General features: G+C 41.3%; 3 protein-coding genes across 6 annotated transcripts; 1 reads left to right on the top strand and 2 right to left on the bottom strand.

The window, feature by feature from the left end:
• Positions 1 to 26,684: 26,684 nt before the first annotated feature.
• On the bottom strand, positions 26,685 to 35,282 carry LOC148031768 (methylsterol monooxygenase 2-2-like). Its single transcript, XM_087685425.1, has 7 exons — positions 34,918 to 35,282; positions 34,303 to 34,437; positions 32,611 to 32,756; positions 32,366 to 32,488; positions 32,043 to 32,255; positions 27,356 to 27,436; positions 26,685 to 27,217 (listed from the first exon to the last, which is right to left on the bottom strand). Exons 1-7 carry the CDS (start codon positions 34,945 to 34,947, stop codon positions 27,052 to 27,054), a joined length of 894 nt encoding a protein of 297 aa, XP_087541551.1. The 5' UTR covers positions 34,948 to 35,282; the 3' UTR covers positions 26,685 to 27,051.
• A 15,742-nt stretch (positions 35,283 to 51,024) lies between these two features.
• LOC148031767 (DEA(D/H)-box RNA helicase family protein) lies at positions 51,025 to 79,152 on the bottom strand. Its single transcript, XM_087685424.1, has 8 exons — positions 78,626 to 79,152; positions 63,712 to 63,987; positions 63,291 to 63,614; positions 53,661 to 53,852; positions 53,392 to 53,547; positions 52,803 to 53,317; positions 52,472 to 52,620; positions 51,025 to 52,235 (listed from the first exon to the last, which is right to left on the bottom strand). The coding sequence occupies exons 1-8, from the start codon at positions 79,082 to 79,084 to the stop codon at positions 51,838 to 51,840; spliced, it is 2,469 nt and encodes an 822-aa protein (XP_087541550.1). The 5' UTR covers positions 79,085 to 79,152; the 3' UTR covers positions 51,025 to 51,837.
• Positions 79,153 to 113,285: 34,133 nt separating this feature from the next.
• On the top strand, positions 113,286 to 250,461 carry LOC148031766 (symplekin). Of its 4 annotated transcripts, none has more exons than XM_087685420.1 (27): positions 113,286 to 113,754; positions 142,020 to 142,179; positions 142,273 to 142,365; positions 142,470 to 142,581; positions 142,670 to 142,832; positions 142,917 to 143,091; positions 175,119 to 175,253; positions 175,375 to 175,896; positions 176,014 to 176,703; positions 176,784 to 176,852; positions 177,037 to 177,156; positions 177,254 to 177,493; positions 177,688 to 177,735; positions 177,906 to 178,052; positions 191,920 to 192,075; positions 192,178 to 192,240; positions 192,445 to 192,555; positions 192,663 to 192,746; positions 192,822 to 192,917; positions 193,028 to 193,102; positions 193,196 to 193,291; positions 208,747 to 208,827; positions 209,111 to 209,182; positions 209,266 to 209,310; positions 248,687 to 248,770; positions 248,860 to 248,963; positions 249,115 to 250,461. In XM_087685420.1, the coding sequence occupies exons 1-27, from the start codon at positions 113,534 to 113,536 to the stop codon at positions 249,254 to 249,256; spliced, it is 4,104 nt and encodes a 1,367-aa protein (XP_087541546.1). In that variant the 5' UTR covers positions 113,286 to 113,533; the 3' UTR covers positions 249,257 to 250,461. The 4 variants fall into 4 exon arrangements, 3 of the variants coding, with proteins under 3 accessions (XP_087541546.1, XP_087541547.1, XP_087541548.1); XM_087685421.1 differs by having other exon boundaries at positions 191,923 to 192,075; positions 249,115 to 250,460; XM_087685422.1 differs by having other exon boundaries at positions 192,870 to 192,917; positions 249,115 to 250,460.
• Positions 250,462 to 288,358: the final 37,897 nt, after the last annotated feature.

Raw genomic sequence — 288,358 nt, 5'->3', positions numbered from 1 at the left:
TGGGCCAATCTAGCCAACAAGGGCAAAAAGGCCAACTACAAAAACACATACGTGTTGCATTCGGACTGCATCTAGTCAAAGCGAAAAGCAACAACATCAAGCTACAACAGTGAGAATGACTAGATATGAGAGTCCTGACGATAGATGCTCCTTGAATAGCACTACACTGACGATCCAAGACACCAGTGGAGAATCCACATCTGGTCATGCAATTGGGGACTCAAGGGCATTTGTCAGAAGGCTTAAATTTACAAGCCAAGACCCAGAAGACGAAGACATAGTACCACCTGCTTATCTTAGGGTCAAACTCACCGCGAAAAGAGAGCATACCTTTGATGCTCTGATTGATAAAGGAGCAGATTTCAATATCTTGACCTATGAAGCATGGACCCTACTAGGCCAACCAGAGCTCACACTGACCAATGCAACTCTTAGCCCTTATGAGGGACACCCACAAGCACTCATAGGGAAGTGCAAAATCCTTGCGACAATTGAAACTGAAAACTTGCCTATCCTATTTCACGTTCCTCCAAATAGTGCTAATTACGGGAAGGAAACCCTCCTAGGAAGACCCTTCAAAAGGGCGACCAAGTGTGAGGCCGATTATGTAGCACAGAGGATACACCTGACACTACCAGGTGTGAGGATAGTCACAACCTTTAGCAAGGGTGACCTCATCGAACCTCGAGGAAAAGGCAAGGAAGGTGCTGACATAACAGCCAAGCTTGCTGACAAGAGCAAGGACTTGTTGGAAGAGTTGATACAAGCAGAGGTCAAACAACGAGAACTAGTGAGTGAGCCATGCCTAAAACAAGAAGGTCAAGAGACAATGCCAAGGACGGGCTTTGGACATACAATTATCGTAGAAGACCCCAAAAGAAGCCCAAGCCTTATAGATGAAGGCATCGGTGGAGAGTCAGCACAACACCACGATGGATATCCAAAGCGTTGCTACGTGCTCAGGGGTATTACGCAGGTAACCGATGGATTTGGGTGCCAAAACCCCCTGCTAAACCTCCTCTGTCGATTGAAGGCCACATCGTATCAAGAGCAAAGAAGCGTAGGAGGAGATCTAAACGAAAACCCAAGTCTTGAGTCAAAAACAATGGAGTGACCGAGCCCCTCACAATCGAAATCAAGAAACCAAACGGGACCACTCAAAGGGTAGATCCTCAGCCTAGCGTGCTTGACAAGCAGATATCATATGTAATCCTTGAGGATATACAAAAGCCATCAGTGCCTAAAAAGCCTTTGATTTCCCAAGACGATAACAAGCATCATAGACACAACATTTCTCATGGTAAGGTTAAATGCTCAACAAAGCAAATAGCAAAATCATCTAATAGCCACAAGCAAATCGCCAAGCCAGTGTCAAAGCCACTTAGGGGTCTCAAGTCTCCTACACCCTCTTCCCCTAAACGGACACAGGAAGCACAACAGTTGTCAAGTGCGACTACTCAATCCAAATCTCTACCTACATCTAAGCTTCCAAATATCCAAGAGGCAGGACATGACACCACCCTTAGCTCTCGACCTAAGGATATGCCTGTGCAATCCACCGTGGCTAGCTCAACTGATGCTCGATCCACACAAGTGAATGCTCTAAGGGGAAAAAAGACATGACCACTTCCAATCGACCTAGGAACTTGACACTGCAATCTACTAACAGTAGCCACTCCACTGAAATAGCTGCTACTACTTCCAATCAGGGATCACAGCAGTCACAACCCCTGGTCATGAGAATGCCCCTTGCGGAATGTGTCCTTAGCAATTCACCTATGGAGGAGGTTCCGCAACCAACATCCTTGATAACTTCAGCACTTCCAAAGTGCTTAAAGCCTAGGCTAGAGGAGTTAAGCAGAAGGGAATTGGCTGAAGAGCTAGACTCTCCAAAAAGGGAGGTAGTTGTACCCTCACAACCTAGCGAGGCTATTCAGTAGGCCACGGCTATGTCCCATGAGGACACACTAGAGAAAGAGAATGTTGAGGCCCAACCAAGCATATCAACGGTTGACCTAGTCCAGGGTCTTGAGTCATTGAGAGATGCACCTTCGCTGACCAAGAAAAAGAGGAGAAAACAACGAAAAAAACAGCAGTTACAGGTGGTTGTGGACCCCAAGAACATTGAGACCAAGAGCGCTGAAGAGCTGAGGAATAAAGCATCAAGACCATCCACCAATGAACCCATTGATGTCTCTCCTAATAGCAATGCAACCTCAGACACATCCGTGTGCTCTGAAAAATCAAAGCAGCCTTTACCATCAATGGATGCTTTCAACACTCAATCCACCGACAATAGAACTCGCATTGACCAATCAAGCGTGGATACAACGCTGTCACGACAGGGTGACAAATTCATACCAGTCACATCTAAGGAGAACCATGACACAATAACAAAGCATCAGAAGAAACATGGAAACCCCGAGAGCATAAGAAATCCTAGCGTTGACCATCTTGCTCATTTAGGCCTGAGCCCCCAGCTATGCTAAAGCCTAGGCAAACTCCTAGAACCTTGCATGAGATAGCAACCGGGCAAGCCCTCGTTGAACATAGAAGTGTCGCAAAATGCTTAACTGAGTTGGATGCTAAGCTCAAGGTGTTCGCACGTGTCTACGTCCTTATTACGGACATGGGCACATTCCCTAAGGAGCATCGTGGAGAATACTTGTCATTTTCCCTACCCTGGGAAGAGCAAGAACATCTTAACGAGCACTATAACAAGCTCCTGCATGAACGCATGTGACTCATCTCTGACGAGGAAGCCGACGAACTACGCTTAACTGTAACATTCAATGATGTGCTCTACCAACCAAATCTCTTAGACATAGAGCAACTAAAGCGACAATCGGAGGATCAAAGTCAATTTGAGAAATGTTGGTTTGAAAACTATGTTGCAATGGCCGAACTAGGAGCCCAAATCATGACAGTATTAGAAGAGTGATTGGCCAAATGGCGGTCTCAAAGAGACCCAACCTATGTGGCACCGACTTCCTTTCGAGTGCTAACTGCCATTCGGGGTATAGACTTAGCTGGAACTAGCCAAGAGAACTCTTTGGCTGATAAGGTTCTCACTGAGGAGGAGCTACATGTTGCAAGTAGACTCGGACAAGGTACCATGATACTTGATGTTGCAAAATACCTGATGTTATTAAGAAGGCTGCCACGACTACTGGATGCGTGTGCCACACTCCAGTACAATCCCGAGTTCTACAATTGGTTTTTATCCTCATGAAGTAACATGGATTCATAAATATGTGTATAAATAAACAATGACTTTTGTGACCTTATATAGATAAGATCAACACACACAAGCAATGATAGTCAAGTGCAGGGAGAAGAGTTGGGTTTAATAGGCTGAGCTCCTCAAGTCCTCCTCTCACCACACATTGAGAAGTCATGTGACCATTTTCGCCTCCAAGAGGAGGGCATGCAATCCTCATCATCGCCATACGAAGCTCTAACCAACATCTCTGATGGTGTAGATGGGGCACCATCCCTTTCTATACACCTTTTCCTTTTTTCCAGTCTATCCTTCCAGGGATGAGCCCTGCTCCACTCCATGACAACCAGTCCACACAATTTAGCATAAGCCAAGATCTGCTAATGGCTTGAGGCAAAACAAACATCATCATGGGGGCCATCCCTCTACAACAAAGATTGCATGCCTCACCTCTCCCCTCCTCATCATATGCACTTGATAACCCACTGTATAATCCCTTCTATGCGAATAGTTTTATCCAACCTCAAGGCCTAATCCTTGGTTCGCATTTTGTAGGTCCCCCTACGATAGCTGACATGGAGCACCCAGTGCAGCTAGCTTGCAAGGATGCTATCTGCCGTCGAAGGGAGTGTGCAGCACAAGCTTCTCTGCCAAGACGCTACGTACCTACCCTTAAAAGGTATGCAAAGAAACGAGGCCCTAAATGACACCGCCCCCAGGACGTAGGCCGACAATCCCCCAAGCCAAGAGGACAAGAGCTCAAGGGAGCACATAGGGTGTGGCAACAACGATCATGTGGGCCCCCAACATACACTCGGGCACCATGTGCTCGAAAGAGGAGAGGGCAGCTCGGGACAAGCAGGAATTTGACGCATTGTTTAAAAGCATTTTGGAAATAGTTGTGGCCAGGGACTACACCGTCCAGGTCCCAGCTGACATCTTCCCTGCCCAACCTCATAGGAGCCCCGCACCAGCAGAACCTCAGTCTCCCAACCACCCGGATTCGCCCCGCCTCGTACAAATAGAGTAGCCCCATGTTGTATAAAAGTCTTATCAAATGCTACCTGGCCATGACTTTTTTTCTTTAAAGGGTTGAGTGCTGACATGTTTCCCAATTGTACAAACTTTTCATATTTGTGTTTAATATATTTCACGTCTTTAGCAAAAGAAAAAGCTAATCAAGCACTAGTGATAATAAGTCAACACCATGGAATTCAGACAAGCGATGTCTCCTGGCATTGCACTAGTTTATTATAGTTGTGGCATATCCCGTGCATGTACTCTCATGAAGTGATAAGTGGATGGACGATGATACAGGTCTTTGTGCGAAAGTGTTCAATGCCCAAGTCACCGCAAGACCACCGATCCCACAAAGAGCCGCGACAAAGCCACGCTGCCGAAAGCGAAAATCACCCTTGTCGACTGCCCACATCGCATGGCCCAAAGCATAGTCATGGGCTATGCTCTCTTTCTGGGTCAAGCTCTACAGTTGGCTCACAGTAGTTGTTACCTCAATTGTACCGACATCGCATGTCACAAAGAGGTTTGCAATATCTCAAGTGTATCTCCCCATCTCAACAACTCCTTCTCTAGCAACGAGGCTAGGGCACAATCATCACTGTAATATCCATTTCCTGAGCCTTCGAAGCTTGACATTTTCCTACCCATTGAAAGGCTGATAGCCTCAATATATTGCAATGGTTGTACTCAGGCAAGTCCAAAAAAAAAAAAATCACAAGAAAAAGAAATAAAAAAAGAAAATAGAAAATGAAAAAATAAAAGAAAAGAACGAAAAGATAAGAAGCACCCACAATCACAGCACAGCACCTAGGGGTCCTCAAATTAGATACGTCCAGTGACCTTGGTCGACTGGCTCCGTCCTAGTCCCCTAGCCCTTTAACATCACCCACAATTGTTCAAGGCACATCAAGGGCAGGACATACCTAGGGAGCTTGTCTTGCCTATGGTTAGACCTATCACCCTAACCCATTCGCACGATTCCCTCTTGCACTCTGCCTTAATACCATTGCAATCAATTGTGGTAAGCACTGCATGAATGGCCATGAAAAGTACACCGTCCTCATCAAGCAAGTCCACTAGCTCCCAGCTACCGAAAGTGCGGATACACGAGCACTCATATAATATCTGCACCAAAATATATACATAGTTTGGGTCCTCAAGTGCAGGACAATACTCTCAGCTTGCTTAGAGTTCGACCTGTCTCCCAAACTAATTGAACTATATCTTGTGCACCATAGAGAAGATTAACACTACCCCTAGGGAGAGACCACTTATGAGAGGTTTTCAAATTGCAGGTATTAAAGAATCCAACAAAAGTGTCATTCGCTCTTTCTCGACACCCAACTCTGAATACCTATCCTTTATCATCCTGCAAGCCTGCAAAGAATCATCATGTGCAGAATCCCCAACAAACCAACACGTGCTGGCCATCAGTGCAATCCCCAATAAAGAACAGCCCTACCACCAACTCCAACAACCCTTCCACCAGCCACCTAGGCCACCAATGTGCCCCCAAGGGCCTTCCTCCACACCACCACCAACACTCTTCCACAGCAACCACAAGCGTCCTTGCCACCCATGTCTTCGGTGCATGCTAAAGCCTGCTACCTACGACGGTGAGTGCCACGGGACTGGCACTCGTCTAGGCGAGGGTAATGTTAACTGTCAGAAAAATAAGCTAGAAAATCTGGAAAAGCTAAAGCAGAAAACAAAGACCAAGGCAAAGTGAAACGAAAGACGAAGGCGCGCCAAGAAAAAACTAGAAATAGGATAAGCGCAAAAAAGTCCTAAATAAGGGAAAAGGCGCACAAGGAAAAGCACAAGTCAATACTTTTGTAAAAGAGCGCAAGCGCATCGTGATTTAATTTAAGGAGCGTCGGTCGGGCTCTCACCTGTGCAATTTGTAAATGTAGACGGGCGGTGGAAAGGAAGCTAGGAAGATAGAAGGACAATGGGAAAAAGGGCCTAGGCCACGGCCGGCCATGTAAAAAAGGGGATAACGGGATGACCACCCAAAAGGGATTTAGGGTTTTGTATATAAAGTTGAAAAGTGAATGAGAAGCTCATTCTTGTGTGTGGCCAAAAGTGGGTCTCTTCTTCTTCTTCTTCTTCTTCTTCTTCTTCTTCTTCTTCTTCTTGCTTGCTTAAGCTTGTGCTTGAGAGAGGGATTGTGAGAGTGTGAGGGAGTGAGTGTGAGGGAGTGAGTGTGAGAGTGTGAGAGTGTGAGAGTGTGAGGGAGTGAGAGAGTGAGGGAGTGTGTGTGTGAGGGTGAGGGACCGAGGAGGAGAAGCTCTCCATCTTCTCCTCTCTTCTTCTCTTCCCTTCTCTTGTCTTGTCTTGCTCACGGCGATGGAGCTTGGAGCATGGAGCTTGAGGATGGAGCTTGCTTGAAGCTTGCACTTGGATCATGAAGCTATCGGAGTGCGCGCGAGAGGAGGTAACTCGATCAGTATGGAGGTAAGCTCACTACAGCCGTAGATATGGATGGCACATCGGCTATGTGAGAGGTAGCCATTAGTGCTTGGCTTGGAATGCTTAAAACAATAAGCGGTCCATGGGTCTTGGCGGTTGAGCGAAAGCTCCCACACAAGATAGCCAACATCTCTTGGTCATAGACATTCATAGCCATTCCCTTATCTATAAGCTTGTGACTTTCAAAGGAAATAACTCCATGCTCATATAACAAAATAGCCCCTCTGGCTTGGCCACTCGCATCACACTTTGTATGGTAAACTCCTTCGAAAAATTCCAGGCATACTAGAATAGGAGCACAAGTAAGGAGTTCCTTTAACTGATTGAAGCTATAATCTACAAGTGCATCCCAAAAGAAAGCTTTCTTCTTTAACCCAACAGTCAAAGGAGCTCCAATAGCCACATAATGCTTGATACACTGGTGATAAAATGAAGATAGACTAAGAAACCCTCTAAGCAAAGTAGTGGTAGTAGTAGGTGTTGGCCAATCTTTAACACATTGCATCTTCTTGGGGTAAGCTTGGATTCCTTTTTCACTAACAATATGTCCCAAGTACTCCACTTCAATCTACATGAAAGAGCATTTCTTCTCCTTTACAAAGAGTCTGTGATGCCTCAATACATCAAAAATTTTTCTCATGTGTGATAAATGGTACTAAGGGGTCTTACTATAAATCAAAATGACATCAAAGAAGACCAAGACAAACTGAAAGAGGAAAGGCTGCAAAATCTTGTTCATCAGAATCTGGAAGGTAGCTGGAGCATTAGTAAGCCCAAATGGCATCACCAGAAAATGGTAGATCCCTCGATCAATCCTAAAGGTGGTCTTGATTTCATCACCGTCTCATATACGGATCTTATGATACCCTAACCTCAAGTCAATCTTCATAAAGAATCTAGCCCCCTTGAGTTCATCAAGCAAATCATTAATTCTGGGTATTTGATATATGTTCTTCACTATGATCTTGTTAAGATCCTTGATCAATATACATCCTAAAAGATTCATTTTTCTTTTTAACTAACAAGACCAGAGATGCATAAGGCAAAGAACTGGGTTCAATGAATCCCATTTCAAGAAGCTCCTTGAGTTGCTTGGCTATTTCATGCGCACACTTGGACAATCTATAAGGTGACTTATTAATTGGCTTTAAGTTAGGATCCAAATCAATTGGGTGATCTACTACTCTCTTGGGAGGCATTAGGCATTTAACCTCCAAAATAAGATGGTACTCTCCCAATAGGTGGCTAAGAACCAATATGAAACCTTCCCATTGGTAGAGGACCTCTAGGAAGTTGGGATCTTCAATCAGCCCAAAAGCTTGGGAATTAGTACCATTCAAACTGCCCAAATAGTCATCATGTCTTTGTAAAGTATCACCTACTTCATATTGACTATTGGAATACCCCTTCTTCCAATGATACCATGACCTTGACCATTTTGGTTAGGTGGCTAAAGTGGGACTAAAGGTTCACTATTTGAATGAGCTTTCTCCTTAGCTTCCTTGGTTCCCATTTACATTTACATCCATTAGAGGAATTGAACCATTATTTGAGCATTAAATTCTACTAATTTGTCAATTGGATAGTGGAATCCACCAACTTCTCATTGAAAGACTTCGTTTGATTAGTAGACAATACCATCTGCTCCACTCTAGATAACAGCTCCATATGTCTTTGAGCATGTCTATTCTCATGTTCACACATGGTATTGTTGAGTACACTAATTTCACCTTGCATTTGAGGCTCTTTTAGGGCCCTCTTGAGGTGTATTATTAAATATGGAATCTCTGATTTGTTGTGCATACTCATCTTGGGCCTTACTCTTTCCTTTATGACATGCCATAGTAGTGCAGTCCTACAGTACCGCTTATCAGAAAATTGGCTATAACTTGAGCTAGGAAACTCCAATTCCCAAAATTTTTAATTCAAACTGAAGCCAACAATGTTCTCTTCAAGATGAGCTATAGCACATCACAACAAGTTCAAGACCCCAAAAAAAAATTGTAATTTAATTTATGAGGCTGAACTGTCGAGGGTTGCACCTTGTTTTAACTTGTAAGCACCATGTTTCCACCTGTAAGAGCAAAATGTTAATATCTAATGGCTACCAAACCTTATAGAAAGATGAATAGGACGAGTGGGCACATTTTAGTACTTGCATCTATACTTCAGAGTAATGAAGATGATACTTGTAATGACCTATATATACCTTGTAGGGTCCTGTAAATCCCCTATTTTACCTTGTTTTGCTCTTGAAGATACTTGAGTATTTGAAAGTGCTTCAATATTCAATTATCCACTCGTTGTACCTATGTGAGGGATAAAACAACAGGATAGGCTCTTTACACAAGCTCTGAATCACCGGGAGGTGGGCAAAGTTCCCCCGAGGGTTCGGTTGGTTGCACCCCTTTAGGATCTTTAATAGTGAGGGAGGGTCAACTCTCTTTTGTCTCACTATCTCCCTCCGCATCCACCTTTTTCTTCAGTGGGAATATCAACATGGTAGTGGCATATTACTCTAATCAATCAGTATGATATGCATTATTGAAATTTTTATTTCAACTCTTTTCATCAAGTGCAAGAGAATTGAAATTTGACAAAATGGATAGGAAGATGGTCTTACCAAGCAGTGACTCACTACTGACTTACCCTTTTACAATGGGATTATGATATATTTTCCATGAAATCATCAGAAAATCAATGATTAGATAAGCAATCTTATCAATCAATGGAGCTTCTAATTCACTGATTATATCCAATATGCATCAAGTAAACATTGCATTATATGAATCGGTTGACTTAAGCAATGATTAGCTAAGATTTGATGAAAATTATACAATTTTTTAATCTCTTAATAAATTGGATAAAGCCTAGCAATTGGATGAATGAGAGAGATTAAGAATTGAAGAGGAATACCTTTTATATGTTTGATGAAGGCTTGATTGATCCCCAAATGCTTAATGAAGCCTTCAAATGCCCAATGTTGCTGAAATAATCTTCAATCCTTGTGTATTTAATGCTTGGAAGTAATCTTGAAGCTTCAAATGCTTAATATTGAAGCATTAAATCCATTTTCCCCAGATTTTGACTCCATAGAAGCTATTGAGCTTCAATCCTTGGCTATTCGTGCTCAATCCTTGCAATTTATTCAAGAATCCTTACTGAAATGAATCCACCAATTGAAATGATGAAGAATCTTCAAGAAATTGAAGAGAAACGAAAGCTTGAGCTGAAGCTTTCATGGATGTCCATGGACTCCAATTACGAGTTTCTTTCTCCTACTTGGTAATGAGTCCCTCTAATAGATTCTAATGAATTAGCCCTAGTTAAGCCACTACTTTATTGGAGGGTTTTCAGGAAAGCTTGAGGATGAAGAATGGAGTGTAATCTTGATGAGATTACTGAAGGATTTCACTTGTCCATGACCAAAAGCACCAAGATCTGAAGACTGAGCAAGAAGAGTAGAAAATCAACCCGAAAAATGTGTCACATTTTTTGGGGCTATCCTATGCACCACGATGAAGCTTGGTTGGAGTTGATGGATAATGAACATGAAGATCTTGAAGTGAGGAAGCTTGGTCTAGTGTTACTTTGTCAAGAAGGGCAAGGGTTTGAGAGACAGAAGAAGATCTTGGTTACAAACTCCCTGAAACTTGCACGAAGCTTCAAGAAAGGGGAAAGAGAACCCTCTCTTTGAAAACTACACAATTTGTTTCCCTTTTAAGCCGGCCCGTATAGCTCCCATTTGACCATGTTACCTTCAAAATTGCATAACCTCTCAAAATACTTACTTATGTCTTCAACTATAATTTTCTCATCCCATAACATCTTAAGCTCATTAATGCAATAGACTAAGATAAACATTCATATTCTTGACTAATAACGTCTAGGTATAAGTAAGCTAAGGATCATGTGTCCTTTCTTAGTAGAAATCCATGGTGAAATCTTGTAGTTGACAAAGACTATTGGCCATAAACTATAAGAGATCAAGCACAATCCAAATGGATTCACGGCATACATAGCAAGATCAAATAGAAGATTTCTTGCCTCTCATACAAAGTCTAAAAACTTTGAATCAATATGACACCATACATGTGAATCTACTAGTATACATCATCGAATACCATCTATGGATCTATTTTGCACATGCCATGTTATCAAGTCTGCCATGCTTAATGTCCAAAACATGTGATGAACACAAAGTATGAGCGAAAAATGTTTGAGAACCTTTTGAGAGACCATTTGACCTTGCAAGGGTCTTGTCAATACCTATCTATACCATACTTTGGAAATGTAGCTATTGACTTATATTCTCCTCAAAAGAGTGCACAATCATTGACTCGAGTATGGATGCTACTATAATCTATGCCTAGTTTTTGCAAGACTTACCTTGCATCATTACAAGACTCTGGCATCGTGTATCTGGATGGTAATATATGGCACTTCAATGTACTCTCTCTCTCTCTCTCTCTCTCTCTCTCTCTCTCTCTCAATCTTGAAACAATCCAAGGTAAAAATGTTATACACTATTTCGATGTTTTTTTCCACGCTAAGACATAGAATAGCGACAGTGAAAATGAACATATTTGGATTGCTATCATCCCAATCCCTTGTAGTGTACAATGATTTTATAATGATTCCATTCATACATATGTGCTTTTGTGTATCTCACATATTAAATGGACAATGATATAATGTCTCTAAGGAAGTCAAAAGTCTACCCACAAGATCAAATAGTATGATAATAATTAAATTTATAAGTATTAAAAGAAAATTACTAACGAACATGCGATACACAAACTAAAAAGAGATGTTAAATATCTACAAAGTCAGCCTCGGGATGCAATAGTACATTATCTTAATTGTAGCAACCCAAATTGATCCATATGGATTTGTTGGCATGTCTCTACATCTTTCTAAATAGAGACATCTTCTCATATATACTTCTTGCCCTTCTTCTACTTTCTCTTATAAGTTATTGTAGGCTAACCTTGGGGAGGAATTCTTCACTCTTTCCTTCTCTTTTTTTCCTTAACCTATTGCTTTACCAAGAATCCCTTATTGGGAAGGATTGATTTCATCTTACTTCAAGTCACCTATTTATAAGAAAAAATCATTTCCTTAAGGTTTATAAATCCCATTTGCATAACCATAATTGTATCTGTAAGAAACCTTGACTTTTGATTTTGTGATGTATACGAAATAATCCCTATAATTTGCATGGAGTACAAAACAAAGGTAACTCATGACCTCTCTCCAAGACATATCCTCCATATGCACCCATATTGTGTACTTCATAATATGTTCTACTTTTGTAAGTTGTTATGGCAATGCGAAAGAGCTATCCCAATCCCCAAAACAACCTTTTAGACAACATCTATCTCCCCCACTCTCCATATGTCTATACATAGTTGAATTTCAATATCACACTACTTATCTCACAGGATTGTTGTGTGGATGGGGATGACTAAAATGATAAAATAGGAGAGGGAGATACTAGAATGGATAGCATAAATGTGAACAATGCACTACACCACACAAAGCAACCGTAAATGTGCTCTATACAGTTGTGTTCATATACATGTATACAAAATGTTTATTAGCACATTAATAGTCACATAACAATTTGACATGAATCTAGATACAAGTTTACACATATATGTAGCCATCAATATATGCATGGTCAAATATTGATTGACATGAGTCTCACCTTGTGAAACTACCTACTTGAATTTCAATATCACACTATAAGGAAATGGAAGCATAGCGACGACCATTTTTGACATGATTAGGCGATATCACCCAAATCTGCGCTATTAGTGTCTCCATTTGTGTCAATTTTGCATCGTTATTTGCATCTCTATTAGTATCGTTATATATTTTCTTAGTACACTATCACTATTGGAATCGCTATGAGAGTCACTATTAGCAGCATTTTATATAGTGAGGCAAATGGAGACACTAATAGTGACAAAAATAGCAACTCTAATAGTCATGCTAATAGTAGCGATAATGTACTAAAAAGAAGCACCAAAACTCGATCGCAGTATTTTACAAGCTTATAACAAGCGAGAGTGAGAAAGAAAAGGAGAGAGGGAGAGAGCTCAAACCAAGGAGAGAGAGAGAGAGAGAGAGAGAGAGAGAGAGAGAGAGAGAGAGAGAGAGAGAGAGAGAGAGAGAGAGAGAGAGAGAGAGAGAGAGAGAGAGAGAGAGGTTGTCACCACTACTACCATCCGTGAAGAGGGACAATATAGGTGCAAAGGAGGAGGAAAATTGTGAAGAAGAAGAAAAAAGAGACAACTGTAAAGGGATTCTTCTTCAAGTTTTGAGGTAACTGCATTGTCTCTTCTCTCTTTGTTTTTTCATTTTCTTTGCTTCTCTCTTTCTTTTTTTTTATGGAGAGATATAGAAAGAGAGAGAGAGAGAGAGAGAGAAAGATACACTCTCACACACATATAGAGGGGGAGGGACAAAGGGGGAGAGAGAGAGAGAGAGGGGGGGTGGGGAGAGGGAGAGAGAGAGAGGGGGGGAGACAAATAGAGGGAGGAAAAAAGAGAGAAAATAGAGAGAGAGAGAGAGAGAGGGGGGGGGAGGGGGGAGCGGTGGGAGATCAATAGAGATAGATAAAGAGGGAGGGAGGAAGGGAGGGAGAAGGAGAGATAGAAATGAAAAGGAGAGAAAAAAAAGAGAGAAAGGCAGAGATAAAAATATATAGAGGGGGAGAGAGAGAAGTAAAGAAAATAGAGAGAAATGAAAAAAAGAGAAGAGGGAGGAAGAAATTGTCACTAAAATGATTGCTTATTCTCTATTTAATTATTTTATGTCAATAAATTAATGACTCGCTTTTCTTTAAGTGTTGATGATGATCTAGCACGGCCACCATGAGACCATTTAGAGACCAGTATTCCTAGTGCATCACTTAATGGGGTGATCAGAGCACTGTGACGGGGATATCTGGTATAGGCAGTACAAGTTATGAAGGGAAAAAGAAGTGTCTGCCAAGTGTAACAGTGTACACAAGAACCAAGGAGTTACACATAAATGAAGATGGATTAAGTTCGAAGAAGAGGAAGTACATTAGCATTGTGTATATGTATTTGTGTGTGCATCATCCGAGGATGCCTGGGAACGTTTACTTGTGTGTAATGAGCATTGCATTCATTTGGTGTCATCCTCTCCCTTACAAGTCTGGAAGTGAGGACAGAAGTGATTTTCTCTTTCTAAGGTCTAAAATGACACAAGCTTTTGTGTGGAAGTCAATCTTAAGGTTAAGGCCCAAGGCAATTTAATGAGCTCTCCTTAAGGTGGTTGCATGGACCACAAGTTAAGAGTACAGTTTAAGAAGCTTTTTTTGTTTTAAAGATGGTGAATCCATTTTTAAAATATCTCATGATAGAAAGATGATCTCTAAAAACGGCTCATGAGGCTTATTGAAAATAACGAGATCTACAACTTTTGTGTTGGACGTTTTTTCATTCGAGCAACACACAAAGAGATATCTTGAAATTGGTGTTGCAGAGTAGGTCCTAGAACAGCCACGTCTTGCATGAAGATCAACTCAAGTCTCTCTCCAAGAAGAGAAGCTCTTGAAAGCCTATAAAAGAAAAGGCTCTCCTTGGGTGTGAGAGAGGTGAAGGAAGCATCACGTTGCGTGCATCCAAGAGGAGAAGAGAATGTGCAAGTGCTACAGAAGCTCTGATGAAATCAAGTTCCGTTAGGAGAAGAGAAGGTGCAAGTGCCGCGGAAGCTCTGCTTAAATCAAGTTCCAAGAGCAAAAGAGAAGGTGCAAGTGCTGCGGAATCTCTGTTGAAATCAAGTGCTAAGAGAAGAGCCCTACACATATTGTGTAGGAGAGTAGGAGACTCAAGAAGGATTCAAAGGTGCCAACTTCCAGGTTTTGCAAGTGTTAGCCAGTTGTATGCTGTGCCAGGAACCGTGATCTTGTTTCCAAGATCTACAAGTAAGAACTAGTTTATCTGTAATGGAGGAGCTTGCTCCTTGTCAATAATATAACTGCACAAGGGGGGGGACTGGCCCATCTTCCAATCCCTAGTGTGTTGTCAAATTCTCTATCTCTCTCTCTCTACATCTTTCTTTTCTCTCATATGTTCTCTCTCTGCGCCAATATAATATTCACTATATATATACATACATATATATATATATAGTAAATAAAAAAAGTTGAGTGTGTATCTCAGATATTATAACAGAAATACAAGAAAATGAGAGAAATAAAGAGAGGGATGAATAGAAAAATATAGAAAGAAATAGAAAGAGGGAGAGAGAAAAATAAAGAAAAGATGGAAAAATAGAGAGAGAGAGAGAGAGAGAGAGAGTGTGTGTGTGTGTGTGTAGAGAGAGAGGGGAGGAGGGAAGGAGAGAGAAATAGAGGGAGAAAAAATAAAGAAAAGGAGGAAAAGAGAGAGAGAGAGAGAGAGAGAGAGAGAGAGAGAGAGAAGTAAAGGAAATAGAGAGAGGAAATAACAAAAGAGAAAGAAAGAAAGGGAGAGAAAGAAGTAAAGAAAATAGATAGACGAAGTGAGAGAAATAGAGAGATGCTAGGGAAGGAGAGATATAAATAAATGGAGAGAGAAAGACATAAATAGAGAGAAATAAAGAGAGATCAGGGAAGAGAGAAATAAAGAAAATAGATAGAGAGAAGGAAAAAAGAGAAAGAGAGAGGAAGGGAGAGGGAAAAATAGAGGGAGGGAGAGATAAAAGAACAGGATGGACAATAGAGAGTGAAAGAGAAAAATCGAGAGAGACGGGCAGGGAGGGGGAGAGAGAAATGAAGAGAGGGAGGGAAAGATCAAAAAAGAAGGGGAAATAGAAAGAGTGAGATAGGAAAAGAGAGAGGGGGAGGGAGAGAGAGTGAAAAAAAATAGAGAGAAGTTAGGGAGGGAGATAAGAATTGGGGGGGCGGGGGTTGCTTTGATACATAACCCTAATTTAATCTTTTGATTTACTTGTACCCAAGAATAAATTGTAAAGGTTAAGTATTTCTCACATTGAGTCACTGCTTTGCAATAATAAGACCCTCAACCAATCTTTATTTTTCAATTTTCTTTTGATCAATCGATCCATATATATCATTACATGTTGAAATATTTATTTTAGTAATGCATTTCATCCATGTTTTAATAGAGTAGAATGCTCTTGCCATTTATATATCAACTAAGGAAAAATGTGGTTACCGGGGGAAGATAGTGGGATAAAACAAAGATGACCCTCCCTCACTATTAATATCTCGAAGGGGTGTAATCAACCGACCCAGGGAAACCTTTACCCTCCTCCTGATGATTCACAACGCATGTAGGGAGCCCATCCCATCAGCCTATCCCTCACACAAGTACAATGAGTAGAAATTTTGACTTGAAGATTTTAGGAGAAGAGCATTCAAACAGGGCTAAACAAATTATAGGGATTACATGTTGTTTCTAAGTTCTTTTGACCTTTATTAACAAGATACACATACTTCCAAGAGTGACAGGGCACTTGAACATTTATTGGGATAGATTTTCAGCCATTTACAAGTGCTACATGCTATTTCAAGCCATTGATAGGTTGGTTACAAGTTATTATAGAGAAACATGGTACTAGGGGTCATTTTTGTGGCATTATTCAATTTTAATTACAAATATTGTAGGGTACGTCAGTGTTTATATATGGGTTATACATGTGATTGCATATGGTACTTAGTGCCTACAAGCCATATCTAGGTTGCTATAGAATTTAGAGACCTCATTTTGGATCCGCGTGTACTAGTTGAGAGGAAAATATAGTGAATTTATTCTATATTGCAAAGAAAGAATATTCCCAAAATATTTTGATTCAATTCTAAAAGTAAAGTGTCATAACTCATCTCAAAGAGCTAGTTGTTAGCTTATAGCTATTTTTGTGATCAGTGGTATACTTTGTTGACAGTGAATAGAAATAGATGAAAATAAGGGAATGAACTAAGCCAATGAGAAAATATCCATCAACAAATCAAAGAGAAATGTGAAGCTATACCTGAGCAACATCAGGATAAAGAGAAATCACATGAATATCTTGCATATATAGAAATAGATGAAAATAAGGGAATGAACTAATCCAATAAGGATATCCATTAACAAATCAAAGAGAAATGTGAACATATACCTGAGCATCATCAGGATAAAGAGAAATCACCTAAATATCTTGCATATAGTATGCGAAATGCCACACTTTGTTAACATAAGACTAGGCATTCCATCAGACATAATAATCTTGTTGGCAAAGTTAGATCAAGTGGTTGAGCAAATGATTTAGTCAAATGCCCAAATCAAGGAAGTCATAGAGCATATGGTTATGATTGTGGTAGCATAAATGCCTAACCAAATTAGGTGAAGTCTCTCATTGGCCACATTCATAATGTGCACGCCATCACCCCAAAAAGCACACCAACTAGGCCTTGAGATGACTTGTCACTCCATTACAAAAACTACAACAATCATTCTAGGCCTCACAACATGACCAACAACCCATATATATAGCCTGGCTAACTACAAAAGATAACCCTCCTAATCTCCATAGACACACGGAATGCAAAGCTTATCTCTCTCATGATGACGAAGGTCTCCCACAAGGTCACATGGTTCTACAACAACATAGCTCTAGCTCTTTAAGCACGTCGATTGTTAATGTCCTAGTCTCACCAAAATATCTACCAATATGTAGGTTACAATGCAATCCTCATGAAAAAATGCCTCCAAACACACAATCAGCCTTGACACAAATAGCATCTCCTAGAAATCACCCCAATTCCTTCTCTTAATTCATGCAAGTTGAACAAGGCTTACGGTATATCCAAGTCAATGCCACCCTACTCTTCCTTGATTCTCAAGCTGAGGTTGATGACAATATTTCACTTCACACTAATTTCAAGATCGTTCATTAGCACTTAAAACCTCGTAGTGAAATCTCATAATGAAAATTTTAATGTCACTTATCATACAACACATTGATGATGTAGTATGCTAACCTTGTATATGATGTTTTTGATGTATTCCTATATTTAGTCCCTTCCACACCTGTATTTGCCATCTTTACCCTACCTAAGGGGAGTTTTTTTTCCCCTTATTTAGTTTAGATAGAGTTTGCAAGACAATGTTTGATATATGTATCCCTTCTCAAAGGTTTTTCATGAGTGGTGTGCAACATCACGACACAGGGAAGCCCAAGTCCTTCGTAAATACATTCAAGAGTATATATATCAAATGTTTCTTCAACTTGCAAGTGAATTATCACCAAAGTAAATTTCCAAAGCCCAAATACATCCAATAGAGCTCAAATGTGAAGCTCAAAGTGCATCGTAAGCATATCCAGACACATAGATTAATGTCAAGTATTCATATGTGTATGTGGAGTACCTAAAGCTTCAATATAGGCATGTAGAGGACCTGAAGCATTGTCAAAGCAAGTCAAGAGCTAGAGATGATTGTTGGAAGCTAAATGGGAGTAGTCATGATAGCCAAGTCATCTAGCACAAATCACAATGGTTGTCTTGGGTTTCTACTCATATTGCTAATGGAATGAGGAGCAGTGGGACTCTTACAAATGCCCAAACACTCCCCCAAAAAAGCTTGGACAAGCTTGGAACAAGTTGGAGTAAGCAAAAGATCAATGGGACTGATGCATACCTCATGGTGTGATTATCATGAAAGCTTGAAGTGAAGCTCTTATCCTCGAACTTAAACAAGTAATGTGAAGCTCCTTGAGTAATACTTTTCGATATTGATTGTATCTAGCTTTTGCAATCGATAGATTCCTTATTTTTTGTGAATCATGATGTTGAATTTTTGGACATTAGTTGTATGTTACATTGGTAAATGAATTACACGAGAATATTGAGTATATCTTGCTAAAAGGATGGCAAGTTTGCATTCCCTCCCACCTAATTTTTTTCCCTTTGTAACCTTCACTATTTGCATTTGAATTTACTCTATAACCATTGCTATTTGCATCGCTATTTCTGTCCCTATATGCATCTCTATTAGCGTCACTAATACTAACAGCAATGCATGTAGTGACGGAAATAGCAACACATATAGAGATACAAATGGCGATGAATCTATTGCATCACTATTAGCGACGCAAATAGCGATGATGGGGATAATTTCTTTCGTGAATAATTTCATTGCTTTAAACGCTGGTATTGGGTCTATATGTTGTAGTGCCAATGTTTAAACCTACACATAGATTGATATACATTGTAACTATGCACATTATCAATGCATATATTTATTAAGTGGTTTGGTACAAAGAAAGTGAGATGTATAATAGTTAAATCTCGATTGAGATCAACCCTTGCTTGCCAAACTATCTACTCTAATTTCAATATCTATATTCAAACTCACAAATAGATACACATTGTGTATGAATATTATATATGTGTGTATGTACATATTAAGGCTTGTTTCTACCACATCCCCAAGTTTGATATCTAAAACATATACAAGGAAACTTTCAAAGTTAATTTTAATGATAGCTTGGGTTATGGCACAGTAATCATATATGTCTCCAATGATCCTCTCAAATCTAGTAATAACACCATAATCCTATATATACTTCTTTTCACCAATCTTTTAACTTTGAAAATGATTTCCCTCACACCTAATGAATTTCTTTTGGACCAAATTTCACAAATTTAGCTATAAAAAGGGTCCAAATTGCAAAAAATTGACTATAATTCATAGAAAAAATCACTATCATGAAATATGGCTATAACTAATTTTTCAAAGGTATTTTATCGCCAAAAGTCACCTACATTACAATGTAAAGAGGGATAGTAAATCAGAAACTTCTTGATTCTATATACATTTTTCTCATAAACCAGGCATTTCATGTGTTATTTAACATTGATAAGCAAGTGACTATGTGAATGTGTATATGATATGCCTTGCATACACATATGTATATCTTACTTAATATAGTAAGTTTAGATAATAAATGAGCTTTGATTGCTAAATCTTTGAGCATATTTTTTTTAGTAGAGACTACATAAAAAGTACATTGCTCACACCATACAACATTAATGGACATTGTGCACTTTACCAGGATAAAACTAATTGGCTAAGAACTCTAAAATATTCCAAACAATCAAGATAATCAAAACATTGTATGTACTTATCTTCGACAAGCATCCTTGAGTGCACTTTCATATTTCCATTGGGATATGCATCTCATCCCCCCCTCCCCCTTGCTTCTTCTTTTCCTAGTCTCTCCATTTTCTCATATAGCCAATCTACATCACCAACATTCTTTGCATCCTCGCATGTTGTCATCCATATTCTTATCACATCATATTTAGCACAAATTATTATTCTCTTTTTCCATTACTTTCCTCCACCCCTTCCCAGGCTTGAGACACAAGGCATCACATAGTTCGAATCTCATGATCTAGTTTTGCTAGACCTAACTTATCCACTAAGAGTATTATTAGAAGATTCTTAAGTTATTCAAGTCTAGTAAAGCCTTCCATCATGCTAGTGGCAAATTCCCAATTTATCATCCATTCATAGGTGTAAGTCCACAATACTTATTTTAAAATTAAGATTCTATAACCTAAAAAGGGTCTCCAATATCCAAAGCTCTTGCCCTCATAGAGCATGCTTGTCACAAATTTCTTACTCCTACCTAATGGATCAATAGATCATCACCAGACTTTAAGTCGCCAAAACTTAGTCATCAATATTATCATTATTTTACTAGAAGCATGATACAACAAAAAACTACTATATCCACAATCTTTAACCAAGAACAATCATATTATTAACCTGCAACTATTAGTAGCATAGTTATCTTCCAAGCAGCCCAATTCAAAAATATAGTTATATTTTAAATGTCAAATCAAGGTCTAATGTATTCAATGGATTCATTGTGTGTAATGTATCAAACTTTGATATTTGGTGCATTAAATTATTTTCATTAGCCCTAAATTTAATCAAATATACGCAATATTCTAATGAAGCTCTAATTTCTCTAGTATCTAAAGTTTCAATTGGGATGCCATATTTTATTACAAAGGAGCAAGGCATGTTGTGACTCTTGAAATTTAAGAAGAAAGAAAATCACAATGTTGCTTAAATGATGTGTAGTGCCACTTAAGTGATGGAAATTTTATCCTAAATAGTTTTTTCGTTAAAGTGATGCAAGCTAGTGTTGCTACTTCTATCACTTAAAACAGACATAGTAACCATTGCATAAATGATAAAGTTAGCAATGCTTCTGAACTACATGTCATTGCTTAGAAAACATCCACACTGACTACATTGCTCAAGGGATACTAAGGATTTTGTCTATGTATTTGGGGGTTTTGGCGGGCGGGGGGGGGGGGGGGGGGGGTTAGGTACTACAAGAAAAGGGGGTTATTAATTATGGTAAATTTGTTGCTTAAGCACCATAAAAAACATCGCTATGGTCATTGATGATGCCACGTCTATATCGATGGCATCACATATTCCATGATAGACGTCGCATAAAGGATGGAATGCAAAAGCATCACCTAGGCAATGGTAGAGTTTTTTTCTTTTGTCCCTCTCTTCTATGCATAATGAATTTTTTGAATAAATGTTTTTCTATCCCTCTCTTCCCTCCCCCTTCTTTTGCTGCGAAATTCTCTTCAATGCATAGCATGCCTACCCTCAAACTCTCTGTCCCTCCTTTCATCTGCACACACACACACACACACACACTCTCTCTCTCTCTCTCTCTCTCTCTCTCTCTCTCTCTCTCTCTCTCTCTCTCTCTCTCTCTCTCTCTCTCTCTCTCTCTCTCTCTCTCTCTCTCTCTCTCTCTCTCTCTCTCTCTCTCTCTCTACATACATATATAAGTGAATTTTCTAAGTAAAATACCGTGTAAGCTTACAATCTTTGTTTTTCATGATGGATACACACATTCATATTTCTCCTTTGGCATAAACCCTTGCAACACCCCCATCTCCATCCCATATAGGAACTTCTATTATACAACATGGAGAAACATCATCCTTGATGCCAACCCCTTCCACTATGCATGATTGGATATGAGGAGTGCATGCCATGCTAGTATAATAGTTGTCAAGGAGTACATCGATGGGCCATGAGTGATATGTCATACACAAGGAGTCAGTCAGTTTATATCATCTTGCACCTCCACCACACTAGCAAGATCAACCCATGGTAAGGTTTCATGTCTTAGATTTTGTTGTATTTGATAATTTTACTATTATATTTCAGAGACTTCACCATACAAGGTAATGTAGGTGTTCCACATGGAGGATGATGACACATACACGACATGGTCAAGCGCTTTTTTATTTATGGTGTGAGATTTGTTAATATCATTTGCATGCAAGTCTTGCTTATGAGACATCGAGAGATTGTCTTTTGCCTCCTCATTTATGATCTTTAATGCAAACTTATGATTGTAGACTATATAGAGGGTGGGAGGGATCTCTTCTTAGAGATGGGGAGTTTTTAAGCTTTTGGGATGCTCTATATTTGATTAGTCCTTCCATCATACCAACAAATGGTGTGCATTGCCTATTTGTTGCACAATATCTATATGTCCCACATAATTCAAATGTCATAGTAATGCCTTGTTGTGGTCATATATATTGATGGGTTCCATGGCAGCAGCTTGCTACATACATTTAGAGCATGAATACCTATGGTCTTTGTGCTAATGCAACCTCTCTCTCTCTAAATGATGTCTTAGGCATCATGAGGAAAAAGGTTTGTATATTGATTGGCACACCTTCTTCCCAAGGGAACACAGCAAACTGAATTAACAATAGTTCACAAAGAAGTGCAAGAATGAATTGTACTCTCATTGACTGTGCGAATGGTCATGAGTCTAGGTACATGTCTAGATATGTCCCTATCTATATAGTAGTTGCATGTTTCTCTTGTGCTTATTAGCATGTTATTCATGGAGTTAGAAGAGTATGCTAGAAGACTACATGATTAAACAATCTCTATGCAAAGAAAATGTGGTTTACTCATATCTTGTATCTCACTATAAGCTTGTACAATATACACAATAGAATGCAACATGAAAATTATGGTTTAATGTTTGCCTTAAAAATTTGTTATGTCATGTTATAAGCCATGCATCTATACTATAGTGGTACAATATATGCACTGTAATTAATAAGTTTGTAAACTTGAAGCTACCATGCATTTTCAATGGGCTCACGATAAAATTTATGTGTACCTAAGTCATGCAATCTATCACTTGGAAATCCATACTTAGATATTGTTCTAGGATGCATTTGAAACTGCGACTTGAAGAATAATAATCATTTTCTCAAAGATAGTGAAAGAGAGAGAGATAGGGGAGACAAGGAGAGAGGGAGGGAGGGAGGGAAGGTTCGCCTTATGGTCTTTTAATAGGACTCTTGTTTTGCTAATGTAACTACCATGAGTTTTGACTCAAAGAAAAGTTATAAATGTATACTAATAAACCATGTAATTGATAGATGTATTACATGTAAATCAATTTAAGACTAACAATCCAATGATTATTGGCACATGTTCCAAATTACGATATGGAAAACAATGTGTACTTGCCAACACAAGGTATTTCTCTCCTCTCATTAGAGTGTATGAGGATTCTACAAAAGAATGAACCAAGCACATACAAAAATCTCAAAAACAAATAGGCACATTCATTTGATGAAGATGTCAATGATAAGGACATTGACAATGGTATGAACAAGTTACTTAACGATTGGTTTGTAAATGGTGAAGATTGCTACGAAGGTTATGAGGCTTACCTTTGAAATGAAGCCATCCAACCTCTCTATGCTAAGTAAAATTTGATGTGAGGATGTGCAAGTCTATTGATCTTTAATCTCCAAAACCGATATACTTGGAGCAGTGCATCTATAATGGCATTACTAAGGTAAGTCTCTTGCTTTTAATGTGGCCAATTGTCATATTTAAGATGATTGATGTGTAATTTGTATGCTCTCTCCTTTGTAGGTGTCTGCCAACTAAGTTTCTCCCCACGAACAATCTCCTCCCGAACTCCAAAGGCGAGATCAAAAAGATGATGGCATAGCTTAGTCTACACTACAACATGATTCATTTATGTATCCACGATTACATCTTGTTTTGTGGTGAATACGAGCATTTGACCACTTGTTCAAAGTGCTCTACTCCTCAATATGGAGATGTTGCAAAAAGTACTACATTATTCGCTCCACATATAAAGCATATTTTCCAAAGCCCTGAAATATCAAAACTTATGGATTGGGGTGGTGTTCGAAAATGCAAGCAAAGACGAGATCATGTCGATCTTGGCTGATTGTCCAATCTTCAAGCATGTTGATGCCACATGGCCAAAGTTTGGAACATAGCCATGCAACATCAAGATGGGTGTAGCATTAGACCCCTTTTCTATGCATTCAAAAAAATGGTCAACATGGCCACTTATGGTGATAAACTATAACTTGATTTGTTTCATTTGCATTAAAAAAGAGCACTTGATGTTGTCTTTGCTAATCCCGCGTAAACGCCAATGTATGCACGATGTTCATTCAGTTTGTCTGGACTTCAAGTTTGTATTTGACCTTGTAGGTATGCAAGAAGTGGACTGAAGATCCACTCATTGATTCATTATTGGAGGTCAAGAGCAACAACATGAACCAAGAATGTTTACAAGCCATAGGGAAGTGATCAATGGCTCCCTCATTGTCCATATGATATTCTTTGGAGTATTGGAAAGATCTAAGGATCACACATCTTCTTGATCCAATGCATATTTTCAAGAATATTGGACACTCCCTATGGAAACATCTTGTTGGCTCAAAGGATACTAAGGCATCTATAAAGGATTTGAGGTTGAGAAACTCTAGATTAGCATTGTGGGCAAGTGTTCCAAAGGGGGAAATAACATTGAGTATGCTTTATCTCTATGGGTTCTCATCGGGTAGGAAATCTTGAAGATAAGATGTATATAGGAGAATCAACAATTTGATGACATTGTGAAAAGAAGTGATGGTCCTTATACCCATGAACTATAAGCACTAGTGAGGCAATGGACAAAATACAACAATGTAATGTATCCTGTTCTATCAACTGAGCCTCACACTCACTTGATTGCCTACATTTCTCAATGTGTTCATACGATTCATGTACTATAGTAAATGTATTGAATTCAAGGTGTGAAGGATAAGTGTTGTTGCACACAATGAGTGGACATGAAGCATTTCAATGTGATTACACATTTTGATATTAAGAATAGATATTAAGAGAAAGAAGGAATAGAATACGCATGTCATATGATGAGAAGGTTGATGAAATACAACACATAAGAACAAATAAAAGCATGAAAGATAGGCATTTAAATTAAATTTTCAAGCCCACCTTTCATCCTCTTACCATGAACGATATGTGAATACATAATACAACAATCCAACTTAGTGGGACCGTGGGTATGATGAAGGGATAACTTAATATATTGAGACTCAACCATTATTTGCAATAGTAACATATAGGCACTTTCAACTAGACAGTCAAAAATTCAAATAATGGAGCCTTTATCCATGGATATTTTGAGTGTGTTAACTCAAGAGTCGTAAAATTTTAATATTAAAGAGATTGTAAGAATGTAAAGTTAGAGAATGTTGGCTCAAGATCGTTAAGAGGATAGTTTGAAGATGTTCACTACACAACCAAAATTTGCAAATTTTGCCACCTTGAAGCATGGACCTCATAAAGTCGTTAACTTCAAATAGTTATAATGATGCGCTATGAAACCATGTATAGATGCATTCAAGTATACACTCAAAAACTACAACCATTGGAGCCTTTGGACACTATGAATGTGTTAGCTTTAGATAGTCGAAAAAATTAATATACTAATTCTAGTCAAAACAAACAAAATGTTAATAGATTGTAGGCTTAAGATAGCCACAAAATAGTTTCAAGGTCTTAACCGCACAATAAAGAGTTCAAAAAATTGAAGCCTTCAAGCATGGATGCTATGAAGGTAGTGATTAAGATAGTCACAATTATATGTTTTAAAAGCATCCAACTAGGGATATATAGGCACATCCACATAGACATTCAAAATCTTCATTGATTGCAGCATATGGTTACTAAACTTTTGCTAGCTATAGATAGTCAAAAGAATGAATGTATTGACTTCAAATAGTGAAAACAATGAAAGTCTACTAGCTTAAGGTAGGCAAAATATGGTTTCTTGACTTAAAAATTTTGGAGCCTTCAAGCATCAATGTTATCAAACTATTAGACAAGATATTCACAACTTTGTGATTTTGAAAGCAACCAACTAGTGATATACATGCACATTCAAGTAGAAACTCAAAATCTTCAAGTCTTGGAGCCTATAGATACTATGAATATGTTGGCTTTAGATAGTCACAAGAGTAATAATGTAAATACAATGCTCACTTAACATAGTTAGAAGACACTTTGAAGGTGTTAAGTGCACATGAAGATTACACCAAGTGTTTTGACCATTGAGTTGCAAGCAAAAGAGCAAGACACCTCCTGACACAAAGCTTGCATAGATGTCTTGTTATAGCATCTTGATACCATCAAGATTTCTAAAACGGAAACAATTCCTTGTGCAAAACAGTAAAGCACAATATATTTAACCATATTACACTACCTTGAAGAGAAAAGAGCAAGTTACCTACAAAATTATGCACTATACATATCGGAATCTTGGGTCATGGGAATTATACACTACACATGGCGGAATCTCAGGTCACCCATGACCAAAGAACGTATCACCAACCGTTCTTCCTCCGTTACTGACAAAACTTGAAAGGGACCACTGGCATCAAAATCCTCCACTAGTGCAGTTCAAGCACCATGCCAATACAGTAGCCTAACTCTGAATGGATCAAATTTACCTCCAGACACGAACAGAAAATGAACCGGTGCGCTTCTAAATGAGAAGATTCATTATGAGATGATGCATTAGAAATGGAAAGATATATCAGCAACCCCAGAACTGTTACTAAATAAAAACGTTCCCTTTTGGGTAAAGCACCACAATCGTACATGAAAGTGACGTTGCACTCGCATCAAGCCTATTAATTGTCCCCTGTTTGACAACAACATTGTCAAATCCAACACTTCTGTAGGGATAGGATACGGAAGTAGAATAAAATTTATACTCTAAAACAATGTTTCCAACATAGAAATCAAAGTCTCAAATTCATGAACATGGAAATATGCGAACCCATGACTTGTATACAACAAATCCTATTCTGTACGTGAGAATATAACCCGCTGCCTGTTTTAAGAATTACGTTGTCGGGACCAAAAAAGCTGGAGATCGAAGTGGGTAATCATGTTCATTCAGCTGCTTCCGTCTGGTAGATGTCCCATAGCACTGTTGGTATCTTCTTTGAGATCATATTCCTCTGGCCTTTCTAGCAAATTCTTCACTAGGAATTCTTCTGAAACTTCTGTACCCTGCTTTAAAGACTTGAGTTTACGATAGCCTTTATCGGTCCCAAAAATCCTGCATTTAAAAACCTTCCATTAATCTCAACATACACTTCTTGATGCACAATGAAAACACCTTTAGCCAGGCAGTCATTCTCTCAAGGTGCCTGCACAAATGGCATCAGATATTATTAGTTGAGTAGTATATGATTACCAGTCCATGTAGGTGAATGTAGAGGAATAATTTCCAGACTTGGTATACAGAAGTCGGTGGTGATAATCATGGAAATCAGCTCTGAAACAAGTGCATGAATTTGAAATGAGAGAATCAAATAGCAATTCAATTTAAAAATAGTACTGAAGCACAACAAAATGACCATATAGGTTCAGCAAGAATTAAGCAGTAAAGAACTACATCTGCTGTGCTAGCACATGTACCCAACAAGCATGTGAAGAAGTTGCATGCCCTTGCCAAAACCAGGACATATTTCAAGACTTTGTAATTGACCTGTCACAGATACATTTGTAGGAGTCTAGCATGTTTTCTCATACCCTCAATAAAACCCCCAGAACAAATGTGTTTAGCATTCAAGCATTCAACAAATTAACAAGCTAAAAGTTCACACACAAAAATTACATAAACTAGATTCAAGAGCCCACAACAGCAAACGCATGGTCCACACCTGCTTTGGAGTCTTGTGTCCTCCCCTCCTCAGATTCAATAACAGACTATCTTTTGGGAAACAAAAGACCACACTGAGGCTGAGGCTATACTGGCACCATTTGGCACAAAAACAAAATCATAAATTGTAAGCTCCATTTATGAAAAGATTGTGTGGAGTCTTGGTCATGAAGTTGTGACAATTACAAAGTTGATTTGAGGTGGATTTAGAAGCATGCTCAATTCACATATTTCCTAGCATCACCTGGTCCTTATTTCTTTCTTTTCTTTTTCAGTTCTCCAAACGAAATCCTTGTGGAGATACGCTAGGGTTTCCAAAACAATACGCAGAGTGTAGAACGAGTGAAACACAGCAAAACACAAGAAAGAAGATAACTGAATGAATGAAAATTAACAAATAATTAATGAAAGTGTATGGAATGTTCAATGGTAGAGCTATCCAACAGCCAATGGCTCTCGTGGGAGCAGGCTGAGGGATGAGGAAGAGTGTGTCGTCCACCAAACACGGATCTGAAGTGCTGTAACCAGCAGTCAGAGCTGAGACAAGGCTGTAGATAACAGGGCAAGTAGTTGGAAACCAAAACATAGCAGTCTTTGAGGCTAGAAGTGGAAAATGCAGCAGTCTTAGAGCTGGGTGACAGCTGAAAGATGAGGATTTGGTGCAGGGTTGCCTGATCGGCTGTGAAACACAAGGCACGTTAGCAATCTAGGCAGCAAATGCAGACTGTAAGCACTTCCAAGAAGCCAGTGACAGCTGGCAACTGACCTCAGCAGCTGGCTGGATGAAGACAATCAATCAACTTTGGCAAAACGTAGGCTGTGGGGACCTCCAGAGTGTAGACGACACTTGAAAACGACCACTCCAAGAGCAAGAGATCAAGGCGGCAGCAAATTAGGATGAAACACAAGCTGCATAAATCATCATGCTGATGGGTGCCAGCTGAGGATCACCACACAGCAGCTAGAGAAGGCACCTGATGGATGGAGGGCACCAACTGATGGAAGATTTGGGGTAATCTACAAAACAAGGGATACAAGTGACCTAGCACACTCTATGTACAGATGAGGAACTAACCAACAAAATATGGGAGTTTGCTTATGGGACAGTCAAAACACACTAAGTGCATTTGAATTTTGAGGCTGTTTAATGAGCTAATGAAGGCACATTTAACATTAGCTTAACACATCCTCTCAAGCACAAAACTGGAACCAGAAGGAATTGCAAGTATAGCTCACCACATGTGTACTCCAGGATGTCTCGCCAAAAGTAGCCAGGACATCAGTCTCACTAGGTGCATGTCAACTATCCAAGAACCTACCAAGACTACAAAGACAATTGTTATGTTTGTTAGAGATTTGTTCATCTCCAAGATAGACAATCAAGACAAAGCAGTTTAGGGAAGTTGTCATGCAGTTCGGAGCAAGGTTGAACAGTATTTTGCAGTCGCCAGCATGTTTTGGTGAATTTCAGGCAGGTTGGGCAGGCCAGACAGGTTAACACATTGCTGCAGCAATTTCGCAGCCTGTTCATTATTTTATTATGTATTGTTTGCAGTCAGCCAGTCAATTGTGCAGTCGGCCAGTTTTCAGCTGGCCAACCTGGCATCATTTTGTCATTTCATTCAAGTTATTTATTCAGCCTGACCAATGGTCACAATCAGTCAAACTTCATGTGCACATTGAGAGTGCTCCAGCTGAACATACTCTCACAGCCCTTTGTATCTATCTCTCTTCATTATTCAACATTTGTTTTCTCCAATCTTCAGCTTTCTTCTATCTCTTTCTCTCTCTTTCTTCTCTCTGTGTTCATATCTTTCTTTCAGTTTAGTCATACGCTTCTACATTTACTGCAAACACTCCTACCTGGGGAGTATAGTATAGGTGAGTTTCAGAAACAGGGGAAACGGAAACGGGAAAAACCGGAGTTTCAGAGTTTTGTCCAAATTTTGGAAACAGGGAAACGACATTTCGGATTGCACACTAAAATAAATACAGTATTATGTGGTTATGTAAATATATCAATGCCTACAACAACATGTACCCGAATTTTATACAAAACTTTGAGTCTTCATGTTATATGATTGAAATCATGATTCATTACGCATGCCATGACTCATGAGTGAAGATTGAAGAGCCAAGACTCAATGGTTGAAACTTAAGACATCTTAACACAATTAAGACTCAATTTTCAAAACTTAAGGCAACAAAATGAATTATAATTTATGACTCATGAATCATCTATGATCTAAAGAGCAATGAAGACTGACATCAAAAACAGTGGAGACTGACATCAAAAACAATGAAATAAAAATCAAGATACATAATATGTGAAATCAAGATACAATGATACATGTAACTATGTCATGTGAATAATATATCAAAACTCCAAAGTCTGGTGAGCACTCAACACTGTGTACTAGTCTCTAGACTCTAGTAACTACTAAGTATCAACATCAATGAACAATTGGCAACTATACTTTGGACGCATGCCAAGTGGTCTTTCACGCGCGTTACGCTTCCTGATTTCTCCAATCCACAATAGTTGCACCGGCACTTCTTTGATCCGCCAGAGCCCTCATATCCCTTGATTGGAGTGATGAAGGATTCTCATCAGCTGCCCAACAACCCACTAGGACCTGCAAAGGCAATGCTTTAACCACTTTGAACCTTTTTTTTGAAATGTGACAATCTATGTAACCTCCTCAATGGCCCACCAAAACCTACAAAAGGTTGTTTGGCTCACAAATCACAAAACCCAAAACATGGACAAAGTCACCAACAAGGGTGTTGATGCATAGACAAACAAGGAATATTATTTACCAAAAGTGTCCGGTAAAATGCAAAATTTGCCCTGAAGAGGGTTCAGCGTATTCCAAATACAAGTAGGTGGACATGCAAGGAGAATTGCTCAATATGCATTAGCTATTGAACGAGGAGCCTGTGACTAACCTATTCCACAGCTGGCTACAGCCTTTTTCTCACCTCTATTTTTTCTTACAATAAGAATGTCATAAGTAAACAGACTTAGACTCATAGCACATCATGTCCATGTTCATCCAAGCACTTGTAGAATGATTGACTCAACAGGGCTGGCTGCACAAATGCTTAACCAAACCAAAAAGATAAGCTGGACAACTCATGTACCATAGTTGCATTCGTACTACGTATGGACTAGTTCATTCTGCACAATATCTTTTAACTCCTAAGCCTTATGTTTATTATCAGAGTTTCAAGTCTCTCACTCTCTCTCTCCCCCGACTTCCAAGATGAGTGTGTAATTCCAAGAGCATCCCTTCCCCCCCCCCTTCTCTCTCTCTCTCTCTCTCTCTCTCTCTCTCTCTCTCTCTCTCACACAAAAGAATAAAGAGCCTCTTTATCCATCCACCCTACACTTTGCTTTGTTGTATGATGTATTACATATACACTCCGAATTGTCTTCTAGTAGCATGTTGTGCATGAAGTTTTACCTTGTTACCCTCGTGTATTCATCCTATTAACTCAAGTGGCATAGCTATTTTAGCTCTAAACATGTGTTCTATTATCTATAGACCAAAATAACTAACTTTTGGTTTTTTTGTTTTCTTTCGTACTAATATCGTACCGTACCTTATAAAATCATAAGGTACCAATTAGTACCATATTTTATCGTACCGTACCTTTCGTACATGACAACCTTGAGGACATATATACCATGCAGTAGCCTCCAAGTGATGGAAAGCACATTTACATGCCTTCCATACGCTGGGAATTCATGGGTACAAGCCTTGAGTCATAGAAAGCACATGTACATGCTTGCTCATCTACATGGACATTTGAGCAACAGAAGGCAGGGACCTGGCAACCCTGCATGTATGTTTCGTTGCAAATTCATTGCTGTGGGTGACCAGCCTGTATAGACTTTTCATGAAGGGTAAAAAGAGGGCCAGAGCCAAAACAACAAACACATCACTGAAGCTATGAGCCTGAGCATGCTCACCTTGTAAAATTGGTGAGAAAATGCAGTACAAGGAAACAGTATACCATGAGAACAGTCTGTCATAAACACACACTATAATCCAAAAGGAAAAGCTAATTGAATTAAGAACTACTCATGCCTCTATTGTTACAGAACACTAATATACGAGACAGTAATGTACCAAAAGCTAACAACCAATAAAGAATGGAAGAATAAAAACAAGCCTATCCAGCTTCAATCTAGTACAGTAAGCATTCAACATACCCTCCATAGAATGGAATCACCTTCGAGAGACTCCAAGGGAAATCATAGCCACAATGAGCTTCAACCGTCTCCAATACCCTCAATATCATCCAAAGCCATAATGTAAACAAATGAGGGCCTGTTATTCCAGGACCAAAGAAGGTTGCAAATCCAAGGAAAAGAATTTCTGCTGGATGAGCATATTCTGAAGTGAGGCCAAAAGGAGTTGCATACCTGCATACAGCTTAAGAAATTGTTACAATGAAAGCTGGTGGTGGCTCACACTGGAAAAATCATCCTAGCCTTCCAAAGAAAATGACTCTGCCATCTGTAAAACCACTTACTCGTGGTGGACACTATGCACATGCTTGTAAAGCCACTTTGAGTGATGCAATACTCTGTGACCCCAATAAAATATGAAATCCTCCAAAATAAAATACGATATGATCTGGAAAGTCACCACCTTCCTGTCCAAAAATAAACCACCTGTCCTGATGATCTGATATGTAAATGCTTCTTAATTTTCTTGACAATACAATATCGATTGAAGGAAACCATATTTATATCATAGCACACTCGTACAACTCACCAGGATGGTAGGGGCAACTTGCTTGTCATACCCATCCACTTGAATATCGGATAAGAAAGCATCATCAAAGGCAGATTCACAAAGGTATGGTACAGCAGCAAACGAGTGATACATTTCTCCTGTGCTGCAGGTGTGTTCATTTTGCCCTACATAAAATGACCTAGAAGAGGTAAGTGAAGAAAAGCTATACTTTAGCAAAAACTCACTCTTCCAAAAAAAAAAAAAAAAAATCTTGCTGAATTTATGTCAAGTGAGAAAGACTCTACTGTACCACCCTCCCAAGCAACATCTCAATTCTTTACCAATCTCAATTCTTTACTGAATGGTCAGAGCCTTCTGCCTCAAACCTTCCTCACTCATGGCAGTCAACCCAAGTGCCAAATTGCACTAGATAAAAGGGCTAGAAAAATGCTATTTAACATTCCCGGAAAATACACTTGTGCACCTTCCATAAATGACAATAAATTTCAATGGCTTGTTCCTTATTTTCTAAGCCTGCTAATTTCAGCTGAGACTGTGCAGTTTTGTATTCAAAAACTCAGGGTTACATCATCTAATGCTGTATGTGCACTAAATGAATCCAATTTAGTTAGCTAAGCCCTGAATCCTGGGGACCTTCATCTAGTTAAATTAATCATTCATCCAACAAAGGTGCGGATTGTGTTACTTGAAGGATTAGAATAACCACATAGAGTAAATAGAACAAATGACTCTGGCATCTTCAGACTAACATTCCAAGCAAAGTGCACAAAGTTGAATGATGACATTCCTTAAACTGTGCATGGAAAGGAGCTCAAAGTCTTGCATTTCAAGCTTATATCTTAGTGGTATTCAGGCTTCTCTATATTTCTTAACGACAAACATTACAGACTCAATTCCTCTCAAACACCTAGTAACACAGCCAATCACTACTGTTAAACACAGATGGCATATGTGAGAAAAGACAGCACATAGTGAACGGGGCATAAGAGCCCGCTGTTTGAAATCAAGCAGACCAACAGAAGCACAGCCAGAATGCAACTAAGCCCACAAGGCAGCTTGCTTTGAGCAGTCACATGGCTCGCACTCAGTCTGCATCCATGTACAATGTCCAGAACCATACATAAGCAATGATGTATTCACCAAATGTGTGGGATACAAAACTGGCAGATTAATTGCCCCTTCTAGGCCTTGAAAACCAGTTGGCTGCCTACTACTTATTATGTATTCACCAAATGTGCGGGATACAAAACTGGCAGATTAATTGCCCCTTCTAGGCCTCGAAAACCAGTAGGCTGCCTCCTACTTATGCCACAACATGCAATATGATATGCATGATAAAGATCCTGAAAAGGAGGGGAACCCAACTCAACCAAGCATACTAAACTGAATAAACAAGTGCACGAGAAGGATGTAAGACTTTAACTGCACATGAAATGCTATCAAATGCAGCATCCATACCTTACTTGAGCATCCTGTTAATTTTTTTTCAGGAGATTGAATCTACATTCCTAGTGTATCACTGAGAAACTTATGATAACAACCTCAGTATCATCAAAAATGAATCTCTTTGCAGACTTTAAAAACAGGGTATCAATTGGAATAAAGGGCCTTACAAAATCCCATGCGTGGCACAAATTTACAGAGACCAACAAACATAACCCTGACCAAACAGAGCTTATTAACCTGTTCCACAAGTATTATTCAATCTACCTGAATCTTATACTTCTTGCATCCGCACATTTCCAAGACCAGGAAAGGTAGGCCGGATAGAAAGAAAATCCCTTCGTGTATAATGAAGCTCCCTATGGATGCCAGTTGAAATTCTGTGAAGTTGTTCACCAGATACTGCACATGACAAGTATTTTGCATTATTGTGGTGGAACAGCAAACAACAGAAGTTATAATCCTCCAACCATGTAAAACATTCTAACTCAATGGCGATACAGCCACTGGTACATCCCTGGGGACTCCCACCTCCACAACACTTGAATTGGGAAAGCATAAGCCTGTTCATTGCACAGTAAATCATGTCCCAAATTCTGAGAGTAATAGCACACAATCTCATTCTGAGTTGAAGGCCATCTCATCGTGCATGTAATTGATGCTGCATTTGTCTCTCTGCAGTCGACATCTCCAGGACGGCTGTGAATATGAATAAAGCCTTATCCACTGGATGGGACAAGCGCTAATTTCCAGTGAATGTAACACAGATCGACACGAGAAACCTTACATATCGGGACACCAAACGAATGGATCCATTGCTTCATGATCCAAGAAAGAAATCAAAGGACAGGGCACGACATGGAAGGCGAGAAGGATGCTTACCTCCCATCCTTTTTCCACCACGTTCGCCATGGCGCTGATGGAGATGTGGTACAAGCGTCAGCGGCCTCTCTCTCTCTCTCTCTCTCTCTCTCTCTCTCTCTCTCTCTCACAAGGGGAAGTGCACGGAGCAGTCGACCACCGGACAAGGGATCATGAGCCGGGGAAGAGACCAAGAAGAGGAAGAAGAAGAAGAAGGAACAACCATGTGAGATGTGAGCCCGAGGGGCGCGCAGGCAGGCCAGCCCTCGGACAACAAGCCTCTGTTTCTGACGTGAAGGAGACAAACAATTCACAGGCACAGGTGGGAATCAGGACACGCACAAGGAGAGAGAAGGACAAGGAGAAAGGAGAGATAAATATGGAATGCTAAACTGGTTACCAAAAGATGCACACATAAATCTCCAAATTAATTAATATATCAAAAATAGGAATGAATTCATCCGATGACTCTCTAGATGAAGTTAGTGTGCTTGGTTGGATTACTCATCAACTCAAATTTTAGAAGCTGTTTTATCCCGCTTAAAGTGATCAAAATTTGTCCTTTCTCGTTATTTTCTGGTCTTTAGATATACACCTCTATCCACATTTTTGTAATTTTTTTCTTTGCAAAGGTCCAATTTTTCCTGCCATTCAGCGAACACTGATCTGAAAATTTGTAGTTAAGAATGACTAGCCTACCTAGCTTGCCCAGCGAGGCCCACTAACCCTTGTGGCAAAACATCATGTGAATGACGTCCAGACATCTAAGATCCATAAGGCATACATCCAGAAGCATAAAACCCAATATGCATTCTTCAAGCTCATAACTGTATAGCCCACTGAAGTAACCAAGGCATGCAACCACAATCAAGATGAATGTTGCGCAACTCAAAATCAAACCTCAAGAGCATCAAAGAGCATATTTGAGTGCATAGACCAATGCTAAGTATTGATACATTTGTATGAAGCACCTAAATGACATCTAACAGTAATAGGCATTTAGTGTTCCCTGAGAAAAGTCCTCGCACCTCGCTCTCTTCGTGTTTTTGTGAGCAAAAGGGCTTTGCTTACAAGTGATAGCACGGTAACACACTTTGCATGTGACAAACAATGTGTTATGCACATAATTTTGTGTAAAACCCCACCAATCTCAAGAGGCAATTAGTACACTTTTACAATGGTCGAGTGATTTTTTTAATTTTATTTTGATATTAAAAGAACTTGCATTCCAAAGGATTCACAATATATCTCAATGAAAAAGTGTGCATTAGGCGACACAATCAAATTGAAATCATTCAAAGCAAAATGTCAAAGCTAAAACACTACAATGGAGAAGTAGGCCTAGTTTTTGAAACCAGTACTAATGTCGGATGATAAGTGTACCTAAATGCAAGAAAACAAGGTAGAGATTTTGGGTAGGCCTAGATATGAACGTTGGAGAAGAAGGTATGGTTCTTCCACAGATATCTACAAATAGCATTGAAGCAATATCCTATTGTAAGTGTTCTCAAGTGCGTGTTGCTCAAAGTGTAGCTTGTTAAACTAATCATGGAACTTGTAGTTGATGCTATAGGAAGCCATGTTTGATGTGTTAACTAGATGCATGCTACACATCTAGCTAATGGAACTCTAGGGGCGAATTTAGGTAGTGCTTGAGCTTTAGATTTCCAAACAAAGAAGGAGAAGTTTCTTAATCTATAAAAGGAATATGCAAGAAGTAACTCTTACACTTCCTTGTACAAGTCTAATGTACCTCTTCCATTCTCCATGCATTATGTTGTCAAATTGCACATTTCTTAATTAGCATGTTTAATTGGCAAGTACCCTAGTCCCCCACCTATTCAAGTTTAGGATATTAGCTTTGTGTGTGTGTGTGTGTGTGTAGAGGATTCATTGTTCGGCCAGCATACATGGACATCCACCTCTCCCATGTGATACATAGTGCTATTGGATAGATATGGACATCATCACGCCAGCTCTAGATTGAGACAAGATGGTATACACACATGTCTAAGGATGCATGCATGTACTAGTTATGCCACCAAGAGATGGAGTTTGAGGAGCACTTTATTTGCAAATGCACTGTATATCATGAGAACATAGGGAGATTTTTTTGCCTTTTTCAAGAGGGGTTTGGGGCTCTCCATAAGGTGATGGAGTACGAGGACTAAAGATGCCTAGGACTATTCTTATTGGAGATCTAGGCATATAGAGAGAAGCTTCTAAGGAGCAAGGTAAAAACAAAGGCAAATTCAGTGAGCTAGCAAGTTCCTACATAATATTTATGTACTAGCTCTAGAGCCTACTCACTACATTATGATATTACTAATGCTACCACTACAACAACAACACTGCACTATCCACAAGTCAGAGGGGTCATAACAGCAGACCAAACAGACATACTCAGTAGAGCATTGCACCCACCATCCCATCATTGTATTGACATCCTTACCTCCACCAAATTCGAACCATCATCACTTGCCATTAGAGACAGAGTACCTTCCCTTAGTGCACTCAATGTACATGTTAGCTAACGGATCATTGAAAGATCATTTTGTACATGATAGTAGCCTATACTTAAAGTAGTCATAGTTAGTCATTTTCAATTTTATTGTTGTTCTCTAATCAAGATGACAATGTCAAATATACTCTTTTCTTTATCTCTTAGGTTGTTTTGGCTTTTTGGGGACCTAAATACTTCTTTTTTATTTATGTTTTCTCTCTCCCCTCCCTCCCTCCCCAATGCATTGTCAACTTTACTTGCACATATTGCCCTTCTCGCCAAGTTTGTCAACTGTGCCACTTGGCATTCATGCACCCAACTATCCTACTAGTTACGCAAGCAAGTATCCTCATCACCGTCCGTCCCTTCTAGCCTAGTGCTTGCCCTTGGTTGCTTTGTTCGACATCGTAGCCACTTGGCCTACCTGATTCATATTGCCACTTTCCGTACATTATTACATTGTTTGTTGGCACAAAGAGAGAGAGAGAGAGAGAGAGAGAGAGAGCTTCGTAGAGGCAACCTCCATCTCTACCCTTGCCACCATGCGTCCTCTTTGCATGATGCTTGCATTTACCATTGGCACAAAGAGAGAGAGAGAGAGAGAGAGAGAGAGAGAGAGAGAGCTATTTGAGTGATGAAAAAGGCAAAGAAAGTTGTGCATAGTGGAGAGAAGAGAAATAGACTTATCAAATATAGAAGAGAGAGAGAGAGAGAGAGAGAGAGAGTCCCTTTTTACTTAGTTTGAATGTGACTAGGTTTGGGGAATGTTGTAGGCTTGGGAGGCTTCATGGAGGTTCGGAGACTTCAAAAGCAACAACTAAAACAATACAGTATAAGAGATGGGTATTAGCCCATTTAGTGCACGTAGGTTTGTTAATACAAAGTCTTTGGATGGGTTGAAGCTATTACTTGAGGATATGGATGTGACATTAAGCCAATTGCACTTTTGAGGCTAGTTGTGAAGTATGCCCATGCACTCCTATTGAGTTGTCACCATTATGTACTATGCAAGTTCATCTTGAAGCCTTGGAAATGGAACCCATTTGGCATAATTATTGGCTACAATTGGCTTAAGACTATTGGAAAGTTTATAATGGAGTTGAACTAAATGCAAATGAAATTTGTTTGGGGTGGCAAAAGTAACATTGCAAGATGTAGACCAAAAACAAGTGAAAGTAATCTTTAAGAAGAAGTTAAAAAAGGAGATCAATGCCAAGTCTTGTTTATTCACCCTTCTTTCTTCAAAAGAGGATGAAGACCAATCCGGACCCACTTCAAAGAGGAAGAATTCAAAATTGTACAAGCTATTAGAGAAATACTAAGGCATATTTCAGCACCATCTTCTTTCCCACCTAAGAGAGAGATAGATCATACTATTGACTTGGCACCAAGTTAATTCAACCATTCTAATCACTGTTTTCCTCCCCAATGTTACTTGTTAAGAAGGAAGATGGAACATTTTGCATGTGTATTGATTATAGGGAATTAAACAAGTCCACCATCAAGAGTAGATACCCCTTCCTCGTATCAAGGCTAAAGTCAAGGATGAAAGGGTTTTTACCATGATAGATCTTTGATTGGGATATCATCAAGTCCCAATGAAAAAGGGTGATGAATACAAAATAGCATTTCGGACTGAAAAAGGGCTAGATCATTTCTTGGTAATGCCATTCAACCTTTGAAATGCACCCACCACTTTTCAAGCACTTATGAATAAGATTTTGTAGCCCTTCTTTTTCAAAATAGTCATTGCTTTCTTTGACGATATTCTCATATATAACAAGTACAAACATGAGCATTTAAGACATGTATAAGAGATACTTGACACATTGAGAAGGCACAAGTTCTTTGCAAAGGAGTCAAAGTGTTCTTTTATGGAGAATGAAGTGGAATTCTTGGGTCGCATAGTCGGAGAGAATGGGATTAAAGTGAACCAAAAGAAAGTGCAATGTCTCAAAGATTGAACTATCCCTACTAATTCTACATCTTTGAGAGGATATCTTGGATTTACATCTTTCTATTAGAGGTTAAAATAAAATGAAGCTTTTTTTGGGACTCTATAGAGGACAAAATTTTCAATAAGTTTAAGTTAGTCTTAATTTCAACACCCATCTTGGTATGTCAAGATTTCTCTAAGAAATTCACTATATGTGCAGATGCATATAGGGGTTGTTTTACACCAAGATCATGGAGTCATTGCTACAATGGTAGAAAACTTGATAGCAAGGAGCGCTAACTTCATATGTATGAGCAAGAGATACTCACACTTCTACATGCTATCAAAAAGTGGCATCATTACGTATATGACAATCATTTTAAGGTTAAAAGTGATCATGATCTGTGCTAAAATATTTCCTCTCCAAAGCAAATATAGTGGTTATTGATACATGATTTTGAAATTTCATACATGGCACGAAAAGATAACATTGTAGTGGATACTTTGTCAAGAATGTGGGCATCTTCATTCTTTCAATCTCTACCCTATATAAAGATTGGATTTATGACATACAAGAGAAGTATTTGCTCGATGAGCAAGCAACCACTCTAATGAAAGAATTTCAGCAAGGAAGAGGAGAAGAGTATCTCAATTTTAGCACAATGGACTTCTATGGTATAAAGGATGGGTTTATTTGACTCCCCAAATATCATTCTATGTATCATATTTTGCAAAAAAAGCATTCCTCACCGTTGATGGGACATCATGGATTGTTTTGGACATTTAACGATATCCATAAGATTTTTTATTCAAAGGTCATTTGACCGTAGTTAAAGAATAAGTCATGTAATATTTTACTACATCAATTTCACACTTCTACCAGTGGTTTGCTTTAGCCATTACCCATCTCTCAAGAAAAGTGGACTAACATAAGCATGGATTTTGTCATGGGATTGCCTACCACAACGCATGGTGGAATAGCATTTATGTAGTTGTGGACTAGTTAACTAAATTAGCCCTTTTCATCCAACTTTCTGCAAAACAAGTTGCTGATCAATTTATGCAGGGTGTCTTCAAGCTCCATGGGATGCAATTGAGGATTATTTTTTATTATGATACCAAGTTCACAGGGAACCTTTGTTTGACATCATTCCCTTCTATGAGGACACACTTGACTCCTAGTATGGCCTATCACTCCCCAAATGGATAAGCAAACAAAGTGCATCAATAAGTAGTTAGAAGTTTACCTTCGACACTTTTGTCATGATAGTCAAGCCTCATGGGACCAATGGCTACATCTAGCTTTTTTTTTTTGCAACACCACTCATCATATGAGCATAGCCATGTCACTATTTGAAGCGCTTTATGGTCAAAGTCCAAATACCCTCTGCCCTTTTCCATGAAGATGTGAATCCACAAGCCAAAGCTAAACTTGAGAAGATAGAAGCATTGATGAGTCAATATAAGGAAAACATTTGAAAAGCACAAGATGTCATGAAGACTTATGTGGATGAGAGGATGAGACATTTAGAGTTTGAAGAAGGTAATTGGGTCTTTCTCATGGTGCCTAATCTAGATATGCTTTTTTGAAAGGAGACCATAACAAGTTGGCTCATAAGTTCTATGGGCCCTATCAAATCCTCAAGTGAGTTTGTGAGCTTGCTTACAAACTCAAGTTACCTTCTTCAACATCCATCTATGATATCTTCCATCCTTTCAATTAAAGAAGTATGTGGGTCTAACCGTTCAAGTTTTAGAGGAGTTTCTCCCAATGGATAAAGACAGACGCATTATATACGAACCCAAGAAGGTCATTCGAAAGAGAAAAAAGTTTTGAGGAACCAATTGGTGTTGGAATATCTTGTAAAATGGTGAGATCTATCTACAAAAAAGTCTATTGGAAGCTATCATCATATCTTGATTGTTTTCATTGGCTTTTATAAAAGGAAGTTTGAATTCCTAAACAATCCAACTTGCTATATAAAAATTCTATCTCCTAAAATAAGTTATCATAACTTGATCAAAATGTAACTTTTATTGCTGAAAGAGCTACTATATAGTGTCCTTTTCTAAATGACTTTTCATTTGCTAAAATCAACCAACGTTATCCAAACTCATGGCACTTTTCCTTCTAACAATCTTGTTTGGACAATTACAACAGTCTACCAACATTCACTCAATTGTACTTGATTGACTCAAGGGGATCTTCTTCAATATATGGACTTCATTTGAATGTGGATCTACATCCTCCAAAGCTTTCTTTTTACATTCACAATTGGTTACAAAGGATTTTAAACTTCACTTGGTTTTGGCCTTGGTTGCACAACTAGATCTTGTGGACTTGTACCAAATGAATGTTAAGACAACTTTTCTACATATGCGGACCTACATGAGGACATCCTTATACAATATCCAAAGGGATTTGTGGAAAAGGGCAGGGAAAACCTAATGTGCAAGTTAAGGAAGAGCCTCTATGGACTTAAGCAAGCTCCTAGGGAATAGTATCATAAGTTTGATGCTTTCATGCATTCACAGTCCTATACCCACAATGCTATGGATCTATGTCTTCACATGAAGAAGGCCCCTGATGGTAGCCTTATTATTTTAGTACCATATGTTGATGATATGTTGATTGTTGCTGGGAGTGCTCATGACGAGCTAGATACCTTGAAGAATCAGCTTAAGAGGAGCTTTGAGATGAAGTACATGGGGTATGGTTCTCACATACTCGGTATATGCATAACACGCAACTACTCTTAGGGACTCCTCTACTTCTCCTTCTCATAGAAGAAGTACATTCAAAATGTACTTGAGCAATGTCATACGCAAGGTGGTAAGCCCATTAACACCCCTTTACCTTCCCATGTGATGGTCAATTAGGAAGATTGTCCCTAGTGAGATGATGACAGAGCCAAGATGGCCAAGATTCCATATCCATCCACAAGGGGCAACTTAATGTATGCCATGATAGCCACTAGACCTGACATAGCATTTGCAGTGCGAGTTGTGGCTTATTACATAGCAATACCTAGAAGGTCCCATTGAACATCGTAAAGGGTATCATGAGATACCTTAAGGGCATTGTAGACTTATGTCTCTGCTATGGCAGCCATGATACTAGAGTCGTGGACTACACTAACTTAGATTATGCAAGACATGTAGATAGTAGGAAGTCAACATTTGGTTACGTCTTCACCTTTGCTAGAGGTGTTCTTTCTTGGATGTCTAAGAGGCAAAAAAGCACCACTTTGTCTACTACCAAGGCTAAGTATATTGTAATCATTGAGCCTTACCAAGGAGGCCCTATGGTTAGGCTATCTAGTTGCAAACCTTGATGTGACTCTAACTCTACATTCGGGCTCTATGAGTGCCATCTACTTGGCATGTAATATAATCTTTCATGCGAAGACCAAGCACATTGAGGTCCATTATAACCTCATCAGAGAAGTGATTGAGGACAAGCGGATAGAGCTTATCAAGATCTCTACAAATGAGAAGCATGTTGATATGTTTACTAGAAGTCTCCCAATGGAATGTTATACCTTCCTTAGGAAAATGATAGGCGTAGATAAGATGATACCTTTCCTCATCCAGTTGTATTCATATGTACATTTTGTATTTACCTCTCCTCACTCTAAGCGCATTCACCTTCAAGTTGCCTAGCCATCTACATTTACCTTGCACTTGATGCTTGCATGCCTATACACTGCAAGTGGAGGCCAATGATCACTATCATCTTTATTCTTTATTCTTTACTATGCAATAATAAAGGGAAGGCAAGTCACACATTATGACTATTGGAGTTCCATAGACTAGTCTTGCTTTCCTGAGTCCAACATCCATAGCCATTGCTCTCTTGCTTTTGCTTGTGCGTCTCTCTCATTCTCACTCCTACTCACCCTTTCAAGGGGTACTAGTCAAAGGACACACACCTATAGCTAGCCCATTGTATGATAATTGATCCTTGCCAATTCCTTCCTTTTTGTAGCTGTCAAAGGGCCACTCTACCCATATGCTTACCTATTGCATCCTTCCTCCTTTCTTTCTTTCTTTCTTTTTTTCTCCCTCTCACACAAGCTTGGCAACTGCGGCATGTAGTTCCTTCATACAAAGAATGGAAAATAACACATAGTTACCACTAGAATGAGCCTCTAATTTATTACCCAGTATCAACCACAATAACATCATGTGCACATGTAGTAACTCCATCCTCCATTGAAGATTGGTTCTCTCCCACCATAAGGAAAAATGTGTTTGAAGTAGAACAATAGCCATATTTTCATTAACAATATCATCAATAAGAAACTACTAAAATGAGACTTTCAACTACCAATCTCAGCATACTCAACCATTTGTGTGCATTGCAAGGGACTACTATACCATATATAACATCTTACCAATTATAGCACCTCTTTTGAATCCTAAATACATATATTCAACAAAATGATACCCTTTTTAACATCTCTTGCAATTCCCATTTCAAAATATCTCTTTAGAGAGCTCCATGGCTTCCATAAGCCTACACACAATAGACAAATTTTGACATCATTTGACATACATTATCTAACGGCATGGAGTTGCTCACAACTATCAACAAAGGAAATCTTTTAAGGATTTGAACGATGTAAGCCATGGGTATCGATTCCACCCATATGCCTATGATGAGAGACATGGTTTATGTAACCACGGTATGAAAATGGGCATAACTCAAGTTATACATTTTGTATTAGGAGAATTTATAACTAGTTTTGGGCCTATGCAATCAAATCCTCTATCAATATGCTTAAGTGATACCAACTTTACTCAAAACTTGAGCTAGAGATCTACGATCGGAGAGATCTATAGTTGGGATTGAAAGTAAGGACAAGTATTTCAAGTATATGCACTAAAATCCTTGCTTACTACCAAAGTTAGGCAAAAGCCTTAATAGAAGCAAATCCATATTGAAGATTTTAAAAAGGCATGAGCATGTCGATGTGATTGGCTCAAATACAGAATATTGTTGGTATCTCTACTATAGCATTGATAACCAATTTAATGTAAATACATCAATAACTAATTTACTTATTTGTCACCTTCTAGCTCAAAGTTTTATCTTCACTCTTTGACCTATTTTGCACACATAGACATAGTGATGGGGCAATTTGAAGATTGTATGATGCAATAGATTCTCAATCAACAAAGCTACCTTTATGCCAAGCTTCAAACTCTTTTGTAGTCTATTGTGCTTTATTAAATCTCATCATCTGCCAACAAGCCAATGATATATACCTTAGCATGTATCTTTTTGCCCTTTTCAATTACTCCTACGCTTCTATAAGTTGTTAAAATTTTTGTAAAATGTGATCCTATCTAGGAAGACACCCTCATCTTACCCCAGTTCAAAGTAGCTTTGAACTTTGTTATACAACGCTTGCCCAGCATATCAACAATTAGTGCATTCCAAGCAACTATATCTGATGAAGTCCATCAAACGCTTCTCATCACACTTGGCATATAAATCAAATGCAACCTTTTGGGGAGCAAGTGACTCACCATATCATAAGGCAACAGGTTTCTACATCATTTTGTTTCTCTAAACGCAACATTTTGTGTGTAGGTGATAGTCATTCTCCCCCAAGTGGGGGACTGTCTACATCAAATCCTTCGTGATCTTGTAGCTCCTTTCCATTGTTTGAGGGATTGTCTAGTCTAGAGTATAGAGGTATAGCATTGGCAGCATGTGAGCACACATGGTTGAGACTACTTCTATGTGATATGGGGATTGAGGTATAGCATTGGCAGCATGTGAGCAACCATGTGCGCAGACATGGTTGAGACTACTTCTATGTGATATGGGGATTGAGATAGATGGTGGAGTTACCATGCATTGTGATGATAACATCAGTAGCATCATGCTTCCAAAGAACTTAGACTATCATGCAAGTACAAAGCATATTGAAGTGCACTATCATTTCATCAAAGAGAAAGTCATATGCATACTAGTGCAAATGCGTACAATAAATATCGATGTGTCCTTCATGAGTATGCATAGTTGCAATTCGTATTGGAAAACTTGTGATAGTAAACAAATGTAGAAACTTCACCAAAAAAAAAATCCACATTTGCAATAGCACACACACACAACTAACTATATGGCAGCCATCTTATTCCCTTACGTAGTCCCTTTTTATGGACTACAACACAAATGATCTACTGACATTCACAATGCAGAGATCTTGAAGTTGTGAAACATTGTAGATTTGGTAGGCATGCTTAAATCTTTCATTTGCAATACACAACATATACTAATTGGCTAATTGCATTATGTGTGTTGGGCACTTAGTGCTTGCTTTTGTTACTTCATATGGTGCAAATAGTTGGCTTTTGCTCCATTACACTCTCCAAACCACTATGTCTCATCCAAGAAGGTTTTGCCTTTCCAAAGTGGGAGAACATAAGCATACAAATCTTATTTGGCACGTTTGTATACGTTTTTCTATCTTTGGTTGTTCTAATGGTGGATAGTAATGCTTCTATCGACCTATAGGGGTTGTACCAATTCTAAGGGAGTGTGTGATAAAGAGGCTTTAGTTGTTATATTCTCATAGCACATTTTTGTAGTTGGCCCCATATCTTTATTGCTTACAATATTTATCAAGCTCATGGTACGGACCTTTGGGATTTAAGCCCTCTATAATCCCAATTATTTAAACTTCAAGCAAAGGAGCGATGTGGCCTACCATATGCCCTTATCTTATATTATGAATGGGGGTTGAGCTTTCCACACTTCTAATTCTTGAGAATGATTATCCTTATGAAAACGAGGCACTCAAAAAACCTTTGTTTGAAGGACGTGTCCAAAGAGTTGCATGTGCAACATCTTGAATGGAATGCATCTTAATCCTTACTAGTGCTCCATTTGCCTTTCTAAATCTATACAAGTGCATGCAACTACATCTGTTTTGGTTTCTTTCTTGAGTGGCAATACTCTCTCTACATTTGTAAAATGTTGCATAAGAGCTCATAAAAGAAACTATGTTCTTGATAAAGGACGCATTGAAAAAGGAACATGTGCAAGGGCTTAACATAAAGTTATGTTTGATCTTTCAAATGCTAAAATCACATTTTCACATCAAGATGATTACATGCAATTAGATTTTCTTTGGTTTCTTTTATGGGTGGCAAGGCTATAGCTGCATTTGTTACATGTTGCATAAGAGCTAATAGACAGAATTGTGAAGTGGTTGGATTAATCCAAGTAACAAAATTGTCAAGTGGTTGGATTAACCCAACAAAAAGATTGTGCTTCCCTCATGATCTTGTGTATATTGTCCAACTATTTGCATGCATCGATAGTGTTTGACAAACTTTTTGTTCAAGATAGAATCTCCAGTAAAGGCTTTGATCCATGAGTATGCCTAGCATGGCTTTGGTGACGAAGCTTTGAATTATTTGGAATCAATGCAAGATGAGGGCTTTTGCCCCAACCAACTATCTTTTTAATCATTCTAATCTTTTGTAGTAGCATAGGGGATATCAAGGGCGATGAAGAGGTGTGCAAGATGGGGCTATTGGAAAATTATGGAAATAGTGCATTTAGAATGGGACTTTCTTCTTGTACCCATGTGCACAAAGGCATCCTCGAATCCATTCAAATATGTGCCATTAAAACTCAAGAGAGAGGAAGAGAAGCTCATCTACAAAGGTCTAAGAGGTGTGCAAGCTACAAGGCTATCCCATTTCTAGGTTGCTATAAGAGCCCATTGTGCATGCATTATCATCCATGTTGCACTCTCTAAGCTATGTGTCTTATATAATAAGAGGTGGTCAAGGTAGCTATTGTACATCGAGATGTGTTCTCGACTAATAACAAGGATACGAAGTTGAGGGAAATCCCTATTTTTATTGGAGACACCTCCTAAATGAGGGAAATTGTAGATGTTAAGAATCATCATCAAGCATTATCTTCCAAATTCATGAGAAATTACTGAAGATCTATCTTTGAAGGACTTTTTATTAAAGTTTCATGAGAAACAGGTTACAATGGTTTTGTTTTGCCAAGTTTCTCTTCTTGCATTTAAAAAAAAACCAACTTAACCAAAGCATTCAAATCGCCTCATCATCAAACAAGGAGTAGATGCAAAAGTCTAATAAAAAGCAAGAAAACCATTGAGAATTGTTTGCACAACTAAATTGTCTAGTAAAATCACATCTACAACAATCAACAACCATTCCTTTACATCTTTACCCTTTGTCAAAAAATCGTCAATGGACTCACTTTCATCCATATGTTCACTTCTAATTGCTTACATAGGTAACCAACATGAGCCTCACTTCTTGGATACAAATGTGCAAGAGTCTCCCAAGCATCCTTACTATCTTACATAAGCAAATATGGGGGATCATGGTCTATTTAACAAACAATGAAAACAAAGCATGAGCCTAAGCATCTTTGCCATCCCAACAAATCTACTCAAGAGTAGGTGGTGGTGCTCTAGCAACGAATTAGAACTAGCACCATCCTCAACAACAGATGTTTATGTTGCTTTTGCAGCACTTGATAGCTTCTAAAACACCACTAGGATGTCTTTCAATTCCATGTAAAATGTTCCAAAGCCACTTTGTAGCTAATATATGACACATTATATAAGCCCATAGCGAATAGTTGGTTCCATCCAACTTGTCATCAATAGCCAGCATACGAAATACATGATTGTTGTTAGCCATGGATATTAATTGAACTTGATGCAAAAGTTGCATGTATAAAGGAAAATATGAACAAACCCAACTTGTGCTATGTAGCACACTACAAATTAGACTTTAAGGGTTCATATCTCTACATAATTGATTGATGTCAAAAATTATGTACAAAAACATGAAGTAGCCTATCTCATACTAGCAATAGTGCAAAGACAAGTTAAAATGAACTTGAATAAAAATTATGAGAGTCCTTATGTACCGACCCATAGTATCTATCGACTTGTGAACGCTCGTCAAATCTCTTCCCAAGCTAAGGAAATCAAGCGAAGGGTATTCATGACTCTATCAAGAGGTCAAAGCCCACTTTGATACCAATTGTTGGATGAATGCAAGTACATAGCTTGGAGAAGGTGAAACTCGAGAGAGCATAACTCAAAGTGTATTGAGAGGTATCAAACAAGAATATTTGCAAGACCTAATGATCCCAAGTGTGTTCACACGCATCACTACCAAAATATGGCAACATTTGGTCTTCTTGGGAAGTAATGTCCTGACAACAACACTGGGAAGCACTAAGGATGAAGAGAAGAAAGGCATGCAAGTTAATTATCATAAAAGAAGACATGCAACATTTAAAGATAGTACACTTGACATGTTTGAAGCACCAAAATTCATGCATGCGTCTTCAAGGATAGGCTTAGTAATAAGTTGGCTTTTCATTCTATGACCCCTACATAATCATTAAGAGAATTGGTGATGATGCTTTCTAGCATGAGTTATATATCAATAGGAGCAATATTCCTATATTTTCTAACTAAAACATCATAATGTTTTAAGTGGTTAAGAAAATATATTCCATTAATGAGGATTGATTGATCATCCAAGAGTACTTAGGCATCCTAGTGTTAAAATAATTTATTGAGCAAAATATTTGTTAAGTGAGAAATCATCATGGCAACCAACTTCATGTATAAATATTAGTAGTACTATGATCACACTTTACGACTAGCTTCATTAAATTTTTGCAATGATGCTTTTTTACATTATTTTATCCATAGCCTAGACAAGATTAGATATCATTGCTATCCTCCCAAAAGTTATCCATAATTTAACTGTGGCACACACTTTTTTGGCAATAGAAGGGTCCAATTCATTATGCACTAATAAACAATCTACATCAAGATGCTTAGTATATGATTACAATTTTCCTATTATGACATGTTAGTCTCTTGCCATCAATCTTGCCAATTTTGTGTGTGTGTGTGTCCAACCTCTCTTCTTTTCTTCTTCTGTTATATTCATTTTCTTGCTTTCTTCTTCTTGACCTCCTACACCCTCTCTCCTTCTTTACCTCTTTTCTTTACCCACTTCTTCTTCTTCTATCTTCTTTATCTTTCTTTTTCTTTTTCTTCTTCTTCTTTTGACCCCTCCTTAGGTTTCTAATTGGGGTACTACCAACACTCCCCCAAATGAGTGCCCTTCTCACGATGTGGACACTTGGGCTTTTTCTTAGTATCCTTCATATCCTCTTTCTTATCATCCGAAGATATAGGTAGGTGTTGAAAGACTATAATATTTATAACAATTTTCTCCTAACTCTTGAGTGGAAGTATGATGGGCAATGAAGGTGAACTAGTGGTTTTCATATGCTATTGTATAAAGCAAGAGTGACATGTTCATTCCAAAAGCAATGTTCATTGCTTCACAAACCCCTATCACCTAAATGGCACTTTTGACATCAATATATCACCCTTATCACCTAAGTGGCACTTTTAGTATCAATATTTTTTGGCTAGCTTTTGAAGATTTTTTAGTTAGTTAACATTTTGTGCTTGAAGCAACATGGGATATAAAAGTATTATATAATGCCTCAAAATATATATACTCCACTAGTTTTTAATGACATCATGTTTTCTTCGCTCTCCTTCTCTCCAAGACACCTCAATGACTACCTTCTATCTTTCAAGCAAGGTAGTATGAAGCATTTTCATTCATACTATCGATTCTTCAAAAGAAGGAAATTTAGCAATACCAAGTGCAATGGTAAAGTATACGACCAAGCACAAGTGCCATTTGTGTGTGAGATCTAGATTGAGCCGTACATGATGAGAATTCTTAAAGGAATGGGCACTCCATGATGGGTCTAGAGATTGAGGTATAAACCCCAACATTGAAAGATGAAGTAAAAATGGATGTATTCAATGATATAATAATTATAAGGGTGATGATCATGATGCTTGGATGCAAGTCTCTCTTATCTCATATCCAAATCTTACGCTTGCAAACCAAACTTGTGTCACTGATATCATAAATCAAGTCGCTCTCATCTAATATCCAAATCTTATGCTTGCACACCAACTTGTGTCACTGATATCATAAATCAAACTACCTTCACTACTGAAGGTGTATCAATGGTGTATCCTTCACATTGACTATGATAGGGATGATATTGAGGTCATTGCAATATTGGACGATGTTGACAATGAGACAATATAGTAGCAACACCTCCAAACATGTTATCTAAATAAGGCACCTAATTGCACACTTGTGGCAAAAAGGAGCCATAATTATAGTTGGACCTCAACTCAATGGTGATAAATTTGATGAAAACTTGTCATTAATAGCATGTAGTTGGACTTCCAATGGGGCTAGGTGGAGTTGTACCCCTTCCCCTCATGCTGCTCCTCCAATGCCTAGATGCCCGCAAGCTCATGACGGTTTCTTCACACCCATCCTACCAAAGTAACTCCACCTAGCCCCATAGGTAAGTATGGATCATTGCAGCTTTGAATTGGTACTGTCAAAATGGAACCAATTTGATAGTTTCTTCTTGAAGAACAAAACAATGATGCTATAACAAAAGGAATGCACAAGAGATGAGCTTAACTCATGTTGAGACGACCATCTTGATTTTCACCAAGAATAAGCTGTAGTTCATAAATCTATGCCCGACATATTAAAATAAGTTTGTCCATACCTAACAAAGTATGCAAATTCACCAACTTTGAACTGGTACACTGTCAAAATGGAACCAATTTGATAGTTTCTTCTTGAAGAAGAAAACACTCATGCTATAACAAAAGGAATGCACAAGAGATGAGCTTAACTCATCTTGAGACGACCATCTTGATTTTCACCAAGAATAAGATGTAGTTCGTAAATCTATGCCCGACATGATTCTTTAGGCTCTACCCTGGGTTTTTAAGCCAGTGTATTCAAGCCTCATACATGTGTACATACATGCGTCTTTTCTTGGAAGAGGCATTACAAGAGCAGTCTTATATATGAAAATTTCATAGATTCTCCTCTCTCAAAATCCATCAGGTCCAAACTAAGTTCTTAAAAATCTTAGCTTACTGTACTGTTTTATCCATGGGTTGCCTCCATGCAACCATGGGACAAAAGTTTGAAAGGCTGGACTATCAACCACAAATTTGATGGAGGTTGGAACCTCTCAAGTTGAGTCCATGGCCATGATACCAAAAGTGGTAATCAGATGCCTACTACCAGAGCGTACGTAGATGCATGCATGTAGATATGTTCAACAGACATGCACAAGGGGCATTCCTGTCCCATTCTGCTTTTCAGTAGGAGTAATTTCCCTTCCATGGGTTGACTGTTACGTTGTAATGTTGCAGTGAGGAGTACATAGTCAGCAGTGATCATACATTGCATACAATTTCACATAATGCAAGTAACTGTTAACCAGAGAAGTAATGCCATAAGTTCATTTTCTTGGTACGTTAGCCAGAAAGTTCACCCAAAACTTCATGCTTGTTAGTCCCCAGCTAGGCTCAATTACATCAGCTATCAGTTTAACTTAGCCCTTGGCCTTCAACATGTTGAGAGCTATCGATTCTTGCTCGGACAATGGGAGGTTAGCTAATTCATGAAAAGCCCTGCTCTCTCTTGGATCAGATCTCTGCCTGCCAGTAGCAGCTGCGTCCCCCCAGTCCTCTGAACCTTCAGACTCATCGGAGCTGCCACTGCTGAAGTATCTTTTTCTGCTACTTTGGGATTTTTCATTGTCATCCAAGCTTCCAAGCACCACATGCTGTGCATGCCCATCTGTTTGTGCTGCTTTATTTTTCTGTTTATTCCTTTTCTCCCGAACTCTTTGCTTCTCATGCAGTTTATCCTGCTTATCTCTTTGTCGCATCTCATCCTTGAGTTTCCTGTAACGCTCTTTAGCCACATCCTCAAGTGTATTGTGTGCATCTGAAGCAAATGTAGGTGTAGGAGAAACATTAGAGCTGACGTTCACACTTCCAATTGGCACTTGAATCTCTCTATTTCTAACACATGATAATTAATAGAAAGAACATATACATTAAGAATATCCCTAATCTAATGACTAGTAGATGTGCACATAAGATTTGGCATCACGAAAAGGTGTTGACAAGTATAGAGCACTCCCTGGCACATGGTCAGAGAACAAGATAGCAGCCACTTACAGGTTGTATCATCTCCATCTTGGCCTTCACTTGCAAATGCTGCTAACGGTGGTACAGCATTACCTTCCTCATCAAAGACAAACCTTTTACCTGCTGGTCGGTTTGGATTGATCTTCAGTTTCTTTTTTTTGTTCACCCTTGTGCCAAGACTACACAGACATATGTGAAAGAATTAATTCCAGATACACATGTAACTTGATACCCATGACATTGCAAATTAGCAAAGCTTTCAAATCTAATGAGATCCCACAATCCCACTAGTAAACAGCAAAGATCATGGACTTCCAACATTCTCAGATTTTGAGGGGCATGCACATTTAAGAAGTCTGACCTGATATTGTGTGTGATTGCAGGATTGTCCTGCTCAGACTTTTGAATCTTCTTTGTCAAGAATCCACCTCCAGTTGATCCAGTAAGACCCTGTGAAATAAGGGTTCTTTCTACTTGATTATTTCCCACTGATTGTTCATCTGCAGAAAGGAATAACTTGTCATCTTCATCCATCAGGGGGAGTTCTCTCCTTTTTTCAAGCCCCTGATTTGGCAGTTCCTCTAAGTTGCTTCTCTCAGCAGTTATTGTTGATTTCCCAGCTGCATCATCTTTGTCAGCTGCCCTTTTTGAGCCCTTGTTCAAAAAGCGGATGCGAGGTGTGGTGGGTAAACCCAATGAAACAGCATACTCTTCCAAGGGTAATTTCATAACATCAAAAATCTCTTTATCAGCACGAACATGGATTGACCTTAAATATGTGATGAATGCCCGTTGTGCCATGTACTTCAAGTCAGGGTCTTTAGATAAAACCCCTGCCAATGCACCTGAGACACGTTGAATTTTGCTTTCATTGGCCTGCAGCACTGATTGATGTCAAACATAACAGTCATCGCCTTAAAAATCCTGAAAACTAGACTTTCCTCAAATACCTTTATAACTTTGATGGGAACCTTAGCAGCTTTTAACTCTGCAATCATTTTAATCTCAGATGGACAAATGAAAAATACTGAGCGACCGCCCGATTTGTAACGTGCAGTCCGTCCAACCCTGTGTATGTATGATGGTACATCCTCAGGACAATCCATCTGCAGCAAAGTATCAAAAAGAGAAGCCTTTCATCAAACTGGAAAACCTTGAACCAAATGAATCTTTTTTGTAACTAGTTAACAATAAATACTCATACAAACAGACCTGCTACCTGAACCACCCAGTCAACTGCTGGAAAATCTAGGCCTCTTGCTGCAACATCAGTAGCAAAGAGGACGGAATGTTTTTCTTCACAAAACTTGAAAAAAACCAGCATCCGCTGGGTCTGCTTCATACGACCATGCAGACATCTGAGTGGAACACCTGGACGCAACTTCTTGAAACTCTCATGTACAAACTTCACCTGGAAACAATAGGTGCATATTGGCATCTGTTGATACTCATGCGCCTCACAACGACCTTATTCATGAACATTTGATGAAACAATCAACAGTTTTGAGAACTTAATTGAGATGAAGCAATTGAGGGTTAGGGAAAATAGCTATAAGAGTCAATAAGACCTACATAAACATTTGATGAAGCAATCAACAGTTTTGAGAACTTATATACTAACACTTGAGATGAAGCAATTGAGAGTCAGAGAAAATAGCGAGTAAACATACACTTAATAGACATTTCCGGCCTTCATAATATATTGGCCATAGCAACGAGTTACAAGAAAAATAACAGAAAAATAGGATTTGTAAAGGAAACTGATTCAGATACTTGTCCATGTCTGGGTTGCATATACCATCAATTTTGATTTCACCATGAAATGATTAAATACATCAGTAAGTCTGGAATAGAGTGATCTTCACCCTCTCTTTGTGTAATCTCAGTGGCAGAAAATGTGAAAAGAAGTTATGACCTTGGAACATTTAGAACTCATAATCAGCTGAAACCAGCCTTCCTTCTCGGAGAGGGTGGTAATACCTAATTAAGCACTTAATCTTGGACGATAGATACCCTGTTGGCCCCAAAACTGGTGTCCTTTGTGGTATTACTCTAACTTTTAATTGCTAATACATTGAGAACAAGCTGAAATTCCACAATCTTCTTGGCTGATCCAAAAGCCCCTCGCTGTACAAGAAATCAAGAAGAAATTTGGGTCAATTACCCCTTGATTTTCACCCAAGACTTGCATTAATGGAACCCCAACTGGCCAAATGTTGCCCCAAATCACAATGGATGAGCTGGCATTTGAAATCCTAGACAATTCCTTGAATTTCAGGTGCTGATTTCATGTTAGCTAGTATAATTTGTCACAGCTTTTGCCTTTGACACCCATTGCATCTTGGAGGTCCTTTACCTGTTACCATGAAATAACTACCGTGTGCAACACGTGCTTAACAACCTTGCACATCGGATTATTAAGTTAACCAAATGTTGCTAGCAAGATTAAAGCATCTCAAAAATTTCACATCCCCTTGCAGTTCATTGAACACAATGTCCAAGTGTTTTCTATGCTCTACCTCATTCTTTGAGTAGACAATCATATCAACAAAGAAAGTGCCCACAAATCCTCCATATGGTTTGAAGATGTGATTCATCATCCGATTAAAAGTGGTAGGAGCATTCGTAAGTCCAAAAGGCATGACAAGAAACTCATAAAATCCAAAAGGTGTCCTAAAAGCTATCATAGGCACATCCTCTGGTCTAAAGCTTAGCTGATGATATCTACTTTTTAAATCTATACGGCTAAAAATGGCTGCCCCCTGCACTCTATCCATAACATCATCGATCCAAGGGATCAAAAACCGATTCTTTATCGTGATTTTATTCAAAGCATGGTAGTCAATGCAATACGTCATGAACCATCCTTTTTCTATACCACAAGCATTGAAGAACTTAATGCAAAAAAACTAGAAGTAATTTTTGAGTAATGATTCACCATGCCACTGTACATTGTAAGACCATATGTCACAAAAGGCAATGGTAACAAACGGCCAATCAGTTTCCTTTGTTGAGCTAAATATGCACTCGCTTTACTTAAACAGCCCCAAAACTTGCTTAATTAATGAAGAAACCTTATTTATTTAAAAGAAACGTGATCCTGGAGAGTTTCTATGTCCCATAAGCACAAACCCACTTGGGAGGGCCCAAACTTACTATAAATACGTATGCTGCCCTCCATTCAGCCCTCAATCTCGTTTTTGCACATTTCAAGTGTTTCAACTTGCTGCCCACACCCTGTTCACGGAGAACATCTCATCCGAAGCTATTTATTGTTGTCTACATCAATTGGATCCTGATTTCCATTCCTCTTCACGCAGTTTAGAGTTGATCCCAATCAGGCAACTACTAGTCCTGCATAGACCTGTTGTCGAATTGCCTGCCACATCATCTGCAGCCTGCTTTTAGCAGTTTTCTCTCTCCTCCAGCTATCGCCCAACTTCTGTAGGCTATCGCTAGGTTGTCTAGCCTGCATTTGACAGTTTTCTCTCTCCTGTAGACCGTCCCGCCTACGTTTTTAGTCTTTCTCTCTCCTTTAAGTTGTCTTGCCTGCGTTTTTAGTCTTCCTCTCTCTTCACTGCCATCTACATCAGATCCAACTTCTCACTGCTGCGTTTGCTGGTGTTCGACATCCAAAGGCTACCTTGCTGCGATTCGGGATCCGTTCAGAGTATGACACACTCTCCAGCTCATTACCCCTACCTTGATCCTTGAGATACAGGAGTTCGAGGTTCAGTATTCATTCACAGTGTATTTGCTACATGAGCATTGTATATTCAGCAGTTATATCACTTCAGTTATTTTCCGTGTTCGTTGTCTCTAAGTTACCCTAACCCTAATTGTGTTCTTTTATCAATGTGCTTTGTTCTACGATTGTTATTTGTGCTTCTATGTCACAGTATTTCTTTACATGGTATCAAAGCTTCGTACTCTTTGAGAAACCTAGGCCTTTGATCTGAAAGCTCTCCGCCACAAGAAGCAAGAACAATAGTAGGTTCAAATGACTTCGAACACATCAACACCAATTCAGTCTCCAAAACAACCTATGCCGAGAACCAAGCGAGAGTGAACAGAATAGCTTGCTCCACAAAATTCCAACATGGTGGAAGACACTTCTGACAACACGGAAGAAAAGCTATACAAGCTTTCCACTGAAGAATATCATGTAATCATGGACTTTAGACGAAAAAAGATTGAGGAGCTCGATCGAAGGATTATCCTTCAGGAGAAGCTACTCAATGAAGCTATGTATGAATTTCTCTCTTCAAAGGTTGCGCGTAAATCTGATGATCTTGCAGGACCATCAAGACCTCCCTCAGAGATGGGCTCCCCTGTTAGAGAAAGAGATCCGGAGTATGCTCTATTCTTTCATCCTCTTCCATCCACTCCGGTTCAAGATACTGTAGATTCCATTCTTTCATCCTCTTCCGTCTACTCGCTTCAAGTTACTGTAGATTGGTCTTTTGTTTCTTCGTCTTTTACCTCTTCTGCTTTGCAATATACTGGTAGAAATCATGAGGAAGATAGAGTACGATCCGTTGACTACAGAAAAAGTTCTCTTCATGATCAATTCTTGTATGTTAACACATGTCATGGGGATTATAAGAAAAAGCCAAGTATCTCTTCTTCTATCCTTCCTTCTTTTCAGGTTGCTTCTCAAAATCAGAATGAATTTGGTGTTCCTATTTCTACATTGCATGGTGCATCATCATCATCATCATCATTTCATTTTCAATCATTAAATGGTAAAAATAAACAAAATGCATATGCACTTTTCACACCACAAATTCAAAACCCACCCATTCCACCACATTCTTCCGCTACTTCTTCACTTCTTTTTACACCATTTACATTCCCCTATCAAACACCTCATGTTGTACATCACACCGCACCAAGGGGTTACGAAAACATAGGCACCACTTTTAGGATCTCATCCTTTGATTAGTCGGGCAGTGTTTCACCTACTTCTCCCACACTTTCGAGATCATTGCAGCTTGGGTATCCCCCTTAGTCTTGCCCGAGTGTGGATCAATTGATACCACAGCTTGCCTCTATAGCATTACCTAGTGGACTTCTTGGTCATTCTCTTGTGCCCTAGCCAAGCTTTGGACAAGGCTTTCGTGACCAAGTGCCTCCACCTCCATCGACATCTTATGAAAATATTAATGTTTCAGTGCCTCTGCATCAATCGACACTCATTAAACACTCCCAACCCTATTTCTGCCTACCCACCTTTTCCCCCTCACTCTTCCTATCAGACACACCCACCACCACCACCATACCCTCCACCTCCAACTTATCCCACTTTTCTGACACCTCAGGGTTCCAGCTCATCTTCTGCCAAGCATACTTTCAATAATAAAACTCATTTTCAACCGGTCAAAATTTACCACTTCTTACGGAATTCTCCAGTACAAGGACTCCTAAGTCTCTGACGATCAAGTCACATTGTTTCTGAACAAACTTCCCAAGAAATACTTCAATTTTGAGAAGGTATAGTTTCGAAGCCTACAATGCCTACTTTCTATAAATTTGAGTGTCAATTGTTGTGTTACCCGCGATTATTCGATCAATTTCATATGAACTCTTCCTCAAAGGGGGCTCTTATTACTCATTCTCAGAAGGGGCAACAAGGGAAGGGCAGACAAAATCAAACCTCCACTCAAAATCAAAAACAAAATCAATCCAAGGAATCACAAGAAAACTCCAAATCATAACTCAGACAAGGGTGGCAAAATATACCTAAAAAGAATAGGTATTATCAACATTGTCAAAAGACTGGTCATTTTGACAACGAGTATCAATCAAAGGCCAAAGGTACAACACCCAAATCTATATCTCAGACCCCCGCCCCTCAGTCGAGCAACCCCTAGCAAGGGAGGCAGGGTGATGGCAAGGGGCAGTTTAAAGGTCTGACTCATACTGCCACCGCTAAGCCATCTCAATCGACAACATTTTCAACTCCAGAGGGCTTGTTTAACTGGTCTCCAAAGGCCCACATCATCTCCATAGAGACATCAGATACGAGTCTCGTTCACATCTGTGAGTTGTCTCCTGACGAAATTACCACAGAGACCCATTCGTCACAGCCGAGCACTTCAGCTCCTGTTTGGATTGCGGACAGTGGAATTACACATCATATATCTCCTATAGAGGACATTTTCCATAACCGAGCCCCTGCAGCCGAGTGGGTCCATGTAGGAAACAACTCCTTGGTCAAGATTCAGGCTCAAGGTAGCGTTAGTTTTGCCACTGACAAGGGTCCAGATCTAGCTTCGTTGGACAGTGTATACCATGTTCCCAAGCTTGGGGTGAACTTGTTATCTATTTAGCAGCTTTGCCAATTGGGGTGAGCAATTTTCTTTACAGCGACCACAATCAAGATCCTTGACTCTCAGACTGGTTTAGTGATTGCTCGCGGTGAGACACAGCCTAATGGCCTTTACCCATGACTCATTTTTTGACCGAGCCGACAGCCGAGGACTCTATGGTCCACAGTTTCCAAGCATTAGCCACATCTCAGGAGCCTACAAGCAATGAGCATCTTTGGCACTTTCGCTTAGGACATATTAATTATGACTCTCTTTATAAGTTATCGCGCCGTCAGCTGGTTAAGGACATTCCATGCCTAAAACTCGCTCGAGATGTCTGTAAAGCTTGTTAGCTCGAAAAGCAGCACCGTACCCCATTCCCTCAGCAATCCACACATCATGCTGAGGAGCCTCTTAGATTGATTCATATTGATCTTTATGGACCGACATCCACTGCCGCCTTGAATGGCACGTTGTACTTCTTTTTTATAGTGGATGATCATTCTAGATACATGTGGGTGTACTCCTCAAGCATAAGTCCGATGCTTTCACATATTTTTCCGTTTGGGTGCTGCTGGTTCATAACCACACTCGACGTCATGTTGGTTGTATGAGTGATAGCGGTGGTAAGTTTATCTCCCACGAGTTTTCCAAGTTTCTACTGAAGCATGGGATCTCTCACCAACTCACCTCTACTAACTCCCCCTCTTAGAATGAAGTTGTAGAGCGTAGGAACTGAACAATCATGGAAATGGCACGCTCTATGTTATTCGCAACAAAGCTTCCTGAACGCCTTCGGGTCGAGGCTGTTAACACTTTGATGTACATCCTCAACTAATTGTGGCTCTTCTTCAAAAGACCCCGTATGAGGCATTTTTTGGCTCCCGCCTTGTCTTTTTCCACTTTAGAGTCTTCAAGTATCGTGCCTATATACACACGTCTCTTGATCCTACTGTCCACTTGTCAAAGGATATTCTAGGACAGCCCTTCAATGCACATACCTATCGCTCTGTTGTAGAAAAACTTCTTTGGTTAATTCACACTAGGCCAGATTTAGCTTACTCAATTAGCATACTCAGTCAGTATTTCACACCACCTAGGATCTGACATTGAAGTGCATGTCTTCATGTGTTGCATTATTCATGGTATACTTATTCTTATGGCCTGACATATGATTTTGATTTATGTTTGCAGGGATACATTGATTCTAATTAGGCAGGAGATCCCAACACCCAACGTTCTCATGGCGGCTACCTCTTTACCTTGGGCACGGCTCCCATTTCTTGGTCAAGCCATAAGTATGAGACAGTGGCGGCTTCCACGACCAAGGCTAAGTACCGGGCTCTCTTCGATGGCACCACCGAGGCCATCTACCTGAGGAGTTTACTGGCGACACTTCATTTCCCATGCGACTCTCCCACCGTTATCTACTACGACAACCAGGGTGCCATTGACCTTGTGGGCAATCCGATCATTACACCACGGACGCGGCATGGGGAGTCCACTTTCATTTTTCCAGAGAGCAAGTTGAGCTAGGCATCATCCGCCTAGACTTTGTGCCTACATCCGACAATTTTGCACATATTTTGACCAAACCGATTCTTCAATACCTGTTACCTAAGATCGGTTTGGATACACCCTCCCCTACTTCAGCTTGACGGAAAGAGGGTGCTTCCCTTTTGCTTTCCCTTCCAGTTTGAGAGGGGACGGCTACTTCTCTTGATAGTGATAGTAATGTTACTTACAATTTTTTTAAAATCCATTCATTTGTTTTTCTGTATTGTATTATGGACATTTATAACTTCATCCGCACTATCAAAATGACAAAATTGTAAAAGGGTGCTTAGACAAGTGAACAATTCCCTTGCGAGGACACTATCCAAGTGGCACCGTTGCATTGTATCTTGCGTGAGCATGACATCTTGCATTACCCCGTGCATTGGCATTCTGTTCATATGAACATGTATCTATACGCATTTATCCCTTTTCGGTCTTTTGGAGTGGTCGACTCTAGATCCACCATATTTGTGGCATTTCCCGTAGCATTCTTAAAGGCAATTTTTTCTTTGCTTGGTTTCTTGCTTTCCTTGTCTTGCTTGCTTCACATATTTGCTATACCCACAGTCATTTTTCTCCTTCACCGACACCCAGTAATGATAGGGATAGTATGCTTGTTTTGTAAAGGTCTTAAGTTTGACCATCCTTATTATTCTCCCATTTGGGGCACAGATACTTAATAGGACGAAAACTGATCTGAACCCCACACTTAATGCCAAATTAATCCACAAAAAAAAACAAGCAAACAAACACAAAAGAAAAATTCCATCATGATTCCATCCGCCTTTGTAAGGAGCTAAGGTGCACCCTTTATCTGATGCCCTGTCCTCTCTAGGGTGATCACTTGGGCTCCCTTGGTAAGATGGCCATCGCATCTGTAGTCTTAGTAGGCCACTAGGCAGCTGGGCCTAAGAGGGGATATTGAGCTAAAAAAGCATTAGTCTTACTTAAACAATCCATAAACTTGCTTAATTAATGAAGAAAGAAACGCGATTCTAGAGAGTTTCTGTGTCCCATAAGCACAGACCCACTTGGGAGGGCCCAAACTTTCTATAAATACGTATGTTGCACTCCATTCAGCCCCCAATCTCGTTTTTGCAGATTTCACGTATTTTTACTTGCGGGCACACCTCGTTCACTGAGGGCAACTCATCCGAAGCTGTCCATTGCTATCTACATCAGTTGGCACCTGATTTCCAGTCCTCTTCACACAATTTGGAGCTGATCCCAGCTAGGCAACTGCTGTTCCTGCATAGATCTATTGCCACACTGCCTGCCACATCATCTGCGGCCTGCATTTGGCAGTTTTCTCTCTCCTCCAACTACCGCCCAGCTTCTACAAGCCCTTGCCAAGCTACTTAGCCTACGTTTGACAATTTTCTCTCTCCTAGAGGATGTCTTGCTTGCGTTTTTAGTCTTTCTCTCACTTGTAGCCTGTGTTTTTAGTCTTTCTCTCTCCTCACTACCGTCTGCATCAAATCCAACTTGTCACTGTTGCGTTTGCTGGTGTTCGACATCTGAAGGCCACCTTGCTACGATTCGGGATCCATTCAGAGTATGACTCTCTCTCCAACTCATTACCCCTATCCTAATCCTTGAAATACAGGAGTTCGAGGTTCAGTATACATAGTGTGTTTGCTCCATGAGCATTGTATATTCAGAAGTCATATCACTTTAGTTATTTTCTGTGTTCATTGTCTCTGAGTTATCTTGACCCGAACTGTGTTCTTTTATCAATTTGTGCTTTGTCGTACAATTGTTATTTGTGCTTCTGTGTCAGATTATTTCTTTATATCCTTCACATACAATTCATGTCTTAAATTCATGAGACATCTGTGAGGTGAACATGCTCAACCTATGATATCATCTACAAGAGAGTATCACCCAAACATGAAACCATTAACTTTTCTTAGTGTGGGAAAAGTAACCTATTTTCTCTCTATTTTCCTATCATTCATGGTTGACTCATGCAATCAATTCACCATGCCCTTTCATGATCTTTTCTGTAGCAATTAAGGAAGAACTTGGCAACCCTCAAAAGTCTTGATTCCTCCACACATATATCATGTATCATATTTGTTGTCCTCTTGCTTCCCTTTTCCCATCCCATACAAACTCCCTTGCTTGTATTCTCTAAGAAAAACCAATTGTGAATTGCATTCTTAACTACTCTCATGTTTTTTATTCATTTCCAATAATCATTTGCCAAGGAAAACAACATTTTTATAATCCCCAATTACAATTTGCATTCGTATCAATTGATTTTTTTCAGTCTCACCTTGTTTTTCCCTCCAAAATAAACATTCTTCTATCAGCTTAAAGACCGAAAGGGCTGCAATGACACCCATGAAAGTGCAAAATGATCAGAAACCATCCTTGTTTGTTTAGCACCTTCAGGCACTTTAATCATTTGTTTTCCTGTTTTTTGTTTGCAGCACTGCATGCTACTGTCATCTCATATGGTTCACTTTAGCCTCATATGACATTGCATCTTATGGGCTGCCTCCTATCTACCACATCTGATAACTTGTGTTCTCATAAGTTGAACTGTCCTTTGCCAAATGTTACTCCTCTGAATGTGCCATCTTTACAAACTATATTAGGCCAAAGCAATAGTGATGAATAGATATTGCCTACAGAGCTGTCACATTTTCACATTAATGTAATCTAGCACTTTGGTCAACAAGGATGGGAGAGAAAATCCACTGAAGAGATCTTGCCCTTCATGCTACATCATATCAATCCAACTTCACCTTCAAAAAGTTCAGAGAGGTAAGATGTAGGAATACTGCATCTTATTGTGCCAGTATTGTTCTAAAACAGAGGCCATCAACAAAGTGTAGTTAGATGAAAAATAAATTCAAACGAAAAATCCTGACCGCACTTTTCTGATACATAATTTAGGGCTCACAAGCATAGGTGAAAAAGGCCTTAGAACAACTGCCATTTTTCAAAAACACAAAAACCCAACAAAAGCTTACCTGCTTGCAGCTTGAAAGAAAAATAAGCGTTTTCGAGCGAAGATGTGTTTTAATAAAGCTCCACAGCATGTCAATCTTTTCATCAAGAGGAACGACCATAGCTGTTTGCTGCAGCCGAGCAGGAGTTGCCACAGTAGACTCTGCATGTACTGCCAGGTATTCAGGATCTTTTAAGCTTAGCCTTGCAAGATCCTGAACAGATCGAGTCTGAGTAGCAGAAAACAACAATGTCTGTCTCTGTTTTGGTAGTTGCGCAACAATTGCATTCAATGTGTTTGCAAAACCCATATCTAAGATTCGATCTGCCTCATCAAGGACCAGGATCTGCACAGGTATTCCCTCTTGATTATTATATTGACTGCATTGACTCATCAATGTACTTGAAGTGTCTTAAGGAATACAAGCAAACAAAAAGACCTACTTGAAGTTGGGTACAATCAAAATTTGGAGTCTCATCCATGTGTTGCAGGAGCCGGCCTGGTGTACACACCAAAACATTAAGCCTGTTGACACGTTCTTTTTCTGCAGAAACATCTTTGCGTCCCCCTATGAGCAACCCACCACTAATGCTATGGTGTTTTCCAACTTTACGCAACTCCTCAAATATTTGCACAGCAAGTTCCCTTGTAGGGGAAATTATAATAGCTCCAACACCATCCATGCTGCCCCAACGCAGCCGGAATAGCTTTTCCACAACCTGCATAAGCAAATCCCTCACTTGGTTAAATGAAAGAGCACAACAAGTTAAATGCGTAGAACACCTCAAGTACTAGTAGGTATTGCCTCAATCAATCAGCACTTCTTACCCATCTGCTTAGAATACAGACTCCTCATGCTACATCTTTCAGAATCAACTACTTGAAAAACACCAAGTCAAATACTTCTTCTTAGTCTACAACATTTTTAGTCCATACCAAAAAGCACTACCTAGACTGAAAGTTTGTCAACTGTGTGGTGAAATTTGCATGCTAATGATGAATGCCATGGGGTCACACTGTGAGAATCAAACGTGAACACGGAGAGGAGACAAAGAACGCAAGAGAGAGAAGGAACAATGTAACTGCAATGGCTGAAGGTACAAGGCTGCAACGGTCAGCCCCAACATGCAGCTCTACACCTCGATGTGGATGCCAAATGGTAGCAAGGAGATTGCCTCGACTAAAAGTTTGTCAACTGTGTAGTGAAACTTGCATGCTAATGATGAATGCCACTGTAAGAGTGTGCAACGGAAAGAGGAACGTGAACACAAAGAGGAAGAGACAAAGAGAACGAAAAAGAGAGAAGGAACAATGTGACTGCAATGGCTGAAGGTACAAGGCTGCAACGGTCAGCTCCAACACGCACCTCTACACCTCAGTGTGGATGCCAAAGATCGTGTAGGATCAATGATGGATAATGAAAGTGGGAGGGCAAGCTGCCTATATATAGGCAAAAAAGGAGGCAAAATTGGTCAAAACCCTAAAAAATGGCCAAATTGCACACAAAGAAATACACTAATGTGCCCTCCATCTAAAGTGCCTAAAACACATAAAACAACAAACAAATACAATGTTAGAGCTCCTAATGTCCTCATCTAACTCAAACTAAGGCTCACAAGCAAGAGATGACCACACAACACACGACTACTAACACCCCCTCTCAGATCTTGGATATGGCGGAAGGCCAAAGGAGAGGTGCATCCGAGGGTGGCAAGAAGAGAGCCAATGCTGACATAGTCTATCAATGAAGAAAGCCAACCAAGGAGCAAGATCCCCTCTCCATAGAAAAATCCCATCGAACGAAAGGCCACCAAAGGGTAAAGGAAACTAAAAGGCCTCGAACACATCACTCTAGAAAACTCCAATCAAGGATGAGTAAGCTAAGTCTCTAACCCAACTATGAGACAACAGAGAGAAACTATTGAAGGCGCCATAAGCTACATAGAAACAACAAGTACCAAGGACCAAGCGGCACGGAAGGGTGGCTCAATAACAAAGAAATGAGGTCACCGCATGAAGGAAAGGCCAAAAGTAGGCTGGAAACCCTGAAGCAACTCCTCACGATCCTGGGAAGTCCCCCTCTGAAACACAAAGGGCCAAGAAATCCACAACCACATCACCAATATTGTAACCCTTTGAAAGAAAGGGGAGATACAAGGAAACCACCATAGAAGATGGTGGGGGATGGGATGGAACCTTTCGGATAAATGGTGCACAATCAAAAACCCGTGCAACTATAGAAATCTGTCTCGGAGAGCCATGCACAATGGAAGGGGAATGGAGCATACATAGCCGCCTCTAGCCAACTTGTCACAAATGTGACTCCTATAGTAGAATCATCAACAAAGATAGCCGGCTCAATGAACACAACATGGGTCCCAAGTCTAGAAAATCCAAAGACTGAGAGGAGAGGAAAGCCCATGTCAATAACATGGAGGGCCTCAAAAATGGAGATCAATGGACGCTCAAACAATAGAGGCAAGGCACCAACACCATTAAAAGGCACCAAAGAGATATCACTAGCAGTGACAATACTATCTAATGGATAGAGATCCTACAACAAACAACCTCGGGAAGTCATAGGACTCGAAGTACCACGGCTGATGAGCCAAGGCTACTCAAGAAACAAGATAGTCGAAGAAGTCTCCTTCTCCTAATAAATGTGAAGAAACACGATCTTGGTAGCAATAATAAGTGATGAAGTTAAAAAAGACAGGTTCCGTGGTAGATCCACCCTTCGCACCCAGACGAAGGTGAGGATATATCCGCTAGCACGTCTCCTTGAGGTGCGAGGTCTTCCCACAATGAGGACACGTGGGATATCCTCTACACTTCCCCACAAAATCTGTATTAGAGTTGAAAGATAACTCCAACTTCTTCCTCTCCCCTCGGCGTGTCTTGTACCTATAGATAAAGCCGTACAAGCATGGCCATGTGCAAGGGCTCCACAAGAATCTAGCTCATTGTGACACGCATCCTGCTCAAGAACCAATGGAACTAGCTCCTCCCAAGTGAGAATCTCCTGACTACGAAAAGTAAGAAGACTAGTATAGAACACATCATATGTCCATGATAGAAGATGTGAGAGAAGTGTCACAGCTAGGTCCACCAAAGAAATGTCCACACCAAGGAATAAAGGCTCATCTCAAATCTCCTCCATCCTGTGGATTTGATCCCTCATCATAGGAAAATCTACAACAGAAAGTTGTTATAGCTTCAACTCAAGAGATCGAAGATGCCCAAATGTCCGGATCCGGAAGAGGTATGCCAATCTCCTCCAAATCTTTGCAACGGTGCGGGTATATCTAACATGCACAAGCACAAAATCTATACAACCCAAAAGAATAAAAGAGCAAGCTTTGGCATTCAATCGATTCCATAAAGCTGTCAAATCCAGAGTCACACTATCATGAGGATCCACAAAAAGTCTACATATAGGTACAGAAACAAAATCCCAAGGTCACAATCATCAAGGAGACACTCCATGTGACACAACCATAGAAGATAGTTCATCCCATCCAACTTATTGAATGTGGAGAGAGAGGGTAGAACTGGCACTTGCTCAAAAGATGCCATCAATGTGAATCGGGAACTAGAAACCGTAAAGAATATAACGGGAACACGTGATAGGATGAAGGTTAGTCTGAATGATCTCGAACCACATGATCCCCCATAGCATACACATCGGCCATATTTGTCCTTCAAGAAATACCTACAAGAAAACAAAGAAAATGCTGCAATTGGGATGTCCACCTGTACAGGATCCATCAGTGGGCTGATCAGAAAACAACTGATAGACAGCAAGCAAGACAAGGAGCGGAGTATCCGTGGTGAAAGTGAACTTCATGGCAAGAAGGTAGACTATCCTACAAACGCAAGTGTCTACAGAACTGCTGAACACAACCAAAAATGGGCTCAAATTTGACACGCTTGCCTGGTACACAGAAAGAAACCTGACTTGAGTTGTGATACAATGGGCGATTCAATGTGATAACTAATACGATGGGGCAGAGATGAATACAAGCTCAGTTACATTCGAGACAGAGGCAGGAGATGCAATTCTCCTCCCAACCTTGCCTAGATAGTTGCTGGCAACTCCCATCATGATCCAATTGCCAGCCGTCAACTCTTGGTGAGTCCTACTATTCTTGGACTCTCTTTCATTCTAGGCTCCCCTAAACCCCGTTCAAGTGCCCAAGTCCCCCGGACAGTCGTCCCTCGCGTCTATTTCCCGTAATTTACCTTGATAATGTAACATTTCCTTCCCCTTAAGAATCGGTTTCGTCCTCGAAAACAATACTTGGAAGGTCTAACTGTAAATTGGGAAACCTTTTCCTTAAGGTACTTACTCACTCCCATGTTGAGCTTTCTTCTGAACAATCTTTCCATTTGACCAAACATTCTTGATAAATAGTATTCCTTGTTCGTCTGTTGCGAACATTTAATATTCTTTCTGGTTCATGTGGATTAGATCATCTAATAGCTCCTCAATGTTATCATTTAAGATTAGATTATCCAAATAACCCAGCTTCTTCCTTAGCTTACTTACATGAAAAACTGGATGTATTTTACTACCAGCAAGTAGTTGGAGCTTGTAAGCCTGTTTTCCCACCTTTTTAAGTATTGTGAAAGGGCCACAATACCTGGGTGAAAGCTTTGGACATTGTTCCGTTTTCACGGTTTTAGTTTGTTCAGGCACTTTAAGATAGACCAATTCTCCTTCTTCAAAGGAGATATCTCTTCGATGAGGATCTGCATAAGCTCTAGCTCGATTTTAAGCTTTCTTAATATTTTCTTGAGCAAATTTTAACATACTATTCATATCCTCCAAAAAATCCTTGGCTACCTGAATCTTTTCATTATGCAGTCCTACTGCATGAGGAGCTCTAGGCTGAAACCCATACATTAACATAAATGGACTATATCCAGTGGAAGAGTGCTTGGCACTATTATATGCAAACTCTGCTATCGGTAGATACTCTTCCCAATTAGTTTGCCTTTTACTTACATATGCCCTGCGCATATCTTCAAGGATTTGGTTAACCCTTTCAGTTTGCCCATCAGTTTGCAGGTGGTCCGCCGTACTCATGCTAAGTTCAGTATCCACCTTCCTAAATACCGCACGCCAAAATTGACTATCAAATTTTCTATCCCGATCAGAAACTATATTTGCCGAAAGGCCATACAATCGGTATATGTTCTCTACGAACAATCTAGCCAATTCTGGTATTTTAACATCCGTTGAAGTTGAAATAAACCTAGCCATTTTGATTAACCTATCCACAATCACCCACACAGAGTCGTGTCCCCCTCTGTGTTCTGGGTAATGCAACAATAAAATCCATGGAGATACTCTCCCATTTTCCCGAAGGAATCTCTAACGGATGGAGAAGTCCTCCCATTTTTAATCTTTCAACTTTAGTAACTTGGCATTTATTACATTTGACCACATAGTCAAGGACGTCCTTATTCATTCCAGGCCAATAGAACTGCCTTTTAATAAGACTATAAGTCTTATTAACTCCTGGATGTCCAGCGCTAGGGGTATCATGACACTCAAAGAGTATCTGGCGCCTTATTTCTTTATCTTTCGGGACACATACCCTACCCTTGTAGAGTAAGTAACCATTATTAATGGTAAAATTCTTCCACTTGAATCCGGTTTGAGCAACCCCTGATGCTCCATTTTCTTGTTAAACATCCTCAGATATTCCTTCCTCAGTGGAGGCCCTTCCATTTGGATCCCCATTTTTTATTACTTCCCATATGTTGGAATATACCGGATCAACCTGGCATTTCTCTTTTAAGGATTCAAGCAAATCGGAAGTGAACTGAGTAAAACTCAATTCATGAATGATGGGCATTCTGCTGAGTGCATCAACCACTATATTATACTTTTCTTTTCTATTCCTTATCTCATAGTCGAACTCTTGGAGGAGTTTGGCCCATCTAGCTTTACGCCCTTGTAGATCCCGTTGGTCATTAAGCCACTTAATGCTTTCATGATCCGACAAGATCAAAAGTTTGGCACCGTACAGATAGTGCCTCCATTTCTTCATCACATGTACTATTGCATACAGCCCTCTCTCATAAACAAAATAATTCTGTTTTGCACGGTCTAATTTCTTGCTTTCAAAAGCAACTGATCGACCTTCTTGTAATAAGACCGCGCCTATCGCCTTATCATTGGCATTGGCTTCAACCACAAATGGTTTATTGGGATCCACAATTAATAGTACTGGAGCTGTAGCAATAGCTACCTTAAGTTTTTGAAAACTTTCATTTTGGTCTGTTCCCCAATTAAAGCTCTTCCCTTTCCCTTTAAGTTGGTCTATCATTGAAACAGCTATTTTGGCATAATCTTGAATGAATCTACGATAAAATCCACATAAACCTAGGAAGATCTGCAGCTCTTCCAGGTTACTTGGAGATGGCCATTCAATAATTGCTCTTACTTTTCTGGATCCATTTTGATTCCCTCTTTCGAGATAATATGCCCCAAATATTTGACCTCTTATGCGAAGAATTCACATTTAGTTTTCTTCGCATAAAGGGAATGTGTTCTTAACAGTTGGAATACCAATTGTAACTGTTCCAAATGTTATTCTCTTGATTTACTAAAGATCAAGATATCATCCAAGAAGACTACTACAAAATGTCCTAGATAGGGCCGTAACACACTATTCATCAGCTTCATAAAGGTAGTCGGTGCATTAGTGAGGCCAAAAGGCATCACCAAAAAATCATAATGCTCGTATCTAGTACGAAATGTTGTCTTAGGAACATATTGTGCCTTAATTCTTACTTGGTGATAGCCTAATCTAAAATCTATCTTTGTGAAGAATTTTACCCCTTGTAATTGATCAAAAAGATCTTCCATTCTGGGCATAGGAAATTTATTCTTCACCGTTATCTTATTAAGTGTTCTATAATCAACGCAAAGTCGCATAGAACCATCTTTTTTCTTTACCAATAAAATTGGCGAAGCCCAAGGTAAATTACTGGGTTGTATAAACCCTTTATCAAGGTAATCCTTAATTTGTCTTTCGACTTCTTGGTGCTGTGTTTCACTTAACTTGTAAGGTGGTTTAGAAATAGGGTGTGTATCCTTATTTGTGTCAATTGGGTGATTTATATCACCCCTATCTGGTGGAAGGCCACTTGGTAAATCAAAAGGAAACACATCTTTAAATTCATCTAACAAACCACTTAATTCATTATTTACATTCAACTCACAAACATAAGAAAATTGTTGCTTTATATTACAGAAAACAAAAGTGTTTTGTACAGGAAAAGACCATAACATATATACCTCACAAGCTTCCTTCTTTATCAGCTTCTGAACCTCAGTGGAACACAACAAAGGATTATCAGATCCTTCATGTTCACCTTGAATCACAAAAGTCTTACCATCCCTTTCAAATTCTAGTATATTATGATGATAACTACGTTTTAAGGATGGTTCCAATCCCCATAGCCACTCCCTCCCTAAAGCAATATCAGCTCTTTCCATATTCATAATTTGGAAATCAAGTTTATCTTTATATCCTTGGATCTCAATTTCCAAATTGGATACCATTGTATCCCATATTTTATTATCTTGACCTTGCATCATATAAACAACATATTGATGCCCACTCTTGTGTTGGGAAAGTTTCAATTTTTTGACAAGTACATAATTTATGAAATTGTGGGTAGCAGAGTCATCTATCATGACTCTAACCCTCTTTCCAGCTATCAATCCATGCACTCTAACTAAATCATGTGGCCCAAAGGTAGGTTGCCACTTAGAAGTTGACATACAACACCTGTGTTGTACATCCTTGTGCAAAACCTCTAAAGATTTATACTTTTCATGCCCCTTTAATTCTAGAGTCTACACTACATGGATTTGTTTTTCTTTTCCCTTGCCCTTGTCCTTATCATTTCCTTTATCTTCCCCCTTTTTCCTTTGAGGGCAATTCTAGGCAGCATGGTTAGGGGATAGGCAATTGAAACACAGCTTTTCTTTTTTGGCCTTATCAAAGTCATCTGGACTTAACTTTGGCCTTACATATTGTTTCTTTTCAAAAGGTTGTTTCTTGCCCTTAAAAAATGGCATTTTCCTTTTAAATTTGCCTACAAATTTTGAGGTTTCCGATTCCTTGGTCTTCGGCTCCGTATTAGTGAGACTAGTGAGTGTACCTAGACGCGTACTATCTTCATTGATTAATGCAAATTTAATTGCCTCTTCAAGAGTCTTAAGTGAACTCCTTTTTACTTCCTTTTTACAGGTCTTATCTAGTCCCCTAATGAATCCTCTCGTCTTTTGAAACTCATCTATTCCTTTCAATTTGAGGATTATCTCACGATATTCCTCCAAATATGTCAGCAGGGGTCTTCCCTTTTGTCTGACATAATCCCAATCTTCCCAATTTCTTTCCATTTCATTTTCAGGAAGGAATTCTTTCAAAAAGACCGATTCCAATTGAGCCCAAGTTTCAGGTATTTTATTTGCCTTCTTTAAAGTTCACCACCATTTATATGCCTTTGGCCCCAAAGTTAAACTGGCCTCCAGCGCTTGGAGATGTGGTGGAGTATTTTTAAGTTTGTGCAAATCTTCCCATTTTTGGAGAAAATTAAAGATAGTGTCTTTATTTTTATCTTTTTCCTCCCTGTGAAACTGAGGGGGTTTCATATCTTTTAAAATTGGATTATCTCTCAACTTGTGGTGGGGTTCCTTAGGATCTCGCATAGTCACATCCAAATCTTTCGATGAAGATGGGATATCCGAGGTTTCTATCTTATTTTTATCCCTTTCTAGTAATAAAGTTAATTGAGATTTTATTTCGGTGAGTGTTTGAGTTAAAAATTCCATTTGAAACCCCTGTGCCTGCACACGAGCAGTTAGATCATCAAATTGTTCTCGTGTGGCAAAAAATTCTTCCCATTGTTCTTCTTGTATCTCCGTTTCATGGGAATCTACCATAGGGTGGTCCCCAGAACTAGAACCCTCAGTTACTCCCTCTTTCCCTTTCTCTTCCATTGATACACTGAAATTGGAAAGCAAATATAAGAAATTTGCGTGCAAAGTAAAGTACTTCCCTGGTTATAGTGACAAGGCAACTGTTGCTGGCTTTTAATAATAACCCTAAAGAGTGAGGGATAATTTGTATTTCCCAAACTGAGCCGATCACGCTGGAAATGAAGCTTATTGGCAGAAACACCTAGTAAGGAGGGGACTAAATACACCCCTTCCTAATGGTCACGTGAACCATCTATACGCCTTCCCTGAATTCGTTCTCTACCAAACTGTACTTGTCACACGACTATTCTGCAGTCGTTAGACAATAACCTGCAGCCGGAGCTGGTCACAGAGGCGCTAGGCGATATAGTGCTGTTTTTTATTTGTTGCATCTCACGAAGTCAATCGTGTCCAGAATACAAGCGTAAAGCGTGTGGGGCACCGTCTTCACGCTGGATGATGGGTGACGTGTCGGGTAACGACTTCACGCCAGATTCTGTATGACGTGTCGTGTGGGTGCCGGAAAAAAAGCTTCACGAGAAAACAAACGGAAGCGGGACCCAACGGCTCTGAAGGAGAACCCGACGGCTCTGAAGGAAGGAGGACCCGACGCCTGCTCTCATACCACTGTGATACGATGGGCGATTCAGTGTGAGAACTGATACGATGGGGCAGAGATGAATACAAGCTCAGTTAGATTCGAGATAAAGGCACGAGATGCGTTTCTCCTCCCAACCTTGCCTAGATAGTTGCTAGCAACTCCCATCGTGATCCAATTGCCAGCCATCAACTCTTGGTGAGTCCTACTATTCTTGGACTCTCTTTCATTCTAGGCTCCCCTAAACCCCGTTCGGGTGCCCAAGTCCCCCGGACGGTCATCCCTCGCGCCTGTTTCCCGTAATTTACCTTAATAATGTAACATGAGTCAAAGTGCGGGTCTTGACTAGGGAGCCCTACTCCAAAACGCAGATGGGAAGAGAACAATATAAACACCAATGGTCAGCTATGCAATCGCCTAGGCCACCAAGAGTGCCTAGTAATAATTGCAGCAAAAAAATGAGTCTGTCTGAATGTCCAACGTGTTGAGGTGTCCATCAAGCAGGAGAACAAGACCCTAGGACTGAAACCGCAGAATCTGGCTGCCTGTAAACAGGCTGCCTAGGCTGCTGTAACGCCGTCCAGGTCAAGGGAAGACTGCAAGCTGTCAAATGCACTATGATGCCTGAAAACAGGCCGCCCAAGCTGCTGGAATGCCACTCAAGACAATGGGAGAAGCGCAGCTGTAAAACGAAGGAGTTGACAGTGTCTGTCCACTTAAAAATGAGCCATCTGCACCTGGAAATGGCCACTTGCACCTTTTGGAGCTGCCGCCTACTTGAAAGGAGTGTTGAACTACTAAAGGACCACCTGCAAAACGCAAATCTGCAAACTAGAGAATAAACGGCCTAGCAAGATATGAGGCAAAATGCAAATGTGCTGCCCCCAAAACTAGAGATGAAGATGACTGGAACCGCGAACAGAGTGCTGCTCTTCAACATCTCCGACTCCCATGCGTGGCTCTGATCCCATGTGACAGTCCGCAACGAAGAGGAAAGTGAACACAAAGAGAGAGAGAGAGAGAGAGAGAGAGAGAGAGAGGAGACAAAGAGAATAAAAGAGAGAGAAGAAACAATGTGACCGCAACGGTTGAAGGTACAAGACTGCAACAATCATCCCCAACACACAACTATACGCAAAAATGTGGACACCACATAGTAGCAAGGGGATGAGAGAATGAGGAGGGCTAGCTAATCACGAAGGATCAATGATGGACAACGAAAGTAGGAGGATAGGTTGCCTAAAGTGGTAAAACCCTAAATACGATCAAACTTTAAAAAATAGCCAAAGTGCACAAAAAGAAATGCACTAATGTGCCCTCCATCCAAAGTGTCTAAAACACATAGAATGACAAACAAATACAATGTTAGAGCTCCTAATGCCCTCATCTAGCTCAAATTGAGGCTCATAAGCAAGAGATGACCACACAACACACACATGATTGCTAACACACATAGCTTCGAACAACATAATAGACAAGCTAGAATAAACACATCCAAGAACCATTAAGTGCATCATTTTCCTCTTTTAGATAAGATATTGTGTTCAGCACAACTAGTTAACCTTCTCTCACTTTTAGTACCAAGGTTTGCAATTGGCGAGAAGACATGAAACTTGGCAGCTTTATTGCCATCTTAACCTCTCCTAATAGAAATGGAGGAAGGCGCAATAGTCTCCATCACTAGTTTGAACCAAGAAAGCAAGGTTGAACCAAGAGAGAACATGGAGTCATGGGAGCACTAAGGATCCAAGACTCCAGCTCAATCAAAAGAGGTAGATCCCCACTTTTTTTTTTTTGCAAGTAAAATGTGGCTCATTATATTACTCAAACGGCTGATTACAATGGAATGCTCATGCTCAACCGACTAGCTAGAGCTTATGCAAATCACAAATACATCATGTATACAAGCCTCTCAAGGTAGTCTAGGGGAGATGGGGGCAAGAAGCCATGGAGGGGGGGTGTAACGCCATCTGGGGCTACCTGCCTACATCATGAAGAACAAGTCCTGGCTGCCCCAGGTGCTCAGAAAGTGAAAACAGAGCTCCTGACGAGCTCGAGACTTGCCCTACACCTGGTCCCACCGACCGTGGAGGGAGTGGATGATGGAAGTCCAAAGCTCTGCCAAAGTCGCCTGTATTGAAAGGCACTCCCCGCCAAAAACCTCCTGACAGTGTGCCTTCCAAATGTGCGATCCCCACAATCTTAGCTTGTAACTAAAATACAAACCTACGATGCAAGTACTAGAGAGATACCAAAAATGCAATGAAATGTATTAGTGCTTTAAAGTAAGAATACATCAAATCAAGACACTTCTTGGTAAGCCAAACAATGTACACAACTTCTGCAATGAGTTAAGAGCAAACAAGTGCATTTTGAGGCAAGACAACAGCACACGAAGCAAGAGATGTCACTAGGACAACAAGGTCGCATAGGTAGCACATTAGGTTGATAAGGTGATAGAGCAATCTACGGACTCATGTTGACAATTGCGCCCCCCCCTTTCCCTTTTGTAATATCTCTCGCCATTACACATGACATAACACAAGCCATACAAACATAAAGAGGGATGGCAGACTAGTCAAACAACCCCTCAAGTGTAGTAAAGGTTTGATTAAGGAAGTGGGTCTAGCGACCATACAACCCCACATGTTGCTAGTAAAGGTTAAGCACCTTGCAAACGTGGTGGAAATGTTGTAGGCACCTGAATATGAAACAGTCTCAACTGTAAAGGAGGGGCAACATTGCCCTCCCCTATTGCGCTTGAGGTCCTAGGTAGAGCAAAGGGTTTAGATTTGGCCAGCTACCATTGGCCTTTGAATAGCATTCCTAATCAAACTAACCAATATTTTTGGCAAATGCTAGCAATACCAATTTTCTTGCGGATATTTTGCCAACCTACCAACTTTAATCCTAGGGAGGAGATACTTCACTCCTCACAACCCCAAAAATGCTTGATTAACAAAAAAACCCTAGAATAGATCGCAATTCGAGAGAGTTTAAAACAGGGAGAGGTTCGAGGTCCCAAAATTTTCTATAAATAGGTAGGGCAAGCGGGCTAGTAGAGTGTCACCATAATATACCCATGTCAGTAAATCTATTAGGTAAGCCATCTATCTTTTGGACGCATCAAGCACCATCAAAAAGTCATCGATTGGCTGAGAAATTTCTTTAAGCTCGATTTGTGGCTTGTGAAGAAGAAATCCTTTGTTAAAAATCTTCGTGACAATGAGTGGCGAGAAGGAGGACAAAACAAAGTCAAGCCACAACCAATCAAAAGATTTGCTTTTGAATTTCCAATGAATCGTATTTCTCATGTAGTGGAAGAAAGTGATACTGTATTGGGGGTTAGCTTGTAACGCTGCAAGGGACCGTCACGGTCCCGTCACTCCATCAAATCCCTTATCCTAGGCTACCCTCCATTCAGCCCAATCTCGTTTTTGCAAGTTTCAACTACCCAAACTTTGCTACCCACACCCCGTTCATAGAGGATATCTCAGCCGAAGCTTCCCCACACTTTCTTCAACCATTTGATGCCTATTTCCAGACCCTACCTCATAGCTTGTGCCGCTTCATGCCGTTTACTGTTGCGTTCTACTGCAGTGTTTTACAACAACATTTTACTGCTCCGCTTGTCACATATCCAACATCTACTGCTACATTTGCTACTACTGCTACCAAACATCTTCAAAGACTCCTTGCTGCAATTTAGGATCCATTAGAAATACGACACACTCTCCAACTCATTACCTCGACCTCGGTCCTCAAGACATGAGAGTTTGAGGTATAGTTTTCATTCCCTACACAATTTGTTTGCTGCATGAGCATCGTATTATATTTATTCTTTCATACTTTTATTTGTGTTTTTGCTTTAGGGTATTTCTTCACACTGTATCAAAGCAAGGTTCTCTTTGACAACACCTAGGTCTTTAATCTAAAAGCCCTTCATAAGAAGCAAGAACAACAAGAGAGCAAAGATGACTTCAAACACATCTTCACCACATCATAATCATACTCCCATGCCTAGCACATCGAGACACAAGATAGAGTGGACCTCACAACTTGCTCCTCTAAGTTCCGGCATGGTCAATGAGTCTTCAGACTACCATAGAGTCCATAGACCATATGAGATCTCGTGAGCCAAATACGATCTCATCCTCAAGTATCAAGCTCAACAACAAATTGAAGGTAATTTTGAGTTTTTCCCTTTAGATTCGGTTCACCCCCTTTTGTTTACCCTTCCTTTTGGAGGGGAGTCACATGGGGGAGTGGAGGTGGGGCTAACGAGACTAGTGACTATCATCAATTCACCTCCTTTTGGAAGGGAGGCACATGGGGATGCTTGGAGGGAAGCTAGCAAGACTAATGACTATCATCAATTCATCCCCTTTCATTCTCCTTTCCTTTTGAAGGGGCATCACATGGGGGAGTGGGGATCATTGCATGAGCAATCTTTCTTAGTGGTAGATCACAATTTAAGTATTGATGATTGAGCTCTAAATCAACACATTTCATGCTTACATGTGTGCCTCCTCTTTCTTTCTCTATCTCTCAATGCCTTAAAGATGAACAAAATCTCTCTCTCTCTCTCTCTCTCTCTCTCTCTCTCTCTCTCTCTCTCTCTCTCTCTCTCTCTCTCTCTCTCATCATGTAAGGCTGATTCCAAGCAAATCGTGTCTAGCTCAACTTACTCCAGTAAAATGAAAATGAATCCCAACATGCTTTGTCTTCTAAGTGATGATTGGGTTGCTACTAAGTGCAAGGGCACTTTGGCTATCACAATAGGTAAGTGCCAAGATCTCTTTGTATACTAACAAAATAAGCCATGACCATTTACATTCAACAAGTTTTCTCATCTTTTGATTACCACTAAGTATGGTAGAGTTGAGAGGGTTGTCAATCAAACACAAAGACCTAGAGAGGAGAAAACCTGTAGACTACACTCTGCCAAAAGTTTAAGGTGAAGAAGTATTGCATCTACACCCATCTACTATGGGATCTACTAGAGTTGTTGACCTTGATCTTCAAGGCTAAGACATCACAATAGGCAATTGTCGACATCTCTCAATAAACTAACAAAATGTGCCATGAGAATTCACATTCGACAAATTTTCTTCTCTTTTGATGACTATTAAGTATGGTAGAGTTGAGAGGGTTGTCAATCAAAGAGTGCTCGTACAAAGACCTAGAGGGGAGAAAACTTGTAGATTGCACTTTCCCAAAAGATTAAGGTGAAGAAGTATTGCGTCTACACCCATCTAATATGAGATCTACTAGAGTTGTTAACCTCAATATTCAATGCCAAACCATAGTCAAGGTATCAAACCAACATTTAAAAAGACTTACCAAAATCCTACGAAGTCTAGAGGATTGAAGCCATCCTCAAACAAATACTTGAGTCTACTTCACACTCTTTAACACATCAAATATAATGCAAATTTTATCCCAACACTTCTCGGCTAAATGCGTAGGATAAGTGGTTTTCTATCCATTGGCAAGGACTCAAAGTTAAAACCTATCTTTGAAAAGTGTGAAGTTGGATGGACTCAACCCTTGGACTATTTTTGCTTCAGTAAACGTTTTGAAAAAAGGACCTGTTTCACGCCATCTACATCAAACACCCAGGTACAGTTTGGAATGCTTTGTGAAACAAGTCCCTTACGTTTGGTCTGATCAGCTCCCCCCCCCCCCTCTCTCTCTCTCTCTCTCTCTCTCTCTCTCTCTCTCTCTCTCTCTCAGAAACACAAGTACGGCATACCGGTATTAAGAAAGCAAGGGTTTTTCCAGAGCCAGTTTTGGCAGCGCCTAGGATATCTCTCCCGCAAAGAGCGTGGGGAAGAGCTGCTCGTTGGATTTCAGTCATGTGTGTGAACTTGACATCCGCCAGGCCACGCTTGGATCTGTCGGAGATAGGCAGTTGCTCAAATAACGTGGCGCCAACGTATGGGGCAAGCTCTGCGCCTTGCTCGTGTTGCTGTTGCTGTTGCTGTCCCTGCTGTTGATGCTTATGAGGAGGAGGAGAGATGGAGGACGCGAGAGGGTTGGAACCTCGGGTCGGCGCTCCTGCGTCTATACGAGCCTCCAGAGCCGCAATCTCCTCCTCCTCCGCCAGCCTACTGGCCTTCCTCCGAGGAAACGGTCTCTTATTTTGCTGCTTCTGCTGCGATCGTTCTCCCTCATCCCTCTTCAACTTCTTCAAAGGAGGCTTCCTCGCCATTGTTTCGCTGCGGCTGCTGTGCTGGTGTTCGAGACCGCTTTTCAAACAGAGTGGACACAACGTAGTACCTGACCTGACTTTATAATGCGCGGTAGAATATAAATTACCAGAAAGAGTGTGTAAATACAGCAACAGGTTTAAGGACAAACCTGAAGTTTCTTTACAAAGACCTTGTAAATCCCCCGGACCTTTTCAACTTTCCCAAGCACCTGCCACCGATATCAGCATGGTTTTCAAGGAGGAGTCCCCAAATAGCCCACTTTTCATACCTCTGGAGTTGTTGAGATTGGCCTCCTTTAGCCCTTGTCTTAAGCTTGCACCAAACTGGCTTTTCTTGGGACTATCCCAAAAAAGATGCTTCATTATTTCTTCGTGGTTCTTGTACCACATACACCATCGAGGCACCTTCACTAACTTGGAAAGCCTGGCTCTAACCAACAACTAATCAGTTGTTAGTCACCAAAGTAGAGTACTCACCTTATTGGAGTTAGTAGCCTTTTATACCTTGCTAACTCTTTTCCTCCAAGTCAACACATTTGTGATTGGAAACTACTTTCTTCCATTCAACTCATGTCTTCATGAGTGCTCTGGAATGGTAACTGGTCTCACCTGACTTTTGATATAGTAGGTTTGTTGCCATTAAAATTTTTGGGATTCAATATTATAAGACAAGTGAAACCTTTGTTTACCAAAGTGGCATGGTTTGCCATTTTCGGTTTTTTTAAGATTGATTTTTGGTTTTTCCATTAGTAAGATAGTGGTAATCTATGTTTGTAATTTCTTTGTGGGGATATTTTTCTATGTGATAATTTATATGAGGGAGAATGTAAACAAGTGATCAGTCAAGAAACAAAATGTGGCTCTTGCTATGATTCATTGTGAAGGTATGTTTGTCCATATGTGGCCTATTATAGATCAATATGTGGTTGTGGGTTTTATTATAAGTTGTGATCCTCGATATTATATAGACATCGTTTCTAGTTTTTCCTACAAGTTTGAGATTACATAATCACTTTGGTTGGCATAGCTAGAGGTTCATAAACACAGATTATGTCATTGTACATATTTTAATTTTTGGCTGTAGGACCATCAGGGATACTTTTTTCCATCTTTGTCCTTCATCCAAGAATTTTGTGATATTTTTGCCTGAACCTATGATGAGCTGAGGGGTATTTCTTCTAGTCTGGTTGTGCATACTATTCCCTCAAAGGAGGGTAGCCATTCTGTTCAACAAAAAGTGAGATGTATGCCTTTTGAGCTAAGGGATAGACTATTTGAGGAGCTACAAAAATTGCATAAGGCTAGCCTACTATCAGCAAAAAGAAAAATAGTCAAATCCGACTTTGCATAGATTTTAGGAAACTTAATAAACAGGCAATCAAATATTACTATTTGCTGCCATTTATTCATTAGATTCTAGATTAGTTAGCAGTCGGGTAGGGATATCTATTCGTTTATGGATTGATTTGCCCTCTTCCTTGTATATATGCTTATTCACTTTCAAGGCATACTTAGTATCGTAAATCTTCTCTATTGATACTTATCAATGTACTTTTGAGTTGTGCTCTCTCAAGCTTCTTCTTCTTCAAACTGTGTCCTTACTTTCGAATTAAGATGAGATTTTATGGGTGTCAACAAGTTGACTAATATTGTGGGAAGGGCCATAAGGGCTCAATATTCTCAAAAATTTTGTTTGGATTTTTTTCGGCCTCCCTTTGCACAACTCTAGTATTGTGTATGCTCTTTCATCTTATTGTGCAAAATTCTCAACATGAGTCGATTCTACAAAGTAAGAGCCTATAGTCTCCTTTATACTGTGCTACATTACATAGGTTGGTTTTATGCATATTTTCCTTTGTATAGACAACTTTTGCATCAAGTACAATTAATGGTTCTAGCTTAAAACAATAATGCATTCTGTATGTTGGTTGTGAGGACCTGTTGGTGGATGGAGCCAATTATCTATTATGGGCGTATATGATGCATCATGTATTGGTTGCAAAGGGGCTTTGGAATATTGCGCGTGGACTTAAGAGACATATCGGTAGTGTTTCAAAAGCTGGAAGTGCAGTAGTAGCAATCGAAACAAGTGTTGTTGAGGATGCTGCAAGTTACAATTTTGCTCTAGTTAATGTTAGAGTACCACCACCAACTACTCCTAAGCAGATTTATTGCGATGGAGAGATGCAGAGGCTCGTGCTTTGATTACAATATCTGTTAAATGTACCATGATCCCACATATTTGCTCATATACGACAACTAAGGATGCTTGGGATACTCTTGCATGTTTGTATTAAGAAAGAAATGGGGCTACTTGCTTACCTATGTAAACTATTAGAGAGTGAACATATTGATGAAAGTGACTCCATGGATAGTTTTTTCATCAAGATCAAAGATTATTAGGAGTAGTTAATTGCTACATATAGGATTCTGCTAAATAGTCCACTTGTGCAAACTATTTGCAATGGTCTTCCTAATTCTTATAGGAGTTTTGTATTGCTCTTTGTTTGATTATGAAAGGCAATCCGAATGCTTTCATGAGTGGGCTTCTATTTTGTTGCAAAAGAACAATCTAGGCAAAACAGGTCCATTATGTGTTTGCAAACCAAACTTTTGTGGTTCGTTGGAAAGGTAAAGGAAAAGCTTTCTTTTTTGTTAGTAAGCATAGATCTATAAATGCTGCTCAAAAAAAGAAGCTTGACAAGGATAATAATAAAAAATAGAGTTAGATTGTTTGCAAGTATTATAGGGAAAAAATTCATGTCATTAAGGACTGGTCCTAAATTGGTTATGAAAGAGGCTAGTATGGGTTATGCAAATATCTATCCTTCTAAGTCAAAATCCACAAATATCATGTATGATACAAAATGGGCATTCGGTGTGCAACATAGTTATGACCCTTATTTACACAATTCATGCATGCATGTTGTGGATTCAAGTATATGGTACTTTGACAATGGTTCCATGAACCATACTACTTCTCTACACAGTTTGTTCACTTCTCTCAAGCATGTCCCTAAAGGTAGTACTATGGTATGTGTCAATACTCCTCTTATCTTGCCAAGAGAGTAAGAAAATTGTGATGAATTGTAGTATTGTCATATCTATGGATGCTTTGTATATGCCATAGGCTAAAATGAATTTGTACACTTTGCTATACATGAGTGCTAGCTCTTATTCAATGTACCACTCTTGAGGGGTATTTGTTACCATCTTTCAGTATTGATTTGTGTTCACTACAATCAGGATTATCAATGCTCTTTTCTCCTTTTCAGGAGGTTTTTTCCCTTTGTTAGTATATATGTGCATATCCACTTTCAGGGCATACTTAGTCATGTAAATCTTCTCTATTCATAGTTCTCCACACACTTTGAGACACACTTTGAGTTGTGCTCTCTTAAGCTGCTTCTCTCCAAGCTATGTACTTGTTGTCCTACAACCGTAAATCCAATCACATGTTAGCAAGTCTTATGATCATTGCTTATTAGTTATATAGATGGTTATTGGCTCTAATAACAACCTATATTTTACATTTTCAACAAATCACTAAGCATGCATAATATATGTGTATGTAAGGGTTAATAAGTGTTCGTGGGGGGGGAGAGAGAGAGAGAGAGAGAGAGAGAGAGAGAGAGAGAGAGTATAGTTGTTACGTCCAAACTCGCAAATTATAATCATAATAGACAAATGAAGCTACACCTCATTCCTTTCTCTTTTTGTTACTTTTTGATAGTTTGGGAACACTCTACACCATGTAAGTTAAATATTCAAGTTTGGTAGATTCAGGAATGTGTTTGTGTATTATTGGGTGCCACTCTTTCATGTGTAAAGATTCCCATTTATTTCAATCGAATTGATGCAATACCACAAATAAATATTGGAAATCACATCAAAACATCACCAAAAGAGCATCTCTGCTTTGAATTGAATCAAATTATGGAATCTTAAACTTCGGTTTATTTGTCTTCATTCACAATGTGAGGATGAAAAAAAACCATAGTATGTGGAGGCGACCAACAAAGTTACAATGTTTTAGAGAACCTTTTCTTTCAAATAAACACCATAGTATGAAAGCCAACCAAAAAAAATTGTTAGATAAATCTTTTATTCCTTAATTACTTAGAGAACTATGGCAAGAGAGATAAGGGCTATTCACACCAAGCTAGAAGATCTTATAAAGGATAATTTTTTTAGGAACAATGGTGCTCCTAATGTAGCAACAATTTGAGAGAGGAGAAGCTCACATACTAAGCTAGACATCCAACAAACGGTTTCATGCAATGATACAAGCTACTTTAGCAACTATAATATACTGATCTCAAATATGCATGAATGTGTGTGTGTGCGCGCGCGCGTGCACATGTGCACCGCATATGCATGTGTGTGTTTGTGCACGTGTGTGGGATCATAACAACTTCCTACATATGGACAAGTCTCTCTTACTATGATATGGCTGCGTTTGCATACATACATGTCATGATGGAAGTGACAATGGAAAGGGGAATGGCCCATGTGACTCTCAACGAGAAGGAGTGAATCAACGATTCTCAGTGACTTAAACACCTACAAATCATCAAGGTAAACCCTTAAAATTTTTGATAGATTGTGGAGGCACTCATTCTTTTATTTCTCTAAAATGTGCAAATCAGTTAGGAGTAATGATTGCATCCACATCCAAGCTTTTAATGGAGCGAACTACTAAATGGGAAAGAAAATATGTCCTCACAAAAGACTAGGAATGTGGAATTTGATCTAGATAATGAGCTCACTAGTGCAAGATTCCATATCATGAACTTGGGTGCCTATGACTGCCTATTAGGTATGGACCGGTTAATCACAATGATGCCCACATCCATTGCAAAATAGGATAAGTCTCATTCTAAAACTTGAAAGGAAGTCAAGTGACTACACAAGGTGAAGCTTGTAAATAAAAATTTCAATTAGCTAAAGCTTCACATATCACACAAGGTTTAAGGAAAGGATTGTCAACCTATCTTATTAAGCTCAACAAAATTGATCACTCAAGACAAAGAATTAGAAGAAGCACCCCCTTGGATGAAGGAGTTCATAGACATCTTCCTTGCAAAACTAATCGAGCTTCCTCCTAAGCAAGAAGTTGAGCACAAGATTAAGTTTGCGCCAACAGTGGATCGAGTGGCAAGAAGACCTTATTCATGTCAATCACTCAAGCTACTGCTTTCAACTCTTACCTTGACGAGTTTGTTCTTTTATATTTAACAATATCCTAACCTACAAGAGTAAGTGCCCATTCTTTAAGAAGCAGATAGAGTACCTTGGATTCACAATATACAAGAAGGGAATTGTAGCTGATCTGGACAAGGTCAAAGATTTGCAAAAATGGCCACCCCCAAAATTGGTTAAGGAGGTGTGAAGCTTTCTAGGATTGATCAAATGGTAGTAAGTCTTTATGCCTTGATCACCACATCGTTTACCAACTTTTTCAAGAAACAAACTTACATTCTGTGCACCCCAATTGAGTCATCCAATTTTGAGGAACTCGAGCAAAGTTTAGTAATAGCTCCCATCCTAAAGCTTCCTAGCTTGAACCAAGAATTCGAGGATATGGTAGATACAAGCTCTCTTATACTTGGCTATGTACTCATGTGAGAGGGTCATCGATTGACCTACTTCTCAAGGGAGCTAAAAACACTTCAAATAAATTGTGCTACATATGATTTAGAGATATCAATTGTGATTCGTGCTCCCATGTTATGGGGAAAGTACTTGCTTGGAAAGAACTTTACTCTAGTCATTGATCATAAGAGTCTCAAATGGACCTTTATCCAAGTACATCTAAATATGAGACAACAAAGGTGGATCCAAGTCTTATAACAATAGTAGATTTCTGCTAGGCAAAATGATGTGCATGCTCTAAGCCACAAGGTGGTCCTCATTGCTCTCATCTTGGAGGAACCTTTAAGAGTTAAATCAATAGCTATTATAGTATCAATCCCAAGTAACCCTATCATCGAAATGACAAAGGAAGAAGCAACAAAGGACCCAAAATACAAATAGTAGAGATGTTCAATTTAAGGAGCAAGATCCTAAGTTATGATTTAAATACTTTTGGAAGCCGATGACTCCCCATTCCTAAGGCACCTTGGTTATGCCAACTCACTCAACACAATTAGAAAGAGCTACCATTGGGAGAAGCCAAGAGGTGATGCATTTAAGTACACACTGAATCCCTAAGCTTCCAAAGGGTAAAGGCAGACCATGTCAAGATATCGAGCAAGCCGCAACCACTTGATATCCCTAAAGTGAAGTGGCAATTCATTAGTATGGATTTTGTGGTAGGATTTCTGTCGGTCCAAGAAGGATACAACACTAATATGGTAATTGTGGACATGCTCACCAAGGTTTCTCAAATTCTTCATGACATTGCAAGATTGTTTGTTAATGAAATCTTTAGACTCCATGGTTTTCCAAAAAGATTTCTTAGTGATCAAGATTCTTTGTTCACTTCTCAACTTAGGAAGAGCTTACTTCAAGCCATTGGAACATAACTCTACCTTAGTATAGCTTACCACTCACAAACTGATGGTTAGACAAGGGGGTCATACCAAAGGCATATTGTTGTAGAGAACCCAAGTAGTGAATGCAGCATCTACCCTCAGTAGAGTTTTGCCTACAATGCTTCTTACCATTAAAGCATCAAGATGACCTCTTTCTAGTCTTTTCTAAGTGTAAGATGGTCCTACTCAACTTAACTTCTTCAATTCAACCCAAAACATGAAAGCCTCAAAGAAGATGTTAGAAGAAATGATAAGTAGGTTAAAGAAATAAGACATGATATTCAAGTAGCTAAGGACTACCAAGTGGGCTATGCCAATCTTGGAAGACAAGATCGGATCTTCGAGGAAGGAGACATGGTGTTTCTCCATGTCCACCAAAGAAATGTTTGCTATCATTGGGTAACTTTAAGGAGCTGATCCCAATATATTCTAGACCTTACAAAATCATCAAGTGCCTAGGAACTAATGTATATAAGTTGCAACTTATTGAACACCTAAAAATCCACAATATATTCCAGGTTAGCTTGTTAAAAGCCTATGTACCCAACCTAGACATATTCCTAATGAGCAACAAGTTATAATGCTAAGCCAAGGAGTCCTTGAGCTTCAATCTAAATGGGTAATTATGTAAAAGGAGGATCGTTAGAAGTAGAACTCTTAGAGAATACGTATTTTAAATGAAAGACTATCCCAAAGACGAAGCCACTTAGATTGATGAAGAAACATAATGTAAATGACACCCCTAGTTTTTCTCAAGACGAGGGTATCTGAATTCCTCTAAGAAGGGGGAGACGATGTAATGTCTAGAAAATAAGAAATTGAAATCTTTTTTTTTTCATAATCATAAACACAACATTCTTTAATTGTACGCACATACTCTCTCTCTCTCTCGTCTCCCCTAACACAAAACCATGAAAGAGCGGGTTTTGTGGGAGCTTAGCATGAAGCATTAAAACATTGATTACAACATTTTTTTAAAGTGTTTCTTTTTCCTCCTTGTTATAATAGAGTTTAGGTGAGCCATTGTTTTTTAGAATCGAGACCATGATTGAATGCAAAGAAAGCTATCACAACTATTGTTGAGAGATCTAGACCACTTTATCACCTTGCCATTATCCATAGATCACAATGAAAGGAGTAGCAAACTAGACCGTTATGCAAACTATAGAGGAGAGAAGACAATCATGATCAAACCCATTATCGTTATCATTAGGAGAAGAGGGAGAGTCTTGGCTCAGTCAATTTGAGAAAGAGGGAGGGATTACTTCAAATGAGAGGGAGAAAAGAGAATGTTAATTATGATGGGAAAAGCTTAGGAATCATAACCTGAGTAAACCTATATAATAACCTCTAAACAAAGCATTGAGGATTGATCCCTTATTCGAATTACAAACTAAATAAAGAGAGAGAGAGAGAGAGAGAGAGAGAGAGAGAGAGAGAGAGAGAGAGAGAGAGAGAGAGAGAGAGAGAGAGAGAGAGAGAGAGAGAGAGAGAGAGAGAGAGAGAGAGAGAGAGAGAGAGAGAGAGAGAGAGGAGGGAGGGAGAGGGAAGATAGGTAGAGAGAAGTATGGAGAAGAGTTAAAGAGAGGAAATCAAAGACATTGTGATAGTCCAAATTTTTGAAGACTACATCAAGGCCATTACTTCCTCATCTCCAATACCCTCAGAAATGTATCATCTCTCTATCCCCCATCACACTCTATTACCCTATTGATTTCAAGTCCTACTAAATCCCAAACCCTCACCCTATGGTCAAAGATTCAAAGGGTTTCCCACAAGAAGAGTTAGAATAGGAACTTCTAAGAAAAGTCATTATCTTGGAGCATCATCCTAGATCTTGACTTACTTTTAGGGGATCAAAGTGAGACCTTGCCCATAGGTAAAGGTCTTGACATGTCTAGCTCCTCGTTTCTCACACTCCTGAACCAAAGTGCGAGATGGGTCTATTTCTATTTAGATTGCCTCAAATAAGCAACTACCTACAAATGATGCTAGAAATTTTCCTACAATACCTTAAAGTTAATTGGACCCCTTTTGCTAGTTGATTATTGTGGGAATGAGGTGGAACTTCCCTTGCGAGGTAGACTAAAGTGATCCTAGGCCATGAAGTTTAAATATTATGTAGTAGTTCCTAATGGAGTTACCTAGGTATATCCCTTGATGGACTATCTAGGATTCATGATAGATAGGCACATCATGAAAAGAAAATAATGTTCGGTTGCCCAAGGACATTAGAGCTAAGTGGCAACATTGACAATTTTAATTGTGGATGTCTAAACTTAAATAGGATTCCAACACTTTTTTCAAAAGGTTAGAGGCCACCCTAAAAGTAGGTTCCTTATTAGCAAGTCTAACCATTGTAGCAATAACTTCATTGATCTTAGTACAAGCAATCTCAAAAAGATCAATCCTTATTTTGCATCATCTAGCAAACAAAACACCTTACTAAGTAGCCAAATTATTATTACCCCCATCACCCTTGCTATATCACAAACCTTATTTGATTCATGATTCATGTTATTCCTATCTCCAATAACAGATTATTCCATGCAATATACTGATGTAATTCAACAAGCTTTCATAATACTATCTTTAGGTCCATAACACATGAAAATGTTTCTGTTCTCCCTTTTACAAAAAAGAAACTGCCTGAAGTTATTGAATACCTCTTTTGTAGGTAGCTTCTTAGTCACCATCACACATGAAAATGTCTCTATTCTCCCTTTTACATAAAAGAAAATGGTGACACCTCCTTGAACTTACTCAACTGCTCTTCTGTAGGCAACTTCTTAGTCACCTCTTGCTCAAGAAGAACATTGAAGTTAAAAGAAGGAGTAGTGCTCCAAGCCTCTTTTAGCCTTGCTTTTTAGATTCTAAGGGTCCCTTTGGGCTTTAAAAATCTCAATTTTCTTTCTCTATCACAAGCACTCTCTATTAGGTCTCCAAAATCCTTCCTCACATTCAGAGAGAAAATGTGCTTACCCTTCACATTTTCTCATTTCTTCAAGAAGGCTCCATTGCTAATTATGCTACAAATGGGCCATCTAGCTTTGGCCAAGCTGATCATCCTTTGTAGCAGAAAGCCTCCTTGTGTCGGCCACATTTATTGAATAACCAAATAGGCCATCTCCTTAAACCTATTAGAAATGTTACCCCAAAATTCAAGTCAACACTACACAACTTTCTTACAAAGTGAGAGCAAGAGTCTAGATTCACTACATGAAGGGATAAAACCATCAACAAAGGCAACATTGTGGCATCAGATAACCTATAGAAGAAACCATCACCTTCTCCCCTTCATTACTTAATGATTTGTACTTAGAGAGGACAATGTTGGGGTAAAGGCCAATGTGAAAAAGGTTGAAAAAGCACGACTTGTACTAGTACCATGAAAAAATAAGGGTTATTTATGGTACCCACCATAAAACTATTTGTCTACTTTGCTCTCACTCTCACTCCCACACACATACACACACTCTCTTGGTCTCACACACACACACACACACTCTCTCTCTCTCTCTCTCTCTCTCTCTCTCTCTCTCTCTCTCTCTCTCTCTCTAATGCTCTCTAATGCATGCAGTGCCTTTTTAGCATATTTGATTAAAGTAGCTCAAATGTGAGCATTGAACTTCAGACCTCCCAGAATGCACACACCTACCCCAACCATCTGAGCTACCCCTCTTTGATTGTGTGTATGTGTGCGCACACGCACATTGACTTTGCATCCCACCATTTCTTCCTCCCAACTAGTCTCAATGTTGCATTCTCAAAGTAATAATGGTTGGATTGAAGGCATTTCAAATAGTTTTTTGATTGCTCGATAGGAGATTCAGGCCATATATTTGATGTATGTAAGCATAGGGGCTACTTAAGCATAGGGGAAGCTCGCTATTCCAGAAGCAAGGCGTTAGCTTAAGTAGAAAAGCGAGGGGTCTACTTACTATTTTAAAGCAAGGGTCTGTTTTTATCTATTAACAAATGAAGGATAAATATATAATTAATGCTTTACTAAGATAGTGATGTCTTTGGACTTTATTACTCATTGAAATACTCCACGGGGCTACTTTTGATAAAAAGAACCTATTGTGATACATTTTCAAAGGCTGAGTTGTTCACACCATCTTCCTCATGTTTCTTATCTTCTAAGAGCTACAATTTCTTTTTTTTTTCGAAAAACCCTCGTTATTAACCTTTGGATCAATGCACATTATGGGAGATTTTGACCCGAGTTTTGGCCTTCAAGTTTTAAAGAGAGAAAGCCTCTCAACCAATAGGGGGAGAGCTACCATTACAATAAAATTAGGATTTTTTAATTTTGAAATTTTTAATCTCATATTTCAAATTATTTGAAATAAAAAAATTGTAGCTATCTTTGGAGCACAAATTCATGGATGCACTAAATAGAAGAGGTATTGGTACAATTAAAGACACTAGATGGAGACATTTCTTGTCAATCCCACATAACCTTCTAGTCTCCTAGTCATTTTCTTTAGATTTTTGAATAATATACCCAAATATTTTCACATCCTTGGCATCATTTGTCTTCTATTAGAGAAATCACAATATACAACAATTAACAATCTTGGATCTTGATAACAATAGGTGTATTCCTATTGCCATCTCTATTGATTCTTAAGTTATGTTCTAGACAAAGAAGAGGAGAAGACATGGAAACATCTTCTTCAACTTCATCTTCTATTGATATGCCATGTCATAGACCAAACTGCAAGTTAGTTGAAACATATCAATAGGCTTGAAACTGAGTTATATGTTTTAGAAAGTTGTCAAAGTTTGTCTATGTTTGCAGATATATCTCCATCAAACCTCAAAGATTTGCAACTAATCAAAATGATAGGTGGAATCTTTGATGTATTTCAAAATTATAGTAGAATTCTTATGGACATCAATATGGTTGTTTATAGCTTGTGAAAGAAACCTTTTGGTTTTGGTTTTCATTTGAAACTAGCAACTCCTCACTCCATGTCTAGATGCTTGACTAGCTAATCTACAAAGACTTAGGAGTCAAGTCCTTATTTGATCTACGCAAGTGAGACAATTTCAAAATTTCCAATGTTGCTTCAGACTCTTCCTCTGAAGAAAGGATTGACTCAAATCGAAGTGCATCCTTGCATATCATAGTTAAAGTCTCTATTGTAGTCCTATATATCCTTGACATTTGAATCCACAAGCAAATACTTATCCTTGTTGTTATCGTGTTTTCGATTGTGGTTCCGCAGCACAAAGGAGCGAAAAATGGAAAGAAGAGAAAATAGCAAAAAGGCGCAGGATGAAAACAGAAAAAGGCGCCTTGACCAGCAACCAATCCCTAAAAAATTCAAATGATCGGACACGACCCGCACGAAGCTTCGGTGTCGGGCCAAGGCAACGAAAGAGGAAAAGGCACACCATTAAAATGTGGAAGCACCCTTGAATCTGTGTAAAAGAGTGCCAGGCTCGCTCCTGTGCAAAGTGTAGGCATTAGTTGGGAATAGGATAAATTAGAATGGTGGGAAATGGGAAAAAGGGCCTAGGCTACGGCCGGCCATGTAAAAGAGGAATGACCGCCCAAAAAGGATTTAGGGCTTTGTATATAAAGTTGAAAAAAGAGAATGAGAGGCTCATTCTTTGGTGTGTGGCAAAAAGAGTCTTCTTCTTCCTCTCTTCTTCTCTCCTCCTTGCTTGTGTGTGCTCTTGAGAGAGGGAGTGTGAGAGTGTGAGGGAGTGAGTGTGTGTGAGAGTGAGGGATCAAGAGGGTGAAGCTCTTCACCATCTCCTCTCCTCTTCTTCTCTTCTCTTCTCTCTTTTTCTCTTGCGCGCGCGGCTATGGAGGATGGAGCTTGGAGATGGAGGAGGCTTGAGGATGCTTGAGCTAGCATCAAGAGTTGTGGAGCTACCGAAGTGCAAGAGAGAGGAGGGTACTCGATCGGGCATCAAGATAAACTCACAACACTCGTAGGATCGACGACGCATCGGCTAGGTGAGAGATAGCCATTAGAGCTCACTTGGAACGCTTGAAACGATAAGCGGTCCGTGGGTCTTGGCGGTTGAGCGAGAGCTCCCACATTTTGGTTCCGTTGGTGGCGACATATTCTATTTTTTGCCTTTTTAGTTCAAGCGCTGGCTCCAGTTCAGCCATGGCTGTCCTTTTGGCTCCTGAAGCTGGGGTGGCCACGGCTGAACTGGAGCCAGGGCCTGAACTAAAAAGGCAAAAAATAGAATATGTCACCACCACTATAACCATGCCCCACCCCCCACCTCCCGCAGGCCAATACAATGAGTATGTTAAGGAACTGCTCTCGCAGTTGCAAAGGGCCAGGGAAGAAAGGAAGATAGCCGTGGAGGAGCTGGCAGCGGAACGAGAATCACAAGCCGCCCTCCAGCTGGAGAGAACGAAGCAGATAACAGAATATCAAAGGAAAATCGCTGTGCTCAGGGAGGAAGCCAGCACTAAGGAGGCGGAAGAATTAAAAGCCCTGAAGGAACACGACGCTGCCTGGGAGGGAAGGAGAAAAATCTGGATGAAGCGTCTCAACAGGGAGAGGGAAACGAATGCCCACCTTCGGCGCAAAAATGATCAGTTATCTAGAGTCAACATGGAAGCGCAAAGCCATCTTGACAAGATCAGACAGGAGGCTGCAGAGCTGGACTAGTTAAGGGCAGAACATGTGCGAAGGATCCAGGTGAAGCTGGACCAGCTCAATGCGCAGATTGCAGATGAAGGCCAGGAGGAGAGCTTGGAAGATATGGAAAGAAGGGCAAAAGAATGGGCCGATCACAATAAGCAGAGAGTGCGGGACTTAGCATGCCGGCTAGCCAAGGCCGAAGGAGACAAGGTGCTGGCCGAGAATCAGGTAGAGGCGGCCCCACTCTCCATGATAGCCCAGCAGCACACCTTTCTTAATATGCTGCTCCACTCCACCAGACTGGAAGGAGATGAAGCCAATGATCAGCTGCAAAGGAAACTAACCATTGCACACAGAGCTCTCACAGCAGGCCTGCACGTGCCGTTGCAACTAGGAGGCCCGCCGCAGAGGCTAGAGGAGCAGAGAAGATATCTTGCACAGGTAGGCCTAACGGCACAGGAAATAGATAACCTCGGTTTCACAGAGGCAAAAGCACAAGAAGACGAGCAAGCAGAAGGGGGTGAACCGGAGTACGATCTGGGACCTCAGGAGGAGGAATACCTTCCCCCACCCCTCAGCCACAACAAGCGGAAGTGCAGCCCCCTGATACATCTGCCGAGAGAAGAGCGGCCCAAACCAACCGCAGGAAAGAGATGGTGGAGAAGGCAAGAAGAAAGCTGAATACCAGACCTGTTCCAAGACAGCCTGCCCCTCTCCTACCGCGCACCCAAGATCCCCCTACTGAGTTCCGTGCGAATTGATTATCTGGGAATAGCAGGAGTATAACCGCGACCCCTTCGACTTGCGCTTTGAGTTCCCCACTACCTTGAATAGGGTGTTGCACATTCAACTGGTAGAGGACGTCATGGCTATGGGGGCAAGGCTCAAAGCCAAGTGGTTAGCGGAGCATGAGGCTCACCCAACTGCTTGGGGAGCCGAGGACCGCGAATTTTGGCAAGATAAAGTCCTCCAGGTGCCTAGATCAGTGGAAGGCTATGATTGCCAACCCACCTGGAGGAGACGCATTTTTGACGTCAACCTGGACGCGTGGATGGCATTTTGCAATACCCTCCCTTCGGAGAGAAACAACCCTACTTTTATGCCGTATCCTCGAAGGGTAGGGGTAGACTTCAATCCGTCCATCCACGGCAGGTTCGATTTCCCCATTATCTATAATACCAATAGCACCTCCCATAGGGACGCCCATCACCACTTGTAATTATCTTAGGCTAATTAGGATCCTAGTCCACCAAGAGCCCGCACCCTAAGAACGCCACCTCCCACCCCTCTATTTTGACCCCAACGCCATAGATAGCAACACCATGACTTTCCTCATGATGCGTGCTTCTCTTTTGCCATCTTTCTGTATTGCACTACTCGAAGACATGAATGATAGCAAATTCACCCGGTGCAACCACCCCTTCCTTTCTACCACCACCCTCAAAACTCGCCTCCACATCAAAAGCTACTTGTTGAGTCAAAAATTCCTTAACAAGGCCCCCCGCCCTCCGCCAACCCCTACCCACCATTCAGATGACGAGGAGTAAACTCCTATCATGCCCTTGTACCGCTTGCCTCCATGTATATGCCTCCTCATGCTATTATATATTTTTAAAAAGAAAAAGAAAGAAAGAAAGAAAAGAAAGAAAGAAAGAAAGAAAAAGAAGAAGAAAGAAAGACGCACCACAATCACCGCACCTAGGATCCTCCCTAGCCCCCCCCCCACTTCACACTTGGGGCACATCAAGGGCAGGACGTCCAGGCCTCTCACCCTAAGACTTGCACTGCACCGCCAACAAAGCCTGAATTGGGTCCTCAAGTGTGGGACGTTACCAAGGGCTTACCCAAGGTCAAACCCATCTCCCAGTTCCACTACCACACACACCACGCACTACACAGCAAGACAGACACACCCCTTAGGGAGTGCACAACTTTTCTTGCAGGTTATGTTCGCACTTCAAGACATGGCTACCCCGCAGAGGAGGATCGCCCATGGCTTCCCTTAATGATCAACACTTCTTTTCTTGTACTGGCCTCTGGCCCCCTGCCTGCTGATGGCCACCCTGAGTGAATCAAGTCAAGGTAGAGCTGCCATTGGCATACATCTTGGAACCTCACCGCCCAATGATCCATGCCCAACGCCCCAAGATCTACGGATCGCTTATTGATTCCACCAGCATGAAGACCTTCAACTCAGAACGGAAGACCTTCAAATCAAAGACAAGGATCTTCAATCGAAGCCATGGGTTTTCAACCCAAACAGTGTTCGAGGGGTTTCTCCAGAATAAATCCCCGCAATACCACCATCCTAAGGGACTACTTATTACTTCAAGCGTTTCTCATACTCAAAAGATGACCAGTTACATAACCAGCGCCATAACCATGTGACAGACGCCGAGTATCTCCGTCGAGCCTAAAGCACGCCGGGATCTCTCCTGGTCATCATCCCTAACCACCCACCTACCTGTTCCGCCTAACAGTTGACCTAACTTGCCACTATATCCCTCCGCAGTGCCATGGGACTGGCACTTGGCTAGGAAGGGGTAATGTTATCGTGTTTTCGATTGTGGTTCCGCAGCACAAAGGAGTGAAAAATGGAAAGAAGAGAAAATAGCAAAAAGGCGCAGGATGAAAACAGAAAAGGCACCTTGACCGGCAACCAATCCCTGAAAAATTCAAATGATCGGACACGACCCACAAGAAGCTTCGGTGTTGGGCCAAGGCAACGAAAGAGGAAAAGGCGCACCATTAAAATGCGGAAGCACCCTCGAATCTGTGTAAAAGAGTGCCAGGCTCGCTCCTGTGCAAAGTATAGGCATTAGTTGGGAATAGGATAAATTAGAATGGTGGGAAATGGGAAAAAGGGCCTAGGCTACGGCCGGCCATGTAAAAGAGGAATGACTGCCCAAAAAGGATTTAGGGCTTTGTATATAAAGTTGAAAAAAAAGAATGAGAGGCTCATTCTTTGGTGTGTGGCAAAAAGAGTCTTATTCTTCCTCTCTTCTTCTCTCCTCCTTGCTTGTGTGTGCTCTTGAGAGAGGGAGTGTGAGGGAGTGAGTGTGTGTGAGAGTGAGGGATCAAGAGGGTGAAGCTCTTCACCATCTCCTCTCCTCTTCTTCTCTTCTCTTCTCTCTTTTTCTCTTGCGCGCGCGGCTATGGAGGATGGAGCTTGGAGATGGAGGAGGCTTGAGGATGCTTGAGCTAGCATCAAGAGTCGTAGAGCTACCGGAGTGCAAGAGAGAGGAGGGTACTCGATCGGGCATCAAGGTAAACTCACAATACTCGTAGGATCGATGGCGCGTCGGCTAGGTGAGAGATAGCCATTAGAGCTTGCTTGGAACGCTTGAAACGATAAGCGGTCCGTGGGTCTTGGTAGTTGAGCGAGAGCTCCCACACTTGTATTTCTAGAATTATAAAGTTAGAATTTGTTTCAAGCTTAAGTGCAATAATGGCTAGGTTTCTAGCCCTCTCTAATGTTAAAATGGGCTTAGATAATAGTCAGGAGAACATACTACCTTTTGACAATAGGGAAGATGGATAACAAAGCTATAGAAACTTCACTATCATCCTCCTTAACCTCATCTTGCTCATCAATTGAACATAGCTCCATGTTCTCTTTTCTCAAAGATTGAACATTCAATTGACCACTTTTCTCTCTCTCATTGGTCACATCTACTAGCTAAGAGACCTCTTGCATCCCATCTATCTTCTTCACTTCAATAGGCTATTTTATATATTCTAGGACTTGGACATGCTCTTTCCCTTTATCCCTTAGCAATACATGCAAAGATCAAATAAATCTGTCAAAGTACTCCACAACATATCACTTCTAATTGTGTGCAGGGCACTATAAATTTTCCCTCTTAATGTCCTCAGTAACCCTCAACATTGTTCTATTGGACCTTTTTCTTGGGGGCTTTTGAAGAAAGATATCATTCATATGAACATACCGAAGGCCCTCAATATGAACCTCTCCAGTAGATATTCGCTCCACAAAAGAGGCAATATGGAGAACACCTAGGATACTTGTAGTAATAGATGCTCTTGTCCCACTTGAGAATGGAAATCTAAAAGTATGTCATTATTAGGAGTGTCTTCACTCCTCCTAGGCTCTTATGGAGGAGTGTTAGGAGGGCTTCACTACTCGCAAGCTCTTGTGGAGGAGCATTAGGAGTGCCTTTACTCCCCATAAGATCTTTTGTCTCCTCTAAGGAATGTACCTCAGTGCCATCCATCTATAAACACATAATTATATAAGAAACTCCAATCGGCATTAGGCAAGTGCACCCACACAATGCTAGGAAGGGGCGAGGAGAAATCGCATTACAAGAGAGGAGGGCCCAAAATCTTGAGATCCCCCCCTTGCATTGAGCGGATCCCCACAAGGTGACTTGCACAATGCGAGGGTGGAGGGAGCTCCAAATTTTCGAAGGGCACTCCCACACATTTGTAGATTTGGGATTAGTACAATGAGAATCCATGAAAAAAATGGCTTAGGATGAGGATTGCATTTTAGGAGAGAACAAGGACCTTCAATTGCAAGAGTGAGATAGATAATCATGCACACAAGCCAAGGGAGAGAGAGATAGAGACAAAGACAGAGAGAGAAGAAAGAATACACAAAGAGAGAGAAAGAGAGGGAGGGAGAGAGAGAGAGAGAGAGATCAAAAAATTGGGAAGCGGATCTATTGTTGGCTCATGCCTTTATAGCCTCAAGTATTCTACACGTGGCAGGCATAGATGTGTGTATATAAATAAATATATTCACATGTTGCATGCCTATTAGACTCCATAGCCTTCTCATCCTGGATATTATTGGTGCTTCTTCACATGAGTCATTCCCACCACGAGGCCCCCAACAATGCACTAACATCCATACGAGCTCAAAGAGCACCCTCTCCTCACATTACACTAGTCCAAGCTTTGCACAATGTGAGGAGGCCTTTTGACATTTAAAATCTCTCCCTATCGCATTGTTTAGGTCCAAGTACACCCCCCAGAACCCACACAACCTAAGGTGGGAATCTCAAAATCTCTATGCCCCTTCTTCATGTTGTGCAAATCCCCCCTAGGGGATATCTACACAATGCAAAGGCAAGGGGATCTGAAATCTGGTTGACCCACCCTCACATTTTTTAGGTTCGAGAGGGGGTACCCGCACAATGCGAGCACAAGGGGATTCAAAATCTTAATGACTCCCCTCACATTGTTTGTGTTCCCACTAAGAAGAAGGTGGGCAGGGGAGGGGGGATCTCAAATCTCGATGACCCCCCCCCCCCCCCCCCCCCCCCCCCCACGTTGTTTAGTCCCCCACTTGTAGGGAGGGGGGTACACACACAATGCAAAAGGGCACTTTGAGATTTTGCCTCCTCCTCCCCCACCCCCACCCCTTTTTATGTTGTGGGGGTTCAACCTCTTTCATCAAATTTCTAGTTTTTCACCTTTTCCACCATTTGGGATTCTAATTTTATCTTTGTACTTTTTCATAGAGATGGTTAGGACAAAGTAAACCGTGAGACTAGTGTCATTGAGATATTGTCACATTGTATGGTAGGGATTGGCCTCTGAGTAGAGGGTCTAGTAGGGATCCAATTCTAGGAAGAGCATGCCTACATTACAGGCCAAATCTTGACATAAGTAATACAAGCAACATAGCTCCATTCTCAAGGAGTTAAAGAGAATTATGGACCACCATGAGCCTACCATCCCCAAGCTCTCATGCACTAGGGCTATAAAAGACATATGGGAAAGGAGCAATCTAGGCTACCACTACATTCCTTGGCATTGGATTGTCTACATGAAGATGGAGAAGACTTTATGGTCAAGGGATGCATATATTTTGGCAACTCATGTGCACAGGGTCATAGTGCTAAGGCACTTCACATCCCTTAGGCTTCTCAAATTCAGATTTGACAATTTGATGAGCCCATATGGCATCACGAATAGAAAAATAAAAGAAATTGTGGAGATTCCTCCCCTCAAAAAGAGTAGAAATATGAAGGTACTTTTTTAAATTTTACAACTATTGCACATATATTTCTATCAAATAGGTTGTGGTAGAATAAAACTTGATTCATAAGAATATCCCCAAATAAAGTATTTTTGTCTTTTCTTTGGGACATTTGCATATAAGGTTCACATGGTTAACATTATTAGTAAACAAGAAAACATGTAACTTAGATAACGTGACATAGTTTTGGATTATATATTCTATTTATCTTGTAACCATTGCATGTGAACGAATAAACAACTGAGATACTTAGATTCTCATTTGCAAGGTCCATTCACACACACATTGACATAAAGGGATGTTGGCCCCTACATTGAGCATCATTAAGAGCTCATCCTCTAATCAAAAACTCTAATGTCATCACATGGTTATCAATGTCATTTTGTAAGTCTTAATCAATTGCTACAATATTTCTATCCACATAATGCCATCTCATATAATAGAAAGCGAGAATAACATTTTGTGATACAATCATATATTTATAGAAAATGGATTTCCATTGCACTTTGAACATAATCCCACACACTTCTTTTGTACCCCAACTTTGACCTATGGAGTCCATGCACTTCTTTATTTTACATTTGAACATTGATGATGTTTTCCAAACTTCTCATCACATAAAAGAAGTCCACAAAAACATGTAATAGTATGGCGACTACGATATTCACATGTCAACTCTCTACATTCGATTGTAGATATCTTTGAATGTGTGCATAGATCTTTAATGTAAAAGATTTACATGTTTTTGATTATTGAATCGGCCACTTTGTACTATCTAAAGCTTGGAGTTGAAGAGGCCTGAGAGATCCATATCCTATCGTGCTTGATGGTGCATCATAAAATTTGTCATAAAAGAAAACCCTATCCCCAACCAATGACCTATTTGAGATCACTTGATACATTTGTGATATTGATTCAGTCCTAGCCAAGGCCCCAGCCATCCTTGTTTGTGCAGTTTGTGAAGTTGCTTTCAAAAAATGAGAGAGTATAAATGAAATGTTCAAAAATGTAATGTAGGGAACACAGCCTAAGGCTTCATGTAGTCTTTTTGCTGATCTTCTAATTAATTTGAATCAAGTTAGACACGAGCTACCAAAATTTGAACATTGGACAATTAAGTCAAAGTATTGACCTCTATACTCTTTATTAGAGCTAATGGACAACTTAAAGGCTATGGGATAATTTGTGTATTTTAGGATTTTTAAAAAAAAGTTTAATGGTGTTTGAGGAAGTGCTAGAGCTATTCCAACATTAGATATAGGCCTATGGACCCCATCTAGCTCTTTCTTTTCTTTTTAAATCTTATTTGTTTTTATGTATGATGGTGCTTTGTTCTTGCTTTCTGTACGATGGTGCTTTATTATTGATTTATAACTATGTTGGTCACTACCTATGTGGAATGAAGCGATACAAGAATTCACACAAGAGGGTCTATGCTTTAAGATGAAAAGTCTCGTGCTTTTCAAGCAAAAAGATCTCAAAATTTTGAAGCACATGACCTCACAAATCTGAATGCATGGTCTTACATAGGAAAAAACATGTGCAAGTGTTTGGTTTGTGCCCAACTATGCTCTACGTGCCTAAGGTTGTGTGCATAGATGTAAGGGTTGCTTTGCATTGAACTATGCTCTTAAGTGTTTGGTTGTGCCCAGCTCTACTCTAAGTGCCTAAGGTTGTGTGCATAGAAGTAAGAGTTTCCTAGTTTCCCAATGCTTTTGTGTTAATTTGTGCCCTAGTGTGCTTGAGTGCAATGAATGCCTTAGTGGGTAAGCTAGCAACGTGTAGGTGATGTCTTGTGGCTCTAAGTAGGCAATTGGAAAAATTACGTGGCCAAGCTACTCATGCCATGACCAATGGCTTGATGAGCCTTGATGGGCCCACCCAAACCTACATGGTTGATTGAAGAACTATGTGGTGAGCCACTACTATGGTGAACAAATCGGGTGATGTCAAAGTAGCCCTACTCGGTCAATTGAAGAATTTATGTGCTTGATGAGAATTTGACATAGCCTAATGCAATCAAGCCATTACCAAGATGCACTATTCAAAGAGTTGTATGTGAGTGAGTGCTAAGGAAGTCAAGGAGATAATGATAGAGTGATGATAAAATCCAAGGAGATGGGCTTTAATATGACATCATCTAATAGTTTGTTCAATTGTTGAATGTTTCCATGGAAGTTCTTTTCCCATGCAAGTGTTTTCTATATGCATACCAATCAAGTGTAACCTAATGTTGTGATGCTTTCCCCAAAACAAATCAGTACATGTGGTAGGACTACCACTATGTCATGCCCACCTAGCACTCATACCATACCCCCACTCATATGTGAACTACAAGGTGTGATGGTCGCCAAAGTAAGAGGTAGCCACATAAGCACTTTTTCCAAAGAGCTATCATACTTAGGAACATTCACACAAGAAGGCATGTTACATAGCCATGTGAAATCAAAAGAGGACTCACATGCATTAGCCAATAAATTGTCATAAAATAGGCCACATTGCAACTTTTACTAAAAAATCGTTAATTTATGTATAGAAAATGTACCATTATAAGAAGTGACACGATAAGCTAATTATCTAGTGGGTGTAATGCAAGCAAAAGCTTCAACCTCATCTAACATAGTGAGTAACAAATCATTCACATATGTGGATGAGTACTAGAGAGCTTTTGTGTTCCCTCACATAGAGTGTACTTCAAATGGAACTACAGCAAAAACCACAAGCCATCAAAATATGCATTAATTGTGTCATACCTTGACATGCCTCTTGAAGACCATAAGAGCCTTCTTCTGTACCCATACAATCAACACATGTCCCGAAATTTCTTACAAAAAGGACCCAAGAGACAAGACCTAATTTAGCTTGGATGATCATCTGTCATATAGAAAAGGCCCAATTCAACACGCGTTTGAGGTACTTGAAGACATGTATAGCTATATGACAGACTTCCGCATTTTTCCATTTTAATTTTTTGAAGTGCCTTCAAAACACACATGCAATCTTGAGCATAATCTGTCTATTATTATGGAAGACACCATGTCTCAAATGTTTATTATTGAGCATAATCTATCCAACAATATGCAATTTCTCAATACACATTTTATGGTCATGGCTTATAATTTTAGAGAAGGATAGATCTCGGAGATGTGTATCACTAAATGAAATATTACATGTTTCTATAAAGTCTTAAGACTGCAATTGCCCTTACATAATAAATCTAAAAAACATTATTTTAGGGGATTGTTTCTTAATGCCTACATAGCTTTGAGACTCTCTCTCTCTCTCTCTCTCTCTCTCTCTCTCTCTCTCTCTCTCTCTCTCTCTCTCTCTCTCTCTCTCTCTCTCTCTCTCGTCAATGTCAACCAGCCTCGTCACCTGCATCGAGCCCCTTCACAGCCGACCAGCCCCATCACGTCAGACGTATTGCTGCAGCCCGTCACTATCCCCGATCATTGTGCAGGCCGCCCATTACTGCCATCACTGCCATGTCACGGTCTCCCCACCCACCACCTCTGCAGACCCAGTTCCATGCTACCATCTCCTAGTCCCACACTCACTCCTGTTGTAGATAGTAAACTTGTCATGCAATGGCTATTCCTCACATACACTGAAATGGTTATCCTCTATTCTAAACTCTGAATCGAGCTCCCCCACATGCCCAACACAGTAAGACAGAGTTTGCTCCCAAAATGGAGAAGGTCTAGATAGAGCAGATGATTACCAATGCGATCAACAAAGTCAAGAAGGAGTATGACAATGGACTGAGCATAGTGAACTGGCAGCTGAACGATAAGATTAAAAAGTTGGAATTGAAGATAGAAGCCCAAGATGGGGAGATTCAATCACTTAGGTAGCTACTATTTGACATTCAACTCAGCCCCAAGCTAGAGGAAGGAGAAATTCGACCTAGCACGACCGAGGAGCTCACCCGCATCAAAGAGGAAGTACAACAACTCTAGAAAAAGGAGGAGGGGATGACGAAGGAGGCTGTTTCTTGGGCAGAGCTGCTCAAGAAAACCCAACAGCAACAAATAGAGGAGGCGGAGTAATGGATTCAAAGTGCAAAGAAGGGGAAACACCTAGCATGCGCACCTATAACAACCATAATCAATGACACATTGGAGGAGGAACAAAAAGGAAAATGAGAGCACTCCATGTTTGGGTGATGGGGCTAAAGATGCATGAAAAAGTTGACGAGGACACTAAGGTGCTATATGCGTTAATGAATATTAAGAAAGACACGCATGTCTCCGCTTGGAGAGTGGGTAAGAAAAGCACAGAAGGAGAAAGCTCAAAAGAGTGTGCACTCATTCTCCGCTTCCCCACCATGGAGGCTAGGAGAGACTTCCTAGCTCAATGCTGTACATATTGAAGGGGACCGGTGTGTTTTTGGGTGATGATCTCACACCAACCCAACTAGCCCACATGAGAGAGTGCATGCTAAAAATTAAGGCAGTCAGGGAGGAGGGCAAACTTGCCTTCTACAGAGGAGAGAGGAGGGAGAGTGGTAATCATGGAGAGGCGCCACAAATGATGGTGTGAGACCTATGGGACCAGCCTTGCAGTGGTAGTTTGGAATTGTAATGGAGCCCTCCAATTGGATGTGGGAGATTTTGAGGAGACATTCAAAGGGAGAGATATAGTGTTCTACTTTGAGACACATCAGGGACCACATACTACACTTCCACGGGTGACAAGCTATAGGTGGGAGTCAACTTGTAGGAAGGAGATACACACATACAATAGTAATCGCGGGTTGGGAGGAGTGGCAGTGTTATTCAGGGAGGAGCTATAGCTAATGATCCAGGTAGTCCGCAGAGATGAGCAAGCCAGATACATGTGGGTGAGAGTGCATGGTGAGGAACGCACTTTGTATGTTGTCATATGCTATTTCCCCCCTATGATGTCCCGATACGCCCCACCCAAGGGGCAATCACCATATGTGGCTTTGGATGAGGATATTTGGGAGTTCTCGATGGAGGGAGAGGTTATCTTACTAGGAGACTTTAATGTCAGGACAGCCTCCCATCAGGTGTCTTTCTTTGATGCATCTGAGGAGATGCTACAAGAGCAGGATGTGTTAGAGCTACAGCTGGAGAGGACATCTCAGGATATGGGTGAAGTCATCGAATATGGGAGATACCTTGTGGTGATGGGCACAACACACAGGTTGGCCATTCTAAATGGCATGGCTAGATACCCCCCTATTCGGCGGGTTCACATGCTTTTTCTCATCGACACGGTGCCAGCACAATAGACTATGTTCTTGCCCCATCCAGGACCTCCAATTCACTGATATGCACACCCATCATGCAACTCATCGACACTTGAGATACCTCTTTTCTAGAGAGACAAAGGATATCTATGAGGCGGAAATCCTCAAATTGTTACATGATGTAGACCCCGACGTTCCATTACACGAGCTAACTCAACAGTCTAGTGAGGCCCTATAGATCGCTGCAGGTGTAGTCTTCCCACACTCACAACCCACACAGAGAGCCTCCACTGGAGTGACTCCTCGGAACAGCTGGTATGATGATGAGTGCCGTGAGACCAAAGCACGGCTATAGAGAGAGATAGCACTGGGGTCCACTACCCACAAACAAGCACAGATACTCTTTAGACGCCTCACATGGTGCAAGAAGAGAACATTCTTGGCCTAGCTGGAGCGAGACCTGTATCAGTTATTCTTGAGCTAGGACTCTAGAGAGGCTTGGAGGCTTTTCAAAGAGCATTTCTCGATAACACCTATTACGTCCACCGCTGTATGGGAAGAGTATGCATCCAGTCTTTATATTGTGGGGGATCAGCCACCTCTTCCTGACCCATTTGAGCCTGGTCTAGAGACCACCACTTTCTTTACAGAAAGTAGGGTCCGAGAGGCCATTGACAGACATAGTAGAGGAAAGGCACAAGTTCATGATGGACTAGTAGCTGAGCACTTGATCCATGCTAGGGATTTGGTGGCAGGATTCCTAGCTTACATGTTTAACAGAGCCATGTTTGAAGGCCTACGAGAAAGCTGGAGCATGAACACTCTTGTGCCTATCCTCAAGTCAGGGGACCCTACTCTACCCAGTAACTATCGAATTATCATGGTTGGGCATACATTGGCTAAGTTATATGCTTCCATCATTAAGCATGAGTTAAGTAGGTGGGCAGAGATGTGAAGTCTTAGAACACAGGGATAGGCTGGCTTTAGGAGAGGCTTCTCCATGTTGGATCACATCCTCACACTCCCAGCGATCATTGAGGAGGGAAAGGCCCATGGTCGATGGACCTACTACTGCTTTGTGGACTTCTGCAAAGCCTTTGACGTAGTACCAAGAGACAGGCTGATACATAGACTACATGACATGGGAGTATCAAAAGAGCTCAGTTGGGGGTATTTTGGCACTGTATGAGAGAGTTGTGGGCAAAGTTCGGACACCTGAGGGCCTTTCAGCACCTATTTACTCCACCGTTGGCGTGAAGCAGGGATACCCCCTCTCTCTGACACTATTTGGCATGTACATTGATGGGATTGCTGATTATATTTCACAGGAAGGAGATAGAGTAGCTCCACTAGCTGGCACTTGGATACCTCTCCTATTGTATGCAGATGACATTGTATTGATAGGTGACTCTCTAGAGGGTCTATAGAGACACTTGGATGCATTACACTCCTATACTCTGGACAGTGGGCTTTTAGTGAACCTTGGTAAAACCAAGGTGATGGTATTTAATACTACACCAGGTGGGTCAGGATATCAGCACCTAAATTCACATATGGATCTGAGGAGCTGGAGTATGTGGATTCTTATACATACCTAGGATTCTTATTCACAGGGCCCACCTTTTCTATGTGAGAGGTAGCAAACACTTGACTGACTCGCGGATATACAGCACTAGGTGGTTTGGAGAGGATGTGCTCACAAGTGCCATTCCAAGAACCCTGCACCAAACTATGGCTCTTCGATACACTGGTCACATCCACACTACTTTATGGAGTACATGTATGGGGGCCCAGTCTTGACCATCGTAGCAAATTAGGGCGCACTTATGATGGATGGAGGTCAATGGAGAAACCCCTAGTGTCCACGATATCGAGGATGATCAGATGTAAGGCCTCAGTGCCACATGAGATCATCAGAGCCGAGCTAGCAACTACACCGATTGTGGTAGAGTCCCTCACCTGATCGGTCGCATACATACATAGTCTATGGGACTTACCTAGACATAGATATGCACGGTTGGCCCTTGAGTCCTCCACATAGCTTGCCAAAGAGGGTGATACTTCATGCTCATATGCACAGATGTCGGCTTGGTTTGAGCTGCATGGCTTTAGCATGGACAAGTTACCCCCCTTCCAGTACTCCCTCGATGCACCATCTCTTGATTTGAGCACGTTAGAGATTCGCAAGATCATCAGGATGGATCTTATCCAATTGGATAGCAGGTGGATATGGTTGATGCCAGAGCAAGAGCTAGGGACACCCACCTTTCCCATGGGATAAGATGTACTATTGGCCAATTGCGCACCTTCTCACATCAGCTAGAAATTGAGACTGGCAGATATAGATCCATCCCACCAGAGGAGTGCGTATGCCAGATATGCCAATTAGAGCAAGAGATAGAGGAGCATTATATCTGTCGTTGCCCAGTGTATTATGAGGTCCGCAATCATTTCCATTGTCTCTTTAGAGACGGATTTGGACCACTATCCAGAGTCATGGATTTTATCGATCACAACGATGCCTTTGCCTCTTTCTTCTCAATATATGACGGCTTGGTGACGTGCGCCTCAGGATTACAGCTGCTCCAAGACACCAAGGCCCTTCACAGAGGTAGCTCATAGACTTCTTTGCAAAGGAGACTTAGAAGACTTCAATAAAGCTACAGCAATAGTCCACACGAGAGCCTCTCTCACCGCCACAGTCCACACACAGATAAGGAGTATTGAGTGATTGAGCCGTTCAGCTTAGCCGATCCAGACGTCCTAGGCCTCGACACAAACACCGACAACACCTTCATAGGCGGATACAAGGGATTATTGCTCGAGCTAGAGCTAGGCCCTCCATACCCACATGAGATTGTATCATTTTGGAGCTCATTGTTACTAGATAGAGCTCTATGTTTTACACATAGCCATAGTTAGTTTCCTTTCTTATTCTGCTTGTGCTACATATTTTGCCTAGACACTTGCACCATCATACACATGATTGCAACTCATGGTCTCGTAGGTCATTTTGGCCTTTTGTAGATGTTAATATATCATTTCATTTCATTTCTCTCTCTCTCTCTCTCATGCATCGCCTAAGAGTAAAATGACTGTATAGTACATGATTAAAATAATAATGTTATATATGTGAATGTAATGATAATAATAGTAATATAATTTACGAATATAGTATACTTATATGGCATTTGATTTATAACATAATATTAATCCACTAATATAGTAATATTCATTGACTATTTTTATTAACTATTATTCAATAGTATAATATTATCATGGCTATAACATAATACTATTATCGTTATTGTTAATATTAAAAGATAATGACTAATAATGATAAGCATAATAACACTATTATTATTTCTGTTAATGTTGAGAGAGAGAGAGAGAGAGAGAGAGAGAGAGAGAGAGATGATCAGTAGGGGCAAAATTTTTTCAAAGCAAGGGGGACTTTCAAAAAAAATTCAGTGCAAAAGGGGTCGCTAGCAAACCCATTGTGGGAAAAAAAAGTTTTGAATCCATTAAGAGTTCTAGAATAGTTTTCATTAAAAAGGGGGTGATGGGTAACCCCTCTTCTATTGGAACCTCAATGAAGTGAGCTTTGAGTTTTATCTCCCTTCATGAAGATGACATTTCAAAAAGTTTTCCACCTGCAATGGCAATGGGATTCCCAGACAACCCCATTTTAGACCAATTTTTTTTCAAAACCCACCATTTTTGAAGGATTTCTCTATTTTCTTATAAAAATGGGGTTATCGATGATTCCTTTGCATATGAAAAGAATTTTGAGTATCAAGAACCCCCTTTTTGGCACCTCACTTGGGAGGGGGTTATTGGCAACCCCTTCCCAACAAATTTCAAAACCCACCCCCACTAACGGTTTTTGAATTATGCCTTGTCGGAAAGGGGGTTGTCAGCAACCCCCATACAAGTGAAATTTGTTGGAGTGCCACCTCTATCAATGTAGTTGGATTGAAATTGGAAGTTGTAAATAATTTGTTCACTTACATACTATACTAAAAAAAAATTCTCTTGTAAAATACCACCCATTATATTTGTTCTTGCATACTATATCCATGAAACGCAAATGCGAAATACTTTTATGTTTTGAGAGAGAGAGAGAGAGAGAGAGAGAGAGAGAGAGAGAGAGAGAGAGAGAGAGAGAGAGAGAGAGAGAGAGAGAGAGAGAGAGAGAGAGAGAGAGAGAGAGAGAGAAGGTTGTGGGAGGGGTAGAGATAGCATATGATTTTGTATATATATAAGGAGAGTAAAAGACATATGGGTGGTGGTGGCGGCATTGAGGAGGAGGAGGTAGCAGTGGTGCTAGTACTGAGGGTTGTTGCAATAAAGAGTGGATTAAGTGAACTAGGTGGAACAAAAAGTTGAAAGTTGAAAAAAAAAACTCGCTCCGAAAGCTGCCTCTCGCGCACACTCACGGGGTTCCTTTAGAAGTTCTCATTATGTAGTAAACCCTCAAAGCAACAGATATCAAGGAGTGGTCTGAATAAGGAGGCATTTCCATTGCTTGGTACTTCACATTTAAGAGGATCCACCACCCCTCCCCACAGAGAGAACATTTGTCAACTTATGGTGTGCACTACATATGGTCAACATACTAATTCTACCAAGTAAAGTGGGGAACATATTCCCTCCCTCAAATCAACTAATATGAAGGAGTGATCGATATAAGAAGATATATCCATCGCTTGGGACTTCATCTTAAAGAGGATCCACCATCCCTTCCCACATGGAGAATATTTGTCCATTCATGATGTGCATCGCATATGGTTGACATATAGATTCTACCAAGTAAAGTAGGGAACACATTCTCTCGTAATAGATTAGCTATATCAACCAAGGGCACGCAAAAGGTTTTCCATGCATCATGCTCTCCATCAATCATGTAGTTAGAGCTGTTTGATCTATCATCCTACTTCTCTGTCATCTTCCGATGAGAGTGCATAATGGAAGAAGAACATGAACATGGAGAGAGAAGGGAAGAGAATGACGATAATGAAGGAAAAGAATGGAAGGGATAAAAATGCACTAAACTCAATAAGAATATTGAATACAATGTGGAACAATCCTTGCACATACCCTAAAGCATTACGGAGGGCATGAATCAAGCTTATGACAAATGGTAATAACAGATGATGGAAGAGAGTCCGAAATGTTAGATTTTGCTAATCTATAAAAGAATGGTTGTCAACCAAGTGATTTATAGCTATATATAGCCAAATCTTTAAAAACTACCCAATTACTATTCACATGTGAAAAATTAGGTCGACTAGATAAAATAATGCAAAAAATGTTGTCCTCAATCATAAATGTTGGGCATCTCATAAATATGGTGTAAGTACACCATCTAGTCATATGGAAAAAGAAATGCATCTAGTCATATGGAAAAGGAAATGCAAGGTTGGAAATAAACATCAACCATTGCGAACACACCTATACTAATTGTATAAGAAATGTATTATAATACAAACTCTAGAAAGAGATGTCATCTCCATCAAAACACATGGCATGATTAACAAACAAAATGTAAGAGCTCCTAATATCCCCTTTGACTCAAATTGAGGCTCATAAGAAGACACGCGTGACTACTAACACCCCCTCTTAGATCCAAGACGTGACTAAAAGTCAAAGAAGATGGAATGAATTTGAGGGTGATAGAAGGAGTGTCGATGCCAGTAAAGCCTTTTGAAGTAGTTCGCCCCAATAAATAAACTCTTCATGATCCTGGGAGTCCCCCTTTAAAACACAAGCAACCAGGGAATCCATAGTAACATCATTGTCGATAAAGCCCCCTTTTGAAAGGGATGGGAGGTACGAGGGAACTACTAGAGAAGATGGTGGAGGATGGGATGGAATTTATGGTATAAGTGGTGCACAATAAGGAATGGATGCAGGTATGGGAGATTGTCTTGGAGGGCCTTGCACAATGGAAGGGGTATGGAGCTTCTATAGCCCCTTCTCTTGCCAACATATTGCTAAAATGGCTCATGTAGAAGAATCCTCAGCAAAGATGACTTGCTCGATAAGGACAACCTGAGTACTTTGTCTAGTAAGGCCATGAGTTGAGAGGAGTAGCAAGCCGAAATCTAGAAAATATAGGACTTCCTCAATGGACAATCAAGCAATAATAGGAAAGTGCCAAAACCACTAATAGGCTTTGAATTAATGTCATCAACAATGACTATACCCTCTAACGGATGAAAACCTTGCAACAAGTCTCCTCAAGGAGTCATATGACTCAAAACACCGCTACTAATAAGCCAAGGCCTCTCTAAAGATAAGACAATCAATGAAGAAGGTTCCTCCACTCATGGATGTGAAGGAACACGAACCTACTTCTCCTTCTTGATATTGTCCTTCTTATTCCCCCTCCCAAACTTGTAGTAAAAGCTTTAGTAAAGTTGGATCCATTGGCTCCAATCTCCTTAAGTCACTCATTGTGCTCCAAAACAAGTGGAGATGACTTGTCCCACGAAGTGTCCTAAGTGTTAGAGGTAAGCAAAGTGGTATAGAAGAGATCATACTTGTAATATGAGTAAAAATAATCATAGCCTTGTGCTCTAATGAAATTGTCGTGCTAAGGAATGCAAACTCAGCCTACAATTCCTCCATGTTTTTTATGTGATCCTTCGTGAAAGGATAATCATCAATAGGAAGCATCTGAAGTTTCCTTTTTGTGGTGCTGTGGTGGTTCAAATGGCTTCTACTGTTAACGAGAGAAGAGAGCTTCGTCCATACCTCCATGGCGGTCCCAAGTGGTAACAAATGTCCACAAGCTGAAGGTTTTCGGGATACACTCCACTTTGCACGAACAAAGGGAGTAGTTCGCACCGTCATGTCAATCTTCTTTGGGAAAAGAAGGAAGAACAAGCACTTGTATAGAAGGTGCTACCATGGCACCTTGCAAAAGCACCAGGAGCACACACAAAAACTACACCCAAATGCTCACCATCAACCTTTACATGGTTGATAATAATACTTCCTTTCCCATTGCTGAAAAAAGAGTTCGAAGCAAATGAGTCATTGATACACAAAATAGTGCCACCTCTACCATGATCAAAAGCTTCCATCAAATAGGTGAAATCTTTGCACCAATCAACATCGGCATCCACATCTTCAATTTTAAGTCCCTACATAGCAAACAAAGAATTCCTTTGTTTCAATATTATCCTATATGCATTTCTTTTGTTGGTGAAACATGTGCTCCTTATGTTCCAAGACATTGTTATGATTCTTTGGTTGCTTTATCCACATAGGACCTTCCTTTAGACGTCCACGACAAGATCTCTCAAAGGTGCATAAAGGTTAATGAATGCATTCTTATTTGTAGGCATTTTCTTAATTGAAAGCTTGCTTCGAGCCTTTTCCTTAGCTTTAGTTTTCTCAAAATACTATTTATTTTGATGAGAATCGTATTTTCCTTGTCATCAATTGTTCCACAACAAGATCTCTCAAAGGTGCATAAAGGTTAATGAATGCCTCCTTATTTGTGGGCATTTTCTTAATTGAAAGCTTGCTCCGAGCCTTTTCCTTAGCTTTAGTTTTCTCAAAATACTATTTATTTTGATGAGAATTGTATTTTCCTTGTCATCAATAGTTCCAACCTTTTGCATAAGTAATTAGAACCACCTTGTAGCTTGACTTTTTGAGCCTTTATTCTCCTTAGCTGATTCCATTGCTCTCTTTCTAGGCTACATCTTATTGATATATTGAGGGCATTGATGAACAATGTGACATGATTCATGACATTGATAGCGTGCATTTAGGAAAGGAGTGAAGTGAACATCACAAACAATTTCCAAGCCTCTTGATTTTAGATTCTCCAAAATTTTAGGGGGTTCATTCCTCCCGTCCCAAAGTATACATGCTCTATGCAAGTTAGCGAAAGGCATACACACATGACTTTTACATTGAAGGACTTTTGTTGGCGAAAACCCTAAAGACTAGGGCAAAACATGAACAATTTTACCTTTGAAACCAACCGAACAAAACAAAGTCTAGTCCCTCTCAATGCAAGAACCAATAAGTACATGAAAAAAAGCCCTTGTGAATGAACCTATAGTAACAAAGACTATAGTGTGCTTACTACATCCCATTAGCCATTTGAAAAACTTGGTGGGAATTTTGCTTATGAAGTTAAAGGGAAAAAAAAACTCTAGATGTGGCAAAATCAAATTACTAGTGCAAAGAGATCCGATAGGTAGAGCAATGGATGCTTTGTGAATTTTCTTGCTACACCTTGTAATGACACTTTATTTTTCTTCAATCACCTTGCACACATATCAATAGCCATAACTTTAAAATTTGCATGTAGATCCACTTTCTTACCTCTAGCATGATTTGCACATGACTCCACCTCTATGTCTCCATTACTAGCCTTTTGGGCCTTGAGAGAGCTATGTCTTCATCAAGTCATGACTTTCCCCTTGCCTTTTGTGTCACATGTATCCTATACTGAGAGGAGATAGATATGTGCAGTGACTCTTGCCCAAAGTTGCACCACATGACACCTATTTCCAAATGAGACAATCAAATTTCCCACTTTAGATGCTCCATTCCTTTACTAGATGTTGCTACATGAAGTTTCCCAACCTATTTGATTTCTCATTCATTCCTTAGCAATCCATTATGACTACAAACCTATAGATCAATTGACTAGCCACACACCTACTTGTCTCTGTACTTCTGGCTTTAAACACAAAGTACATTGACCTTGAATGCACATATTGCATGGATATATCAATCACATGCTTAGAGAGGTGATATACCTAGGTTATATCCTTAATAGAATTCACATGAATGATATCTGAGACAAATATAGAGAAGTCTAGTTACCCACTGGAATCTAGCTTCCCATTCTCATGTTTTCTATCAGCATCAATTTGTGTATAGTACATAACATACAACAATTACGATTCAAACTATTTCTCTATTAGCAAAACAAAATTGGACATATTTTAAATGCTTTTCCTTGTACTCCCACTTATGGCTAACGAGCCATTTTTGGACAAATTCTTCTATACTTATTTTTTCTACCATTGAAGTGGTTGCTTCTAAACACAAAACATAGATGGACAAACGTGCATGCGGGTGCACTAGAGCATTGTGATATGTAAGTTTTTGCTTTTATGTCCGATTGAGTCTTTGTTGAGACCTGTCAAACCAACACAGAGAAAAGGAAGGAGAAGAATCCATGAAAATGAAAAATTGTTCGAATGGAAAAATTCACAAAAGAAGTTAATGGGCTAAGTGTGTCCAAAACAATAGAAGTATTGTAACTAAAGGACTTTTTGGGGGCAGAAGAGTGCCTTATTCACCCTAACTCAGGCCAAGTTCAGACTAGTTTGGATTGGCTAGTTTGCTCTATAAAGACCGAATTCAGACTAGTTTCGACGGGCTAGTCTACTTTGAAAATTTTTGGTCGTGATCATTTCACACCTTGTGGACACATAATAATCAAAAAGTATAGTTGTTGCTTATTGGTTGGCACATTGGTATGGGAGTGACATGATCAGAAGAAGGAGTTCATTGGTTCAAATCCTTCTTCACACAGAAATTTGTTGTCCAGGACCCAAGTGTTGGGCAGTGAGGCGAGGTCAGTTGAGATCTTGTATTTGTGGACAACTTTGGTAAGCAAGAGAGCTCAGAGTCACCACATCAGCTCGACGTCCCCGTATTGCTCCTTTGTCTGGACGAGTGTGAATCCGGCCTAAATGAACACACAAAGGCCATTAAGAGGAAGTGTGTGCCTATTTGAACAAATATAGGTGAACTGCTTTGCTGAACAGTACCTAAAAGTCCTCCGTCAATACTTTGAATGGAGGCTCCTGCTATGTCGTTGGAGAGTCTTTGGCTCTTACGTCATCGTCGCGAGGCTTTTGAACTGAAGTGAAAAAAAGAAGCTGTGCGCAGGCAGGGCGATGACAAAAATATAGGAGCGAGATGTTCCGCCGCAGTCGCAGCTAGCACAATTCTGTGTCTTTTCTCTCTATTTTAACAGAAGAGGCAGGGCAGGACACAGCGGCAGGGCATATACATGTGGGGATGGAAATGGTAGGCATTATGGCAGGGAATCTTCGAGAGCAGGCCGTTTCCCTCCTCAACGACGCTAAGATGCAGGCGGACACTTCTGCCAAGACCGACCTGCTCAAGCGCTTGAAAGAGGTTGTGCTTCACAGGGATCCCGCGTTGCTCTCTGAGTTTGTCCCTCACCTCATGGAGTTACAAACCGACCCGGCAAGTCCCGTCCGGAACTTTCTGGCGCAGTAAGTGCTCGCTCTGTGCTAAAATTTGGTAGGCGCCTCGGCTAAAATTGTTATTTTCCTGTGCAGTTTTGTTTGTTCATTCGTTTGGTCTTTTTCCCGTGTGTGTGTGTGTGCGCCGCTCTTATGTGAGTCTTATTCCTATTTTCAACAACGTGCTAGGCACAGAGTCGTCCACACTGCACGTTTCAGGATCGTCTCTTATGCTGATACATGCAAGTATGCCCCAACACAGCCAACACATTGCACAAAAATAAGTGTGTGTTCGAGAATCTGCCGTCAAGTAGACTCTTCAAGGCTGGCTAACTGGAAAGAAACTCGTAACTAAACATTCTTGTTCGTGGATGCCTTCTAGCATTCTGATGAGTTGCATTGCGACTTTTTTTAATACTACTGCTTACTCTTCTGAGTATAGCTCTTTATGTCCCTTTTACTGGCGGTTTAACATGCAGTTGCCTGAGAGACAGGGGCTTTGAACAAGTTTGTTTGAAGCAAGATAGTGACTTTTCAACTCACTATACAAGGTTTTGATGAACTATTTATGCATCAACGTGCTTGTCAACTGTTGCAATTACGCAGTCATAGTGTCCTGAAACGGCATTTCTAATTCATAGCGCCATTTTCGAAATGTTTCTGAAACTTTGAGACACATTTCAGGTTTGATAGTTTTTTCTAGAAAACAAATATAATAATTATTTTGTGTGGTGGGGAGGGTTTTGTGGGAAAAAAATTGATGTTTTTGTCTTTGGGGGGTTGGGGGGAGAGCTCTTCAAGTCGACGGGAGGACAGGTGTGGACCAACAGGTCGATGCAAGGACCAGGCGACGGGCACCAAGCGGCATAGGACAGCACTGTGCGTGGGACAGAGTCCAACGGGCCGACGCCAGCGGGCTGTTAGACGTGACGGGGCAAAGTCAATGGCCCTCCCGCCAATTTTTAATCATAAAAATTTCAATCTCATTTTATTCCCTTGGCTTTGCTGAGGGCTCGCGCGTGGAAGCACGGGTCTCAGGCTTGTGCAAATTTGAGCTTGGAAATTTGGGGGTTTTTCTAGATTTGAAGTTGTTAATGCTTGGCAGTGACATTTGTGTCAGAAATTGCAGACATTGTGTGTGTTGGCCTCAGTTAAATTGGGGATTTTGCCAAATTTGTAGGAAATTTTACTCATTTCCTAACATTGGACCTGGAAAAATTGAAGCTTTTCATATATTCATGAAATTTTTCTTAGCTTGGTCAGAGTGGTTGACATTTACGCACTGTTGGACTTGGAAATTTGGGATATTGTGCAGATTTTGGTAAATTTCTGTTATACTTGCCTGTGTGGTGACTGGTTTATGTGAAAACAACAAAGATTTATTTCTGGTTGGGCAAGAACAGCAGTGTATTTGTTGGTTCAGCTTGTGCTCTTGCAGTTCAGTGCATTTACACTTATGTTTGTGATAAAAACAGCTGCAATTTCTTCTAGTTTTAACATTAAGAGTTTGTGGAAATCAAACGGTTTGATGGTTAGGGTTTTGATCTTTGGAAAGACCGTATGCAGGCCCTATATTGTTCTTAAAGGATGGTGAAGATGCTTTGCAGGAAGGTAAACCCGCACAAATGTCTGAGGCAGAATGGGCGAGAGTCAACAAAAAGGTGGTGGCTTATATAAAGATGGGTGTTACTGATGACATTTTGACAGACATTAAGGGCTTAGATACTGGTTATGCAATATGGGAGAAGTTAAAAACTACCTATGAGATCACCATACCCGTTAATCAGGTGCATTTAATGTGCAAGTTGGTGAATATGCGGCTTGATGAGTCCAAGCCTGTGCGCTTGAGTGCATTTATTGGTATTTTAAATCAGCTCAAGGATGCTAATTTGGATTTTGATGATAAGTTGATGGCGATCTTTCTGATCATGACACTGTCTGATTCCTGGGAGACTTTGGTGGTTTCTCTTAATAATAACCCTAATCTCTCATATGATGGTGTGAGGGGTTCAATCTTGAATGAAGATATTAGACGTAAGTCTAGTGCAGAAGGCAGCAACTCAGCTTACAATGTTAGAGGCAGGGCTGAAAAGAAAAATGCAAATGTTGGACAGAGAAGCAGAAGCAAGAGCAAAGGAAAGGAAAGGAGTGATATCACTTGTTATCAGTGTGGTCGGAAGGGCCACAAGAGACCTGATTGCAAGTACTACAAGAACCTACAAGAGAGAGAAGAATATAGGAGACAAAAAGAAAAAAGAAGATAAGATAGATGTATCTGAGGCAGCCAAAGGCAAGGAAAAGGCCAATGTGGTCTCCAGTGTAGTCATAGAAGAGCTTTCGGATGTAGAGGCTGATGTATTATGTGTAGTTGATTATGATGCCCTTGCATGTCACATGCAGGATATGCAGATGACCAAGGCTTATGTGATTGATGCACTTTTGTCAGTTGATGATGGTGTTACTCAGACTTGGGTTCTAGACTCTGGTGCCTCTTTCCATGTAACTCCTGAGTCCTTGCTTGGAGTGTTTTGCTATGTTTAATGCGGGCAGTTATGGAAAAGTATAACTTGAAAATAACCATGCTTGCAGCATTGATGGGACATGCACTATACACTTGTCTTTGGATTATGGGCAAGAGCTTGTGTTGAAAGATGTTAGATATGTGGTTGGCATCAAGAAGAGTTTACTATCTGTTGGACAGCTTGATTTGCATTGTTACACTACACTGTTTGGTGGTGGTTTGTGGAAATTGAAAAAGGGTTTCATGCTGATTGCAAAAGGAACCAAGAAGGACACTTTGTATTGTTTGCGTTGTAAAGCTTTGAATGGCAAGTTTCTTGTTGTTGTTGAAATTGGCTGTCATTTGGAGTTGTGGCATAAGAGATTAGGTTATATGAGCCAGAAAGGACTTGATATCCTTATCTCTTTGAAGAAGGTTGATGGAAAAGGCTCTAAACTTGACTTTTATAATGACTGTCAGTTTGGAAAGTAATTGAAAAATTCCTTTTATTGTGGCATAAGAGATTAGGCTATATGAGCCAAAAAGGACTTGATATCCTTACCTCTTTGAAGAGGGTTGATGGAAAAGGCTCTAAACTTGACTTTTGTAATGATTGTCAGTTTGGAAAGCAATCGAAAAATTCATTTTACTCTGGTGTCTCCTGTAAGTCCAATGTCTTGGACTTAATGCATTTTGGTGTATGTAGTATGCCCGTGAAATCGTTGGGTGGTGTTGCATATTTTGTTCCAGGAAGATTTGGGTTTATTTGTTGAAAAAGAAAAGTGAAGTGTTTGCTGTTTTTAAAACTTTTCATGCATTTATGACCACTCAGACAGGTAGAAAGTTGAAATGCTTGAGAATTGATAATGGGGGTGAGTTCATATCTACTGAGTTGAAGTCCTTTTGTGACTTGCATGGAATCAAGAGGGAGCTTACAGCTCCTTACAGTCCTTCACAGTCCTTCTTCAAATGGGGTGGCTGAAAGATACAATAGGACTTTGTGTGAAATAGTGTGTTGCATGCTGTCCATTGTCAATCTCCCTCATGAATTTGGGGAGAGGCAGTTAAAACCACAATTCACATTTACAACTGCTCTCCAAATAGGTCCTTAAGTAATGGCATTCTTGAGGAGGTTTGGTTTGGCAAATCGGCCTCATATGACCATTTATGGATATTCGGTTGTGTTGCTTTTGTGCACGCTAGAGATGAGTTGAGGAGCAAACTTGACCTGAAATCCACCAAAGGCATTTTCATGGGCAATGGTGATGAAGGTGAATTTGGCTATAGAGTGTGGTTACCACAGTCCAAGAAAATTGTTTGTAGTCATGTTGTTGTGTTTAATGAGGCAAAGTTGCTGAAAAGTACTTTAGCCTTTGATGAAGACATGAAAAGGGTCAAATTTCAGAATTTGCAGCTACCAATTACTTCAAATGATGAGTCTCATGATGCTGTACCACAAGTTGAAACTGATGATCAGCTGGTTATTTTTGAGCCAGATGATGATGGACATCAAATAGAAGCACAAGGAGGTCATGGACAGTAAGATAGACTTGCTGATTATGAAAATGCAGGTGTTAGAAATGAAAATGAAGGTGCTGTACAGCATAAACAGCATGCTGAAAATGGCTTATAGCAGCCAATAAATACAGAAAATAACATACCTTCAGATGTAGACCCAATTCCTGAGAATGCAGATTATTGGGTATGCAGGTCTACACGCTTAAGAAGGCAGTCACATAGATATGACCCCTCTTTGCACTATGTGATGCTTACATATGAGGGTGAGCCTCTTACATATAAAGAGTCCAAGTCATGTAAATTCAGCAGTAAGTGGGAGCTAGCTATGTAGGAAGAGATCAAATCTCTATATGCAAATAATACTTGGGATCTTATGTCGTTCCCCAAAGGAAGAAGACCTCTTCCAAACAAATGGGTTTACAAAGTCAAGACAGTTGATGGGAAACCCAAGTACGAGGCAAGATTGGTTGCCAAAGGGTATGTACAGAAGGAAGGAATTGACTTCCAAGAGGTCTTCTCACTTGTTGTGAAGATGATCACTCTACGTGTGCTTTTTGTTCTCATTGGTGTATTGGATTTAGAGTTGTACCAAATGGATGTGAAAATAGCTTTTTCGCATGGTGACATTGATGAGGAAATCTACATGAAATAGTTCGAGGACTTTGTAGTTCCTGGAAAAGGGCAGTTGGTGTGTAAACTAAAACGCAGCTTGTATAGGCTGAAGCAAGCACCATGGCAGTGGTACAAAAAGCTTGACACTTTTATTCTTTCTCATGGGTTTACACGTAGCCATGCAGATCATTGTTTGTACATGAAAAAGGATATAGATGACAACCCCATCATACTTGTTTTGTATGTGGATGATATGTTACTAGCTGGGGAAAGAAAGACTAGCTTGGATGCTCTCAAAGATCAATTGAAATGAGCTTTCTCCTTGAAAGATTTGGGAAATGCAGAGGATATATTGGGCACGAGGATTTGCAGGGATAGAAAGCAGAAATTGTTGTTCTTATCTCAAGAGAAGTACATTGAAAAGGTAGTAGATAGATTTAACATGGCTGAAACTAAGTCTCTTGGGGTGCCCTTACCTCCATCTCTTAAGCTTAGTAAAGCCAACAACCCAAAAGATGACATGGAAGCCAATGCTATGAAGGGAGTCCCTTAGGCATTTGCGCTTGGCTCTCTTATGTATGCTATGGTTGCTACTTGTCTAGGCATTGCTCATGCAGTGGGAGTTATCAGCAGATTTATGTTAAATCTTGGCAAAACACATTGGGAGGTTGTCAAGTGTATTCTTCGATATCTAAAGGGTATACAAAGAAAGTTTATTTGCTATGGGCAGGGTGCACTTAGTGTGCAGGGTTATTGTGATGCAGACATGGTAGGTGACTTGGACACTCGTAGGTCCACTAGTGGGTATGTTTTCATAGTTGCTGGTGGGGTTTCTTGGTGCTCCAGGTTGCAGAATATCGTAGCATTGATTACTACTAAAGCTGAATATATATCAGCTACTAGAGCTTCTAAGGAAGCTATATGGTTGAGTAGACTTGCAGAGGATCTCGGTATGCCTATGAGTACTCCAGTATTGGGATGTGATAGCCAAAGTGTTGTGTATCTGTCTAAGAATGCCATGTATCATTCACGCACAAAGCACATAGACGTGCGATATCCCTTTATCATACAAATTCTGGAAGATGTTCTAATCACATTGATCAAGATCAAAACACAGGACAACCTTGCAGATGTTCTCACTAAAAGTCTAAGCAAGGCTCAGCATAAGCATTGCATATGACTAGTAGGAGTTAGTTAGAGGTTCACTTCGGAGTTTGGACCTTTAAGTGGGAGGTTGTTGGGATAAAGTTCCTTTATTTACCTTCGTGTATTGTACACATGTATTATTTAGTTGTACATGTGAATGCACCCTTATGTGTCCTAAGTATAAATACATTTTATTCTTTGTATATCAACACATTATTGGTACACCCAATTGTACCATAGAAACATGAAACGGGAAACGGAGACGAGGACAGGGACGGGAACGCCAAACCTAGGGAATGGGGACGTGGGAACGAGAACAACATTTAAAAAATTAAAATTCATGAAAAAATTTAATATTTCACTCATAATCCATGTGGACTCTGGAGTGTTAAAACTTAAAACCAAGGTATATAATCCACAAGGACAAATCGTTTTAAGTTTTAACTTAAAGATATCATGCATCATTCTAAAACTACTCATTAGAAATTGAGTTGCAACTTACCAGGCTCAAGAGGTAAGCTATTCAATTGTAAATAATAAAATTTTTAATACATATGCCTTAAATGATAAAACAATGAAGAATGAACTAAACTTTAAAGTTTAAGTTGAAAGAACATGCCTATGGTCCCATTGCCAAAAAAATTAAAAGATTACAAATATGAAATTGAAGTCTAATCTTTGAAAGAACATGCTCATTGCCCCAAAAAAGACTATAAATATAAAGTCTAACTCTAGACCGAAGCAAAATGCGGCATGCCAAAACAGCCCAAAGGGCAACTGCAAGACTGCAAGACTCAAGCTCAAATGTGATATCGACATGGCACAAATGTCAACAGTCCAAGTGTCACATTGTCATCAATGATCATAATATCATATACAATGTACATGTGTCATGTATCATGAGACTCATGATAAGTAAACTAAATCAAAGATCATGATCATGATTTGAGATTGCTCTAGCTACTCCTGAAGTGCCAGCCTCATCATCATGTGTATCATGAATTGCTGCATCTCCCTCAACATTAGCATGTCTTCTCTTCTTGCTGCATCTCCCACTATGTGAATGGATCGGGCTTTGTTGTCATACTGTTACATAACATCCTCAAATTAGCACTAACGAATACTAGATCGTTTGCCCTCTCCACACCAAGATGGCATGGCAGAACTGTCAACAGCCCAAGTATCAGACTGCCATCAATGATCATAATATTATATACGATGTATATGTGTCATGTATCATGAGACTCATGATAAGTAAACTAAATCAAAGATCATGATCATGATCTGAGGCTGCTCTAGCTACTCCTGAAGTGCCAGCCTCATCATCATGTGTACCATGAATCGCTACATCTCCCTCAACATTAGCATGTGTCTGCTCTTCTTTTGCTGCATCTTCCACTCTGTGAATGGATCGGGCTTTGTTGTCATATTGTTACATAACATCCTCAAATTAGCACTAACGAATACTAGATCGTTTGCTCTCTCCACACCAAGATGGTTCCTTTTCTTTGAAGCAATGTGAGCGTATGTACTCCACAATTGCTTCAAACAAGAGGAGCTAATTGTTTGACTCAAAATACGGATGGCTAGTTGCTGCAACTCAGGACATCCGAACCATAGTCCTCCCACCACAAAGCTGCCCCAATCTTACAGCGATCCTCTTGTGCATCCCCACAACTAAAAGAACCTCGAAAGGTTCTATAACATGAAAGCTGATCTCTGATCTTTCGTCTAGTGCCATGATCAGGCACTAGACAAGACAATACAAGTCTCCATGCATCCATAACCTCAGTGTCATTCTTGCGACCCTTGCCCTGGAACTCAGGATCCACAACAAATGCAGCTACATGCATGGGTGAGCTATAGGAGTTCCACCTCGTCACAACTAAATGGCGTATCTTCTCATATGCCTCATCATTTGGTGCCAACTCCTGCAACTATTCATTCAGCCTATCCATAGCCTCATATACCTTGCCAATGCAAGGTTGCATAGCATCCATAACCCTCAATAAATATACAATAGGTGATACCATAGCATCTATCCGCTTTACATCATCCCAAAAAGTGGAGTTATTTGCTTTCTTCAAGCATAAGATACCTGTAGGAGTATCTGTCAATGTTGATGAGGTAAACTTATCACTAAGAAATAACTGCCTCAAGGCACCACTGCATTCTCTTGACCTGCCTAGCATCAAGAAGTTAAAGGCAAATCTGGTATTAGAGTATTTTAAAAGTGTCTTCTTCGACCGCAAAGAGAAGTGATGGCGAAGAAACTGGTGATTCAAAACAAAGCTAACCATTTGAGCTCCTTGCTCTATGACAGGTGCAATCCATGACAAGTTACCAATATTCTTTAGTAGGTTGTTCAAGCAATGAGCCATACAATATAAATATGCGGATAATATCCTTGGATAATAGCACGTGCTGCCCTATTTGCGGGCTCTCCATCTGCAACAAATCCCACAACATGCTCTGGGCCAATAAGCTCAACACCTGTAACCCACTCTACTGCAAGTATATCTGCTGACTTTCCTGTCCCCGATGCATCATGTGAAGATATGAAATACATTTCCCCACAAGAATAAGCAACCATACGATGAATGGATCGCTTGCGTGTATCACTCCAACCATCAACAATCAAGAAAACTCCATTTTTAGCCCACATGCTCTTTCTAGTCAATGTTGCTTGCTCAACAAGGCGCTTTTCCTTGTCGAGCAAAGTGGTGCGTAAGGTCTCTGATGATGGAGGTACATACAAAGAGCCATACTCACCAATCTTCTTGCACATCAATTTAAAATACTCTGACCTGGCTGCACGAAATTGAATGTGGTCATGAAAAAAAAAAGCGTGCCACTAATGTATCCATCTCTTCCTTCTTCTTGGGGTCCCAACTAGCATCAAGTGTGCTCTGTCTACATGCAACATGTGGTGTTGTTGATGCCATGGCCGATGCAATGGCTGCAGTAGGTGTGGAGGTAGCACTTTCTGATATGGACCCTGCTCTAGATACATCTGATGGGGATGGTGGCATAAAAGTTGCAGGGTCAACTGTAACCCGTCGTGGTCTAGATGCAAGATAAGCTTATTGACTTGCTACACGGCTACGAAGCTCCCTTTGCTTCTCCAAGGTCACATTCGGACAAAACCGTACCTTTGAATTTGGCTCATGTAGGAGATGAGCTCGGACCTGATTATGCATAAATATTAAAATAGAACAAGTGGCAATTGGTATTCCATATTCTAATATTTAAGTAACTTTGAAAAATTAAAATTAATAAAAATTCGAAATACAAATGCTGGGCTGAATGGATTACCTTGTTTGCTCCACTAGTTCTCGCTTGTATGGGCAAAGCTTGCAAGTCCATGGTCGAGATCCTCCACCACTCAATGGGCGGTCAGCATTTACATCTTCCCACCATGACCAAGCATCGGACCTTCTTTCTTGACCACCAACTCGATGAGCGGGGCGGGAAGATGAAGCCATTTCAGGCTGAAAATTGAAGGCTCAAAAGTCGAGAGAAGGAGAAATTGAAGGCTCAAGATGAAGCCATTTCAGGCTGAAAATTGAAGGCTTGAGAGAAGGGAGAAGGCTCAAGAGTTAAGACTCACTCAAGAGTTGAGAGAGAAGGGAAAACGAGAGAAGGGAGAAGAAGAAGAGAAGAGGAGAAGAATGGAGAACTTGGAACTTGGAGAAGAAGGAAGACTCAAGAGAAGAGAAGAAGAAGGAAGAGAAGGGAGAAGTGAAGAGAAGGAAGAAGGAAGAAGAGAAGGGAGAAGGAAGAGAAAGAAGAAGAAAGAAGAGAGCCTAGAGGTTGGAGGTGGGAGGAGATGGGGGATCAGCTGCTGGCGGTTGGGACTAGTGCAGTGCAGCAGGGAACGGGGGGCGTTGTGGACTGGTCACGGGGGCAGGAACAATGGGTAGAGTCACACGCGGCAGACAATCTCGAGCCGGAGCATCATGCAATCGCAAATGATCCGGGCGGGAGTAGCAGTTGGCCGAAGGTAAGTGGTGCCACATGGCGTTCCCTGTCCCGTTTCAGACAGGGAATGCGTTCCCTGCTGCGTTCCTTGTTTGAAACGGGACAGGGAACGTTCAACCAATTCGGAACGCGTCCCACGACGGCTTCGTGCTGGGGACGGCGATTCCATGTGCCGGGGGGCCGTTTCGGCCGTTTCCTGTCACTATGAATTGTACTCTCTCTCTCTCTCTGTCACTCTCACTCACTTGTTCACTCCTCCAATTGCAGCACACTCTCAAGACACATCTTGTTTAGTATTCTTATAGGTTTTCTTTTAGGTGGAATCCTTGGATTACTAGGTGGAGGATGCCTCTTTCACCTTTTAGGAAAAGCATATTTTTGGACATGAGAGGCGGTGTTGAGCAACCAAAGTTATAAAGTTTATTAACAAACGATTGTACTACATTAATTCCCATTTTGGTTTCTATTTACAGCTCCAAAAATGCTTTATTTGTATCATTTATCAGTGTCTAGGCACCACCCGAGACAATCGGGGTGCCATCCTAGACAATTTAGTGACTTGTGTGCTGATAAATAGGGCATGGGCATTCAACTATCACACGCTCCACACATCCATCATTCATTTTTCAGTCAGTCTCCCTGTTCATGGACTGCTGATCATCTTCACCTCTCCAACAGTTGGTGGATGCTTCCCGCAAGAGTGGCTTGTCTGTTGCCCTTTGGAGCTGTTTGTTGTTGTCTTCCTTGCCTCCTGAAGCTAATCTCTAGCTGCTGGCATGCGCTTTGTGCAGCCACAGCGCCCTGCTGTCCATCATCATTGCCTTTGTCTTCTTCATTAGGTGGCCTGTTCTCATGTTGAGCACACCTGTGTTTTGTAGTTGTAGCAGCCACCTAGCCTCTTGTGCCTGTCCTCAACAATCAAGTATGTCAGCTTCATCTATCTTTGCTGATTCTGGGCCTAATACCATCAGCCATTGCTACGCTTAGGTTAGAGTAGGCTGCCCTCTTGATCTTCTTCATTCAGAGCACACTTAGACAGCTGGTTATGATGTTTTTCTGCTTTCAGAGTTCCAAGGACTCTGTTTTGCTCCTACTGCTGCTGTCCTTCATCTTCTACTGCATACTTGGACATTCCACTACTCCGAGGAGTGTGCTTCACTCCCTCCTTAGAGCAACTCTTTTCCTTGTCTGTGCAGATCCCTTCTAGGTGCTGCTGTAAGGATAATGCAATCATCTCCAAGCTTTGCTCCATTGTACTAACATTATTTATTCAAAACGATTTAACATTGATCTTTCTTCCTTCTTTTTCTGTCTTTTGGGTTTTCTTTGTGATAATGTTTGCGGTACACTTCGTGTTTCTCTTTGCACACGCTGCCGTTTCTCAACAGACCAAAATTAAGAATTAATGCAACACAATTAAATGTTAATGCATCTATGACTTTGGTTGCTGAACACCCCTCGGGCCCAAAAAGGTTCCCTAACACACACACGCGCATTCTCTATGTGTTTACAGCTTTTAAATGTACTGAAAGTATAAACACAATTGGATCCCTAGTGAAGGATAGCTAGGGGAAAGGTAGTCGATGATGAGAAAAACACCTATTATCTAAGAAGGGAAAGAACTGCACTAGAGGGGAAACTTGTGAGGCAGAATAAGAGAGAAGGTGATGTTGAGGTTTCTTGAGACTCAACCTTGGGAGAGAAGCCATAAGCTTTGTATCCATGCTGGGAAGACTGCGAAGGTGTGATTGATATTGGGCCTTGAGAGAGAGGACACTATTCTCTAGGCTGATCTCTATGTTGGACAAGAGGGACATAGCCTCAAAATCATGGCCAAAACATTGAAGGCTCTGATGTAGGTAAATCTTGGAGATCTTGGGAATGGGCGTTGAAAATGGTAGAGAAGTAGGCCTATGACCTTGTGTGAAATTGGAGAAAGAAGATCCCCGTTTGAAGCCCCCTCTAAATCCCCTCGAAGGGAAATAGGGCATTAGAAAACTCATGAATCATTGCTTTTTTCATGTGCCTAAGGAAGAAGAAATGATTGTCAATAGTGAGATGTCTCCCTAGGATCCAACTTGCACGAGACACGGCGCAAGTCAAACTCATCATAAAAGGGTTTGGATATCAAACTCATCTCCCAATCGTAGAGCTAAATGGACTCACCCTTGAGCCAAGGAGCTAGCAACACTCCAAGCCACGACCACATCCCAAGGGTTGGCATCCCATACCACCAGTCCGCACCATTCCGATGTATGGATGCTTTTTCTCACAATCGTCAACATGTCCTGTCTATCATGCAAAAAGTGGAGTACAGATTGCATTTTCACCCCTTGATCTTTGTGGCAATTGGTAGTTTCGGCTCATAACCATACATAAGCATAAATGGGCTATAGCCAGTAGCCGAATGCTTGACACTATTATAAGCAAACTCAATTTGAGGAAGATAATGCTCCCAATTAGTTGATTATGGGAGACATATGCATGAATCATATGCGAGTGTGCAACGGAAGAAAGAACTTGAACACAAAGGAAGGGAGAGCAAGAGTCTGCAAGAAAAGAAGAAAAGAAACTTGCACTGAACAAGGAACAAATGTTGAATACAGGAGGATTGACCAGTTTTTGCACGTAGCCCACATCATTAGTAAGGGCACCAGATCTGGATGACGGTAGCGGACAATGTTGGACAGGTAAGCGGTTGAATAACGCAGAAACTGCCCACCATATGTACATAAAATCCCGACTAGACGAGAAAATGCATTGAAATGCAATAAACTGAGTGCTCTAGAATGAGCTACCTTCTCCGTCAAAACAAGTGATGGACAGATCAAAGCTTCTAAAGTCCTTGTTTGACTTAGATTGAGGCTCATAGGCATGAGATGACAAGGCATGACAAACATGACCACTAACTGTCAAAAGATGACGCACCAGCGAGAGTAGGGTTTGCGGAGAGGAACATGGAGTGAACTCGGCAAATATAGAGAAGAGAAGAGAAGAGAGAAGGAATTGTGGATGAATGGAATGATGAAGTTTTGAATCATGGAGTGAATTGGATACAAGGGAACAAGGGTGTCGTAGCATAAGGAAGATGATGAAGACAGCCACGAATCACGAATCACGAACCGCAATGTCCTCCTGAAGGGGTGTGAGGGTAGTGGAGAGGTTGGAGAGAAGAGGTGACAGACTGAATGAATCAGCCATAAAAAATGAGTGATAGAGATAGCCTATAAATAGGCAAGAGACTGCCTAGGGTGGCGTGTGGAGGGCACCGGCTGTCTAGGGTGGTGCCCCATTGCAAGTGCCCAACCCCTTTTTGGGGCTGTCCATTGTGAAACCCTAAATGCAAAACAAAAATCCTAAATGTAAAACGTAGAACGCAAAACTACGGGCGAAGGGTTTCTCAACACTCTCTCTCAGGCAGAAAAAGGGGGAACAAGAGAAGAGTGAGGTGGAGATGGAATGCTACATGCTAAGGCGAATACAAACAGCAAACAAAGCTAAAAAATAATTAGATTGCTTCGGAGCAATTTCGAATTTTTTTGATTTTTCGATGTCTGGATTGTTTTTGCATAACGCAATGCATAGGAGGAATGTGGGACTTTGTGTGGTGTTGAGAACCATAAGGATATGCCCGTACTCGATCTTGGGAGGTGGCTCCATGCTGACCAAGGGATGAAGAAGATCCACCCCGTAATCTGAGAATACCACTTGAAAGGAGACCTTTGAAGATAGACAGGAGACTGGATGAGTTGTAGAACCTGAAATGTAACCTTAGGAGAGAAGCCACTAGCTCCATGACTTCATCCTTGAAGGAATACAAAGGCCTAGTCACCAAGTTGTGTTGAAGATCCAAGAGCCCTGATCTAAGTAGGTTCTCTAGATCTTGGGTATGAGTATAGGAAATGATTGCTCAAAGGAGAGCCACTCCTCGAAAGTGAAAGATGGTGGTGTGTGAAGAACTTCATGGCACATAGGGTCCCTCCCTGAATCGAAAGGAGTAGAAGTAGGAGCGTCCTCTGAAGCTAAAGAAGAATTGGAAGCCCCCTCTGAGAGCGAAGTAAGAAAATCCCCCTTTGAATCCTAGTCTAAGAGAGAAAGGGAATCCAACCACTCATGGCTCACAGACTGCGAAACATCTGATGATGAAGGAAGTGCCGCCGGTCGTGACGAAGAAGCTATCTTGGGCTTGGAAGAAGAAGCCAGAAAGAACCTAGAAGTGGCCTCTTGAACCCGAGTGGAAGAGGGTGGGGAAGCAGGATGTTGAGGATGAGCCAAGGGTGGGGAACAATCGCGGGCTCTCAAGAGAGTGGACTGTGGAGGAAATGTGGGCCGTGGAAGCCACTATACCCGGAAGTGGGTGGGGGAAACCTCCGCGCAATGGTGTGGTCTAGAGGAGGGCTTATTGCCTCGGAAGGTCTTAGAGCCTCAGTGTGCTCGAAAGGACTTAGTGTGCATTGGTTATGGCTTATTGCCTTAATCATAATACTCTGATAGCCGATACAAAACGATCTCTGTGGCCTAGGAAGGAGAGGTGGCACAAGGAGTGCTTCGTGGAAGATGCATATATTTCGGAGGGGTGGGGAGCAAAGGTCGATGTCGACAATATTCGGTAAGATGACCATTCCTGCCACAGTAGGAACACCCAGTAGAAGGACAATCTATCGGTGGAGACGCCATGGTACCAGTGTGGCAAACTGAAGAAGGGAGGGTGGGAGGAAGAAAAAGGATATCTTCCAATGTGCAGCGGAAATGATAGAGAAATCAAATGGTGATGCCGAACCTACCACCGGTCTTTGTCTTCTCTGATGAGGAGGATCTTTGTGGGCAAACGTAGCCAAGGAAGGTTGGATCTGATGTAGATGACAGTGTAGGAGAGAGAAATACTAAAAACCGAGGTGAGGAGAGAGAAAGACTAAAAACGCAGGAAAATCCAGCAGTAGCAATCAGTATGCTGAAATCAGTTCTGAACAGTGTGTAGTAGGCTGGAAACAGGCACCAAGCTGTTATAGACAGCAATGGACAGCTTGGATCGTGATGTCCTTTGCGTCTAGGGTGTGGGCAGCAAGCTGAAATACTTAAAATCTGCAAAAATGAGATTGTTTTCTGAATGAAGAGTCATCATTAACAGTCGTTTTGCGGTAAATTGTTGCAAACTGCGGGTGGAAGGCCGGAAACAGGCGCTAGATTGTAGATGACAGCAAGAGACAACTAAGACTACGATGTCCTTCGCAAAAGGGTTGTGGGCAGCAAGCTGAAAACACTTGACACCTGCAAAAACAAGATTTTGAAGCATTGGAAAAAGAAGAGAAGTGGATGCCGAACCCGCCACTGGTCTTTGTTGTCACTAGAGTGGAGGATCTTTGCCATTGCTTGAGTAGATCTGGCTCTGATACCATGTCAAAAGATGACGTACTGGTGAGACTGCAGGGTTTGCAGGGAGGAACACGAATTGAACTCAGCAAATATGGAGAAGAGAAGAGAAGAGAGAAGAAACTGTGATGAATGGAATGATGAAGTTCTGAATCATGGAGTGAATATGATACAAGGGAACAAGGGTGTCGTAGCACAAGGAAGATGACGAAGACAACCACGAACCACGAACCGCAACGTTCTCCTGAAGGGGTGTTAGGGTAGTGGAGAGGTTGGAGAGAAGAGGTGATGGACTAGATGAATCAGACGTAAAAAATGAGTGATGGAGGCAGCCTATAAATAGGCAAGAGACTATCTAGGGTGGCGTGCGGAGGGAGGTCGCCGGCTGTCTAGGGTGGTGCCCCACTCTGGGCGCACAGCCTCTTTTTGGGGTTGTCCATTGTGAAACCCTAAACGCAAAACGCGAAACCCTAAACACAAAATGCAGAACACAAAACTATGGGTGAAGGGTTTCTCAACACTAACAACATATCCTCTGTGGTTTGATTTGTCTGTTTAGTCTACCCATTGGTTTCTGGATGTTCCGAGGACGATATGGACAAATCGAGTTTCCAATTTTGGGAAGACCGTTTGCTAGAGATCGCGAGTGAACTTAGGATCTCTGTCATTGACTATTTCATTGGGCAAACCGTAAACTTTATAAAGGTGTTCGACAAAGAGACTAGCCAACTTATGGCTTTTAGCAGTCATCTTTGTAGGAAAGAATCGAGCCATTTCATCAATTTGTTGATCACAATTGAGATTGCATCATCATCTCGATTCTCACAGAGCAATCCTTCTACAAAATCCATTGAAATTCTACTCTATTTCCTATCAAAGATTTGTAAAGGATGCAACATCCTTGCCTATTTGTGCCATTTAGCTTTGTTAAAATGATACTGCGGGCACTCATGCACATAAGACTTAACCATAGTCTTATTATGCAGCCAATAAAAATAATGAGTAACCAGGACTAAAGTCCGGCTTTCTTTTTGATAGGCAATGTAACTAAATCCCATGTTTGATTCTTCATGATAGAATCATATTTAGCTTGCATTGCTGCTATCCAATGCACATTGTGTTGTGTATCCTCAAAAGAATCGGGCTCATCATCAAGTGTGTTTGCTGCCATAACAAACTCCATAGTATTAGCATGATCATGTAGACGTGTTTATCTTCGAGTACAACCAGCAAGAGGAGTATCCAAATGGCTGTCTTGTAGAGTTTGCAGGTACCATCTAGGTATATATCTAGCCTCCTGAATATGTACATGCTCTTGATGAACCTCAAGTTCAACATGTTGCTGAATATTCAGATCAGCGATAGGCTGAATTTTTGCATTATTTAATGGAGCTATTGGTTGAACATTTTGTTCATTTAATGAAGCTCTACTTGTATTATCAAAAGAAATAGGTAGCAGCCCTTCAAAGTCATTGTTTGCGGCCTGATATTTGTCATACCCAACAAGAGATAATTTTTATTTTTCATTAAAAACCACATCTCTACCGACAAAAACCTTCTTGGAAACATGATTGTACAATCTATACCCTTTGCTTTCGCTATTGTACCCCACAAATATGCACTTAACAGCCTTATTGTCCAACTTTTTCCTCAATACTTTGGGAATATGAGCATATGCAAGACACCCAAAAGTGCGAAAGTGGTCAATTGAAGGTTTATAGCTATTCCAAGCCTCAAAAGGCATTATGTTTTTCAATGCCTTAGTAGGGCACCTATGCAAAATGTGACAAGCACACATAATTGCTTCTATCCAAAATCGATGTTGCAATTTTTTGGCTTTCAAGATACATTTGGCCATCTCTACAAGTGACCGTTTCTTCCTTTTTGCAACCCCATTTTGGTGTGGAGTATATGCAGTAGTATATTGATGTACAATGTTGACATGCCCCATGCGAGCATGCCATAACTTTGCTTGTGGCATAGTAGCACTAAGAGTACATGCCAAATAAATTGACTACTAAGAGTACATGCCAAATAAATTGACTAATGTGCTAGTGAGTATCCAAGTCGAGAATTGCTTATCCCTGAGCATGCATTTGTTATCATCAAATGTGACTTGCATTTCACATTTTGCTAAAGAAGAAATGAATAGCAAATTCTTCTTTATCCCTGCCATGTATAAAGCATCTTGCAAATGGAGAGTAGAGGCATCAATGGCTTTTAAGACAATCTCTCCTACACCTCTAATAGGATAAGATACATTGTTGGCAATTTGCACTGATTTGTCAATAGGAGTTGCAACAATAGAGATAAACAAATCCCTATAGGATGTAATGTGCTTAGAAGCACCACTATCAAAGAACTAAGTTTTAACAGTAGCAGTAGAAGGTGCATTTAAAACAGACATCTCAAACTTTTTCTTTTTCTCCTTGGTAATGCATTTCTTGCATTCTATGATATAATGATTTGGCTTTTTACATATAGACATCCCAGACTTCTTCTTTTTCTCCTTGGCAATGCATTTCTTACATTCTATGATATAACGATCTGGCTTTTTACATTAATGGCACTTGCCCTTCTTGGCTTGCGTGCTCCCCTGCTTCTTGTTGTTTTGTAAAGCTTTTGAATTCGAGAACTTTGCTTGGATTGATTGCCCTTGCCCTTCTATCTTGCCATAAAAGCTTGTTTAGAAGCTACAACATCGACCCCGCTATTCTTCCTTGTTTGCTTTTCTTCCAATAGTGAGCTAACCCAACTTATAAAAAGTAAGTGGCTGCGTAGAAATTTGCATTGTAAGATTCAATGCCGTATGAGAGACCAAATAAGAAGATGACAAAGAATCCAAAGTTGTAGAGTTCATCTGAGCATCAGAGTAATAGTCATCTACATTCATTAATTGCTCGCACAAGTCTTGAATTTTATTAAGGTGATCTTGCATAGCATCACCTTCTTCCATCTTCACATTTTTAAGCTCCTTCTTCAAAAGAGAAATGCGAGTATCATTTTTTGCAGTAAAGATGTGCTCAAGTGTAAGGATGCTACTCGTGAAGTGGCAGTAGATTGGATATGTGGGATTATAGACCATTGAACTGGCAATGCAATAAGTGATGATGCTTGGGCATCTCTAGTGTCCCAAGCCTTTTGTGTAGCTGTTCTGGCTGAAGGGGAGCTTGCCTTTGACAGTCGCCTCCTTGTGGAGAAGTTATAGGAGCCATATCACTAGGACGGACTTCTTTCCCATTGACATAATCTTGAAGATTTTTTGCAACAAGCACATTCTTCATCATGAATAGTTGTTGCCATCCAATCTATCATCTTTTCATACATAAGTAAAGACATCACTGTGTCCATGATTTACCATGATAAATGTCACTTTTCCAAATGCACAAGAGTGATAACAAAAGGTGGCTTGACCCAGAAATCTACAAATTTTCAGAGATTACAACAATTGCCAAGCTGTAATCAACTAAACCGTGTCACACTTGACCACTAAGAAGATCAAAATATGTTGATCTCGAATTTTTTCCCATGCTCTACATAACTCAAAAACATTACGAACAACATTGGGCACTAATTCAATTGATGTTTTGGGCTTCTTGGATCTCCTTGATTTGTTGATTTTCAGCTTGTTGCCTATGGGGATAGTCCTTTGCAATGTGGCCCTCCTATTCACAAGCAAACATTTATTTGCAGCCATTAATTTCCTATGCTATGGCAATGATTTCCAGCCCTTTCTTTGTTGTTTTGACCTCTTTTTAGGCTGATTTTTTAGATATTTCTCTTTTCTCAGCCTTTGATAACTTTTTATTTGGGTTTGCCTCACTCTCTTGGAAGCTCGAATCCTTTCCACGCAATATAGTGTCGGCTGTAGCTGTAGCAGTAATCTCTATAAGTTGAGACATGCTAGATATGGGGGACTTAATGTAAAAATCATTGATTCTTTTGGACAGCCCTCATACTTACTTTTCCACTTGTTGATGAAGGGGTATTAGACGATAAGAAATGACAGGCAGTAATGCATCCCAAAACTTCTTATTGTATTACTTTAAATTCTTGCATTCCTTTGCATCAAGCTTATTCCAAGCTGTTATAATGTCCACCTCAAAAGTGCTTGTCAACCGATTTGATGCAAACATTTGCGTGAATTGTACCCAGTTGACGGTGCTCTTCCTTGCATCAAGAGTGTGGACCACTACTACAATGCATTCCCTTTTAAGGAAGTGGCTGCCTTCTGAATCTTAGAGGATTTGGTGAAATTTCCCCTTAAATAGGCTGCATCAAATTGCAGAATGAAAGTCAAAGCTTTTAGTCTGTCTTGTGCACTATTGAAGGACTCAAACTTCACTACTTTTCCACCCTCATCATAATCTGGTTGTTGCAGAAAGGGTGCATTTGCTATATACATCATGACCGAGTCCAAAAGAAGCATTTGCATGACCGACACTCATTCCTTGAGCCGCATAAGCATTCGGCGGTGCAGATGCATTACCAAATATGCCACTTTGTGCCGTGGGCATCAAACCAATGCTGCCATACGTATGACTATGCACATTACTATCCATACCCAAATACGTTGGGCCTTGCATACCATGCATTGGTTGTTGCATACCATAAGGAGTTGTGCCGTACATTTCTGTATGTAGTTCTTCTCCAACCATTGCATGAGAAAATAGTGCTATCACCAAGGTATCTTGGCTGCCCCATCATTGCATACATGCATGGCTGTCCAAAATCCATTGGATTGGCACTTCCATGATGACCTTGCATTTGCATTTCTTGACCAGTACGTACCAATTGTTTTTCTTCATTGGCTTCTTTGGGAGCTTCAAGTGAATGCTTTGGCACTATCTTCGGTGCACCTTGTTGTCCCAAAGGTGCAGAAGATAACTTTTTCTTCTTGCCCTTGCTGTCCTTTGTTGGAGCATTCAAAAAACGAACAAATTGAGGATCTTTTGCCAATTCAGCAAAGAGATTTGCTGCTGTCATGATCCATTTTTTGAATTGGTTATTGAATTCCTCTTTCTCTTGCTGGTCACTAGCCTCATTTTGCATTGAAGGTCTTGTATCTTATCCAATAGCAACATTTTCAGCTTGTTGAAGATTCAGCATTGCATTTCCTCTTCCGGATGTGAATGCCCATTGTAAGAGGCATCATTACCACTTGATTCCATCTCATTGTACCAAGACATCTTGCTGTATTTTCTGGGGCTGAGCAGAAGAATCAGCACCAGCACAAAGCTTTGGTTTGCAATTGGGTGCCTTGGGCCCACCAGATCAAAGTATTGAGTGGTATCCTAGCAATGGAACCATGAAGCTAGCCTTCTCTCTCGGAGAGGATGGTAAAACCTGATCAAGCACTTAATTACGACGATTAACAAATGAATATAAATTGAAATGCACACATTACCATCGTTATCTTGGACATTGGACATGTCACACCTTGTTAGCCTCAAAACTAGCGCCCTTTGCAATATTTCTTTAACTTGAATTGCTATTGGGTGAAGTAGAAGTGGAGATTTCATAATCTTCTCAATTGATCCAAAAACCTCTTGCTATACAATTGGTCAACAAGCAATTCAAGCCAATTGCCCCTTGATCTTCACCCAAGACTTGTACAAATGGAACCACAACTGGCCCAATGTTGCCCTAGATCACATGGGATAGGCTGGCGTTTGAAATCCTTGATAATTCCTTCAATTTCAGGTGTTGATTTTAGTGTACAATGCCTTTAACTTGAATTGCTATTGGATGGAGGACAAGTTGAAATTTCATAATCTTCTCAGCTGATCCAAAAACCCCTTGCTATGCAACTGATCAACAAGCAATTCAAGCCAATTGCCCCTTGATCTTCACCCAAGACTTGTACAAATGGAACCGCAAAATGACTCAATGTTGCCCTAGATCACATGGGATAGACTGGCATTTGAAATTCTTGATAATTCCTTGAATTTCAGGTGCTGATTTCAGTGTACAATGCCTTTGACTGATGGCACAATCCTAAGGTGCTTGCTAAACCCTAAATTACAAAATTTAGGGCTTATAGCAGAATTTTCACTTCTATCCAGCAAATCTGATTGAGAGCACCTTCAATTGATTGAGATATACTGTGATCTTAGAGAATAAGGTGGAGAAGTTGAGAGAATGTTGAGATGAGAGAGAAATCTGAGATTCTTCACGGATCCTTCAAAATGGCTTGTGCTTGTCAATTCTACTCTAGGAGTTGTCATGTATTGCAAGGGAAGCCAGATATTGCTTGTCATTAGCCCCTGTAGGCACCAAAAACGTAGTTGCTTGCTCTAGATTGAGTTGTTGCTGCTGTCACTAGCATCCAGAGGGTCACCCCCAGCAAGAAATCGGACTAGCAACCTCCTTTCTCTCTTCCATAGCCTGGATGCATTGAATGGCTCTCCACCAACCCCAAACACCCCTCTCCCATTGTATGTGCATTTTTGCCAAGTGGGAGCCTTCTAATTTCATTTTTAGCAATTTTAAGCCAATTAAATAATTTTCAAAATTAATTAATTTTGAACATTAATTTCAGCCCTTTTGAGTTGCTCGAAAATAAAATGTCTATCCACAATTAAATAGGCTAGGCCATTTGCAACTATGAGTGGTTCCCAACCTTAATTGACCCTTAGACTTGCATTAAGTAATTAATTCATGCTAGCCCCTAGTGTTGCCACTAATACTTAATGGTCAATTAATTGTCCTATGACACCAAGTGATAACCAAAGCTCAGCAGGCATAACTTGTCACAACTTTTCCCTTTGACACCCATTGCTTCCTTAGGGTCTTGGGACTATTACCATGAAATAATTGCCATGTGCATCAGGTGCCTTGCAACCTTGCACATTGGATTATTAAATTAATAAAATATTACTAGCAAGATTAATGAAGGGTAGAGAGTGTGCAACGGAGTGTGAGATCGAGGCGCGAGTTGCAGACCTGTGAGTAAGAGAGAGTGAACGCAGAGATAGGTGTACTTGATCGTGATGGTACACAAAGAATAAAAGAATGTATTTATATGTTAGGATACAATAAGGGTGCGTTCACACCCGTATGTGATACACAGAGACGAAGGGACTTTACACCCAATAATTAAAGCATCTCAAAAATTTAATGTCCCTTGTGATAGCCAGGCTGTGAATCACTTCAAGGTAGCTTGTGAGGGCTGTGTTGATGTCGCTGATGATAAAGGGCTAACATAATGATGGCGAAACAATAGGGTGATGGAGTGGGGTAGGAATGAGAGTGATGAGGTAGGATGATCAAAATGCTGATGTTGATGGTGTGATGATATAGGAAAAAGGTATGGAAAAGACTGTCCATGCATAGAGTGACTTTTGTATATCTTATTTAGCCCTTGTCCTTGAAACCAACCTTCCTTTTCAGATAGGGTGGTAAATGACTTGGTAAAGCACTATTGCTAAATGTTGAAGTGCATAGAGATCGAGCTTGATCTCCTTCAATCTTTAATACATCTTGTTGCCCATAGTAACCAACAAGCCTTTAAATGAATTTGCTCCTTGGTCTGCTTGGGGATTGGCCTTCAAACTTGTGCTTGTGTAACAAAATTTGCCTCAAACCTAATGTTACCGGATTGTGCTCTTGAAATTCTCTGAAATCCCTATATTTCAGCTACTGAATTTTAAGAACTAGGCCCTAATTTTTGAGCACTCTTTCCGAGAGTGGTAGCTAAACTCTCATTTTTGCTGTAAATTAGGGTTTAGGTGTAGAAATTTTGCAATTGCACCCGCGATTGAATGAATTCGATTGAGATCTCAAGGGAAGTTGTGAATTGGTTGAGAGATTTGAGAGGAAGCTAGAGAGAGAGATATTTCAAAGTTTCATCGTAAGAATTGCTTGAAATATAATGTGCCTTGATGTGAATGGCTGCTTGATATCGGCCCACCATCAACAGTAGCCCCACATGTAATCACTTGCCCTTATGGGTCCCAAACTTGCTGTTACTTGTGGGTAGATAGCCTACAGGGGTTGTCACTTGCCTCTAATGGTCTCCGAATAGTTGGGGGCAACTCTTTTACAGCCTCCAATGGATGGGCTGATCACCAATGGTTTTACAATTGGAGTAGCAACTCTCTCTCTTCCTCTTTGAACTTCCGCCACGTTGGAATGAGGCTCCACCAGCCTCTAATAGCCTTTCCCTCACTTGCATGGGCAAGTTTCGCCATGTGCCAGCCTTTTAATTGCAATTTTCAGCCTAATCAAATTAATTTTCGGAATGTTAATTTTCGAAATTAAGTTGATCATATATTCTTGCTCAGAAAAATACTTGTGCCAATAAAAAATTAAATTGGTTAGGTCAATTTGTCATCCAAGTATTCTTGAGCATTTATTAATTAATGCCTAAAACACAATGTCACCATTGATGTTAATGACATTAATGGCTAATAAAATCTTCTAAACCAAAATTCGACACTAGGCACTGCCTTGTACCCATTGAGGATAACTTCTTATTACAACTTTGCCTTTGACACCTATTGACTTTTGAGGGTCCTTGGCGTGTCATTGTGAAATAACTAACTTGCACATCACATGTGCACTGCACATTTGCACATTTGATTAAAACTTTATCAAATGCTAAGCAAGGCACTAAAGTTTCACATCTCTGTGACATGCCTACCCCTTGAAATCCTTGCCATTGGCCTGGATTACATTGCGATTTGTCAAAAGCATTCGTTGCCGCTATTGGAAATACATGCTGGCATCATGGTCAAACAACATGTGCACCTATTGCTTAACCATACTCATGTCCTTTGCATGTCTAAAATTTCAGCCACTTAAACCAATTATGTTCCACACACATGAATTATAACCATTGTGAGAACCACAAGGGATGTATTCACATGCCAAATCCCAACATTGCTTTGACCAAACAACCATAATAAAGCATGAGCATAAACCATGGTTGTACTATCAACGGCATTACTTCTCATTTTGCTATCCATAGAAACTAGCGGAATACCATCGAAAACTAATGTCCATACATTGAAAACCGGCAATTGTTAATGAGCGTTTGATGATCATAATCTGATGACCATACTCTAATGATCATATGGTGATGCAAGCTGTTGCAAATGTTTAGTTTTAGAGCTGCGGTGAAAACCATGTCATATGCATACTAATTATAGAGACTACTACACTGAATAGTGATCTCTTGGCAAGCATACTATCCATAAACAATAACGTGGATGCATGAATACACCTAAGATCGACTATATATGCTATGGCTGTCCATCACTAGAGGAGTAGAAGTGCTACCTTCTCCTTGAGCATTAGGCAATGCTTTGTACCTTCTAAGGTCTATTGAGCTTGATTGAGCGTGATGTATACTTGGTTCTGATCTAAAAGCATTGAGGGATAATAAGAGTGGTTTGCCAAGTCATTCTATTTCACCCATTTGCATTTGTCAATAGGAGAAACAATACTGGAACTTCACCAAGAAGCACATGGAAACTTTAACTCTTCATGCCCCAAAACTTGTACTAGGTTCTAGGCCTTTCTTCCTTTGGAGCATGGAGATCCTTTGTACTTTCACATTGCTGCAATTCTATCTTAACCAACATAAAACCCCACATCCAATTAAGTAGCCATGACCAACATTAATACCATGAGTCTCAAACATAGTGGGTTGCATATATGCATTGCCAAACTTGACACACTTTGTACCCTAGCATCATGCCAACATTACTTTACATAGGGTTTTGCATTCTACTTGCTATACTTAGATACATGGGGTGTTGCATACTATGCATGGGTGGCTGCATACCAAATACATTTAATCCTTGCATCCCCATGGCTGAAGCATTACTAGCCATTGCTTGGAAAACCAAACCACCACAAGAGTACCCTAGGTGACCCACATTAGCATGCAGCCTTGTTGTCGAAAAAGCATTGGATTTGAGGCTTCCAAATTGGCCTTGCAAAGCATCGATTTGCCCATTGGCATCCGGTTATGCTCATTATCCACATTTAGAACACCATGTTGCTGCATTGATTCTTCCTTCGGTGCATCTAGCTGTCCCGAACCTCTTGTAGATTATTTCCTCTTCTTCCCTTTGCTGCCCTCCTTTGGGGAGTTCCAAAGGTGCATAAAACGAGAATCATTTGCCAATTTCACAAACATTTCAGCTACTGTCCTAAGTTGATCTTTAAATGTCTCATCAAATTCTTCTTTCTCTTGTTGGTCATTAACTTCAGGAGGCCTAGAAGAAACCATCTCATGTCCAATTCCCACATTCTTAGCTTGGTTCCGATGTTGCGTGCCTTGTCTAAGATCAAGCATTGCATTTTTCGCAACACTGTTTGAATTTTCAACAGCTTGATCCCATCTCATTGTATAGAGACATCCTTGCTATAATACTTAGTTGATTACAATTTGAGTACTAGAGCAATGCTTTTGATTTCCAATTGAGTGCTACAAGCCCACCGATTCAAGGGAGTTGCAAGTATCTTGGCAATGGAACCATGAAACCAGTCTTTCTTCTCGGATAGGGTGGTAAATCACCTGATAAAGCACTAATTATAGCAAACATAAATTCACATAAACTAAAAATGCAAATGTTACCAACTAATCTTGGACAATGGACATTCAGTTGGCTTTAAAACTAGTGCCCCTTGCAGTATTTCTTTAATTTGTTTTGACAAAGGTTGAAGTACATTGAGATTTGGCTTGATCTCTTTTAATGTTTTATACATCTTGCTGTCCATAGCAACGAGCAAGCCCTCAAACCAATTTGCCCCTTGGTTTGCTTGGGGATTGGCTTTCAATCTGCTTCTTGGATGATAAATTTTGCTCCAAACTTAATGTTGCTTGACTGGCCTCTTGAAATTTTCTGAAATCTTGATGTTTGAGCTGTGGAATTTTAGGTACTAGGCCCCATTTTGAGCACTTTTTCTAGGGTGGCTAGTAGGCTGTAATTTCTACTATGAATCAGGGTTTAGCAACATAAATTGTGCAATTGCATCCTCTTGGGATTGAATCTAGCCAAGATTTCGAGGGAAGCTATGAATTGGTTGAGAGAATGGAGAGGAAGTTAGAGAGAAATTCGAGAGTTTCATTGCCAAAATTGGCTGAAATATAATGTTGCCATGCTATGACAGATTGATTGATTGCAACCCATCAACAAGAGCCTTGCATGTAGTCACTTGCCCTTGTGGACCCCAAACTTGCTGGTGACTTGCATGTAGACAGCCTACCGGGGTTGTGACGTGCCTCTAACTGGTGAACGATTGGGGGTAGCTCTTTGATAACTTGCAATGGTTGGGCTGATTACCAATGGCTGGAAAATTGTAGCACAATTCTCTCTCTCTCCCCCCCCCCCCCCCTCCCCCCCTCCAAAACCTCCACCACAGTGGAATGAGGCTTCGCCAACCTCTAAGAGCCTTCCCTTTACTTGCATGGGCAACCTTCTAATTGCAAGAGGCCGTGGTATAGGATGTGGTAGTGACAACCAACAAAACAGATTGAATTAGCAATTTGGCGATATGCAGGTTTCAGGAGGTCGTGGTAACTTTAGAGGAAGGGGGAGCTTTAGAGGAAGAGGTGGATGGCAGAACAGAGGTTCTAACAAATTTGGTATTGTGTGTCACTACTGTGGCAAAACAGGTCATATTGCAGCCCAATGTTATGCTAAGAAAGATGATATTCGCAGTGGTAAGTTGCAGCAAGGAAACTATGCATCGTCTTCACGACAGAATGAAGACAAAAATGAACGTCTGTTTGTTATGCAGCATATGTTGAATGCTGTTACATGAAAGGGAACACATGATGATGTTTGGTATGTTGATTCAGGTGCATCCAATCATATGACGAGCCATGCAGAATGGTTTGGAGAGATATAGGATTTGCAAAATACAGGTTATGTGCAGACGGGTGATGATTCATGCCACATAGCCACAGGGTCCCTTGAGGAAGTAGATTGGAATGGGTTTGTCTTGAAAACCATCAATAACTTGGCAGGCTTCTTACGCGCTAACCTGGCCATTGAGGCTGGGGACTTCCCTCCTGCTAGTGTTGCACTTTTGGATAGGACGGCGACTTGGTAGGGATAACTTATTACAACTTTTACTTTTGACACCCATTGACTTCTTAGGGTCCTTGGCATGTCATTGTGAAATAGCCAACTTGCACATCACATTTGTACCACACATTTGCACATTTGATTAATACTTAATCAAATGCTAAGTAAGTAAAGCACCATAATTTCACATCCTCTTGACAGTCCCATCAAAATCTCTGGAGTTTTGATTGATAAACGATTTAGAATAGGTTTTAGGGCTATAAAACAATAGAAGAAATTAGCAAGAAATAAGAGGTCAAGTTTAGGGTGAATTATGAGTAGCTTAACATGTCCAATTGTCATAAGAATCACTTATGATTATAATGAAGATTCGAATCACTAGGCTTTTGATCGCAGCACAATGTCTTTGCAGAGATGGCACAATAAAGGATAATGTAGGTGTAGATATGGATGAAGAAGGGGGTATGAGAGATGGTGGAAGAGGGACCTCTAGTGAGAAGAAATGATGAAGCCAAATAAGAGAGAATTTAGCTGAATACTCGATGAAAGCTGAATACAATGATCTGCCCCTCCACGTGATCAAGTGTGTATTTGCAATGAAGGTGCTAGAAGTGAGAAGGTGGGAAGTGATAATGACCAATTGACAAGTCTTCCTATAAATAGGTAAGATCCCTAAGAATACTCTTAGGTGGCGTAGCCCTAAAGGAACCTTGAAAATAGTCTTGGGTGGTGCGTTGGGTCAAAAAGATGGATGGGGCCCATAAATAGGGACAAAGGACAACAAGATCAAAAGCGACTGTTATGCCAATAATTGAAGGTTTACTTGGCCTAGTGGTATAAAATGCCAATGCCTATTGTGATAGGGCTATGTATAAAACATGATTTGATGGAGCTGATTGAAATGCAGCACCTATCCATAATGCCATTCAATCTTTAAGTGGCCCACTGCGGTTTTTCTGTGAAATCTAGTTAGTCACATTAAAACCACATGGCATAGATTTCACCACATCTGTGGAAGTTTGAGTGGTACTATGTAACTGCTTACTATATAGCGCTGTTTGATATTGTATTTCATGTGAATTTTTCAAGAATAGTAAACATTAAACGTTTTGTTGATCTGATAGGATCATTGAAGAAATTGGCCTAAAGCAGTCAGAGCATATACCTGCAATGGTTCCTGTACTTTTACATCTAATGCAGGATGAAATTCCTGGGGTTGCACGTCGTGCCATCTCAACTGGTTCAAATCTGTTTCGGGTTACCTTTGAGAAGGTGGCTCTGCAGGTGCAAATTGCATTGACTTAACCTTGTTCAACTTTTTCACCTGGAACCTTTCAAAGAAAAGGCATTAATTGATCACTTTGCCTGGCATATCAGGGGCTTTATTCTGGTTATGTAAACAAACAGCTCGAGGAGTCATGGATATGGATTAATAAGCTTAAGGATGCTATTTATGTAGCTGCTCAAGAGGTAACATATTGCCATTGCCTGATGTTATTTTATTTGAATAACTGTCTGTGTCCTGTTTTCCTGATGGGCATCTATGTATTCAAGGCTTACCTTCTATGTTGCAGCACAAAAGTGTGCGCTTGCTGGCGATAAAGTTTGTAGAAACCGTCATATTACTTTTCACACCTGACCCAAGTGGGTCTGCACAGGCACCACCTCTACAGCAGAATTTAGAAGGTATCTTTGACACAACATGCTTTCAAGCTAGAAAAAATTTCCCCCCCTATCATGGTTATGAGTTTTGTTTTGTTGGAAAAACTGGTAGGTCGACCATTCAATGTAGCATGGCTAGTTGGAGGACATCCCCTTCTAGATGTAGGGGCACTTGGACAGGAGGCAAGTAAGAACCTAGCACTTCTCTTGGATCAGCTACGCATTCCAGAGATATCAAAGCTTCCTGGGCCTGTTTTCATTGTCCTCCTAAACAGGTCATTGCATTTAATGGTGCTCCTTTGTATGCATGCATTTTGTCCTCTTACAAATAATCTGATCAAACTTGAATTTCTGAGCAGTTTGGCCTCTATTGCAAAGCGGAGACCTTCTTTGTATGGGAGAGTTCTGCCTGTTTTACTTGGTCTTGGGCCCAATTGTGAAGCCTTTAAAGGAGCACAGGTAGCAAGTGTGGTTCATGCACTAAAGAATGCTTTTCTCAATCTTCTCAAGTGCACCCATTCAGGAGCTGGACCAGTAAGTGCTCTAGCCATGCTGTTTAGTTCTATATCATGTAGGGAATAGAATAAAGCTCTATGTGAATAATATTCAATTGGTGTGTTATACTGAATCAAAGATCATTGAGAGGAGTCCAAGGTTTTGGATTGCCTTGTGAGATGAGCAAGTTGCGAAGGATACACATTGTGCTATGACTAAGCAAGCAAGCAAAGATGTTTTTGAAGATTGTGAGATGATTCCATTACTTTCCAAACTATGCACAATTGCCAGCAACCCCTTGTCATAAGTGTCTGCCCTCGGCTTTCTGGTGTTCATAGACCCACCAGAGGACCAGCACTATAGGATTGTTCCCATGCAATCACCATTTTCTCAACTTACCAAGAAGGGTTCATCAAGTTCCAACAATCTTAAGGTAGGATGGGAACAGTAGATGTCCTTTTAACTCCTTGAAAGCTTGCTCAATCACTGCTGCCGATATCCATTAACTAAACATTAGCACAATTCCCAAGAAAAATCTTGTACCACCAGAGAATAAGATTGCAAAGGAATGCTGGTGCATTGGACCCTCAGTTAAATCTAAAGTGAGCATATAAAGTGTTGAATAAAACAAAGAGTGACAATTTCTTTAAAAGATCTACTTTTGCTCTTTATACGTACTCAACTTACAAGCTCTTCAGTTTTTCCATAAGGCTCATCACATTGGACCGTTCCAAGCCCGTAATCATGTGAGCAAGTAAAGATCCTATTTATTTCCTGAATAGACACCAAATTGACAAGCTCATAAGTGGCTCAAACCACATCCTTATGAATAAGAGGAAGTACATGAGTTCTATAATCTAAAGGTAATCATGGTGGCTCATTTATAAACCACTTGATCTTGAGGATAAGATCCATTTTCTTTACACTCATTATGTGGAAGTTCCTTGAGCAATCAAATGTCTATCTGGTTCATGTTCTTGTACATAGAGTTGTATTTGTTAGGTCAGAGCTTTCAGCGATGTTTGAGCCCTCCTTGAGAGCTGCTGCCACTTCGTGCTTCCTTCACCTCAACTCTGGTTGCCTCCGTTCTTGCCTCTTCCCCACTTCCTTTCTCGTTGTGCACGCTTGTTGTCATTGCTAGCTGTGCTTGCAGATTTACCCACTGGCACTCTTGTTGTGCCACCTTGTGTCTGCCGTGGTTGCATTGCCTATCATCATCAGTGGCCAGCCCATTGTGCTTGCAGTCTTGTGTGTGTGCTAGTTTGCCTTGAAAATCTCACCTATCTTGGCAGCCCCTTTGGCCAGTGCTGTGCTCTTCTTCCCTTCACATGCTATCCTCTCTCAGATATCTCTAGCTGCTCCTTTCCTTTGTAGCAACGTTCACACCATATTTCATGAGCCAATAGCTTGCACATATGGTTCAAGGACTAAAATACACAATGGAAACCTTTGGACCGAAATTGATGCAATCCATGTGGCATGGGTGCATCCTAGTCATACATCTTATGTGTGGTCTTATCCAAATATGCCTTGTGTGGTATTATTCGGGGAAGAACTTTAAATAGTCCTTGCGAGAGAGGACTTGGAAGAGATTGTAGTCTTTGGATAGGTTGTGGGTCACTCCCCTCTTTGGGACAAGATTGGCTTCATACTATGTCCTTGCTAAAAGAAAGTGGAACATTGACTCACTCAGGAATGTGGAGACTATAACCATTGCACTCAAGGATGTGGAGACCTTTACATCCTATTGGGCGTAAAATGTGTCAATTGTAGTAGACAATAGTGTTCATGTAAAAGCTATTTCTCTGTGTGTTTGTGCTTACACACATGAATAGTCTCTTGAATGTGGCACATGGCACAACTGAATAGGCATGATTGAAGCTTTTTCCAAAAGGTGAAACATGCATGCAAGCCATTAGTTGTTAGATGTTGGATTGTTTCCCTTCACATCTCTCCTCCTCTATACGAGCATGTCTATTATGCCAGGACATTCTCTTTTGGTGATTGAATAGTTTCTCTCTACATTGACTACTTGCACAAAAGCATCTTGTTGCATAAGCACACTACCAATAGCCTTGTTAGAGGTATCAAAAAATACATGAAAGGTTTTGCCCAATCTGGTGGGATCACGATTGGGGCTTTGGAAAGTAATAGTCGAAGCATTAGCATATTGCACATTGCCGAGGGGGTGTTGATGGGACAAGGCGTCTTCATGGTTTGCCTTACCTCAAAGGTTACATGGGAGCTCATTAATAGTTTGCATGTGGTGTCTATGAATGGGGTCATTTGTATGATTCTTTGGTGTGATGGTTTCGGAGTCTTCACCTTTGGATCTCATCATAGGTTCTCTTGAACCTTGCTTTTTACTCTTCCCAAGCCTTGCGCTAGAATAGTGCCCTACGGTGGAGGACTTCAGTTGCCTCTTCAGCACTAAGCTTCCCCTTCATACATGCGGTGACAAGGGCAAGAGTTTTGAAGGGGGACGTGAATCGTCCCCCTAGGATCCAAACTACATACGAGACACAACACAAGCCATATCCATGGATATAAGGGATTGGACATTAGATGTTGGGAATAAAGGCCTTGTGCCTTTAAATGTGCTCGGGTGTGAACGCACCCTTAGCACTTGTACTTACACATATATATCTATCTAAAAACCTTTCGTACCTAAAAACGTGTCATTCGTACCTAAAAACGTGCTCACTCTCTACTCTGCTCTCTCGCACTCTCTGTCTCATTGCACGTAACGACTGTCTGCCTCGATCTCCGTGCCTAATCGGTCCCTACAAACCGGTATCAGAGCTTCGGCTAAGGTGTTTGCGCTCCTCAGAATCTGTGCTGGACATCTCTAGTGTTTCGCTCGTGCAAAATCTTCAGGTCGCCACTGATTTCAAGCACGTGTGTGCTGCACTATTAGTCGACAGTCTGGTAAGCCAAAGTCTGCATAGGCGACATGTCGTTTTTGACTTGGTAGGCAGGCGACAGGTCGTTTCCTGTCTTGACAACCAGGCGACAGCAGCAACTAACTGGTGGGAGCTGTAGGCGTGGCATCAGGCGGCGTCGTTTCTTGTCTTGACAACTAGGCGACAACAACAACTAATTGGTCGCGGCGGGTAGTAGTCGGCGTGGTGTTGACCAGCGGGTGTTGACGACGCCCGTGGGCAGGCGCGCGACGGACGGCATCGTCAGCGGGGGTTGGGGCTCACGGCGAAGCCTGGCAGGTCAATGGATCCGTCATAATCTCTGACAAAATCATTTTTTTAAATTTGAGATTTCTTGTGCCCACTGACGAGTGTTCACGCCTGGAGGCACAGCTTTTGAATTTCGTGCAATTGTGGCCTAGAAATTTGTGGCTTTTTCCAAATTCGGGGATCTTAACACAGATTTGGACAATTTGACTCAGAAATTGCGAAGTCGGTGCACATTTGCCTGGGAAATTTTTGGGGCTTTTCACATTTTAGTGAAATTCTTTCAATTTCATTGAAATTAGTGCACGCAAGACTTAGAAAATTTGGGAATTTGTCCAGATTTGGTGTGAGCAAGATGCGATAGTGATATCCGTCTCAGAAATTGTAGGAATTTGTGACATTTTGTCCCCGACATTTCGGGCTTTTAATGTACATGTGCAAATTGGGCTGAAATTTACCCAATTTGTCGACATTGATGCACATTGGACCCCGTGCAACTTGGGGCTTTTGCAGTTTGGGCAAAATTTGTGTAGCATTTGGTCATTTTATGTACATGCAGGTTGAATTCCGTGCAATTTGGACATCAACACTTGGTAAAATTTGGGGGTTTTGCTGAAATTGCTTTACTTTGGAAAATTGGACTGTCCTATGCATGACAGAGGAAATGCAGATGTGTGTTTGATGCTTTGAGCACAAAATTTTAGGGCTTTTGACCGTTCGTGCACATTTTATGCCCGTGGGCACATGTACAACAGAAATTGCAGCTGAAATTTTGGGATTCCTCATGTAATGTGATGCACATGCCCTTGGAACAGCTGTAATCGGTTGGATAATGCTGTAGCACATGGTTTGGTGCTCCTGAAAATTTAATTACAGATCTGAAATCTGTACTTCTTCGTGGTTATTTATTGCTGATTGGTACACCTTGGTCACTTGGGTGACAGTTTGGGTCTGCATTTGCTGGTTTTTTGGTCACATTTGGACTGAAAATCATGGCTGGCAGTAATGATAGTAGTAATCTGATGCACATAAAGAAGCTTGAAGGCACACATAATTTTGCAGTTTGGCAAAAGGAGTGCTACAATATCTTGTTACAAAAGAAGCAGACAAAGCCGATCAAAACCAAAGGGGCAAAACCCGCAAACATGGATCAGGACGATTGGGATGAGTTGAATGAGCTTGTAGGCTCAACCATAGAGCTATCAATTTTTGATGCCTTGCTCTTTAACATTGAAGGTTTGGATTCTGCATATGCTATATGGACTAGACTGGAAGAACTGTATGCACAAAAGAGTGCTGTAAGCAAAGTGTATTGGCTAAAAAAGCTTATGGATTTGTGTATGAAAGAGGGTACAACAATGTCTACTTACTTGAGTGAGTTTAACTCCATTTTCAGCTAGCTGGTTGCCTTGAAGTTTATGATTGATGAGGAATTTAAGGCTACTTTCTTGCTTTGCACTCTACCAAAGAGTTGGGATACATTTAGGATTGCTATGAGCAATTCTAATGTAATCTTGTTGTATGTTGATGTAGAGGGCGCTCTACTTATGGAAGAGATGAATCGACAGAACAATGTATCCAGCAAGTCTTCCAGTGCTTTGCATACTAGGGGCAGATCACAACAAAAGGGCAAATTTGATGGCAAGAGACGCGGTAAATCATGTGGCAAAGATGTTGAATGCCATCATTGTGGAAAGAAGGGTCACTTTAAACGTGACTGCTATAAATGAAAGAAAGAGAAAGGAAAAGGCAAGAAGACAGATGATAGCAGGGAAGAGAAGAAGGACAGTCAGCCTAAGAAGAGCAGTGTAAAAATTGAAGAGGTGAATGTAGTCACTTATGACAGTGACAGTGGGAGTGATGCACTCTTTGTCTCTTCACACTTTGGTGCACTTGCTTTACTTGCAGATACAGATGATGACATGCATACTTGGATTCTTGATTCAGGTGCTTCCTTTCATGTCACCTCTCATCGTGAGTGGTTTTCGCCTATACAGGGGGTCAACATGGTGTTGTCCATCTTGGGGACAGCTATGCATATGAGATTGCAGGTATTGGCAGTGTGCAGTTACAGTTTCAGCATGGCTCTGTCTTTACAATTCAGCATGTACGGCATGTACCTCAGCTCAAGAAGAGCTTAATTAGCACAGGGCAGCTAGATGATAATGGTTTTCATACCACCTTTGGTGATGGAAAATGGAAGATCTGTAAGGGATCTATGATTATTGCCAGAGGTTGCAAGAGTGATACTTTGTATCCACTTCATGTATCTAGTGTGGGTGACTATGTTGTTACCGTGACCGAGCAACCGAGCGTTTCTTCTTGGCATGGCCGGTTGGGACACACGAGTCAAACAAGAATAAAAGTGCTTTCTCATTTGGGTTACTTGCCTTGTCTTTATTTGCTGATTTTGAGCATTGTGATAATTGCATTTATGGCAAACATGCATAGACGTCACATAAAAAGTCTATTTCTTTGAAATCTTCTCCTCTAGAGTTAGTACATTTGGATGTATGTCAAATGCCAAGATTATCTTTAGGGGGAAAGAAATATTTTGTCACCTTTGTCGATGATGCGACAAGGAAGGTATGGGTTTACCCCATTCGTAGCAAAGATGAAGTGCTTGATAAGTTTAAAAAATTCTTGGCATTGGTTGAAAATCAGACAGATAAGACACTTAAGTGTTTTCGCTTTGACAATGGTGGGGAATATGTGTCCAAGGCCTTTCAGGTATTTTGTGACAGCAAAGGGATATAAAGAGGGAGCTCATTGCCCCTCATAATCTGCCCCAAAATGGAGTTGTAGAGCGTATGAATCGGACCATTCAGGATAAGGTCCGTACCATGCTGTCTCATGCTGCATTATCCCATGGTTTTTGGGTAGAAGCTGTTATGACGGCCATTCACTTAATAAATTGGTCACCAAACAGGTCTTTGAGGGGGGGGGGGGGGAGTTCCTCGAAAAGCGTGGTCGGGCAAGCCACCTTCATTTGCTCATCTGAAAGTGTTTGGCTGCAAGGATTTTGTGCACATTCGTAAAGAAAAATGCGGCAAACTTGAGCCAAAGCCCTGTAAATGCATTTTCCTAGGATATGGTGACGAGGGTGAAATGGGGTATAAGTTGTGGGATCCCGAGAAAAGGAAAGTAGAATGCAGCAATGACGTTATCTTTTGGGAAGATTGCATGCACAAACAGCCCGAAAAGATTGAGGAGGTCCGTAGGGTTGTATTCCGTGAAGAAATACCTTTTGGACAGTAAAATGTGCCCGCTGTACAGCAGCAAATACCTGCTGTAAATGAACCTGTAAATGCAGGAAATGATGTCGGAAATGATCAGCGAGCTATTGCCCATGAAAATTAGCTATTACATGTGCAGGAACAGCCAGGACAGCAAGCTGTTAATGCTGATTTGCAGGCTGAAATGCCAGGACAGCATGCTGAAAATAAAAATTTGCAGGAACAGCCAGCAAACAATGACCATTGGGTTAGGAGATTGTCTAGGGCTACTAGACAACCTGACAGGTTTGTTCCTGGTGCAATTAATGTGGTTGATTATGTCATATTGATAGACTGTGGTGAACCGTCTTGCTTCAAGGAAGCAATGGATAGACAGGACAACAAGAAATGGTATAAAGCCATGCTGTTAGAGATGGAATCTCTTGAAAAAAATGGCACTTGGGACTTGGTGTAGTTGCCTAAAGAGCAGAAAACCTTTCCATGCAAATGGGTTTACAAAATGAAGGTCACTTCTGGTTCTTTTCCAAAGTACAAAGCAAGATTGGTTGCAAAAGGGTACAAGCAAGAGCATGGAATTGACTTTGATGAGATTTTCTCTCCTATAGTCAAGATGACTACATTGAGAACCATTTTGGGCTTGGTTGCAGTTGAAGATATGGAGCTTATGCAGATGGATGTAAAGACTGCGTTTTTACATGGTGATCTGCATGAAGACATATATATGCAGCAGCCTGAAGGGTTTGTTAAACAAGGGAAGCTAAAAATGGTATGTAAACTCAAAAGGAGTTTGTATGGGCTGAAACAAGCACCAAGAGAATGGTATCATAAGTTTGATATATTCATGTAGTCCCAAGGTTTTCATAGAAGTCAAGTGGATCACTGCTTGTACAACAAGAAGGCAGCAGATGACATCTTGATTATCTTGGTTTTGTATGTTGATGACATGCTGATTGCTGGTAAGGATACTCATGCCTTGGACTTACTGAAGCAAAGTCTTCATGGCAGCTTTGACATGAAGGATCTTAGTGATGTAAATCAGAGCGTTTCAATATGGAGGGGGGGAAAAAAATTGGGGTTCCATTGCCTCCATATGTGAAACTTAGTGCAGAGGACAGCCCTACATCTGATGATAAGAAGGCTGAAATGGCCAAGATACCATATGCTTCAGCTATTGGCAGTTTGATGTATGCTATGGTTGTTACATGTCCTGATATTGCCTTTGTAGTGGGAGTGGTTAGCAGATATATGGCAACCCCTGGCAAGAAGCATTGGGATGCAGTGAAAGGTATTATGAGATACCTCAAAGGCACAAAGGAGTTGTGCAACTGCTTTGGAAAGCAGAAGGCATCTGTTGTTGGCTTTATGGATGCAGACTATGCTGGTCATGCGGACTGCAGGAAGTCTACTTCTGGGTATGTGTTTACTTTCGCAGAAGGAGCAGTTACTTGGATCTCTTGGCTACAAAAGTGTGTTGCATTGTCTACTATAGAGGCAGAGTATGGGACTGCCACTGAGGCATGCAAGGAGGCTTTATGGCTTTTACATCTGGTGGGAGAGCTTGGCATCACAGAGTTACCTGTTCTCCATTGTGATAGTTAGAGTGCTATCATGCTAGCACATAATCATGTCTTTTATGCAAAGACAAAGCACATATAAGTGAAGTACCACTTCATTAGAGATGTACTTGATAGCAAAAGCATTGAGCTTGTCAAAGTGCATACAGATGATAACCGTGCAGACCTTCTCATGAAGGATCTTCCAGCAGAGCGGTTTGCTCATTGCCGACAGATGATGGGAGTTGGATAGATATATGTATTTTTGCTTTGTACATACCTAGACTTAGCTGATTCTTTTCTCCTCTTAAGGCACATGGCCTTTAGGTGGGAGGTTATTGGGAATAAATGCTCTCGTGCCTTTAAATGTGCTCGGTGTGAACGCACCCTTAGTACTTGTACTTACACATATATATCTATCTAAAAACCTAAAGGTACACTCTCATCATTCATATCTAAAAACGTGCTGACTCTCTACTTTACTCTCTCGCACTCTCTGTCTCACTGCGTGTAACGATTGTTTGCCTCGATCTTCGTGCCTAGTCGGTCCCTACATTAGATTCGTCTCCCAGCCATCGAGCCAATCTGGTTGATTCTTGAGTCATGGAGCTAGAAGCACTTCGGTCATTTCATGACCACATTCCAAGGGTTGGCATCCCATAGCATCAGCCCACACCATATCAGTGTATGGATGCATCGGCCAATGGGCCAAGAGTCCCAGAGTGGTGATAACAGGATGAATGTGGAGTCTCATAAATAGGACTTGGCTCCCCTAACCCCTCAAGTGCCCTCAGTATAGTCGCACTAAGTCACTTCATGACCATTGTGACCAATGTTACTAGTGCCACTTTAGGGTTTAGGGTTAGTATCTAAATTGTTGAAGATAGTAGCTTGTACTTCTATCGTGAGTCAATAGATTACTATCACATTGCAACTTTGGTAATGTCTTAGATGACATGCCTTTCATTATCAACCTTTAGAGTATATATGGTATGTATAATGTGCATAAGCTCAATTTGTAGTGCTAGATGGAGCCTCATCTTATAGTGGATGATGATGGATTTACTAGAGTCTAGTGTCGTCATGGTAGAGGCAAGCCAATCCCTCAATAGATCCAGCCATGAAGAAGAGAAAGAAAACACATCTACAAGGTGGCAAGTTTCACATCCTAATGTCCTTTCCTTATCAATAATAGAGTGGCCATTCTCATCTATTGGGAGGTTCCGCCTTATCATTGATGCCGGTATATTTTCTTCGTATGTTGAGCTCCTTTCACATGACTTTTACCATTGGGCCTTCATATGTGGAGTTGTAGTTCATGGGGAGTTTTTGCTTCCTTTGGAGGTGGGAATATTTGTGATTCATAAGTCTTAAAAAGACAAGGTACATGTGTTGCTTCCTTTGGATGGGCGAAAATAAAGCTTGTTTCTATGGGTCGCACACTCTAGTGAGTGATGGAAGGTGAGGAGGTGGTGAAGGTCATCCATGACCAGGTGATAGAGCACGTGTCCGAATGGTTGGGAGGGAGGTGGTGGATTGAAGGTGCTCTTGGAGGACATCAAATGGAGGTTAGGAGCAAAGTTTGGTCACCTCAACCTTCTTTTGCGCACCATATAAGAGGTGCATCTCCATCTAGACTTGATCGATTGGCCAGTTGCCTAGGTTGCTCGATACATGTTGAAGGAGGCCAGATTGTTGACATCTCTTGAGCTAAAATAAATGCTGAATTAGCCTCTTAAACAGCCCCAAGAAAGCTTAATCAATTTAATCCCTAAAATGGTGTGCGGTTTGAGAGAGTTTTAAAACAGTGCATGGTATGAGGTCTCGAAACTTTCTATAAATAGGTTGGCTGCCCTCCATTCAGCCTTAGTCTCGTTTTTGGAGTTTGCACGTGCTAGAGCTTTGTTGCCCACGCCCCTCTAATGGAAGACATCTTAGATGAAGTTGCCCTAGCCTTCTGTCCATTCATTGGCCCCTTCTTTGCTGCCTCCATCTTGTTGTGCGGTTGCCTACTAATCCAAATCATCTCCCAAGCTGCGTTTGCTGATTGGTGAGATCTTCTCTGGCTTGGCAACTTCTTTCCGTGCCTGGTGACATCACTCCTAGCTACGTTTGACACCGTGGAGGCTCTTCTTGATTTGGGTGACACCCTATTCCCAGCTGGGCTTGCACACATTGCTGCCACTTGTTATCTGTCTTGACACTTGGAGCTTGTGTTCACACTCTTCTGCTGCTCCCCATGCTAGCCACACACTCCATTTACTTGTGTTTACTGATTTTCTCTCTCTTTTGCTGTATGTATGTATTAGAGCCAGTGTTTGTGGTTGTGTTCATTGGTGTTTGACTCTTGGAGATTGCCTTTGCTATGCTTTAGGATCCATCAAGAGTACGAGGAGTACGACTTACTCTGCCACTCAACATCTTTGCCTCAGTCCTTGAGACATGAGAGTTTGGGGTACAGTTTTCATTTCTGCATAGTTTGTTTGTTGCACGAGCATTGTATATTTAGCATTCAGTCATTCATTTGGAATCTTTGTGTTCATTGTCTCTGAGTTACTCTAACCCTAAATGTGTTGTTTTGAGTTTATACTTTGTTGTAGGCTGTAGTTTATGTTTTTGCATTAGGGTATTTCTTCCAATGGTATTAGAGCAAGGCTCTCTTTTACAAAATCTCAGCCTTTGATCGGGAAGCCCTTCGCAAGAAACAAAAATAAGAGGAGGGTACGATGAGTTCGAACACAAATACACCACATCATCATGATGCTCTCAAGCCTAGCACATCAAGATATGGAATGGAGTGGGCTTCACAACTTGCTCCTCCATCCGACATGGTTGGAGAGTCTTCGGACTACCATGGAGTCTATAGACCATATGAGATTTCGCGAGCCAAATATGACCTCCTTCTCATGTATTGAGGTCAACAATAGATTGAAGGTAAATTTGAGTTTTCCCCTTTAGATTCGGTGTACTGATCTAATGATTTTACAGAAATAACGGAAGTTCCACAAAGGATTGGTCTCCCTTACGTGAAAACTGGCATGGAGTATAAGTCATGTTGTGCTCCACTTTCATTCACTCCCATGTCAAGTACGCACGATACTTCTCAATCTTTTGATTTTACTTCTTCTTTTTCGCAATATATAAGTGATGCTCATGATGAAGGAACTATCTATACCAAGCACTCGTACATTAGCTATGAAGATGATAGGTATTTCAATTGCACTCAAGAAAAAGTAAACAAAAAGTGCAAGAATCTGTGGTGAGTGCTCCTTCTTCGTCTTTTGCTTCAGCTTTTGAAACCGTTAGAATTGTTGTGAATCAGCTCTTTTGGACACTTGATACCCGTGATTTGTTTCAATAAATTCTTGTAAAGGGGAAGGGGTCAGTTTTCCCCTTAATGTGGTGTTGACTCCTTTCTCTCTTGCTATCTTCTAATTTTCATGGTGATAATTGATCGAGCTGGTTAAGTGCAAAGTATTGTCATTCTCACGTTCTTCCCCGCGCTTACAACTTTTACATGTCATGGTTAATATGATTTTGGTGATGCATCTATTTCTTCACTTGCATTTAATGGACAAAAGAAACCTAGCGTTTTTTCCACAACTCCTCAAATGACGAATCCATTTAATCTCCCACCCATCCCACTCATTCGTTTTGTTGCATCTTCCTTTCAGCCTCCATTAGGTGTACCACATATCTTTTCTTACATTACACGGGGGGCCCCTTCATTGATAGACATGTCTCTTAGGACGTTGTTTTTTCCCTAGCTGGGTGGTGTTCCTACGATGGAGGTTCATCCTTTTATCCCTACATTTTCAGGTTTTCATAGCTTAGGAATGCGACCCAGTCACCATTGAGTGTGGATCGGTTGGTACCATAGTTTGCCTCTATGACATTACTAAGTGGGCCTTTTGGTCACTTTGCTATGGTCCAGTTGTCTAGTGAACAGGGCTTACATATCCTGGCGCCTCCACCTTCATCGACGCTTTATGGAAACATTCATGTTCGAGTGCCTCTGCATCAATCGATGCCCATTGCACACTATCAACCTATTTTTGCCCACTCACCTCCCCCTCTTACTTACTTCCCTTTATTACCTTCTTCCTACTTCACTTATCTGACACCTCATGGTTCTTTGTCCTCATGAGCCAAACATGCCTTTAATGATGAGGCTCATTTTAAGAGGTCAACTTTCACTATTTGGCCAAATCTAATGAGGTATGTCCTTGGCTCCTAGAACCTATGGGATCTTGTGTAGGGGTTGGAACCCCAACTTGATTTACACTTGTTTCATACAAGGTTGTTCACTTTTGGAAGGCTAGAAATGCCTCCACCATTGTCGAGCTAATGCAAGGTCTTTTATCTAAATTTCATTCATAGCTTTATGATTTTGACTTAGCATCGAGCGTTCGGCACACTTGACTGACTGTTATGTGGCTTGGGATAGGATTTCGTTGCATCATTTTGGATTACGAACTCCAAAACTTTCAGATCACTGTCCGGGATGACTTGAAAGTCAAGTTGGTTGAGTATCGGTTTCTTCTCGTTGAGTTCTCTACCACGAGGGTCCTAACTCCTCAGATGGTCAAGTCACGTTGTCTTTAAACAAGTTGTTGAGGAAATACTTCCATTTTGTGCATCAGGTGATCTTACAGTCCACCATGCCCACAGTCTATGAATTTGAGTGCTAGGTACAATGTTATGCTTGGCTATTCGATTGGTTTTGTAGTTTGATCTCTACAGAGGAGGCTCTCGTTGCTTCTTTTGAGAAGAGGTAGCAAGGAAAGGGTAAACAAATCAAAACTCCAATAAAAAACAAAATCAAAATCAAAGTCAAAACCAAACTAGTGAGACGCAAGGGCATTCCCAGTCATCTCTAAAACCTAGGTGGCAAAATGTACCAAAGAGAAATCAAATTGTCAATATTGGTAGAATATTGGCCATTTTGACGACGAGTGGTGGTCAGTAAAGGCAACAGACACAATACCGAAAGCTAAGAATCAGACCTTTACTTCTCAGTCGAGTAACTCCCCACAAGGGATGTAGGGTGGTAGAAACCCTTAGTAGGGACAATGGCGATGCTAGATCCACATAGTCGCTAACATTCTCAATACTAGTTGGCTTGTTTGATTGGTCTGGAGAGACCCATAATGTCTGCATAGAGACATTTGAGAATGTGAGTCTTGTTCACATTTGCAAGTTGTCTCTTGATGAGGTGCTTGTAGAGGCCCACTCTTCATAGTTGAGTACCTCAGCTACTTTTTGGATTATGGATAATGGAGCTACTCATCATATGATCCCTGTCGTAGACATTTTCATTTCTTGACCCCTTTGTAGCTTGGCATGTCCGAGTTGGGAATAACTCATCAGTCACACAACCACAACCAAAAACTTGCCAGGTAATGCTTTACATGCAAATAATATAAAGTCCTCTTTTTGTTGTCTTTAACAATCAGCACGGAGCCTGTGGACCTTCCAAGATCCACCACCAAAGGTAGTAAAATACCCTCTTACATCAAGCTGCTCAACTAATAGTAGACTTTTCTTTATTTCAGGTAAATATCTAACATTTACCTCTTGACCATTTTCAAGGGCCAAGTGAATGGTACCTACACCCTCTATTTCACATGCATAATTATTACCCAAGTAAAGCTTGCCTAGGGGACCTGAAGCGTATTCTGAAAATGACTCGAAAGAGGGAGTGACATGAAAAGAGGCATCGTTGTTCACTATCCATGATTGAGACAACCCATCATGAGTTGAAAATAAGACATCAATCACCTCCTTTTTAGTGATGTGCATATTACCTGCTGTTGCCATAATATTTGTATCATTACATGAGGTTGCAACAAGTATCTCTCCAGTGTCAGAGAGCTTTTCAATAACCACGCTAGATGTAACATTTACCTTTGCAACTTCTTTTGAGGGAGACCTGTCGTCATCTTTCTTGTCATCCTTCTTTTTCTTTCCTTGCTGTTTCTTTCTTTCTTGCTCTTTCTTGTAGTAGTGATAATGGGGCTTTTTATGCTCTTTACGTCCACATTGATAGCAAGTGACATCCTATTGTTTGCCCTTGCTTTTACTCCTACTTTTGCCTTTATTTCTTGCATTACTCCTCTTTTTTGGATTGCCTCGAAGATGATAAGTTGAACCACTTTTTTCTCCACTAGACTTTCTTCTAATCTCCTCATTGAGAATAGAGCCCCTAACACCATCGAAGGTTAAAGCAGGGTTGTTGCTCAATGAAACGACCAAAGACTCCCAGCTATCAGGCAAAGTCATCAACAAGAAAATGACTTTCAATTTATCATTGAAGGGTTGGAAACCAGAGTCGCGTAACTGGCTCAAAATCCTTGTGAAAGCACTCAAATGCTCCGATGTTGGCTTAGACTCATCCAACTCCATGTTTACAAGCTTGCACATAAGATGAACTTGATTTACTGGAGTTGTATTTTCATAAGTATCCATCAACTTTTTCCATATGGCATAAGCTATATCAAGACAATTAATGTCTGTAAGTACATCATCAGATACATCCATTTTGATGTAGGCAATGGCCTTTTTGTTGAGTCTGGCCCAATCCTCATGTGTCATAGTTGTAGGCTTAACTTCCAAAAGAGCATTATCACAATCCTTGAGAAATAAAATGCCTTGCATCCCGTCCTTCCACAAGTGAAAACCAATGCCATCAAGTCTCTTGATTTCAAGAAGGGATTCAATGTCATTTTTGCTTGAAGCATTTGCAACCATTGTTCAGCAATGTACCCAAAAAAAAAAAGAAACTGTAATTTATAACAGCAAACAAAAAACTGAATATTCAATTAATATCAGCCCAAATTTTCAGTCAATGAGAGCAAGGTTTAATCCAAGTACGTGTACAACAGTAGAACTGAGGACTTTTAGCAGCATTAGTGAAAATTCAACACATACTCAAAGTATACATCACTACAAGGTGACTCTCACTTTAGCAGTATCACCAAAAGTACATTTGCAATAATCCCAGGTCTGCAAACGATCATTAAGACTGCTGCAAAACGATTGTTCAGCAATACATCAACTCAATGGAAGCTGCCCAACATATGTACTGCATACATGTGTGACCAAGCAGTTTTGATACACAAAAGAAACCAAGATTCTTTGCAATTTCTTCAATATTTCAGAAGTGGGGAATGAATCTCACTGCTTACAGCACCAAGATTGCATCAGCAATGTTTTCAATGTACATTTCAGACATCATTTTTGCCAAAATTCTCAAATTTCAGCAAAACCCCCAAAATTTTACTGACAAATCTGAACCGATTGTATCAATACATAAACCTGAGACCATAAAATGGATAAAATTTGCCAAAATCTTGCAAAAGCCCCAAAAAATCTTAGGTCAAATGTGCACCAATGTCAACAAATTTGACTTTGCTAAGCAAAATTTCATTGATATGAGAAGAGCTTCCAAAATTTTGGAACCAATGTGTGCAATTTTTGCAAATTTTTGGTCAAATTGTCATGTTATGTATAACCAACATAAGATTTGGGAAAGCCCCCCAAATTTCCGGGCATAAAAATGCACTGGTTTGAAGATTGTTCTTGCATATGCGAAACAAGGCTTAAAATAAGCCACTTTACAACCCAAAAAAAAGAAGAAAATTTTGACTAGTTGCTCGTCTGCCCATGTTGACCCATATCGCGTGTCTGCTTGGCTTCCGCGTTCTTCCCATTTGATGTTGACCTGTCAGATTTGTAGTTGGTGCTTGGTGGTCTTGCTAGTCTTCCGCTCGACTGCTCGCTAGTGTCATTGTTCTTTTGCTCGGTTTGTGCTGCATAGGTTGTTTTTCTTCGAGTCGACCTCCTGTGCTGGTCATTTGTACGCGACCTGTGCCTAGTCACTTTGCTTCTCAACTCCGTCTGGTCGCCCGCTGGTACAACTGATGCATGCAACTTGTTTTGCCTATGTGTCTAGTGGTGTTTGTATGGTGCTGTTAGTCCTGTGACCTCACACTCTTGGAAAATGTGAACGCTGTAACCAACACTCTGATATGAGTTTGTTGCAGTGGAGTGTTGACCAGAATGCGAGCTTGGAATGAGCAGAGATAGAGCTAGAGCTGAGAGAATCGAGTAAGAGTGTACCAATGTGTTGCACGATACACAAATAATAAAATATTATTTATATGTTAGGGTACAAATAAAGGGTGTGTTTACACTCGTAAGTTTGTACACATGGGATAAATGGGAGTTTACAACCAAAGGGGCTTTACATCCAACATGTGGGGGTCTACTTTTATTTCATGAGAGAGTAGGTTGAGCTAGGCACTATATGCCTAGAGTTAGTGCCTTCTTCTAACAACTTTGTGGATATATTGACCAAGGCAGTTAATCGGCCAATGTTGCAGTATCTTTTACCCAGGATTAGTTTGGGTACACCCTCCTCTACTTCTTCAGTTTGATGGGGAGAGGGTGCTTTTCTCTAGCTTTCCCTTTCAATTTGAGAGGGTGCGGCTTTTTTCTCTTGATAGTGATAGTGATGATGCTTGCAGAGTTTGATTTAGTCATTGCATATATTGAACATTTTACACATTGTAGGTTCTTCCACAAGATTAGGATGACACGATTTTAATAGGGCACTTGGACAAGTGAATGAGTTTCTATGAAGGCACTGTCCAAGTGGATTGCCTCTTGCATATCTTGAGTTTATTGGCATTTTGTTTTTGTAAATAATCATCTATGCACATTTATTCCTTTTCGGTCTTTTTGAGTGGTCGACTTTGGATCCACCATATTTGCAACATTACACATGATAGTCTCCCAGGCAGTCTCTCTTGCTTGCTTAGCATTGCTAGCTTGCTTTGCTCACATCCTTTTCACATACCCCCCCATATTTGTTGCACATTTCACTAGCCTATGACTTCGTCATTGACACCCAATTATGATAGGGATAGTGTGTTTATTTTATGAAAGGCTTTGGGATTGACTACTTGTCTCTCGTTCATTATTTAATTGACCTCTCCCTTCCCTTTTGAATCAACGGTTATCAAACAAGCACCAAAAACAAAAAAGTTCATTGTGGCTTCATCCTTCTTTGTAGGACTTGGTAGGCCATTGAGTAGCCTATGTGCAACCTTTGTGCAATGCCTTGGCCTCTGTGGGATGACCACTTGGACTTTCTTGGTAAGACAACCATTGTTTGTGTAGTCTTGATAGGTCGCAAGGCAGCCAACGTGTACCCTTTGTCTGATGCCCTGGTTGCTTTGGGGTGGGACACTTGGAGTAAAGATCTATAGAAACAAAAACACTTAACATTTGGGTTGGGCCTTCTTTCTTTCTTAGCTTTTGGGCCTGAGAGGGGGTGTTGAGCTAACATAAGCATTATATGCTGAATAAGCCTCTTAAATAGCCCCACAAATGCTTAATTAATTAAATCCCTAAAATGATGTGTAGTTCGAGAGAGTTTTAAAACGGTGGGTGGTACGAGGTTCGGAAATTTTCTATAAAAAGATTGGCCGCCCTTCATTCAGCCTTAATCTGGTTTTTGCAATTTGTAGGTGTTAGAGCTCTGTTGCCCTCATCCGGTTATGGACATCTGAGATGAAGCTGCCCTAGCCTTGTGCCCATGCATTTGGACCGGTTTTGTTTCCTCCATCTTGTTGTGCAGTCATGACTATTGATCCAAACCATCTTTGAGGCTGCATTTGCTGATTGGCGACATCTTCTCTAGCTTGACCACTTTTTTCCTACTTGGAAATATCACTCTGAGCTGCGTTTGACACCTTGGAGGCTCTTCTTGATCAGGGTAAGACCCTATTCCCAACTGCGTTTGCTGATATTGCTCGCGCCTTTCATCTGTTTGACACCTAGAGCTTGCGTTTACACTCTTTTGTTGCTGCCCAAGCTGGTCACACCCTCCAAGCACTTGTGTTTGCTGTTTTTCTCTCTCTTCCACTACCTGTTTGTATTAGATCTAGTCTTTGTGGCTGCATTTGCTGGTGCTCGACTCTCGGAGGTTGCCTTTGCTATGTTTTGGGAATTGTTAGGAGTACAACACACTCTCCCGCTTAGCATCTTTGCCTCGGTCCTGGAGACACTGGAGTTCAGGGTTTAGTTTTCTTTCTTGCATAGTTTGTTTGTTGCATGAGCATTGTATATTCAATATTTAGTCATTTATTTAGATTCTTTATGTTCATTGTCACTAAGTTACCCTAACCCTAACTATGTTCTTTTGAGTTTATGCTTTGTTGTACGCTTTAGTTTATGTTTTTGCGTTAGGGTATTTCTTCACAACTCTTGGTTGATGGAGGCATATTTTGTAGTTCATGGGGGTGAACATCACTCTCCTAACTATGCCCATAGGTAGTGACGGGCTAGAAAGGAGAACTCAGAAAAGGACTTCGGAAATGGAATCCATATATAGACACAAGATAGTACAATACCAATGTGGGTCATTGGTCCTGGCTTCTCTCCAGTAAAACCTCTAGATGACATATGAATGAATAATGGCTATCGAGGAGGAGTGCTTGAAATAGGGAAAAATAAATATCAATGATTTTTAATGGCTGGAAAATACGAGAAACCAAATTTTAATGGCCAAATAAAAATCCCTAACTACACAGGATAATATCTTGGTGCCCTAGTCTATTGAATCACATGCACAGACTCAACCATGAACTAACATGTTTGCTAATACCCCCTCTGAGATCTTGGGTGATCTGATACAATATAATATACAATGATAAGCTCCTATCATAGTAGATACAACAAGGACTACCAAAGTAGAACCATGGATTTCCAAGTAGTGCATGCACAAGCCACCACCAAGGTTCCTTGGAGAGAAGCTGAAGTTGATGTTGATCATCCCAACTCTTGAAAATAGAGAAGAATCAAAGCAGCTCTCAATGTCTATTAACAATGTCTCGTAGTAGCATACAAGACTATTATGTTAAAGATGCATAACTATGGATTCCCGGTTTGGCTAGTTTGTCAAAGTGTCCCCTCATGTGAGCACTAAACTATGAGCCAATCCCATGTCTGTCAAATATCAGCCCATCATGAACCTTGATATCAATTTCAGCTCTTGGATTTGAACCCGCCAAACTTGAGTCGATTTGTTAGGGACGTTGTCGGAGCGTTTGGGGTCAAAAGTCTACCACGGGGGTAAGAGACAGTAGGGTGAAGGGAGATTCGGAGAGAGGAATAGACAAAAGAGAAGGGGATTAAAGAAATAGGAGATGTAGAAGAGAATTGATAGAGGTGAATCCAGTCAAATTATCTCAGCATCCTCAGAAGTACATGTAGCTTCAATCTAATAGTGGTAGAAGCCTTTACAATCAGGACATATATCAAATACTCCTGACGAATCCCTATCACCACTGTCAGAGCGTTTGGGGTTGAAAGTCTACCACAGGGGTAAGAGATAGTAGCGTGAAGGGAGATTCAGGGAGAGGAGTAGACAAAAGAGAAGGGGATTAAAGAAATAGGAGATGTAGAAGAGAATTGATAGAGGTGAATCCGGTCAAATTATTTTAGCATCCTCAAAAGTACAGGTAAATTCATTCTAAGTGGTAGAAGCCTTTAGAATTAGGACATATATCAAATACTCTTGACAAATCCTTGTCAAAGCTAATGAAGTACTTCAGCCCTGTCAATAACCTGTCAATAATAGAGTATTCCAGCCCTCAATCAAGGCTTTAAAATGCATACAAATCAAATCATAAGCTACTCTAATTAATGCCCAAGGTTGCCATGTTGTTTAGGGACCATATCCAATACATACATTCATTTAGATCACTTGCAAGCTCTTCCAAATTGAGTGAACTTGGGCTGTCTTGTTTATGCCAGTTTTGAATAGTCCAAAACAGCCCATAGACCAAGAAAAATCACTCCTTTGGCTGCCCCAAATGGTATACTAGATCCCGGGGTAAGATTCAAGCTTTGGGCATCAAGAAAAGCCCTATGAACGAAGATAAATAAGAAGAAACCTTGCTGGTCATGGATTCCCTGTTCTTTCCTGTTTAGGACAGCACCATATCTCTTCTCTTTTTTCCCAAAATGCATACAATAGACATACCTTACCTTCCACTCCTTCCTCTTGCCCGTTTTTGAGTGGAACTCTAGTTGCATGCCCTTGGTAGCTCCACTTATGGTCCAACTCTGTCCTTGCGGCGCAAATCACATTGATCTCCTTGTTCACTCCCACACAACTCTCAAGTTTCACATAGACACTCTTCAGTTACCTAAGTCACTAGTAGGTCTTATTCCATGTCCCGTGCTCAAACCTAGTTGACTTGCTGAGCTTAGTGACTTCCAAGCAAAAATGAACTTAAAGAGTCACTGCGTTCTATCCTGTGACCTGTCATGAAGCTCCTATAGACCAAGTATGCAGACCTAGATGATCCATAACATCTCCATTTTTTTTACATTGTCATTGACTGTGAAGGCATTGGCTTCTCTCTCTAGCAAAACTTATAAATGACAAATAAATGAATAATAACTGCGGAGCAGGTATGCCTTAAATAGGGCAAAATAGATACCAAGAATATGATTGGCCGGCTAACATTTAATGGCTAAAAAATGCCCAAAACCATATCATAATGGCCAAATGAAAATGCCCTAACTACACAGGATAATATCCTGTGCCCTAGCTGACCAAGTACTATGCAGAGACTCGACCATGAATTGACATATTTGCCAATAGTTTTTACTCTCCCTTATCTTCGACTATACTGAACAAAAGTCTATTTGGTAGACTCTCAAGTTTTCCTAGTAGCATACAGGTGGCATCTTGGAATGTGCATAGCCTTCACTTTAGTGGAGCAAGGCTTCCCAAGAAGTTGATCGTTCGGCAAGAGCTGCAACCAACCCTTGCTAAATGTGTTGACTTTTGTTGCTACAAGTGTGCAACTTCTCTTCTCAGACCAACAGAGTTTGGAAGGTTCTTTAGGGAGGTTCATTTATCTATTAGGAGCATTTTATGGATACCCATGGATTGAGGGAGGAGTTTGTACTTCAGTTGGCTTGGGCCTACTATCTTATGTTTGTTGCGATGACATTGTTGTGGGGTTGGCCTTGTGGGTCATGCTAGGTATTGGAGACTCATGTATTGTGATCCTCAATGGGTATCGGTCGATAGAGATCAGGGCATGGGCTTTATTCTAGAGAGAGGTGGTGGTTAGTTTGTTTGAGGTGGACTCTATAATTGTTCAAAGTTGCTTCAACAACCTTGAGACTCTTGAGGATTGACATGGTAGATGGATGGACTTTTGGGGTATTGTGGATGATAAGGTAGTGGCTTGGGAGATATTATAGTTAGAGGGGGGACCGAGAGATGTGCGGAGAGGTCCGGTCTTCTACAAGCTAGAGGGGTGGTTGATTTCTAATAGGGATATATGCATATGGATGGCATCCTACTAGAGTCGTCAGAGAAATTCTTTTTGTGGGGTTGAGGTCTAGTTACCACAAATGTTTCCTCTTGTTTCGGGTTTCGAGGTTTCATTCTGCATTTCGTTTTGCTCGCCATCTCAAGGTTTTGAAAATATTAATTATAATAATTAATAATTAATATTATTAATTATATATACAAATTTTAAGTACCTATAACCTAAGTCCTTATTCTTAGACTCTAGAGTGTTGGGTGTAAAGTCTTTGGGTGTAAAGTCCCTATAATCTCCTTGTGTATAAACTTATACGGGTGTGAACACACCCTTATTTGTACCCTAACATATAAGCTTTGTGTAATTTGACTTGCTGGTACACTCTTTTTGAGATTCTCTCACTCTCACACTCAACACTGCTCCCGCTCCATTTTGACTCGCATTCCCATTGTGCGCTCATGCCAACAAATTGGTATCAGAGCCATGGCAATAGCATGCGTGCTTCCCGAGGATAGCGCAAGTCTATTCAGAGTGCGTGTGCGAAGGAGGAGTTAGGTTGTCGCCTTTCAATCAGTTGAGGGGCGGCATGCGTTCACCTTTCAATCAGTCAAGGTGTAGCAGGCGTTTGTTTTGGCCAAGGTGTAGTTAGTCGAGTTTCGGCGGCATAGGTCATTGACTGGTTTCTCGTCAGGTTTTCAGCACGTGTGAGCAGGGGGTAGGCTGCGTGGACCTGGGCGACAGTAGATGGCAGCATCCGATGGCTGATAGAGACCAAGTGAGAGCACGTGAGACATTTTTTAAAATGATGTGGCATGTCTTCCTAAGCCCTAGTTCGTGCATGTCAGCACAGTCCTCAGTTTTGTGTAGATTTGTGCTCGAATATTTGGTGCTTTTCCCAAATTGGATGTTGTTCATGCATAACAGTGACATATGACCTGGAAATTGCAAAAATTGTGTACATTGGCCTTGAAATTTTGGGGCTTTTTACGCATTAGTGAAATTTTGCTTAGTTGAACTGAATTTACCGACATTGGTACACATTTGGACACGAGAAATTTGGGGCTTTTGCAAAAATTTGCAAAAATTTTCAGAATTTGCATGTTTTATTCTTTTGTAAACATGTATTAATGCAATTGGGGTAGATTGGTCACTGAAATTTTGGGGGTTTTCTTGGAATTTGTGGATTTCAGCAAATGAGATTTTGAAGAAATTGCAGAGAATTTTGGTGTTTTTTGTGTCTTAGAAGTTCTTATGGGCACATTTGTATGTAGTACACATGTTAGCCAGCTCCTATTGAGTGAGTTAATGTATTGCTGAATATTCATGGTGCAGCAGTCTTAGTGATCATTTGCAGATCTGGGATTGTTGCAAATGTATTTTTGGTGATATTGCTGATGTGGGAGTCACCTTGCAGTGGCATATGCATGGAATGTATGCTGAAATCTTAGTTATATTGATGAAAGTCATTCTTTCTATGTTGTACATGTATTTGGATCAAATCTTGTTCTTATTTCTTGATATTTTGGGCTGAAATTAGCTGATTATTCAGCCTGTTATTTTTTCTCATAAAATACAGCATTGGTACTTGGAATTTTGCTGAATAATGACCACTAATGCTTCTAGCAACAATGACACTAAACCTCTTCTTGAAATCAAGAGGTTTGATGGCATTGGCTTTGATTTGTGGAGGGACAGGATGCAAGGCATTTTCTTTCTCAAGGATTGCGATGATGCTCTCTTGGAAACCAAGTCTGCAACTATGATAGATGAGGAATGGGCTAGACTCAACAAGAAGGCCATTGCATACAAAGAAATGGTTGTGTTTGATGATGTACTTACAGACATTAAAGTGTCTTGATATGGCTTATGCCATATGGAAAAAGTTAATGGACACTTATGAAAACACAACTATAGTGAATCAAGTGCATCTCGTGCGCAAGCTTGTGAAAATGGAGTTGGATGAGTCTAAGCTAGCATCTGAGCATTTGAGTGCTTTTATAGGGATTTTAAGTTAGTTGCAAGACTCCTGTTTGGAGCTCTTCAATGATAAACCGAAAGCTATTTTCTTGTTGATGACTTTGTCTAATAGCTGGGAGTCTTTGGTTGTTTCACTAAGCAACAACCTTGCTTTAACCTTTGATGGTGTTAGGGGTTCTATTCTCAATGAGGAGATCAGAAAAACGTCTAGTGGAGAAATGGCATTCTTGAAGAGGTTTGGTCTAGCAAAGTTGCTTCATACGACCATTTGCGTGTCTTTGGTTGTAATGCCTTCATCCATGTTCCTGTAAATTAGAGAGCTAAACTAGACATGAAATCCATCATGGGCATCTTCATGGGATATGGTGATGAGGGAGAGATGGGTTATAGAGTTTGGCTTCCTAAGGACAAGAACATAGTACATAACCGAGACATAGTATTTAATGAGGCAAAGTTTCTAAAATATACTACAGAGGGTGACCTTATCAAAACGATGATGAAATTTCAGCACGAATAGCGAGCCATTCAGTAGTCATAAGCTGAATATTCTTTTCTTTTTGATGTTGAAAATGAGCAGAACCTATTGTGCTACAGCCAGAATATAATGGACAGCAAATAGATGCACAGGATGGAATAGGACAACAAGAAGAACATGCTGAAAATAGGTGACAACAACAAGGAAATGCTGAAATTAGCCACCAGCTGATGGTGTGCATATACCTGAGGATGTAGGCCCATTGCCTAACAATACAGATCATCGGGTAAGAAGATCTACATATGTGAGAAGGTAGCCACAGAGGTTTCAGCCATCTTTGGATTGCATTTTATTGACTAATGAAGGTGAGCTGCTGACATTTAGAGAGACACAATCATGCGAAAACAAGAGAAAGTGGGAGGTTTCTATGTTGGGAAGAGATGAAGTTTCTGTATGCAAATATCACATGGGAGCTTGTACCTTTGCCCAAGGATAGGAAAGCTATCCCTAACAAATGGGTTTACAAGATGAAATGTATTGATGGGAAGCCAAAGTACAAGGCATGTTTGGTTGCTAAGAGCTATACACAGAAGGAAAGGCATAGACTTCCAAGAGGTTTTTGCACTAGCGGTGAAGATAACTACGCTCCGCCCTCATTGCATCCTTAGATTTAGTTTGATCCGATGGATGTGAAGACTACTTTTCTTCATGGTGACCTGGATGAAGAGTTATAGCATATCATTAACAACATAAGGAGAGAAGCTTTTTTCAATGTCATGTAGGTGTGACTCCTTTGTTATGGTAGCAATGACGTGTTTGGGCACGGGTCACATGTCAGAAGTGTAGCTCATTTTCTTGAAGGGAATCGTAATCATTATCGTTATGAGTGCACCTTTGGATGACAACAAGATCAATGGCCTCTCCTTGTTGTTGGCAATGGACTCGCTATCAACCTCTTTCACCTTCAATTGAGGCACTTCTACTTCCTCAAGATTGTGGTCTAGTAGCTTCTCCAATAAGTGGAGATTTACATTTACACGGAACTTCTCTAGTTGGCATGTACTTAACTTATAAGAGAGGGTTTGACATTTGTGAGATTTTAGAAATAAATATATACACAGTTGAAGTACAATACATTTTAATTTACCAATTCATATATAAGAGGTTGAAAAAAATACATATTTTTTTATTGGTTTGAATATTTGCACATATGCTTCAAATACACTTTGTGGTACTAGTAGTGCACCCTTGGGAGAGCACATGAAGAGCTAAGGATTGCATCTTGGAGATAAGACGACCATTTATTTTTCACCTAGATATTGCAAGACGTCTTCTCTCTTGCTTAAAGGCAACCTCTTGTGCAAATGATTACGATTATACACAAAAATAATCACCTCATCTTGAATTCTATTCATAGTCCAATGGTAATGAAAAAATTAGTTTATACATATAATATATTACATATCGATTGTCGTCACTAAGCATTGACCAATGATGAAAGTTACATACATAGCAATAAATTATAACTCATTGTTCAACTCAAAGACTCAAACAAGGTACTGAGTCCAAACTGACATAAGCTTTCTATGACTCGAATGGTTTGTATCCTTATACAAAGGATGGAGGAGGTACGAAACAATGGGAATTGGTTTATGAAATTAATTCGATCTCTCATTTGTTACGTTGGTGAGATTACCAAATCTAGAAGTTACATGATAATTTTCATTAGTAGTTTTCATTAACAATTTTACAAAATACATGTATAAATTAATGTTTAGTATTTACCTCTCCATAGGTAAAGCATGACATGATGACATGGCTTATAAAGCGTGTGCATATAATGTTAAAGTAAGCTCATGATACATTCTCATGATCAAATAGCCGCAAGATAAAATAGAGGGGTGCAATGGCTTCTTTGATAGCCACCGCCTCATTCCAAAACCAATTATAGAAGATATAAGTTGTTATTTCTCGTGCTTTGTCTGTTGAACTCCCACTCTATGTATTCCATTCCTTACTACATATGAGTTGATGATGAGAATCTTTTGACATAATCCTAAATACATAAATCAAAACTGAAGACTTGAGATACTTGGAAAGTTGAAACATTTATTTTATACCAAATTCCAATGTATATGCAACATAATCATAATTTATAATGAAAATTATAAATGATTACTTATCGATGAAGCACAATAAATAAGTAGTGCAAAATGTGTCTTTGTCAGATCTACAAGATTGTATTGGCAAATACTTTTGAATATAGCCAAGGCCTAGGACTTGTGAGTAATGAAATTGATGATGCGCAAAGGCTTTCTCCAAGGTTGGCTTTACCCAAGGAAGTGATGCCACTTTCTCTATCATAAGATCAAATGAGTGTGAGACATGGTGTCTATACAATAGTGGGCTTGTACCTTTCAACATACTCATCCATCTTGGCATAATTTGAGTCATGATGTGTTATGACTTGGACCACATGTTTTGTTCCAATCTCATCTATGGTCCTCTTGATATGGGGGTGGATCCTCTGCCCTGTAATGCTTAACCAATGGTTGGAGTATTCACCATACACAACAATGTAGTACCGGCTTTACATGATACCGAGATATTGATCATGTGTTGGCATCTCTGTTAGTGTTAAGAGTAAATAATTGCCATTAGTAACTACCAACTATTAATTATCAAGTACATGTATTTAAAAATTAAGAATAGAAAAAGCAACATGTATGATGTATTATGTAAATTATTAAAGAAAAGCATTGAGTAAATACAATTTTTAACTTACTCTGTAACTCCATCCATCAGATACAATGCTGCAGCCATATTCATGGCAACATGGAGGAGAAAGAGAAAAAAGAGGAGTAGATAAAGGAGGGAGGAAAAAGAGAAGAAAGAAGAGTAGATAGAGGAGTAGAAAATGATGGAGGAGGAGAAGGTGAAAGTGATAGAGAATGAGGTTGCTGCACTTTGGATGGGCTGGTGACCTATGTGAGACAAAATAGAGCAGATGGACGCACGAGTTTGGAGAAAAAAAATAGAGAAGCAGCAATGTTTCAATGTTTTGTATAACCCTAGGATATTTTGTTATTGTAGGATAGCTTTTTTTTGAATAAAAAGTTATAGTTCAAAAGTTTCATTTTGTGAGTTCGTTTCATGAAGTGAAACAAAATGTTTCAAGGTTTTGGGGGTTTCACGTTTCATTGGGATGAAACACGTTTTTTCATGACTATGGGATGCGGTAGATTTGATAGTTCGTAGGGACCACTTTATTGGAGCGTACCTTGTCTTTTCCCTTTTATTTGGAATCACCTACCTTAGCTTTCGACCCTTGTTTATGTTGGATCCCCCACTTGACATGTGAACACAAGGAAGGTGCGTAGATAGATCAACAGCTTTGGGCTAGAGACTGGGTGTAGGATGATGAGATTGCAAAGGAGGTGATTGAGATCCTAGGAGATTTGAGGGCAATTTGCGGAGGGAGGCTCCTTGTGTGGGGCAATGATGTTGGGAGGAGCAAAGGGCTTTGAGATGTGACTTAGTAGCCATCTAGAGATTGTACAAGACTCCCTTGTAGACCACACCCTTCAAATCTAGGAGCTGTGCGCACGAGCTACCTTAGCAAGCTTCAAGGGTGGGAGCATTGAGTTTTCTTTTTGCATGTCAGCCACCCTTTGTGCCAAATTCCAATAAGATTAGAAATTAGGATTGATGAAGTATTAGCTCAAATTAAGGCCCTAAAACAAGGAACAAGAAAAAATTCAGCATACTTGTTAATGTTTCTTGTTTACTTACCAAAGTTGGAGCACAATTTCCATATGTCTTCCACCAAGATATAGACTGAGTCTATCCCATGCAAATTTGCAGGGGGTGTGCAAATGGAGAGGATGATTACGAAACTCGAAGAGATCATTCTCAAGATGTGTAATGATGGAAACATCTCCATCAGCCCACTTATTGAAGTGATCTTGCAACATCTCTTCCAACTCTTTATTTGCATATTGATCCTTGCTATTCTAAAGGGGATCCAACCAACATGCAATAGCATGGATTCGTTTGTGAAACCGATCCTATCTCTTTTTCCACACTTTAGAGTAGTAACCTCAAGTTGTAAGGATGGGATTGATAGGAAGCTAGTCGTTTGAAATCTGTAGATACAGTAATAGAGACATGCTATAGATAGGGGAGTACATGCACATATAATGGGTAGGTTGGGAGGGTAGCCTTGCCCACTTATGAGAGTTTAAAGAGACATCTATAGGGACATAGATTTAGTGGGTCCTTTAATAGGGAACGTGAAGCTCAAGGAGTAGGGCGAGATGTTGGAGATTGATGCAATGATGTGATTCTACAAGAGTGGCTTGACCCTCCCTACCATATGCTTGTGTAACCAGGCCATGGTTAGGCAGCCTATTTTTCATTAGTTGGTATCCTAGTGTAGGTAATAGGTAGAATCTGAGGTGCTTTCCTAGTCACTTTTTTGATGATGTAAGAGAGTGGCTGGTTTGACCTTAGTGTTGGATGGCTTAGCTTTACTTGATCTCCCTTGAAGGAAAATACAAATTATAGGAATCCAATGGAAGTTGTGGTAGCTTTACATGTACATTGCATGGTTAGATATTTAGGAATGGTGATTGTGGATTTGGGAGGGCAAGGCCTTGGGTGAGCTGGATTGGCATCCAAGAGAGTGGAGCTGGCTCGCCTCGTTTGTTTTATAGAAGCCGATGAGTTTTGTTTCCTATACAACACATATTGGTAAGTACATCTTAATGGAGAATGATAAGGATTGGACTCCACCATGCAACAATTTTGAGTAGAGCATAGCATCATTGAACCATTCTTATGTACTTTTTATTGATGCTTTTGGTCAAGGAGGGTCTCATACTTCCTATAGCTGGTATCATATGGAGGTCTAGGCAGCTTGTCTGTTCAAATGCAACAAGATGGGGTTTGCTAGTGTTGCTTTTAATTGTTGAAACTTTATAGAGTTTGTGAAGCATTTCCTATGGTCTTGAGAGGTAGTGCAGCTGGTTTGGCAAAGAGCTTGTAGGATACTTTGTCGAGCCTCACCTTGCCTCAAATGTGTCACTTGGGCAGCTTTCTGCTAGTAGTCAGTCATTGAGGGGCTTCACCTACTCTACGAGGTGGTTCTTTTTGCACATGGTGCCCAATACTGTATGAAAACCTTTTGATAGTTTGGTGATTTCCTATCCATCACAACATTTGACTGAGCAATACCAAGCCAAATGGGATAGATGGTGGTGTGATTTGGATGCAGCTGAAGAAAGTCTCCATGTTGCACATCAAAACACAGCTTGAATTCTTCCTTTGATTTCATGGAATGTGGACCACAGTAGTGCTCATTCCATTGCTTGAATCCTAGCCATTCTTCCTCTTCTGTCTCTCCATTTCCTGACCCAATACTGAAATCATCTGTTTGACATGTCCTTGACCAATCTTCATCGTTGAGGCCGGTCCAAATGTAGTTATGGGCCTAGAGGAGGTGTCTAGTGCTAGATATTCAAGCCTGCTGTGTTGTGATTTGAGAGTGTGCGAGATTATTCGCAGGTGTGGGAGATTAGTGGCAGCCTCACAAGGTGGCATAATTGGTATTCTACAATGGGAGCATCTTTGTATATGTCACTTTGTAGTCATCCATCATTCATTCCCTTGGAGGCCGTTGGGAGCAGTTGCAGGGGGATTTTATTCATTCACAAGGGTTCTGGGAATAGTTCCTTTGCACTTGGGTTTGCCATAGCTTGTTTTCACATTATATGATTGGATCCCATTGCTGTGACATTCCCCCGTCCACAGCTTCTTTCCCTTATCCCCCTAGACCACTTTCAGAGGCCTTGAATAGATGTGATGCGATTTGATTTGCACCCAGCTCAAGCCAGACAGTTGAGCATCTCTACTTCACTGTATTTTCTTTTCAATGTAATCAGCTATACCTTTTTTCACATCCCTTCTCCCAAAAAGAGAGTAGGATGTGTGTTTCCTCATTTTGCACCTTGGCAAGCTGAATTTTCCTACCAAATTGAGAAGAGATAAAGCAATGAACAGACTTGTCATCTATAAAACTCTAATCAGCTATTACCAACTCTACCACTTGTCTTGGGTTCTTGGCTGATCTTTTACTTGAACATGCTGCATTGAAGTGGTCAGGCTACTAAACTCTAGATCAGCTTGCGAAACATTGGATGATAGCAAAACAAAGTTGACAATTTAGGATTGGTATTGAACTAATCCAAGGTAGAGCGTTTCCAACTTCCCCTCAAGCCAAGGGCTATCAACATTAGGGGCCTCAACTTCTAATCCTTGAGAATTGCACGACCAAAGGCAGCGTTTTGGGGTTTCCAAAGGCTGTTGTGTGTAGCGCTTACAAACTCCCTCTTTTTGTGTCCGGGCAAGCCAATTTCCCACTGCCAGGCCTCCGTGTATCACCCGCCATAAGAAGTATGATACCCTCCTTAGTCTCTAGCTATCTTGTAGCGCTTACAAACTCCCTCTTTCTGTATCTGGGCAAGCCAATTTCCCACTGTCAGGCCTCTGTGTATCACCCGCCATAAGAAGTATGATATCCTCCTTAGTCTCTAGCTATCCCATAGGCGGCGCTAGAAGGGCCGTCGGAAAGGCTTCGTGATGCCATGCTCCACCCAGCGCCTGCTACGTGACAACGCCCAATCCATATCCTCCTGCATGAGTAGGTGTCTGCCAATCCTAGTAGTGTACTCGAGGAGTCTCGGTGGCTTCTTGGCAACAGCAGTGGCCGGCCATAGCCACTCCCCTTGATTCCACTCCAGCTCATCAAGTGGCCTGCCCTCCGAGGTCGAAAGGTGCCACTCCCTGAACTCCTCCCAGAAGATAAAGGGGTCTAGTCGCAATGTCTTGTGTAGGCCAATCACTCGGACCCTCCTCCATGCAAGGACAGTGATCCCCTCACTCCACTGGCCCCTATCAAGAACCAGACGCCCCCCCTCGCCCCCCCTCTTGTATGGTGAAGAAGGTCGCAGGTGGCCGATGCTTGCTGGAGAAAACCTAGCAGCCCATACCTCCTTGGGCTCTATCGGCTCTCGTGTCGGGGGAGCAAGCCAGTCATGAGGAAGTGCTGCATCAATCTCCCTTCTCCTCAGCTCCACTCCTCTTTGGCGGCCTGATGCTCGCCGCAATACCTCCTCATCCACCAACTTGTACACCTTCTGCCATGTCCTTATGGTACGAGTCGGGCCGGCTTCGCACCCAGCCCACTGGATTTGAGGGTAAATGTGAGAAGTGAATGCTTATCACCTATCAAGATAAAAGCTCAACTAATCTAGCAAAGGGTAGTGCACAATTCACCCAATGCTTAATAATTAATACCTATGTGTGATATCAATTTTAAAAGCAGTATAATGCATTTTCTTAAGGATATCATCCAGTTATCAGCTTTTGTACTTTTCATGTCTTTCAGCCATCAAGGTTGAAACAACCTTCCACCTTGTGAGGCGAAGGTATCAGCCCGCCACACCTTGGCTTATACTTAAATCCTTCTATCTATGAATCTTTCAAGGCTTAGACTTTAGTCTTCAACCGTACAGGCAAAGCACATGGGCCTTCCATGGTCTACCATATTGGCTAAGTCAATGTTCCTTGTCACAAAGGGTTATGAAGAAAATGTAAAACGAAGCAGGATGAAATTGTCCAAAGTTCTTATCATTATTATGCTAGAGTTAGGCTTTAGGAGTTGACCTCTGTCGCTGCAGCATCTTTCAGATTAGTGTTAGGGTTTACCAACAAACCTTAGGTGAGTGATGGGGTCCACAAATGAAGGATATGCAAAAGGACTTGGGTGCTGATCTTTAAATGGTTGTTAGAAGTATGTAAGAGGTAAACGAAGTGGGATTGCTAGTTACCCTATAGTTATTGAGGAGCTCTGTTTAACTACATAGCACATTGGCATGTTTTAGGGAGCCAAGTTTCCTTGTCCAATTGATCGGAGATCTTTTTCTTAGTTGGCCCTGATGTTCTGGGTACATTCACCTGCATAGATAATTAATTGATTATATCTTATTATGAGAACACATATCTGTTGCTGTTCATTGTTTCTAGGAGATTTTGACTAAGTAGCTGTCGCATTGACAGGCTGTGCTTGTTGTTTTGAAGTAGCTTTATGTTTAGGGAACTGTCATTTAATGTTGTACAGGTATGACCTTTTATAAATTACCAGTGATGCACTTCTCTTCATGAATACTATGCACAGAAGGTATCTCTTCATTTTCTTTTTTTGTTGGGTGTTGGGAGTGCAGTGGCGTGAACGCTTGGTTTCAGCCCTCCGAGCAATGAATGCAGGTGATATGGCTGAGGCAGCTGTCCGCCAGATGGACAAATCACAACGAAGTGTGGAGAGAGAGTATGCATCCCGTGATTCACGGTCTACAAAGGTCAGTTTTGAGGCTTCTTGTGCATCTTTTTTAAAAAGAGGAATGGTTGAGCATGGGCTTCTGATCTGTAAATTTTTAGGACTTCTAAAGAGCTTTTGATGTGTATGCTGCATCACTGCAGGATGAGAGGATGGAACGGAAACGTGCATCACAAGAGAATGGTGTTCCCCTAGTTGATGTGGATGACAGTGTGGCCAAACGCGTGCGAATGACTCCAACTGCTGTGCTTGCAGGATCACATGAGCCACAGATGTTCAGTAACTCTCAAGATGCTGGAGCATCTCATGAGATGTTTGGGTTGACCCTTGACAGTACACTGTCTCCATTGCAACAAATGATTGCCATGATTGGAGCATTAGTTGCGAAGGGTGATAGAGCGAATCCATCAATTGATATATTAATAGCTAGCCTTCCAGCTGATATGCTTGCTGATGTGGTGATTGAAAATATGAGAAACCTGCCAGCAACACCACCTGCAATAACATCAGGTTTGAATACAAGTGGTAGCACAAGTCCAGCTCCAAGTTTATCCACCCAAGCTAATACATCAGGCTCACTAGGTGGCCTGGGGGTTTCTGCTTCTTCTGCAACCGAGGTTTCAGAACCTGTTCAGGGAGTAGATCATCGACGAGATCCACGCAGGGTAGATGTTGCACCTCGCTTGATATAGTTTTGATTCCTTGAGTGTGAAACAGACAAAAGTTGTGTAAGTTGGTAAGCTGTTATAGTTTTAAAGATTCCTTATGGTTGATGGTTCCAGGATCCACGGCGAATGGACCCACGCCGCACAGCTGCACCAGTTAGCGCTCCTGAAATTCCATATGATGGGTTGCAACCTGCAGGGAAGGGTGAGGATGTCTCTGCAGATATCGTAAACAGTTCAACAAACTCTTTGCTTGTGTCTTTGAAGACTGAAACGGTATCAGGTACTTCAGAGCACTTAACATTCATTCCAGGCATCAGTGGGTCATTACTAAGTCAAGAGGTACTTATTGAGTCAACTGATGCCCTGGCCTTCAATGTGGTAACACCACCCGGAACAATTTCAGAAGCCACCATGACACCTGGGCTTGCCATATCTCTTTCAACAGTTGCAGTATCCTCAACACCACCATTGTCTCTACCAGTATGCTCTGAAGAAAAGGGCCCTTCTTTGGAGACTCCTATGGATGCCTCTGATGCCACACCACTAACAGTGCCAATAACTGAAGTTCCTGATTTGTCAACTTCTAACTTAGGAACAAAAAAAGAAAGTGTCAGTAGCACTGGTGTACTGTCAGGAGCTAGTACTCAGAGCTTTTCATCAATTCCAGTTGTATACATTGATGCCGATCAACAAGCTGCTCTATGGAAGTCAATACTCACACGTATTTTAGAAAGCTACAGGCTCATCGGACCAGCTGGTGGGAGTGAACTGCGTCTTTCACTACTAGCTCGTCTCATTGCTCAGGTTTATGCGTTTGTGTGCCTCTTGATTTATTCTAGTTATGTATTATCTCTTGAGATGGTAACTTCCTCTTCTCATTGCAGTTGGATGGAGATGATGATGCTTTGAGCATTTTGCAAAAACATATTCTTGCAGATTATCAAAATCATAAGGTGCTTGAGTCACTTAGCAAGTTTCTTGAAGAGTCTTGGAATGTTTTTTGAATGCTAGTTTTTGACAGTATGCCTTTGTAAATGTCTGATTGCATACATGTGGAAACACACATATTTGGATATCTGAAACTGTTGGAATGCAACTAATGATTTAATGAAATTCATAATCGGTTATTCCTTGCAGGGCCATGAGCTTGCAATATATACACTCTATCAGTTGTATGCTGAGAAAGTATGTCATGAGCCTGATAGTGGTATTGCCACCATGGTTTCAACATTCTATGACAACTTTTTTATTTCAGTGGTAAGCATTACATATATCCTGTTTTGTAGCTTGGCATGCTAATGGGGCTATCAATAACTTATTGATGCAGCACATAAATGTGTCGTTCTTTTTGAAGGTGCAAGGTTTACGAGACACTTTACCAGCATCTGACAGATCCTTGAGCAGGCTGCTTAGTGAAGCTCCAGTGCTGCCTGATGTGGCGCTGAAATTTCTTGAGCACCTGTGTAACCCTGAAACAAAGGAAAGACTGGAGACCCTTAATGTGGATCGAATCACCCAAGGATTAACGACTGTCTGGAGTTTGATCTTGCTGCGCCCTCCAATTCGAGCAGTGTGTTTAGATATTGCCCTCAAGGTGGTTGTCATTTATTGTCATTACTAACCCAGTACCTGCATGATATCACACTTTTGTTATTCTGTTCCATGATATGTTCAAAACAGGAAAGAGGAATTGTTAAAGTGTATGACGGTCTCGTCATGATGGTAAAGTGTATGATGGTCTCATCATGTTATAGGCATGTAGACTTACAGTAAGTTATTGCAATGCAGTGTGCTGTCCATGAAGTTGATGAAGTGCGAACAAAGGCTATTCGCCTGGTAATCTGGTCTTGACTGACCTGCTGATTGTTTACAGATCCATTTATTCAATTAAAAGGGGTTTCATGTTCTTTTTTTTTGGGGGGGGGGGGGGGTTTGTTTCCAAAGCCCTCTTTATCTCCTAGAAGGTTTCATTAGGAATGGAGCTCATATTGGCTAATTTATGGCAGGTGGCTAATAAGCTTTATCCACTTCCTTTTGTTTCGCAAAAAATCGAAGAATTTGCAACTAAAATGTTGCATATCGTTGTGGAGAAGGGGTTTAATCAAGATCTGTCGAAGAATCCAGTTGTATCTTGTGAGTCACCTACAGACCAGGTATGATTTGTTCAGAATGATATTTGTTCACGTGTGTTAATGAATGTGTCTTTGTAAATGGTTCAAAATGGCTGAATTCTGTTTGCCTCATGTTTGATGCATCTGTTCTCTCCCTGTTCAAATCTAGAGGTCCCCTGCTCATAGGGTAATGAGGCCATCTTGAGGGAGGGCTGAAGTATTTTCAATATAGGCCTCATAGAAAGCGGCTGGGATCACTTTGTTCAAGCATCTTCATAATCATAGCTATTATTGCATGCAAACATCTCTACCAGAAAATGTAGCTGGGATCCTAGGACTGGGATTCTAGGAAAGGTTTAGCCAGCATGCATATACTTCATGCGGCTTAAAAGGGTCCTGGGTATGGTCCTTCCTAATTCAGGGACTTAGTAGTGGCTGAAGACTCTAACCCTTAATAAGACAGGTAAGAGATTTATCTTTTTGAGAAACTTAAACTATCCCAAATTTCTTTGATGAAGTGCCAATCATTGATTTTGACGTTCTCATATGGAATGGATCTTTATAGCAGAAAGACAAGCTGTAGACATTCACAATTTAAATGTATAAACTCCACTTTAGGTTTCTTCCTGTCTTTTTCTTGTTTTCGGTAGCTCCTGATGTATCAGATCTGCCTCGGCAATAGCCAGATGTAAATGCATGTCCTTCTTGCAATCATAATATTACTTGTGGCAGTTTTATACTTGATGCCCTTGAGTAGGTTAAATATTGAGACAAAGAGAGAATTGGATCAGTCTGGGCAGATCATGCGCGGCACATGAGGAGTGGACAACCCCCTGCCAGATTGCTCTCCAGTTTTATACTCTCACTCTAGCACCTGTATCTCTGCCCCGCATTTTGGATTCTCTGCTTTTTACAGCAGGCAACTTCTTGTGGAATGCACTTTACCCCATCCTAGTCTCTAGATTTTAGCATTTCCCTTCGGTTTTCCACCTTCATGTGAGTTGTAGGTTTGCTATGTTTCAATATTCATGGATGATGACATTTGGTCTTTGAGTTAATAATCTATAGATATTTTTTATGTGTATTCTTTTCTCCTCCCCATGTTTGTTGACATGGGGAAGGTGATGCAAATTTTGAAGCAACTATCAGTGGATTAGGCTGATCTTTGAAAGAAGGTGAGACGTGAAGTGGAAGCACAGAGTGGAAGCAAGAGCTATGGTGGAAGGAGCAAGAGCAAGAGAGAGAGACACACAAGATGTGGGAACTCCAATTGTTACAATGTGTGTCCAACTTTCCTTTTTCAAATGTTTGAAAGAATAAAAAATGAAGTGACAGTGATGGTCACCCGCCACTTGCAGTGTACAGGTGTGTGGGTATGCGAGTACTATCAGTGTAACTAATATGCAGGGGGACTAGGCATAGGCGCCTTTATTCCCAATAACATCCCACTGAAAGGCGAATGTGCCCCGAGTGAGGAGAGAAGAAGAAAATAGTTACAAAGTATAAATGTACATAAGTACAACAGGATGAGGAAAGATGTCATGCCATCCAACACCCATCAACTTCCTAAGGAAGGCAAAATGCACTATTGAGAGACTTTCAGTGAGTAGATTTGCAAGATTTTGGTTAGTTGAGATCTTGACAAGCTCAATGGATTTGTCCTTGATCATCTCTTAAATGAAGTGGTAATGCACCTTAAGGTGCTTCATCTTCGCATGGAAGATCGGGTTCTTGGACAACTGAATAGCACTCATAGAATCTGAACGCAGTGTAGGAACAACATCAGTAATGCAGACGGCCTAACGAGCGAGCCTCCTTGCAAGCCTTAGTGACTACAATATGCTCTATCTCTGTATAGATAAGGCTATGCATTTTTGCACCCTGGACATCCAAGAAACATCATCTTCAGCAAAGGTGAAGATATAGCTGGAGGTGGATTTGCTACTGTCAGCATGTCCTGCATAATTAGAGTTACTATATCCCACGACTCCTATATCCGGGCTACCATAACAAATGCACATAGATGTTGTGTCCTTTAGGTACCGCATGATACCCTTGACGGTATTCCGATGCCATCTGCTAGGTGTAGCCCTTTAGTATGGCACAACACTCACTACAAATGCTATGTTAGGACGAGTGGCTATCATGGCATGCATCAAGCTGTCCATTGTGGAGGCATAAGGGATCTTGGTCATCTAGGTCTTTTACTCATTAGACTGTGGACAACCGGCTTGACTAACCTTCATGTGAGAAGATAAAGGACAACCAATAGGCTTGATATTCTGTAGATGAAATCGCTCAAGGATCTTTTGGATGTACTCCTTTTGTGACAAGTAGAGGAGCCCTTGGAGCGATCGTATGTAATGCGTATCCAAGAATATGTGAGGCTTGTCCCATGTCCTTCATCTCAAAGGTTTTCTTGAGTTGACCTTTCAAGGCATCGAACTCATCATGAGCACTCCAAGTAATTAATATATCATCCACATAGAGGATAAAAACCATAAGGTTGCCATCACGAGCCTTTTTCGTGTATAAAGAGGGATCCATATCATTGAGGGAATATCCTTGTGAATGCATAAAGACATTAAACTTGTGGTACCATTCCTTAGGTGCGTGCTTAAGGCCATAAAGACTCTTCCTCAATCTACACACTAGGTGTTTTGTAAAGCCCTTAGGCTACTCCATGTAAATCTCATCATGCAAGTCCCCATGAAGAAAAGCCGTTTTGATATCCATATGATAAAGATTCAAGTGAAGTTGAGACAGGGTTGTCTCCGTACGTAGTATGGACTGATTCGTACGGTACGTATCCGTATGATTTAGTACGAAAAAATAGGCACTTTTTGGCCACTCTCCTTCAAGCCTATAACTTTCTTTTTTTCTTTCTCCTTTCCTTTTTTTTCTACTTTCTTTCTTATTTCTCTCCCCCAAGCCTCTCTCTCTCTCTCTCTCTCTCTCTCTCTCTCTAGCCTCTTTCTCTCTCTCAACCATAGTTGCACTAGTATCATGTACGAAAGGTTTCATACTATACCATCCTTTAGGTACCATACCTTACGTATTAGTACCATAAGGTACCAACTTAATGGATACATCTTTCCCATTCAAACCGCTCTTTTGGACTGGTTAAATGCTCTTTATAGTAATATGATTCTTCCATGGGATTAGGTTATTTGAGATTCAAACAATTTCTCTCAACCTTCTCTCTCTCAAGCCCACACTTCTCTTATTTGTATGATCATGCATGTATGATATATCCACTCCCATCTATGTAGTTTATGTAGTTATAAGTTGTAGTTATAAGTTGCATCATCAGGTTTTGGCATGCTACCCTCCAGTACTCATCTTATATACTCTAATAGCATTGTTATTTAGACTTGAAATATCTATTTTATTATCTTTAGTCCAAAATAATCAAGTTATTTTTTTTCGTACTAATATTGTAGTGTACCTTATAAAATCTTAAGGTATACCTTTCGTAACTTACAACTATGAGCTGAGAGCAACCAAAGCCAGTACCAAGCGTAGGATAGTCGGTTCACAAAAGGAGAAAAGACTTCATCAAAGTTCACACCATGTTTTTGCTTAAAGGTCTTAGCAACCAATGTGGCCTTGCATTCTGGCTTGGGGCATCTAGGGGTACTTTTAAACTTGTACGCCCACTTGCATGGCAAAACACGCTTACCACTAGGCAAAGGAATGAAATTCCACATATGATTTTTCTGCAGTGAGTCATACTCTGATTGCATGGCCCTCTCCCAAGAGCGACTATTACCTCTGCACATGGTCTCATTATAAGTAAGAGGCTCACCAACATGTGTCACGGGGACGTGAAATTTTGAGATGCTTTAATCTTGCTAGTAACATTTGATTAAGTTATTAATCAAATGTGTAAGGTTGTTTAGCACATGTGATGCACATGGAAGTTATTTCATGGGAACAGGCCAAGGACCTCGAGGATGTAGTGGGCGTTAAATGCAAAAGTTGTGTTAAGTTATGCCAACTGGGTTTTGGTGGTCAGTTTGGGCCAGGTTGGACCCTACGACAATTGTTTGGCCATTAACTGTCAGTGGTGACACTAGGGACTAGCATTAATTATAAGAGAGTACGCAAACGAGATGTAGTATTTAATGAGGCAAAGTTGCTGAAAAATGCTACACATGGTAATCTTGACAAAAAGGAGGTTAAATTTCAGCATGAACAGCTAGCCATTCAGTAGCCATTAGCTAAAAGTTCTGTCCCTTTTGATGCTGAAAATGAGCAGCAACCTATTGTGCTACAACCAGAAGATTATGGATAGCACGTAGATGCACATGATGAAATAGGACAGCAAGAAGAACATGCTGAAAACAGATTACAGCAGCAAGAAAATGCTGAAAATCAGCCACTTGGTGATGGTGTTCACATTCCTCAGGATGTAGGCCCACTGCCTGATAATACAGATCATTGGGTAAGAAGGTCTACATGTGTGAGATGTCAGCTGTCAGCTACAGAAGTTTCAGCCATCTTTGGATTGCATTTTGTTGATTGATGAGGGTGAGCCTCTGATATTTGAAAACATGTGAAAGTAAGAGAACGTGGGAGCTTGCTATGCAGGAAGAGATGACGTCTCTATATGTGAATAACACATGGGGGCTTTTACCTTTGCCCAAGGATAGGAAAGCTATTCCTAATAAATGGGTTTACAAAGTAAAATGTATTGATGGGAAGCCCAAGTACAAGGCACGGCTGGTTGCTAAGGGCTATACACAAAAGGAAGGCATAGACTTCCAGGAGGTCTTTTTACCAGTGGTGAAAATGACTACGCTCCGTGTTTTGTTTGCTCTCATTGCATTCTTGGATTTAGAGTTGGATCAGATGCATGTGAAGACTTTTTTTTGTTCATGGTGACTTGGATGAAGAGCTGTACATGAAGCAACCAAAAAGATTTGCTATTCCAAGAAAAGAGCATTTGGTTTGTAAGCTGAAATGCAGGTTATATGGGCTGAAACAAGCCCCTAGACAATGGTACAAAAAATGTGATACCTTTATGTTCAGCCATGGATTTAAACGCAGTCATGTAGATCATTGCTTATACACTAAAAAGACTGATGATGTAGCCTTATTGTGCTGGTTTTATATGTGGATGACATGTTGATTGCAGGACAGCATAAGAGTACTTTGAATGCCCTTAAAAGGCAGCAGAATTCAGCCTTCTCTGTAAAAGATTTGGTGGCAGCTGAAAACTTTTCTGGGCATGTGCATTAAAGGAGACAGAGGGCAGTGTTTGTTGTTCCTCTCACAGGACAAGTATTTGAGCAAAGTAGTTGACAGGCTTAATATGGCTGATGCTAAGCTTCTTGGTGTGCCTTTACCGCCACATACAAAGCTTAGGAAAGCTGATTTCCCTAAGGATGATGCAATTGCTAGTGCCATGAAGGGTATACCTTATGCATTTGCTTGTGGATCTTTGATGTATGCCATGGTTGCAACTCGCCCTGACATTGCTCATGCAGTGGGAGTTGTTAGTAGATTGATGTCTTACCCTGGCAAGCCACATTGGAAAGTAGTGAAATGTATCTTTAGATACTTGAAAGGTAAATAAGAAAAGTGTATATGCTATGGAAAGGGTACACTCGAGTTGCAGGGATTTTGTGATTCAGACATGGTAGGAGATCTTGACACTAGAAAATCTACCAACGGGTATGTTTTCACTTTGGCTAGTGGGGCTATCTCTTAGTGTTCAAGATATTGGCACTGAGTACTACACAAGCTCAATATATTTCAGCCACAGAAGCTTCTAAGGAAGCTATTTGGCTTGGCAGTCTAGTGAAGGATTTTGGTCTTTCTTTAGGTACTCCAGTGGTTGGTTGTGATAGCCAAAGTGCCACTTCATTTGATAGGTCTTGGATAATGGTCTTGTCACACTGACTAAGGTTGAAACCCAAGATAACCTTGTTGATGTTCTCACTAAGTCTCTTGCAAAGGCTCAGTATGAGCATTGCATTCATTTAGTGGGAGTTGGTTAGCTTAAAGGTACCACTCTGGGTCTTTACGTGGGAGGTTGTTGGGTGTGAAGTCCCTTCGTCTCCGTGTATATAGTCATACGGGTGTGAACACACCCTTATTGTACCCTAATATATAAATACATTCTTTTATTCTTGGTGTACCATCACAATCTCGTACACCTATCTTTGCGTTCACTTTGTCTAACTCTCAACTCTGCTGCTAGCGCCTCTATCTCGCACTCCATTGCGTGCTCTCTCCCCTTCAGCATTGTAGGCAAAGATGTTTTCTGAGGTCGAGACAGAGTTTCAGGCGATCATGGACCAAAAGCTGCCCATCCTACGGGCTCTTACTTCAGATTAGAAGCTCGATGGTGAGAACTACTGCATGTGGCAGGTCATGCTGCTTTGCCATATTGGATTTCTATGATTTGGCGGATCTTGTTACAAAGGCTATCAATCGTCCTTCGCGTGAGGATTTCCGACTCTCTTCCAGTGAGAAGGTGGAGTTAGTACAGGCTCAGGTAGCTTGGGATAAACTCAATGCTTGCATTTGCTCGTTTTTATCTCTCTAATGTACTAGAGTTGTTATCTCTTAAATAGATTATTTGACAGCGGCTAGGGAGATATGGCTAGAGTTGGATCAGATGTATAATTGGATGACCGTCATGAAGCAAGTCTCTTTGGAAGTGCAAATGCGGACCATGAGTGTCAACAAGTCATCCTCCATGTGGGAGCATATCAAGGAGCTAGGGCAACTTGAGATGGAAGTTCAAAATGCAAGGAAGGTGATCACTTCTAAATACATGGTGATAACTCTTCTTTCACAATTACCACTGCGCTTAAGTGGTTTTTATTCCAAGTTGATTGCTTTAGGGCGGTCTGAGACTCTTCAGTGGGAAGAGTTTGTTCCTATGGTCTTGGACCAAGAGGAGCAACTGAAAGGAATGAATGCTTCGAAATTTGAGGCTTTGGTTGGTCAATTCTCTCAGAAGAAGGGGAAGGACCAAAAGGAGAAGAAGGAGGACAAATCTAAGAAGGATAAAGACAAGGAGTCTACTTGTCATATTTGTTGCAAAACAAGTCAGTGAAAGAAGGATTGCCCTGACAAGGAGAAGAATGAGAAATCTTCAAAGGATTCCGAAGCGGTGACTGCTTCCTCATCAGTTGCCTTTCTCTATTTGGAGGTGGTTGAGGATTCGACCCTGACGGATTTTGATGCTGCGTCGACGGCCCCATTCACTCAGGAGTGGATTGTCGATAGTGGTGCCTCTCGGCACATGACTCCTCCTTTCGCAGGTGTTGTTCATTTGCGGCTTTCTCATGGTCAGATTCTTATTGGTAATAGTTGATCTATTTCTATTCAGGGACAGGGCCACATGCATCTTATTCTAGATGGGTGTGGTGGTGCCCATGCATCTGAGGTACTTTACGTGTCGGCTTTGGGATATCATCTTCTCTCGGTGCAAAATTTGATGTGGATTCTTGATCTGTTGGGAATAAAGGGCCCTCGTGCCTTTTATATGTGCTTGGGTGTGAACACATTCTTAGCACACTTGTACTTTCATATATATATCTATCTAAAAACCTAAAGAGGTACACTAATGTGTGTCTCGATCATCATTCTACCGGTTGCAACAAATTGGTATCAGAGCTTACAAGTTGTGCACACGTTTTTCGGAGTTGAAACCAATCGTCAGCATTTGGCAGGTGCAGGAGAGATATCGTTGGCGAGGAGTGTTGCAAGGTCGCAGGCGGGCAGGTGTTGCTGGAGTCCTAGGCGGGCTCAACGAGGAGCGGATGACAATTTGCAATTGTCACTGCAGGGCATACGACACATCATGGATGCAGTAGGTAGGTCAACGTGATCAAGCAGACGGCGAGCTGACGGGCAACTAGGCTAGTGACTAGCGCCCAACCCGGAAGCGACGGAGCGGGTAGGCGGAGTTGGATTAACTTTGCAAAAGCATGACGCAACAAACGACCGGCCGTGTTACGTGATTGACGCGACAGGCCGGCGGGTCAATAAATCCATGTTAGTGTTTTTTAAAAAACAAAACTTTTCTTTTAATCCGTTCAATTATCCCTTGTCTTGGCGGGAGTTCACACGCTGGAAGCACAGGTCTTAGATCTGTGTAAAATTGAACCAAAAGTTTGGGGATTTTGCCGGATTTGGGGATTTTAATGCAGAACTAAACAATCTGACTCAGAAATTTTCAAAATCGGTGCACATTTACCCACGAATTTTGGGGTATTTCATATTTTAATGAAATTTTTTCAATTTCACTGAAATTTGTGCACACCGGACCCAAGAAATTTGGGATTTGTCCAGATTTCATGCGAGCATGACACAACAATAATATTTGTCTCATAAATTGCACGAATTTGTGACATTTTGCCTCCGAAATTTGGGACTTTTCATGTGTATGCAAGAATTGGGCTGAAATTTACCCAATTTTTCGACATTCATGCACATTGGACCCTGTGCAACTTGGGGCTTTTGCTGTTTGGGCAAAATTTGTGCGCCATTTGGTCATTTATGTACATGCGGGTTTAATTCCATGCAATTTGGACATCTAACACTTGGAAAAATTTGGGGGTTTTGCCGAAATTTCTCTATTTTGGCAAAGTTGGCCTATTCTATGCATGTCAAAGATAGTGTAGATGTATGGTTGATGCTTTGAGCACAAAATTTTTTGGGGGTTATAACCGCGCATGTCAAATTTTGTGCCCGTGGGTACATGTACAACGTAAATTGCAGCCAAAATTTGGGATTTCTCATGTAATGTGATGTATTTGTCCTTGGAACAGTTGTAATCAGTTGTGGAGTGCTGTATCAGAAGGTTTGGTCTTCTGAAAATTTATTCGCAGGTCTGATATTTCTGCTTTTATGTGGTCATTTATTGCTGGTTGGTACTTGCTTGTACCTTGGTCACTTGTGTGACAGTTTGGGCTTGGATTTACTGAAGTTTTTGGTCATATTGTGGCTGAAAATCATGTCTGGCAGCAATGACAGCAATGACAGCAATGATCTCATGCACATTAAGAAGCTTGAAGGAGCATATAACTTTGCAGTCTGGCAAAATAGTGCTATAATATCCTGTTGTAGAAGAAGCTGGCAAAGCTGATTAAGACCAAAGGGGCAAAGCCTACATATATGGAATAGGAAGATTGGGATGAGTTAAATGAGCTTGCGTGCTCAACCATCGAGCTATCGATTTCTGATGCCTTGTTGTTTAACATTGAAGGTTTGGGTTTTTCCTATGCTATTTGGACTTGATTGGAAGAACTGTATGCACAGAAGAGTGCCGCAAGCAAAGTGTATTGGCTGAAAAAGCTTATGGATTTGCGTCTGAAAGAGGATACAACAATGTCTATTCACTTGAGTGAGTTTAACTCTATTTTCAGCCAGCTGGTTACCTTGAAGTTCTTGATTGATGAGGAATTTAAGGCTACGTTTTTACTTTGCACTCTGACAAAGAGTTGGGATACATTCAGGATTGCTATGAGCAATTCTAATGCGATCCTTTTGTATGCTGATATAGAGAGTGCTCTATTCATGGAAGAAATGAACTGGGAGAACAGTGCATCCATAAGTCTTCCAGTGCTTTGCATACTAGGGGCACATCACAACAGAAAGGCAAATCTGATAGCAAGGGACGCAGAAAATCACTTGGTAAGGATGTTGAATGCCCACATGTGAAAATCTGCAAGTTTTGGCCCAAAATTGAGCAATTTTTGTGCGTGGAATGCAAAATCCCCAAAACTTTTATGAAATTAGGGGTTTTGAAGCAAATGTCGGAAAATTTGGAAGAAATGTGTGTTTGCAAAATGCCTAAATTTTGTGCTTATTGAGGGCTCTGCGCATGAATAGATGTGATTTAAGTGGTTTAATGTTGATTAAGGTTGGGGGCTGATTATTTTAATGCTGAATAAAGTTAAGTAGTTGACAAAATCATGTGGTGGTCATCGACGCTTGGTCAATATCTTTAGGAGTCCAATCTAACGCAACGAGTATAGTATGCAGATTGTCGGAGTTTTATTAATGACATAGCGGAGGTTGCTGGGGTTGCTTGTTTCACACCAAGTGATAGGCATGAGATAGATGACAACAATAGCGAGGTTTCAACGGGCAAGGCAGACCTCACGGGAGTAGTAGGCTACTTGATGTAGGGCAAATAGGATGTCAGGTAGGACAAAGTAGGGTGTGTGTCGTGAGAGTTGGGTGAACTATTGAGACCTCATCGAACAGGAGGCCACTGAGGACAGAAGACAATTAATGTGCAAGTTGTCGATGAAGATGCATAGCAGGCATGCGGAAGAGAGGAGCTGAGCGTGAGGCACAACGGTAGCTATGGGGTACATGAGGAAGGTGACAACTAAAAGGTATGGCTTTGATACCATTGTTAGGTTTGGGTTTATTGCACGTGCACACACACACACACACTCACAGTGAAGAAGTGAACAACAAGGGAGAAGAGAGTGCTCGAAGATGACATCTTTTGTGTGAGAATGAATGATAGTATAATCCCTAAGGTACTAAGTACCACGCCCACTGGTGTGTGTTCACACGGGGAAAAAATCCTTCTCCGATTAGAAGGTAAAAAGTGCTCGTGAGATATGAGAGTGTTCACACCAGAACATAGAAGAAACACGATAAGTATAACATAACTTTGTCTCAGAAGTATTCTTTCATAGAGCATTGTTGGACTCTAAAAAGATAGTGCTCTTGGAGGTCAAAAACGTCGATCAAGGCTCATGTTCAATGAGGATTTTGTCTAAGGTAGTTTCATGTCAGCAAAACAACTGCCTCTTCGAAGCCTCTAATGTTCCTTGATAGAATCCTCATGGTCTATTGTTTAGTCTCGTCGATTAGTGAGATGTGCTACCACGCTTGGCCTCCTCTGTGTGTGTGTGTGTGTGTGTGTGTGCATTGCCTCTATTGAGGCGGAAAATCAAAACCAATTTGAGCTATGGGAGTCTCTTTGGCCTTTGACGGCCTCCTCTTCTCTCTTCTTTTGAGGTTCATTATAGTTGAATCTTCTAGGAGGCTTGCTCATGGGGACATGATTTGTCTTTGGTACTCTTTGATGGTGGGTCCAAGATAGTGCATGACTGGTGCTAGACTTGGACATGTCTATTGGTTAAGACGAATTTAACTAATCATTAAGTTTGTGAACACATTAAATAATTTTATCAATAAACAAGGTTTTGAGAGTAAAAATTGAAATTAATTAACGTTTGTTTATGTAGACATTAGTTGATTTAAACTATATGAACCTCAATGAAACTTTCATTTAAGTAAGTAAACTATATGTTTGTCTTTTGGAGTTTATTGTGAATGTCATAGTAGAGTGGTGCTCAACGAGAAGCCACATGACTGTAAAGTGTATCTTTGAAGGCTTCTTTAACTCCAAGTCCAAGTACAATCTACAAATCGCAAGAACTCGGACCTTGCCATTCATGAAAGTGATGATTGTGCAAGTATCGTACACAATCCTCTTCACCCATTTCAACTTTCCTATATTTTGCATAAGAAGATCTAGGCAATGTGTGGACATGGTGTCCATACTATGGACAAAACGTCGGCATCAAGTTTCCGTCCCCTAGAGGCACCATTAGAGGTGTTGTCTGTGACAACTTGCACACCGATCTACAAGAATCAAGATCACACATAATGAAGTTAGAATCAATATGTTTGGGAATTTTCAAGTAAATAAATTAATAAATTTCAAAAGTTGTAACTTGCAACTAAACAAATCAGTAACCATCAATGATGGCTTGTTGCATGTGTGGATACATAAAGGAGGCTGTGGTTCTCCTTCTCCTTGTGCTAGCATCCACCGCTCATAGGAAGGTAGTACCAAGTAGGTAAGAGACAATGATATTGGTAATCCCTCTTTTTTTTACAATCACTCCATCCAATGGGATAGGGATAGGACAGAGCATCCATACGTTGCCCAACTGGCACGCACGGGCTCAAGTGACTTATCATTCCTCTCTCTCTCTCTCTCACACACACATTATCATGAAGCTTCCTCGTACGCATGTCATGGTATGTGACACCATACCATCCTCCGCATGGACCTATGGTGGCAATGGCTTTTATCATGCACTTCCATTGATCCAATTTAAGGATGCGGAAAGAGAGATTGCACTCAATTATGGTGTGTGCAATCTCTATTTTGGCTTGTCTTTGCCTCTCTTTGAGAAAAGACAGAGGACTGGATACTTGGCCCGTTGCTTGGACAAGTTTGGCTTGGCTCTTCGGCATCGGTGCCCCCCTTGAATGGCTCCTTGTTGATGGGATATAGGAGGCCCGTCCAACATAGGAAGCGGAGATGGTTGGAGAGGGATGCTGTTCATGATCTGAGGACCCATGATTGGGAGACACCACCTCTTCGCTTGCCCTTGAAATGCCTTTGTGCCGCATGCTGTTCATGATCTGAGGACCCATGATTGGGAGACACCACCTCTTCGCTTGCCCTTGAAATGCCTTTGTGCCGCTTCAATGGCAAGTATTTTTGAGAACATTGTTGGTGGACATCATTGCGAATGGTGGGGCATGGTGTAGCCTCCCCTCCCAATTCTCATATGTGAATGAGAAGGCGGGTGATGGATGAGGTTTGAATCTTGGGGCAATTCTTGCATTGCCACTTGCAAGTGTTGGATTTCTCCTTTACTTGCTTGAAGTAGACACAATGCAAGGGAAAGGCCTCATGAAGAGGAGGTGCCGTTGATGATTGGGTCTGAGAGAGAGAGAGAGAGAGAGAGAGAGAGAGAGAGAGAGAGAGAGGATGGAGATTCAAGAAGTTGGATTTGGAGACTCAAACGGTGGAGGGTGGAGTGATTGAGGGAGTGGAAAGGGTAGAGAGCTTGAGGAAGTAGAGATAGCTTGAGGGAGTAGAGAATGCTTGAAGGATGAACATGGGGGAGAGGGAGAGTGCTTTAGGATTTTTATGATACATGTTGAGAGAGAGAGAGAGAGAGAGAGAGAGAGAGAGAGAGAGAGAGAGCACAAGTGGGCCAAGGCCGAATATGGAGTTCGGACAGGCCAAATGGCCAAGGGGGGGGGGGGTAGAGATATTGTGTCATGTCACATAAACATGTGTGAGAGAAAAGGGGGAGGAGAAAGAGAGTGAATGAGAGAGAGAATGTGATGGATGATTAGTGATAGAGCTGTTGGAGTGTGGCTGTTGCAGCCTGCATAAAGCACGCAGGAAAATGGGAAACAGACGCATCACACACAGGAAAACAGGCAGAGTTGACTGGGCAGATGTGCAACAGGGAACCCATCCGTCCGTTGGATGTAGACAACCCTGTTTCGGTGTTGTCAAAGTCTTGAGTGGGACAGCCAAATTTAATGAATCAAAGGTCAAATAGTTAAATGACAATATCTAATTTAACTATTTTTGTCAAAAGCTTATAAAATGCAGGGGAAAGCTGGAAAACACAATGAAAGGTGTCAACCACAGCTTTCTTTATTAGGAGGCGTCATTGTATTGTTGCCAACACCAGTGTGTCCTTAGTAGTATGCTTAATGCACCGAATAAAGCAATAGGCTTGAAAAATTTGGCTGACATTCCATGGTTGAAACTCATATTGAGGTGTTTCTCGAATGCCTTTGAATGCCACATAGGGGCACTCTTGCTCAAGAGATAGATAATTAAGGATAAGGATAGGTTAAGTTTCCTAAACTATCTATAATAGGTCAAAATCCAGACAAGGCACATGTATTTTGAGAGCATTCAGTACGCTGTAAGTAATCTGGTCAGTGATTTAAAAAATGTCTTTCTGGATGCTTGTTTTTTCTATGTCAGCTACACTTGCCAGACTTCATTCAACTCCTATGGATTTCCTTGCAGTCCCAATAATTGCTTTTGAAGTATAAATGATCTAAAGGTGGACACTTGTTTGATCTTTTTTAGCAGGTTATTGGAGGAGCAATTACTGATGGGACAGGTACTGCTGTGACTTTGGAATCTCTTGCTGATGAGGATCAAGAACAAAAGACCAGCAAGAGCGTTCTCTCTGTACAAGAAGCACAGCGTTGCACATCTTTGTATTTTGCACTTTGTACCAAGGTACCATATTGATTTGGATCGTTTGGCTTGTATGATGTATGTTTTTCTAAAGTCTATGTTCTTACATTGTCTTTGTATGTGTGATTCAATTTGCTATTGCAGAAACATTCACTGCTACGGGAGATCTTTAATGTTTATGAACATGCACCTAAAGCTGTGAGACAGGTGATGAATTTACACAATCTACTGCATACTTTTTTTCGTAAGTGCTGAAAACTAACTTCGTTGTTGCATGGCATGAAAAATAAACCAGGAAGCTGACTGGTTTGGGGGCATTTAAACTGAAGGATCCATCGCCATGCCTAACTTAGCAGTTGTTTTGTCCTACAAGCTTAAAGAAGGCTTTTGATTGTTTGATTTCTTGTGCAGGCAGTCCATAGGCATACACCTGTTCTAATCAAGACGATAGGCCCTTCATCAACAGATTTGATGAATATAATCTCTGATCCGCCGATTGGCAGCAAGAATCTTATACTTAGGGTTTGTATTTGTGATAATGTTTGTAGGTTGACTTGTTAGTTGCTTAGGAGGACAGGCTGGAGCCTGGGTTGATTAAAAATATAATCTGTTTGTTTGTGTCACCTCAGGTTTTGCATATATTGGCAGATTCAAGTGCACCTTCGACAGAGTTGATTGCAGCTGTGAAACAACTGTATGAACTGAAAATCAAGGCAAGTTTGAAAATCCATAGTTCGGCAGCAATGGCATGGTCTTGTGCAGTTCACAATATCAAGTGAGTATTGTAGTTTTTGATGTCCAGGATGGGGGAACTTAGTGTTTCATGTTCTGAGCAGGATGCAAGGCTTCTGACTCCAATTTTATCATCTTTGTCAAAAGAGGAGGTACAAATATATTTCTAATTTGCAGTCAGTTAAATGAATTTTTTTCTGGAGCGTGGATGAGGGTGCATATAGTTAGCCTGGGCAATTAACATCATAGAGTTGCCTTGCAGGTGTTGCCCATCTTCCCGCAGCTTGTTGCACTTCCATCTGAGGATTTCAAAGCTGCCCTGGATCGTATCCTCCAGGTGTTTGGCCTTCATATAGCTCATCGTCTGAGTTATGGTTCTTAGTACACGGTTATTTTCTTGAATTAACTTGTGACTTTCTTACTGTTTCAGGGTTCTGTTCATACGGGTCCTGCGTTGACACCTGCAGAGGTCCTGATTGCAATTCACGGTATTGATCCTGAACGAGATCACATACCTTTATTGAAGGTAAGTTTCTATCACTGTTTGATAATGTAGCACTTCAGTAGTTCATTTAAAATTTGATACAGCAAGCCTAGGCTAGAGGTCACAAGCTCTTTGACATTGTAAACCTCTGTGGGAGATAGTGTTTTGCTCCTCATCTCATTCTCTATGCATGCTTTTCTCTTGTCAACTTTAAATCATCTACATTCACCTGATAATTTGAAGTTGATAGATATGAGACGACAATAAATTTTTAATTCATGAATTTAGAACAAGTAATACTAAATAATTATGGACTCAAGTTTCAAATTACTTGTCCTGCCATGGGCATCTATGTGGATCTCGAAGCATGCACAAGGTAGCATATGAGTAGTCCGATTCAAGTAAAAAATTCACAGATTAAATGTAGAAGCAAAAAACTAAATTAGAAATCTTTATTGGAAGTTTACATTTAATTACCTGAGCAAGCACTTTTAGAGCCACCTTTTGCACATTGGATAATTGAACCCAAATGACTTCCAATAGGATAGTTGATCAGCTCTTGAAGAAATGGTCCATGTAAATCCTCATGTAAAGCTTTTGGGAGATAAGCATCTCTATTCGAGACTAGTTCTTGGTCCATGAAGATTTTAGGGGTTCTTATAAGCAGTCCATGTAAATCGTCTTGTAAAGCCTTTGGGAGATAAGCATCTGTGTTCGAGGCTAGTTCTCGGATGATGAAGACTTGAGGGGTTCTTATAAGTGGGATGTCATATCATCGTGGGGTATCCTTCAATATATTACCAACTTCATTAATTATGAAAAATTACGAGGCATAAAAATTAATTGAGCTTTATTTACCATGGAACCACGCCGTCAAGCAGAGTGCAAGTCTTTATGTCCTTAATGGCGCCTCTCATGAAATGACCGTATTGACGCCCTCTATATTTGTCATGTGAAGAACCCTATGCAAGGGTGTGATTGGGATGAGCAAGGCTAGGACATGCGTCCGAAATAGCTCTCTTAGGCAAAGTCGTTGAATGGCTTTGCTGTCTTTCATAGTTGCAAGGGGCTGCTCATCCTTCCATGCCTTCACCTCCTCAAATTTTGGGCACTTTTGTATTTGATTTGCATGTCACAAGGTCACTGAAGGAGGAATCATGTGATGGTAAATCTAGTTTTGAATGGCTTTTTTAGTTCAACATCACTATACATTCTAAAGATGGCAATGACTTTTACCTTTTTAGTGATAAAGTTGACAATTGCATCTGCATTCTCCACTATCTTTTTCACCTACTGAAATTAGCTATGTTCTTCATAAGAAGGTCAAGACAATGGGTGGCACAAGGCATCCACACAATAGAGGGAAATTCTGGCTCAAGTGATCATCCCATCTTCTGACAATCGGAATCATTCTCGGTGATGACTTGGACAGCATTATTTGCACCAATTGGCATATACATGTAACATAGCATGTCTTATTTTTAAAAAGGTAAAGCTAGATAGTAGAGCTAGAGGCTAGAGATAGAGGTGGGGAGAATTTGTAGAGGTAAAGCTTCCACGAATGAAGGTGGAGATAGAGAGGCGGAGAATCAAGATTCAAGTTAGAGGTAGAGACTTGATTCTTGAATCAATACAAACATTAATGACTAAACCAAGATGAAACATAAAATATTCAAGAATTACGATGAGTGAATCTAGATCCATAGGTTGTCGAATGTGCTTGATGATGGGTTGCATGGTTCTTCTTTTTCCCTTTATATGCACATTCATGGTGTGGAAGAAATAAGTGTCGAAAGAACAAGAGACAAGTATGTTAATAATGTCTCTTTTCTTTTGATCGCTCCATCCATCGAAGAGGATGGAGCATCTGTACTTCACACAGTTAGCATGAATTGACTTGAGGGACTTGTTAATCCTCTCTCTTCTCATCTAGCTTCTTTGTCCACATGTCATCGTAGGTATGTCCATGTCTCCCCTCGCATGGATGCACTACGGCTATGGCTTTCACCATTCTTCTCTATCTATCCACTCTTAGAATGTGGAAGGGGAGATTGCACTCGATGATGGTCCGTGCAATCTCTTAGTTGCCTCTTCATAATTCTCTCGGCTTAGCCTAACCCATGTGTTTTATTTCTCAGAAGAAGTCGGTGGGCTTTTAACTATAGAGAAAGACAAAATTTTAAAAACTTCCCCAAGGGGTTTAATGCATGATTCCTTGGCCTTAGACTCCGACTTAGTGGAGTTGGTGAATGCATCTGACCGTGCGTTATCTTCATAAATCTTTGTGAATTCAATCACCTCTTCTAAGGTCTCAGGTAAATTGCTCTTCACATGCTTTTACGATTTTTGTTCAACCCCATAATAAGGCCTCTTATCTTTTGCAAGTCATCAATTCCTTCTAGTTTCAAGATTATTTTACACTACTCCTTGATATATGGCAGCAAGGGTCTACCCTTTGCATTGCCTTATCAGATTGTTCCCAATCCCTTTCCATCTCATTTTCTAGAAGAAACCCTTTCAAGAAGATGGCTATGAATTGAGCCTACTCTTTAGTAATTTTATTGCCCTTCAAGTATTCTCCACTGTTCAAATGCTTTTAGCCCAAATGAGAAGCTAGCTTTGAGCACTTGATGCTCTAGTGGGGCGTTCTTCAACATTCTTGGGGAAATGTAAAAATTATATCTTTGTTCCTATCTTTCTCTTGCCCAATAAATTGTGGAGGTTTCGTATCTTTTAGAACAAGAGTATCCCTCACTTGTAATGGTTGCTTCTTGGTTGAATATAACTGGATTTGATGATGAGGTCCGAGCTTGTTGCTTGCAGTGTGAACATCTTTTGATGTTGAAGGTGTATTAGTGTCTATGGGGTTGGACCTAGTGTTTGCATTTCTTTTCCTTTGCTCTTCCCATTCTTGACCAATTCCACTAATGGTGTCAATTGTGACTTCATAGTGTCCATTGTTTGCATGAACATGCATAATCGTATTTTGTATTTCTGCTCGAGAGAGTAAATTTTCATGTTATTCTTGATGAGCCAGAGGCTGATCCTTTGCACTTATTGTTGGTTGATCCCTACCCTTCTTGATTGTATAAAAATCTTTCCCTTTTCTTTTCTTTCTGATAATTACAATATAGAATGAAAAATTGAGTCCATGAGATGAGCTGAACAAATAGACGGTTGAACACTTCCCCTTTAATTTTGAGGGAGTAACGTAAGAATTCAGGAAGTTGTTCAAGTCCTGTACATGTCTAGTCGAGCTTGAAGCTTTTGCTGCTGTTTTTTGTTGTGGTCTGCAGTTAATGCAATAGCAACCATGAATTCCATGTTGTGGATGCAAGTACAATGATTCTATTCCCTCCTTGCTGTTTTGGTATTGTTGCAGTTTGCATTTAATGCAATAATAACTATTAATTCCATGTTGTGGATGCGAACAAGGAGGAAGAACCATGAGGTGTTGGTTAGGTAGGGTAAGAAGGATAGCGTGGATAAAAAGGAGGTGGTGGAGGGGAATAAGAAGAACAAGAAGAAGGAGATAGGTTGGTAGAATTAAATTGAGTGTCCAAAGGGTGCCAAAATATACAGAGGCACTGGAACATGAATATTTCCATAAGGTTCTGGTGGAGATGGAGGCACCGGGATATGTGAGCCTTGTCCAAATGTTGGCTGGGGCATGAAAAATGACGAGAAGGCCCACTAGGTAATGCCATGAAGGCAAACTCTGGTACCAACTGACGCACACTTGGAAATGGTTGGGAAGGTCTCGTAAATTGTGAGAAGCTTGAAGTGTGTGAAAGGGAGGACTAGCTGCCATCATGGGTGTACCACCTAACTAAGGGAAGGAAGAGGTCTTAAAGGTTGTGCCTAAGTGTGAAGACCCTCCCCCATGTGGTGTGTGAAGACATGGAAGATGCGCTTAATGGATATGTGAATGAAGATGCAATGGAAGAAGAGGGAGTGAGTGGGAGATTTAATGGTTTTGCAGATGCACTTGTGGATAATGTCTTAGGTTTCTTTTGTCGACTAAATGCATTGAATTGAAATGAAATGATTCACCTTCTTTAAAATGACCTTGACATGAAGAGTTTGAAGGAAAAGAAGAGGGAAAGCTTACTGGTGGACAAATTAACCTTTTGTATTCTTCACCTTTCTTAGAATTCATAAACAAAAATATGTATTCTTTAGGACTAATGAACCAATATCTTGATTGAATAGTCCCTTCTTCATGAGAATTACGAAAATCTTGTGCAAAAGAAGAAGTGAAATCAAAAGATTGGGAAGTATGAAATTGCGTACTTGGCATGGGGGTAAATGAGGATAAAGTTGCGAATGGTATAGATGAGAGGGCTAGAGAAGTGAATGGTGTGGGAGTACATGAGAGAGAGAGAGAGAAGTGAATGATTTGTATTCCACGTCCGTTTCCATGATAGGATGGCATGCTCCTTTTGGAGCTTCCGTCCTTCTTTCAAAACCATTAAATTGATGCAGCGAATCTAAAGGGTAAAACTTAGAGTTATGTTGAAGTTGTTGTTGAGCTTGAAGCATAAGGATGAGGTCGAACTTGCTTTGTGAGATCTCATAGGGTCTTTGGACTCCATGGTAGTCCAATATTTCTCTTCCCATCTTGGAACCTTGTGGAGCAAGCTATGGGACCCACTCTTGCTCGTTTCTCAATGGATTTGGCTGGGGAGTGTGAAGTGGTAATAAAGTATTCAAAGTCATCTTTCTCTCCTGTTGTTCTTGTTTCTGCGGAGAGAGCTTTTAGATTAAAGGCCTACGTTTTTCAGAGTACCTAGCTCTCATACCATGTTATGAAATACGCTAACATAGAAATACAAATACAATCGTGCGACAAAACACAAACTGATAAGAGAATAGAGTTAGGGTTAGGGTAACTCAGAGATAATGAACATAGTGAATAATTTAAAATGAATGATTGTTGAATATACAATACTCAATGCAACAAACATACTAGACAATGAATGAATATAGAACCTCCAACTCTCATGTTTCAAGGACCGAGGCATAGATAATGAGTTGGAGAGAATGTCGTACTTTGATGGATCCTAAAACATGAGGTAGCCTTCAAAGATGTATGGCAACAACAACTGTAGGAATGCCTTGGATCTGTGTCAGATAGAGCTGAGAGGAGAGAGTAGATGAAAATGTAGGAGTGATGGTGATTGGCTGGGCAGCTCTAAGAGAGAGAAAATGCAGCAGTATCTCCAAATATAGCTTGATGATTGTTACCAACAGATGAAGGTGCCTGCAAAGCAACAAACGTAGCTTGGGGCTGGTTACCAACAACAAACACAACAAGAGAGAGGGGCTGTGTTAGTTTTTGCAATAGCCGTAGGAGAGATTCGCAAGAAGGTTGCTGCAAACAAGTGCGAGTATGTGGTAGACAAAGCAGGGCAGCTTTGGTTGAGAGGTCCTCCGCTAACGGGATATGGGCAGCAAAGCTCTAGTTCCTGAAACCTGCAAAAACAAGATCGGTTTGAGTGGGAGCATACCTTGTCTATTTATAGAAAGTTTGGGGCCTCCCAAATTAGAGTTTACATGTGGGACCTGAAACTCTCTAGAACCATGTTTGTTTGAAAGAAAAGATTTAAATTCATTAATTAACTTGAGTTTTGGGACTGTTTAATTAAGATTGATGATTTTTTAGCTCAATAGGTTCATCATCCATTGCGTGGATATCCGTGGTCCTATTTAATTGTTATTGTTAAATGTTCTATGATGTGCCTTCTATTATTGTGTATTTATTAAATTGATCACCCATGATTTGAGAGACGGTGTTAGCATTGTATATGTCAAGGAAGATGATAGAGCTCATAGCTAGATTGCATCACATTTATGAGATGGTGCATTTAATGCTGGTCGACTTGATTTGATAGCCACACTTAATGTTGGTGGACTTATTATTATTATTATTTTTTGATATATTTCCACAACCTATTTATTGGCTGCCTCTTTTTCATTCTTCATTCCTTGATATGAGCACTCTGCATTCTATTGGAGAGATAAAGACTGAGAGCAAGCTATTGGTTGCCCATAGCTTGTACCTTCCTACACACTCTTGTTTGTTGGTATACATATTTCATTTGTTTAGTTCATTCTCTTTGCGTTTGTGTATTTGTTCCTTTATTAAGTTCTTTGTGTTTACGGCTCTTCAACTCTATCCCTTTATTCCATTACTTTACACCATTATGCCAACCCAGTTGTGGTGGTAGTGAGCGGGCTAGGGTAGGAGACTTGGAGGGGCCTTTAAATGTGACCATTGTAGCCATGGTGGTTGTCATGTGGGGTGCATTTATTGGGTGAGAGAGTTTCCTCTTGAGCTTGGGTAATGCTTATAGAGACATTGACCTTTATATTGGAAATGGAGGAATAGTTATCTCTTGAGTTCATTCTCTATGAATTGATGTGTTATTGTTTTTTTGTTCAACTCTTTGTGTTTACAATAATTGAATCAGCTCTCTTTGTTTACTTTCATTACTTCACACTTTCTAATAACCGATTGGTGGGGATAGTGAGATGGCGAGGGAAGAAGGGGTCTTGGAGGGGCCCATAAATGTGACCATTGTAATTATGGTGGTGATCAAGAGGAGTACAATTATTTGGCAAGATATTTTCCTCTTGAGCTTGGGCAATGCTTTTCAAGACTTTCACAGGGATGCAAATTTTTTGATGCTTTGCTTAGCATTTGATTTAATCAAATGGGTAAATGTGAGGTAAATTTGATTAAATCAAATGGGTAAATTTTTGGATGCTTTGCTTAGCATTTGATTAATCAAATGGGTGAATGTGAGGTGCACATGTATTATGCAAGTCAGTGAAGTTACAATGACATGCCAAGGATCCCGAGATGTCAGTGGGTATCAAAGGGAAAAGGTGTTATAAGTTATATTAGCAAGGTTCTAGTTGGTGATAGATTTTTGCCTAGAATATTTTATTGGCCGTTAATATCAGTAGTGACATTAGGAACTAGGCATCAGTTAATTAATGAATGCTAGTTCAAGGGCCAATAAATGCTTACGGTTGCTTGGATTACAAATTGGTCTACCAATCTAATTGTTGGCTAGTAAAATAAAAATTTTGAGCAAGAATTAATAATTACATCAATTTTTTATAATCCTAATTAATTTAATTGGTAAAATATTTTGTTCAATATGATGCACGCACTTACGATAAGAGATATGTAGGAAGGTATATGCTAGATTATAATCATTACCAATGTATGATTATAGACATTTTTGACCCGTCTCTTATAAAACTTCTACACATGGTCTTCCTTGTGCCAACTTAGAGAAGTATTGATGACTACTTGCTCATGATAGACTATCTTGTGGCCTTGTTGTCCAGTACTTTATGATTGAAGAGTGGGAGTCTTTTTGTGATTCCTGCTCAAATTAATATATTTGTAATCATGCACTTCTTGTAGTCCCTTAAGAAGTCATTTGTATTTGGTAGCTATGGACAACAACATGTATTGAAGATTAAAGGAGATCAAGCTGGATCTTAGTGTACTTCAACCTTTAGTGATACAAGTTACAGAACTACTGAAGGGGTGCTAGTTTTGGGGCCAATCAGGTGTCCAATGTCCAAGATTAAGTGGCAACATTTGTATTGTCAATTTATGTGAATTCTATGCTTGTTGTAATCATTGGTCAATCAGGTTATTTACCACCCTATTGGAGAAGGAAGGCTGGTTTTAGAGACCTTTCCTTTTGTATTGGATTTAAAAAAAAGGGAGGGGGGGTAGGTTCTTGATGATCATCAGCTATAACTTGAGGTTTTTGTGGGGCATGGACTAGATTCTCCACCAACTTTGAGAAGTGGATGAGAAGCGCCTTGCCACACATCTTGTTTGGGTCTTGCCACAATATTTGCAAGTGTATCGACAGGCATTGGTTTTGTTTGAGAGTTTCTTAAGTTGAGAGGTGTGCAGTGCAAAGGCTTCATGAGGAGGGTTAGGCATCCTTCTCTCGGCTTTTTTTTTTTTTTTTTTTTTTGGCAAGTAAAATGTGGCTGATTATATTACTAAAAGAAAAAAGATTACAACGGAGTACCCATGCTCAACAGACAAGTTGGAGCTAATGAAAGTTACAAAAATATCATGTATACAAGCCTCCCAAGGCGGTTTGGGGGGGATGGGGGCAAGAAGCCATGGAGGGGGGTGTATCGCCATCTGGGGTTGCCTGTTTGCATCACGAAAAACAGGTCGTGGCCATCCCAAGTGCTCATGAAATGGCATCGCAACTCCTGACAAGCTCCGGACTTGCCCTGTACCTGATCCCATTGACCGCGGAGGGAGTGGATGATGGAGGTTCAGAGCTCTGCTAAGGTCGCCTGTACTGAAAGTCTCTCTTTGCTAAAAGCCTCCTGACACCGCGCCTTCCAGTTATGCCAACCAATAAGACTCCCTATGATCTCCCATACCTGAGAGCGGTCTGCTGTGGGCTCCAGTACGTGGCGGATAGGTAGAGCCTCCAAACCGATCATTGCGTACGACCTTGCATCGATAATGAATATCGTGTCTTGCATCCGGTCTCATATAGAAGGTGATAGCCTTGACTGACCACCTGCCAGTAGAAAGCTCCCCATGAGATACATGCAAGGCTGGGTGCTGTATGGCGAAGGATGTGACATGCTCCTCTCCACACGAGCTGCGCCGCCTCACACGACCAAAGGCAGCGGTTTGGGTTTTCCAAAGGTGGCCGTGTGCAGTGCTTACAACCTCCCTCCTTTTGCATCTGGGCAAGCCAACTTTCCACCGCCAAGCCTCCATGTGCCACCAACCATAAATAATATGATACCCTCCTCGGCCGCCAGCTATCCCATATGCGGCGCTTGAAGGTCCGTTAGAAAGGCTCTGTGATGCTGTGCTCTGCTTAGTGCCCACTACTTGACGGCGCCCAATCCATATCCTCCTGCATTAGTACGTGTCTGCCAATCCTGGCGGTGTACTCTAGGAACCTTGGTGGCTTCTTGGCGACTGCAGTGGCCGGCCATAGCCACTCTCTCGGATCCCACTCTAGCTCATCAAGTGGCCTGCCCTTCCAGATCGAGAGGCGCCACTCCTTAGCTCCTGCCAGAAGACAAAAGGGTGCAGTCGCCATGTCTTCCCTTGAAGGCTAATCACCCGGATCCTCTTCCATGAAAGGACAGCTATCGCCTCATCCTTCTGCCCTCTCTGTCAAGAGCTACACGCCCCCCCTCATGTATGGTGAAGAAGGTCCCAGGTGGAGCGCCGCCCACTCTACCTGCCACCTGTAGGGGGATACCTATTGGTGAAAACGTAGTAGCCCATACCTCTCCGGGCTTTATTGGCTCTCGTATCGGGGGAGCAAGCCACTCCTGAGATATTGTTGCGTCTATCTCCCTTGTCAACTCCAATCCTCTCTGGCAGCCTGATAGTCGGTGCAACATCTGCTCGTCCACCATCTTGTACACCTCCTGCCATGTCTTGATGGTACGAGCCCGGCTAGCCTCCCAATCAGCCCAGTGGATGTGGGGGACACTCGCCAATCTGTGTCCCTTCTTGATCTTTGACCTGGGGGTTTCAAATCACCGGCTAAAGGTCTATGTCCTCGTGGTAGCTTGGGGGGTTTTGGATTAGGGCCTTGCGGAGGCCCTACCACATGTGGAGCAAGCTGCATAGGAAAGCTGATTTGGGAGGTGGGGTGATTTGGGCTGACGTGAAGATCCATCTTAGGGACGGCCTCTACTCGCCAAGCCTCGGTCTACAATCCTTAAGACCCCCTTGGTAGAACCTTCTAGGTTTGCCCTCATGGTTTGAGGCTGCGAACAACTAGCTTGCCCAAGAGGGCCATACTTTGATACTGTGGGTCTATGATTTGAAGCCCTCCCTCTGACTGATCCCGTATGATGGTGGCCGATGTCACCTTGGTCCTGGAATCCCTGGAGCCGTCTGACCCAGATCAAAGGAAGTTCCGCACTAGGTGGCGAAGTTGCACTATGCAAGATGAGGAGAAGCACCAACACGAGGCGATGTACCAAGTCGTCGCTAGGAGGACCTGGTTAACTACCAGGGCTCTGTCGGCTAGGGAGAGGCGAGCCGTGCTCCGCTAGGTCAGCTTCCTTCGAATAGAATCGAGGAGTGAGAGAAATTGCTGGGCGGGAGTGATGTCAGGTCCCATGTGGAACCCTAGGTACTGGACGGTCTGTCCTTCCTCACCTATCTAAATCCCAAGTGAACTCTCTACTCCGTGCTTGAGTCCGGGCCTGTGAGAAAACCAATTGACTTTCACTGGTTTATTTTCGCTCTTGCTACAGAACAGAATACCTCAAGAGCCAGCCTCACTCTCTCCAGTATCAACTCATCGTGCTCTATGTAGAGTGCTGTATCATCTGCATACTCTGAGTTTAAAAACTTAGTCTCCTCTCTCACTGGAAGTCGGAGGCCACCTAATCCGCTCACACGTGACCTGAGGAAGTTTGACATCGCCATTGCAAAGAGTAGGAAAAGGTACAGGGCTAGCAGGCAGCTTTGTCGGACCGATCTGTCTAGTCGAAACTCTTGCCATGGCCTACCACCTATGAGAACCCTGCTGGTGGCGGATCTGTAAAGTGCGGAGACCCCGTGGATCCAAGCCTGGGGGAAACCCAACCTTATCATGGTGCCCTCTAGGAAATCCCAGTTCACCTTGTCATAAGCTTTTTCAAAATCCAAGAGAAGTATGGCCAGTTTCTGCCCACTGTGCCGAGGGCACTCTGTCACCTCAAAGAAGATGAATACATTGACTAGGATGCTTCTATCCTTGACAAAGCCTATCTGTGTGTCATGGATGATGTCTGGAAGCACGGGGTGTAGTCTCCTACCAATCATCTTTACCAGTGTCTTATAGGCCACTAACAATAAGGTGATCGGTCTCCACTGGGAAAGCTCCAACGGGTCTCCCCCTTTGGGGAGAAGATTGATAAGGCCTGCTAAAAGACTCCGTGGCATGTATCATGAAGTGAAAATCTCCTGGAAGGCCATGAGTAGGGGGTCCTTCACTACTTCCCAGTAGGTAGTGAAGAAGGCCTTAGAGAGGCCATCCTCTCCCAGACATTTTTGCCTGTCCTGTGTATGGAAAGTCTCCTGTAGTTCTTTCTTTGTGAAGGGGGCTAGGAGGGAGCGTCCCATCTCCTGTGTAATGAGGGACGGGATGTGATGCCAGACCTGTTGTCTACATCGCTGTCCTCTAGCTGAGGTTGTCTCCTGCCGGAAAAGGCGTCAGTAGTAGTCGGTGGCAATCTCCATGATCTCGTTTGGGCTAGAATGAGTCCTCCCATACTGATCTTGAAGGCTACGTATCTGCTTTCTTGAGATGCGAGGCTGGTGCACGTGGAAAAACTCCATGCACACCGTGTTTCCGTTCCGTGTGGAGGGTAGGATCCCCTTGTGCCTCTTGTCATAATCTCTCTGTGGCTGCAAGGTCTCGTTGGAGTGCTCTCTTCTCCGCCCAACTTTGCTACTTGGCCTATATGGTTGCCTCTAGGCAGATGTTGCTCGACTCAGCTAGGACCTCTGCAACCTCCTCTGCGATCCAGTCTCTCTTGCCCCACTCCCTTGTCCAAATTTGCTCTATCTGTGTCGTCACCTCCTCCCTCATATAGATCGAGTCAAGGATCCGACATGATGGTGTGTCTAGGGTCGATGTTGGGGGATCAAGTGTCAGGAGAACTGGGCAATGATCGGACAACGTGGTGCTTGCCAACTGCCCAATTTGGTCTCCACGAGAGCCTCCGCACTCTCCCACATAAAACCTGTTCAACCGCTCTAGTAGGACTCCACCTAGTTGCCTGTATCCCCAAGAGAAGTCCAGTGACCTCTCCCTCCTATTGAAGGTAGGGTCTCTCCAGGCATCACATGCTCGTATTGCCAGTTGAAAGATCTCCCATGCCTCCTGCTCCTCCCTAGCCATGCCCTGGTAGTTTTTGCCTTTGCCCTATTGGTGCTCCAAAGCCTCCAGGTTGTTGAAGTTTCTCCAATGATCTAGGAGTCCATCTCTGGGAGTGCAGCCGCGATTTCCACCCAGAATGTGCTGCGTGCCCTAACCTTTGTAGGGGCATAGACATTGACGACTCCAAGGTAGGAGTCCCCAATATCCAATTTGATCCATAGAGCCCTCCCTCCCACTATTCGTCTCGTGGTCTCGTACACAAGCGGTGAGACTCGGGCCAATAGAGGTACATATGTGTCCACTTCTGCCACGGGCACCTTAGGCGTGCTTCCAGTAGGTGTGCGAGCTGCTAGGGAGTACCTTCCCTACCCGCTAGGCTTGGGTGGGGGTGAGTCTATGCTCTTGTAGAGGTAAGATGTCGATGTATCCGGCAAGGGCAAGCTGCAGCTCCTGTCGAATAATCAACTTCTTAGAACTACGTGCCCCAGTGTAGTGGAGACTTCACACATTCCAAGATGCAAGGTGTAAGCTAAATAGGAAACCTGTGATTGACCGAATAGGCATTTGTTTGGTGTGGGGGCTGTTGACGAGGAGGAAAAAGTATGGGCATGCAAGTGCGCTTTGCCACAAGTCTGGACGACGAACTCTAGTTCCCCATGGTGGCCCTGGGCTCCTGGCGGACCATAGGGTTGATAGATGCTCCAGGTGGTACTATCAATGCATTTATCAGCCATGCTGAGAGTCGTGACTCTGTACACTGGTAGAAACGGGCTGCTTGTGCTAGGGGCCACTTGATCACATCCCTCGGAGCTCTCCACTGTGGAGGGGCTCGGAAGTTAATGCTCAAGTGTGGGACCTCGGCACTAGCCCACCAGTTAATGTCCATCATGCAACCAGGCCACTGCTATGCAAACAATGCTAGTCCTTTTTCTCCAATCCACTGGGAAATGTGGTCTGCCACCTGACGCTTTAACTCCTCTATTTTTATCGTCGTCCTCTCTGCCGAGTGAGATGGCTGAAGGAAAAATGCATAGTTTGGTCCATCCGGTGGTGTTGTTAGATGGACCTTGCCCCTCCTTGACTTACAAACCACGAAGATCCCCACCTCTAGAGGTAGTGGGAACTCTCCGCACTCCGTAACTCTCAGGTAGGACCATGAGCCACTACAGAAGAACTCCCGTGGCAACAGCTCTGCCTGTCTCGGGAAAGTATGACGGGCGGCAGGGGCAGATAAGCTAGTGGCTGTGTGGGAGGGGGAAGACTGCTGGTCGAGGAGGATCTAGGCGTGTGTGGATCATCACCTCCTGTGGGAGGGGGGGTGGGTGGGTCTTGGGGGGATCACTTGAACCGGGTGTAGATTTGGGGGAGGGGGGGGGTTCCCTCGGCAGGGGAGGTGGTGGGGGGGAAGAGAATCGAGGGATGGTGGGATGGACGGAGGTACGTGGCGGGTTTGGGGAGGGGGCTCGTGGCCGTGGAAGGGGGGGTTGTGGGCGAGGGTCAGTTGGGGGGTGGGGGGGTGGGTGTGGGGGACTGTGGGATCTCAGTGCAAGTGTCACTGCATCCACGAAGGAGGCAAGAAGAATTGTGTCGAAGAGCCGTCCAAAATCCTCCACTAACTGGCGGCACTCTACCGCGAGTATGGGGAAAAGTAAGGTGAGTGGATGTTTGAGAAATTTGTTATGAAGCGCAAATGTCTCTTCTGTGAAGCCCCTATACGAGGGAACCATGTAAATGACCCCCTTCGTAGAGGCATACGGTGTGCTCTCCACTAGCTCACGAGCTGCCTCAAGGTGGAGGTGGCGGGGGCAGTGCATCGGGGGGCGGGTGGGGAGGGGGTAAAGAGGTGGAGCGGGGGTGGGTGGGATAGGCGCAAGGAAAAGTAGGGCCGGGGGGGGGGGCAGGGGGGAAGGGCTGGTCGTGCGTAGGCGGGCGCATGGCGGGGGAGAGGTCGGGTGCAGGCAGGGGGGGCTACAAAGACAAGTGATGGGACAGGTGACGGATGGTGATTGACAGGGTAGGGGTGACGGAGAGGGAACAGTCAGGCGGGCTCGATTGCTCAGGCGATGGTGGCGCGACAAATTAGGTGGGGCGGGGGTAGCTCACGTGACGCGACGGGCAGCCGATCTTCTCTTGGCTAATATTTGGCGGCTAATATTTGGATCAATCTCTGGGTTAATATAGGAATGGGAATTGCCACCCTTGTTTGAAATTTTGGTGTAGTTTTATCGAAAACTGTGGTTTAAGCAATATGGAAAGGGGATTCATGAGTTAACTGATTGATTTCTATACATAGCTTGTGTTTACATGCTTGCTGTAATTCTGTTGAAATAAGTAATTATTTAAAGCTAGCATACAAATGGAGCACACCATGCCTAGGGCTGTACTAAACCACACACACTCAAAAGGGGGTAAAGAGGTGGAGTGGGGGTGGGCGGGATAGGCGCAGGGGGACAGCAGGGCGGGGGGGCGCAGGGGGGAAGGGCTGGTCGGGCATAGGGAGGCAGCAGGCGGGTGCAGGGCGGGAGGGGGGAGGTCAGGTGCAGCCAGGGGAGGCGACCGAGACAGATGACGGGACAGGTGACGGATGGCAACCGACAGGGCAGGGGCGAAGGAAAGGGAGCAGTCGGGCGGGATCGATTGCTCAGGCGATGGTGGCGCGGTGAATCAGGTGGGGTGGGGGTAGCTCATGTGAAGCGACGGGCAGGAGTCCGATCTTCTCTCGGCTAATATTTGGATCAATCTCTGTGTTAATATAGGAATGGGAGTTGCCACCCTTGTTTGAAATTTTGTTGCAGTTTTTTCAAAGACAGTGGTTCAAGCAATATGGAAAGGGGATTCATGAGTTAACTGATTGATTTCTATACATAGCTTGTGTTTACATGCTTGCTGTAATTCTGTCCAAACAAGTAATTATGCAAAGCTAGCATACAAATGGAGCACACCATGCCCAGGGCTGTATTAAACCACACACACACACAAACTAGGAAGAACAGGGGATAGTTCCTACTGAAACCACAGAATTATGACTAAGAAGTAATTACATAAGATACCAACAATTGATGGAACTGAATAGATTATCCTTAAGAAATCCAGTCCTATGGAAAAAAATTGACATGATCTATGCATACATACAACCAATAGCTTCATACTATGTAGACAAGCAGGCACCTTGAAGCCTGTGATCAAGTACACAAAAGAAACTGAAATCTCTCTTAGTTATGTGGTGGTCTATTCAATAAGAAAGTAGTTTCAGTATGTGCATGAAACTTTATTGTTGAGGAAAGAGCAGTGCTCAAAGAAGTAACTGTAGATTATTTTTCTGGGAAGCTGTCAAAAGATTAACTGTCAGCTACAAAAGATAATTCTGGGCTGACACTCTTTTTTGGAACTATGTTTTCTGAAGACTATTTCACTCTGAGAAAATCTTGGAATGTTAATGTATGGATTTCTTAGTCTCGTAGAGCACATATGGAAGTTTTGTGAGATGTTGGTGGACTGAATGTCATAATTTATCTGATGGTGTCTTTAAGCATTTTGAATTTGTACATTCATTGGCTTGGAATAAATGTGCCTTTTCTCTCATTTCAGGTTAAAGATGCTTGTGCAGTTTGTTTTCAGCAACGGACGGTCTTCACCCAGCAAGTTCTTGCTAAAGTACTTAACCAATTGGTAGGTATTAAAAAAGTTCAGATTTTTAAGAGAGACAAGGTTGTGCCTTTGCGTGCTCGTGCACATGTGTATTTTGGGGGGCCGTGGGGGATGGAGGGAGGGAGGGAAAATGTGTGCATGTTCTCGAAGGGAGGATAATGTGCATGTGTTTCTGCATGTCAATGTGTGCATGTGTGTATATCTATTTTTTGGTGTCTTTTGTTGGTTGGGGGGCTGAGGGGATTTTGGGATATAGGCATGTGCATCAAGTTCATTTGGAAGTGGTTCTAATTTTTTGTATCAGGTTGAGCAAACACCTTTGCCAATGTTGTTCATGCGTACTGTGATTCTTGCTGTGGGATCTTTTCGGTCTCTGGTAGGTGCTATTCAGAATAGTGAGCTCTCTTTCTGTCTTCAGTTGTACATTTCAAATTTCTGAATAGAGTTAAGCAAATGCAGGTGAGCTTTGTGATGGAGATACTCTCTCGATTAGTGAGTAAGCAGGTATGATTTCACGATTAGTTCTTGATTAGGACTTTGTGTCCATAACACATTTATTTGTGCTCTTGTTCAATCTACATGGCTATTTATTCGGGAAACTTGGTGAATATTTGAGATTAGACTCTTACTTAAAGTAACTCCCATCTCAAGGGGCCTGATCTTGCACTTAATGTTGCTGCTCATGGCCTCTTCTACAAATAGGAAACTGGAGGTGTAAGGGGGCAATATTGTCTCCCTGACCTCTGAATGCTGAACTTGTCACCTCTAGAACCACTAATGAGGACTTGGCCATGAATTGAGGAATAGATGGCCGCTACAAACCTGACTCAGTGCTCTGGAAAACCCATCATCAGCATGGTGATTGAATTAACTGTCATATGCCTTCTCGAAGTTGAGAAGTAGCACAATGAGGTCCTGTCTCTTGGAATGCGCAAGAGCGGTAGATTCCCCGAAGGTAAAAATATACCTTTTAATGCCATAATCTCCTGGAATGCTGCAAGAAGTCATGTCCTGACTAGGTTCCAACAGTTCTAAAAGAAGGTGGCCCTATGCGATTCATCATTCCCTTGGCACTCTCTAGAGGGGAAGGCTAGTAAAGCATCCTCTAGCTCCTCCTCTGAAAAGGGGACCATCAAATTCCTACTCTCTTAGTGACCACACTCTGGGTACTTGACCAAAATAGTCTAAGGGGGATGCAATACTTTGTGGCCACATGCCTGCCTCATGAGGTCCCTAGGATTTGTCTGCTCCCCTAAGTATTCTGACTCCCTATCTCAAATGTCCAGGACTCAAATTGCAGAAAAACTCATGGTTCAGCCTATGCCCTTCATGTGTCCAAAAGGAAGTTGTCACATCTACATGCATCCTCTCAGCCAGCCACCTGCACCCTGGGAACCTGTAAAGAAAGAAAGGAAAGAAAACAAGAAAAAAGAGAAGAGGCCCTCTCTTGCTCCTGGCCTCCTCTCTGAAAAAGAACTGATCTGTTGCATGCAGTCATCAAATCCCTGGCTGTTTGCTAGCTGAGAAGGCGCTTGCCCTTAAATCATAATAATGGTCTCTTTGAGATCCTTGTCATAATGAAGGTCATGACAGATCTTGACATTGGTAGTTGTGAGCCCCTGCAAAAGAACAAGTTGAACTGGTGCATGGTTTGATAGAGTGGTGCCAGGAACAATGCCAACCAGGCTCCCTTTGTCACAGGCCCTGTCATCATTCACAAATTTTCTACATAGAATTTGTCAATCTAGGAGAATGCCACAGCCCCTACTGCTCTGTGTTGGGCGGGGGGGGGGGGGGGGTGGTGAATATATAACTGAAGAGAGCCAGTTGATTTTCCCCAAGTCTGCCATGAACCAAGGATTCTGCCCCCTAATTTGGGAGAGAAAATCATCCTATATGGTGGGTGCTACAGGGATTCAGGTGAGGGTGCCATAGAGGCTCTTTGCCATGATTTGATATGAATAGGTAAAGGCTGTAAGGACCCTTTATCGTCAGATTTCGATCTCTAGCAAGTGATACATTCTCTAGCATTAGTGTCAGTATCTTTCCTGATAGAAGGCCAATAAAAGTGCCTCTGAAGCATTTGTGTTCTAGGCAAATTTCTATCTACTAGCTAAATGCATCTATGGCTTTCAGCCATCACCATTGATTGTAGTTTATTCACAACACAAAGCTGATATTAGATGAAGTCTACAAGTGTATATTTATAGATATTCTTGATTATTGGAAATTCTATGATGGCATTAGTTTGAGGTTTCTTGACATAACATTGCTTGAAATGAACCATGAATGAGATATTTTACCTACCTTTCTATGCTTTTCTGATGGCTTCTGTTGAGTGAGAAAACATTTGACCTCAATGGCCATTGTAAGAGGTGGTGCTTTTAATAATTCACACAAGTCCTTTTTATACATTATGTATTCAGCATTTTGCTGTCTTCTATTTTTATAAGATTTTTACAGTCCCAATGCTGTCTTGAGGCATCACAATGAAAATCAAAAGGCTGATTGAGGCTAGGGATATGCTTAACAATCCCTTGGCTGGTACTTCCTTCAACTCGTTTAGACATCTTGTTACCTTTCTGATATTAGACGAAAGACTATCTTTGGTCAAATCACGCAAAGGACCAACAATCCTTGTAAAATGGATGACATAGATTTGGTACAGGGTACTTAGGTAAGATGCATCCGATCCGATGTGAACTTAGTACGGTATTGAACATACACAAAGAAATGTCAGATAAATTCCAATGTTTTGTATGGTCATTAACATAGAAAATTAAGGGTTAGGCTGGTGAATATTACTTGTTTTAACATGAGAGTGGCTACCCATGAGATAGAGCATCACAAGGTGTTATCCAACCTATACTAATATTGTTTACAAACCACAAACGTCTTTGTTTCAATTCTCAACACGTGAACATGATGAGAAGTTGAGACAAAATGTAAATCCAAGACTCTAGTTAGAAGTAATTTCCAAGATCCAATTTCATTTATAAGATTGAAAATATGTACAATGGATCTTAAAACCAATCTAGTTGCAATGATGGATCATGACTCATGGATCATGCTATGGCAAGTCACAAGTGCCAAGTTGCAAGTACAAAAAGTGGTAGATACAAAAAGAAACTAAAGGCTAAGACTCATGATGAGTTGTGTAACGCAAAGGCATCATGAAGAGGCTTAGAGGTTGTGATAGAGGTAAAGAATATAGAGATATAGGTAGAGGTAAAGCAAAAAAGGTGGAGGTAAAGGAAGCGGAAATAGAAATAGAGCGATACATAGGGGATGATATACAAGAGAAAGAGGAGGATGTAGAGGTAGAGGAAAGTGGATGGAGGAGATCCAAAAGAGAAGAGTGGATGGAGGATGAAGAGGTAAGAGAGAGGTAGAAGAAGAGGAGGTGATAAATGAGATATAGGTTGAGGTTAGTGAGGATAAAGAGGGAAAGGTTAAAGTGAAAAATCACTTTTCTTTCAATACCAATTCAAGGGTAAAAGAAGTTTTTTAATTTTTTTTTTAAAAAAAATGGGCTAGATATAGGATTGATTAGACTAGATGAATGGTACTATATGCATTTGTCTGCCGCTGATGGAATCCAACCATGATTTGGTAGTTAGAAACATAACACGATAAGTTACCTTATGGATATACTTAGGGATTTGCTACTCTCTATAACGATCTTACATTTCTTAGGATCCGTTATTCATATCCCCTTAAAGGTGGTAATGTCTTGAATATTTGATCTATTTTAACTTGTGAAAGAAATAATCTCATTCTTTTGGCATTTATACACCTTCTATCTTGTCAATTGTTCAAATAGCACACCATGTGTCTCTAATGCTCTTCAAGGATCCTAGAATGTATAATAACATCATCAAATGGGGTCCTTCCGAGCTTGGGTGTGAAAAAGCAATTGATTAGTGGTTGAAAAGTCGGCGCATTTGTGAATCCATAGTACATAACGCCTGAATAATTTTGAAATGCAAATTTTTAAACATTCTTAGGAATTGTGCCAATTTGATGATAGCCACTCTTCTTTTTTCCTAAGAAAAGAAACTCCTAGTAATAAATCTCTTGATGACAATGTATCCCAAGGAAAATCAAGTATACAAACAGCCTTGTAAGGGATATCCAAAACAAAAAATTATAAAGGGGAAGTCTATTACAAGGCCTCAATAGATAACCGATAAGGAGGTTTGTAGTGCCAAACTATATGTGGTTGATAGTGAAAGATCTTAGAATTATAAGAACCTTTTAATTTTATGTATTCTTTAATGTCTCAATCCTTTTCCCTCTCTGTTCCTAGAATGAGACTTGCCGCTTCCACTACCATTTTGGTTTCCCATTCGTGATAGTTATGATAACACCTCTTATATCTTGTTATGCTTTCAATTCCGTTCTTGAAATGTTCTCCTAGGATCCAACCTACTAATGAGATACGGCACAAGCCACATTTACAATGAAAGGGATTGGACATCAAACTTACCTCGCAGCCATATAGCCGAATGTGCTCACCCTTGAGCGTGGGAGCTAGCACCACTTTGGGTCACAACTATATCCTAAGGATTGACGTCCCATTCCACCAGTCCACACCATTGTAGTGTACGAATGCATTGGCCAACGGGCAAAGAGTCTAAGAGCGGCGGTCACACAATGAATAGGGCCTTGAGTCCCATAAATAGGACTCAATTGTCCTAACCCCAAAGTGCTCTTAGTGTATTTGCACTAGGTTGCTTCATGCCCAATGTGACCAATGCTACTAGTAGGTATGTAGATATCTTGGGACGTAACACTTGCCCCCTTATGAATGATTGCTATCCTTAGCCATATTCTCAAGGACGAAGTGAGAAAAATGACTCTTCAATAAACATATTGACTCCCAAGTAGCATTGAATCTGGGTGGTTTTTCCACTTGACCAAATACTTCGAATAAAGGATCCGATGGGATTGTTTAGTACTAAGGTCAAGAACAAATTTGGATTCGAGTGCAATATAAGTAGTAGTATACTTAAGCTGTGGGACTTTCTCAATCGGAACAATGAGTTCACCTTGTTCCAATCATTCTTTCAAACGACTCATGTGGAATATAGGGTTAACACCGATTTCTAAAGGGAAATCCAACCTCTAGGATATGCTACTTAACTTCTTGGTAATATGGAAAGGATCATAATACCTTGAAGAGAATTTATAGCACTTGACGGTAGTCATTGAACGAGATTCCTTTGGAAATTTAAGGTAATTGGAGCTCTCAAGGATTAGATTGTTGATTAGCATAAAAATTGTTATGATCTTGGGCTATTTTAATGGTTTCCTTAGCAATCATCAACATCTATTGCATATCATGCAAAAAATCGACTACGGATCGCAATTTAATCCGTTGAGCTCTATGGCAATCGGTAGTTTTGGCTCATAGCCTTAATAAGCATAAATGAGCTTATAACTAGTAGCGGAGTGCTTAGCATTGTGATAAGCAAACTCAATCTGGGAAGATAAGGCTCCCAATTAGATGGTCTATGGGAGACATATGTACATAGCATGTTCTCCATGGTCTGATTTGTACTTTTGGTCTTTCCATTCATTTCAGGATGTTCGGTAGACAACATGGACAAACCGTTTGCTAGAAATGGCCAGGGAACCTAGGACATTGGTCATTGACTATTTCACTGGCAAACCATTGTCTATAAAGATGTTTGACAAAGCGATCAGCTAACTCGGGGCTTCTTACAATTCTCTTTGTAGGGATGATTTGAGCCATTTTCGTCAAACGGTCGACCACAACCCAAATTGCATCATGACCTTGATTTCTACATGCCAATCCTACTACAACATCCATAGAAATCCTAGTTCAATTCATATCACGAATTTGCAAAGGATGCAATATCCTCACCCGTCTGTGCTTTTCAACTTTATTAAGCTGAGACTCTAGACACTCACGCACGTAAGATTCAACCATAGTCTTAATATGTGGCCAATAAGAGTAACCAGTAACGAAGGCCAAAGTTTGATGTATGCTAGGTATAGTTCCATGAAATGGCGTTTCGACCTATCCAAAATAGAAACATTTCTATTCGGAATCGTGTTTCAGGACAGCTGTTTGTGGCAGGTAGGGCAAAACCTTCAATTTTGGGATGGGCTGGTCATTTTGCCTATTTGTACTAAGTTTTGGCTTGTTTTGTCGGCTCTCTGTTCTCTTTCTCAGGTGATCACTCTTCCTACTGCTGTCTAAAGCTTTGAAACCCTAACTCCCTCATCTTTCAGCTGCCCAATACTTTTCCTTTCTTGTCCACCTCCCTCAGTTTTAGAGCTGTCTTTTAGTGTTTCCAGCGAGCAATCCCTCTCTTCTCTTTGTTCTTTGCTGTCCACATTGATTCGAGTTGGTTTTCCTGAACTTTGTTGTTGGTCTTCTCTATTTTCAGCAAGGAACAACCTTGGTGAATGATACAATTTGGATCCACATGCGTACATCGGCAACTATGGAGCTAGCAGTTGCTCAAAGAAGTGGGAATGCACGGGGTGTGTTACAATAGTGAAGGATCATCTTGCTTGTGTTAGTGGTAAGGATATTGATAATTGCCCTAATGTGCGTGATGATGTGTTTGCTAGTTTAGAGCATTGGAGACGGCAAGGCCTTGGGGTTAGTGTGGCAAATGAGGATGATACTCCATGACAAAGTGCACATCCTATGTTTCCATCTCCTAGCGTAGGTGGTAGTGTCCCAAAGAGGATAGTGTGTGCATAGATGTTTGTGCTTTTGCTAGTGCCAACATCTCTATAGATGTAGATACAATGTTGACTCAGGCAAGTGTAGGTGCTATGTTGAGGGTCTAGTTGCTTCATGGACTCCTTTGCTACATCCTAGAATTGCGTAGGGTGGTAGGAGCTCATCAACAAGTGCATGTACTAGTGGGGCAGCAAGGGGAGCATTGGAGAAGGTAGTATTACAGTAACCCTTAAAAAGCAAGTAAGGGTATGTGTCCTCTTGCAAAGCAACCATATTCTTGCATACCATAGATATATCAGCAGTAGGGACAGTGATTACTTATATAGGTAGATTAGGGCTGCCATTTTGGAGATTCTTGCAGAAAATGTAGCGCAGGTTATCACTGACAGTGACAATAACTGTGCGGCTATGGGTGCTTTGTTAGAGAGAGAGAGAGAGAGAGAGAGAGAGAGAGAGAGAGAGAGAGAGAGAGAGAGAGAGAGTTCTCTAAGAGCACGTGAACTCGCAGAAGCATGGCAAAATTTATCATAAAGAGGCTTTGAGTGCATGCAATGTTTAGGGCAAATAGTGATTTGGATCCTTTGAAACCATCAACTACTCATTTTACTTATATGTTTATTGTTGTGGAGAGACTTATTAGAGTTCCTCAAGACCTCATGAGGAGGGTTGTCTCTAGAGAGTGGAGTGCATTGGATGAGAGGCATCAGCCAAAGGCTTTGACATTTATCAAAAATGTCATGCATGAGACTTATTAGTAAGATGCAGCTGTATTGGTGAGATTTAGTTAGACCCATTTACACAATGTTGAGGATCACTGACATGGAGTATATGGATATCTCTAGACAGAAACATCTTTTTCTCTCAAGATAAGTAAGTATATCAATGACCATTCATTGTAATTTTTCTTTTTGAATGATCTCTATAGTTTATCGTGATTCATAATTTATATCAACATGTGGGTTAACTTTTTTAAATGCCATAGGGTGCATGACATTTGTGCAATGTGAAACAAGAGATGGAATTGGTTGCACATTGCTTGCATCCCCTCTGGCATAATGAGAATTAGTAAGGAAGTGAGGAGCTTGAAAAGAGGCTGCTAGATTACTTGAATAAGTGGGCTGATAGAAATGTTTCCATCATTATGCAACTTGAGGATGATCTTCTCAAGTTTTGTAATCATAAACTTTCATTTGTACGCTCCACAACAGAGTTACGTGAGGTACAACTTCGGCGTGTGTCTTGGTGGGAGAAGTACGGAAATTGTGCTATGATATTGATAAGTAAACAAATTTAATGAGTACAAATAAGTATGCTGAGTTTTTTCTACGGCTATTTATATTCTGTCGCAGGATTATGGTAGTGGTCATGTTGAGAGAAATTGGAACACATGGGCTTTGTTTCAAACAAAAAAGAGAAACAAGTTGAGGACTGCTTAGCGTGAGAGGTTGGTTTTTTGCCATTGTAACTTGCACTTAATTGAAAAATCTAGTTATACACTTGAGCCAAAGTAGGTTAATGTAGATCATATTGATATAGAAAAGCGAAGGACGTTCCCTGCATTTGAGAGGAGGAGATGACATCTACAACATGGTTTATGAGGAGATGTGTGCACTTGCACATTAGACACGGTCTAGCTGTGTGTCATCTAGAGCAAGAGGATCTTGACTTCGACATGTAGCTGTTTCTACCTCCACATCTCGAGTGGCGAATGATGAAGATGATGATACCTCCTCTTCCTCTAGTAATAGTACTAGTGCTCTTGCTAGTAGCCTTGAGAAGGACGAGGGAGAAAACATGCCTTTCGACAATGTTGAGTGACTCTCATTAGATGATGGATCATAATTCTAGACTTGTACTTTGTAGACTTCTTGTTAGTTGATTATATTTAACGCTCATTGGCATTTTGATGAGATATTGTGATCACTTGAATCTTGACACTCGTCACTAGTGATAGATACATGATCATTGATATGTTGGGAATAAAGGCTCACCTTGCCTTTTTACCGAGTTCGGGTGTGTGAGTGTGAATGTACCATTCACTTGTTGTACTTTATATATATTCAAAACCTAAAAGTGGTACACTAGTCTTTTGTACCGAACATCAAGTGTCGTGCGCAGTCTCTCACTCTACTGCTCTCAACTCTTTGCACCTTCACTCTCAACTCCAAAATCCTTACATCAAACGGGTATCAGAGCGCAGCTTGTGCACGCTTCCCGAAGCCAGTGACAGGCGTCAGGCCGCGCGATAGGCGTGCAAGCGGTGTAGGCGAGCAGGACCTTCAGGTGCTAGACGTGGAACGGGCAAGTGTTACTGGAGCTGCAAACGGGCTTGATGGCTAGCAGTCGGGAGGTCGCAGGCTGCAGGAGACACCAGTTGGTAGGTCGCATGCTGTAGGAGACACGTTGCAGGTGACCAGACCCAGGTGACATGCAACCGGGTTCAGCAAGCAGACACGACGACGGGCTACCAGAGGTGACCACTAGGACGCTATGACCAGACGGGCCGATGGTCGCTGGGCGGCAGACGTGGAGCGCGCAGTCAATGCTTTTTTAAAAATCTGACTTTCTTTTTCAGTTTCGTCTCTTTTCCCTACCTGGCACGTTCACGCGTACAAACATAGAGTACAAATCTGTGCACATGTGGTTCTGGGAAATTGGGGCTTTTCCTAGATTTGGAGACTTTAATGCAAAAGTGGACATTTTGGCTTAGAAATTGCAAAATCGGTGCACATTTGCATGTGAAATTTCGGGGCTTTTTCACATTTCACTGAAATTTCTTCAATTTCAATGAAATTTGTGTACACCGGACGCAAGAAATTTGGGGCTTTTGCAGAATTTCATCAATTTGTGCAAGAATTACCTGGTATATGCACTTGGGAACTTGAATTGATGCAATCTGAACGGATTACTCTCCAAAAATTTGGGGCTTTTGATCCAAATTGTCAAATTTGTGCTCAGAAATGCCTTTGGGGCAAAAATTTTGGCGATTTCACATGTAACTGGTGGCTTGGTCTCTAAATGTATTAGAAATTGGTTGAGGAGTGCAACAAACAACATTTTTTAATTCTGAAAATCAATTTGTAGATGTGAAATATCTGCAATCTTGGGATTTTCATTGCTGGTTGGTACTCTTGTGTACTATGGTCACTTGTGTCACATTTGGGCTTGCCTTTGGTGACTGGTTAGTCAATTTGGGACCGCAAATTATGGCTGGAAAGAGTGACAGCAGTAATCATTTGCACAATAAGAAGCTTGAGGGTGCACATAATTTTGCAATTCAGCAAAAACAATGCTATAATGTCTTGGTGTAGAAGAAACGTGTAAAGCCCATTAAAACAAAGGGAATCAAACTAGCAGACATGGAACAAGACGAGTGGGATGACTTGGACGAGCTTGCTCCCTCTACCAATGAGCTCTCAGTGTTAGACAACTTGCTCTTCAACATTGAGAAGCTGAATTCAAAATATGCAATATAGCAAAGGCTTGACTCAGAAAAGTGTAGCCAGCAAGGTTTATTGGCTGAAAAAACTGATGGATTTTTGCATGAAAGAGGGTAGAGCCATGTTTGATTTCAGCATAAGAGCAGTTTTGAAAACAAAGCATGCAGGAAATCTCGTGGAAAGAATGTGAAGTGCCATCATTGTGGCAATAAAGGGCAGTACAAAAGGGATTGCTTTCAATTGAAGAAATATAAGGGCAAAAACATAAACAATGAAGCCAACAAGGCTGAAAATAAGGACAGCCAGCCTACCAAAAAGAGCAATGTAAAAATAGAAGAGGTTAATGTAGTCACTCATGGCAATGACAATGATGGTGATGTACTTTTTGCTTCCTTTTTGGATGCACATGCATTGATTGCAGATTATGAGGATGATATGCACACTTGGATGCTTGATTCAGGTCCTACCAAAAAGAGCAATGTAAAAATAGAAGAGGTTAATGTAGTCACTCATGGCAATGACAGTGATGGTGATGTACTTTTTGCTTCCTTTTTGGATGCACACGCATTGATTGCAGATTATGAGGATGATATGCACACTTGGATGCTTGATTCAGGTGCGTTGTTTCATGTCACACCACACCATGAGTGGTTCTCTGACTACAATCGTGGTGTACGTGGTGTTGTCCACTTGGGGGATAACTATGCATGTAAAATTGCAGGCATTGGTAGTGTGAAAGTGGAATTTCAGCATAGCTCCGTGTTTGTTTTACATAATGTGAGACATATACCTCAGCACATGGCAACTAGATGACTAGATGGTGAAGGCTATCACACCACCTTTGGGGATAGCAAATGAAAAATATGTAAGGGCTCCCGCATTGTTGCCAAGGGGTCCAAAAGTGATACCTTGTATCCTTTGCATGTATCTAGTGTGCGTGACCATGTTGTTGCCATAATGGAGTAGCCAAGTGTTTCTTTGTGGCATAACCGATTGGGACACATGAGTCAATCTGGAATGAAAGTCCTCTCTCATTTGGGTAATTTACCGCCGTCTTTGAGGTATGCTGATTTTGAACAATGTGATCATTGTATTTATAATAAACATGCCCAAATGTCACACAAAAAATCTATTTTTCTAAAATCTTCATCCTTAGAGTTAGTATATTCAGATGTATATCAAATGCCAGGATTATATTTTTGGGGGAAGAAATATTTCATTACCTTTGTTGATGATGCCAAGATAAATTTAAAAAATTCATGGCACTTGCTGAAATTGAGAGTAGCAAGGTATTAAAATGCCTTCGCTCTGACAATGGTGGGGAATATGTGTGCAAAGCCTTTCAAGACTTTTGTGATAGCAAAGGGATTAAAAGGGAGCTTACTGCTCCTCATAATCCGTCCCAAAAAGGTGTTGCAGAGAGTATGAATAGGACCATTCAAGACAAGGTCCGTACAATCCTGTCACATATTGCTTTACCCCATGGTTTTTGGGCAGAGGTTGTTTGGCAAGAAGCATTGTTGGGCAAGCCACCCTCGTATGCACACTTGAAAGTATTTGGTTACGAGGCATTTGAGCACATACGCAGGTAAGAATGTAGCAAACTTGAGCCAAAGTCCTGTAAATGTATTTTCCTAGGATATTATGGTGATGAAGGTGAGATGGGGTTTAGTATATGGGATGCCAAGAAAAGAAAAATAGTACGCAGCAATGATGTCATCTTCGGGAAAAGATTGCTTGCACAAATAGCCTGAAAGAACAGAGGAGGTCAAAAGGGTTGTATTCTGATGGATGTACCAATAGGACAGCAAAAAATGCCTGTTAAACAACAGCAAATACTTGCTCTAAATGTCCTTGAAAATGCTGGGAATGATGCTGAAAATGATTAACAGGAGCTCGCCCATGATGTCCCATAAATTCAGCAAGAACATCTGCACTTGGAACAACCTGAACCAGCTATACAGCATGCTGAATCTGTAGAACACCAAGCTGCTAATGCAGATTTTGTGAGAGTGCGCAACGGAAGAAGAACACGAACACAGAGGAGGAGAGAGAGACAGCAGAAAATGAAGGAAGAAAATCTGCACTGACTATAATGAATGCTGAATACAAAACTGTGGACTGATCAGCCCCTACACGCAGCCCGAAGCGTCAGTGAGGGCACCAGATCAGGCTGATGATGACGGCAGCACCGAAAACGGAGGAAGATAACGGAGTCGGAGTGTGCACCTGCCAAAGAAGGAGGGAAGTTGATAATACAACTGACTGGCAAGTGGGAAATGGCTATAAATAGCCAAAAAACCCACAAATTGGCCGACCTGAAATTTGAAGCCGTAAATATGTCCGACCAGCATTTAATGCTGATCCGACCAGCATTTAATGCTGGTAAAAATGCCAGGAATGCTCAGAAAAATCCCGGAAAGGGTGGACAATGTCGGGCAGGTGAGGCAAGCTGATGAATGCAGAAACTGCCCCGGGAAATGCACATCTGAGTGCTCTAGAATGAGCTACCTCCTCCGTCAAAACAAGTGATAGACAAGTCAGAGCTCCTAATGTCCTCGTCTGACTTAGACTGAGGCTCACAGGCAGGAGATGACAAAGCATGACAAACATGACTGCTAACATCCCCTCTCAGATCCTGGATGTGGCTGAAGGCCGAAGAAGAAATGGATCCAGGGATGGCAAGAGGAATGCCAATGTCGATGAAGTCCGTCGAAGTAGACTGCCGCTGAAGGAGCTCCTCACGATCCTGGAAAGCCCCCTTTAAAACACTAGGGGCAAGGCAATCCACAGCCGCATCACCGAGATCGTCCCCCTCTGAAAGGGATGGGGGGTACGAGGGAACCACCGGAGGAGAGGGTGGGGGATGGGAAGGAACCTGTGGAATAGAAGGTGCACAAGCGGGAACGGCTGTAGCAATAGACTGCCTCGGAGGACCCTGCATCAAAGAAGGGGAATGGAGCCTGTAAAGCCCGCTCTCCTGCCAACCTGTAGATAAGACAGCTCCTGTAAGAGAATCCTCAATAACAACGGCATGCTCGGTGAAGATCACTCGTGTGCCAAGCCTCGTAAGGCCATAAACTGAGAGGAGGGGAAGGCCCAAGTCGGGAACATGTAGGGCCTGGGAAAGGAAGCTCGTAGATCGGTCTGTAAACAAAGGCAATGTGCCAACACCACTAATAGGCACCGATAAAAGGTCACCAACAGTGACTGAACCCTCTGATGGACGGAGGTCCTGTAACAAATCACCTCGGGGAGTCATATGACTCGAAGCACCACTGTCCACTAACCAAGGCTGCGCAGAAGACACTGCAGTCACGGAAGAAGGATCCTCCTCCAAAGCATGGATATGAAGGAACACTGACTCATGGGTAACAGCGGGTGTAGAGGTAGAAGAAGGCTCCGATGTAGATCCACCCTTCGCTCCCAGACGAAGGTGAGGGTACTTCTTCCAGCACTTCTCCTCGGGATGTGTCCCTTTTCCACAGTGTGGGCACTTCGGTTGTCACAACTCTATAGAAACAGAATTTGTATCCTTTTTCATTAATTTGTCTATATAATGATTTATTAAATTTATTTCCTTTGCACTAATTAGATATAAAGAAAAGTGCATTGGAGCTGGCCACAGGTTATGGTGGATCCATACGGTGGGTTAGAGAAAAGATAGTTCACACTTCCACCTATATGACCCGATTGGGCGCCTATGACTAGAACTCACGCATATCAGGGTTAGACTCGCACACAGAAAGGATTGATGCCTTGAAGTGTGGGCTAGATCCACTAGAACAGACAGTTACAATCAACAAGATGGCATGATCATGAAATGCTTGTATAATGTGCATGTGTGGGCTGAAAGCTTGAAATGCACATTTCTTTGCATAGGAAAGTCACATGAAGATTCGGATACCATTTTTGCGATGTACACGGAAAAAGCTTTCATATGATACCCATATTGGGGGGGTCCCTAAATTTTAGGAGATCCCTAAATTTTAGGAGGTCCCTAAATTTTAGGAGCCTCGAATTAGCCTAAAAATGCTAGTTCTAAAAAATAGGGATGTTATTCTAAAAATAGTAAGTTCTGTACTCTGACTGTGCTTACTAAATTTGGTTGTTTCTATTCTTGACAATATTCAACCCAAAAAGGAAGGCCATAGAGAAGAGACAAGTGTCAAGACACTTGTCACACAAGTTTCCAAGTGTCCCACCACTTGTCACATCTCATGACATGTGGCTGGACACTTGTCTTGTGCTACTCCACTTTCCCCTTTTGTACTAGCTCTCCCCTCTCCTATAAATAAGAGCTCGTTTTTCTTCATTCAACATCATTTTTCTTTGCTGTAAACTCATGTACAGCACCCACAGATAGCCAGAAACTGGCCCCATCCATCCCCATCATCATCCTCCACTTCTCCATTATCAAATTCCTCCATATTCCCTCTTCTATCACTGTTGTTTTACAAGACAGCAAGCCTGTAACTTCATTACAGCACCTCCTTCTTGAGCTCTTTCTTCCATTTTAGCTACAAGAAGCAAGCTCTATCCATGTACTGCTGATCAACGATGGAGAAAGGCTGAATTCCCCTTTTTCTTCTCTCATACTGTAAAGAAATCAGTTCTTATCATTGCATAATAGATAATGCATGTGTGTTTGTACATCTTTGCATGATCTTGTGAGAGTGAGAATTACTTCTTCTCACTCTCAAGTTGATTGTAACTGAGCTCTTCCCTAAGGGACTTGGGTTGAGCAGAAATACATTCCTTCGGGGGGGGTTGCCCATCTTCAACCCTCAATCTTGTCTCCATTACTTTTACATTTTCATGGCTGTAATTTTATGAGTAATTTTCATTTTCAGCTTTAAGTGTTCATTCTCTTTTATATTAAATCTCGAAAACAAGCAAATATCATAATTGTTAAGCATACTACGTTGTTCGGGGCGTTTACAGTGGTATCAGAGCTTTGGCTCGGTCCTCACCCCCAACACTGGTAGTGCTTACAATTATAAGTTTGTTTGTTTTAGCCCTTGCATTGAGTGCTTGAGCATATTTTTTTTCTTTAGTCTCAATGGATCAATCGAGTGCTATCCTTCAAGCCATTCAAAGTCTTAGAGAGGAGAATCAGCAAATTCGTGAGCAACTTCTCAAACTAGAAAAAGTTGAGAATCCCAAAGAATTCAAGGAAAGAAGCCCATCTACTTCAAGGAGACAAAGCCATACCAATGAAAGGAGCTGATCAAGAAGTCCAACTACTTCTAAGAGGCAGTCCCATTCTACTTCAAGACAAAGAAAGAGATCGCGTCGAAGCTCATCCTCTTCTTCAAAGTCATTTGGCGCCTATTCTGATGGATCCTCTTCTAGTAATGAAGAGTCACACCCTTCTCGTGGAAGACCTCATCATCGTCAAAGGCGTCGACATTCTTCACCCTCGTCTCCATCTTCATCCCCATCAAGCACTTCATCATCTTCAACCTCAATATCCGAGCATGGACGAAGGCATAAGAAGAAGAAGAAGACTAAGTCACTATCTCAACTTGAAAAGAAGATCAAGTTCAGTATGTATGATGGTTTCCGAAATCCTGATCTTCTTCTGAAGTTTATTCGTCAATTTCAAATTTTGTATGGTCGTGACAAGTATAAAGAAAAAGAAAAGATTAAGTTTGCAGCTTTACATTTAACCGACTTAGCCCATACTTGGTGGACGGGGTTGGAATATGATCATGCTGCCCCAAAATCATGGCGGTCCTTTGTTCACCTGATACAAAGCCAATTTCTTCCTGTTCATTTCAAAAGAGATGTAAAAATGGAATGGGATCGGCTTTGGCAAAGGAAAAATGAGTCACTTGGTGACTATACCAAGAGATTTTGGGAGCTACTTTTGAAGGTCCAACATTTCAAGAAGATCAGCAGTTCGGAAAAGCTTAGGAAGTTTCAAGGAGGTTTGCATTTTAAACTTCGTACTGCTCTTAATCATTATCATTGTTCTAGTCTCAGGGAACTCATTGACCATGCTGAGACATGGGAAATGGAGCACAATGGCAACAAATTATTCCAAAAGAATGATAAGAAGAGAGTAGCTGATGATGAGGAGTATTCAGCCCCAAATGAAGGACAAAAACAGTGGCAAAAGCAGCCACCATCAAATCAAAAGAAGATGAAGCCCTATGCACCTCCTAATGCTCCTCAATTTCGCTCCAATCTATACCCACAAGCAAAGCAATTTTCCGAAGAAGAAAAGCAACACTTCATGAAAGAAGGGAAGTGCTTTAAATGTGGACAAACAGGCCACATAGCGAAGCAATGTCCAAACAAGGGAGAAAGCAAGGTTTCTGACAACAAGCCTAAGTCGCCAGTGAAAATCAATGCTATCAGTGATGTAGTTGCAAACACAACTCACACTCCAGAGACGCGCAAATTATTAAAAGCTTGGGGACAGTTGCAAGGTAAGCAAGCACTATTCTTGATAGATCTTGGGGCGAATGAAAATATTATTTCCTTGCAATTAGCTAAAGAGCTTGGATTAAAGAATGAAGAGATGGACACTCCGGCAGAAGTTCGCCCTGTTAAGCATACTACATTGTTCGGGGCGTTTACATCGGTCTCTTTGAATCTGAGTCAGAGCTTGAAGAACTGTCCTTCTTCTTAGCCTTTGACTTCTTCTTCTTCTTCTGTCCTCCCGAACCTGCAACAAAGGCTCTAGTGGAGTCGGATCCACTAGCACTGACCTCTCTGAGTCGCTCGTCATGCTCCAAGACAAGCGGGGATAGCTCCTCCCATAGAAGCTTCTCACGGGTCCTTGATGTAAATAGGCTGGTGTAGAAGACATCAAACCGAGGCGATGGCAGCTGAGTCAAAAGAATCATAGCCATGTCTTTAGAAGATATCGTCCGACCGAGGGATGCAAGCTCATCCCTCATATCCTGTAATCTGTTGATGTGGTCCTTCATGGAAGGACTATAATCAATAGCGAGCATCCGCAACTTCTTTTCGAGAGATATCCGGTTGGCAAACGTCTTCTGTTGATAGAGAAACGCGAGCTTTCTCCACACATTTGCTGCAGTCTTCAACCTGTGAACATGAACAAGGACAGAATCCTGCAAACTCAGAAAGAGGAAAGATCTGGCTCTAGAATTAAGCCGATCCCATAAGGCTGCACGATCCATAGATGTCCCATCTGCGGGATCCACCATAGGCCGGGGAATAGGAACAGAAACAAGCTCCCAAAGATCGAAGGAGTCCAAGATACACTCCACCTTGCAGGACCATAAAGAAAAGTTGGAGCCATCCAACCGGTCCTCTTTGGGCAGCTGAGGAAGTACGGGTACCTGTATAGGGGGTACCAAAGGCTGCATCTTCGGCCCACTGGAAGGGGATCGCCGAGATACATGAATAGAAGGGGGACGGGAACGAGGAATAGACTCCATATGACGATCCTCGCGATAGAAATCACGCCTCCGTTCAGATGAATGGCGAGACAAAAGGTCATCATGTGAGTCATCAAAACCTGTAAACTGATGAGAAGACATCTTTCAATCTGCAAAATACCAAACACCAAAGAAAACTGTGCCGATGCTGAAGAATGACCACCAGAAGGGTCACCAACCACCAGAAGAGCCACCAAACTCCAGGAAATCAGGTCGCCTATCACCAGGAGGTGAAAACGCAGCTGTGTAGGGCACAAAATCTGGAGGGAAAGTTGCCAGGCACCAAAACGCAGCCTGTAGTGGAGTCGCCCAGCTGAAGAGAAGGCCGCCCAACTGAAAACGCAAGTAGACAGGGGCTGGTTGATGACGTGGCAGCCTCTGGAAGGGGCTGATGCAGCAAACACAAATATTCAGACCACCTATGCAGCAAACGCAAATATTCAGACCACCTGGAGCGGCTGCCTAGCTGTTGGAGAGAAGGGGGGGCAGCAACAGATGATAGGTGTGGTCTCTCTCCAGTCGATGAAGACCTCCGTGCTCTTAGTTTGGCGATGATACCATGTGAGAGTGCGCAAGGGAAGAAGAACACGAACACAGAGGAGGAGAGAGAGACAGCAGAAAATGAAGGAAGAAATCTGCACTGACTGTAATGAATGCTGAATACAAAACTGTGGACTGATCAGCCCCTGCATGCAGCCCGAAGCGTCAGTGAGGGCACCAGATCAGGCTGATGATGACGGCAGCACCGAAAACGGAGGAAGATGACGGAGTCGGAGTGTGCACCTGCCAAAGAAGGAGGGAAGTTGATAATACAACTGACTGGCAAGTGGGAAATGGCTATAAATAGCCAAAAAACCCACAAACTGGCCGACCTGAAATTTGAGGCCATAAATATGTCCGACCAGCATTTAATGCTGGTAAAAATGCCAGGAATGCTCAGAAAAATCCTGGAAAGGGTGGACAATGTCCGGCAGGTGAGGTAAGCTGATGAATGCAGAAACTGCCTCGGGAAATGCACATCTGAGTGCTCTAGAATGAGCTACCTCCTCCGTCAAAACAAGTGATAGACAAGTCAGAGCTCCTAATGTCCTCGTCTGACTCAGACTGAGGCTCACAGGCAGGAGATGACAAGGCATGACAAACATGATTGCTAACAGATTTGCAGGCTGAATAACCAGCAAATTTTTGACCATTGGGTCCTTAGGTCGACCAGAGTGCAACAACAGCCAAATAGATTTGTTCTTGGAGTAAACTATGTGGCTAATTATGTCATGTTAACAGACTGTGGTGAACTATCATGCTTCTAGGAAGGAATGGATAGACATGATAGTAAGAAATGGCAAAAAGCAATGCTATCAGAAATGGAATCTGTCATGAAGAATGACACTTGAGATTTGGTACATTTACCAAAAGAACAAAAAGTGCTACCTTGCAAATGGGTTTACAAAATGAAAGTCACTTCTAGTTCTTTGTCTAAGTACAAGGCATGCTTGGTTGCTAAGGGGTACAAGGAAGAACATGGAATTGATTTTGATGAAATCTTTTCTCGTGTAGTGAAAATGACTACTCTGCAAACCGTCTTGGGCTTGGTTGCATCTAAGGACATGGAACTCATATAGATGGATGTAAAAACGGCTTTTTTACATGGTGATTTGTATGAGGAAATCTATATGCAGCAGCCTGACGGTTTTGTTGCAAAGGGAAAAGGACATATGGTATGTGAACTCAACAAGAGTTTGTATGGGCTGAAGCAGGCACCACAAGAATGGTATCACAAATTCGATACATTCATGCAATCTCAGGGATTTCATTGTTCTCAAGTTGATTATTGCTTATATATCAAGAATGTAGCAGATGGCAGTCTTATTCTCTTGGTTTTGTATTTGGATGACATGCTAATTGCAGTCAAGGATGGTCATGCCTTGAACTGCTTGAAGCAAAGTCTACACAATAGTTTTGATATGAATGATCTTGGTGAGGCAAATCACATTCTCAGCATGCGTATACTCAGAGACAGATCAAAGGGTCTCCTTTATCTGTTACAGCAAGAATATATTATGAAAGTCCTACAGTGTTTCAATATGGAGGGCAGGAAAGCTATTAGTGTAGCATTGCCTCCATATGTGAAACCTATTGTAGATGATAGCCCTACATTAGATGATGGAAAGACTGAAATGGCCAAGATATCTTGTGCTTCAGGTATTGGTAGCTCAATGTATGCTATGGTTGCTACACTTCCTGTCATTGCATTTGTGGTGGGAGTGGTTAGCAGATGATGGCATATCTTGGCAAAAAGAATTGGGAAGCAATGAAGGGTAAAGGGTATTATGAGATATCTTAAGGGCACAAAAGATTTGTGTATTTGTTGTGGTAAGCAGAAGTTATCTTTTGTCAGTTTTAGGGATGGAGATTATGCTGGCCATTTTGATTGCAGGAAGTCTACTTTAGGATATGGGTTTATGTTCACAGGAGCACTCTCTTGGATATCTAGGCTGCAAAAGTGCGTTGCATTGTCTACTACAGAGGGCGAATAGGTGGGTGCCACAGAGGCATGCAAAGAGGCTTTATGGATTTCACGTTTGGTGAGAGAGCTTGGGATTACAAAGGTTCCTATCCTCCACTGTGACAGTCGAAGTGCTATCATGCTAGCACGGAATCTTATCTTTCACGCAAAGGCAAGGCACGTACAGATGAAGTATCACTTTATCAGGGATGTACTTGATAGCAAAGGTATTGAGCTTGTGAAGGTACATACAGATGATAATCCTGTAGACTTTCTTACGAAGGGTCTTCCAGCCAAGCGGTTTGCTCATTGCCGCCAAATGATGGGGGTTGGATAGTATATGTGTCTTTCAGCTTTCTACATACATAGACTAAGTTGATTCTTTCCTCTATCTTCAAGCACGTTGCCTTTAAGTGCAAGGTTGTTGGGAATAAAGGCTTACCGTGCCTTTTTACCGAGTTTGGGTGTGTGGATGTGAATGCACCCTTCACTTGTTCTACTTTATATATATTCAAAACCTAAAAGTGGTACACTAGTCTTTTATACTGAACATCAAGTGTCGTGCTCACTCTCTTACTCTATTGCTCTCAACTCTCTGCACCTTCCCTCTCAGCTCCGAAATCCTTACATCAGATACATGATAGATCATAGTTTTTTAGATAGTCATTTCTTGGATAATTGGTGGACAACGGAGTACGGCAGTGCCATGTCAGCAGCCAGGTCAACAGACTGCGCAGGTGCCACGTGGCAGCCTGCAGTCGGACAGTTTTACTTCACAGTCGGCTAGTTTACTGCAGTCGACTGCATTTAATGCAGCCGACCTGGTGCAGTTATTTTCTAATTTTTGGCTATTTATAGCCAATTTGTGACACTCCAACATGCATTCATTTTCAGATTCTGATCTTGAGATCTGTTGGCTGAGACAGACTGTACTCGGGCTGACAGAGATCGAGGTCATTAAGTCAGAGACATACGCAAATATTTCGTGTGCCCCCTTGTATATTTCTGCACTCTTATACAACATATTACACTGCAGATTTTCTGCGTTTACACTGTCTCCTTTTCTCTCTCTCTTCTCTCTGTGTTGACTCTCTCTCAATCTTCGTCCTACGCTTCCGCATTGCTGCACTCTAACATGGTATCAGAGCGGTGAAGATGGACTGACTGAAGGCTGAACCTATTTGAAGAGGAGTTTTCAGCGCAACACAAGGCTGCGTTTCCAGGATTTAAGGGCGAGTGGGAAGGCTGCCCATCGGATCAAGGCTGAAGTGAGTGTGGGTATGCGGGAAAGGAATCTAATCGGTGAATTTGCTGTAGGTTATTGCTGTTTGAAGGGGAGGAAGGCTGTGTTTGAGGCCTTCCATTGCAGATTTTACTTTTTCATTGCCTCCGGCGGATGAACAAAGTTTGGGCAGCGAAGCAACCAGCCCTAGAAGGCTGCGTTTACAGAGTCAGAGGGGGACTGATTTTGAGTTCATGCAGGTATTGCAGGTTAACATGTCTATAGAGACTGATTTGGAGTTCGAGGCGATAATGGACATGAAGATGCCTGTCCTACTAGCGCTTGCATCGGATCAAAAACTTGATGGTGACAATTACCGCATTTGGCAGGTGATGATGTTGGCCATTTTGGAGTCTTATGATTTTGCGGGTTTGGTGATGGAGGAGATTAACAGGCCCTCGGTGAGGATGAGTCCAAACTCTCTTCTAATGTTGGTGTGGAGTTGACCAAGGCCAAGTCTCATTGGGACAAATTGAATGCCAAGATTCGATATTTTCTGTTTTTGTCTTGTACTACAGTCGTGATAGCGCACATCGGCACTTGACAGTGGCTCAAGAGATATGGCTAGAGCTTGACCAGATGTACAACAGGATGACCTTGATGAAGAGGGCTTCTTTGGAGGTGCAGATGCGGACCTTGTCTGTGAATAATTCTTCCTCCCTTCGGGAATACATCATCAAGCTTCGCCAGTTTCAGATGCAGGTTCAAAATGCGGGGAAGCCTATTTCCTCCGAAGACATGGTGATCACTTTACTGTCCCAATTGCCGCCATGATTCGGTAGCTTTTATTCTGCTCTTATTGCTTCAGGGCGGGCGTCGACTCTTCGGTGGGAAGAGTTGGTTCCTATGGTCTTGGACTAAGAGGAACAATTGAAGGGACAAATTACTTCCAAATCGGAGGTATTGGTTGGTCAAGCCTCTCAAAAGAAGGGGAAGGACCAAAAGAAGAAGAAGGAGGACAACAAGTCCAAGAAGGACAAGGAGAATGAATCGACTTGCCATATTTGTGGTAAGACCGGTCACTGGAAGAAGGATTGCCCTGACAAAGACAAGAAGGACACCAAGAAGAAGGACACGAAGGATTTTGGAGCGGTGGCTATACCCTCATCGACTGCTTTTCTACACTTAGCAGTCATTGAGGACTCTACATGGAAGACTTCTGATGTTGCGATGATAGCTCCCTAGGCTCGAGAGTGGATTGTGGACAGTGGTGCTTCACGGCACATGACTCCTTCCGATAGTGTTGTCCATTTGTGACCTTCGCGTGGGCAGATTCTCATTGGAGATAGCTCTTCTGTGTCTATTGCTGCGCGGAGTGAGATGCAGCTGATTCCAAATGGATGTGGTGGTACCCACACTTCCGAGGTGTTTCATGTGCTAGGCTTGGGGTATCATTTGCTTTCGGTCCATAAGATTTGTGCTCTTGGTCTCTTGGTGGAGTTTGACAGTGATACTGTTCGCGTTCTTGATCGTGGATCGAGGAAGGTTCTCTTTGCAGGATATGTGGAGGATGGCATCTACAAGTTGAAGTCTTCCCCAGTTCTTACCTCTCTTCTTACTTCTCAGACACAGTCCGAGCTATGGCATGCTCGGTTTGGCCACCTGAACTACAAGTACCTTCGGAAGACATCGCGAGGGTCGTTTGTCCGAGGATTGCCGGACATAGTGGTGAGCCATCAGCCATGTGTCTCCTGCATTCGTGAGAAACTGTATTGGGATGCGATTCCCAACAAAGCTTCTAGGCGGTCTACTTCACCCATGGAGCTTGTATCTACGGATCTTTGTGGCTCGATGAGGAGCAAGTCCCTGAAGGGGAGCTTGTACTTCATGTTGATTGTAGATGACTATAGTAGGATGACTTGGGCCTACTTCTTGACTTTGAAGTTGGAGGCTTTCTCTCACTTCAAGGATTTGCTTCTCTTTGAGGAGAACCGTTCTAGCCGGCGATTGAAGACCTTGCGTTGAGACAAGGGAGGTGAATTTATGTCTAATGAGTTTACTCGTTTTTGTGCAGATAGGGGCATTTACAAGGAGTTTGCTAATACCAACACTCCCCAAGAGAATGACATTTTGGAGCGGAAGAACGGAAGTGTGATTGAGATGGCACGCACCATGATGGAGCACCGCCAGATATCTTAATTTTTATGGGTCGAGGTGGTGGCTACCGCAGTTTACATCTTGAATTGATCTCCCACTTCGGCCGGTGACAGGATGACACCTTTGAGGCTTATTTCGGGACTAAGCCTGATGTCTCTTATTTCAAGATCTTTGGGTGTAATGCTTATGTGCACATTCCGAAGACGCAGCATGATAAGTTCGAGGCGGCTTCGCTACGTCATGTTTTTATTGGCTACAGCTCCTAGTCCCAAGGTTATTGTCTGTTTGATCCCATTAAGTAGGATGTCTACACGAGCTGCGATGTGCGCACCCCGTTCTTGGAGATCCAGGGGAGAGTTAGGGTCCCGAGACAGTTTCTTTGGAGCCAGAGTCTTTTGATGGAGATTCTTCTTCTGATTTCGAGTCTTTACGTCCATAGGCCACGCCGGAGGAGATTCTGCCGGTGGATGTTCTTGAGTCTTCAATAGATGGAGAGCAACAGGGAGAGGTTCGTCCTCCTCCTTGTTGGGCGTGTGACACACTCCGAGATTCAGGGATTGAGGGGGTCCTTGAGGAGTGGGAGTCGTAGGATGGGCCTTGGAGGTCAGGGAGGAACCATACACATTCTTCAGAGCTTGTTTGCTCCAACTATTGTTTGTTGACTTGTGTTATGCAGGATCGTGAACCCACTTCAGTGAAGGAGGCTTTGCAGTCTAATCATTGGCAGAAGGCCATGGAAGCGGAGTTGGAGGGTATTGAGAGGAATGACACTTGGTCTTTGATGCCTCGTCCCGCTCACAAGAAGGTGATTGGTGTCAAGTGGGTCTTCAAGACCAAGTACCTTAGCGATGGTTCTTTGGACAAGCACAAGGCTTGCCTTGTTGCTAAAGGTTTTACTCAATGTCCAAGTATTGATTTCCATTATACATTTCCCCCCACTGCTCGTATGGCGACTATTCGAACTGTTCTTGCCTTGGCTGGCCATAGGAGATGGCTTGTCTATGAGCTAGATGTGAAGTCGGCCTTTCTGAATGGTGACTTGCAAGAGGAGATCTATGTTGAGCAGCCTCTTGGCTTTGGATTCTTGGATGGGAAAGTTTACATGTTGAAGAAGGCCTTGTATGGCCTCAAGCAGGCTCCGCGTGCATGGAACGAGAAGAGTGACTCGTTTCTTCAGTCGAAGTTGGGATATCGGCGCTCCAAGATTGATCCGTAGCTTTATGTGCACACTTTTAGGGTTGGTCGTGTGTTGTTTGTGTTATATGTTGATGATTTGATTTTGATAGGGGATCGATCATGCACAGAAGGTCTAAGAGACCAAGACAGCTTTACATCAAGCATTCGAGATGACGGATTTGGGACTTTTTTATTTCTTCTTGGGTCATGAGATTTATTAGTCTTAGAGGGGGATTTCCATCTCTCAAAAGAGGTACATTGAGGAGCTCTTGGTGACTTTTGAGGTGGAGACTTGTCAGCCCATTACTACTCCTATGGATTCGAATTGGAAGGCCACTTCACACTCAGATTCTCCTGTGATGGATACTTCACGCTATCGTCAATTGATTGGATCCTTGATTTGGCTTCTCAACACTTGTGTTGATCTTTGTTTTGCTGTGGGTCTTTTGGCAGGGTTCATGACTAAACCCAAACAGGTGCATTGGAAGGCTGCCCTGAGGATTCTTCGGTATTTGAGGGGGACTTTTGAGTTAGGGATCTCTTATCCCGCAGGTACAGATGGTTTTGATCCGGTTCTTGCAGGTTGGAGTGACTCGGATTGGGCTGGTGATGTGGACCACCTACGGTCTACCATAGGCTATTGTTTTACCTTGGGTACAGGTGTTATCTCTTGGAGTAGCAAGTAGAGCCCACGATAGCCCTTTCTTCTATTGAGCAGAGTATCGGGCTGAGTCTTCTACCACATGTGAGGTTGTGTGGCTTCAGAGATTGTTGGAGGAGCTTGGCTGCCCCCAGACTCGTCCTACTCTTCTGCGGTGTGACAACGAGAGTTGCATTGCCTTGGTACGAAATCTGGTATGCCATGCTCGGAAGAAGCACATTGAGATCCAGTATCACTTCATTTGGGAGAAGCTTCTAGATGGGACCATTGATGTGGAGTATTGCAAGACAGAGGATAATCTTGCAGACTTGTTTACGAAGGCGCTTCCCCAGGCTCTTCTTTGGCAACATTCCAGATCCCTCAGTCTTTTGACCCGTCCAAGATCTGAGAGGGGGTGTTAGACAATCATTTCCTGGACAGTTGGTGGACAGCGGAGTATGGCAGTGCCACATCAGCAGCCACGTCAGCAGACTGCGCAGGTGCCACGTGGCAGCCTGCAGTCGGACAGTTTTACTGCACTGTCCATCAGTTTACTGCAGTCAGCTGCATTTAATGCAGCTGACCTATGCAGCTGACCTGGTGCAGTTATTTCCTATTTTTTGGCTATTTATAGCTGGTTTGTGGCATACTCCAGCATTCATTCATTTTCAGATTCTGATCTTGAGATCTGTTGGCTGAGACAGGGGCTGACAGAGATCGAGGTCATCAAGTCGGAGACATACGTAGATATTTCCTATGCCCCCTTGTATATTTCTGCACTCCTATATAGCATACTACACTGCAGATTTTTTTTGATTACACTATCTCCTTTTCTCTCTTTCTCTCTCTCTCTCTCTCCTCTCTGTGTTCACCCTCTCTCAGTCTTTGTCCTACGCTTCTGCATCGCTGCACTTTGACGTAGTTTTATTTATTTTTCATGCATTGTAGTTTGTTTACTTGGTACTTTGTTTTTTGAGTTTATATGATATAATATACGTCTATGGCTATTTAATGTTGAGTTTTCAAATTTGACATGTGTTATCATCATTCATTGGCCATGGAAATGGGCATACTAAAGTCTTTTATAATAGATTCTAAGTTCTAACATCTAAATCTTGATCTTGAAAGTTTTTAAAACTCATGAATTAGGATTTTACAGTCTTGGCATCTTAAATCTTTGGTAGTATCATATATAGTTGTCAAATCTCCTCTAAAGTCATACGCATAGTTTATATTATTGAGGAATTTAAGTGGTTTGGTGTAGATGTTTAATGTATAAATGATATTACACTTTCATATATATCTAATATTAAAATATTCGTAGAAAGACGTTAAATCCTTTTCGGCTTTTCGGCATGAGGTCCAATCTTTGTTTTGTTAATACAATACCTATTTCATTTTCGATGTTTTCGAAACTCTAGGTAACTATGATGCCAGGATGTCTAGCGCTCAACGCATCTTGATACTTATATGAAATTTTCTTGCGGATATTTTGATCATGGAACATACACTCTTTGCCTTGTTTAAAAAGAAAGCCATAATGAATGGAATACTTTTCTACCATCTTTCTCTCAGTAGCTATCTTTTGGGTGTTTAGACTGCCAAAAGCTTTTCGGGCATCTAGGTCTCTCTTAAACTAGTTGCGAGATATTACGAAAGCGAAGATGGTTTTGCCAACACCCTTTGAGAAGGTTAGATATCAATCAAGATTTTGGAGAAGAATAAGACATCAACTCTAGGAATTCGACTAAAACCATTGGCAACCATATTAATTATGCCCTTTCTATATCGAATTTTGAAGTCAAATTCTTTTATAAGTTTGGGAACTAGTTCAAGAGAAATCTAGAAGCTCGGAAAGCTTAAATGGTCTAAATACCCAAAAAGCTACCTATTGATAGAAAGATAGTTTTCTGGACACTCTTTGAGAGAGAGAAATCAATCAAGATTTTGGAGAAGGATAGTACACTAACTCTAGGAGGTGGACTAAGAGCATTGAAAACCATATTAATTGTGCTTTTTATACGTAATTTTAAAGTCAAACTCTTATATAAGTTGCGCCCATCTTGCCTTGTGGCCACGAAGATTGGGCTTATCACAAAGGTATTTTAATTAATAATAATTCATTCAAATAATAAATTGGGCAATGTAGAAATAATGTATAGTACGTGGGAATTTTGGAAAACATAGAGAACAGAAATGGAAAAAACCGGAGTTTATGAGTTTTGGCCAAGTTTTAAAAATGGAGAAACAACGTTTTGAATTTAAAATTGTACATCAAAGTAAATATGTTATTACGTGGATATATAAATATATCGATCCTATAACAACTTGCATTTAAATTTTATATTTAGGATTTTCAAAATTTTAAATAACAAAAGATATTATAATTTATGACTCATGAGTCATTTAAAGATTGATATCAAGAACGGTTGAACAAAGATATATAATAAGTAATATTAAGATACATGTAAGTGTGTGATGTGAATAATTAGTGAGTACTGAGTAGGAGTAACTACTGAGTAATAACTATGAATATCAATGAACAATTATGATATCATCGTGTGCATGTGATATATATCATACCATTGGTGACTAGTAACTAGCAATTGCAATGCTAAACTGAATCGACTCTTGAGGTATCATGAGTCTAATCTCTAGAGTCCATGAGTCATGACTCATTCGGATTTTGAGGATCCGTGCACTATCTTCTTATCCGACTCTGAGGACCTTTGTATCTTTTGATTGGATTGATGTGTCTCCAAAATAGATTTGGCGCCATGATGAGGTAATGCAAAATAGAAATTCACAAAGAAGTTAAGAAGTAAAAGAAGTTGGGAGAAAAAGAAGGAGAGTGGAAGAACAATAAAAACTTAGAAAAAAAGAAAGAAGGAGAATAACCTAACGGGAAGAGGAAAGAAAAAGAATAAGAAAAGAGGAGGAGGAGGAGGAGGAGGAGGAGGAGGAGGAGGAGGAGGAGGAGGAGGAGGAGGAGGAGGAGGAGGAGGAGGAGGAGGAGGAGGAGGAGGAGGAGGAGGAGGAGGAGGAGGAGGAGGAGGAGGAGAAGTCGTCGTCGAGAGTTGTTGTAGGAGATAATATGCTTGAGTAAGAGGAGGAGACGGTTACATAGAAGACTGGAGTGAAATTCAAAACCGGTTTGTTCGTCTGCTGCAGGGTGCTGAAACAACGTTTCACCGTTCTCGTTTGGGTCCGAAATGGTCGTTCCTTTTTGGGGCCCCTAAAATGCCGTTTCGGGGTACTATGAAAAAATGACACCATACTTTATGCACATGGATGACTGCCAATAATTTCTTCTCTTGGTTCGTGTAACATGTTTCAGCATCGGTGAGCTTATAACTTTGAAATGCGATGGGTCAGCCATCTTGATAAAGGACAACCCCTAAAGCATAATCACTTGCATCTATATGAACCTTCAAAGTTTTATGTGGATTGATAATTTGGAACATCAGTACAATGGTAACCAATTGTTTCAATGGTTGAAATCATTGATCGAGCTCACTACTCTAAATCATCCGCAAACTAATGTGTTTTCTCTTGCTTTAGATACCCTTAACCAAACATGTCAAGGGTTTAAGAATATAAGTATAGTTATTTATAAGCTTCTAGAAAAACCTAGTAAAATCTAAAAAGATTTTACTTGCCTTATGGTCCTCGGAACAAGTGAATTAAGCACTACTTAAACCTTTTCGGGATCATTCCGAATGCTATAAATTGAGATGACATGACTAAGATATAACAACATTGTGTGAAGGAAATCACACTTGGATATTTTCACAAACAGTTGCTCTTGTATCAAAAGATGTAAGATGGTGTGTAAATGTTTTGCATGCTCCTTTGACGACATACTATAAATAAGAATGTCATTGAGAAAAATAAGTATCCCTTTTGAGATATAACATAAAAAATAGGTCATTCATCATCTGCTAAGTAGTTCCAAGAGGTAGGAAAAAAAATTGATAATGTTTGTACCATGACACAGGTTTTGAGACATACGTTGAAGCTATGTGTATTTGATGGTAATTGGATCTAAGATTGATTTTGATGAAAGACCGCACACCACAAAGCCAATCTATGAGGTTATCCATTCTAGGTTACAGATACTTAATCTTGATGGTCACTTTATTAAGACCTTTGTAATCGACACAGGAGCACATCGTGCCATTTTTCTTTTTAGCGAGAGGGGTTTGCGTGCCTTTTAAGTCTTGAAGTTACCTAGCTATTTTATCTTTCTCTTTCGAGCTAAACCTATAAGGTTGTGGAGAGATTAGACGGCTATCCAGCAAGGTCTCAATCCGGGGTTTTGGCAGCTCCGATATGCATGGTGGTTGCACTGGTGTGTGGATAGATGCTGACATGATGCTAATTCGGCCAATAATCTTTGGACCTAGCTATTGGACGATGAAAAAATGTAGGGATTGATTCTAACGCATGGACTACTTTTATGTTGATTGAGATAAACAGTTCTTGAGTCAAGACTCCTAATGAGGTATGGTGGTGGAAGACTTTGGATCATGGATTTATTTTGGCCCATGTCCACGGCTCGGCCTTGGGCCTCCAATGCCACCAGTCTTGGGCTCCTGTATGTAGTCGTTTTATATCCCTAGTGCATTGAGTGTCATTGAACCAGTCGATATGTCGTCTATTTTGCTAGCCGTGAATCAATATTTGTCTCATCACATTTCATCTTCTCCCCTTTAAAGGAATCGGGTTGGAAGTGAAGAGGCATGTCCTCATGGCTGCAGTTGCAAATGGAAAATGGGGAGTGCGTAGCTCCGGCCAATTGCTGTTGCATCTTCTTCACTTTAGCTTGGAGAATTGCCACATGTAACGAATCTCCATCGGATTTGAGAAGAAGAGGCTTTCAAATGCTTCCAATGAGTGTATTCGGGTTTGGGAGAAACCCGATAGGCATCCTCCATGTATTGAGGTTCAACAGGAACAAGCACATCGAAAGGAGATACACCGCTGGAAGGCATGATGGTAAGAGAGAATGTGCAAGGTGAGAGAAAATAAAGAGATAGAAAGAGCACACGTGAGTATGTGCTGATTAGAATTCAGAGAGAGACATGGCACAATTGAGCATAGGACTAGAAACAAATTGCATTTAATGCAAATCTGTTCAGTCGTCTTTTCTTCTTTGGTTTGACAAGCAGGGGGCAGGTCTGTTCACAGAATAGGACATGTCTGTTTTAGAGGCCATTCAAGAGAAGAAATGAGATATAAATCTCGTTCCCTTTTTCTTTAAAGAAAAAAAGCAAATTTTATGTGGCCCAAGGAAAATTGACTACACCTACCACACGGATGGCCTACCTTCCATGTGTACACATTTGGAAGGAAATCAACTCCCTCAATCCACATGGCTAAAAGTCCACCCCTCAAATTAGTGTGCTTGTCAATTCCGTCTACCCGACCAGCAGACATTCTGTCTGATGCCAGTGTGGAGAGAGTCCTGTCAGTTCCATTTACTATGTGATCAATGCCGAACGTGGAGACTCTCATGCCCTGTTATAATTTTTTCACATTATTCATCAAAGAAGTAGTACAAGAGATTATGTCAGGGTTGTCTCCGTACGTAGTACGGACTGATCCGCACGGTACAATCTGTACGGTACGGTACGGTACGTATCCGTACGGATTTAGTACGAAAAAATGGGCACTTTTTGGCCACTCCAAGTCTACAACTTTCTTTTTTTCTTTTTCCTTTCTTTTTTTTTTCTTCTTTCTTTCTTATTTCTCCCCCAAGCCTCTCTCTCTCTCTCTCTCTCTCTCTCTTAAGCTTGTCACACCCTCTTTTTCTCTCAAGCCTCTCCTCTCTCTCTCTCTCTAGCCTCTTCCTCTCTCTAGTTGCACTAGTACCGTGTACGAAAGGTTTGATACTATACCATACTTTAGGTACCGTACCTTATGTATTAGTACCATAAGGTACCAACTTAATGGATGCATCTTTCCCATTCGAAGTGCACTTTGGGACGAGCTAAATGCTCCTTATATTAATATGATTCTCCCATGAGATTAGGTTATTTGAGATTCAAACAATTTCTCTCAACCTTCTCTCTTTCAAGCCCACACCTCTCTTATTTGTATGATCATGCATGTATGATGTATCCACTCCCATCTATGTAGTTATAAGTTGTAGGTAGCAGTAGCGCATGTTGTGCATTCCGCATTAGGTTTTGGCATGTTACCCTCAAGTACTCATCTTATATGCTCTAATAGCATTGCTATTTAGACTTGAAATATCTATTCTATTATCTTTTGTCTAAAATAATCAAGTTATTTTTTGGTCGTACTAATATTGTATTGTACCTTATAAAATCTTAAGGTACCATTTAGTACCGTATTTTATCGTACCGTAACGTATCGTACGTTTTGTACCTGACAACTATGGATTATGTGTCTGTTCCAAATGCTCCGCTGTCCCCTTGTTGAGGTGTTCCAGAGCCTTTGATAGCCTTAGAGTGCTTAAGGTTGTGCATGTGCAAGTTTTCTGTGGCTGATCTGTAGGTCTGTTGCTTTAATCACTTTTTTGTGGGGGGGGGGGGGGGGGGGGGGTTGAAACATGTGCACACTCCTATCCTCTGCCATGCATCGGCTGAGGGGAGGGGGTAAATAATAATAATTTTTTCCTTAATCTTAACCATTATCCATTTGCCCCTTTTTCCAAGAAGGGTGTTCTCGTGCGGCTTGCAGGTTTTAGCCTCGGCCCTATTTGCACAACATGGTTGGGATTTATTTGTATTCACCCCTCCAAGGGACTGCTTAGTTTTGATCCAGTAATTGAGGGATACACTAGGGCATTCAGAGTAAAGGATTGGAGATTGGCCTTGCAAGCTGCATACAGGCCATTGATTTCTGATTGGATGTTTGATTCCCCTACCTCATATCAGCTCTTTTTGGGTTGTTGCCAATGCATATTACAAATGTAAAGACTGGTAACTTTGCTCAAGAATGTAGAGGGGGTTTGCAGGCTTTAAAATGAAAGAGACTTTAAAAGAGGAGCAGGTAGACTACCCTGAAAAGGACTCTGGCTCCAGTTTTCCTTATATGGCAGTTGGAGTTAAGTGTAAAATGTTTGGGGAGGGTCATGAATGAATCAGTTGTATGAGATATGCACTAAATGTATGTTAGGGTCACTTGATAATGAGCCACTGATGGATCTAGAGAGTGATGTTAGCCAATCAAAGTGGAATCCAGCTAGTGTGAAGGTTACCTCAGTGTTAGAGCCCATCCTCCACCAGTACAAAATATTCCACATTGAGGGTAGGGCAGTATTTGTTCCAGCTTCTCTTTACCCATGAAGGATGTTGATGATGTCTTAGTTATGGGAAATGGGGAAATGCAAGGAAGAATGAAATGGGAATGAAAATGAAAATGCCTAAAATTTGGAGTATTGGGTAGTTTCTAAGTGACTATAGGGATGAGAAAAGTAGAAAGCGAGATGGGAAATAGATATGGTGAGATGGCAGACACGTGGAGTTTCAGGGAGTTTCTAGTAACTATGGATTATATTCTAGTTTTTTATGATGGCTCAGTTATCCTCTCCAATGACATCTGTGATATTCTGAAGGTTCCCTGAAATTGTAGTAGAATACTGATGTCTCCACATGAAATAAATATTGAAATCTAACCAAATATGATCATGGTGGATAGAGAACCTCTTGAGCTCCAAGGCTTTTTGTTTACTTATATATGGTGATATTCGAGAAAAACTACAGGGTCACTGATATCCTGGAGATTTCCTGCAGGTTTTCTATGATGTACTGCATATAGTGTACCCGATTGCCTTGACATTTGTGTGTGTGTGATTTTCTCCCTCGAGAGGAAGGATTCTATTAATAAGTCCGTCAAGACAAAGTATCCCAAGGCAAAGAACAAACTAGCTCTGTAAGGAACTTCCAAAATAAGAAAATATTTAGCAAACGGGAAGTTTATTATGAAGCCTGAGTGAATAATCAGTCAGGAGGTCTCTAGTGCCAAACCATGTGTAGCTGACAATGGAAGTTCAGAATCCCAGGCCTTAAGAAAAGCATCTCTCTTGCTTTTGATAGCTCCGAAACTGCCCTGTATCCGCTCCCATTTGTTGAGAGAGAGAGAGAGAGAGAGAGAGAGAGAGTCGCGATGGTGCTCCTGCGTCGTGCCGCCCTGCCATCGCATGATCTGGCGCGCCCTGCTGTTGTCCTCATCTGTGTCGTCGCCGCCTGACGCCCTGCCAGACGTCACCCCCCGTTCGCGCCAGCCCAGTCGTCGCCTCTGTTCGTCGGTAGGTCGCGTTTGTTCACCATCGTCGAGGGCTGCATCGACGCCTGTTTCTGACCGTCGCGCCTGCTTCCGGAGCTGTCCAGACGCCCTGTTTCTGCAGCCCTATCCATGGTAGCCTACCCCTGACGCCGAGAGTCAGCGGATACGCCGTGTCTCCTGCCTGTCTCGCTGAATCGTCTGCAGCCGCCCCGTAAACTTCACCTTTGCTGCGGTTCGAGGCGCTGCCTGCGTGTGCTCCTCCTTTCGTGCAGAGGTGCCCAGCTCCTGTGAAACCCTAAACCTGACCTTCGTCAGAGAGGCAGCGTTCGGGATCGCGTGCCCTCTGCTCTGTACACAGAGAGAGAGAGAGAGAGAGAGAGAGAGAGAGAGAGAGAGAGAGTGTGTGTGTGTGTGTCGGTCAGTCCTTCTTCGAGATCAGTTCGTCATACACGATGGCTGGTTTGGATTTGGATTTCCTAGACCAAATGGTGGCAGCACTTGGCCCGGACTCTGATGCTGAGGAACCCGAGGATACGGTTCCGTGCACTGAAGAATTGCCCCCGGGTCCTGACATCCAGCCTGCGGGCAAACGTACCGAGCACACCCCGGAAGAGATAGGCGTTACTCCGGATCGTTCCTATGCGCAGGTTGCTTCGGATCCGGTGGACTCTCAGGAGGTGGACTGGGAGCATCTGTTGGAATTTGCCAACACTCTGCTTGGTGAATATGTTCAACATAACGAGGAAGCCTTCTCTGCCTCTGCTCCAGACGATGTTCTGGAAGCTACCGTCAAGCCAAAAACTGTCCTACGCTCCTTTTCGGTATTTTATGATCGCGCGGTGATACTCTTCTTCACTGGTCGCATCCCGCTGCTTTCCCGTATTCGCCAATGGCTGCAGAGTTTGCTACAAGGGGAATGTGTTGAAGAGATTTTTGTTGGATCCCGAGGTTTTTTTGAGGTCCTCTTGAAAACAGAGACGCACCGTGCTGCTCTCCTGTCTAAACTGTCTTTGTTTTCTGATCGTCGGTTGGTTCATGTGGTTCCGTGGCGCCCGATGGCAGATTTCCAGCGCCTCTTGCAACGTGAATGCCCTGTGTGGGTAGAAGTGGAAAATTGTCCGGCTGTTTATTGGCCGCTATTAAAGGATGCTATGGCCGCTGTGGGCACGGTTCTGGTCCCTCCCAGTCTCAGGGCTGTGAATCGCAACCGCTTGTGCATGTTATGGGATACTGCACGGAAACGGCCTGCCTGGTTACGCCTCAATTGCTCTGGCATGCATCCGTTACACTTTCGTTTGAAATGGGGCAATTTTGCTGGCCATTGCTTTTCCTGTGGACAGTTGGGGCACTTTATGGCTGAATGCCCCGAGCAACAACACGTTTCAGATGTAGCTCATGTTGCTCCGCCCATGGAAGATATGGTGTGTGATGCTTCGTCGCTGGATCCTATCCATCCGCCCCAAGTTCTGGCCAAAGGTAAACAACAGGTTTCGGGTCCGGATTCCCGTGCCACTGATTGGGTTGAAGTACGTGCCAAAAAAGGCAACAGGATTGGTGCTGGCATGGAGAGTACTGGGCCTACTACCTCACACGATTCCATGCGAACATATATGCGCAGGAAGGAAATGATGTCGTCCGAGCGCTCTGCTCCTGCTATGGTTTCTTCAGCTCCCCGTCATCAGCCCGCCAGGAAAATGTATTCGGATCGTCTCAAGGGTCCACCTGCACAGCTGGCTTTTGATACCAGAGGCAACGTCATTACTCCGTGGGACCGTCGTTACCCACGTTCCAACCCCAAGCAAGCCGATATGCCGTCAACTTCCAAATCTGGTCCTCAGAACTCTTTTGCGGTGCTGGCAGATTTCTTGGATGAGGGAGTCCTGGACATTCTCGCCGACAAAGTCAAATCGAGGCAAGCTGTGCCTCGTATCTGATTGTGTTTTGTATACACATGAAAATAGCCACGTGGAATGTGCGAGGAATTTGTTCTCGTCACAAGCAACATGCCATGTGGACTGCATTGTATGAGAATCAGTGGGATATCCTGTGTGCTGTTGAGCACAAGAGTCACAGTGATGCCGGTAAAGTTGTGGATTGCCATGGCTTTCGTTTATTCTATGCAGGAACACAGGCCATGCATTATTCGGGTGTGCTCATGATTGTACATGCCAAATATCAGGCAGTTCTTATTAAAAATGATGTTCATGGCCGCTTTTTGGTGGTTGAAATCTTATTCGAAGGGGAAATCCTATGGTTACTTGGCCTCTATGCTCCGAATGATTTGTTATCTTGCCGGGAGCTTTGCAGACTTCCTTGTCACTTGGCAGACGGGGCTTCTTCATGGGGGATTTCAATATGTGTGTTGATTCTTCCCAGTCTACATCGGAGCACTCGGTCATGGATGCGCCGGAAAGTCGTATGTGGCACGACTTGGCTCTTGATGTTCTTAAGCAAGATCTTTGGTCCTAGCTACACCCGTCTTCTCCAGGCTTTACTTTCCATTCGGCCCAGTATGCCACAACATGGTCGCGGTTGGACCGCATATATATCATGCAGAATGATGATTTTCTGCCTGAGATGCTCGAAATAAAAGTGTTGCAGCAATATGTCTTGTCGGACCATTTCCCTCTGCAGTTCGAGTTGCTTGCACAACCCATTGCCCCCTTCAAGCAATTTCTGGAGAGACTCCCTTTGCGTTTCAACTTCTCCTACTTAAAGCATACAATTTTTCAGGGCTATATGCAGCAATTGCTTGACAGATTCTCCTTGGACTTTTCCTCTCAGGGCACTGCGTCATTTGACCGATTGCTCTCTAATGTGCAGCGGGTTGCTCGGCAATATGGGATCTATCATGCCTCTCTTTGTCGGCGCCGTCGACAGGCAGCGGAGGACCTGCTGCTCTTGGTTCGCTCCCTGCTGATGGACACTTCGGATGATGCATTTCTGCTTGCACTGGCCCTGCGAGTGGCCGATCTTGTTAAAGAATTCCAGTTAAAATCGTATCAGCAGGCCAAATTGCAACATCTAACAGAGACTTTGCAAGATAGTGCATGTCAGATCCATAAGTTCTTTCGAGCTCTCCATGCCTCTCCTGCTCGAGAGAATATGACCAGACTCGAGGATGCACAAGGCCACCTTATCCTGGATCCACAGACTATTGTGCATATGTGCAGGAATTATTTCCGTGACCTTCTCGGTTCCGCTCCTCCTCCTTCAGCCCAAATTACTCAGGCCCGCTCGGTCATTTATGACCTGGTCCGCAATCAGCTACCGCAGGACATGCAAGCTACTCTGGAGTCAGATATTGGTGAAGCAAAGGTTATGGATGTCTTGTTACACTTGGCCAAAGATAAAAGTCCGGGTTGGGATGGTCTCACCAATGAGTTCTTTGAAGCTTTCGCTACCCAACTGGCGAAACCATTGCAGGCTCTGTTTCAGCAAGTGTGGGAAACGGGGATCATGCCCCCCTCATGGAAACAAGGACTTATTAAACTGCTTCCAAAAGTTCCTTCGCCATCTAAGTTGACACACTGGTGCCCCATTTCTTTGATGGGTTCCATGTACAAAATCTTTTCCAAAGTAATGGCGAATCGGCTCCATAAGCATCTCCCTGCGCTTGTGCACCCTCTCTAGTACGGTTTCATTAAGGGCCGAAATATTCTACACAATGTTTTGAATGCCCAATTGGCCATTGATTATGCCCGGCATTCTAATCAGGAGGTGGTGTTGATTCAACTGGACCTGGAAAAGGCTTTTGACTATTTGGACTGGTCTTTTGTTGCTGACCTTATGTCTGGTATGGGCTTTCGTGCTCGGATGTCTCGTCTGATCTACACCATTAGTGCTGCGGCGTCTTCGCGAGTCATGCTGAACGGAGGTGTTACTGAGCCATTTGTCCTTGCCCGTTCTGTCAGACAGGGGTGCCCTTTGAGCCCTTTATTCTTTGCCCTTGCGACACATCCAGTTCTTTCCATGTTATCACATATGGCCGTCTCTTCCCAGTTGGCCGGACTGTCGCTTCCTACAGGACAACATTTCATTAGCCAATCCCTGGCGGATGATACTTTTATGATTTTGCGTGCAGACAAGGATAACCTTCGAAAAGCATTGGATGTTTGGGGTCTCTTTGGCCAGGCGTCAGGCCTTCGTATCAATCCGCTCAAATCAGCCATTCTAAGCTGCACGGAGTCGGATTTGTAGTCCTTGGACTGGCAGGGTCTGGTTGTTCCTCGAGGTTCCATTGTCAGGCATCTTGGATACCCATTGGGTGTTGATGTTCCCCCAAAGCAGCTTCTGCACTGGATTTCTCAGAAGATGGTGGCCAAGTTTATGTACTGGAAGTCTTAGGCCTGGCCTTTTCATGTTCGCCTCAAAGTAGCCCAGATAATTATGTTGCCAATGATCACATATTTCTTGCCATTGTTGCCCTGGACTCCTACGACTCTGAATGCTCTCACTCAGTCTATTCGCTTCATGCTCTGGAAGAAGGACTCATTGCATGCAGGTATTTCCTGGATCTGGTGGTCGCATGCGTGCACCCCCAAAAGCATGGGTGGCGGAGCTATTTTAGATGCCCAAACTCACATGCAGGCACTCCGTTGGTCCCTTTTCCGCGCCATGTGCTCGGATGATCATCATCCGTGGGTCGCTATCGCCCGTTCTTTCCTTGAGGGTCATGGGCTTCCGCATGGCAATACCCGACTCCGGAGTTCTTGGTGGCACGTTCTTAATGCGGATTCGCGGTTTTCCAGTTCTTCTTCATCGCTGCTTACTCATTTGGTGTGTTCCTGGAAACACGTCCTTCGAAAGGCTCAGTGGCACCCAACGGAGGATCGCCTGGCTACTAACTCTTTTCAATTGGAATTACTGGCAGTCTCGCGTTTACTTTCGTGGGAAGGTAAACATGAGCTTAGACCACAATTCAATCGGATGGCATGTTTGGGCTTGTCTTCAGTTGCGGATGCCACCCTTGCCAGTCGCAATGTGCTTATCTCGTTTCGTACTGCTAGAAGGATTTTCCGGATCCCTCGTGGATATAGGCCTTTATGGGAATAGCTCGTGACGGTGCTCCAGAGCAGACAACCCTTTCCTGCTCTTGCTTTGGATCATCCCTGGCAGGATTGGGACCTACAAGGCCGGCTGCCTTTGAGCAAAGCTTCTGGTAATCAAGTGTATCATCTTCTGATTAAAGGTAATCAATGGCTAGTTACTAAAGCGAATGCTTTATGGGGATTGCGTAAATCCCGCTCATGGTGGAGGGTCACTGTGATGGAGGGCTGGGTCAACAAGACACCCTTTAAATACAAAGTCTTTCTTTGGAGAGTGATAATTGGGGGTCTTCCGCTTGCTTTGGCTCTTTCCAAGCGATGCATCTCCAATGGCACCTGTTTCTTTTGCACCACTACTATGGAATCCGCCCGCCACCGATTTATTTCCTGCCCCGTCGCTAAGAAAGTCTGGTTATTTTTGTCGGCCGTTTGGCGAGGGGTGGTTGGTATCACACTGCGCCCCTTTGATTGGGTTTTGGGCCAGCCCAAATACCCTACTCCTGCACAGCCACATATGAAGCTCATGTATCACTTTCTTCGATACTGGGGCTGTTGGCATAACTGGACCATTCGGAATGCTTTTCTGTTTGACTCCGCCCATAATGTTCAGCGGCATATTGTGAGGCTTAAGGGCCTCTTGTATTGGCAGTTAGCTCTTCTCCATCGTTCTGATTTGCTCTCTACGGAGGACTTCCGTCCTTGGCATATGGCAATTTCCTCCGCATCCTTGCCATGAAATTGTAACTTGTAGTACTTAGCACCTCTTCGCATGATGACTTGCATTGTCGTCATGTATCTTGTAATCAAGTAATCTTGTATTTTTTTCGTAATTAATACAATTACCTTTTACGAAAAAAAGAGAGAGAGAGAGAGAATGAGCAAGAATGGCAGCAGTTCTACACTCAAAAGATGCAAAGCTAGAATGAAAGTATAATAGGTCTCAAGTTGGACCCATTTCTAAGTCAAGTTAATTTAACTCTGGGACAACTCTAGAAGTGGTGACACAAATTATTAATGTAGTTGCATTTACACTACAAACCAACTAACTAAAACATTGGACATTGCCCATAGAAGCTACAACGATGATTTCAGAACAGAAAATGACCAATGAATTTATAGCATGGCTATAATGATTTCAGAACAGAATTAGGTTATAGAAGTTTGATGTTATTGCCTGATGTGCTCATGTCATCTTTATGTCCCATTTTAATGCTTTATGATTACTGACTTTGTTCTCGTTTTCTTAGTGATATTAATGGTGTTCCATGAATTTCTTGGGTGGGGTGCCTTTTGCAGATCTGGAAGTGGCCTAACTTGTGGATAGGGTTTCTGAAATGTGCTGATCAGACACAGCCACTCTCTTTCCATGTTCTCTTACAAGTGCGTCTCTCTCCTCTTACCTTTTCCAGCAACTTGTTCACACCAGTTTTAATGGTCAATGAGATAGTGGTGCTTCATTTGCTCTGCAGTTACCAGCTGTGCAACTGGAAAAGGCATTGAACAGATATCCCAATTTAAGGGCACCCCTAACTGCACATGCTAGCAAGTCCAATGTGCGTTCCACATTACCAAGGTATGCTTACGAAGGGATTGCCCTGTGAATTGCATGCTTATCAAATGAGTTTCCTAAAAGATCATTTAAAAGCATTCTTTGTTCCATAAGTTCATGTGTGTTGGAGCATCTTTTTTTGAATGTGTGTTAATTTGAGGTATTCGACTTGAAGGTCTACTCTGGTGGTATTGGGACTGGCGCAAGATGCCATACCAGCTGAACCCGCTATATCTGTCCAGTCAGCAGGGGATCATGCTTTAAGTACTGCAACTGGCTCTGAAATGCAGGCCGCAGAACCAAGCTCAACCACTTAGATTATGGTCTTTAGCTGAGATATTGATAAAATGAGGAGCTGCTTACTGCGGGTGGATGAGCTTATAATTGTACATTAAGCATGTGGGAGCGTCAGAAGGTGAGGGCAAAGGAAGAAGGCAAGACGGTTGTTAGCTGTGATGGGCAGGAGCTTCTGGCGACACATTCGTTGGCATTGCTGAACAGACTACTTCAGCAATGCCTTCCATACATTAGAGATCCGATGTGTCAAAGTGGGCATGAAGCAAAACATGTGAACGGAACTGTAAACTAGCAAGCATGTGGTGAATGGAGCTGTAAAGTAGTAAAATATGTGGTGAATGAGGCAAAATATTTGGAGGGTTTCTCAAAGCAGTCTCATAATGCAGAATTTCAGGTGGCAGCAGTCTTGAAATGACAGGCATCATTGATGTAAGATATAGGATTCGATTCAACTTGTGCTAGGCTTGGACGGTACCTCAATTAGGTGGCAAACAACGGATGCTGTACAGGTTCAGAAATTTCATTTGCATTCAGGGTCTACCATGACTTGGTGTCTGCTGTGTAAGGATGGATGGCTGAGCTTTATGTTCAGTCAGTTATTTCGGAAATATGTATAACTTGGACGGAGCTCAACTTCTAATTCATGTTCGCTATTTTTTTTCAGTGTCTGGGTAAGTATCACTGCAGGTCGGTCACTGACTGCAGCTTCTCGTCTCTAATGCTGGTAACCTTACGACTCTTCTCAGTCTATTTAAAACAAATCTACAAACTCGATGGGGGTTGCGAAAGCATCTAGTTACTGGCAAGATACATCACCCTGCGGGGTGTGCGTGTGCATTTTGGGTGGTCTCTATGAATGGAAAACCTTTCTTGAAGAACGCCAAAAAGTTGTGACTACGTGAATGCAAACGCAGGGACAGCAAATGCGGTCCCGACTTGTTGACACTACTATTAAGTCTTGTAGAAAACCCAAACTTACAGTCATTTGTAGAAAAGCAATCTCTTCTTTTCAAGGACAGAGTATTATCTATTGTTCATACTCTGCCATATTTCCTTGGGTTTTTTGGGCGGTCAATCTCTTCTTGGAACAGTATCTATTTTGGCGTAGATGAATGTATCGTTTGGTGCATACACGACTTTTTATTTACTGCAAGAGCAAATGTAGGGTTACTTCTAGTAGAGCTCGAAAAGGATTGATATGCATGTAGTACATTTTTCGCCACAATTTTTCTTGTGAAATTGGAATTATTTGTCTACCTAATTGAGTCTCTTTATTAATCTATTCTCAATTGATTCAAAGTTTTGTGCTTGGTTTGAAACGATTGTTAATGAAATAGTAACAACCATTACATTGCCTCTTAGGTAGTGGATACTTTGTGGTTTGGAAGCGCTTTAGTTACATAGCATGACCATCATTATTATTACCACTTCCAAATTGTTTTAGAGATTTGTACCATCAAAAGAGCCCTTTTATTCAAGGGAATGTCATGTTCTTTGGTGAATTATGTTGGCCTAGTCATTGAAGAATGATGATTTGTCTTGGATATGATGTTTATGGAAACATAATATCCAAGGAATAGACAAGGATGAAAAATATGCAATGATTACTTAGGTAGAAAATATCATTTATGTTGTATTCCTTTGAAATCCCCTATGTGGTAATGCACACGAGTTTATAGCTTGTCAGCTTGTCCTTGCCTCGAAACTTGTGTATAGCGGTTGAGTCTTCATAATAAAATCTCTTGGAGCTTGGAGTCCATTAGAGGAAATGAGATTTCAAGGTATGGTTTAGATGAGAGGTTTTCCCTCTTGACTTGTTCAATTGTGTTTTTTCATGTCTGGCAATGTTGATTATAGGATTTCTCTCTCGTATAGAGGAAGCTTGTATATGAGGTGGCTTGCTCCTTTAGACCACTTAGAGGTTTGCTGTTATGGCTTCATGTAAAACTTGGGTTTCATGGCCCTACTTATATGAGCATGTTGTAATGGGTTTGGTCTCTTACCTTTGGTAATATGTCGTTGTAATGGGTTTGGTCTCATTATGGTCCATTAGGGTTGACTTATAGTAATCATTTTTTGGCGGGCAATTTCTATTGTTTAGACTTTCCTTACTTGCATTTGGAGCTTTGGCACTTAGTTTTGAATCTATGGAGTGATACCTCGTAGGAGAAAAAGAACATAATTCCACATGATATCTTGGTACATTTAGCGTGCGAGTTTGTTTGGGACATCATTGTTAATTTATACTACATGATTTTTACATCATAGAGATACTATGTTTTGCATGTATGTTTTTGAGTGATGCCACATTTAGTTTTTACCACATGTTTCATACTACAAGCAAATATCATATTAGGATACTCAGGTACCTCCTTGTTAAGCATGTGCTTTGGGACTATGATTGCATTAGGTGTATCCATGCACATATGAGCACTAGGTACCTCCTTGTCAAGCATGTGCTTTGTGACTATGGTTTTATTAGGTGTATCCGTGCACATATGAGCACATATGAGCATCCTTCTAACAAATGAATTGTGGGAAATGCAAGGCTAGTTTGCAAAAGTTTTACATTGGATCTATTCATGAAACATATAGAAATCTTTCATTCTTACATGAGGCTTACATGCAAAAGTTTTACATTGGATCTATTCATGAAACATATAGAAATCTTTCATTCTTACATGAGGCTTACATGCATTATATCTCCATGCCTCTCACCAGTCACCTCGTGTCATGAAAATATATATCATGTCCTTCAAGTGTATACAGTAACATGCTTGCAATTGTGGGCCACATGATGGGTATGTATTAGAACTGGTAACATATAATAATGCACATTTATCTTAGCCTAGATAATCATGCATAGTCCAATATCAATGACTTATAGTAACCTAGTATATGTCTTATCGATGTTGTGATGCACTTCAATAAGAAGAGAATCTTAGTTATAAATCCCCAATTCGGGTGTCATTTCCAAGACTATCTTTCCACTTTGTCGCCACTTCGGTAGGGAAGGGGCTAGTTGGCGGTAGAGGCTGAAATGTGGTCAAGGCCCTTAATTAATGTGGAAGGTGTTTGGGCCTCGAAGAGTAATGAAAAATATCACCATGAGGCTTGTGAAGTTTTGATATGCTCTGGACATTTGATCGTGACATGACATATAAATTGATCACAAGAATAATTGTTGCACATGATGCTATATGAAAAATTTTACTATTGACAAAGTCGGGATTATATAAATCAACAAGTGCCCCCCGTAAAACACCTTGCACATTGTCCTCTCTGAGGAGCAGCTCTTAGTCGTCCGAGCTAAGGAGCTGGAGCTAGAGGAAACAATGATTTATGGTCAGGTAGTAGGACATTCTCCAGCCAAGGCCTAGCTTCGGTACTGGCTTCACTCCACGTTGCACATCGGCACAGCGTAGATCGTGGAGGCGATCCTACTGGGCCAAGGGATTTTCATGGTCTGGCTAAGTTTAACAAATGCAGCTCGCGAGTTACTTGCCAGTTCACCATATGCATCCACGAAGGGGGTCATATACATGGTCCCCTAGTAGAGTGGATTTACTGGCTTTACTGTGGAGGCATTTGCAATCCATAATAGGTTTCTTCAGCACCCGGTCACCCTTCTGTTGCCTGGCCTAACGATATAGTATCTACAGCTCGTGGAAGATTTTGGATGTCTCTTCGGCATTGACCTTCCCACGTCTTTCGCGGATGCAGTGACAACAGCAGGAGTCCCAAAGGTACAGGTGGCAGTGAAAGAGGTAAAGAATATCCCATAGTTCTTAGAGATTGAGGCGGGCGGGCACTGCTTCAGGGAGCAGGTCATTGCGACAGGGCAACCAGGGCAGTGTCTGCGCTGCCACAACTTTGGGCATCAGGCAATAGTTTATACGTGCTTCAGTGCCAAGGTGGCTTTGCCGACTGGCCCGTAGGTGGACGCTGATGGCTTCACATGGATCCAGAGACGACAGACAAGGAGACGACAGGGGGTGCAGCCAGCTCCCTAGGCCTAGCCTTGGCAGTAGGGAGCAGGTGGGTGTGCGACACCCCCTCGACAGAGCACGCCACAACCCCCCTGCCCGCCCCACTCGGCAGGACCGCAGCCCGCCACATCCACCACCCTTGCCACCACAGACTACCTCGCTTGAGGGCCTACAGCCCCGATACCCCCCCCACACCTACCATACACCGCCGTCCATCCCATCACTCGATCTTCCTGCCCCCCACTATCTCCCCTACCAAGCACTCCCCCTGACCCGCACCCAGTTCAGGTGACCTCCCCTAGACCCACTCCCCTTCCTCCCATAGGTGGTTATGAGCCACATACGCCTACATCCTCCTCACACCAGCAGTCTCCCCCCTCCCATACAACTACTAGCTCATCCACCCCTGCCGCCCATCACACTTTCTCGATACAAGCACAGTTGCTGCCACATGAGTTCTTCCGCATTGGCCCATGGTCCTACTTGAGAGTTGCAGAGCGCAGAGAGTTCCCATTGCTGCTAGAGGTGGGGATCTTCGTGGTTCGTAAGTCAAGGAGGGGCAACGTCCATCTACTAGCACCACCGGATGGAGCAAACTATGTTTTTTTTCTTCAGTCCTCTCACTCAGGGGAGTGGACGACTACACAGGTAGAGGAGTTAAAGAGTCAGGTGGCGAACCACATCTCCCAGTGGATGGGAGAAGAAGTACTAGCACTGTTTACACAGCAATGGTCTGGCTGCATGATGGACATTAACTAGTGGGCTAGCGCGGAGGTCCCTCACTTGAGCATCATCTTTCGAGTCCCTCCTCAATGGAGAGCTCTGAAGGATGTGATTGAGTGGCCCTTGGCAGAGGTGGCATGATTCTACCAGTGTACAGAGTCACGACTCTCAGCATGGCTGATAGATGCATTGATAGTACCACTGGAGCATCTATCACCCCTATGGTTCGACCGAGGGCCACCATGGGGGACTAGAGCTCACCGTCCAGACTGGTGGCAAAGCATACTTGCATGCCTCATAGTTTCTCCTCCTCATTAGCTGCCTCCACACCGAACAAATGCCTACTCGGTCAGTCAAGGTTTCCCCATGAGCCTACACCTTGCATCTTGGAATGTGACTAGTCTCCGCTACAGTGGGGCACGTGGTTCTAGGAAGTTGATTGTTCAGCAAGAGCTGTAGCAACCTGCCCTTGCCGAACGGATTGACATCTTACTTCTACAGGAGCACAAGCTCATCCCCACCCAGGCCCTGTGGGTAGGGAAGGTTCTTCCGGGCAGCTCACACACTTACTGGGAGCATGCTATAGGTGCCCACAGCAGGAGTAGAGGCATATGCATCTCTATTGGCATGAGTCTCACTACTTGTGTACGAGACCACGGGACGATTGTGGTAGGGAGGGTTCTTTGGATTAGACTGGATATTGGGGACTCGTGCCTTGGAGTCCTTAATGTCTATGCCCCTACGGAGGTTAGGGCACGCAATAGGTTCTAGGTGGAGATTGCGGATAGACTCCAAGAGGTGGACTCCTGGATTGTTGGAGGAGACTTCAACAACTTGGAGGCTTTGGAGGACTAGCAAGGTAGAGGCAGAAACTACCAGGGCATTGCTGGGAATGAGCATGAGGCATGGGAGGTCTTTCTACTAGCAGTAGGAGCACATGACACCTGGAGAGACCTTGCTTTCCACAAGAGGGAGAGGTCGTTGGATTTCTATTGGGAATACAAGCGGCTTGGAGGAGTCTTGCTGGAGCGGTTGGATAGGTTGTATGTGGGAGAGTGGGGATGCTCTCGTGGAGGCCAGATTGAGCAGTTGGTGAGAACCACGTTGTCCGATCATTGCCTGGTCTTCCTGACACTTGATCCCCTAGCATCCGCCTTAGACACACGCTCCTGTCGGATCCCTGACTTGCTTTATAGGAGGGAGGGGGTGATGAGACAGATAGAGCAGATTTGGACCAGAGAGTGGGGCGGGAGGGACCCAATAGCAGAGGACGTTGCAGAGTTCCTAGCCAAGTCGAGTAGAATTTGCCAGGAGGTAGCCATACAGGCTACGCAATAGAGCTGGGAGGAGGAGAGAGCACCCCGGCGGGACCTTGCAGCCACGCAGAGGCTGTTACAGGAGGCACCAGGGGATTCCACCCTCCACGTGTAAGATGTGCGCGTGCAAGCAGCCATTGTTGGCCAAGAGGACAGGCGCTTAGAGTTCTCTTTCCGAACCTCAATAGCTTTCTGGGCGTGAAAGGGGGACAGGATGTGCAAGGAGTTCTTCCAGGTGCACCAGTCTCATACTGCAGGAGAGTAAATACGTAGCCTTTGGGATCAGTATATGGGAGGACTCGTTCTGGCCCAGACGAGGTGATGGAGATTGGCACCGACTACTACATGTGCCTCTTCCAGCAGGAGGGAGCCTCAGCCAGAGGATAGATGTGTAGATAGCAGGTCTAGGATCACATCCCATCCCTCGTCATAGAGAAGGAACATGAGGAGGCTTTCCACACACAGGATGGGCAGAAATGCCCAAGGGAGGATGGCCTATCTAAGGCCTTCTTCACTACCTATTGGGAAGTGGTGAAGGACCCCTATTGTTGGCTTTCTAGGAGATTTTCACTTCAAGACAGATGCCTGAGAGTCTATCGGCAGGCCTAATTAGCCTTCTCCCCAAAGGGGGAGACCGATTGGAGCTTTCCCATTGGAGATCAATCACCTTGTTGTCAGTGGCCTATAAGGCACTTGTAAAGATGATTGGTAGGAATCTACGCCCCGTGCTTCCAGACATCATCCACGACACACAGGCAGGCTTTGTCCAGGATAGGAGCATCCTAGACAATGTTTTTATCTTCTTTGAGGCGATTGAGTCGACTCAGCACAGTGGGTAGAGACTGATCGTACTATTCCTAGATTTCGAAAAAGCTTATGATAGGGTGGACTAGGATTTCCTAGAGGGCACTATGGTGAGGTTAGGATTCCCTCAAGTTTGGATTCGCAGGGTCTTTGCCCTTTACAGATCGGCCACTATAGCAGGGTTCTCATAGGCGGAAGGCGAGGGGAGGAGTTTTGGCTGGAGAGATCGGTTCGACAGGGCTGCTCCCTAGCCCCATACTTGTTTCTACTCTTTACAGATGCGATGTCTCACTTCCTCAAGTCACGTATGCGGCCTTCGACTTCCAGTGAGAGAGGAGACTAAGTTGTTAGACACAGAGTATACAAATGACACATCACTCTACATAGAGGATGATGAGTTGATGCTTGAGAGAGTGAGACTGGCTCTTGACGTGTTCTGTTCAGTAGCGGCGGGAGAAAAAATCAAGAGGCGAAAGTCGGTTGGTTTCCTCACAGACCCGGACTCTACCACAGAGTGGGGCATCCCCTTGGGATTTAGATGGGTGATTAGAGGGCAGGCTGTTTGGTATCTTGGGTTCCAGGTGGGACTCGACATCACTCGTGCCCAGCAGTTTCTTCTTGTCCTTGTTTCTATTCGGAGGAAATTGACCTAATGGAGCACAACTCGCCTCTCACTAGTCAGCCGAGCCCTGGTGGTTAACCAGGTACTCCTAGGGATGGTCTGGTACATCCCCTTGTGTTGGTGCTTCTCCTCATCTTGCGTAGCACAGCTCCGTCGCCTAGTGCGAAATTTCCTCTAGTCAGAGTTAGATGGTTCGAGGGACTCCAGGGCCAAGGTGGCGTGGGCGACCATCATATGGCATCGATCAGACGGAGGACTCGCGATCATAGACCGAGAATATCAAAGTATGGCCCTCTTGGAAAAGCTAATTGTCAATGGCCTCACACCAGGTGGGCAGACCTGTAGGAGGGCTTTCAGGACTATAGACCAAGGCTTGGTGGTTGAGTGGAGGCCATCCTTGAGATGGATTTTCACGTTAGTCCAGATCATCCTCGCAAGATCACCTTTCCTACGGAGCCTACTCCGCGTGTGGAAGGGCCTCCGCAAGGCCCTAACACAGAGCCCCCCAGGCTGCCAGGAGGAGATAGACCGTCAGTTGGTGACGTGGAACTCCCATGTCAAAGATCGGGAGGAAGGAGCACAGATGAGTGAGGGTACTCGCATCCAGTGGGTTAGTTGGGAGGCCGGCCCGGATCATACCATCAAAACATGGTGGGAGGTGTACAGGATGGCGGAAGAGGAGGTGCTGCAGAGAGCACCAGGCTGTGAGAGGGGAGTGGAGCTAAGGAGAAGGGAGATAGATGTAGCAATACCTCTGGAATGGCTTGCCCACCCCATATGAGAGCCGATAGAGCCTGGGTAGGTATGGGCATCTAGGTTCTCACCAGTAGGCATCCCCCTACTACAGGTGGCAGGAAGAGTGGGTGGCACCCCACATGAGGCTTTCTTTGTAGTGCATGAGGGGGGACGTCTGGCCCTTGATAGAGGGCAGCAGGATGAGGGGATAGCCACCCTCTTGTGGAGATGGATTTGGGTGGTGGGCCTTCAGGCGAAGACATGGCGATTGGACCCCTATGTCTTCTAGGAGGAGCTCAGGGAGTGGCACCTTTGGATCTAGCAGGGCAGAGCACTTTATGAGTTGGAGCGGGATATAGGAGAGGGGCTATGGCCGGCCACGGTGGTTGCCAAAAAGCCACCCAAGTTCTTTGAGTACACTGCCATGATTGGCAAACACGTACAGATACAAGAGGATATGGAGTGGGCGCCGTCACGTAGCAGGCACTGGGTGGAGCACAACATCATGTAGCCTTTCCGATGGTCCTTCTGGCGTCGCCTATGGGATAGCTGGAGGCCGAGGAGGGTGTTCTATTTCTTATGGTTGGTGGCACATGGAGGCTTGGCGGTGGGAAGTTGGCTTGCCCAAATGCAGAAGGAGGGAGGTTGTAAGCACTCCACACAACAGCCTCTGGAAACCCCAAAGCACTGCCTTTGTTCATGTGAGGAGGCGCAGCTTGTGTGGAGAGGAGCTTGTCGCATCCTTGGCCATATAGCACCCAGCCTTGGATGTATCTCATGGGGAGCCTTCTGTTGGCAAGTAGTCAGCCAGGGCCGTCACCTTCTATACGAGGCCGGGATGCAAGATACGATATTCTCCTTTATCAAGGTAGGGTCATGCGCAATGGTCGGTTTGGAGGCTCTACCCATCCAACAGGTACTGGAGCCCATAGCAGACCGCTTAGAGGTATGGGAGATCATAGGGAGCCTTACTGGATGGCATATCTGGAAGGTGCAGTGTCAGGAGGCTTTCGGTGGAGAGAGACTGTCAATACATGCGACCTTAGTAGAGCTCTGAACCTCCATCATCCACTCCCTCCATGGCTGATACAGGCAGGACCTGTTTTTTGTGATGCAGGCAGGCAGCCCCAGTTGGTGATACACTCTCCCCTTCCCGGGCTTGTTGCCCCCATTTCCCCTCGACCGCCTTGGGAGGCTTGCATACATGATGTATTTGTGACTTTGCATAAGCTCCAGCTTGTCTGTTGAGCATGAACATTTCATTGTAATCATCTTTTTTGAGTAATATAATCAGCCACATTTTATTTGAAAAAAAAAACCCTTAGAGAGTAGAGAGTGCATGAATCGGGACGATATCCATGCATCTTAGCTCGCATTGTTAGGCGTCACATTTTGGTTGTGTCAATAGGACCAAGACAGAACTCTGCACTGGTGGCATGGTGGAATGAGGCATGCCGTGAATGCCAGTGGACAGGTAGGTGGGCTTCCCTTCATTGTTCATAGTGAGCATAAGGTGCTTGGAATCCATTCGGATAGATTCAACAAGAACAACAAATTTGTACCACGAGTAGGATTAGATCTACCTAGGGCTTGCAAACACCTAGAAGAACATCAATCTCTTTTTACTAAAAGGATAAGAAGGGTACTTGCAGTCATAACTCTCAAAGCTATTGCCTTGCTTAGACAACAACTAGACTTTACTAGTTTGATAGCTTGGCCTCCAACTTGTGGGGTTTCTTGAAGTTTGATCCTTTCTTGTGTTCCCGAACCCAAAACAATGGAAATAAAAGAGCCTTAAGCTCATTTCATACCCATATCTGGAACATATTTAAAAGTGGAAAAGTCAAATCTTTTGAGCACCTTGTACCAAAGTGCAATGATTAGAGTTCAAAAAGAGAGCAAGAACCAAGACCATTAGTGAAATGCACTTTCAGATCCCATTGATTGAGATATCCTTTGCATTTACGACCACTCAAGCAAGACATGTGGAACTTGAGGAAGATTACTTGCTCACCTTGATTGAGTGATAGAACCTTAGAGACAAATCTAGAGATCAAGGCTCTTGACCACAATCGATAAAGACCACAACCCAACAAGATGATAGAAAAAGAACTTAATCTTTAAGAAGATCCAATGGATAGAGTTATCAAGAGTGGTACATGCATTTGAGAAATAGATCTAAGATACCATCATCTGAGTCTCCTAAGACATTTGGCCTGATTTCTAGCCCTTAACATCACTGTAACCTTGTAGGTCAAGACAATTTTCTTAATGAGATCATCTAGCAAGTAGAGCAACTAGTTGACCTTGAGATTGAGAGACACAACCAACTCTTTAATCCTCTAGGAATGGAGATGAAGCCCTTTATGGACCTTATCATTGATGACCTACCCGAAGAGACAAAGCATGCTTTTACAGGCTTTTGAGAGAGTCAAATAATAGCAACACCTAGCACACCTACATAATTAACCCAAGAACAATTAGAAGCCCACAAAAAAGTTACCATAACGTTGCATGCTAAAGTAGGGCAACTAGTTGGCAACCCTTGAATCCTCGAGGAATAGAGATGAATCCTTTTATGGACCTTACCATTGATGACCTACCCTAAGAGACAAAGCATGTTTTGATAGCATTTTGAGAGAGTGGAATAATAGCAACACCTAACCAACCTACATCATTAGCCCAAGAACAATTAGAAGCCTACAAATAAGTTACCATAAGGCCACATGCTAAAGACAAACAAGGAAGTCGTTTGGAAACAAAAAGAGGAGTTGGATGCAATTCAATGGTTTATGAGTAACTTGGAACTGACAAGTAGCTTCACATTTAACTAACTTTAGAGTTACAACCAATTCCAACAATGCAATTTGGATCCAAATTTTCATACATAGACAATGGGTTTATAATCTACTTTTTGTGTATTTAGGTACATTGGACATTAACCACTTTGGAATCTATAGTGATTAGGAAAACATTAGAACTTTTGGTGTTTTCATAAATTTATATGCCCTAAATTTCAATATTTTCTCTACATTGAAAAAGAAAAAGAAAAGCGCTTTATTTAATGTTCATTTTTATCTCTTGGTGCATGGAAACCTTGGAACCACATGATGAATCATTCTTGTCCACACATTGATCAACATGGTTAATAAAGAGATCAATCTCTAGTGCAAGTCCAATACTTGTGTGGTTACCTCATTTGACACCTCATCATCTCCAAATTAAGGAGTGTCTCTTTATCAACAATGTGATTGCTAGTAATGTTATTTCTAGACTATAGTCCTTTTGGGACAATATTGGGGCTAACCCAAAGCTTCAACATCAATGGGATATGTTGCAACATCAATGGGATATGGTTGAATTTGTTATCTATCCTGATCTCTCTACACCCGATTGGTATCCAATCTCACTTAAGATGTTTTTCCTCAGCCAATATCCCTATCCTAGGCAAGCAAGCTATGCACTTCTGATACTAAGCAAACTGCCTAATAAGGTAAATCTCAAGGTAAAGATTGTGAGTTATTTTTCCCTTAATTGTAATCAAGATGATGGAATAGATGTAGTTGGCCCTTGATTCGATTCAAAAGTGGCCTCAAATGAACTCTGATGGCACTAATGCTCCAAGTTGCAACTGCTCCAAGGGTGTCAAATATCTCCAACTCTAATTTATGGCTCTAAGGTTCCCTCTCATATGTACTTCTTGTACTAAGGAAGCTATCTAACAAGCTAAACTCAAGATAAAGGTTGTGAATTTACCAAACTTATTTCTCCCTTTGATGTAGCTAAGATGGAATAGATTTGGTCGGCTCTTCATCCAAGCATGGCCTAAAATGATCTCCAATAGCTGCAATGGTTGATGCCTCCAAGCCTCGATGTGTTCCAAGGGTGTCCAATACCTCCAACGCTAAGGAATGGCTCTAAGATTCATTTTGTCATGGGTAAGAGGAGAGAAGAAAACAAAAGAGGATGAAGAGGAAAAAGGAGATAAGAAAACAAGAGAGGATGAAGAGAAAAGAATTCCCTCGCTTGTGCTCAAACTCTCTTCCTCACTCCTCTCACTCTCTCAAGTGCTATAGAAGAAGCAAAGAGAGAATAAGAGAATAGAGAATAATAGAGACCAAAAGTTTGGCGTAAACCAAGAATAACCTTTCTATTCCATTTAAAAATATATATGCATTAGGGATATGATTAGATTTTATTGGTCTATTTATTAGAATTTATACAAGGCTTTGTGTCTTGCCATGGGTATTCTCATTCTCATTTGAAATAAAAATAACATGGTGTTGGGGGTAAAGGCACCTTCGCCTAGCCGCTCATGTATTACTACACTGACAGTACCCGCACCTGCACACTATAGGCAGTGCGTGCCTATCACCGTTACTTTATTCATTATTCTCTTAGTGACAGATGAATAAAGGGAAGGCCGGTCACACACTGTGACTGTTGGAGTTCTCACATTGTGATTGTGTGTGTGTGTGTGTGTGTTGCTCTTGCTCTCCCACCATAGCTCTCTCATGCAAGCTTCGATCCTTCTCGCCTTTGAATTGGTATTAGAACATGGCTGCTTGAGCATTCGAGCTGGGTCTGTGACTCCTTCAGCATTTATTCGAATCCCTATACCATTGGTTCTCACTCTTGGCAGCCATATCTGACTCCTTCGAGCTTCGATTACTCTTCGGGTTCTTGAGCATCTACCCGGCCCATTTGGGCATCCTCAGGGCATTTCTTTAGAGGTATTGAAGCATTTTGAGTGCTCATTTTAGTTTGTAGAGTACAATAGGAAGGGGCAGCCATAGCTCCAACCATTGGAGCTCCCCTATTTCATATCTTGGCTCTTGCATGATTAGGCTTGACAAGGCTTTGTGTAGGCCTTCTTTAGGCTCTACTTGAGTCCCCCCTTCCACCCCATTAATTCCACGTGGACCAGCAGCATACCCAGCAACATCAACCCTATTTGTGACAGCTTGAAGACCTGCAAAAATTTGTTTTTTACTTCATGTTGAATGCTAAAATGACTAGATTTTTTGATTGATTTTTGTTTTTTTTGAAGGCTTTTTAAATGCTAAAACGGTTGATTTTTGATTAATTTTGAGTGATGACTAGTTGTTTGGAAGTATTTGAAAGTGTTTTGGATGAGATTGATTATTTTTTGGAAGCTCATGATGATTTTCACTAGAAATATGAGGCTTTATGATGTTCTGATAGGTTTTGTTGAGGTTCTGATCGGTTTTGTTTTGCTTCTATTTTTCTTCTATATGAAGAATTGATTAATGATTGATGGAAGTTGAGGTCTTTTAAAGCTCACTGAATAGTTTTTGATATTTTGGATTGATTTTGGTATGATTTATGAGGTTCTGATGTTTTTTGTTGACCTTCTGTAAACCCTCTGTTGAGCTTCTATAGAGCCTCTGTTTCTATTCTATTATGTTATGTAGATCTTTTGTAAGTGTTTAGTGGAATGTATGTGTGACTTTGGAAAAGTTTTCTAGCCTTAGGAGAGAGTTGAACATAAGTTCAAAAGAGCTCGAGGAAGTGGAAGAAGTAGTTGCTGTGAAGACTCAAGAGAAGACTGGAGGGAAGTGAGAGGGATGAGCTGTGAAGAGTTACTATAGTGGCTTTGGTGACCTTTCATATCAGACAAACCTTTTGTAAGGGACATCCATGACCAAAGAGAGATTATTATGAGTGATTATTGAGTATTGTAGTGAGGAGATGATGTACTATTGATTGAGAGAGAAAGAGAGAGTTAGAGATAGTCAATTCTATGTAAAACAATGTATCTATTTATGAAAAACTATGAGAGAAAACTATGAAGACAATGAAGATGAATACTATGTGATTTTTTTCCATTCAAAGTGGTGTTTCTCTTGTGTTCTCTTTGTTGGTTGATGAATTTTATGAAGAATATGAAGAAAATGATCAATTTTGTTGAATATAAAACTGTGGGAGAATTGTTTCTATGATACTGCATGAAGATTTCTTGCTAGTGGTGTTCTTTTCCTTGTTGTGATTCTCTAAAGAATAAAACAAAAGCTTGTTGATGTTACAAGATAGATTTTCTCATAGTAGAAACCCCTTTTTCTTAGTGTCTTTCTTGGGGTTCCATGTTTTTGGTACGCAATCGGGGAAGCTTGCCATCAACAAGCATTAGAAGAGGCTGAAAATGAGGGAAATGGCATTGCCAAAAAGAGAAAAATTCAATGGATGTTTGCAAAGTTCCTTTTTCCACTGAAGAGTTGGAGTTCTTATTACTGAAGCTACTTTCCACAAGAAGGTCATCCCACAATGGCAGAAACATATTACCATCATGATGTAGGCTCAATGTGGTGGACTATTTCCTCTTCCTGTTGAAGCAGTAAAAACTTGCATCTTAGTGGCAAATTGTTTGGGAACAAATTGAAGTGCAAGAACAGAGAGAATGACTATCTATGGAAGATTTGGCATTCATTAAGAAGTTTCTAGACATCATCAAGTGGGAGATCATGAATAAGCTTCAAGAGTCGTGGTTAGTGGAGGTTTAGGAGAATAAGAAAGAAAAGAGTTGAAATTTGTTCGTAGATGCTCAATAGTAGAACACGTGACATGCATGGTGCACTGAAAATCTCCTGTTTGTCCAATTAGCAACCCACTGAAAGTTGGTAGATAGAGTGTTCTTTAGAACATACACTATTGAGACCATCAGAAGTTGGCATTATGATGATGATGGCATAACAATGATCCTTAGAAGAATGAGTGTTAACACCTTCAGAACTGAATATCTCCCCCTTTGTAGTGGTTTGAAAGTTGAATTCAGAGATGTAAAAAAGAAGGAAGTAGAAGAGATGTTGGTCAGAGAGTCCTTCAGAGACTGAAGCCTCTAATTCTATTCTGTTGAGTACAGACCAACTAGTTGGAGCCAACCCCCTAATGAATGATGCAATCAAGAGACAAGCACTACAACGAGTCCAGAGGTACGTGAGAAGAGAGAAGGCAAAAATCAAGGTCGAGAACGAGCTTGCAACAGAAGCCTCCTTTAACGCCTTAAAAGCACTCTTTACAGAAGTCCCCATGGTGACTAAAGGTCCTCTTCTTAATCACATTTGTCTTGGAAATATCGATGACTTCCTCGGGAAAGGAGGAACAATGCAGTCTAGAACAATAAATTACAGAGGACTACATAGCCACAGAGAGCTACAGAGACATGACTAGAAGTCCATGAAATAGAGGATGCAGAAGTACCTTCTCATGAAGAAGAAGCACAGATGTTGCTGCTCCTAGAAGAAAAAACTGGGTATGGCTCCATTTCCCAGCTGATTGGAAAAGCATGTGGATTCTATCAAAGAATATGATTTGGTCAAAGACTTGGACACCTTTAAACCAAATGTAACATTCCAACAGTTGGTGATGTTGTCTCCTAGTTGCCGAAAAGATTCAAAAGCATCTTGACAAGAAGACGCGGCCTAAGGATTGCTCCCCCAACAACAACAAAGTCCAACAAAGCCTCAACGCCTGTAAATGAAGTGGATGTGACTAATGCCTCCTTGTACCCTAGAGACCAGTGTGTGGATGGAAGGCTGCTTTATTGGAAATGCATTGCTTGATGGAGGCTCATCAATGAACATAATGATGGATGTGACAATGAAGGATCTAGCCCTTCAAGGTATGCAACCAATTCAATGGCTCATCCGACTGGCAGATCAGAGTAGAATCAAACCTTTGGGCATTATCCCATATGTGAAGAATACAATGGTTGGAAGAGATTACTGGCTCATGAACCTAGTAGTAAATCCAAACTCTTACGGTACATCCTACCCTTTATTATTGGGAAGACCACGGCTGTTTGAAGCTAGAGCAAGGATAGCGGATTGGTCCAAAGGAACGCTAACCCTAGTCAGAGGACCCAACAAAGTGGTGTTGAAGTTGTATGGATTGTAAAAAGGCAATGGATCCACATCCATCGAAGTCGTAATCGATTCCTCTAATGAACTAACAAATGGTACATTAGAAGATGGAGAGGCTGTAAAAACAGATCTTTTCCAAGAAAACATAGGCACGGTCCCTAACAGTGGGCACTGTAAGACAACTCCCAAAAGATGCAAATTCCTTGTCAATGGGTGAATACTTCCTGCCTGAGCCATGAACAACTTCTGAAAGCACTACTGATAGTAAGATAGAAGTATGCGTGTATTGCTCTCCCTGTTACATGGCCATAGCAGAGCCAGAGATAGAGATAGGAGTAGGGACAGAGATAGAAGTAGAAACAGAGGCAAAAGTAGAAGTAGAAGACAAAAGACAGAACAGAGAGCTTGTTCTTCTCTTAGAGAGCACCTACAGATGTAGAAACAGAATCTGAAGAGGAGGAAGATGATAATGCAGAGGAAGATTATGAAAGTGAGCTAGAAGGATCTATCCTACTCACTGAAGGCAGAGATGAGGAAGAAGTTCCTAAAGTTCCTAAAGCCTCAGAAGTAGAATATCCCTTTCTGTTCGACAGAATGATTATGGTACCTTTTGGACTGATTAATGAGTCACGTCATGAGCAAAGTCTTTATAAGAAATGGATTAAGAAAAATAGGCCTTCCTTCGGCAGTGGCTCTTATCATCCAAAGTTACCCTTCCTTAAAGAAGATGATGAGGATGCACCTTGTCAACAACCCCCAGTCCTATAGCTCAAACATAATGCAGAAAGTTCCTATTATGTGATGCTCTTGGATGCATCTTCAGAAGACGAATCCTCGATCCAAGAAGTAACTCATCCCCAACCCAAACCGGAAACCTCAATGATACCCTTTCAGCCTTCGAAAGAGTGAGGTAGGACTCCATTAAAAGAGGCCATCGGTTCGAGTGCATCATTAGAAGATGAGACCACTCCCTTGAAGGAGTTAGATCTTTACCCAGAAGCAGACCATTGGACCTTCATCCGTGAAGTGGAAGGTGAAAGGAAGTTAACCTTTGTGGATGCAGATGGCACTGAACGCCACTTGAAGGTGGATAGTAGCTTGCCAGAGAGGAGTTGTCGATCTTGTATAACTTATTGAAAGAGAATTTAGACGTGTTTGCATGGTCCTATAAAGACCTAAAAGGGATTGATCCCACAATATGCCAGCATCACATTGACTTGGAGCTTGATGCTACGCTAGTACGGCAATGACAGAGGCACATGAATCCAAATTACTCCACCTTGGTGAAAGGAGAGATTCTGAAGCTTTTGGAAGTTGAGTTCATCTATCCAGTGGCTAATAGTGAATGGGTTTCACCCATTGTTGTTGTATCCAAGAAGAATGGGAAGCTTCGCATATGTGTGGATTTTTACAAATTGAATTCCAAAACCAAGAAGGATTACTTTCCTATCCCTTTTGCAGACCAACTATTAGACACAGTTGCAAGACATGAGCTTTACTCCTTGTTAGATGGCTTCAATGGATACAACCAAGTGTAGATATCAGAAGAAGATCAATCCAAAACAAGCTTTACCACAGAATGGGGGACCTATGCTTGCAGGGTGATGTCGTTTGGGTCTGCAACACCCCCTACTACCTTCCAAAGAGTCATGATAGCCACATTCCAAAATCATCTGCACGACTTTCTTGAGGTATATCTGGATGACTTCTGTGTTTACAGTTTGATCCTTGAACATTGGGGACATTTGGAGCAATGTTTTGATCTTTGCTGGGAGTATGGGATCTCCCTCAACCCAAACAAATGTATATTTAGAGTCTCTTTTGGAGTTTTGTTGGGCCACATTGTCTTTGCACAAGGGATAATAACAAACCCTGCAAAGATTGAGAAGATCGCAGCCTTAACAGCACCAACCAACCTTAAGCAATTGAGGGGATTCCTTGGCCATGTGGGCTATTACAGAAGATTCATTGCACACTTTGCAATGAAGGCAGCCCCTTTGCATAAATTCTTGAGTAAAGATGGCGAGTTTACATGGACTAGTGCTTGTGATGAAGTGTTCAACACCCTCAAGCAGTGTTTGATTGAGGCACCCATCCTGCAACCTCCTTCTAATTGGACGAAGGAATTCCATGTATACACTGATGCATCAATTGAAGGCTTAGGTGTAGTCCTATGCTAGAAGGGATCCTTGAAGCTTGGATCAACCCATTTATTATGCAAGCACAAAAGTCACTAATAGAGGGTGAAACAACACAGTGACGGAGCTTGAGTGTCTAGCAATGGTGTTTGCTTTGGAGAAGTTCCGACACTATCTACTATCGACATATTTCAAATTCTACATGAAGCCCTGGCCTTCTTGATGAACAAGGCTGACGTGAAGGGAAGAATGATGAGATGACTCCTTTTGTTTCAAGAGTTTGACTTTGAAGTGGTTACTAAAGCCAGTCGCTTTCATGTCTTGGCTGATCATCTAATGCATATCCCAAAGAATGCAGACAAGGAGTAGGATGATCCATAACTCCTTGATGCTTCCATGTTCCTGGTAGAAACTGTCACCCCTTGGTATGCAGACATCGCCAACCTATTGGCAACCCAGTAATATCCTCTTGGCATCTCTAGTCCAGAAAGGAAGAAGCTTCTGTTAGAATCAGCCCCCTACACCCTATTAGGCGGCACTCTATACAAGAAAGGCAAAGATGAAGTGCTTAGAAGATGTGTTGGAGGAGAAGAAATCAGCATAGTATTAAAAGCATGCCATGACGAGCCATGTGGAGGCTAGTTTGCACGAGAAGCAACAGCCAGAAAGGCTCTATTTAGCAGGATACTGGTGTTTGGTCGATCCTCCATAAGGATACCTTTGACTATTATAAGCTATGTGACACTTGTCAACAGATGGAGAAACCCACCAAGTCTAGTGCTATGCCACTGCAAAACCTATCCTTCCCTTGAAGCCGCTCGAGAAGTGGGGCATCGACTTCATAGGCCCAATGGATCCCCCCCACCAGACATAAGCATAATATATACATCCTGGTATGTACGAATTATGTCACTAAGTGGTGTGAAGCTAAAGCTCTGAAGTGGGATGATCAAAATAGCATGGCCTTGTTCCTGTACGAGAATATCATCACCCGTTTTGGCAGTCCCCTAGAGTTGGTAAGTGACAGAGGCACTCATTTCATTAATAACGTCATGGAAGAACTCACAGAGCTGTATAAGATCCGTCATCGCAAGTCCACCCACTATTACCCTAGAGCCAACGGCCAAGTTGAAGTCACCAATCACATCCTCTATTCAATTCTGTTGATAAGGATGATTACTGCATATCGCCATGATTGGGATGATCGACTTACAGAGGCCCTTTGGGCGTACAAAACCTCCTTGCAACACCGTCTCTTGTACTTGGAGTGTCTTGATGAGATTCATAGGATGACCCTACACACACAAGCTCGCAGAAAGGTCTATCATGACAGTTTCATCAAGCAGAAAGACTTCAAGGAAGGCGACTTAGTCCTTGCTTATGATTCCTGATTTGGCAAGTTTCCAGGCAAGCTTCAACAATGTTGGATGGGTCCTTACAAGGCACTTGTCGTCAATCCAAATGGCTCGGCGGTCCAAGTCCAAACAGTCAATGCTTCGGATGATCCCTTCCTTATTAATGGCTATCGCCTCAAGAAGTATTACCCCCTGGTAATCTTGACAATCATCGTTGATAGCTTCCTCATTCATTGTATGAAGGGTGATATGCCTTTACCTAATATTGCTGATAATCCTCTTACTGATCCTGATGTTATGGTTTCATCCTGATAGCCCCTCGCAGCCACCTTCTCCTCCTCCTCCTTGGCTTCCCTTCTATATGATGCAATAGAGGTGGCAAGGATGGTTCTGATTTATGGCATCCCTGCCATTCGCCGCTTCAAAGACAATAAGAAAAAGAAAAACAATAAAATAAAAATATATCGGTCATGGGAGAAAAGAACTTCGGTCCTTGTCATGCCAACCTATTCTTCAAGAAAAAGTGGAAACACCCTTGGGAGTAGGAAATAAGAAAAATAAACAAATAAATAAAAGAATAAACAAACTGTTATGGGATAAAAGGTGGAAACACCCTTAGGAGTAGGAAAGAAGAAAAATAAATAAATAAATAAAAGAATAAACAAGTTGTTATGGGAGAAAAGGAAGCACTTCCCTGTCATAGTAGGCCTCGTTCTCCGAGAAAAGCTGGAAACACCCTTGGATGAGAAGCTGGATGTGGAAAAGGTGGTAACACCCCACAATCCAAGATAGCCGAATCATCACCAAACACTTTTCGAGAAGAAATTCCAAAGCCACCTCCCTTGGTGTGCTGTCTCTGTACTCCGCGTAGAACATGTGATTCCCTAACATAGACAATATGATTTCCAAAAAATCTATAGTACCAGATATATGGGCTACCTCCCTGGGTACACCTCCTCATCAACTCCTTGATGCTAGCAACAGACGAAGCGATCTTCATCGACAAACAATTGAGTGATGTGAGCTTTCATCCTAATAGGATGGGCTGTGAGTATGGGTTGCCCTCTGTATTTATCAACAGAGTGTGAGACAGAGGGTGGGGTGAGTGACGAGTCCTTTCCCTTCAATTCAAATGAGAGGAGAGTTGTGTGAAATGGAGGGTTACATGCATGGGCTGGGCCTCTCAATACACAACGCACGATCTATTCTTATGCACTACAGTATAAGGCTCCTTGGCCTTCCTTCTTGCACTGTATACCAACACAGGGCAGTATACCATGCTGCACCATCAAATGCACACAAGGCATACAACCTTTGGACAAGCAATTTTGAGGATAACAATAACGGGTGTAAGGATCGAGTTGCTCTCTTGTATTCTCAAAGAGAATGTCAGTCATAGGGGGGTTGAGTGTGACTGGTGTGTCCTCAAAACAATCATCGAGAGGTGAGATTGAGGGACGTTATGACACTTGGCACAAGGTATGTTTTTCTTTCCCTATGCACCCACGGGATGGGTCTCTACCGTCATCACAGGACATGTCACCCTGTTCTATGCACTACACCCTAAGGCTTCCTGGCCTTCCTACTTGCACCTATGCCAGACGGGGTTGGACACACTTATGCACCATCAACTCTGCACGTTGGCGTACTCTTATTCCATTTCCCTTGTCGATTTCTAAATCGGGTGTACGTTATGGGGTTCTCTATGAGATTCATCGAGTGATGTACGTTATGGGGCAAGTGATTGTTCTTTCCTCCCCATTTGAGTGTGTGTACACTGAGTGCAATATCCTTCGTGATCACCCGAATTCCTGCACCTTCATTAGCAAAGATGCCTCCCTGGGTGCTGCCGCGTGGTCCGTGCTGTGTTGGATGTATGCTGTGAATACATCTTGGTACCTCCTATAGCCGACTGCGACATAGGATGTTAACAATCAACCGCAATGCTTCGCAAACTAGGCCAAGTTTTTCTAATCCTATACCTTCTGTTTGTAAGTGACGGTCATGTTTTAAGTGTGGGGATGCTGACGTACAATCCAGTAACACGTCTTGTGTTTATGCGGAGTCATTTCACCCTACCCAGTAAGGTTTTAAGTGTGGGGACGTGTCCCTGCGGTTTTGCTGCGCATACATTTTGCATATGTCATTCATGGAATATGGGTATATCCCATGTCTTCACTTTACCCTAATGGGTCCCCATCCCACCCACTCGCCCTCATCTCCCTTCCCTACGAGGTCATTCTTACTATTGTTATTTTTCTTTACACGGCATTTTGGTCATTTTTTCTTGTGCACACATCCTAAGTTTACAAAAACCCAAATCCCACCTTACAACCATGTGTATCCCTTTAAACTATCTCTTTTTTCTTTTTATAGGCCCCTATTTCGAGCAACGGATTGAACATTATTAATTTTTGAAGCGATTCCCGTACCTTGGATGTTTTTCCATGTGATTGCTCCTTTATTGTTTCGGACCGTTGATCTGATGTGACAGCCCTATCCCACACCTTCCATATGCCATTTTTCCTTTTTACGGCCAATCATTCGGACGTACTGTTTTCCCGTTATTAATTTTTGCGGGTTTTCGTATCTTTTTCATGCGTATTTTTGTCATTTTTCCATGTGAACATGCTCTATTCTTCGCAGAATTTAATTTTGCATGGATAGCCCTGACCATCTCCCTCTTTTTCCCATTTATCCTTTTTCCACTTCCCTATTCCAACCTATGGATTTTTCATTATTAATTTTTATAGGTGTTTTCAAGTTGCATTTTATTATTTTTTCCATGTGAATGTCTCCTACCACTTCAGAATTGAGTTCTAATGTGCCAGCCTAAAGATCATCTATGTCTTGACCTTTCTCCTTTTTACTGCCCTCCATTCCGGTGGCTGGATCATTAATTATTAAATTTCGAATCCCTTTTCGGGTACGATTGTTGGGTTTTTCCCATGTGAACTCATCTTATCTTGATCGGAATTGTGTTCTGATGTGATAGGATTGTTAGGCATGTTCTTTAGCACATTTCTCATTCTTTCCATACTTCGTTCTGACGAATGGATTCTCCGATATTAATTCCCGTATGCATTTTCAAGCTCGATTTTCACATTTTTTCCATGTGAACTCCATGCATTCTCCCCAGATCCCCCTACTGTATTTTTCCATTGTCTTGCTGCTGCCTCTCAGCACATTTTCCATGTTTACGGCATTTCATTCCGATGCACGGTTTGGGTTTTATTAAAATTTTCATTTTTTTTGTGTGTATGCGCCTCTTGCATTGCATGTGAACATCCAGGTTTTTTAATTTACCCGTCTTCTGATGCATCCGTCACAGCGTTTGTCCCCGTGATGGTGTTAGGCCGTCTATGGGTCCCACCATTGCAAATTTTTTCACCCCCACCCTGTGCTTGTGCGTGGGACCACGAGGGGAGGGTGGACTACCTTTGCTTTTCTTTTTTCACAACAACAATCACATCCTAATTGTTTTTTCTTTTTAATTTATTGAACCATTAAAAAATCCATTAAAAATACCAAAAACTGTAAAACAACTAAAAAAAGAAAGAAAATATAAGAAATCTATAAAAATAAAAAAGTACAAAAATATCTAAAAAGTTCTTAATCAATTGTTACTTTTTGGAATCATTTTTCTTTGCTGAACACTCATTAGTAAATGATAGAAAATATTATAAAAAAATTTAAAATCCTTTCACAATTCATAAAAATTAAAAAAACAAAGATATGAAAAATTTTCAAAAAAATTCCAAACATTTTTTCACATGTTTATCAATAATTCATAATCTTACATTGCCTATATAATAGTCGAAATCATTTAAAGAAAAAAACAAACCAACAAAATACCACATACACAAACAAACAAAAACAAAAGATACAGGAGTCATGGGGTACACTAACTCTGATTATGTAGGACATGTAGACAGTAGAAAGTCCATTTCTGGCTATGTGTTCACTTATGCTGTTGGAGGTACTGTTTCATGGATGTCCATGGTGTAGAAATGCATAGCTCTTTCTACTACAGAGACGGAGTATGTTGCAGCCATTAAGGCTTGCAAGGAGGCCATCTGGTTGGGTCGTTTCGTTCATGACCTTGGTATTGATGCTATCCCTACCCTACATTTGGATTCTATGAGTGCTATTCAATTAGCCAAGAATTAGCCAAGATTCCAATCTTTCATGCAAATACGAAACACATTGAGATGAGGTATCACTTCATACGTGGGGTCATTGAGGACAAGTTTGTTGACGTTGTCAAAATCTTGACTGACCAAAATCATGCAGATCTGCTCACCAAAAGCCTCTCTACGGAACACTTTGCCTTCCTCAGGAGATTGATGGGCGTGGGATGAGATGACGTCTTTCCTCATCTTGTTATACATGTGTACATGTTGTACTATCTTTTCTTTTTCTTTTTCACTCCTCGCTGGGGCAGATTCACCTTTAAGTGGGAGGTTGTTGGGGGTAAAGGTGCCTTCGCCTAGCTGCCCGTGTATTACTACACTGAGAATACTTACGCATGCACATTGCAGGCAGTGGGTGCTCGTCACCATCACTTTATTCTTCATTGTTTTAGTGATAGATGAATAAAGGGAAGGCCGGTCACACATTGTGACTGTTGGAGTTTCCACATTGTGAGTCTCTCTCTCTCTTGCTCTTGCTCTCCCCTGCAAGCCTCAATCCTTCTCACCTTTCACATGGAAGAGAGTCCAATGCTCAACTTTACAAGGAGTAGTAAAAATTCATAATGTCTTCATTTTGCAATGCAGCATCCTTTGTATTTGCATGCTGTTATGTGCTAAGATTTGTCATTTTTGAAGTGTTTCTTTTTGTTTTTGGTTTCTTTTACTTCACTTTTTTGTAAGTTCATGATATTTATAATGCTATCCTTCTCATAGATTAGCTCCTATCCCTTTAGCATTGCTTTGAGGGTTGGAGGACCTTTATTCTCATGGGTTTATTGACCACCATACTTGTAAGAAGAGAGGTGTATCCTAAGGGGGTATGCCTAATATTAGGGTGGGAATGTATATGTAGGTGCAATTGTGGTGTAGCCAGCACTAGGAGAGCAACTACCCTAGGTATGTCCTTACCTTGAGGACCTAGTCGATGAGTAGTTAGGTTGTGTATAATGTGTCCAAGGAGATATGCCTGTTAGTAAGCTAGAATCATGCTCTACATTTGAGGACCTTCGAACATGAGTGGGAAAGGAGCTAGGGGCTTAATGATGAATTTAAACAATATGAGGTCATCATGCATTGTTAGCTTGAGGAGCCCTAGTTGTTATGTCTAAGTGCTCCATCATTTTATCTCTTTTTCTTTAACATTAATCCTTTAGTGCAAAGTAATGGATTACAAGGCTTAGGAAGGGAGTGTGGCTTCTACATCAAGGATATTTTTGGTCTTGCTATCATGTCCTCTACATTTATACATGAAGTAGTCCTTGGTTCTTCAGCTATTGTTAGGGTTATGACCCTAATTTCCATTATAGATGGTGTGGTCCTTGGCTCTATGGGCTTTGCTGATGATTGCTAAATATTAGGATCTTTGTGCTTAGGGCTCTCCTTGGCCTTACGAATGACTATGGTCTCCTTGTGTCTCACCATCATCTTCTTAGGGTTTTTTATTTTTGGATGGTTCTAGTATAGGCACAATTATCCATTGGTTTCTCCTTCAATCTCAAACGTCGAGGCCTCCACCTTGACTATGCTTGGTTGACTTTCTAGTTCTTGTGGAGCCATTGATTTCTTGATTGTGATGGTTTGTGTTTCAAGAGCGTATGAGTCCCTGGGTTTCTTGGTTGCAAGAATATTGTCATCATTTATGCTTGAGCAACCAACTTCAATGATGGACTTTGTTCTCTTGGCTACAAGGGTTGTATTATCATCATGCTTGGGAATCAAATCCTTCATTTGTCCTTGTAGTAGCCTTGGGTAACTATCATCTTTTTAGGGACCCATCTTTTCTTAGTGACTCTCGTTATTTTTATACCAAGGTGCTTTTTGGCTTCTCTTTTTGGTTGTGACTTCTTGTATTAGATTATAGTTCTCAAATGAGTTTGCAAAGGCATTGGATCTTTAAAACTGGGTTGTGTTTTTTTGGTGCTTGGGATTATCCTTTGCTATTTTCTACAAGGTCTTGAGCCAATCTTTAATCTCCTCATTGGCCTTTGTTGGGGTCATTGATGCTCTTTTGCTTTTCTTTTATGTGAGCAAGTCTTTGACCCTTGTAGTCCATATCAAAGTTCATGTTGGTCCTAAAAACATGTATGACTCATTTTTCTATAAGAGGTAGTCCATGCAATAGTAGATGCGAATTCTAAATATCCCTAAACTTTGTAAGGTAGTATGTTGTGTCCAAACTTTGTAAGATGATATGTTTAGGTCCTTCATTCATGTGTATAATCATAAAATTTTCTAAATGTCCAAGTTGTGTCCAAACTTTCTAAGATCTTATGTTCAATCTTACCCTTCATTCATGTGCATAATCATAGAACTTTGTTTATTCCTCGTTAGGCTAACTTTGATGCAATTAATGGGCATAGTCTTGTTATTTTACTCATCTAGGTCTTTGATGTATACAATTTTGACTTGGATTCCTCATTAGGCTAACTCTGATGCAAGCAATGGGCATAGTCTTGTTATTTTCCTCATCTAGGTCTTTGGTGTATACGACATTGACTTGGATTCCCTCATCTTCTCACACGGTTCCTCTTATTTGGGTTTGCATTAGGCAAGAAATATTCTTAAATGTGGTTGCTATTATACTAACTCATCCTCTTTCCTATTAAAACTTATTTTCTACATCGTTAGAGGAGGTAATTTGTCCTACTTGATAAAGGATTCTTTCAACTTCATTTTCTTCTTGCAATGCTTTTTTGTAAACATTAGTACTAGATCACCCATGTAAAAGCTTATTTACTAAACATGCTTATATACTATGCTTTTTCATAGACCTTCTCTAGCCTGGATTGCTAGTAGACTTATCTCAAGCAAATTTTAAAGCTTAATTAAGAGTTGAATTGAATTGCTTATTCTTGTATCTCTTGCATTCAAACTCTCAAGCTAGGCAACAAGAACTCTACTTGTAAAATCACATGAGCTTTGTATGTAAACTTGAATTGAGTATGGCCTTGTAGCTATCCTAGATATTATCATGTATGCCCACAATGCTTCTTTAAATCTCCCTTTGAGGGAGACATTGTTTTCATTATCACCATGATGGGAATTTTGTTTGTTGACTCAAATTTCTTTAGTTGGCTTGAGCATAATAGGTAGAGAATTTGCTATGTATGACCATAAACATAGAGAGGAGATGTTCTATCTTTGTTTTTATACCTCAAAGATGATAGGGAGAGGAGCTATTATGTATGACCATAAGGATAGGGAGGAGATGCTCTATCTCATTGTTTAAGGAGTGTGCCTTGATCACTGACCGATTCAATCATACAACTGCACCAATTGCTCCCATAGAAATTTACTCCTCATTCTTGCATGATGTTTCCTTATAGCTCTAGCCTCCACCCACATAGTAAAGTAGTTAGTTGGAATGGTGATGTATCTTATATAAGTGTAGTCTACAACATGACCTATGCATTAAGGAAAATACAAGCTCCAAAAGGGCCTTTTATACTAAGAATTGATCTCTTCTTTGATGAAGCATGTGCTTGCAGATCCAAACATGTTTGCATGGTCGGTTGTTTCTTACATGGAGGGTAAGGGAAGTGCTACATGATTGCTTTTGGAGCCTATTGTATGGCTTGCCTTCTTCCCCCCTCTTTCAAAGAAAGGATATTCTCTATGGATACTATTGCTACAACCATCATCTAATTGATGCAATGGAATGCAAGGATGGCTACCAATGTTTGAAAGAATGTCCTTGAATTGATCTATGTAATTCTTAACTTTCTTTCGTAAAACTTTTGTGTGCCTTAGCAAGATTGGTTAGCCCTCAACTAACTTTATTATGAAAGATCATAAGGCAATGATCATAGAAGCATTAGACATTGTCCATGCCTTTTATTTTTTTAATATGAAAAAGGTATTACTTACCTCTAGCTTGTACTAGACCAATGTCTTCATTAACATCCAAATTCTCACTTTATAGTGAAGTGCGTGAGATTTTCCTTACAAATTTTGTATGCAATCAGAGCACTCCTACTATTAAAAGGAAACAAATATAATTCGTTAGCGTGATTATCCCATTATGAGCATGGATGTAAAAAGCGCATAAATGTCATTGAGCCTAATGAACCTATCGCTCCTATTCCACTTGAATACCACTTCAAGCTAGCTAAAGCCTTGCAAAACAAAATATTTAATAAGTACTAGAATAACATATAAGGTTCGTGATTGACTATTAGCCTTTGAAAATAGTAAAGAGGTAAAATTGTTATGGAAACTATAAATCTTCCACGGGTCAAAATTAGTATTTATTGCACAGAAGAAAAATAGTGTAATTACAAAATTCATAATTATTAAGGTAGAACCTCTTGCTTACTTTCTTTTTCCAAATCTTGTGTAGGAGGAATTTCATGTGATGTTTCTTTCATGAGAGTGCGCAATGGAAAGGAACCGAAACATAGAGACAAAAGAATAGAGACAGACAGAAAGAAAAGAAGAATGAAATTTGCACTGAATAAGAAAGAATGCTGATACAAATAGGAAAGTGGAAGGAGATTGATTAATCCTTGCATGTAGCCTCCACGATGTCACTGAGGGCACCACATCAAGCTAATGATGATGACATCACCAGAGATAGAGTAAGATGACAGAGCTGAAGTGTGCACTTGCCAAAAGAAGGAGGAAGATGAGATGAATGATCTGCCAATTGAGTAGGGGAGGTTATAAATAGCCAAATATCCCCAAATGTGCCCGACCTAAAATCTAGGGCCAAAAATATGACCGACTAGCATTTTGGGAAGAAAGGGTAGACAATGTCGGCAAGTGTAGGTAGACTATGGAAAGCAGTAACTGCTCGAAATATGCATACAAAATCCTGATTTGAGGAGAAAATGCACTGAAAGGTAATAAATTGAGTGCTTTAGAGTGACCTACCTTCTCTGTCAAAACAAATGCCAAATAGGTCAAAGCTCCTAAAGTCCTCATTTGACTTAGAATGATGCTCACATATGTAGGAGATGACAGGCATGGCAAACATTAATACTAACAATTTCCCATTGGTTTATCAATTAGGGTTTGTGTAGTCTCCCTCTGCATGAGCAACTTTTTTGGGTAATTGACGAAATCTTTGTTCCATCTCATCAAAAGAACCTTAGGAAAAGGGTGAGAGAAACAATTTCATTACAAAAAGAAATAAACACATATATGTGTGTGTGTGTGTGTGCAGAAGAAAAAGGGACAAAAAAGTTTAAAGGAACCTTAGGAAAAGGATAAGAGAAGGGCATAAGGGGAGCTACTTGGCTACACCCCTCCCTTTGGTGCATTTCATACTGTCCCCCTGGTGGTCGACTTTTATTAAGAAAAAAAAACCCTTTATCCTCAACTCATAAATGACGGAAAAAGAAGTAACAAATTTGTAATAAATTGATTAGAATTCCCTTCATCCCATAAAATAAAAGAAACTCACTTATAATAAAAAAGAAATAGTTTCCTCATTCATAAAACTCATAACAAGACGAATCCCCTCTCCTTCCCCTCCCCCCTATCGTCCAAAGAACTATATAAAGGAGGGCCCCACTTGTCATTTTCAACACACAACAATAACGAGTCGACTCTTGTAAGTGAGTGAGGGAGCAATAACCACAAGTTAGAGATGACAAAACCCTGCATGAGGGAGCTAGAGGTTGTTTGCACATTGTTCCCCTTCCCCACAATTTCATATTTTCTTATCACTCTTATCCATGATAGTCCCTTTCCAATGCATCGACGTCATGGGACCCTTGGGCAAACAGGATGCCAAAATTTAGGTCATTAATAAGGCTGAGAAATTCTTTATTATTACTAAATAATGGAAATAATGTTAATATTTTCAAGAAAATTAGGTTAAAAATTAAAAGTATTCATATTTATCATTTGAAAAGTAAATTTTTATTAACTTTGATAGTAGAAACTCCTTTAAAATTAACAGAATAATCTTGATCTTGTTTACAATTTTTATATTTTGAAAACTAAAAATACAACCATAATAATAAACAATCTAATAAAAAATAAAAATAAAATAAAAAATAGTTAAAGTTTCTTGAAATAATTAGAATTATCATAAATTTGCATGAAAATATTATTTAGTATCTAGATCTTGTAATTTTAATCAATTGTTAAAATCATACTTATTTAATCAATTTTAATCAATTGTTAAAATCATAAAATTATTTTCTTTTGTAAATTAAAAATTAAATTATGTTGTTATCTAATTACTCACATAAATTAAGATAATATCTTAAAAGTTTGAAATTTATATTCTCTTTCAAAAGAGAAATTAATTTAGATCTTGATATTTAAATAAGGTGTGTTTACATGCACAAAATGAAAATACATTCATTAGTGTGCATTCACAAGCATTAAGAATATTCGATTTATTTTTCCAAATGAAAAAATATAAAATAAAAAACATTCACATGCACAAAAAAAAGCTCAACAAAGCATATTCACATACCATAAAATACTTGGTTTATATTTGTGAGGCAAAAAACTAGAATTAAGGTGCATTCACACGCAAGGAAATAAAATACGTATAAACACACGAGATGAATTGTGTGTTTGTGAATTCATGGAACTTTTCTATTTTTAGTATTGTTTGAAAATATTGATTGATAGAAAATTAACAATTGATTCAGATTACCTTTAAATCTGATAAAAACTATACTAATTATGTCCGTGGCTTGAGTAGCCAAATGAGAATGAGTTGTGTTGCCATCGCCAATGCTACTTTGGTTACTTTTCACTCAGAGTATTATACACTGCCTTATATGGTTGACCATTTCTAGGTACATTTTGATCTTCCATATATGAAGGTTCATTCTTTTATGGTAGGCGAGAACCAACCAGCAAGCTCTAGTTTGAATTGTAATCTCTGTCTTGGACATAAGATAGGATTGAAAACCTATATGAGCCCAACATAGTTTAGCATTGTAATGCTGGGGATGAACAAGATAAGCATGGTATCCCAATTTATAGGTTGGTTCACTTTTGTAGTGATTATATATATGAGAATTAAAAATCAAAAACATTTATTTTTAAATGAATTGCTTAGTGTTTATAAACTAAGGACATGACAAGGAACCAAGTGTGACCATTAATTAAAGAAGATGTTTTTATATGTTATAAATAGTGTGATAGCATGCTTGTTTAGAATACTAAAATACTCCTCGAAGGGAAGTGGGTGGATGATTTCTCAAGGGAATTACCCTAAGGCTGGGTGGACCTTGTTAGATGTGTGGATTTTTCCAAAAAAAGAATAAGGACCATTAAATCGAGATTTCAATAACCATCGTTTTAGAGGAACGACGCGAGACTATGCCTTACAGGAAAAGGGATTGATGCTTAGCTCCCCCTCATTTGTCACTCTCATTGAATCAAGTGTGATGCTTGCTTACCTTGAATGTGGGTGATTCATAAAATGTATTCATTTGGAGTTTGATGTTAGATTGTTGCTAAAGATTGGAGTTGTGTATTTAGGAACTTGCAAGTCGATCGTTGTGGGATGAGTCCAGATGCTTCACATGCAAGGTAGACCTAGGGATCTCCTAGCCATCTAAGTCTTAACACTCAAAGTTAGCACGCATGGTGGTAACTAGGATTGATCCTTAGATGATAACAAAAAACTACCCATCCTAAAGAGAATTAAGTTCAAATATGTTTTGTCTCTCAAAAACAAATCCCAAACCTTTGACTTGCTTATTCTTCAAAACACTCACCTACTTTTTGTACACTTTAGGGAGAGAAAAACAAAGTATTTAGGCCCCTCCTCTCTTAGAATTAAACCCCTAACCCTCGTAAAATCCTCAAATCTATGTGTGTGTGTGTGTGCGTGTGTGTGTAGGTAGATTCGCCATGACTACACTCGAAAAATCCTAACCTTGAGTTTATGAAGTTTTTAGGACTTTGAAACATGAAGCAAGAAAGAAGAAATAATATGGAGGTTCAAGCAAGAGAGAGCAAGATGGTATGTGAGAACTCCAATAGTCACACTATGTGACTGATCTCCACTTATTTGATTGTCATGTAAAGAATAAAGAATAAAGTGATAGTGATGGATGCTTGCCACCTGTAGTGAACAGGTGTGTGGGTATAATGTATAAAGTAAATACAGGGCGGGTAAGGGGGCGTAGGTGCCTTTACCCCCAACCATCTCTCACTTAAAGTTGAATGCATGCAAGCGTGGAGAAGATAACAAAAATGTGATAAAGTGTACATAGAAGTACAATAGGATCAGGAATAGATGTCATCTCATCCTATGCTCATCATCTTCCTAAGGAAGGCATAGCATTCCATTTGGAGACTTTTAGTGAGAAGGTCTATAGGATTCTTATTAGTAGATGTCTTGAGATAAGCTCTATCTACTTGTCCTCAATCACCTCTCTAAAGTAATAATGAACCTCAACGTGTTTTTGGTCTTTGCATAAAAGAATAGATTACGTGTCAATTGGATGGGACTCATAAAGTTTGAATGCAATGTAGGAGTCATAGTCATATCAAGGTTCAAATGGCCTAACCATAGGGCCTCCTTGCAATCCTAAATGGTTAAAATGTACTCGGTCTCGATAGTAAAAAAGGTCATGCATTTCTGCACCCTCGACATCCAAGAAACAACACCTCCAACAAATGTAAAGACATACCCAAATATGGACTTCCTATTGTTTGCATATCCTTCATAATTTGAGTGAGTGTAGCCTATGCCTCCTATATCATGGCTACCATAGCAATTACACATATCTACAATTTTCTTAAGGTATCTCATGATACCCTTCACGACGTCCCATTATCACTGACCAAGTGTTGCCATATATAGCGCCACAACTCCCACTACAAATGCTATGCCAGGTCTAGTGGCTATCCTGGCATACATCAAGTTGCCCACCATGGATATATATACAATCTTGTGTATCTCAACCTTGTCATTATCTGCATGACTAACTTTTATATGAGAAGGTAATGAATAGCCTTCTCATCATCTACATGACTAATCTACTTGACTAACCTTCACATGAGAAGGTAATGGGCAGCCAATAGGCTTACCACACTGTATATGGAACTGCTCAAGGACTTGATGAATGTAATTCTTCCGTGATAAGTAGAGGAGTCCCTTAGAGTGATTGCGTATAATGTGCATACTTATGAGAGGCATGTTCCATGTTGTTTATCTAAAAGCTCTTCTTGCGTTGAGTCTTCAAAGCATCCATGTCATCATGAGCACTCCCAATAATCAGTATATCATCAACATATAACACCAAAATGATGAGACTACCATCAAGGGCCTTCTTCATGTGAAGATGCAGATCCATATTGTATGAGAGTAAGCCTATGAATACATAAATGTATTAAACTTATGATACCATTCTCTAGGTGTCTATTTAAGTCCATAAAGACTCTTCCTCAATTGACACACTAGGTGTTTCCTACCCTTTTCCTCAAAGTCCTTAGGTTTTTCAATATATATATCTTCATGCAAGTCCCCATAAAGAAAAGTTTTTTTCATATCCATTTGGTATAAGTCTAATTTCATCTATGAAACCAAGACCAATACCAAGCACAAGGTAGTCATCTTGACCATAGGAGAGAAGATCTCATCAAAATCAGCTTCCTTCCCCTACTTAAAAACCTTAACAACCAATCTAGCCTTATATGCTCCCTTGGGTGACTAGGGTTACTCTTCAACTTATACATCCACTTGCATAGCAATGCATATTTTCCATTGAAAAAATGAACCAAATCCCATGTATGATTTTTCTAGAATGAATCATACTTTGATTACATGGCTCTCTCCCAAGAGTGACTATCATCTTTGTGCATATCCTCCTTATAAGTGAGGCTTACTGGAATCTATCACCAACCATGATATAATGCATAGAGTACTCAAAGCGATTAGGAATGATGGGAAGCTCTAGTGAAGCATCTCAAGATTGGCTGTGGAGCCTATACAACATTTCCTCTCTATCCAACATCATGATCATGCACAAGTAGTAGATCCTGGGCCACAACATCATTGGCAACAACTATAACAAGTTGTCTAACTGGGGTGGATTGTACTATAATAGGAGGCTCCTCTTGAAAACTCACCCTACTTACCTCAATCACTTACTCTAATCTCATATGAATCTTTTTCTCATGGAATATAATATCATGACTGTGGATAACCTTTCGAGCATGCAGATTCGAAACATAGTATTCCATCTCACCTACATCACCATATCCAAGAAAGATTCATTTGATGAACTTATTGCCCTTGTCTGATGCCATGAGGCATATTCCAGGGTGGATTCCATGAGGTTTTTCGGTGGATTCTATTAAACTATATTTATTTGCAAGGGTTCATACACAAGGTGGATTTCTTGTGCGAGAAGTTGACGGGGGCGCTTGTCCTTTTCAGGCGTCAGATTAATTTAATGTGCATGTGGGTGATTCCATAACGAGTGATTCTGCAAAATACATATTTAAATTAATGGACATTTATGAGTTTAGAGTGCACTCATATTAAATTAAGGTTAGGACAGAGTTCCAACCTATTTATTTTGTAGCTAAAGACTGCTAGGTATTTACTTTTGTCGGTTTAATTTTATTATTTTCTAACAATTGTAAATGCTTCAATTTTGATGTGTAGAACAAGCAGCGGTGGAGTTGGGAAGCACTAGGTGAGGGCATGCATTCAAATTACGTAGAAAAAATTATCATTTTTGATGGATTCGCATCTTATCATTGAAGACATGGCACTAATATTTATTTAGGTGCGCTTATTTATTGAAGAGCTTGACAAGCATTAATTATTTTGTATGTGCATGGGCGCTCGATTTAAATATTTCCTTATTGGACATTGTATTTGGGCACAGCCCGACTTTTGGGATGCCCAGCCACTTTATTTTTTATTTGGGCAAAAGCAAACACAAAAGGCAAAGCATGCTAATTGTAAAATTGGGCTATTTTTGAGCTCGGAGATTAATAAATTTATAAATACATACCTTATGGAGTGCTCACACAAGGCATGGGAGGAGATTGTATCCAATTTGTCTTTTTACTTCATGCCATGCAAAACCTTCTTCTTACTTTAGGAGTTTTAGTAGAGTTCTTTGTTCTTGGGGACCTTCTGACGTTCACTATGTGCGCATACAACATCCGATTTGCACATCAGTGGTATCAGAGTGATGCTAAGATCAAGGGCTTCCAATTGCTTACCATCTTCTGCAAAGGTGAAGATCTTGTAACAAACGGGCTCTACACGTAGTCTCGTGGTGAACCGTCAATACCAGTGTGTCCCCACTGTTGAAAATTCCCCTGCTGTGTTGTCAGATCGTGAAGGACCACTCTCAGATGGTGGAGGACCACTTCACAAGCTCCTTTGCAAGACAATTTTTTTTCTCAAAGAAGCAGAGAAGGAAGATTATGAATTTTATACTTAATAAGATTAATAAGCTTAAAAGAGCTTAAGCTCTTCATGATTTCAGCATTTGTGACGGAAGGATGTACTTGATGATGTCAAATTCGGCCACGATGTTCTCTTGTCCTGCACGATTGATGATTTGTATAAGCTTTTTATTAAAAAGCTTAAAACTAAGCTTTATTAAAGCTTAGAAGTTTCATTAATAATCTCCTACATAACAGCTGTTACTATTGCCATATTCTCAAATCGGCCTTCAAGCTTCAACAAGTCCCTGTTCGCACCTGCACCCTAACAGAGTCAATTTCCAGCAAGTAGATTGACCACACGCATTTTATTTTCCACTTGGAAGAATACCGTCATCAATTGCCATACCCACAAAATAAGCAAGATCGCAAAAGCCATTAAAAAAAAAAAACAAGCATTGGAAACCCAAATTTGAGCTATGCTCATCCCTCTAACAATATTTTGAGTGTGTGAGGTTGTTTGAGATTTTGCACGATGTTTGATCAAATGATGGAAGATTTTATGGTTGAAGGTGATTTATCGGAACCAATGATGGAGCAAAATTTGGACCTAATTATGATGCAACTTCAAGAGGAATAAAGATCATGTCAAAATTTGTAAGCTCAACTGGCTACTCTTCAACGATCCAGTATCGATCAAGATGGAGTGCAACCCGAAGATGCTATACGACATATGATTGACGTGACACTCGAAGCAGAGTCTCTTAGGAAAGAAGCCAAGATAAGTAAAAGAAATGTCAAATTCTGACTTTTAATGGGCAACGTGATGGAAAAACTATTCTCACTTTTATCAGTAAGCTTGATGATTATTTCCATGAACAGCATTATGCTGAGAAAGATAAACTCAAATGTGTCACTAACCATCTAGTATAGACAGAGCATCGTTATGGTGGACTATTGTCTGCAAGAGTATTGATCGTCCTACTACTTGGGAGGCCTTTCAAAAGAAATTTTTACAAAATTTTCTTCCACCTCAGTTCCATGAAAAAGTAATCAAACAATGGGATATTCTGCAACAAAGAGATCATGAATCCATTCCGCAATACACTGAGCATTTTTGGAGTGCCTTACTGCAACTTTGAATGCTTGAAGATGTTTATGAGGCAATCCATAAGCGCAAGTGTATGTCTGGTTTACTTGGTCACTTCTATGCGGAATTTGTCTCTGTCATAATGCAGGTGTGAACAAGGGCTTGCTGAGAGGTTGAAACGAATTCGGGATTGTCTAGTGTGAACGTCGGCTTAAGAGAAGATTGAAACTTGGAAATTTAAGCCTTAGTAGCTTAAAAGCTTTAAGCCTTAGTAGCTTAAAAGCTTTAAGCTTTAATAAGAAATCCTTACTTAATTTGGTCGACAGCGTGAGGACGTCAGTAGCTTTTTCACGATGACGGTGATGTTCAGTACATACTACCGTCGCCGATAATCAAACTTTGGAGAGCTTAAGCTTATCTTAAGCTTTGTTAAGCTTCATAAACTCAAGTTTGATTAAAATTCTTGCCTGTTCTTTCTAAGAAGAAGAAGACTTAGCAAAGGAACTTCCTGGGTGATCTTTCGCCTCCAGAGAGTGGTCCTTCGCGATTCGATAGTGTAGCAGGGGGTTCTTCACCGCCAGGAACGCGCTGGTATTGACGGATTGTCGTGAGATTGACTGTAGAGCTCGTTCATTCCAGGAGCTTCGCCTTCACGCGAGATGGTAAGCGATTGGAAGTCCTCGATCTCAGCTTCACTCTGATACCACTGGTGTACAAATCGAATGCAGTATGCGTACGTAGCAAGTGCCGGAAGGTCCCCAAGAACAAAGAACTCTACTTTTTGCTCAAAATCCAAGAGAATAAACTTGCATGACATGAAGCAAAAAGACCAATTGGGTATAATCTCCCCCCATGCCTTGTATGAGTGCTTCACAAAACATGTATTTAATATTTTATTCATCTCCGAGCTAAAAAATAGCCCAAATTTACAATTAGCATACTTTAGCTTTTGTGTTTGCTTTTGTCCGAATAAAGAATAAAGCGGTTGGGCGCCCTAAGAGTTGGGCTGTGCCCAAATACAATGATCAGTAATGAATATTTAAATCGTACGTCCATGCGTATACAAAATAATAAATATATGTCAAGCGCTTCAATAAATAAGCGCATCAAAATAAATATTTGTGCATACCTAAGATGCGCGCCTATAAAAAATGATAATTTTTTCTAAATAACTTGAATACATGCCTCATACACACTATCACCCAGTGCTTCCCAGCGCCATCGCCGCTTGCTCTACACATCAACTGAAGCATTCACAATTGTTAGAAAATAATAAAATTAAACAAAAAAAAGTGAATACCTAGCAATCTTCAGGTACAAAATAAATAAATAGGTTGGAACTTTGTCCTAACCTTAATTTAATACGAATGCGTACTCTAAGCAATTTTGAATTGACTGATACTTAAAAATGTGCATGAATTACATTCTTTCTTAGGTCTTGCTAACTTTTACCTAAAATTTGTGAGAAATTTTTCATTGCTTACATTATCTTTGACAAAATTATTAAAGAAAGGTATTATATATCATTGGTCTAAAAATCAGCAAAAGTCTTTTGATTTATTGAAACATGCTTTAACCCATGCTCCTGTATTGCAACTCCTTGACTTTAATAGACCATTTTTCCTAGTAGTCACTGATGCTAGTGGATTTGGAATAGGAGCTGTCCTTATGCAAGATTTCCATCCCATAGCCTACTCTAGTTGCTAGCTTAAACCCTTTAAACTTAAATATTCTACCAATGATAAGAAATTGCTAGCTCTAGTACAAGATTTACGTCAATGGAAGCACTATTTAATGGGATCTGAATTCATGATTAAAATTGACCAATAAAGTATCAAACATATCCTTAGTTAGCCACAAATATTTGACCGACACATTAAATGGGCTACTTTTATTCAAAGTTTTCATCCACTTATCCAATATCAACTCGGAAAATAAAATGTTGTTGTTGACACCTTGAGTAGAAGACCAACTATTCATAATATCTCTGTGATATCTTTTGATTCCCTTATCCCTATGAAAGATACCTATGACCAAGACCTCAATTTTCAAGCTGATTGGAATAAATTAATTGCCAACAACTGGATTTCAATTGATTCATTGTCTTATGCTGATGGATTTATGTTTTATGAGAAAAGGTTATGTGTAACTGTTCCATTTAGATAATTTGTGTTACACGAAATTCATTGTCCCCCATATCAAGGCCATAGAGGTATTATTTCCACTTTACGTACATTGATTGAAGATTTTTACTGGCCGCCCACAGATGGAATTTGATGTTTCTAACTTTGTATCTGAGTGTTTAATTTGTCAAAGAGTTAAGCGACACCATGCTAAGGAGTATGATTTGTTAATGCCTTTACCAATTCTTGAAAGACCATGGGAACATATTTCAATGGATTTTATTACTGGTTTGCCTAACACTCAAGCTAATCACAATATGATTTGGACTATTGTAGATCGGCTTAGCAAACGTGCATATTTCATTCCATGCAAGAAAACATTAACTGCATCTCAAGCTGCTCAATTGTTTCTGAAAACTGTTTTCACTAACCATGGTTTACCAAAAGTTATTATTTTTTATAGTGATTCTAGATTCTGCAATAATTTTTGGACTACTTTATTTGCAAACCTAGGAATAAATATTGATTTTTCATCTACATTTTATCCTAAAACAAATGGACAAACAGAAGCTACAAACAATACAATCTTGGATCTTTTACGTGTATAGACAATTTCAAAACCACAAACATGGGATACACACTTGCATTTACTTCACTTTGCATACTATAACACTCCACATACAGCTACATGAAAAGTGCCTTTTGAAATCATTTATGGATATAGATTGCCTACACCTATTACTTCATTGTCAAACAAAGTTAAAGTTGTTGATGATATTGCCAATATGCATGCTACTATTTTTGATGAAGTTAAAGATATGAT

Source organism: Lygodium microphyllum, chromosome 9 (assembly GCF_053477565.2).
Source record: "Lygodium microphyllum isolate KBCC chromosome 9, Lygodium_microphyllum_v1.1.10, whole genome shotgun sequence".
Lineage (NCBI taxonomy): Eukaryota > Viridiplantae > Streptophyta > Polypodiopsida > Schizaeales > Lygodiaceae > Lygodium > Lygodium microphyllum.
The sequence above is the reverse complement of the archived record's forward strand: the minus strand, read 5'-3'. Positions and strand labels throughout refer to the sequence as shown.

What these genes read in the sequence shown, in the direction of transcription:
- LOC148031768 (XM_087685425.1), bottom strand. Translation starts at nt 34,947, where the DNA reads ATGGCGAACGTGGTGGAAAAAGGATGGGAG. An exon ending in GCAAGAAGTATAAGATTCAG is followed by an intron (nt 32,757 to 34,302) that starts GTAGATTGAATA and finishes CATTTTATGTAG; the next exon opens with GGCAAAATGAACACACCTGC. An exon ending in ACATTCACCTACATGGACTG is followed by an intron (nt 27,218 to 27,355) that starts GTAATCATATAC and finishes TTTTAAATGCAG; the next exon opens with GATTTTTGGGACCGATAAAG.
- LOC148031767 (XM_087685424.1), bottom strand. Translation starts at nt 79,084, where the DNA reads ATGGCGAGGAAGCCTCCTTTGAAGAAGTTGAAGAGGGATGAGGGAGAA. An exon ending in TTGATTGTACCCAACTTCAA is followed by an intron (nt 63,615 to 63,711) that starts GTAGGTCTTTTT and finishes ATACCTGTGCAG; the next exon opens with ATCCTGGTCCTTGATGAGGC. An exon ending in TTCTTTCAAGCTGCAAGCAG is followed by an intron (nt 53,853 to 63,290) that starts GTAAGCTTTTGT and finishes TATTGTTTCCAG; the next exon opens with GTGAAGTTTGTACATGAGAG.
- LOC148031766 (XM_087685420.1), top strand. Translation starts at nt 113,534, where the DNA reads ATGGAAATGGTAGGCATTATGGCAGGGAATCTTCGAGAGCAGGCCGTT. An exon ending in CACCTAAAGCTGTGAGACAG is followed by an intron (nt 192,241 to 192,444) that starts GTGATGAATTTA and finishes TTTCTTGTGCAG; the next exon opens with GCAGTCCATAGGCATACACC. An exon ending in TGTATGAACTGAAAATCAAG is followed by an intron (nt 192,747 to 192,821) that starts GCAAGTTTGAAA and finishes TGAGTATTGTAG; the next exon opens with TTTTTGATGTCCAGGATGGG.